Source organism: Thermobia domestica, chromosome 1, assembly GCF_964235325.1.
Source record: "Thermobia domestica chromosome 1, izTheDome1.hap1.1, whole genome shotgun sequence".
NCBI lineage: Eukaryota > Metazoa > Arthropoda > Insecta > Zygentoma > Lepismatidae > Thermobia > Thermobia domestica.
In genome coordinates, this window is record NC_137454.1 from 239989053 (window position 1) to 240277410 (window position 288358).

A 288358-nucleotide genomic window follows, 5' to 3' on the forward strand; every position below is an offset into this window, starting at 1 on the left:
GGAAAATCACATATCTATATAAGTGTAAAATTGTATAATAAACTACCTGGGTACATAAAAAATACTCATGAAAGGAGTTCCTTTGTCAACGCAGTGCGCAAACTGCTATTAAAAATCACATTTTATACTGTAAATGAATATCTTAGCAACAAATTTCGAAACTTTCAAAAATAATAAAATTTTAATTGCATATAACAGATGGTAATTACAAATATACAGTAATTAAAATTATAATCAAGTCTCTCTCTCTCTGTATATATATATATATATATATATATATATATATATATATATATATATATGTGTGTGTGTGTGTGTGTGTGTGTGTATAGAATTGATTTTGCCTATATCTATTTTCACAAGTTATTGAAAAAAAGAGTATTGTATTTGTTCTAAGTATTGTATCGAATCTTTGTACTGACGAGCTCTATACCATTTTGCACAAACGTACATGTAACATTTTCCACAGAATAATTAATAAATCTACTTTAATCTAATCTGGATATGTTATTTTTCACGCCTTTCAACCTCCAATGACGATTTGTGCTAAAGTTGCTCTCAAATTACATTTAGAGTGTTACTATTCATATCAGCAACCTCTAAAACTACGAATTATATAAGCTATACAGAATCTCGGGTGGATGGTAGTCGATTTTTACATTTCAATATCGATTAAATTTGTTGGATCTTAAACATACTACTCAAACTAGAAAAGAGCTATTTACAGTAACGTAATATTCCATCGGTGTTTTCTAACTGCAGACATTCAAGTGCGAAACAATAATTTAAATTTTACTTGTTTTCATTTCCTTCTAAAAAAACATGCACCAGAGAAGAAAAGAAGAAAAAATTACGTTCAAAGTACACTCATGTCCACAATGATTGTCGCATATCTATAACTGTCTTCTTGTAAGAATATAATTTCATAATGATTTTGCAGTGTACTTTTAATACTGATACTATATGTATAATCGGGAAATGTATATATGTGGTAAATTTAATAGGAAAAGCATTATAAATACGAAAATTAGAATGAGTAAAACAAAATGTTGCTAAATGGAAAAGAAAGTTTTTTTGTTATATTGTTCTTACTTACTGCTCTTTTGACATGAAACTTACTACGTACATGTCTTTGCCGATTATACAAATACTCATATTATATGAAACACCGGCCGAATTCGTTATCAAATTTTATTCCTACAACAATATATTTATAGACATGCGACAATGATTTTGGACATGAGTGTACCTAATTGGTAAACCAATCGTGAACAAGCATTATATCTTGCCAATTGGACGATAAGATGTTTTTATTTTCTCAACTAATTTATACTTTCTAATAATCAACTAAATTACTATTATTAGCTCTTATGAACAACTCTGCTCTTAGCTCTTATTTTGAGATACAAATGATTGTTAAATCTGTTATTTTGGTTATTTTTATTCTTAAGCAAGAACAAGTTAGTAAATACACCCTTCAAACATTACTAAATTATATTGTAATATTGAAATTTGATACCACTTTATTATGAAACACATTTCTTTGAAGTTAAAACGTGTTGTAGTGGTTGCATAACTCCTAAATTTATTATTGGTTGTTTATTATTATTGGGGAATAGTGATATTAGTCATTTTTGAATACTAACAGAAAAACGAAATGACATCTACACGAATATTGCCATTTATCGCTTAATTAGTACTTAAAATGTCTTCCGTACCCCAACTAACTCTATAAAACTAAATGCGCTTTTACCGAGGATTCTGAAGCATGGATATTTAGATTGAGCGTATACTAGGTCCTGTGTAGGTCTTTGATCCCATAGGTTGATAGTTCTCGAGCAATGCAGCTTTAACGTTTATTTTCTGTACTTTCGTTAATTCAAACTTTGATAATTCGAAAAAAAAAACTTTATTTCCATTGAAAACTCTACTGCATTACAATATTGTTTTGGATTGGACAGATTGCGAACAGAAGAATGCTACTTCAACTGATTTTCAGTTATCCAGAGATATCCGTAATGGAAAGTGACATGAAAACACAATCCATCTGGTAATGAAGAAGATGACGCTTCTTCAACTTCATCTGAAGCTTCCAAAACTCATCTGAAAGTATATTCTCACTTAGTATCTTGTGTTCTTCTAATGTTCAATTATATTATTGATGTTAAGTGAATCGAAGTGTTTAGGGCAGAAACAAGAATTCATGTAGGATATCTATAATTAGTGGCGTGTTTAGGGGGGCGGCTTCCGGGCTTAAGCCCTTCCCCCGAAATCTTACTTACTATAGTAAAGTATATGAAATATCTTGCAGAATTTTTACATTTTCAGGCAAAGCCCCCCCCCGAAAGTTAACAAAGCCCTCCTCGAAACAAAATCGTAAATACGCCACTGTCTATAATTCAAAATACCAACTTGTATATAAAATAACTTGTAGATGGTCGCAGTAAGAAGAAAATGTCGATTTTATCACGTTCATTGGCCCTTGACAACCATCTGTTATGAAGCTCCCTCATCAAGGTATCCATAAAGCAACCAACGCTAAACCCATGGCAATATATATATATATCCCTCTATCGTATACTGTATATCTGAATATACATTTTTTTAAGTCCTTCTTATGGTCATACACATGAAGCTATGTCGTAGCTGCTCAGCATTTACACAGATATACAACTGAAGTACGCATAAAACTAGTGAGATGTCAGCACTGCTCATTGTTTAGTCAGGCGGGAAGTTGGGAAGTGGATTTTGTGTTGTGTATTTCCTCTGTTGTTATTAGAGTGTTTGTGAAAATTCTAGAAACTTATATATACTACTAAAGTGCTCGTAAAAAATCTGTTCGTCGATTTGGTAATTTAAACAATTGTATTACGTATTTTGTTTTCAATTATTGCTTATTTTGTGATCTACACGTCATTTTTTATATGTGTATATTTGGATGAACAGTGTGTGACTGTGTATAATTTTGTTTAGACAAAGATGTACAGAAGGCCATGGTTCCTAAAATGTTTTATGGCAAAAATAGTAATGCAGACTTTACTCCACCGCACTCAAGCGATGAAGAGAGCTATGAAAGTAGTGACGACAGTGTGGTTGATGAGACATATGTTCCGAAGTATGACATAGGTATGGTGTTTAGTATTGAAAGTGGAATAGTCTATCATATAGAGATAATTTATGCATGCATAGTTATTATGTCCTATGTTTATCGGCATTTCTCTAGGAGTCAGAATGCATTTTGTTCTCGACATGGTCTTCTAATTCAGGATGGATACTACTAGACTGTATACAGGGTGTTCCAAAATTTTGGTCGGTTTCTGGAGGCTGCATTGTAACAAAAAGAAATGAAAAATAGAATTATGAAACTGAGACCATACAAATAAATGTGTATTGAGAAAAATATGAAATTTGTGAGACCCAGCATATCATAACTACTAGTGCCATAGTGTTCGGTGCAAGCAGAGATGCATTCTCGCATTCAACTCCAATTTGAAAATAAATGATTAGGTCTAATATGGTTTATGTTCAAGCTATCCAAAGACAATCAAATTTACTTTTCATGTGATTCTATTCTAGTTGAAAATATAAGAATTGTTTTAGTCATGACTATTTTCGTTTCTTTTTGCTACTCTTTGCAAACCAGATTTAAATTTGTTTCTGTAATATTGCAATGGTCCAAGTCTAATACTTCACAGGGATAAGATATATATATATATATATATATATTAGAAAAGACAATAAGTCATGTCCGTGGAACGGAAGTCGTCCATAATATATTCTGAATAATTAAATTGTTTCTAAATGTTCTTCTGTTTTCCTAATGGCAATTTTCTTTTTCAGAATCAGGTTCAGAAGATTCAAGTAGTGGTGAAGAAAATGACCACCTCAGCGAAGGAACAACGGTCGAAACATCGACCAAGAACACCATAATCGGAGGTAATCCTGGCGCGATATCTGACCCTGGACCATCCACCTCAACAGCTAACAATTTAGTGACTTCAACAACAGTTAGAAAACTTCACTTGATTTGGAAGAGTAACACGAATAAGACTGAACACGAAACACCTCTTTGGTGTGACAACATTCCTGCTCACAGAGATGTGCTTACGCCTGTGACGTACTTTCGTCAAATTTTTGGCTCTGATTTTTTGGATGAAATATGCAAGCAAACATATGCAATTCAGAGCGACGTTACGTCTAATTTCAATGTAAACCCTAAAAAAATGGAACAATTTATAGGAATAGCGTTCTACATGTCTCTCATTAGTGTTCCAGGAACAAGACGATATTGGAGTAGCAAATGTGGAATAAAACAAGTATCTGATGTAATGCCTCTTCGACGTTGGGAACAGATAAAACGATACCTTCATTTTGTTGATAATTCAGAATGTTCATCTGAATCACCAGACCGCTTATTCAAAGTCAGACCTCTCATTGAAGGCATACGGAAAAATCTAAAGAAAATTCCTATTAAACAAAATTTATCTGTGGATGAACAAATTGTACCTTTCAAAGGAAAAAGCGGCATAAAACAATATAACCCTAAGAAACCAAAAAAATGGGGTTACAAAATTTATTGCTTAGCTGGCGCGAGTGGAATCATATACGATTTCGAAGTGTATGCAGGTTCGACTATACACCCAAGTAACCTCCCTAATATGGGCATCAGTGGTAACGTAGTTCTACGTTTAGCTGAGCGAATTCCAAAAAATCAAAATCATTTGCTATTTTTTGACAATTGGTTTTGCAGTCCCGAACTGGAAATTGAACTTTCGAAGACAGGAATCCATAGCTTGGGCACAGTGCAACTCAACCGAGTCCCTAACAATAAGATGCCATCAGATAATGACATGAAGAAAACAGGGCGAAGTTCAACAGTTGAGAAAACAGCCAGTTTTCCAGGCGGAGAATTGATTCTCGTGAAATGGTACGATAACAGGTGCGTCAATCTATTGAGCACATTTACAGGAGCATATCCGGAGGAAAAGGTGACCAGATATGACAAGAAGTTGAAACGTCATATTGAGATATTGCGTCCAAAATGTGTGAGAGTTTACAACAAGTTCATGGGAGGAGTAGACAAACACGACTCTCTTATAGCTTTATACCGAACAAAGATTCGCTCAAAGAAATACTATACGCGCCTTTTTTATCATCTGTTAGATGTATGTTCCATTGTTGCGTGGTTGTTGTATAAGCAGGCAAGTACTCATTGTGGTATTCCAGAGAAAAAGCAAATAGCTCTTTTCGACTTCAAGGCTGATGTTGCAGAATCTTTATGCTGGGCTGGAAAGACAACAAAACGAGGTCGTCCTAGTTCATCAGAGAAACAAGTGCACCCAAAAAGAAGTAAACCATCAACACCAAATCAAGACACTCGAAAGGATAAAGTAGGTCATTGGCCGTTGTATTTAGATAAATCTGGAAGATGTAAGAACCAGAAATGTCAAAAGATCACTAAAGTTCAGTGCGTCAAATGCGACACCTATCTTTGCTTTATGCCAAACAGAAATTGTTTTTACTTTTTTCACAATTAAAAGTGCAAAGGTACGGTGTGTCCTCCAGTAGAACAGTAATTGACATCTGTTTCTTTGACACACTGTTTATATAGCTAGAAGTACTGGTAAATCGAAACTTTATTGTACAGTGTATATTTCAATATACACGCCTGTATTTTTTAGTCATTAAATATAAAAATTTAAAAGGTTAATAAATGTCTTTTATGGACGACTTCCACGACTGATAAATAGTTTTTAAATTTTTATTATTAATATATTGTGGTGTGTGCAATAGAGGGTCGTAAATACGCCACTGTCTATAATTTAAAATACCAACTTGTATATAAAATAACTTGTAGATGGTCGCAGTAAGAAGAAAATGTCGATTTTATCACGTTTAGTGATGGGCAGTGGGAATATTCCCGATGGGAAGGAATTTAAAAATGGGAATATTCCCGGGTTTTTCCCCCTGGCCTATAAATTCCCGGGAAGGAATTTATTTCCATTTCTTTACTTTATATTCCAAATTATAAGAACTATATGACTAATTACTTTATTTTAATATATTATGACTTACTTCTAGGATTTAAAGAATTTGGAGGTTAAAATATTTAAGATTTTTTGACAGTACATTATATAACTAATAATATGATTTTTTAAGTTCCATTTCCATTTGCACAAAAAGTAGAGTAATTGTTTAGTGTTGGGGACCAAAACTAGCAAAAAGTACGATGATTTACGGATTAAATGAGTCGATAGTTGTGTTCAAGTAGTCAAGAAAGTATCGAACACATTTTTTTTTAGGGTGGTAAGGGATTTGTACAAACCGTAAAGTTAAGTCGAAATCATTTATTTGAGAAAAGAATGTGAATTGTTGGTAACGAAGATAGAGAACAACGTGTCCTGCGGGGCTCTAACCCGCCTTCCCTCACTGACGCTCGCTCGGCAATGCTGCCTAAATTTAATGTTGGTAACGTAATTTAACGTATGAAACCATAAAACAACCGCATCGGAATAGAATATCGCAAAAAAAAGTAGGTGGAAAAGCTGGCCCCCAATGCTAAAGAACAGCCAAAATTAGCAAAGTAATAATTTACAAATGATGAAAAGGTACCATTTTGTAAAGTAATTTAGAATTATGTAGAAATACAGATGAAGTACTATTAATAAACCGTGAACCACCATTAGTAATAGACGTCAGTCTGTCTCCTCTCTCTGACTCGAATTTCTGAAGAGGTACTGGAACTTCTTTTACATGTGAATGAACGTATGGAATTTCGAGAAATAGGAAGAATGAAAGCTCGTATATGGCAATGTTACGTGCTAAAATATAAAGATAAGTAAGCATCTTGCAAATTTTGTGAACATAAATATGTATGCGCAAATGTTGATAAATTGGTGAAACATGTATCTTCTAGCATTTACCCAATCTAAATAGTTTATAACATTTATAAATTTAATGTGTATATAATATCAGCAATAGAGTCAAGTTGAGCAAACCCACTTACATATAAATTTAAACTGTTACTATATGATTTTTTCACACATATTTAAATGATAGAACATATTGTAAATAAATATACATGTATGCGCACTTTCTAAATATAATAAAGTGTTAACAAAGTAACATGGTACCGTTTAGAATATACATTTTAAAGAATCCTCTGCTGACAACAGTAATAATATGCTGTGAAATAAAAATTAATTCAACTTTGAAATCATAATATAGTAGGCTAATAGAATGCAATTTTCTTTCAGATTGAACATAAATTCCCGGATAAATTCCCATTTTGGGAATCTTCCCGGGAATATTCCCAGGGAATATTCCCGAAAAATATCTTCCCGGGAATTTACCCATCACTAATCACGTTCATTGGCCCTTGACAACCATCTGTTATGAGGCTCCCTCATCAAGGTATCCATAAAGCAACCAACGCTAAGCCCATGGCAATATATATATATATATATATATATATATATATATATATATATATATATATATATATATATATATATATATATATATATATATATATGTGTGTGTGTGTGTGTGTGTGTGTGTGTGTGTGTCTTTGTGTGTAATGTGGGGTGACATCAGAATTTTTCTCTGTGCAGCTACAGGTCTCTGGTTTGACGCTGATAATCAGTTAACAACAATGACAAAAGTGTACAGTTTATTAAAAGTGCTCGTACCACAAATGAATAAATAAAATAAATAAATAAAAAATAAAAAGTAAAATAAAATAATTAAGCAACCTGAAAAATAATGGTTTTATGAAATACAATATATTAAATAAGGTTTTCTCTTCGATGAAGCACAATTCCTAATTACCATATGTCGAAAGTATTACATTGTATCAATTGGAATATTAAAATGAGTCTGTAACAATTTTTTTCCAACCCAGTTAACTGTAATTTGTACATACACATAGGCTATGATACAAAGGATAAAATCATTGATGAAAAATAGAAAATTATTTTTCTATAAAATAAAAAAGCACTCAAAACAATAACAATAACTTACAATTCAATACTTGTTTCAACTTGCCACTTGACAAACAACTTCATTGATAAATCCCAAAATAAATCTTCCTTCACATTCACTAATATTAAAGGAGACAGTAACTTTTCAGTTAATGAAGACCTTAGTCAATTTTTAATTATTTTAAATTAAAATAATCGCAAGTTATTTGCGTGCATGTAAGGGTCATTACAAATTTGAACATAGTGTATAACTTATTGAAGAGGCCAAACTGAGATGAAAGCTCATGTAGAACAGGAAATGCACAAGATAAACTCTTTGATCAGTTTAACTTCATATCACAGTGGGCTTCTCTCTTCACCATTTCATCTTGTATCTGGTTCGGTTTCAGAATCATTTTGTAAATTATCACTCTATCAGTATGTCACTATTCACATTCGATACACAAGAAATAGTATGATAGACATCACTAGGAAAAATCTTTACCTCGGTTCATTGCACTTTTTCTGGATCCAGCCCCCCCCCCTTCCTCAAAAAAATAAATCTGCAAACTTCTATGTGGAACAAATCTTTTCTCAACATTCCCGCTTCCACAACAGAGAATAGTAAAATATGATACGTTAAACTACTGAGAAAGTGAACACTTTCAGCTTCATCATTACATTTTCTAGAGTTATTTTCTTTTTGATGGAAATTCATTTCTTTTGAAAGTCAACTTCAATGTTAATTTCTTCTCTTGAGAAAACTGGATTAACACTTTTGGTAAAATTTCTCTTTCATTTCATTTTCTTTGAATTTGCTTTAGTAATGTGTACACGGACCCTATGACTTTATGTAGTCTATATGTTTGCTCTGGAGGAAGATGGACATGGGACGTGACAGATGATTATAGGTATAAACAAATTATCAAATATGCATTATTAATCAATTAGAGAATGTGCAAGAGATATAGTTTTACGGTCGAAGCTTCCGTTTCATACATCCAACAACACTGATTTGCAGGATTAAATCTCATCGTAATCAAAATCTACGATGGATGACAAAACTTTGTGTTTGCTCCTCCATGAAATTGTTCCAATTTTGTCTAATGTATAAAGCTTAGCATGACTACAGTAATGTTTTCTTGTTTCTTTCTTTCTTTCTTTCCATAAAGCCATTCTTTTTTGAGAATTGGTTTTTAAAAAAGCTAATTCTTCTACAAGTCCAAATAAGTATTCAGCTTGCACGCAGTTTACTTTAGAGTTGACCTATACTAAATCAAGTACATGTTCCATACATGAGTGTATACAAGATCTTCTTTTTCAATGGAGTTGAAATTCATTATAGTAACCCTTCATATTACCAGCTCCGTCAAAGGGACATGTTATCACATATATATAAAACTGAACTCCTCTAAAGTTGATTTTAATTTTTGAAAAAGATTTATATCACTAGTCTTCAGCTATTGTCAAGTTTCTCGTAAACTTTTCCTTGGACAACATAGCAAGTTGATCCATTACGGACACATTTCGGGACACATCTATTAGTACACTGTATATGATACCACGTGTTAATTTCTTAATGATAATTCGTTGCCAATGGATTCAATAACTGTCAGTTCGTTGATAAAAATCTTTGATAGAAAAGTGACAAGCCTTCCTCTTCAGCGTTTCGTTTTGACTGTCTCAAACAATTCTTTTCTCCTTGCTGTCAGCCATGCACTGATTTGCATGTGTCTGTAGAATAACATCATGTTCTGAAACAAGTAAAACCGATTCTAGAAAATTGTCATAATTTCCCTTATTTCCTAGAAAGAATACAGCCTCCTCCTTAGTCCTATATCCCGACCCTTGCATTAAAATAAATATTGCTATATCTTCAGAGCGCAGAACAATCATTCTTCTGGTCTCAACTTGTTTCTCGCCTTCTGTGCTCCGACCGTTCATAGATACTGTATGTTTCTGCATCGCATCGCCACCTTTAAGTGCCAACGATACAGTGTTGTTACGATTGGAATTTTCGTGTTCTACTGCTTTATAAATATGCCTTACCTGAAACATTATGCCCAGTAATAGATAAGAGGTTTCTCTTTATTGGAAAATGCTATACAATTAAACAAAATACTTTGTTTATTTGTACTGAGAATGACAACTTTCTTTTCACCATTTGGAAAAACGTGATATTAAAGCTTAGATCTTGACTAAAAGGCAAGCTTTTTCCTGCTACATTGAATTCACTAATTTGAATGGAAGGCTGCTTCCAAAAAGCTTCCTTCAGTGTAATTGGATCACAAACGTTTGGGCTTGCAAAATTTCCTAGTTTCTGAATATTATTGTCTTTGCAATGTTCTCCATAATAACATCGGAATCGAAAGAAAAAGAAGGTTCATCTTCTGACAAAAGTGCTCATTTTGAGTTCCTTCAATTGTTTCACAATCTTGAGTTTCTTCCATTTTTACCTAAATAATTCAGTATTAAATGTTAAATGAAACGGACGTGTTTTAACATTGCAATATTCTGTAAGATTATTATTATTAATATATCTCAGTTCAGAAGAGCTCCCGTTTGAGCATTCTGGGCCCAGGGTGTCAGCAATGGCCGACAAACTGATCTAGCCATTCCGACCCTGGATATTATTATTATTATTATTATTATTATTATTATTATTATTATTATTATTATTATTATTATTATTATTATTATTATTTGTTTTTACTTCACTCGTGGATTAAACATTTTTCTTCAGTTAACTAATTAAGTAAATAATAAGTAAATCAATTTGAATGTGAAACTATATAACTTCGATAAAGACAAGCTCAACATTTAACAAGTATAGAGTATTTGCTAAAGCTTAAAATAATTTTAAATGGACTGAATCAAAACTCTTGTCTCATACTATTTGTATAAGAGAATCGTTGTTGACCTGGACGTTAAAGGTGACAAAATTAGATTCATGTTAAGATTAGGAAACCCAACATTAACAGTTACAATAATAATTTCTTTTTGCAGAAAATGTATTAAGAAATATTCATGTACGTACATTTATTTAAATAGGTGACGAATAAAAATTTAGGTTATCTGAGAAAGAAAAATAAGTAGAAAGCTAATACTCACCGCAGACCAAAGTAGCGCTTTCGGGAAACACGGTTTCCATCTTCAGCTTATAACAACAGTTCGAAGTGAAATTAAAATGGGAATGTGGATGGGTGAAAAGGTTAAAAAGAAATAAAAATACGAAGCACATGGCCTCTTGCCAAACAAGTCACTCACTGATCACTGTCCATATATTACTAGCTACTCACTGTTTACTGTTCCTGTTCACTGTTTTTTGTTTCCTTCCAACCGGCGGAAATACGTGAAGAAAAGATCACTCTAAATTGCATTTATAACTTTCTCCTCTGTCTAAATTAAGTGCAAGTCTCTATGAATATAGTAAGCTTCTTTAGTTCTACGTTCTGTCCTTGGTTTTGCTCTCTTTGCTAAACGTGAATTGGGAATAATTTGTTTGTTCTCTTTGAGATGCGCTGCCAATCCGGACAATTGTTGTGAATTACGGGATTTTGATGTATATACAAATTTGCTCGGCCATTCTCATATGAACATCCTCTTCGTTTGGCCTACGTGTGTTCTGTTACATTGACATTTATCACAGTAAACACCACTACATTTGTTGAGGGTCAGTGAAACATGCTTTAAAATTTGTTATGTATTTCTTTATGGGTTTGGAGGGAACTTTTGAAACCTTGATATTATGTTTCTGTAATATCTTCTTAATCTCAGCAGAGATGTGTGGAGCCAAAGGGACACCAATCCATTTTTCAGTCTCAACATCTGTTGTTTGTTGATGGGGATTGGTAATTTCTCGTTGTACTTGCTTGTACCATTTAAGTAATAAAGATTTTTGAAAACTATTCCCTTGTCCAATTTTTAATAAATATTGCATTTACTGATTAAGCTCATCAGGGAGATCTGAAAGTGAAAGGGCTATCCTAAAGAAAGTATTCCGAGCATTCAGTTTTTGAAGTCATTAGTGTGATGATTTGAAATTAATATACTTTGTATATTTTATTTGTTGAATGGTGATTGAACTGAATTGAATTGACTACGCCATGCCATGGTGGTCATTTTCAGCATCATGACGTTAGAGTCCAGTTATTTCTTTAGGTATAACCTAAATATTGTTAGTGTTTGAGTGAGGCAATAGGTCCCTGATAGAGATCTCAGGTGATTCTTAGATCATTTCAGAAAACATGATGCACAATCTGGAAGTTGAATCTTCCTGCAATTTGGAACTTTTGTGAAACAGGGAATGCCAACAAAAAGCGTTCCCTGGAAGACAAGCCAATCTTGTTGCAAAGAGACAATTCAACATATGTCAAACGCATGGGCACCCGAAGGGGAGAGCACGGTGCCCCCCCTTGGCTCTCGAAAATGTATTAAATTTCTTTTAGATTTTCCTAATAAAAATAAAAATACCAAACGTAATACCAACCAGCGACATGAGCCCCCCTAGAAAATTTTCTTCGGGCGCCCATGGTCAAACGCCATGCAAAGAAATCCCCAGAAGTCTATCCGTCGATTGCCTCAAGAAGTGAATATTCTCCGTAACAGTATCTACAGAATTCTAAAACAAGATCTACAACTGCATCCATTTAAAATAAATGTGTTTGAGCAATTGTTTCTACCAGATTGGCTATGACAACCTTTCATCAACAGTTCCCAGGACGTCTAATTTCGAAATTCGGTGACATTCATTGAACACATCAAAATCATTGGATCTAACATAAGCATACTTCTTCGGGGTTATGAGAAGGAAAGATGTCGGAACAACTGATGAGCTGGAAGAAAGTATAAGCCGGGGAAATTGCAGCCATTCCAGCTGATATGCCACACCGTGCCATCTTGGCTATGAGAAAAAGATCCCAAAAATACTCTCGTTTTACTTGTGTCCACCTCAACGACGTGATATTCGAAACTTAATATACAGGGTGGCCCAAAAGTAGGTATACAGACCACCATCGATTAAGTATGACATTTTAATTTATTAAGATAATGAAATTATTTGGTTTGGTTTGTTTCGAGCTTAAGGTATAATTGAAAATAAATTAAGAACAGATAAGGAAAAAACTAAGTCAATACCTGTATGGATAACAATAAGTGAATGATATAAAATGTCATGACCATCAGTACGGACTGTATACCTGCGTTTTGGCCACTCTGTAGTGTGCTAAATTCTTGTATTCCACCTGTGCATTAAACAAAGTTTGTAGTAAATTCGGTTATTATAACTCTAAATATTTGTACTCTATTTTTGTCCCACCAATATGACAGGCACGTATTTAGAAATTCATGTCGGACGGAAGGGATCCTGGTTCACCTTGCTGGAGATGTTTGTAGTTATTGAAATTTCGCGAGTTCTAAAACGAGACTTTAGAACTTTTCTCTGGCTCAGGGTAGAACTGAGATAATAGTAATAATAAAGCTTGTGAACCGGAAAATATTTTATGAAACATATTCAAAGCTCCATTCACGATCATTTGAGCCCCATGTCTGACCGTAGAACAGTTCCGTAGCAGCTCAATTCTACTTATTACGTAACAAAAAGTTATTCTCAATAGACTGTTTTTACCAAAGTTACTACCAGGTAGATCCAAATTATACATAATATCATAAGGAAAATGCACTCTAGTTGCAGTTGTCTGCAGGTCTGCAACCAGAACATTAAAATAGAGAGGCAAGATAATAGTTTTGGGAGAAGGAATAGCTTAAGTTCACCTTACCTTCACTCATTAACACATACTAACAAACAAATGAACGTTTCAGGTGGTTATTTTGATCTCAGGGTATGGGGGAGGCTCAGCTTTTCCCCTGATCACTTCCTAGCTACGGGCCATGTTGACAGAGAGCTCCACTGTTCCCAACCAGTTACGACGCCAGAGAGGCAGCAAGCGGTCGCCCCCGGTGGCCTGGACTCCACCTCAGATATGTTATATTGTAATGTAGGTTAAATAATATAAAACTATACTTTTTGATATACAGAAGTAAACTAGCTTCCCTCCGAAGATTTCTCTGCTCCTCTGTTTGCTCACCTCTTCCTCCAAGAAATTAAAGCTGGATTCTTCACTGGTTTCGATACGACAAGAACACAAAGAGGGATCTTAACATTTATTTTCAGTTAATGCATTATAAAGCAACACAATGGAAACAGGGATTTATAGCTCTTCTTAAAAATTCCGTAGTTTCAGACGTAATGACCTCTGAGACATTGTTTAAAAATATGTCTTTGTAGAAATATGTCAACCGTGAATATTTATGGGCAATCCACTGTCTACCTTCCTCCTATTTTAAAATTTGAAAATAGGAAAAAACGTTTCTTTATACAACGTCTTAGTCGGAAAACTTCAAAGTGTGTGTTGTGATAATTTCTTCTGAATCGTACTAAGAAAACGAAAATAAGGGAAAAGTACCTATCATCATCTCATGTAACTATTAAACTTTCAAACGAGTCTTTTCCCTTCCGTCCCATTTTAGCTTTCTGATTTATTTTCATACTTAAATTTGTACTTATTATTTACCAAGAAGAGGAAACTTTAGACAGTTTGGGCGCGGGCTCCGGACCCTCTAGATCCCTGTAAATACGTTCTTGAATATAGGTCATTCTGTGGAATCGGATACAACTGGCCGTGAGGCTCTGGACAAGAGGAAAACCACATATAGCCCTTACTTTGCCACGACAAGGCCATATATTATATCACAGTTCTATTCTACACAGGAAGTATAGTTCAGGTTCTATATAGCAGGTCTTCAGTTATAACGTTGACTTTTATTGCTTGTATTGCGCTTCAATTTTCATCGTTCTCCCCATAAATTATTTTATTTTTTTCGAGAAAAGAAGAGCATATGGACAAATTACTACTGTTATTCTCTATTGTTCAGCAGATGGGTCTCGTAAAAATTGCAAATGGTGAATGTGCGATCAGTTGGACTAAAGCTTGTTCAATATTGTGAAGTGTTACCTGTATTGAAAGTGACAGTGACAGGTGATGACAACATAGAGAACTCGTGGAAAGACAACATCAGTAAGGATTCATTGACTTATTGGAAAACCTATTGGGGAGACACTAGTCATGATCAAATGTTCGACACATAGGATTCATAAAAGAAGTGACAACACAAAAATAATACTTAAGAAATATGACTTCTAAAACACAGGAAAAGAAATAAAAGCTCTATGAAATATATATTAAAATAAAATAAATGGCCAAATCATCAAAAATAAAAAATTGAATCTTAGATCGGGAAAAAGCATAATAATAATAATAATAATAATAATAATAATAATAATAATAATAATAATAATAATAATAATAATAATAATAATAATAATAATAATAATAATAATAATAATAACAATAATAATAATAATAATAATAATAATAATAATAATAATAATAATAATAATAATAATAAGTAAACAACACTTTAGAAAAATAGGTAAAGGAAAATAATACTAATAAGATTTGGAGAACATTAACTATTACACTTCAATTTATAAAAGAGAGTATTGTCAGTAAAAAATAGCATCCCAACACAAAATCCAATTAAGGTTATAAGGAGAATGTTATCCGAGGTATAAGTATTAGGGACATTCTACAAGAACGTGTCGAATACTTATCGGGACAAAACAATTTTCACAGTACGGTCAGTCACATGAGAATACTCGACAACGAAGTGTGCCAGCATCATTTCACATTCTCAACTAGTATGCGATAATATGCCAATTGCCCAAAGAGGTTTTGCAGAATTCAGCTTTTTTAAAAATTATTATTATCATAATTGGCCTGGTTTCAATTCACTCTCTAGTGATAACAAATTTGTTGTATGAAATAACTATGGAGATGAAATTATTGAAGTTCTCTAGCGAATATTCTGTTAATCTTGTGTTCTTGGCTGCTGTTTTTACATTCGTTTTCCCGATTTCTGGTATGTCTCGGTACTTAGCAGACAACAACGATACAGCTCTGTTTTGCTATAGCCAATGGCATCTCACAATAATGTCTTGCACTTGAGCGTGTTTATTAAGGACGTTATGAAGGCGTTTAATAATATATTGCGAGTGAATATAGGTTAATACATGACGTCGCAAAAGCTGAAGTGCATTGTCGAGGGTAACCTTAAATGGAATTAGTTCGGAAATGAGTACTGAACAAAGACGATCCAGACTCAATTCTGAACTATCCTCGTCCGCACGAAGGCATAGTCGACAAAATTCTCATCTTTGGAACGACCGCATATAACACACTAAAACCAGTGCACTGTTCTTGCAACGCATGGAATTTTTGCTGGTACTTGTGTGCTGTTTGGCATGCAACGAAAACCGAACGTTGAGCTTTGGAGAAGTCAACAATAGGAAACAAAGGAACAATCAAATAAATTTGTCTGCGATGAAACTCTCGTAGGCATGAGAGTGTTAGTGCCAAACAAATCGTAAGGTCGCTTTGAATACCGGTCGTAAATCAGGCCAGGACACAAAGTACTGGTTAATAACACAAGGACATGGACTGCATAATTTTGCGGGATGTATCACACACCTTTAGGTAAAGTTGACTTGTTTGCTTCAACATTGTGCCTAACAATATAGCTAGTACGTAAAGAATCAATAGTTAACCGAACTCCAAGCTGCTGAACAGCGTCGAGTTGCTTTAGCAGGGGGAGCGGCCAGAAGAGGTAGCGATACAACCAGGCCCGTATTTAGGTAAATGCTATTCTGTGCTCGAGCACAGGGCGGCAGAATTTAGGGGGCGACAAAATTTTTGGATTTTAGAAAATCACATTAAAGTAATATTTAAAACTAGGAACTTCAAGAGTCCCGCGCAAACGCGAGAAAACATGTTCGTGTGTTTAATTCGCTCTAAGTACAGTAGTACTAATTAGCTAGCTTATCTGATTATTTTTAAAAAAGTTCTCCTCTCCAACCTCCACTCCAGGGGGTGAGGATAAGCTTGAACATCATGAAAACTGATACCGTTAAACTCAGCGACTTCGAAAACTATAAATTTTTCAACACTTACATCTGTTTTTCGAATACTTTTAAAATCTGGCTCCTCTTTGGGGAGTGGAGTATACCTTGAATTGAATTAAACTGTCAGTATTCATTTAAGCGACTCCAAAGCATCACCCGCAAAAGACGGTAGCGATAATATAAAACATTTGCCCATCGATGATTGGAAGGGAGTAATGTGATCCAATGAGTCAGATTTCTGCTTGTTTCCAACATCTCATCGGGTTTATTTGGTGCATACTTCGAACTTAGTAAACTAAACATAACAGTGCCTCAATGGTCGTGAATTCGGTAATTCCACTCTATTGTTACAAGGTCAGAGATTTTAGGAAAAAAAATGTACAATTACTAGAAATGCAAATAAGTTACAAGTTTTTTAAAGTACTCAAGTGGAATGGAAAGAAGAAACTATTAAAACTTCTAATCTTAATAGACTATTAATATGTTTTCTCTTAAAAAATGACCTGTCCTGAATCAAAAAGATGATGTTTAAGTAATGGAACTTTTTATTGCAAAAAGCTCATCGTTTAGCATCTACTTAAAAATTAATGACTAAAAATGTGTAATAAAATGAGGAATCAAAATTCGGGGAATCCTCATTGGTCTTGGTAGCTACCAAGAGAGACAGACGGAGGGAGCTAACAAAACCTCTAAAATCGCATTAGTCATGCACGTAAAAAAAATAATAAATAAAAATAAATAAAAATTTCTCAAATCATCTTCATGTAAGTCTCCTCTTATTAAAACATGTAAAATTTAGTTAAAAACAGAGTCTAAGCTTTTTATTTTGGTCTCCTTACAAACATTAGCCTATAACATGTAACTCAATAACAGCTCTAAAAAAACTGTTTATAATGTAATTACTCTCCTTTTGTAAAATTATCATTTTCTTTTATATTGATATATTGTACTTTAAGCATTCAGAGGTAAAACGGTTCTTTCACTTAACTCCACAAATACTACTACTACTACTACTACTACTACTACTACTACTACTACTACTACTACTAATAATAATAATAATAATAATAATAATAATAATAATAATAATAATAATAATAATAATAATAATAATAATAATAATAATAATAAAACCCACCTCTTATGCTCAAATATTTCAATTCTGACAGGTTAAAATACTGTTTCCCTTCTAAATAATTTTATTTTAATAAAACATTATAGTAATAATACCAACATAATTTCACTATACTTTCATTTTTATTAATCACTATTCTGTTGGTCCTATTATTATTTTTAATGGTCGAGCTATTTTCAGTGATCACGTAAATATTTTAAGTGATCACTTATCTTCCATGGTGCAGTGACGCAGTCTTCCACAATGATAATGCGCCATTGCATAGAGTCAAACGAAACCTGTTCACGCATGGTTTGAGGAATATCGAGATAAGCTTCAACACTGGAGTTCTACACTGCTGATACAGACTCCCTCATGTTCGTATCTTGCTTTGGAATTTTCAGAGTTACTAATTCCAGTAGCGTATGGAATTCTGAATAGTCCATTCTGTAGAACTTTTTGCAGGAACGAGAATCTTCTGCAAATAGCAATCTTCTGCCCAACTTCCCGTCCTGACCCTGAGCATTATCGAACATCCCTTGTCAATTTTGGAGAATCAAGTCTGGTGGAGATTTCCTTGCGCTGATGAAACTGGGAGGTGCACTGCAGGGGCGTACGCAGGGGGTGGGTCCTGGGGATCCGGACCCTCCGCCAGAAAATCCCGACCTTTTCTAATGTAGTCTACTTTTAGGGGCAATTTTAGAAATTTTCATATAATTTAGCCTCAAATTGTATTTGGACTCCTCTCCGAAACGCTTTAGACCCCTCCCGAAATAAATTCCTGCGTACGTCCCTGGTGCACTGCATCAATAATGGTTCACAATTCCTGTGGTAACGATTTACAAGCTCTATGCTTCAATTCCACGATGAAGACACTGTACTACACCCTAATGGGTTTCGAACAGAGTATGAATACAACGGTAAGTTTATCAATAAGTAAGTAATTTCATCAAGGAATTTCCAGTATTTGATACATGTCTGTTTGTAAAGATAAGAATAAATCAACTGACTTCCTCATTGTTACACTCATCAAGAGATCTCCGAAAGACAGAAAATGAGACGATTGTTTTCGAAATAACAGCATGAGAGAAAAGAAATCTCCGTAACTGTAAGGCGTAGGAATTTCAAATGTTCCCCTTCAAAATAGAGAGGGAATTTACTAAACGCAATCCTTACGAAGGGAAAAGTGGGTTTGTTCTACATTTTCAAAACTATTGGAGACAGAAATTTGAAATTTTGTAGAAATGTTAGCTCGAAGACAAGACATAGTTTTAAGAAATGAAATTCTTGTTTTAAATGTACATGCCCCAACTGAAGATAAGGATGACGATATAAAAGACAGTTTTTACGAAGAAGTGGAACGGATATTTGACCAACTCCCGAGATACCATATGAAAATTCTATTAGGGGATTTCAATGCGAAGGTAGGACGAGAGGATATTTTCAAACTGATTATAGGGAACGAAAGTCTGCATAAGGAAAGTAATGACAACGGTGTTAGACTCGTGAACTTTGCAACATCCAAAAAACTAATCGGGAAGAGTACAAAATTCCCACATCGCGACGTTCATAAATACACTTGGACATCACCACACGGGAAAACACATAATCAAATTGATCACGTTTTAGTAGATAGAAGAAGGCAATCTAGCATAATTGATGTCCGGTCGTTTAGAGGGGCTGATTGTGACAGTGACCACTACCTGGTAGCAGCGATAATACGAGAGAGGTTATCGTTGAATAAGGGTAATATTCATTGTCCGATAACGGAGAGATTCAATTTAAAGAAATTAGAAGAGAGCCAGGTAAGAGAGAAATACCAGATTGAAGTTTCGAATAGATTCTCGGCTTTAGAAGATTCGGAGTGCACTAGTGTTGAGGATACCTGGATTGAAATTAGAGATAGCATTAAAATTTCAGCAAAAGAAAAATTGGGACACGCGGAAATACGTAGGAACAAACCATGGTTTGACCAGGAATGCATTAAACTAGCAGAGAAGAGAAAACAGGCAAAATTACGCTGGCTTCAAAATCCGAATGAAATAACTACACAAAATTTCGCAGATATCAGGCAGAAAACTTCCAAAACTTTTAGAACAAAGAAACGCGATTTTCTGAAAGCTAAAATTAAGAAACTTGAAGATAATAGTAAAAATAAAAACATCCGGGACATGTATAAGGGAATCAACGAATTTAAGAAAAACTATCAAACTCGTGCTTATATATTAAAGAAATCTGACGGTACAGTTCTCACTGACACGGATAGCATCTTAAATAAATGGAAAGATTTCTTTGACTATTTGCTTAACACGCAACCAAAAACTAGTGTGCGTGGAGAAAAGGAGATACACACCACAGAACCGTATATTCCAGAACCCAACCGAATAGAAGTAGAAACCGCTATAAAGAAATTAAAGAAACACAAATCTCCGGGTGTAGATGAAATTCCGGCTGAGTTAATTTTAGCTGGAGGCGAAAAATTGTGGAACAAGATACCCAAACTCATTCTCCTTATCTGGAACAAGGAAGAATTGCCACAAGAGTGGAAGGAATCAATCATTGTTCCAATTCACAAGGAAGGCGACAAAACTGACTGTAATAATTATCGAGGCATTTCTCTTCTGTTAACATCCTATAAAATCCTTTCAAATATTCTATTAGCAAGACTGACCCCATACGCAGATGAAATTATTGGAGATTATCAGTGCGGATTTAGACGAAATCGATCAACTATCGACCAAATATTTACCATTCGCCAAATACTCGAAAAAAGTGGGAATACAATACCCCAGTACATCAACTATTTATTGATTTTAGAAAGGCGTACGACTCTGTTAGGAGAGAAATATTACACAACGTTCTTACAGAACTTGGAATACCGAGAAAGCTAATTAGATTAATTAAGATATGTTTAAATGAATCCCAAAGTAAAGTCCGGACAGGAAAATTTTTGTCCACGAGCTTTCACGTCGAAAATGGCCTGAAACAAGGAGATGCGTTGTCGCCATTATTATTTAACTTCGTTCTGGAATATGCTATAAGGAAAATCAAAAATAGCAACCAGGGCCTAGAGTTGAACGGTATTCACCAGGTTATGACATATGCTGATGATGTAACTTTAATAGGGGATGATAGGAGAACAATAGAAAGAAATGCAGAGATCTTATTAAACGCTTGCAGGGACATGTGTTTAGAAGTAAATGCAGAGAAAACTAAATACATGGAAGTGCGTCGGGACCGGAATACAGCAAATTATGGATGCGTTAAAATATTAAATAATACTTTTGATAAAGTGGATAGTTTCAAATATCTAGGATCAATATTAACAGAGGAAAATCATATTCACGGAGAAATTGAATGTCGACTAAAAGCAGGGAATTCATGTTAGTATTCGGTTCAAAATATCTTGTCGTCGCGAATTCTGTCCAGGAATTTGAAGCTTAAAATATACAAAACGATAATAATGCATGTTGTTCTGTATGGCTGCGAAACATGGTCACTTACTCTGAGGGAAGAACATAGACTGAAAGTATTTGAGAACAAGATCCTGAGACGAATATTCGGACCCAAGAGAAACGGGAATGGGGAATGGCGGAAACTTCATAACGAGGAACTACATAATTTATATGGTTTACCCAACATTGTTACGGTCGTCAAGTCTAGGAGGCTTAGGTGGGCGGGTCATGTAGCTAGAATGGAAGAAACTAGAAACGCTTTCAAAGTCTTGACTGGAAGACCAATCGGAAAATGATCATTAGGAAGACCTAGTCGCAGATGGGAGGACAAGATGGATCTCGCAGAGATTGGAATACAAAGTAGAAACTGGATGCAGTTAGCTAAGGATAGAAGTCAGTGGATAGCTTTTGTGAAAGCGACATTGAACCTCCGGGTTCCATAGGCCATAGGAGTTAGTTAGTTAGTTAAGAATGGGGATTTAACATTACTTCAACGTTCACCAAACTGCTACGGTAGAAAAGTGGAGCTTGAAAATTTTCTTTAACATTCCCCAGATCCCCTAAATTATTGGTAGTAGAAAATTAAATTCTGTATGCTACAAACGTTTTCCTTAAATCTTAAACTGAGAATGGGTCGTGGTTTTACAAAATGCAATTCCTAAAGAAAAAGTGATCTTAGGATTTTTTTTAAGAGAAAAGGAAGTTTCGATTCTTTTTTGACGTTCTCCAGATCTCCAAAACATTTAGGAATATAATCTTGGAATTTTGTATATATGTTGTCATTGAACCCTGAATAGAAGATAAAATGGGAGTTATACAAAATGTGACTCCCTAAGGAGAAGAAATAATTTTAAAGACATTTATAGATATTCATCAGATATCACATGTTGTTAGACGAGCTACCTTGGAATGTTTTATTACATACATTCACCTTGATCTCTAGGCTGACGGTAAGACGGAGTTACACGAAACGCGGCTCCTAAGGGAAGTAAGGTGACCTTCAAAATTATTTTGCAGTTCATCAGACCTTCGGAACTATTGAACGTAGAAATTTAAACAAATATTGTCAATGAACTCAGCATAAGAATAGAACAAGAGTTTAAAGAAATGGGACTCCTAGGGAGGAGAAAGTCCTAGAATATCTTTTGGCCATTAATCAAATCTTTCAAACTGTTGGACATAGAAAATAAAAGTTTGTAAAAATGTTTTCCTTAGACTCTAGACTACGGATAAGACTGGATGTTCTAAAATTCAATATTTAAGAGGAATGAAAGGGAGAGGAATGTAGGAGGGTGTAGCCGCCCCTTCACATTGCCGGGTCACGACTATTAACATCACCAAGGCAACACGAGACGGTTCCAAATAGATTTAGAATTTATGTTGGCCTGGATATCGATAGGTACGCTGCCAAGTCCCCTGGTCGTGGTGCGTAGCAATGTGGTCGGGATTGGGAATCTCCAGATGGTCTTCGTGGCATAATGATAATTATTAAATATAGCTGGATTGGCAGTTAACAGATTTATCAGTGTAACTTGTAGGAAGGAAAACACCAGATGATGGTATGGGAAGGAAGTACGTACATTTCACTATAACGCCGCTTAATGTTACATGTCTCAATCAGTCTGTAAACATATTTAAATACCACAGACGTGAAGTCTTCAAAGAGGGCAATACACTACATGCAAACTAGACAGGGCTCTATTGGCACCATGCATTTATATATTGCAGCATTGCCTCAAGTATTTAGCTTCACCGTGATCATTACTCATTACAGTTTCCTGACGAATATGCATTAGCGACTAATGTTGTGTTACTATGGTACCCGGCCATATCCACCATCAGTACGCTTCATAACTATAGATAATCTGCCAAGAACAACTACGATACCTATTTTCACCTACGACAGAGAAGTACGACGTATTCAGGTGATGAAATATTGTCAGGGATCCTAACTATTTACTCATACATGTTCATATTTATATCACCTGCAGTAAAATATAAATATTATTATATAAAATTTCACAGTACAGTGCACCAAATGATTTAACACTATTACTGTAATAATATTATGTATTCTTTTCACCTTGCTTCAATTATAAAGCATCAATAACAATTTTCATGACAGGAACTTAATACATCAATAATCTATTTTTTAGTACATTCTGTATCTACTCCTTTTCTTCTTCTTCTTACCTATTTGTTTCAACATATTTTTTATAAACAAATTTAAGATTTCTTTAATATCACACGTTTTGTAGATTAAATTGACCATAGATACAATATAAAAATGTATAATTATTTTGTTATATAATTTCAATCAATATTTAACTAGAAAATTTAAATTTTATTACATAGTTCATTATTCCGAATCTGCGAGTTTACTAACATATTAAACATCTAGACATAAATAATCTTTGGCTCAATGATAAAAATCGATTAAATAAACAAACTATTTCAAATTTTCAGATAAACAGCTAATGCAAGAGTTGACAAACTGTATTTACATTAAAGCATAAATATACTGTAAGGACCATGTACCAAAATGGTCCGTTACAGTTTTGCCGGCCCATCAAAGAAAAATTTTAAAATGCTAGTTTTAAAATTTTTTCACAAAATATCGTAACCTCCATCAACGTTGGGCAACAAAGGGTTAACATAGCATCAAAGGGTTAACATTACAATAAATGTTTAAAATAGCAACTGCAATAACTAAACACAAATAATTAATAAAACAATAAACATTGTTCCTTTTCTGTTAACACAGAGTGCACATCTAGTTTTCCTGACTCGTAATTGCATTAATGGTAGTGTTTGTTTCGTTAAAGTTAGATCCCACACAGTTATTTTCCATTTCAGGATTATTAGCTACATTACTATGGACAGTACAACTCGTGTGACAACAACATCTCTGTCTTTCGTTATCATCATTTGAATAATTACAATTTCTTCTACGGAAGCGACTACCATTATAGTTCCGATAACGCTGAAATCGACCTTGTCCTGTATTAAATTCCATAGAACTTGTTTGCACCGCGGAATTTGTCATTTGCTTATCCTGCGAGCTTTTGTTAATGACAGTTCTTGCGGCAGGCGTATGTCTTGGCGAATAATTAGGACATCTCTGTATATCCGCCAGACGGAATAATAGTTCCTCTACTGAACGACAAGGAGCAGCGCGTAGCAATCTTGAATCGTCGGGAGGAAGACAAGATAGAACAATATCGATGGCTTCATCCTCATCATACTCTTCAACAATCATTCTGTATTTGTCCACCAATCCCCACGCAAACTCCACCAGCGACGCGTGACGAGACTTGTCATACCGTTCCTGCAGTAGTTGACGCTTCTGAGATCTCTCCATCTTAGGAGACAAATAATGTTTTCTGAACATATACAAGAAATCGTCATAGCTATAAATGGAACTAGATACGTTTCGTAACCAGGCGCCTGCAGACTTGACTAAACAGCGCGTTAATAATAACAATTTGTCATTCCCAGTTATTTTGAACATTGCAGCATATTGTTCGAACTCATCAAGGAACATCCGAGCCGCCCCTGGTGTAACTTGACCCCCATATTTAGGGATATCTCTTAAATCACCAGGTTTCATACAACAAGTATTATCTCGATAAGGTTTCATACAACAAGTACTATCTCGATATTCATCATCAATAGGTAAACCTTTCCGCAACTCGGCTAAGGATATAGCGTTCTCACGATCAGAATAGTCGGAACACTTTCTATCTGTGGAATATCGATATGGAACTAAATATTTTTTCCACTCCTCACACGAATTATCCTCGCGATGTGATTGTATTGGACGTCCTACATTCAACATGGTAGGGTGCGTGTTCGTCTGTGATGTTCCCGAATTTACATGTCTAATACATTTACAGCAATCATATCCCAATTGACTAGTAACTGTTGTTACCGTGGCGGTACTTAACGAAACAGATGTCGCAACCACGGGTATTTCGGAAGATGCATTCATACCTGAAACAGAATCATGAATTATAACAGGATTATCAACTTTAACACTTGAAATATCAGCATTGTTATAGTTAGTTTTACCTGTAATTCGCTGAGGCAATAATTCATAATTATTCTTTTGTCTTTCTACCTGAATACTCAACTCCGAAAGTAATTTACTATGACAGTCCACTGTAGCTCTCAGAGTTTTCAAGTTCTCCTCCTCTGATACAATTTTCTCTTGCATCTGCAGCATTTCATCCTTCTGTTTGGTCTCTGCAACTTGAATTTCCGCTATTACCGTCTTCATTTGAGTAAGGTCATCATACACCTCCTTTCTCAACTCGCTATTTAAAAGAATCATGGTTGCCTTGAGATCTGTCATTTCCTTCTTCCTATCTTCTTTGTCCCGTTGCAACAGGTCTCGAAACTCTCTCAGCATAAATTGCATTTCCGGAGACATTTGAGGCACTTCAGTTCGACTGTCGACACTTCCGGCACAGTTCAGAGTTGATGATGTTCCAAAACCATTCATTTCTACTTCAGTCTCTTTTTCTAAACATTTCTTGCATGTCCACTTATTTTCAGGACTACAAATCGCTTCATATTGTTCCGGTTCAAGGTCCAAATACTCAACGTGGAACACGGTCTCACACTCTTCGCATTTCACTGTGGGTTCACTTTCACCCTCCTTTGGCTCACAACCACATCCATATTTCACTTGGGAGTCTGTATTTCCCGTAACATTTCTTTTGTTCTTTGATTTCGTCATATTTTCACACAACGGTTCCCCAACAATTTCTACACCTTCGTCGATTGATGTTGGATAACTTCTCTCCACAAAACACCTCCACAGGCTCTCGCAATCACAACTAGGATGTCAAACAGAGACACTAACGCCCTCTAGCGACATCCTGGCTGGGTCGCCATTCTCTACTGTAGCCGCCCCTTCACATTGCCGGGTCACGACTATTAACATCACCAAGGCAACACGAGACGGTTCCAAATAGATTTAGAATTTATGTTGGCCTGGATATCGATAGGTACGCTGCCAAGTCCCCTGGTCGTGGTGCGTAGCAATGTGGTCGGGATTGGGAATCTCCAGATGGTCTTCGTGGCATAATGATAATTATTAAATATAGCTGGATTGGCAGTTAACAGATTTATCAGTGTAACTTGTAGGAAGGAAAACACCAGATGATGGTATGGGAAGGAAGTACGTACATTTCACTATAACGCCGCTTAATGTTACATGTCTCAATCAGTCTGTAAACATATTTAAATACCACAGACGTGAAGTCTTCAAAGAGGGCAATACACTACATGCAAACTAGACAGGGCTCTATTGGCACCATGCATTTATATATTGCAGCATTGCCTCAAGTATTTAGCTTCACCGTGATCATTACTCATTACAGTTTCCTGACGAATATGCATTAGCGACTAATGTTGTGTTACTATGGTACCCGGCCATATCCACCATCAGTACGCTTCATAACTATAGATAATCTGCCAAGAACAACTACGATACCTATTTTCACCTACGACAGAGAAGTACGACGTATTCAGGTGATGAAATATTGTCAGGGATCCTAACTATTTACTCATACATGTTCATATTTATATCACCTGCAGTAAAATATAAATATTATTATATAAAATTTCACAGTACAGTGCACCAAATGATTTAACACTATTACTGTAATAATATTATGTATTCTTTTCACCTTGCTTCAATTATAAAGCATCAATAACAATTTTCATGACAGGAACTTAATACATCAATAATCTATTTTTAGTACATTCTGTATCTACTCCTTTTCTTCTTCTTCTTACCTATTTGTTTCAACATATTTTTTATAAACAAATTTAAGATTTCTTTAATATCACACGTTTTGTAGATTAAATTGACCATAGATACAATATAAAAATGTATAATTATTTTGTTATATAATTTCAATCAATATTTAACTAGAAAATTTAAATTTTATTACATAGTTCATTATTCCGAATCTGCGAGTTTACTAACATATTAAACATCTAGACATAAATAATCTTTGGCTCAATGATAAAAATCGATTAAATAAACAAACTATTTCAAATTTTCAGATAAACAGCTAATGCAAGAGTTGACAAACTGTATTTACATTAAAGCATAAATATACTGTAAGGACCATGTACCAAAATGGTCCGTTACAAGGGTAGGCTTTCTCTCGCTGCAGGTATAAACTTTATACAAACATGTTCCTTATAATCCTAACTATATGTAAGAAGTGTGTTTGGAGAATTTCATTTGGAGGAGGATGCAGAGGACCTAAAAAGTTTCTATTGATAATAATAATAATTTATTTATCATTAATTTATTTATTTTGAAATACTACAGCCACAAAATTTGTATATCCACTACATACATATTGGTATAGAGAAAAATATATCAGACGAGAAGATAATTTCGTTAAGGGTACGAATACAAAGGTGGCAGGCAACCTATTTACGATTATCGGAGCCGACTACCTGCACTGACTACTCACATAAAGAACGCATATGTGGAAGGCAAAAGCCTACTAGTTACATGAAAGATGACCAGCTCGTTGATGGAGCCCACGTTCCTATTTATGTATGGGGCAACATGGACCGTGGGTCGGAGTAGCTGGAAATTTCTAGGACCAGTTTCTTCATACTTCAGTTCTAGAAATTTCAGAAATTTATTGTGCATGCGCTTATGTATATGGCACGCGTTTTTTACCTTTATTTTACCTATTTTCCACTTCAACTTTGATTATTCACTCCATCGTCTCAAATTTTCTACATCGGTTTTTTAATGATACTGATGGGTTAAACATTACGTTAACGTGGCCCTGATAGTGCCACATCAAAACTTAAGAGAGAAAGCAACTATCCGTGGAATAAATGAAAGTAGACTGAAGGCAGGTGAGGAAAGATTATTTCAGTATGCTCGAATCAGTTTAAATTAGATTCTTGGTAAGGTAGAACATCGTTTAACATGTTATTTTTTCAAACAACTCTCTGTATTACTGTATAATGGATAGTGAGTCTGAAGCAGAAGAAAAACTATAATAGCAAGAGCAATAAACATAGTAATAATACAATAAATTCTATCTCCCTCTTTCAGTTCCTCACTTATCTTTTTCCAGCATTTGTCAATTTCATGTCCATCATGGTAATTTTTTTTTTTTTTTGGTATTTTTGTTTCTTGTCCCACACTGCAGTTATATTAAAAATTGTTACAATTAACGCCTCGATATGCATTGTATATCACAGCTCACAGACAATCGGCGCCGATTGCAAGTCTGCTTTCACTATGTGCTGATTTGGCTACAAACATATCTCCAAGTTGGCAGGTGCCGATTGTCGCAAATAAGAGGAAAGCACCGTTTTTTGTATGCGTACGCAAGACTTACATACGAGTGACATTTGAAAGCTTCATTTGTCAGGATAGGAAATTTTAACATTTTCCACAAAACTTGCACAATCTTCCGATTTCATGTGCAAGAAAGTAATTTAATGTTGCCTCAACTTCGACAAAACATATTTACAGGAGAAAATAATCTGGCTGACGGATGACGGGAACCGATTAAACATTCTGCGTTAGGCCTACCGCTCACTAGCAACATTTTGTCGGGCAACTATCTTGTTGCTCTGGCTAAATGCATTGAGTCTTATGGGAGTCCGCTCACTGAGGCGACAGCGACAGAAAAGTTGCCGAGGGTGTCGCCAAGCAGGGCGACAGCAAAGCAACAGCTCGGCGACGGAACAGTTGCGCAACATCTAAAAATGCATTGGGTCTTATGGGAGTCCGCTCACTGAGGCGACGGCGACAGAAAAGTTGCCGAGGTATCCTCCAAATAGAAAGGTAAAAAATAAATGTTTTCTACAAGTTTTTTCACGTAACAGTTCGTTCCGTGTGTAGCGCGTGAAAAGAAGTGTTCGCAATGGAAACTAATGCATTCTTTGATTACTGACTAACATGTCGTTAGTGATAAAGACTATGAAAAATTAATTGAGGATATAGAGAAACGCTCAGCATTAAAGAAGAAATATATATAAAGAAGAAATTATGGAAGGAAGTGTGTTTCGCTATTATAAGAAACTAAAATGAGCTTTCCAGCCAAGAAAAAACAACACAGGTAGGTACATTTTTCGATAATGACATATCGCTGTCATACTACACACTACTACTTTCATTAATTTCCCACAAGTAGAAAAAATAGATAAAATTATCATTTTCAAGTTTCTTTCCATTTTAAATATAAAAAGAAAAAATGTACTGCATAAAAAGGTCGATTTTAAAACGTGAAGAACACGCGGGAAGAACGAAGAAAGCCAATTTTTATTTTATGGCTATACGTAGAACATTGAGAGTATAGTTACTGTACAGTGTTGTCGGATTGCCGCTTTTGTTAGTTTCGTTCTGTTAGTTATTTCCAGTCGTTTTATATTTTCGTTGTTCTTGTTATCTTTTGATTCGAATAATTGTTCTTTGCACAATGCTGTTATTTTTGTCACTCATTGACGTTCAGGGACGTCATGGGAGGTGCAATTGCTCCCCAAGAGTTTGAGGAATATATGTACTTTAATCAATTGGAGGCGCGGTGGCTCAGTGGTAGAGCGTTCACCTCCGGTGCTTGGGGTCCCTGGTTCGATACCAGCTCGCGCCATGTGAACTTTGTGGTGGACAAACACCGTGCTCGTGGGTTTTCTCGGGGTTCTCCCGTTTCCTCCCACTTTCTTCATTCCACCACTTCACTCATTTCTCATAATCACCGTCTCCTTTAGCCAAACCGGCATAACCGTGGGACGTTAAACTTAAAGATTTCATTTCATTTACTTTACTTTAATCAATTGTCTACTAATATACTAGTACAAAACATGAAAGTCTTATATCGGTGGTGCTCTTGCCCCCTCAAGTGAAGTCTGAAATAACGCCCCTGTTGACGCTACCTTCGAAAGTTTATTTAAATTTATTTATTTAACCATTGGAATGGGCGGTAGTTTTTTTTTTTTATGTCCGAAACCAGCGATTATGCGAACTGTTCCGATCACCGATTATGTAAATTGTCATATCAAATGCTCGGCAACTTTTCTGTTGCCATCGCCAGTGAGCGAGGGTATGGCAACAAAACTGTTTTGTCTCCGTGAAGTTGCTGACTGCAGGCGACAGCGACGAGATAGTTGCGCAACTGTTTTGTCGCCAGTGAGCGGTAGGCCTTAGTTGAAGAATTCATCGCTTTAGGGTGCGAGGGCGTTGTGAACAGTTATTAGGGAGCGATTGTATGAGGGTTCACATAATTACACTGAAATTTAATTTGCATCAACAAATCACATAAAGTTTGAATATACTATCGTGCATGTATTTTCCATAAGGCATTGTTCTTCTGGACAATAGGCAGTTCAGTTAATATATAACTCTTTTGGGATTTTTGGTACGAATTTGTACCATGGAGTTGTTGTGATTAAATGCTCATATAACACATATTGAATCTATTGGTCAAGTCAAGCATAGACCAAAGAACACCCCAGATGCGTTTTGGAACCGGATGGTCAACTTGGCGGCGCCAAGTTGGGGCGAAAGGAAGTGACTTTTTTTTTTCCTTAAAGCAAATTTCAAAAAATTTCCCCGCCCTTAGTTTTCAAGATATCAGATTGAAATTTTGCATACCGATTGTGTGCACCATTGAGAATTTATCAATTTTTTTTCTGAGATCCCTACGTGAACCCAGGCCAGGGCTCGAAGGGCACAAATATTCCGAGGGGATGATTTTTTCCCAGGAAAAATCCGGTTTTCCCAAATTTCCGGGTTCAAGTGTATGATACGGACATGTGAGTAGTACCGTTCGAAAAAGTCCATAATACTGAAGAAAATGACATTTGAACCATGATTCTCGGCCAAATAGTAAGGACGCAGTAAATTTTTAGAACTTATATATAAAATGGATCACCTTTCGACTTTCAAAAAATTTTTACCGCCCTTTCAAGATACAAGATTGAAATTTTGCACACGCATTGTGTACATAACTTGGTGTTTTCAAGAGATTTTCAGATCTCTACGTGAACCCAGCGCAAAAAATTTGAAATTTTCTTTCGAAAAAACTCGCGGTTTTCCCGTTTCTAGTGTATAATATGGACAAACGAGTGGTACCGTTGGAAAGGATGCTCTATTCCAGTGGTTCTCAAACTTGTTGTTACTGCGACCCATATTAAATAATAAAAAGTATTCTGTGGCTCACCTACTTTTATTCAAATACACATTCACATTCTACGTATTGGTAGTGTATTTCAAAGCAATTAAATTTTCCAAATCATATCTATAACTCATTATTTCCTAGACTAAAAAAGGAAAAAAATATAACAAAAAGTTATTGCATAGCAAAATATTTGTACTGCTGTTCATAATGAGGCGCATGCGATGCATGTACTTCTTTTCGGTATTTGTTAATAACTGCATTGGTATCCACGCTGATGAGTTACTTTCAGCCGCAAGGAATTGGACACTTGCAGTCGGTTTCTGTATTTAGTCTTTATCCCCACCATTGCTGAAGACCCATCTTCAAATAAATAGGAAGAACTAAATTGGAGTAGCACTTTCAAAGCTTCAGTAGAAAGTTCTGGATAAGTTTGCTAAACGGACAGCCAAAACAGTGCCAGCTTTTTGGGGTTGAAATTCATATGAAGTGAGCTATCTTGAGATAGGACGATTAGTTTTTCATTAGCCTTGACTGATATTCAAGTTGAAATGGCACTGACAAACGGGTTTGCAATCCACTTCTGTTGCTTACATTTTTCCATATGTTCAAGGAAGTAATATTCAAAATTTTCTTTCAATGCCTCCAAATATGCGGATTTTCCAGAAATTATGGAATCGTCTGGATTCACTTCTTTTTCGATTACGAATATTTGCAATGTTTCGAAACAATCATAATTGTTGTTTTCAATGTTACTCTTGGTTTCTTTTATCGTACTGTAATGTAAATTTTTGAATATAGTGGCCATGTCGGTAGGTGAATATCAGCCGGTGATGATAGAGCAAGTGTAACGTAAATTACTTTTTCAATAACTTTATCTATTATATGAAATTATACGCATGCGCATAGCAGGTTAAAGTGTTTCCATGGTAAAAGCTAACACTACTTCCGACGCAATGCCCTTTCCTGTAACAGATTTTGACTCGCCCACTTTCTTTCCAGCCTAAGCCAGCCTCTCTATTGACTGTACAGCACTGCAGGACTCTGAGTAACCACTTACTCTTTAACTCATTAACAAATGCTTTCAATTTTCATTTTCTGAATAGTACTTTACAACATACGTTCTCCATCAAAATGAAATTTTCATAACTCAAAGGAAAAACTTCTCGTGACCCACAAAAAAAAGCAACACGCGACCCACCAATGGGTCGCGACCCACACTTTGAGAAACACTGCTCTATTCTGAAAAAAAGGGAGGTATGAACAATGATCCTACGATAAATAATAAGGAAGCAATAGCTGTTTGAGTGAGAGTCTAAAATTTACCTCAAAAAGTGGAAATCCCAAAAGGGATAATTATATATGTATTTATATTCAGGGGTGTGCTGACCCAGCCAGCTAGTAGGCAATCACCGAATGGGCCAACATGATAAAGACGAAAGTGTCTACTTATAGGTGAGCCAAATCTGATGGTTGATCAATTTTGATTGTCGGTGAATTCAGTAGGTAAGCCAAGTGGGCCAAAGTTTGCCAGTCCACCCCCGTGTATTTTTGTGCACGCTGACGCTTTAGATATGATAAATATACTTCCTCTAGGTTATATTCATCAGATAGGGTTATCATGTGACATACTTTAAATTCGAGGATATTTTTAGGTTTCAGAAAGATATAGGCCTGTTACTCGATAAATCTCTGAATGGTATAGCTAGAAAATATGTTTATATATGAAACTAGAAAATGAAGAAGAAAATGAAGAATTGTCTAAATTGCATGAAGCTTAATGCTACTGAAAGCAACAACATTGGCGGAACGTAGGTTGTGACCTTGCATTATAACCGGATGAAGCGATTTGACGTCATACACAACAAAAGAAAATATAAATATATATACAGTCAGTGTTGCCAGATTGGGATACAAGTAGTGGATTGGGCGGTTTCTGAAGTATCCTCGCTACTAAAAATTCAAATTGGAAAACGCGCTAGTTTTCGGGGCTACTTTTAATTATCTGCAGGCTATCACTCTTTTTAAGAATCTCCTACTTTCTTACTTTGATATATGAAATCACATACGTATTATTAATTTTATATAATAACTTACAATAAAAGTTTTGATTATTGTACATTCTATTCACAATGAATAATATTTTTTACTAAAACTAACATGTTCGATATCAGCTTAATTCTTGTTGCAGTACCTGTTAATCTCCACATCTGGTAATATTAGACTTTTGTTGAGATTGCGCTGTCTGTTGTAGTATCACTGACCCAGGGGCGGATCCAGGGGGGAGGTGATCGGGGCGATTCCCCCCCCCCTAATGCGTAGACCTAATAATTGTACGGAGCTGTGTAAGCACGAACATAGCAATTGTGTTACTGTCAGGGGTAAAAGTGGATTTGAAAAGATAGGGGGACGTTTGACGTCACGCCGTCCCCCGTGCCTATCTTTCTCCATTGTAATTTCTTTAGAAAGTGGTGGGACGCCACATATATTTTCCAGAAGTGGGGGGACGACGTCCCCCTCGTTCCCCCTAACTTTTACTCCTGGTTACTGTATTATTCAAATTAACATATTCAGTGGAGTTACAATAAAAAAAACTCCCAAAATTCATGGATCCTAGATAGAGAATTTAGCCAATGAATTAAAGAAGTGAGAAATAACAGTGAAAAAGCATACTGTAAACTTTGTAAAGTGTATTTTAGACCTCACAATACTATTTAAGCAAATATATGTCACTTTGGAAATCAAAAAGGTCGCCCATTTTATATTATTATTGTCTGCCCATTTCATTGCACATTGCAATTCTACCACTCCTGACGTAATATAAAGTTTGTTCTTACACTCCACCACCAATAGTCCGAAACTGCGGTAGGCATAGGCGCTGACTTTGAGGGGGCAGGGCACTTTTGGCCCCTGAATATTTAAAGGTGGGGTCCTCGCCCCCATATAATCCAGTCAAGGAAAAATTAACAAATAGGAGCAAGAATTTCTGTCGTGCCTTTAATTCAATATTAGGAACAGCCTTGGAAAACGCCATTTTCAAAATTGTGTTTAATAGAGCACTGAAGCTTCAACCAACACTCTGGTAGCACTGATATGACAAGTAAAGATCAATGAAGTACGCAAACTTCCAGTGAAGTTCCAAATTTTCAACTTCATTTTTTTTTTTTTTTTAATGCCTTTAGGCAAATTTGACTTAGGTTGTGAATTTCCCAGCAGAGCGTATGCAGCGCACAGAGATCTGGATGGGGGGAAGGGGTCTTCATCAGGCAGTTGATAGAAAACTGCTAAATATAATGATATATTTATTCATTGTTTGTGTCCCCCTCAATATTTTCTTCAAGTCGACGCCTATGGCGGTAGGCATCTGGCCGTTGCCAACCCAGATATGTAACGTATTTTAGAGTACAGGTATTTCCATTAAATATGTTAAGGATATACTAAATATATATTAGTAAAAATGTATAGCTGTAAAATAATTCATTTTTATATTTGGGCTACAAATAGCTCAAATCCGCTACTTTTGGAGTACAACCTCGCTACTATTTAATATTTATATCTGGCAATACTGTACTATTTTGATGCAGACACCAAAATAATCGGTGTTTCTTGGCGAAATGTGTTGTTAAAAATTAATTTCTTCCCCTATTTTTATGTGAATATTTTTTCGAAACTTAGGTGCAAATATACGAACTACGTAGCCTATGTAGCAAATTTAATAATTTGTTTTCTTTTGCTTTTTCTTCTTTCTTTAAAAGTTGCATCCAGACAGGAAGAAGAGAGAAACAAAACGAAAAGAACACCTTGACCTTGGTAGAAAGCAGTAGCGTGTTTCATCGTGTTTTACACTGTGTTAGGCTTGTATTATAACATACGGAGAACAAAATTAAAAATCAGGACCAAGGAGGGAAGCACTTAGATTTGGTTCCTTATTATTTAGTGTGTACCAATATGGCCTACAAGGCACATGTACAGAGACACTGGAAAAAGGCTGGAGAACTAATGCGAGATACCAATGATTGCCTATTCCCAACGGGAACTGTTATCCTAGATGAACGAACATCAACATATGGATTTTCTTACGAGGGTTATCAATTTGATAATGAAGAAGATCATGCTGAAATCTTATTAATGGAATTTTTGGAAAGCAGGGATTATGCTATATCGTACGTACATTTGATATTATATTTTATTATTCTTATTTCTTTCTGTTAATGTTTCAATATACAGAGCTACTATGAAAGAGGTAAGCAAATTCAACATTGTTCAAAATGCAAATTATTTGTTATCTGTAATTTTGTGTTGTTAGATTGGGGAGCTGCCAAAGTACTGGTATTGCTGCAGTTAGTGACTGCAAAAAATTATATATATATCCGGGCTTAAAGGCAGAGGGGAGTAAGTAATTTTTATTAAAGTTTCAGGAGAGACAGAAAACAGTGACTTACTTCTTTTTGCCTTTAAGAGCCTTCGGACTTATATCCAATTTTATTGTTGCTATTTGATAAAGTATTCATAATACAACTACAAGCTTTCTAAGAATAAGAGATATCAGAATACGCGTTTTAAATCTGGCAATAACTCATTTTCAGAAAAAAAGACTTACTCATCTCTGTCTTTAAGGTCCGGAGATATATATATCTATATATATAAAAGAGAACGTACAAATCCTTTGTCCGCTCATCACGCTAATACGGCTGAACCAATTTCTTTTATTTTTGGGGGGTTATTAGGATTTGGACCCTAGATGGTTTTTATCATATCACTTTAATTTTCAATTACCAGTGTCTTGAGATAATTGACCATTCAGGTGTCCATTACGTACAAATCCTTTGTTAGTTCATCATAGGTATAAAAATAAACGTATTTATATGCAACCCGCATGACCGTGTCACTCGGCGGGTTAACATAAATGACAGGCGTTATAATGGTTTTTATCATATCACTTGAAAGCGAAAAAGTAAAAATTATCTAAGTAACAAAGTTTATTGCGTTCGGGGGTGACCGCAGCGAAGCGGGGCGGGTTAACATAAATGACAGGCGATATAATGTTAACATTTACTGCAATCTTCTATGGTTTTTATCATATCACTTGAAAGCGAAAAAGTAAAAATTATCTAAGTAACAAAGTTTATTGCGTTCCGGGGTGACCGCAGCGAAGCGGGGTGAACGCTGCTAGTATATATATATATATATATATATATATATATATATATATATATCGGGTGTTCTAAAAATGACGCCCACGGACCACAGAGCACTATTCTTGAGGCCAAAATAAACCGAAAATGTTATATGATCTTTTGCCCTCCGGGGCCTCCTTCAACCGCTATGGGGAATCAAAATTTCACGATGTGGCAATGTCGCAGATTAACTTGGAGCCATTAACATTGCTATACGAATGCAACAAGCAGTTGAATCAATTGCTACACTAATAAGTGATGCTAGTGTCAATCAATATCTACTTAAGATGCCATCTCGAAAGAATCGGTATAACTATTTGATAGATTGGTAGATCTAATATATGGTTCTTTATTTGCCACGTTGCCACATAGTGCAATTTGTGTCTCCAGACGAGGTCTCGAAAGGTATTATATATATATATATTGCTTTATTTTGACTTGCAAAAAATAAAATGAAATCTTTAAGTTTAACTTCCCATGGTTATGCCGGTTAGGCTAAAGGGGACGGCGATAATGAGAAATGAGTGAAATGGTGGAATGAAGAAAGTGGGAGGAAACGGGAGAACCCCGAGAAAATCCATGAGCACGGTGTTTGTCCACCACAAAGTCCACACAGCGCGAGCTGGTATCGAACCAGGGACCACAAGCACCGGAGGTGAACGCTCTACCACTGAGCCAGCGCGCTCCCCTATTTTGACTCGTAGAATAACGTTCTGTGGTCCGTGGGCGCCATTTTCATAACACCCGATATATACAGGGTGTTAATGAACTATACCGACAAACTTTAAGAGGTGATTCCTCACATTAAACTAAGAGAAAAAGTTCATATGGACCTATGGAGAAAGTGCATATTTTCAGAGCTAGGGCTGTCCAAGATCTCGAAAAAGCCAAATTTCAAGAGGCGGTATTTCGAATTCGAGAGACTGTGGATGGTAGTCCTTATCAGCATAAAGGAAGTCACGCATACGCAATCCAAAAGTGTATATTTCATTAATGGTCAATCGGTGTACAGATTATTCCCTGCAGGATGAAATTCCAAGACATGCCATCAGCCGAATTTTGAGATATGCTCTGACTTTATGATTGCTCTAAAGTAGGTAAACGATAAGCCTTCATAGTAGTGAACGTGGAATCCTTTGGCGCGATGTCGGAAGTGTTAAGGATCGTCAGCAGCACGGTTTCTCGTACTCGGAAAAACGCATGGTGCGATGTTTCTTTCATGTTTATAAGTGAAGAAATCGTGAAATATACCGTGACGAAATACATATCATCACACGTTTTTCCGAACACAAAGAAACATGGAGCTGTTGGTTCCTAACACTCCCGTTTTCCCTCCGAAGCATTGGATGTCCATTGTTGTCAAGGTTTACCTCCTGCCTACTCTGGACCCTTCTTGAAATCAGGGTATATCTGAAAACTCTATTGAAAACATATCTGAGAATTACACCCTGTAGGGAATACCCTCTACATCTATTGAGAATTGATTTAATTTGCACTTGTGGATTATGCGTGGCTTTCTTTACGCTGATAAGGACCCCATCCACAGTCTCTCGAATTCGAAATAGGGTCTGTTGAAATTTGACTTTTTCGCGATTTTGGACAGCCCTAGCTCTGAAACTACGCACTTTTCGCCATAGGTTCATATGAACTTCTTCTCTTATTTTGATTTGAGGAATCACCTCTTACAGTTTGTCGGTATAGTTCATTAACACCCGACGAAAAAAAAAAAAAAACTTCTACAGTGGTGTGTTGGTAGTGCTGTGCCGTGTATCGAAAACTCCTATATACGTACGCTATATATTAATCATATATAAGTTTTGAAAACCAAAATTTAAGAATTTATATTGTAAAACAACTTACTTTAATTCCTAACGTACATAAATAGTTTAGAATTTGTGAAAACGTTAAATTGTTAGACCTATTTCTTTCGTAGTAGCCGCGTCTAAGAAGGCGTAAGCAGTGTTCATAGTTTGAGGGAAAATTCCCGAATCTAGGAAATCTAGGGAATAAATTTAACAAAAAGGGAAAAGGGAACTTACGTGTGTGCAGAATATGAGGTGCTTTATCCAGTATTCTCGATGTTATGGGTTAACTAAATCTCTAGGAAGGAGAGCATACTTATCACCTAGATCCTATACCTGATTATAGGGACATTAAGAGACTGAAAATTAGGCGATGGGAAATTAAGCGACAGGAATTAGAGGAAAACTATTCGATGAAAGAGCGGAAAATTAGGTGACAACGAAAGTTAGAGAAAAATTTGGCGATGGAAAGTTAAAGATATACAGTAGTAATAAATTACTGAAAATTTGAAGACAGTGGCTATTTCTAATTACCCGTAATCACATTTAAAAATCGAGCCAATCCCTAAAGTCGAGTAGAAAATTTTATGCGCCACATAAATGTAAATAAATGTAATGAAAATAGTTTTTAACCGACTTATAAAAGGAGGTTTTCACTTTAATCTCTGTATATTTGCATGTTTGTAGGGCTGTTCGCTATTATATTGAGATCCGTTGGTCATATTTCGATATGGATTTCATTGATCGAAAAAGCTATTCCTAAGGAAAGTTTATAAGTATATTTTTTTTAAAGTAATTAATTATTTACTTTTTCAAAAATAAAACAATTCCTGCAACGAATGAGAAAAAAACTTAGCCTAAAATATGTTGCAACCAGAATTCATTAAAGTTAAGTGGGTTCAGTGGCGTAGCAGCTGCCCCCGCAACCCCCGCAGTGCGGGGGGCCCCGAGGTAAAGGGGCCCCGAAGTCTTGCGATGAATAAAGTTCTAAAGAAATAGAACTTCAACCTTACTTCTGTCGGCTTTACAAGTGGGGGCCCTTCTCTATACCTTGCGGGGGGGGGCGCAAAAGTGTGCTACGCCACTGAGTGGGTTACATATAAGCAAGGGGTTGAAAACATCTCTATCCAGTTTTTCCAATTGGTTAAAACTGTTTGGTGATGAACGTTTAGGTCATTAGCAATGTCTGGCTGTTTACATGTTTTGTTCAACTTTGGCCCGAATGTCATACACTTTTTTTAGATTGTTCTTCCACTGTGAGGAGCATCTTGAACAAGAAATCTTCAGGACGAAGACAAATGAATTATCTTTTAGCTGTTGTATTTAGTAACGTAGCCCATAAACAGTGCAAATTTCTTGACGGACGTGTGCAACATTTACGCCTGGTCGAAATAACATTGTAAAATGCAGAGGTGTTTTCCGGAAAGTTAAGTCATCTTCATCAATATCTGACGTCTGATTTTAAGAATTCGAACATTTTTGTCCATCCACTAGCTTTAACTGTCCACTAGCTAGCTGTCAAATGACGTTGAGCCGGACTTGCTGTAACTCACATACCCTGCCATTTGGAACACTTACGCCATCTCATGCGTAAAACGCTAACTACTTTTTAGACTACATGATATTTGGATGCGGTTTTCACTAATGTAATTACCTATTGCCAAAGAAGATTTTTACCTATAATTGAAAAGAATCAATATTTTTTCTAATAATTATTAATTATTTCCCATTTCTTCACGCATATTTCGTAGGGAGACCCATTTAATACAGAGTTAATGTCCTACCTTTAGTTTAAGTATCTAACTAAACTACTGAGGTGAGCTCCTTTGTGGCTAAGCGGTTAGCATTCGGGTCTTTAATTCGGGCCCGGGTTCGATTCCTGGCGGTAGCTCCTGTGGTTCGGATTCCACATTAATCAATAGGTCCACGTCTCATATAGCATCGCTGCTCAACAGGCTGTTAAACTCAACAGCAACAACAATAAACTACTGAGGTAACGAAAAGTTGGAAAAAATAAAAGAAAAAATAACACTTTAAAAACGCATTGAAAAGTAAATGTAAAAACTTTTTGGAAAAACATGAATCGACTTTAAAAATGCACTAAAAGGCAGAATAAAAGCATTAAAAACTAATAATAATAATAATAATAATAATAATAATAATAATAATAATAATAATAATAATAATAATAATAATAATAATAATAATAGTAATAATAATAAAGAGCTTAAAAGCACAAGATAATTGAAGGGCTTGGTGGAAGAAGGGCCAATCTCACTCCTCCATGACAAATGAGTTTTATGGCTGCAGTGTAAATTAGTGCCATCTAGTGTTACTCATTGAACTAAATGCATTGTGGGATATGCAATAGTGTTCTGCATCTACTCTTACGAACTAAAGTACCAACGTTACTTAGATTTTTTTCTCATCAAAACTACTTTAACTGCATTTCTCTCCAAATCTCAAAATTGTGGGATAGACTCTTCTTCCACTGATCTCTTCAATTTATTACTGTTATCAATAAAAATGATTTGAAGTCGTTTCAAGCCAAACATTTTAATACGTGATAAAATTACCATTGAAATAATTTCATATTAGGCATTAATTTCTTCGGCTTAGCACGACTTATATATAATAGGAATAAATTATTTTCTGCTTCTAAGTGCTTTATTAATATTATTTGCTTTTCAGTGCTATTATTATTTTTTTGTCTTTTAGTGTATTTTTAAAGCCGGTTCATGTTTTTTTAAAATTTTTATTTAGTTTTTTTTTATATAATTAACACAATTTGCTGTGCATTGTCCGTTAATTTAATATATAGTAAAACCTCTCTGAATGGACCTCTCAATAACGGACACTTCCATAATACCGACAGATATTTATTGCTTGTTTGTCACAGCAAAATTATATATATTGTAAGGATCCCCACATCACTACAAAAGCACATGTATACCGACACGTGCCATTATTTACAAAAGCAGATGATACACTAAACAGGAAGACACGAAGGAAACCGAAAGGAGACGGACCACACGAAAGGATCCGAAGGAGTACGAGCCACCCGATAAGGACAAATATAAAAGGAACCACGGAGAAACCAGACATCAGTTTGACCGCTGATCGACTAACCGTTACCTGCCCCGAGGTCGCACTGGACTAGGGGTACACCTTTTCTAATCCCTATGTCGCACTGGACTAGGGATCCTAACTACAACTAAAACCTCACGAGGCTGCCATGAGCTGAGGGACTTTCCCCACAAAACTCACCTATAAACCTTACAAGTGTTCTGAATGCTGCCATGAGCTGAAGGGGCACCGTGCAAAACACCATTCTCCTTCATCTGGTCAAATTAGGAGAAAAGGCACTATTAATTACTCTTTGTAAATTAAAGACATTGTATTTAGAAATTTTATAATAAAATTGGTGAAGGGGAAAAGACAAGCCCGGACCGTTATTTGACTCTGCCTATAAGAACATTTCAATATATATATATATCTATATATATAATTAAGGGAGATAACTCAGTTTTACGGACAGTATCAGATAGGACTCGCAGTGTTCTGTTACCCCAATTCTTTGGTAACCTCTTAAGGACTTTGTTCATACGTGTTTAACACAGAATATACGTACTTTTCTTACAGTTTGAAACAGCGGTATAGTAGAGTAGAGTAGACAAAAGATCCTTTCGTTTAAAATAACTTTGTCCAATATTAATGATTTGATGAACCACCATATAAGATATTCGCGAGTTGCACTTGAAATTATTTTTTCTGTCCACAATAAATTGCTTTCTGCTAGAAATATTGCAAAAGTCTTTAATGAATGAAACCAATCTTGGAGAGTCAGTTGCAGCATTGTAGCTCGGAACTTTCCCTGACGGACAAGCATCAATATTTGAGACCTTTAGAAAACAATAAATTGGAACCCCTAGAAAAATATTAAAAAATAAATTAATTAATCGAAATTAAAAGAAATTGAATAAAAACAAATAAGAATAATGTTGGAATTCACTAAATATTCTGAATATCTTTCACGTTGATTTATAAAGCCAATTTTAAACTCACAACTTCTAATTTCGGTCAGTTTTGATAGCATAGTGTATTTAATGCGTTGTCTGTCATACGAAGAAATATACCCAAATGATCATGACGTTTCATTCAGATGTGACAGATGGTAAAATAAAAGAAACTGAATATTAATAAATGTAGAATGCTGAAAATGATTAATATTCTGAATATAAAAGAAACAACCCACATAAAATACAAAAGAAGAAACATAGTATAAGTACTACAAAAATATGTAAGTGATAAGTTGTCATACTTATACTGTACAGCAAGGGCGCCGATCCTGAGGGGCCCGGCCTCACCCAAAACTCATGTGTGCCCCCTATTGTATTTATGAATATAATATAGGGCATAATTCGAGTGCAATTTGTCTTAAAATTCTCATATATATACATATATATACCCATATATATACCTTCTGCATCTGAATGATCCCCCCCCCCCCAAGTTTACAGAGAAATCGGTGCCCTTGCTGTACAGTGCTGTGATACTTAGTTGTCCTTTTTTCTAATTCTAATCTTACAATTATGTCCTGGTTGAATGATTCTCAGAGACTTCTCCATTGTCACGCAGAAACGGAAGGAGAATCGAAGAGAATTGTTTGACTAACTTGAAATGAATGAAGACCGAATGAGGATTAAAATCCGAATAAATCTTTGGTTAAAAGTCTGTCTTTATATATGCACTATATGCACTATGGTCCTTGTTTTGTCCTATTATTTATTTTGCTTTTCGGGAAGGTTTTGACACCGTATTTTTGAGTCTAGAAAGTCCAAATAATATTTCCTGAGAAATATTGTCATTACATTGATGACATAAATAAGGTGTTTTTACAACCTAATTGATAACAAGGTATTTACTACCAAGTTAATATGATGAAAATATTTATCTGTTTTGGCTGCTGAGGTACTCATTGGTTTAGTCAGTTTTGGATGTTTTGATTATTCACAACCGCCTTTCTCTCAATATTGAAAGTGTTCACCATTTTCGCTCTCCTTTTTGCACATAAAATGTTCGCATTACGCATATTATTACATGATGTATTTCATCTGTTCATTATTTCATGTTAATAATTAAAAAAAAAACTTTATGCACTTATCGTTTGATAATCCACTTATTATATGATAATATAAAATACGAAATTTGGGCTCCCTCTAGTATTTAAAATTTTAATAAACATTTTAAAAATATTTTAAGGGTCACAATTGGCGAGTTACTGGAGTAAACCATATACTAGTAAAATATGAAATTTCGACCCCATAGAATGTAAAACCTTAATAGATATTTTTGTTATTTCTAGAGACGCAGTTGGTGATTTCCTTAATTAGGGCCCCCCTATAATAATATGAAATTTGGAACCACATAGAATTTAACACCTTAATAAACATTTTCATTACTTTTAGGGACCCCAGTTCTCGTTTTGCCCAAGTAGGGTCAAAATATTAATGACATTTTTTCTCTCTCTTGCAAACTCCCATCAGAATTATCCAAAATTTTCCCCCAATCTACGAATTGGTTTATATGAACGTAGCCCCGAAATTAGCGACAAAATTCTACGAAAATTTTGAAGGCCTACATACAATTACCCGTAAATAACTTTTGTATTTTTACTTTTAGACTTCCAAACTATGCTATGCATAAGTATTATAGAATGTATTTGTCCGTCCGTCTGTCGACAGGTATCAAAGCAAAACGATAAGAAGTATCAAAATTCATTTTGTTTAAAAATTGCTTCAGCGTCCCAAGAATAGAATCCATTTCCACCATTAACCTTCTATTTAGACCGGAAGTGGTTAAAATAAACCATTTCTTGTTTCAACATTTATCTTCATAAAACAAAATGATTACGGCGTTTTCTGCAAACGATTCAAGTTGTCAAAAGAACACATCATAACAATCGCAACACTCTACCGAAACCGGAAGTGGTTGTAATTTACAATTACTTTCGGTTTCAATACTGATTTCCATAGAGCGAAAAGAAATAAGATATATGTAGATGCGGTTTCTTGCAATTAATTCAGAGTCCCAAGAGTAGGTTTCATCTATTCCATGCAAGTGCCCGGGATGCCAACGTCAGAAGCGCCCAAACGAGCACTCCAAAATAAATTTGGTGTTTCAAACAAGTTAGAAGAAAGAAAGAAGAGAGTGCCGAAAATATTCTTTGATGAATTGGTACAAAATACGCGATTTATTTACCGTCAAAAAATTCGAGATCAAAGGGTATTGTGGAAGATTTTCGCTCTTATAATCATCGATGTTACGAACCACTCCTGAAGAAGAGGTCACCAAGCAGTCTTATAACTTTGCGCTTCTGTATGCAGATGATTTACCCAGTGAATTTCCACGAGAAGTGTTGGTTTTCAAAGACACTTTTCAAGACAGACTTTCAAATCTTTCAACCCACGAAGTGATTCTTCATTTTATTACCGAATCGGATCTCAGCTCAGCGTTTCTAAAACTGGTGACTGCGCTTTGTTTATATGTAACTCTTCCTGTTACAGTTGCAACTGCTAAGCGATCATTCTCTAAATTGAAATTAATTAAGACATCTCATAAACAGTATGACCCAAGAACCCCTTTTGGGTGTGCGATGCTGAGTATTGAGCGAAAAAAATTAATGGATTTTACATCTCTGATCTGATAAAAGAATTTGCAGAAGCAAAACCAAGAAAGAAAAGCTTCAGATTTTGTGTACAATTTGTCGATTAAAAACAAATGAAAACAGAAAAAATGCTTATAAATAACAAGGTTTATTATTTATTTTATAATTATGTAAAACCGTAACATACTATATACATATTCATTCGAAATACTTTTGGTAATACTGGTTGATATATTACTGTTTATTTACACTACCACTAAAAAGAAGTCTGAATTTTACATGAGTATACTTTTAATGAACAGGACAATCTATCCAGTTTACTTTTGAAAGGGATACCACAACGATTAAAAAAAAAAAAAAAAAAAAAAAAAAAAAAAAAAAAAAACAACAACCATACTCTCCCACTCATAGTTTTCTGTTTATGGGCGTTTCTGCTCGTACGCGTAAGTTATAGATGGTCATGCATGGGGCGTATTCGATGGATGAGGGGGCGCCACTAGGATTTTGCCTAGGGGCGCCAAAGGATATTCTTAAGCCACTGGCCATAATACACAAATGCAAAACTGCTAATAGATAGCAATAAGCGGTTTTTTGCAATCGATTTACTGTGCGAAGAGAAGATATCGTTACAACCTAGAATACTGTACCAAAAACGGAAGTGGTTGTAATTTTTTGTTACTATCAATTTAAATACTGGTTTCTGTAGAACGAAAACGGTAGGAAATATCGAGATGCAGCTTTTTGTAATTGATTCAGCTTCTGATGAGTAGGTATTATTTTCTCCCTTAACATTTTATTGAATCTGGAAGCGGTTAAAATTAATAATTTTCGGTTTCAACATTTATTGCCATAGAACAAAAATAATAGTAGATAGTATCAAGCAATTTTCTGGAATCTATTTAGGGTCTCAAGACAACATTCCGCAACACTTTACGAAAAGAGAAAGTGATTGAAATTTACTTGTACTTTCGGTTTCAATATAATGTCTCCGAAAAGCAGAAATGGTAAGAGATATCGAGATGCAATTTTTTTTGCAAACGATTCAACTTTTCACGAGTAGGTTTTGTCTCCTTCCTTAACTATCTATTCAAACCAGAAGTGGTTCAAATTAAAGATTTCCTGTTTCAACCTTTAGCAACAAAGAATAAAAACAGTAAGGCATAGCGAGTAATGGCTTTGTGATATGGATTTAGCGTTCTGATATGGAGAAACAGGTTCTATCTTTGTGCATATATTAATCTATTGCAACCAGTAGTTATACTACTTGAAATTTGATTATTAAATTCCTATAGTTTGGAAGACTACCGTAGTTTCACATTGGGAAACAAAACTCACATGTTTCGACTTGCAACCTATGTTATGCATAACTGTCCGAAGTCTTAATAGAACGGCTTTGTCCGTCAGCCTATTGACTGATATCAGAGCAATAACGGTAAAAGATATCTAATAACCGTCCCCAGTATAGGTTCCATCTCCTTTGTTAACTCTCTATTCAAATCGAAAGTGAATCAAATTAGTGATTTCTGATTAGTGATTTCAAGGTATATTACCATAGAACAAAAACGGGAACAGATAGTGAGAAATCTATCTACAGTAGAGCGTCGATTATCCGAAGTAATTGGGGGACATGGGTGTTCGGAAAACTGGTTTGTTCGGATAATCGAACTGTACATGTTTATTTGCCAAAAAGAAGTACTGTACAGTAAATTTATTCATAAAAACAGGCATCTCTTTAAGTATTACAAAGTAACGTACAAAGGCAACTTTAGTAGGAATATATAGTATGTTGTTCAGTAACTGTAGTGACTGTAAAGCTCCTTATTCCTGAATTTGTCAGTTAAATTAAGTGTTTCATTTTCAACGTGGTTTACCTTCTCTGTATATATCAATATATTCATTTTTTCTGTATTGAATTTGACCCTATTATATATGGAGGAAATGTTACAAATCTTTTTAATTTCGATATGATAAATTAATTCTATTTACTTTAAAAAACTATAATACTGTATATTTAAATAATTTCATTTATATTTTAAAGACATCATCAAATATTCTTATGTGTGCGTCTTTCCTTTTTTCTCAGGTTTGTTCATTTCCGCATGAACTACTCACCTTGCTACGACTGTGCCCTGAAGCTGATAAAATTTAACCGAGAAATGAAGAAATACGTTCGAAAGTTTCGCCTCAAAATAAGCTTCATTTGCTTTGATTCCAGAAACAGTAATATGAGAAATTTAAACCAACTTGGTCTGAACAAGATGAGGAACGCAGGAATTATTGTTAAATGGTTTTCACCGTATGATTATAGATGGGTAGAGGAGTATACAGGTGTAGACTTTTACCCTGAACAAACATACTTGTAACAAAGTTTGTTGGCAGTTTTGATCCAACAAAGAAAATAATCATTTGTCTCTTTAAAATGCCCAATGTAGTATTATATCAATATTTAGCATCAAGTCTAGTACTATATATAGCAGAGTTTCACAAACTATGATCCGCAGGAAACAAGTGATCCTCGAGGTCTGCCTTGTGGTTAGATTGTACATCAGTCAAAGTAAAAGCGAGGAAATAATAAGATTCAAGTGAATTGCGTACTATATGTTGGGAACGAGGCTATGGAGTATGGATAACAAAGGTTATAGAAGTTAGCACACGCCTAGATATGGAATGTTAGTTGCTAGGGATGACACTGTGAAAACAATTTATCATATCAAGATGGATTTCAATGTGTTGGGAATGAGGCTATGGAGGATGGATAACAAAGGTTATAGAAGTTAGCACATGCCTAGAAATGGAATGTTAGTTGCTAGGGATGACACTGTGAAAACAATTTATCATATCAAGATGGATTTCAATAAGAGTACAATGTATATGGGTATTTAGGAATCTTTGATGTTATTTCGATAACTATAATCTATGAGTAGGAAATAGATACATGGAAAGTTAATGGAATCTGGATATATATTGGATACTCTCATGGGGACATGGAATTTAGTGGAATAAATGTATAAATAGTAATCTGTGAATTTATGTTTGTTGGTGTAAAAACATTTGGCATAACAAGTTAGATAAGATGTTCTATTGGATTTGAAACATTGGAAGATAGTTAGCACAGATCCAGTTTTGACACTCCAGTATATTTAATAAACCATAAAATCATATGTTACACTATACATTGTAGTTAAGAATCTGAAACAGATATTGATTATACGAACAGTAGATTATATTGTATAATTTATTAAGGAAAAGATTGCACAAACTACAATAACTTATGTACAGGGTGATCCGAAAGTCTCCTTACATACAGTTTGTATTAATGTATTTTGCGATGGAGTAATGTTATAGATCAGAAAAACATCCAATATGATAAGAGACAAAGTAGTAATCTAATCCAAAGTGTCTGTGTGGATACCATCATTTTGGTAACACATAATTATGCGCCTCCAGTTACGTTCTAAGATTCTACTCAGCATTTCTCGGGTGCTTGTGTAAAATGCATGCCTAAAAATTTTTTGCTGTTCGTTAGTTGCGTGGTAATGGTTACTGGCAGCCTGCTGCTTGAAGCAACTTATTATCACACGATGAAAAATCGGAACTTTCGGAATGTCAGTCCAGAGGTGCTATTAATTGTCGAAAACCACGTCCAATCCATCTATCAGGAAACACTTCTAAAGCATGCTGATATCCCTGATAGATTAACTTGTAAATACTCAATGATTTTTTATTAACCTTGTACACTGTTGATTAACATTAACCATAGTATTACATTTTGAAAACATTCCTATGCTTCTCACACGTCTAAAATTGAACTTACAATTCGTCTCATTCTTAATATTTATATTAACCGAAAGTACTTTGGAGAATGTATTAATGTCTGCAGCACTATGTTTATGTTAATGTTTTTCCTTTTTTTAAATTCCAATAGATCCTTCTTCATTATTTACACTATTCCACAATGGTGGGTCTTGAGGAAAGACACATAGATAAAACTAGAAACTGAGGGAAGAAAACTTACTTAATGTATTATTCCTTGTTGGCTACTCAAGAATCAGTACATTAAGTAAGTTTCTTTCACTAAGTTTGAAGCGATAAAATTCTAATTTTTTACCAATGAGACTTCCTTCAAGAATCCGAATAGCTATTCCATCAACTTCAAACTTTCATGAATTCACACAAAAATGTAAATCGCGAAGGTGATAAAGTTTGAAATTTGGTTCATTAGTGGCATTCCTGCCCTCTCACAGATTTTGTTTTCCAATACGACTTTAGTATCTATTTAGGTTGCTCTAACAATAAACAAATCACTTCCGCTATAGGTTTTTACGCACTGGGACTCTAGCCCGGGTTGATCCGAGTCAGCACACTTTTGTCAGTACGAAATAAATCGAACGGAGTCATGCTGAATCAGGCCAACGCATGTTGAGTGGAGGCGAATTTGGCCCGTATATATGTGTACTAATCACATCAGTGCCCCTATTAGAACCGATGAGACTGCGAGTTCATATGTAAACTCTGTATTTAACTGTCTCCACTGTATCCGTAAATTTACGAATGGGAATTACATCAACGTTCCTTTCTAAAAATTCAACATAATAATTTATGCTTGAAAGTTTGTACGAGGTGTGTGTGTGTGTTTCTTTTTAAATTAAGTACCGTTTTGTTATAATATTAATAAAAATATATCGTACAACAAGCATTTGAATACCATCTTCATAGAAGCCTGTTGCCTGATTTGACAACCACTGCAACACGGCCATTACATTAATCTTTGATGATGACTGATTTGAACATAATGTTTTTCAAGTAACTGTACTGTATAAAAGAAAACAAATAAGATACGACCATACTTTATGTTATTAATATTTATTGTTCATTTCGTAAGTGCTTATATGAAGATTTAAATGATGTTCGCAAAAAGGAGAATATAGTTCACAAACGAAATTTATTTGTCTATAAGAGATTTAAGTGGTAAAATGTAAACTTAGAAATGTGTGAAAACCCATATTTTAATGTTGTATTTTTTTAAATGATGAAAACTATGATAAAAGGAAAGGACCTTAACTATGTACAGTGGTGTATTTATGATTTTGTTTCCGTGGAATCTTTGCTAACTTTATTCCTGGAAATGTAAAAATTTTGAAAGAAATTTCATTTACTTTAAAATAGTAAATAAAATTTCGGGTGGCTGAATACGCCACTGACTATGTAGTAGTAGCATTAAGAGGGTTCTTGTGTAGGAGGCAACAGGTTATAAACTGTTCTAATATTTTCTTCTAATACTGTTAAAAAAATGGTGAAAGGATAACAAACTAGGGATTTCTTATTGTAAAAAAAATGAAATGATAAAAAATAGTATTAAACTAAGAGAGAGTTTTCTTGTCTATAAGTTATCAACAAATTGATGGAAATGTTCTATTACACATAGTATTTTAATGGTTACAGAGAATCTCGGTAGTATAACAATCTTGAACAAAATTGCAATCTTACAATATAAATGATATTTTAGTGTCATTAGTACATTAACGAAATGCAAAAATCTCTACTGGACTTCATTTTTAAAGAATAAACATACACACACAAAGAAATGTCTCTAAATTGAAACCACAAAAAGCACTGAACTGAATGAACTGAAACCTATTAAGCAATCAAAATCCTGACATCAAAGAGGCATGTCACTTTAATACAACCTCAAGTTTCACAGATTATTTTGTCTATTTATCAAAATAATATATGCAACTTGTATTATATGAGAGGTTTATGAAGAAATCCCTCTCAATTTTTGTCTTCTCGTTCCATTGTAGAATTCTTTCTCTGGCAAATTCGATATTAAACGTGACACACCAGTCCAACCAGAATTAGAAGTGAGATTATCATTATCGTTTTACTTGAGCATATACTACAGCAAAATTTACTTTTATTTATTTAATGGTTTGATTTTTATTTGTATGGCAAAAATTTCTTTTTGGAGTTTAATTACTTGTTATTACTTTTTTTAGAAAAGATTTTTACTAATGGTTTATTGCCTTTCTATCAAAGTGCGAACAGTACATATCCGAGATACCAACATATTTGTTATACTGAAAAAAGCACTTTTTTAACACGTTATTTTTCACTATAAGGGCAGTTATGCAATGTATCCAAATTCTACAAAAATCGTAAAAAAATGCTTTCCTATCTTCATTGAAAATATTCGTTATGTTCTTTCTTCTTGTCTTGGAGCCTTTAAACAAGATCTTTGTGAGTAGCAAATATCTGTTATGAAAATTTGTAATATATTTTTTTTTTACGCTGTTATGTTAATTACCGTACGTTAGATTTCTCCCTCTTGCTTAAAATTCACATTATATTGTCCATCAGTAGATATCTAGTATATATATATATAGATTATATACTATACTTTATAGTATAGTGTTTGCTTAAGTATTTCGTATTAATAGTTACTCTTATATGTAGGAAAAAGGGAACTTGGATAAAAAGAAGCTGTATTGTAAGAAAATGGAAGAATGAATTCTATAATAAAATGTAAAACTTCAATATTGTTCATTTTACTTGTATTGAATGAATGTGTGTCCCTTTGCCATCAAAAGTGACCATCTTATTTAAATAGATCATTTACAAGTGGAAATGGTTACAATGAATTGCGGTAGTATAATATTTTCAAAAATCCATTTAACTAGGTAAAATCAATTTAGTAGCATTGCATCTACAACTGTAAGAATAATGACTATTCGATTACGTTATCAAAAGACAATCAGAAATCTTGACACTAAGAAACTAAGATACTAAGGTAAATCTCAAAATGAATTAAGACATGGAAACCCAACTATCAGAACACTTAGAAACCTGTTTCGAGAGATTTTACCCTTTCTTTATATAATTAGACCAAATGTACAGGCGGGGCCGCGGTGACTCAGTGGTAGAGCGTTCACCTCTGGTGCTTGGGGTCCCGGGTTCGATCCCAGCCCCCGCCAAGTGAACTTTGTGGTGGACGAACACCGTGTGCGTGGGTTTTCTCGGGGTTCTCCCGTTTCCTCCCACTTTCTTCATTCCACCATTTCATTCATTAATCATCATCACCGTCTCCTTTAGCCTAACCGGCATAACCGTGGGACGTAAAACTCACAGATTTCATTTTTTTTCAAATGTACAGGCTATACCGGTAATGTTTATCTTAAATGAAAATGAAAATGAAATGTAGCCTTTCTGTTCAACCTCCCACGATTATGCTCTATAGGCTGAGGTAGACAATGACTAAGGCAAGTTAATCATTATGGAAGAATTGGTGGAATGAGAATGTAAGAGTACCCCGAGAATACACATGAACACGATGTTGTCAACCACCAACTTATTTGGCCTGGGATCAAACCAAGGACCCCACATATCAGAGATAAGCTTTCTACCACTGAGCACCGTGCAATGTTTGTCTAAAGAATAGCTTCCAATAGGAAGCGTGTCGCCGAACAACGATGTATGTGCTGCTTTCAGTGTATCTACATCGTGGCGTCATTGGAAGAATATCGCACCTTTTGTTGTTGAGGGGTTTATTAAAAGAAATCACCAGTAGCAACGCAGTGTGCATGATGCTAGCTTGAGGTAGTCAGAGACAATACACTATGATACTATGATGTGTATACCCTGGGCCTACCTCAAAGGAAAGATTTCCGATCAACGTCCCCAAATTTCGGAAATTCTGAAGCAGGCGGTACATCATTAAGTTGCTGCCATTACAGATGAAATGATTCTCATGTCATGGACTACTAGTGGGAGAGGAGACATCAGTATATCAACAATGGAGGACACCACTTGAGTGAAAGTTTGTTCAAAACATGTTGATTTAACGGGACATTATGTGTACTTGCTATTGCCATATCTTTTTTTCTTGAATTTATTTCGTTTCCAAACAAAGGCGTTTTTCTTATGCACACTGTATTATTATTTTCTTATTTTCACTTTTTTCTACTTTATAAAAGTTCTATTATTGTGGCTTAAACACGGATAGGAGATAAAAGGACGCTTTTAGCCACCATCCTTCGGACGAAGGCCAATTAGGTTGGACACAACTTACGAAGAAATTGTCTTTTTCATACCGCCATAGAGTGAAAGATTGAAGGTTAGGGAATAGTAGGTAGAAGAAGAACACAACTGATTGATAACTTGAAAAACAGAAGAAAATATTGAGAGTTAAAAGAGGAAGCTGAAGATTGAGAAACGTGGAAGGAACATTACCAGACCAGAAACTAAGAGAAAGAAAATACTCATTAGTCCCAGGACCTGCCAAATAATAGTAATAATAATCACCTGTTAGTCTCTACCCAAGATCTATTCGTTGTTTATCAACCTTCTATCTAAAACTACAATCATATTGATCTAAAATTTATAAACTAAAAATTGGTTTTACACAATTTTATTTTTTGCATTGCTAGGTTACAAATTGTTTTGTTTTCAAATTTTCCAAAGATTTACATAATTATGTGCACAATCACTAATCGTTGTGTTTCGTTTTACTTTTGCCTTGTTTGAGTAATTTCTTTTTACAAGGAAAGATTAATAAGCAGTAAACATTAAGATATATATGCAAAAATTATAATAATCAAAACTTTTTTTATTTTCGGCAGTTACCTTACACGCTATAAAAATGTGATGGCAGACCACCTTGTTTAAATATCTACCTTTATTGAAAGAAAGGCTATCAACAACCAGAATAATATAATCTTGTAACTTCTTACAGCTTTTGCTACTTGTGATAGACCTTCAAAGTTGAATAACTTAATCATTCCTCCGGAGGACAATCCAGAACTTGCCGATACCCTTGGTTCATTAACTTCTTGGTAAATTATGTGTGATTTTATACTAACCCAGTACACACACTAAAGGTCTGCACGGGCTCGGACCTACAAAGCATATATCACTTCGGGCCCGGGCCGGGCTCGGACAGAGAATTTTTTTAATATACAACCATATTTCTCTGGCCTTTTTGGGCCTAACTTTGTAAATATACTGTACAATGATATATATTGCACCGTTCTTTCTGGAGAACTTTTAAAGCACAACTGCAAAATTAAACCTCAAATTGCTGTAAATAAAAATAAAATTTTGCGTTAATTATTAAGTTTCTGTAATTCGGACTTGTTTCGGGCTCATTTGATTATCACACGAGCTCAGGTCGGGCTCAGGCCTAAATGCTGAAACATATTTCGGACTCGGGTCGGGCCCGACATTGTAAACTCACGAGTCGGACCGGACCCGGGCTAAAAATTCCGGCCCGTGCAGACCTCTAAGATACACTTATGTTAATTACCATTGCCACGAAGTTCATTAACATTTCAGAAATATAATTCTTACTAACTTTTTTCCAATGTAAATTATAATCTAACTTACCCAATAACATAACTTGATATTGCCTTTTGTAAGCGCACATCGTAATTCACTTTTCTTTCTCCTTTGCGCTTTACACAACGCTGATTGCAACGAAAACTTATGTGATTTCATTGTTAAAATATAAACATATATAAATAGTATGTACATTATTTGTATACACAACCAAAACAAAACAGTATCACTTATAATTACAGAATTTGAGTTTAAACTTAAAATACGTTAATAAGCTTGTATACGCAACTTTTTCTTCATTACTCAAGAATTGGTGAACTAAAGCAAGGACTTGATCTACAGTTGTTTGAAAATTACTCCAGTTGAAAAATTTCGGAGCCTCATTACCTGAAATGTCTTTATCTTTGAAATCAACAATATCTGCTCCGAACCTAAAAATGAAGTTCACAAAGCTTTCAATATATCCTTCGATTATTTGGTTCCGTGATCCTTGAGATCCCTGGTGACTCTGGAGGCATTGGATCAGTTCAGTGCCCTTTTCCTGCAAACCATACAGAAGAGCAATTTTACTTTCCAACGACTGAATAGATGAACTAAGTATAAGACTTTTATCTGTATTCCATTGCGTATTACACTCGTGGTTCTCTGTGGCCATATAATCTTCAAGACACCAGAAACAGCGGCGGTTTTTCCACCCCGGAAAATGCTGAAAATGTAATAAAAATCTGTGTTATTTTATTTCTGGCTAAAACCAAAAAGATTCTCAAATGTACAAAGGTTGTTCAACTAATTTCCTAACTAATGCTGTAAAAAATACATAGGGATGACTTATTACCTATTCTTGTTTGTCCTCCTCAAAGTACTTTCATGTTGCATCTATATATTGATTCCAACGTTGTCTTCGTTGTTGAGAGCAGTCCTGGAATATCTGTAGTGGAAAGCACCGGAGTTCCCTCGTGCTGTTACTTTGGAAGTCCTGGATCATGACAAATTGTTTGCCTTTCAGAGTGAACTTTATTTAGGTAACAGGAAAAAGTCACACGAAGATAGATTAGGCGGATATGGGAGACAATATATAACTTTACTTTCCCAAGAAGACGGAGACAATTCCTGAGTGTGACAGGAGAATTATCATGATTAAACGCCACTGTCCAGATGCCCACTTCTCCGGCCATATGCAACGAACGGAATCGTGTAACCGTTGGAACACAGCTGTGTAGATCTCCTTTGCGCCACTTGGGCCATGTAGATCAAATTTCTGATGCACTATTTCGAATATGCAATAATCAGTAGCACTGTCATTTGGTATCGGATATGTTTGGACTTTTTAACTCTCTGAGATTTGGGTGACTTCCATTGAGTTGATGTTACCTTGATTTTGGGCTCGTACTTGTAAACATATGATTCATCCTCTTTGATTATACTGGCCAGGAATATCGGATTGTTGGCTGCTGTTTCCTCTAGTTTCTGCTTCTGATGACATTAGTTCTTTTCTAGCACTGTATGAGAATCTTCGGTACAAATTTCGCCGATTCACATCCCATCCTTAGGTCTTTGTGTGAGATTTGATGACACGAAACATTAGAAATGTTTAAGTTTTTCACTATTTCACGGAAGATCCGGCGCCGATTAGATCTCAAAATACACTCATCTTGGCAATTTTATTGTCATTTCAACCCATAGACAGGCGACTAGGACGGGAATTGTTTTCCAAGCTTGGGAAGGTTAAAACGATGGAAAGCTCGTTGCACAACTCATGAATACATATCCGAATGGTATTTGGAACGTTTCGTACGTCTCTTTAGCCGCTTTTTCAGTTTATGAAACATTCACACAGATCTGCTGTTCCTTTCGACCATCCATTTCACAATTCGACATGGATCACAATATACAAAGGGCACAATCACATCGCATTTAAAACTACCCGAGTTCAGGTGAACGATAACATTGTTACGTCATCATGAGATCAGGTACTTGCAGTGAGAATTGCGTGCTACAATAATACATTTGAGAACAAAAAACAATGTGGAAATTGAGTGAAAAACCCTTCTATACCATGCAGTATTTCACTGGTTTTACACTTTTGTAATAATAAGAAGTAAAGCGGTGTAAAACCAGCGGAAAGGTAAAGAACTAACGCTAACATCACATTTAAAAAGCAGCATCATGCTTGGATAAATTTCTAATCGTGCTTTCTATACAAATTTGAGGATGCTGAATCTAATGGAGTAAAAACTGCCCACGCTTGGATAAATTTCTAATTGCGCTGTTTACTCTAATTTGAGGATGCTGTATCCAAAGAAACTAGGGGACGCGGTGGCTCAGTGTAGAGCGTTCACCTCCAGTGCTTGGGGTCCCTGGTTCGATCCCAGCTCGCGCCGTGTGGACTTTGTGGTGGACAAACACCGTACTCGTGGGTTTTCTCGGGGTTCTCCCGTGTCCTCCCACTTTCTTCATTCCACCATTTCATTCATTTCTCATAATCACCGTCTCCTTTAGCCTAACCGGCATAACCGTGGGACGTAAAACTTAAAGATTTCATTTCATTTCATTTCCAATGAAGCTACTTTTAAACGTTTATTCATGGGGTCAAGAGTAAAATAGCCTACAGATTTGGTTCTTTGAACTACCATTTATACCAATGGTAAATGTATCCACGCTTGGATATACTTCTAATCGAGCTCTATTTTGCTAATTTAGGGAAAATGAATCCAGTGGAACTGATTTTAAAGATATACATCCATGAAGTCACGAAAAAAATGACTGGATATTTATGTTTATTTATATCCCACACTTGACATAACTTTTCTCGTAATCCAATGTACGGATATGTTTAGAAATAGGTTTATTGAATTCAGCATTATCCAGTAGGCCTATATCTAGATAAAAACCTTAATTAAAAGTGCATCCACGAGTAGGCAGATTTTACAGTGGCATCCACATTAACGTAAATAGTTTTTACTCTGATACTCTGGACATAGCCATTCTATAAGACTTCACATAGTTGTGCACAACATACTTTCGAAGTCTCATAAAAAAAAAAAAATATCAAACATATTTTTTCATAGCCTATCTAAAGAAAGGGTAAAAACATACCCAATAATGTACACTGTTATTGTTGTCATTATCTTCTGCACTGTTGAGCCATTTACTATATAACTGAAACATTTTTGCATCCCATAAACATCGTTCAAGGCGTTTCTTATGCATGCGTAAGTCCTGGAAGAAATATATGCGTAATTTGTAATTATTAGATTATTAAAATTATAGTAAATACAGAATAATTATAGAAATAAATTATTATAGTACATTTTAAAAACATAACTACAAAATATAATGTATTTAGTAACAAAGGTCTGTTGATGCCGATACATGTAATTTGAAGCCTTAATCACTTTTTTTTCTAAAGTATTATTATTGGTTTTATTCTCATCTTTCTCAATTTACTCGTACAATCATCTCTTTATTGCGTTAACTTTATCTCGATTTTTGTCAGCTTTTTTTCTTCATTTCTTCTGACTCATTTGCAATCATGATGATAAAAGAGCTTTTGGGCTATTTTGTATAATAGTTGAAATAGTTTGAAAGAGCTGTATATAATTATTCTATATAATTTTCCTTCTTTCTCTTTTCCCTCTCTTTCTTGTTTTTTGTACATTGAATTGTTTCTTTTAAAGATGTAGATATTTAACTATTAAGATACTAGAAAGTCTTATATCGAACTGCTACCGTATTAAATATTAACTGTCACATACAGAGGAAAGTTAATGTGATTATTCATGATTATTCAATTCTTATAGCTTGGCATCAGTAGGTATAACTCTCAATCTACCCCTTTGCTCCTACTTGCCAAGTTTCAGACCTACCGGCAAAGAAACTAATCACCACTCAGCTCTACTGGTTTAACGGGTCGCACTTAGCTCTGCTAGGGAGATGAAGCAAATCATATGATCTCCAAGCAGTCAAATTCATGATCCACCAGATCGGGTAAGAGACACAAGCCCATAACCCGAACAGACTCTGACCCGGAACGAAACATCGCCATACATATTAAAAGTACGCATGAGGCACGTATGTGATTCTAACGAACACTATTCTCTCTTCTGATTAAATCTATAATTTTCTTTCTCTTTTGCTTGCGTCTGTGTATGTCAAAGCATTGCACTGAAAGAAACTACAAGTATAATAGCTTGAGAATCACAGAAAAGAAAAGCTACATATTTTTCTTATGATATCATTAAAATTGAAACCAATGAGCATGTAAAACTTGTCGTGTAGCAGGTAAGAGACGCCCATAAATCCAAACAGTGTTTTATTAAATCATTTTCTTTAGTCTGTGTTCGAAACCACTGCATTATTCTTCACCATGCAAAGACGAATAAGCATTAAATTATATTTGAAATAGTCAACACATGGTGCTTTGAATAAGAAATATCATGCCAGAAATCAGGTACGTGACGATTCGAACTCAGGCTAATCCACTATAAAATTTTGCAGGAATGTTCTAGAGCTGATATTTCGGTTGCTTGCGAGTCATCGGATCTGTGTGAGTTGTCGAGTGTGTCCGGATTTGAGAAACGAGATTCAGATCCTGGTGACCCGAACTAAAGTAATGATCCAAGTGCCAGATGGGTGACCGGCAACTCGTAAGCCACAGCATCGTTACTGCTGGGTTTATAAATATTGGAACTGACTTTGCATTAAATACACATACAGCATTAAAGTGGAATGATTATTTTACGAAGATGTACAGAAGAGTCGAAAAGATTAAAAAAAAAAAAAAAAAAAACGAATGCATTGTGATTTACTCTAACATTCTACTATGAGTAGCAAATAAATGAGACATAATATAGAACACAATAAACTGCAAGGGTTAATAGTGCTGCAAAAAGGAGTGGATAACCTTCATCTGATGAAATATAGTCATTATAGAAGGTCTGTATTAACAAGTAAAGAACGTTGTTAAAATCATTCACGTTTTCGAATTTTGTTATTCGCACAACTATTTCTTTTTCATTCAAAATATTATTTGTTATATTTGTTTCCACATAATTTTCACGGAGATATCTCTAATTAAATAAATAAAACCTTTGTATTGCACCTAAGTTTAATTTATTTTAATTTTTTAACAGATGTTTCAAAGGCAACTGACTGCCTTTATCATCAGTGTCACGTTAAGTCAATACTTCACTAACTGCACAATCATTGTGGTATAATTTGAAATGATTTTATATTTTAAAGTTAATTCAAATTTATAATTTACGGGATAGCATTTTGAATAGAGAAAATTTTAAGTTTTATTTAAGTTAAGAATATTTAAGCGCAATAAAAGAAATGTGAAGAGAAAGAAAGGAACAATAATAATAGACAGTAGTAATAATAATTAAGAAGACTGTTAATTTTATGCATTTGTATAAAACTGTAAGTTATAACAATACTTGATCGTAACATATTAAAATATAAAATTTAATAACTATTAAAATAATACCACAATTATTATACAATTCCCTAACTTAATGGAAAACTAATGATGAAGGCAGCCAGTTGCCTTTAAAATGTCAGTTAGAAAGTTAAAATATATAAAACACGAATAGAATACGAAAAGTTCGCGTTATTAAATAATTTGTTACCCCATTAAATATTGTATGTTGTTAATTTCAACATGTACATATCTGCACTTGTTTCAGTAGGAAATAACAGAAGCAATACATTTCTTCCATAATTTTTCATTTAGAATCAGATCTATTCTAAGAAAACAACACAAAAGTACGATTTAGTACGAGAAAAAAATATATTTAGAACATTTGAATCATTAAAAGTACTGAACAGAGTAACAAAATCAAATATATCTTTTATTTTCAAGCATCCAAAATCGTTTCTTTTGGAATTTGTTATCATTTAAAGGTGTAAATCAAAAACAAATATAGGGCAAAATATCACCAATACTATACATTAGTATTAAACAGTACTTTAAGAGACATTATTCAAAAGTCAGTCCCCTATATGCAAAAATACTTATATAATAATCCATGAAGAAATGTGCACGGAATTATCTACGTGTCTATGCTTTGGATACTCATAAAGTTGACAATGTACATATGCCCAAGAAAATCTCATGTATAGGATCTTTAAGTTTTTAGACTTCCAAACTATGCTATCCATAAATTTTGAAGTCTTATAGAACGGCTTATGTCCATCCGTCCGTCTGTCTGTCTGTTGACACGTATGAAAGCAAAAGAAATAAGATATATCAAAAAGCTGTTTCTTGCAATGATTCAGCGTCCTATGAATGGGTTCCATCTTCTTCGATAATCTGTTATTCAATACATCATTCTGGTTTCAACGTTTTTCGCTGTATATCAAAAGTGGTAATATATACCCACAAACATGTTTTGTGTAATCGATTCAGCGCCTCAAGACTATTTGTCATCACGATCCACAACACTCTACCAAAATCAATAGTGGTTCAAATTTCCCTAGTACTTCCGGTTTCAATATTTCCCTAGTATTTCCATAGAGCATAAACGGTCAAGGATATTGGAAAGGTTTTCTGCAATCCATTCAGTATTTCAAGAATATGTCCCATATTCTATTCAAACCGGAAGGTGTGGAAATCAACCATTTCTGGTCTCAACATTCATCACAATAGAACATAAACTATAATAAACAATGAGAAATGTTTTCTACAATCAATTTAGGGTCTCAAGAGAGAACATAACCATCACTACCTGCAACACTCCACCGAAACCGAAAGAACTAGGAATTTACCAGTACTTTCGATTTCAATACTGCTTTTCATACAGAAAAAACGGTATGGCATATCAAAAAACGGTTTTCGACGCAGTTTCAGCTTCCCAACAACGAATTTTGTTTTGACTTATATATATATTTGAAACCATTAAAAAGAAAGTGATAAAAATTTACAAATTTTTGGTTACAACATTGCTTGCATAATACATAATAGCTAGCCACAAGATTTTTTAAAAATATGCATTCAGTACGGTAAGAATATGTTTCTGATTTTATTTCTCTATTGCAATCTGAAGTAATAGACATCAATTACCACTTACGATTTTAATGTTAATCTCCATAGAGAGAAAGCAGTAAGAGAGAGAGAGTTTTTTTTAATTGTTTTTTAATATTGATTCAGCGTCCAAGGAACAGATTTAATCTTTGATTTTACTCCTGTATTGCAACCAGTAGTCACAGATGTACAACTTCAAGTTTGAGTATTGAATTTGCATAGTTTCTAGCGTAGTTTCACACTGTGAAACGAAACTTACGTGTTGTACGATGCATTCATTTTAATATGAAAGTCTAACAACCTTAGTATAGTACGATTTCTATTTATACGAGTACAATAATAATAATAATAATAATAAACTGGCCAACAAATTGTCCAATGATTAAAGATAGGACTTTCAGAATTTAATTACATTTAGATGTTATTGATGTTATTTGCTTCTTAAATTAAAAAAAAATCCTTGTTAAACTCAACATAATAATAAAAATATTTGTTCTGGTATATTTATATGTGTACTTGGGAATTTCTGATAACAAACTTTTAGTCATATTCAACGTTTTCTTCCTCATTCAAAGAACAAAGAATTTTTATATGCACACATAGCAAAGCTGACTGAGAATAATCAGATACATTTACTCTAGAATCTACTAAAAGTATTCATTGCTCATTAGACTGTGTCTCAGGACTAATAAACTGCAAAATGTGAAATATATAAAAATGCTTCAATGTAATTTTACTTTGATATTCTATTAAAAATACATACAAATACTCTGAAATCCATGCTTCTTGGTTGGTTTTCTCATATTCATTGTTATTATTATTTCAAAAACAGTTTTCCATCAGACACAAATTTACGAATTAGTAAGGAAACAACATGATATAATAGTAATAAATATAAAATTTCATGGTATATATTTATATTTTTAAAGATCTTACTTTATAAGTGCATTTTCTCATTTTGTATATCGTAGTGATTTTTTAGTCGTAACCATTGTAAGTTTGTCATTTTCAGGTAAAATTTGAGGCGTGAGTGCAAAAGAGCGAAAGAAATTTATACATACCTCGCTGCAACCAGGTACTCGTGAGAAGTCTACTTTGCTTTCAAGCACACACCAGTCATTTTCTGTAAAAGTGGAAAGCCTAAGCCTAATATTCCTTTCATCAGAAGAATATGTTCTTACGACAGCACGGCTTGATATGTCGCCTTCTTCTAACCCACTAATGTGCAATGAACAATCAATATTTCTTCTCTGTGCAAATTTGGCAATGATTTTTGAGCACAATTCACATGGACACTTACTTATATACATTGTTATTTTTCTGCAATGATCAATGAAAAAAGTTTACTATTTACTATGGAAGTAATGGTTTCATATTAGTTGTAGAAAATAATATTAGAAATGACATTGTGTTTAAAAAATAAATAAGACTGTAATTGTCGATTAAATATTTTATCTACGTAGTATGCTTAATACATTCTAAAATTGAATTAGCTATTCAAACATTAGTCATATATAGCCTATGACATTGACAGTGCTAGTTATTGTATCGTGCCTTATAAATAAAAGTTTGTCTATAATATAATTTGAAGAATATAATTTTATGTAAGAATATAAGAATGTTTAGGTACTTCTAAGTATATGAATATCGAGATAAGAATATATTGATTTGATTTGTAATGAAAGGATTATTGAATTGTTAGCTAACAAATTTATTGTTTGATATTGAAAGAGTAATATAATTAAGAGATTTTGTGTACAGCTAACATAAAGCATAATTTAAGGAAATATTTATTCCTGTCAGTTAGATGAGTGCTATTAGCTTGTACAGAAATCTATGAATACATTTAACAACACAACAACAAAGTTTTGTCTTCACTTTTCATGGGAGCCTTTACAAATAAATGAGTCTAAACTAACCTAAACAAATCAAACTTATCTAACTAATCTGATACTCGGTAACGATAATGGTGTATCCAATTATGAATGCTTGTCTATGGAAAACCTAACCTACAATCTAAAGTAGCAACAGTCATCATAAGAAATCAACGGAAAATGGAAGGTTAACTTACTGGCCAGGAGAGTGTGCTGTCATTGTAGTAGCCTTCAACGTTAAAAAAAAAAAAAAAAAAAAAAGAAAAATCTGAATTCCAAACTTTAGCTTATCCAATTCATCCCTTGTTATCAAGAGCCTGGCTTTATATACTGTTTTGGCAAGACACTTTCCCTTTCATCAGAACTTGTTTGTGCTCTATTACAAAGCTGATGCAAACCTCTGACGTGTTTCAAAGAATAAATTGCTGACGTGTTTCTATTGCTTTTTCATATTTCTGTGCTTTTGAAAATGAGGCTTAAAATATTTTTAATTATACTCAAATAAATCATATAAAATTTCATTTCCGTAATCAGGTGTTGAGTAACTTCATACAGCTGTATTTAATATACCTAATAAATATGACGTTATGGCAGTTCTGCCCTTGGGAATTCATTCTTTTAAAAATAGGCCATTAAACTTCACCTGTCAAACTGAAGTCGAGAGCGTAGCCAGATACTCGATAAAACAAATTATAAGGGCCAATGTGGCCATGGCCGTACTCAAGGGAGCTCCTTCAACGATGAAGGGGGCCCTCTTGGGCCAGATCAAGGGGCCCCTCATATATATCTGTTCGCATAGAATTAGTTCTTTCAGTGGTAGTATGTGAAAATTATTATTATTGTTATTGTTATTATTGACTCAAAAGACCCAGGCGGGAACCCCGCCTTCCCGTCTGGGCCAGTCCACCCCTGGTTGTACGACCATAATGAAATGTATTTATAAATGTTTAAAAATATGCAAGTCATTACACAATACACTGGAATAATAAACATAGTTTAAATGTAGTTATATTACACCTGTTGTGGACTTCTCGTGATGCAGAAGGATTCTGGTAATCTGTAGATGTATTTCATGAGGGAAAAAATCAGGGCATGAGTTTAGCACATACATTTACAAAACGAAAAGAGACGAGAAAAGTTTTTCGAGAATCGAGACGAGACAAAAAATGCTTTGAGAATCAAGTTTTATATAAAAATTTACGAGACGAAACGAGTAAACATTATTTCTCTTCTCGACTCGCCTCAAGGGCAACAGTACTCTGTTCACAAGTTTGTGATTTGAAATCGTCTGTTTTTTTATTATTATTATTACTGTAGTCATTGCCTTCTTAGTGAAATACAACTAAACAGATATAAAATTTTAAAAAAAAGAATGTATTAAAAATCAATACATTGTAATATACCCTAATAATTATAAATTTTACCTTAATTTCTTACTGAGCTCCTTCTCCATGTCTACAATATGAACCAGCGCTCGAAGTTCTGCATGAACGTATCTCTCATTTTGTTTATAACTCCAATACAGGCTCCCATCGTCACATTCTATATTATATACTGCAACAGTTGTTTGCTTGTTATGATATGGCCTATCGCTTGTTATAAATTCATTGTACCAATCCCAAGAAAGAAACTTCTTGTTGTCCTCTGGATCTCCTTCAGAAACCTAAAATTTTGAAAGAAGTAAAGGTACATTTTTGTGTTTAACTTTCAAATATAAGAACATATAATAAAATTTGTCGAACAGAAGCTCAGCTGAGCTTTGGGACAAAAACACATTGCAATAAATAATGAGTAACTGGAAAAGTATCTCGACGACTGTGAAAACTCAGGATACAGTTTTTTTTAAAAAAAAAAAAAAAAAAAAAAAAAAAAAAGATTATCATTTCACAGTTATGATCCAGGGCTAAGGAAGATAGTGATTACAATAATGAACGAAAGAGTGGAATGAAAAGGAAACGACTCCACGCACATGGTGTTTGTCGACTACGAAATCGACTTAATGGAAACTAGGATCGATCCAGGGAGCCCATGATTCTCACATTGGTGCCCACTTAAAACTTAAATCGAAGTGAAAGCAAACAGTATTTCTTGTGATGCAAGAACACATCTCTTAACAGCTTATTGTCAAATGCTTTTCTTAAGTATCTCTATTTTGAACAAAAATAAATACCCATTAAATTTAGCGCTAATTACTTCAGTAATTATGAAACTCCTTCCTGGCTATATGGTTAACGTACACGTGTTTGGTGTGAGAAACCCTGGTTATATTACCAGTTAAAGCTAATGTGGTTCGAATCCTATGTTAAGCTTTTGGTCCACGGTGCTGAAAGGGACATTAAAACCCAAATCCAACAACCAACGTAATAATTACGAATCACTATACCTATTTACTCCACTGACACGTTAATGTAAATTAAGGCAAGAATTTATGTAGTCAAAATGTTTCATTCAACTTACGATAATAGTTTTAAAGTTTCTAGCAGTAACAAATAAGTCAAAGAAGTTTATTGGATATATTTTCTCAGTGCATACTATTTTATGCAATATTAGCAATATTTCTCCACAATCAATGCAGGGACAAAATATCGCTGTAAAAAATATCCTGAAAGCATATTTCTAAATATGCATGTAATACATAAGTGGTATTTAAAACTATTTTAAGCCTCTTCACCAGGCTGACCCCCACTTTTCTCAATTTTAGTGAGTAAGGTAAAGAGAATGAAGAATATGAAAGAAGTAAGTAAGATAGGATCTAAAAAATTTATCAATTAAACTACAGGGTTCCTACTGATCTGGCGAAATCTATTTCCCTGACTTTCCCTGACTTTTGGCAGGAAATTCCTTGACTTTCGTGACAGGTTGGATGACGTTGACATGTAAATAAGAAATAAATAACGGTGAATATTTATATATGAGAACATTTATTCTATATAGACAAATAGTAATAAATTACTTATATGTACATTCCACTTACCTCTCATAAAAATCTGAGCAACGTCCCACATAATGGTTGGGTAAGCTGAAATTGGTGTACAATTAATGTTATAGAAAATATTCCTCTACTTTATAAAATTTTCCTGATTTCCAGTCTTTTTTCCCTGAATTTCCCTGGCCTGCACCATTTTCCCTGAGTTTTCCCTGACTTCCCTGACCAGTAGGAACCCTAACTAATAACTGTTTCCAAACCTTTTCATATGGACCAGAAATTTAGGTGCACAGTTTATGATGCCATAATTGCTTGGCAACCAAATTTATACACTAACGAAATATCTGTGTAACAGTGTTTTGCAGATACTAATCTTGCTTACCATCTAAATTTTTGATATTTTTCGTTGTTTTATGTTATTCAAGAGAAGTCAGATAAAGTGAGTATTTGGAAAGATTCTTGAGTACCTGTACAAGTATCTGTTTTAGAATTTGACTTTCTTGATGAAGATCGATTAAAATAAATGGATAATCAACAGTTACAGTTTACAGTTCTTCCATGAATCCAACATAATGATAATACCCCCTTTGGCATGATTTAAAATTTGAACTGCTTGTATCAGTAAGCAAATTCAGGACAAATATGTATTCTATACAACCTTCAGACAGGACGTTTGGCAACCATACGTGTACTTATTATTTAAATTAGAAAGATTTCAATGTGTACATTTTTTTTTTAAATTTCAGCTCAACTGAATGTTAGAGGTTGTTATAATTTAGTTTTACTCAACTAGCTATAGATTAGGTGGCCAAGGAATAGCATCACGTATTAAGATTTCTAAAATCAAGCTATAACTCAAAGTCTACAACCATCATTCAAGAGGGTTATTACACTATTCCTATTTATTGTAGTATTATTATACAATCTGCACTCTTCTCAACGGTAGTCAATAATAACCAGAGATCAGACTATGAACTGCCTGCCAACACAATACTTATTATTCGAGCATAAACAATTATTCTAAAAGAGCAAAAACAGTTTATTCGTATAAATCATATGTTGACAATAAACCAGTACCTCATACAAACAAAATATCACATAATAAATAATCAACATTGTTAAAGAACTCTTTGTCCGAAAAACAGTAATTGAGATAAAACTTTAAAAAAAATGTACAGCGTCGCTTCAGATAATTGTAAAGGGACATGAATCACCCACTAATAGATGGGAACCATATCCAAGTGTTTTTCTATCCTTCCATTATCAACCAATGTATTCTTCCAACGTATTTTCAACTTATTATTCATCCAAATTCAAGAAATAGGTATTGCAATTATTGCCAAAAACAAATTAAGCCCATAGTCAGATGATTATAGTGCAATTTTTAAGATTATTTTATACCATTCATTATTGCGTAAAGATTTATTTAACATTCAGCAACATGTTTCCAATAATTAAACTCTTTTCCTCTCTCACATACAGACACTTTGTTTTATGTATTTCGCTCAGCAAAACTCTTGAATTACTAAAACAGTTGAACAACAGAACAAACTCAAGTAGGATCAGCACAAAAGTAAAACTAGCAGAGCGTCCTCATAAATCTCCTAGAAGTGGAATTAAAATATATATATTTTTCTTGATTAAAATTAAAAATAGATAATGAAAATAGTTTCTTTTCTTTCTTTCTTTTCTCTTTTTCTTTTCCTTTTCCTTTTTATTGTTTGCACGCTATTGATAGACGAATCGGCCTATATTAATTGGTCTTTAAATCATTGAGAAACGTATCTTACAGCGAGAACTTCAATGGGGGATTGGAAATGTATTCGTCACACTGCTGCAACCTAATTGTAAAGAATATTTAGTATTATTATCAGAAAGTACTTTTACGTATTTTGGTTCCAGTTTCAAGAAGTATATAACTTAATATTTAAAATTGTTTATGGAAAACTTGTATTTAACAGAAAATAAGCTTACGAAACGCAATTTACCTCCAGTTATACTATTTCATGACAAACCAGGCTGATCTATTGATTAACTGTCATATCATTTACCGGTGTTTATTACTTTCGACCAGGAATGGGAGGAAAACGGTCAGTAGAACAAAAAGTCTGTATTTTCTGAACTTGAGTAAATTATTCAGAATTTTGCGGTTCCTTAAATGATACAATGGAATAATAGAGCGTTCTACTATTTATTAGTGACTAGAGTGCCCTTATATTCAACTTAGCAGTGTGATTTTTTCTCATAAATAATATTGCTTCTCTTTTACAAACTCTCTAATATTGCTTCTCTTTTACAAACACGATTCCTATCTAAATAAAAGTTATATCATTTTTCTTAAATCATGGTAGGCCTACACGAAGATTCCGGAATGTGTGCATTTATTTATTTAGTTATTTTATTTACTCAACTGAAATTCAGTGTGCAGGGAATCAAGTCCATATTTAGTTATATATATATATCTTCTTTAAGATGTTTATCTGAAGCTTTTTCATAGCTTAAGAAATTCATGTCAAGATATTGTAAATAACTTATAATTTAGAAATTAAAAAAAAGAGTGTTAACTTCCTCATTTATCATTTACATAAGCGTACCGTAATAGCTCTATGTTTATTTTTCTAATAACTTTGGTAATTGAACTTAATTTCCTTGTGCTTTGATCGCTCCGTATAGCATGGGTGTAAATTTCTCTAAAGGTACTTCGCAGAGCAATTATTTTATAAAAAATCTAAAAACTCCGTTTATAACTTTGATTCCTGTTTACAATGCATGCACTTTAATGTTTGCCCAATGCAACTGGCATTTTTTAAGGGAAGCAGTTTTAAGATTTTCCACCAGGTTGTCACTATTGGATATATATATACAATAGAAACAAACAATAAATAATACAATAATTTTATAACATAGATCTATTAGGGGTACTTCTAAAATGTTATTCAAGGAATTGCTACTTTAAAGACTTTTCGTTTAGTTCATAAATTTTAGTGGTTGATAATTATGACGTCAGAAAGTACGCACTCAAATTTCTGGCCCATGAGAAAGGATTTCGAAACAGTTCCTAGTTTATTTAATACCATTTTATAAATACTATCTGACAATTAAATATTTATCATATTTTTATTTTCTTTAAGTTATTTACTAAAATTAAATAGTTAGTTCTTTCTGATTAGTTTTAAACTTCCGTCAAGCATCGAAAGTATATTACACGAAGACTTTTGTTCGCTTAATGGGGTATTTGTGTTCCTACCCACTTGCTTACGTGACTCAGTAACTACGTGGTGTGATGAAGTAACCATTTTGGATTAAACACTTAAAATAACATACCCATCCTTGTCTTCTGGTGTTTGCAATTGGTAATCTTTCTAAGAATATCAAATCGTCATTTGACAATACTTTCGCTCGTATACGTTTCTTGCTATTCACTAATTTTTCATACTCAGGTCTATCTTCCCTCGTTTTGAATATACATTTTATATTTGGCTTTTGTTTATTCTTCCTGTTCCGGTTTCTCTCTTCTAGATAACTGTCTAAGAAGTCAATACAAGTGTAACAATGCACATTTCTGCTATACATATTAATATTCCTGAAAGAAGAAAAAAAGGTCATTCATAGATCATTGAATCCCACATCGTTCCATTTACACATATTGCTTACAGAATAAGAATGGAATTTATGTGTATCCCGTATTGTTAAACGTACTCAACAAAATTTTCAATCTACCATTATGTGTCTTCCGTCTAGGTATGTTACTATTAAATGTGTATGTCATAGTTTCTCTGGCATAATATATCATTTTAGTGAGAACCGTAGAAATAGCTGGCGCCAAATCCGAAATTTTTGGGTAATACTTTTACTTACATACCGCAATTATCTTCTGTACTACCCCACATCTCAATCTATACTGCTACTACCTACCTTTAGTTTTCTGCAATTAAAATGGTTCTATCTTTAAATGATAATACATTTTCTGTGCATGGTTATTTGGCTAAGGAACTACATAATTTATATGGTTTACCCAACATTGTTAGGGTCGTCAAGTCTAGGAGGCTTGCGGGTCATGTAGCTAGAATGGAAGAAAGTAGAAACGCTTTCAAAGTCTTGACTGGAAGACCAATCGGAAAACGACCATTAGGAAGACCTAGGCGCAGATGGGAGCACAATATTAAGATGGATCTTGCAGAGATTGGAATACAAAGTAGAAACTGGATGCAGCTAGCTAAGGATAGAAATCAGTGGAGAGCTTTTGTGAACGCGGCATTGAACCTCCGGGTTCCATAAGCCATAGAGTTAGTTAGTTAGTTAGGTTATTTGGCTATACTAGGTATTATTTCGTACGACCTGGTACTACGGTAAATGACGTACGCTATCTGATTACACAGTCGACTGTGATTGGTTATTCTTTTTTAAAATTAAGGATCGAATCCAATGATCAAGTGACTCTACGACTCTGCCCGTATGTGTTAAACGTGACTGGCTAGGGCTTAGCTCATAGCGTAGCAGAGGCTTCATATTTCTTTTAATTCAATAAACATTCACAAGAGCTATGTACAAGTGTAAAGCTGTCTTGACTAATTCGAGTTTAACACTTTCTCTCTCTCTCTCTTCCCCCCCCCCCTTAATACTATGTGGGAGAGCATTGAACAGATTACGGTTGTGCGGGTTCCAACCTAGAACTATAGGCAGAGGTATCCACTTTGACCTAATCTCACGCTCATGTCATCAAACTAACATCACACTCACATCAATCGGACATCATCAGACTCACTCAACCTCACACACATAATATCATTTCTACATCACACTCACATCATTTCAACATTACGCTCACTTGAGATCAGGGGCGTCATTTAGGGGGGGGCAGGAAGGGGCATTTGTTCCCCAAGAGTTTGAGGAATACATAGGCCTAAACGTAAAAGACTTATGTCAGTGGTGCTCTTTCCCCCCTCAAGCGAAGTCTGAAATGACGCCCCTGCTTGAAACCACACTCATATTATTTTGACACCACGCCCACCCGAACTTGAACTCATACTATGTCGATATTACGCTTACTCTATTACTCACACAACGATTTGGAACTCTCGCATACTTAATTTCCTGCTTCTTCCGTGAAACTGAGGTCAAGTCAACAAGTTCTCGGCTCGTCAACTTCGACGTTATGAGTTCGGACATCTATAATTTAGGTTCACGCCTCATATAGCCACAGTGCTGAAAAGGGAAACTTAAAATTTAACAAATAAATATAATATTGAGTCCGAACTACATAAATTCCGAGGGGGGCGCGGTGGCTCAGTGGTAGAGCGTTCACCTCCGGTGCTTGGGGTCCCTGGTTCGATCCCAGCTCGCGCCGTGTGGACTTTGTGGTGGACAAACACCGTGCTCGTGGGTTTTCTCGGGGTTCTCCCGTTTCCTCCCACTTTCTTTATTCCACCATTTCACTCATTTCTCATTATCACCGTCTCCTTTAGCCTAACCGGCATAACCGTGGGACGTTAAAAGATTTTACATAAATTCCGATTGTGGTTATTCTGAACATTAGGAAGACCCAGCCAGTCTGAAAATAAGTTAGGCTCTTTTTCATATTCGTATATTATCCCTTTTGGTATTACGTCTCATGTAGTTTAGTACGGGATGTTAGGCTAGATACTGGCATGCGATTATCCATTGTGCAATAGCTGGTAGCGCAATTGAGGATCAAGAGTTTGTATAAAAGTGCGTATATGCAAGATGTCTGATCAATTAAATGTGGCCAGTATGATTTTACTCAAATTGAAAAACGTTCAACTGTGAGTAAAGTTTGTAACGTATATTATCAAACAGATCTGAATATCCAGTGACGGATCTTGCCCGGGGCCTAGCAACCCAAGTTTTTTGAGTGATATAAATAATTGAAGCTGTTATTTATATATTTTTGAATGTTTATAGTTCATGATATACCTATCATAGTTTGCGTTTTGCTTGGTCCCCCAGTTTTTACCTTCTAGATCCGCCTATGTGAATACCAGTAATAAAGCGGTAAGATTGAGATGAGACGAATACTGCCTATTCCAGACTCGTAGCTAGAACACTAATACACGGGGAGCCTAGATAACTTCTAAGGGACTGATTTTCACTGCTTACTTTCTTCAACATATATTTATATAAACAAACAACTGATTTTTCCAGGGACCTGAGCCTGGGATTGCCAACTTTTGGTGAGTGGAACACATATAAAACATGCACGGATCGGTGGTTCCTCACGCGCATACGTAGGACAGTTTATTAAGAATAGTATAAAGAAGTACAAACACATATATTCCTGAATGAAAATTGCACTGAAATTTCAAACCAAAAAAACACGAAACACAAAGCTTATAGCCTCAGCTTGATGGTAGTTAGTTGAGTAGAAGTTATGAGCCGTTAAACCGACCAAAGAATAACTTCATTAGCGGGCTTTTTTTTTTTCCACTGATGCCAAAACGGCTAATTTTAGCGATAGAACCTTATGGTTATCTAGACAGTCATAAGCACAGTTCATGGGTCGAAATTTCCAAAAATTATTATGAATTTCTGTGGCATATTTTGTAAATGTCTCGGATAATTTAGCACCCGGCTATAATGCATTCTTCTTAGGTGTAATTCGGGACGCTGAAAATTTAATTAAAATTCGGAATGAACCGCCTAATTCGATACATGCGGCAACTGTAGCTGAATCCTTGCTAAGGAAACATGTAACATGGGATTGTTCTTCAAAGTAACTAAAATTTACAATTTAACTGCGTCCTGTGCTTTTATTTTCAATTATGGTGACTCATTCTTCAGCCAATAACCAAGGTCCTCAAAAGAATACTGGCATTCCATAGTTTCTGATGCCTCCTTCCATTTCTTGAATTAAGTCAATCTTCTATTATTAAAGGGAAAAAAAACTTGTAATAGAGCGTACAGTTCTTTTCCATTTCCAGAAAAAATCCAAAGAGTCGTTTCTTAATAATATAACTGAAAGTCACTCTCAATAATTCAATATAATAATAATAATAATAATAATAATAATAATAATAATAATAATAATAATAATAATAATAATAATAATAATAATAATAATAATAATAATAATAGTGTTTACTAACTTCGGTTTTCTATAATCTATAGACAGTATCATATGAAAGCACTTCGTATCTATAGTTTAAACCAGGCCCGTGCTGGCCCACCGGGACATATGGACAAATCCCGGTGCACCCTCCGAAACATCACATTATAAATAAAGGTACATTTTTTTCTTAAATAATAAATTCTTACAATTGTTATTGGTAAAGAACCCGTGATAAGTACAGTGCGCTTTTTACGTAGGGCGCCCTTCCAAAACCACATCAAAGATTTACGGTTTTATTTATTCTTCTGTGTAGCACAGTTCTGTAAAATAAATACATATTGTTAGTGATGATAAGGAACCCCAGTGTACAGTGAAGGGTACAGTGCGCTCTGTGCATGGAGCGCCCTGCGAAACATCACATTATAGATAAGTGGTTTTAGTTGTTCTTCTGTATACCAGTTCTGTATAGTAAATTCATATAGTGGCTGTTAGTAAAGAACCTGTGAAAGATACGTGCGCTCTTATAAAAGGCGGCCTGCGAAATACCACATTATAAATATAATTTTTAAAATTCTTCTGTATACCAGTTTTGAGTTGAGTTGATTTTGAGTTTTTAACGCCCCTTTCAGCAGCGAGGCTATATGATTAACGTGGAATCCGAACCACATGAACTCCCGCCGGAAATCGAACCTGGGTCTCTCACGCCTATAGACATATCAGTTTTGTATCATACATTTATACACTTGCTGTTGGCATAGAACAGATAAACACTACAATCAGTTAAAAAATATAAATGTATAAAGCCAGGAAAACAATTAATATGTAGGTCTATTTGGTAATAGGAATTTTTCGTGCTGCTACTCATTTATTACCAAAAAAAAAAAAAAAAAAACTTTTAGAAGCTAAGCGCAATCGATATAGCGCAGTTTAATCAATTCAAGTTTTTTTAAAGCTCTTTATTTACAAATTTGATTGTTCCTGTGTGTTTTAGAGCAGTGTTCGAATTATCAGTACCTATTGTATTTCTAAAATATAGCTATATTGATTTATTGGTATATATTTAGCTTTATTTTGTTTGACAAAAAAAATTATTACAAGAACTAAATGTGTTTCTCTAATCAACACGTTTTCACCGTTTAGCTATTTACGTTACTAAACAAATTTAGTTGTTTTAATACATAAAATGGAGCCCGTATATACACACACAGGATGTAACCTAATTAACATAACAAATGCCGGGAGGTGATTCCTGACATCGAGATAAAACGAAAAGTATACACCAACCTGAATGTAAAAATGCCTCCTTTCGGTGCCTTGATTATCCAAAAAATTGTCAGAAAAATGTAAAAACAGTCATAACTCAAGAACAAAATGTCTTATCGAAGTCGGGTAAAAGAGAATGCCTATTACTTTTGGTACTAAATTCCATTAGTGCAATCGGATATAGTGCAGTGGCAGCGCAAGGGTGACTCCCAAAGAAACTGGAGTATTCCTTTGAGTATTTTATCAAACGTTGAATGAGGGAAATGAACAACAAAGTACAAGATTTCAACAATCAAAAATAATAGTACATCGTTCAAACTAGAACAACACAGAATTCGAAAGTGACATATACATGTGTGATTTATCTATTTTGTCTCAGCACAGAATAGACTCTCGGAAGAAGAATTTAAATGAAAAGAAGTCTTTAACGTATCACAGTTCTATCTTCTAGGCTAATTGTGACGAATGATAAATTGGTTTCCTGTCCAAATTACGAGTGTGTGAAAACGGATAAAATATCTTTGATCCAGGTTAGGTTTAAAACGACTATGCATAGTACAATCAGGCGGCATATAAAGAAACATAACATGTAGTATCCAAAAATGCAATGATCATATGTGATAGACGAGTGTCATGACACAGGGATTCTTAAATGTTATGTGAATACATATTGGGTAAAAGTAAGCTCCATTAAACGGTTTCCTTCTTGTGATATATAATTCCGTGGAATATGATACTTATGTGTAAAAAAAACAATAAAAATGGACGAAACACGAGATGTTGTACACGTTGCATAACGATACAAAGAAATACGCTGGGTCAGTATACTTGATTTATCCGTTAGGTGAATCTCCTAGGGATACTTTCAAGGGCCAGGGATACCTCCCTTGGCAAACCGCCCCTTATCCCTCAGCTACGAAAAACTACATTGTTATTGTGAATATTCTAAAATAACGTACTAGTGTATACCACTCACATTTTGATTCTGCTACTTCTGGAGAAATTTTCTAGAAGAAAGCTCGTCAAAATTACATTAAAATATTGGGGAATCGTTTTTGGGCGTTCTTGGAGCTAGTTGGAATACCTTCACAAAGGAAAGAGAACGTGGCACTTTTGCGTACACGTAGCAGCATACGTAGCTCATAGTACTTTCACTAAGGACATGCTTTGGTCGCACACTACGGAACTATCGTCTCTTGTGTCCAATTGCGAGTGGCTATCTTGCAGTTTTGTTGTGGAATGGCGTCAATAGCGTGGCTGTGTTGCAGTAGGAACCTACGCAACCTATGGGTGATATACATTGTCCAATACTCTGGCTTTACGTGTGGAATTGCTGTATAACAGGATAGGAAGTGTTGCGTTCAACGGTAGAGAGTTGTGTCCAGGTATTCACGGTCGTGTAAAAGTGAAGACGTTGGTGTTTAGATAAAATTGATTGTGTTAATCTGTACGTGCCTGTGCGATGACAGATTACCCTGTCCACGAGCTGGCAGATAAGCGCATCATTTGTGGAAGGGCAAGGGGAAATATTCCAGAGGCGAAGCGTTTACATAATGACCGTCGCCCTCAAAATAGGGTAACTTTCCCTGTATTTTTCCACACCGCCAAATTCGCCTTCGAGAGATACTCTTCAATTTCCCCTGCTTGAAATTGGAAGAAATCGTACCATGTGGACAGTTGAATTTGAAGACTGCATACAGGGAATGATCAGAGACCGTTCTGAAATTAGCAGTAGCTATTTGTAAGGAGTAAAAATCAACATGCAACACTAGTGAACGATCAGCAGCAGAGATTTAGTGTGAGCGTGCGATGCGGTATAGTGGATAATTTTGTGGTAGGATCTTATTTATTTCCGGCCCACCTGCGTGGGAGTACGTATCTTATATTATTGCGTAATGTTCTCCCAAAATTGTTAGAACATGTACCCTTAAACATAAGACAACAGATGTGATCCAAGCATGACAGTGCATCTGACAGGAATATACAGACCTACATAAATGAAACATTCCCAGATCGCTGGATTGGGAGAGAAGAACCTGTGTTATGATCACCTCGCTCACCCTACCTCACGAACCCTGATTTTTTTTTTTTTTTTTGGAAAGGGGTTTAAAACGCCTTTTGTACGCAACACCAGTCACGACAGCCGAAGAACTTGTTGCTCGTGTTAATATAGCTGCGGAAGTTATCTCCTAAATTTCAGGTATGTTTGACCGTGTGAGGAAAAATTTGCGTCGCCGTTATCATCTTTGTAATGCGGTCAACGGTCGACAATATCAGACTGTAAACTGATATTCTTCACAGCTGTCTCGTGTACAAATACTGCATTGCACAAATACTATACAAGGTACCTTAGAGTATTTTACAGTTATCCTACTTTGTACGAAACAGAAAAATTCGGTAGTTTGAAACTATATTTCTTTGTATCATTGTGCAACACGCGCAACAGCTTGTGTTTCGTTGAGTTTTATTGCTTCTGTGCTTGGAATTATCTTTCACGGAACTACGTATTACGAGGAGAAAATCTGCAGCTTACTTTCGCCCAAATTGTATTCACATAATTTGTGGGAATCACTCTTGTCATGTGAAAAATACCTTGTACTCTCGTTCATCATATATAATCTTTGCCGTCTAACTGTCTTATGCACAGTCGTTATAAAGCTAACCTTTAAAAGATCCTAAAAGTTATTTTTTTCATTTTCACACACTCTTAACTTGGACAGGAAGCCGTCCATTTATCATCCGTCACAATTAGTCTAGAGTATATAACTGCGATATGTTAAAGACTTCTTTTCATTTAAATTCTTCTGCCGAGAGTCTATTCTGTGCTGAGACAAAATAAATCAATTACACATGTGTATGTCTGTTTCGAATTCATGCATGTGTTCTAACTTGAACGATATACTATTATTTTTGATTGTTGAAATCTTGTACTTGATTGTAGTTCATTTCCCTCATTCAACGTTTGACAAAATACTCCTTTGAATACTTCCGTTCCTTTGGGAGTCACCCTTGCACCGCCACTGCACTGCAACCGATTATACACTAATGGAATATAGGACTAAAAATACTGGACATGACTTTTTGCTCGATTTCGATCCGACATTTTATTTTCGAGTATGGCTGTTTTTGCATTTTTTTTTTCAAAAATTTTCGGGTGATCAGAGCTCCGAGGAATTTCTACACCAAGATTGGTGTATACTTTTTGTTTTATCTCGGTGTCAGGAATCACCTCCCAACGTTCACTACGTTAAGTTTCACCATATATACGAGGGTAAGTCAACTGAAAACCATAAAAGTAGAAATAAAAATCCGCATATGGCGCCAGTGAGCTGTAAGTTGGCATGCCTGTTTACGATAGTATGCCGGATGTCTCCTAGGTGGCAGCAGCCGGCAGATGCACAAACACCGGCGCAACAACAGTTCCAAAATGGCAGCCCCACTAGCCACATGCACCAGCGAGGAGCAGCGTTCTGTGATTCGGTTTTTGCGAAGTGAAAGTGTGAAACCGATTGACATTTTTAGGCGAATGAAGGTTCAGTATGGAGATGCGTGTTTGTCACAGCCACAAATCTATGAATGGTGCCGGAAATTTACAAATGGTGTTACGTCTGTGGCTGATGCTCCACGCCCCGGCCAGGCTCGGCGCGTAGTGACTCCAGAGACCATTGCAGCCGTTGAAGCCATCGTTTTGGAAAACCGCCGTGTGACAATAGACGAAATTGCAGCATGGGTACACATGAGTCATGGATCGGCACATCATATTGTGAATGATGTTCTCCAGTTTCATAAGGTGTCTGCAAGATGGGTGCCCCGACAAGTGACGCCTGAACTGAAACAGCGACGTGTTGATTCGTGCGAAGACCTTTTGTGGCGTGCTGAACGTGACGGTAATGCCTTCCTGTCACGAATCGTCACTGGTGACGAAACATGGGTGCATTACCATCAGTCAATCGGTTTCACACCTTCACTTCGCAAAAACCGAATCACAGAACGCTGCTCCTCGCTGGTGCATGTGGCTAGTGGGGCTGCCATTTTGGAACTGTTGTTGCGCCGGTGTTTGTGCATCTGCCGGCTGCTGCCACCTAGGAGACATCCGGCATACTATCGTAAACAGGCATGCCAACTTACAGCTCACTGGCGCCATATGCGGATTTTTATTTCTACTTTTATGGTTTTCAGTTGACTTACCCTCGTATATATATATATTAGGGTGGCAACGAAAATTCACTTTTGCATTTTTAAGGTCTCAGGGTCAAATTTTATTCCTTTTTATCTCAGATGTTTACCACAAAAATTTTGAAACAATTACAGAATATTTAGTGGTCGTTCAAGGCATCCTTAAATTCACTTAAAACTGCTAAAATGTGAAAATTCACATACAAATAGTATGAAATTCAAAAATATGTTTGGAAACATCCTTTAGTAATTGCGAAAATATATCCAACACAAACAAAATATGCTTTGACTGAGAATGAATTTACTTGGGATGAGAAATTTCTTTCTGTGCTGCTCTACAACTTGGAGAAGAAACTGGCCCTGCTTTTCCTAATTCTTCAGTTTTCCATTGAAGTTTTGAATGAATGCAATTCCTCGTTCTGCCAGATCATTTACAACATGCAGAGCTCTCACACGCTCTCGAGTCTGAAGGAAAATATCGTTCGTTTTCCACGTTTCAGGGTTTTCTAATAAGAAACAATCCGTGAAGATTGTTTCTTATTAGCTTGTTTCTTATTGTTTCTTATTTCTTAAATTGTTTCTTATTAGCTTAATAGATTGTTTCAAACAGCTTTCTGCTGTTCTGGAAATCAAGTCACTAAGGGCTTTATCCTTCCTGGTCTCCATCCCTAAATAACGCTGCAACCACGTCTTTCGTCACTGCTGTGTGGACTTCAGGATCAAAGAAACTGAGACCAATAAATGGTTCGCTCAAATACTACAGATACTGAAAATCTGTGCGTTGCTGCGTCTGCAATTTATGCATTAACATTCTTGTAGGAATGGTTGTGCCTTAACATATTTAGCTCATTCCTTGGAGTTGAAAGCGGAAGATGAGAGGAATATCATTCCTTCAAATACACTGCGACGACAATTTTGAAGTCGCGAAACCCGTTCAGCTCACGAGATGTAAGTGAAACTGTGACCAGAAAAGATACCTATATCTTCAGGCAATAAATCAATTTCGCCATCCATCGTGAACGATGGTAGGCTCCAGGAACGTAGAATGTGATACCTCCTAGAAGATCTTCGCCAGGAATTATGAGAACAACCTGTAAACGTTCTTTGTAATCATCTCTGGGTTGATAGTGTGTCAGTTCGTGCTTGAAGAAAGATATGAGTTCATACTTTACTGGGGTCAAAACCCCTGCGATAACTTCGTCCTGGATTCCAATGACGAACTCCAGCTTATCAATTGAGTTCCATGCCTCAGAGAAACGGTGAAAGGATTCTGTGTGTGAATCTATTGAAGCACGAAAACCATGCCGAACCTTGCCACAATTAGTTCCATTATGTAATGCCTGCAAGAAACTCTGACCAGGTCCTTCTGCATTTTCTATTCCAGCAGGGTACAAGCTCCGTTTTGTGACCTGTGTTAGATGCTGTTGTGTCAAAGCATATGAAATGCACAAGTGTGCTTAAGTTTCAATCCTCCAGCAATTTAAAAACAACTTCCGACTGGGAGGCACCACTTCCATTTGAAATAGCAGGCCCTCCTAATAGTTTCGTGTCACCATTCCCAGAAACGAGAACTGTTATGCAATTAACTCATTCCTTAGAAGTGAGATCAGGTAACAATTTCTCATCCCAATAGACCAGCGTTTCCGAACCTTTTTCAACTTGCGGCACACTTCATGGTAACTTGAATTCTCGCGGCACACTTATTATTATTATTATTATTATTATTATTATTATTATTATTATTATTATTATTATTATTATTATTATTATTATTATTATTATTATTTGAAAATATAAAATACTGTAATATTTTCTGATTACTGGCATCCTTCTCAGAGAAGAAAGCTCGACCATTGTTTTTTTCCCGTGGTAAATCATTATGCTTATTTTTCATTCTAATTTAAAAATAGAAAACAATTGAAATGAAATATTGGACTCAGGTTTTTAAAACTAAGCTTTCTTTTTCGCAAACTGTATCCAAGCTTTCATTAAGAAGGAGGATTACTAAATAACGAACGAACAAACGAATCTTTTTTACTTTTAAAACACAAATATAGGTAATTCGTATGCGTGTTTACTTTGCCGGAAGGATTGAATAATATTTTAAAATTTCAAGTTACGAAATAGTCTGCAACAATAAAGAAGTAATAATGATCATAACAACGATAACAAATACTTTTTTTTCAAAATTAGAAATGTATGTACAGAAAAATGTTCTACAGAAAAGTAACACAGTATGAAACTTTAAATTTTAGATTCATAGTATTAATGTGAAATACAAATATACCTTTTTCTCTATGTCTTGCAATTTGATTGCTATAGAATTAATTATTTTGTTTCGATTTCCTCGCGCCACACCAGCGACCCATTCGCGGCACACCACTGTGCTGCGGCACACCGGTTGGGAAACGCTGCAATAGACTGTAAGTGGACCAGAGATGGAAAAGACGAACAAATTCCACTGGCGATACCTTGCGGCTCGTTCTGCGTGTTCTTCTAATAGATCCCTATTAACACAGGTTTCTCATGAGCTGTGGCCCAAAGTTTCCGCTGCAGCAGCTAGAATATGACTGGCATTTCTGTCACTGATTTTTGCGCGGTCTAGTGCTGAAAACAGCACTGGTGTAATGACGTTGGCTGGTCGACAAAAATTGGGCTTCTTTGTAATGGACAGCCTTCGGGGAGTAGGACCTTCATAACCTGAGTCGTCGCAATTTTCGGAGCCTCGCATAAACTGTCACTATCATTATCATCATCATTGTTGATTGAGGCATTTGCTGAAAGCCTTTCTCTTCCTGGTCTCTTCCTTATCTCTTCTTGCATTGTCAATTTAATATCCACTCCTGCCATCGTTCCTCGTCTGCCTTTATCCCTCTGCGCCAGCAAAAATTCGTGATCTTCCGGTATTTTAATAAGTTGAAGAACTTCGGCATGAGCCACATCGAAAAGATAATCAAGTGTGTCCACAAACACATTTTCCTTGGTTTCAGGATCTAAATAGCATATGTTCTAGAGTATATCCACGATTCCTAAAGTATTTCACATGTATATTGTTTTCAAATATCAAATAATTGTAATAAATGCTAGATTTGGGAAGAAAATCTCAAGTAAAATGAGAAAGTCAAATGAGGTTTCAAGCGCCCAATGTAATATACTCGTCACGAACCCTATATATGAGAACTCTACACGTATCATCACCAAACTTTACAATACATCGTGAATACCTCCGGAGGCCATGTACTGTAAGTGTGAAAACTGTACCTCAAAGAGAAAATGTTGGGCTGATCCAGGTTAAGACACGCTGAGGTTCACATGAATGCTTACCCAGATAGCAGAAACAGCTTGCCACAAACATGATATAAGCTTGTCGTGACAAGGACATAAGCTTGTCCCAAGCTTGTTACGACAAGTCTGTAAGCGTATATCAAGGCTGATTCAAGCGACGAAGTTGACAGGCGACAAGCATATTGTAGGCTTGTACTGCAAGATTGTTTCAAGCTTGTCAGTTCAAGCTTATTGCAAACTTGTTACATAAAGCATGCTATAGGCTGGTTACCTCAAGTTTATTTCAAACTTGGTACGTAATGCTTGCTCTAGGCTTGTTACCTCAAGTCTATTTCAAACTTGGGACATAATGCTTGCTACAGGCTTGTTACCTCAAGTCTATTTCTAACTTGGTACATAATGCTTGCTACAGGCTTGTCACCTCAAGCTTATTTCAAGCTGTTCACTTCAAGTTTAGCACATACTTAATATGTCTCGTTTATTGCAAGCTTCTCAGTAAAGCTTGATACAAATTTATTTCTGCACGTGAGAAAATGGTTCATCTGCTTGGCGACATGTATAATGTTTGATGTGTAGGTTAGTATAATGTTCAATGTGTAAATTACATAAATGATGGTGTGTATTCTTTTGTCATCTGAGTGTGTTTGGATATTGCCATCACTTTATTGGCATTTTTTAAAATATATATAGGGGAAACCATACCATACTTACTATTAATAGTAAACATAGTAGTAGGCTATGGTTTCTGCAATATTTTTAAAAGAATGCCAATAAAGTGGTGGCAATATCCAAACACCCTCAGATGGCAAAAGAACACACACCATCATTTATGTAACTTACACACTGAACATTATACTAACCTTCACATCAAACATTATACATGACGCCAACCAGATGAATCATTTTCTCACGTGCAGAAATAAATCTGTATCAAGATTGGCACTACTGAACCTCTCTTCAAACCTTATACAAAATGAAATCAAGCTCATATAGACAACAATTCTGCAAAAATAAACGTAAAGGTGAGGACGAAAGAACTGTTAAACCTACATAAGCAATGTTCTGAGAAAGAATAGTTGTGTTCGGTCAAAATGAAAGCAAAATATGTATACTTTCACAATCTTTATTATGCTTCTTTCCTTCGTCCATTATGCGTCTTTGCAGCACGAGGTTTCTTTATGTTGAGTAACATTATTGAGATATCATGTTAAATTATAAGTCCATGTCTCACACAACGTTGGTGTTGAATATATACCCCATACTCCAGTCTATTGAGATTAGTATCTTATCTCAATATAGAAAGCAACACTTTTCCTGAGTTCCTTGGTGAATATACTATGCGACCTGGCAGATCAGCATCCAATTAGTTTACCATTAACCACAGTTTGATGTTGAAGTTGAGCGTCCCGTTTCAGCACGAAGCTTTATATGAGACACCGACCTGTAGAATCCGCAATAATGCGTTCAGTGTTTGTAAGGTCTTACACTGAGAATCAACCACGACCCTAGGCGCAGCAAAGACGTACACCACTAGACAAACGTCAAGGGCTAAGCAAACTTTTAAATTATCAGATTTCAGGAAAGAAATATAAATTAAATCCTAGAACCACTGCTACACAGGGTGCGAAATACTGAGGATGGCCATTCCCACACTTCAAAATTTCGGAAGAAAATTCATCCTCAATAATTTACTGGCGAGATATGGTGACACTGACACTATCAGAAGTATACAAACTATTTACAGTAAATCTGTGCAGTTAGTGGACAACCTAGTGGTTAAGCATTATCCCTAACCTTACATAGTTCAATAATTTTGGATGTTCAATATATGAAATCTTCATTTCAAAACTTTCCAGTGCATTTTTTTTTTACTTATTTATCTACTCCTCTCTCTCCCCGATCATAACTGTTATTATTTCGCATCCTGAGGCTACATAATTGAAATAAATTATCCCTACATTCTACGCAATAACTGATATAAGGTTTCATGAAAACAATCAGCTTGTATTACAATGTTATTTATTGAACTTATTTACATTTTTTGTATTATTTCTAACTTATTTCCTTAATTGGGTTCCTCAACTTCAACGGTGTCACCTTCCACTACAGGTTTTGAATTTCTTCGTTTTCTGCAAAATAACGATCATAAATACGTACTGAAAAACATGTAATTGATTGCACAGTTAAAAGAAAACATTCATATTGTTTACCTTATAAATACGTTTTCATTAAAATACATTATTATTCTTTGAAGTAAATGCCACACAAGGCAACAGAGTCTGGCACTCGTTTCTCAGATCTGGTGATCCATGGCTTGGAAGCACTCCAAATATGATCTCTATAGCATTACGGTAGAATTTTTATAGTGAATTAATATTCCCTAATCGAGCTCACCTATTCAGATGTTAGATTTGCAGTGTGACACTTCTTATTCAAAGTGTCTTGACTGTCAAATATTATATAATTCATCTTCCCATACTGAAAATTAATAAAGTAATTTTAAACACTACTATACACAAACATTACGCAAACACTATTTCGGTTCAGCGGAATCCCTTATATTCTACATTTTACGTTTTACAGCCTTATTCGATTAAATTTTGACGATCACTCATAAGAAACACTTGAAAGGAAAGAATCGCCTTTGTTACAATTACAACATACTCTCCCATAGTCTGATATTTAGTCGTCTCGGGATCGCACGGATATGTCTGGGTCATACAGGGTCAGGGATCTGACTACTTCGTGATCACGAGTCACGAAGTATGTGACCCGTATCATCACTGGTACCACTGCATGGTATTTATTCACTTTACCTATTTCAATGTTCTAGTGCCAGTAAATTTTCAGAAGTTTTTTCCAAGCTGAAAACGTGCATTGTTCTGTGAGAGCATCAATTGAGATAAATCCAGAAAATGTCATATTGACTCACTCGGTACTGTTGTATAAGTTCGGCGTTACGAAAAACAAACGAAGTGATCACTGATATAAGAAATCACTGAGGGATGGAAGAACAAATATTTACTTATTTCTTTAATTTTCTCTCCATGCCTTGTATGAAATGCAATCTGATCTCACGATTCACAGGAAAGATAGACCATAAGGGTGTGAACCTATATACCTTGTATTCTTTACGGAGCAACACAAATGATAGATGATGACCTACAAGGCGTTATCCTGTGTAATGTGCAACAGAACGCATGGGAAAGTGTAGTTTGCAATTTACAGGAAAAGCGTAAGAATTTACTAAAATAGGTACCGTGTACACGGACAACTTCGTACCATTTTGCAACGAGTTTGGAACATACCTTAGAGGTTCAATTAAATATTTCTCTTTAAAAATATATAAAAAATGTTACTGGTGACTAATACGTAAGGAGGTGTTGAGCAACAATTCTCTGGATTTATTTGTGACAGTAAAACAAACGGATTTCAATCCTGAGCCTTACAGCGGAGGAATACATCTTTGCAACGTTTCATTCTTTCAAAACACAAGAATCACTGATAGGAAGACATGCATATTGCCTTCATCATACATATCAAATGAAGAAGGGATGACTCATTATCGTAACTGTAACACTAAGTTTATTTGACCCATATTCATGGAACGTCGTGTCGGAATCATTAGCGTCGTTTCACAATTCATTATAGAGAAGTAATAAATACTCCTGCGACCTATCGACCTAGTTCTTTATATCCCATCTTTGAAAGCAGAAACATTTCTCAGTGTACATGGCACAAAGCAGGCAAATCACTTCATTTACTTCAATCCAGTCAAATTCTGAATGCATTTTAAGACCTATGTCTCCCTATTTATTTTCCTGGTAATTTGTTGTTGAGTGTTTACGCATACTCATACTCTGGCGTGCTCCATCCTATTGAAATCTTTTTGTCTTTGGGGAAAAAACTACTCTTACTTTTTTTTAAATTTATTTTTTATTACTGCCACTGCTGAATGAAGTCTTTATCTTGTGGATAAAACATTAACCTTTGTTTCTTGTTCAATTTTAGTGTTGACTACTTCTTTTTCATACTGAATGAAGTTTTATCTTCCGGGAAACTCGGGAATGTCTTTGTAAGAGAGAAATATGCATATACTATTATTTTGTCTTTTAACAAAATTTTCTAACTGCTGAAATCTTTATCTTCTAGGCAAAAAAAACTGTTTCTTGATTAGTTTTAATGTTATTTTACTTCTTTTCTATCTCCTGAATGAAACCTTATCTTTTGAGAAGGAAAAAAAACTACAATACCATTCTGTATCTTAATTAATTATAGTGCTTTATTGCTTGTTTCTATACTAAACGAATCTATACTAATCTTATCGTCTGAAAGATTCTGCAATTGCATATTTCTCTATTACAATGGCATTGCAGAGTTTTCCAGAATGTAAGATGGTTTCATTTAGTATAGAAAAGAAGTAATTAATTCTAATCAATCAAGAAAGAGGGTGGTATTGTAGTTTTTCTCTCAAGAGATGAGTTCGTTCAGTAGATAGAAAAGATGTAAAATAACACTAAAATTAGTCAAGACAAAAAGAGGTTAGTTGCTTTCTGTTTTTCATGCAGTAGGTAGGAAATGTTTTTAGAAGGCAAACATAACAGAAAGTGCCAATCTCTCTATTACTGTGACATCGCAGTTTTCAAAAAATGAAATTTCCTTCAGTATAGAAAAGAAGTAATCAACACCAAAATCAATCAAGGAATAAACGTTAGTCTCAAAAAAATTCGTCAGCAGATAGGAGTAATCAAAAAATAAAATTAAACTAACAGAGGTACTTTCTTCCAGAAGACAAGAAAATAAAAATGTAAACAGTAATGAATCTCGATTTTAGTTAAAATTTCCACCCTCCGAGGAAAGTAACAGGCAAGTTGCTAAATTATAAGGGATAATAAAATATTAAGTACATACAAGGTAAACATTTTATCTCATTTCACTAAGTTGCAGATCCCTAGCTTATTTAGTGATGGTAAGAACTTTCCGATCTCTCTCGTGATTGTAAGGAAAATAGGTAAAACTATACTTACCTACGCAGTAGTCTAGGCTTCGCCTGCTGCAGCCAAAGACCCAATACTTCCTTCACCGTTTCTTCTGTTGCGTCGGTGTACATCTTACGAACAGCAGCTGAAAAGAAAGATAGAATTTCAAGCAAATACTAGCGATTTTTATTCTTAAAAAAAAAAGCCATTTGAAATAAATTTCCCTCTAAAATAGCTTTACGGAATTATGGTATGGTTTGTAAACGTGGATACCTAGAGCTGAAACTAATTCCTATATTATTTTTCAAGTCACCTAAGCTAGGCCCCTATTTTGTGATTTTTATGTAAGGGTACTATAGAAAGTTATCTTTCACCACACTTTTGGTATATTATATAATGGAAAAGTTACATTTTTCTATACAAGTGTAACAAGACTTTCTTCCTGTGCCCTTAGTGGTGATATGGTTTTGAGTCAACGTTTCAAGTCACCTTAAATAACACTACAAAAAAAAAAAAAAACATTAGGTTTTGGCTAACTTTGTTGTCGCGAAAAATTGAAAGACGAAGACGACAGAAAGTTTGACTATTCACCGTCTTGAAAGCCTGCAACTTTTCTCTTTTTATACTAGAATTATGGTAATTTCGAAAGCTATATTCTTCTAGTGTTTTATCTGCGTTCTAGTGTTAGACAAACAGCTCTGAAATTTTGCACCCTTAAAATATCGACAGGGGACACAGTTTGGCATACTATGTAATACTACCAGACTAACAGTGTTGCCAACCCAACAAAGGTATATTCTTTCAAAGTTACATTCGTGTGGTAGACAGTATCAAATTTACAGGTATACACGAAAAGTCTGGTGCAAAATTATACTTCACATAGTGATTCCTACACTGTACTTCAATTTAAATTCGTTGACACTATTGACTTTATTTAGCCCTGGAATCATTCCTACCTTGGAATTTTATTTGGTTTTAGGTTTTCCGTACACCTTACAAATTGGTTTTGAATGCTTTTTCAAGCAAAGATTTGTTTAAATGTGTACTTTGCCAGTAAAGCTTTGTTTACAACATAGAGTGTTGGATTAGTTATTGAATTTCCTATATATTCCACACAGATTTTATATTCACCCAGTAAGGGTGAACACATTTACATATACTACTTGACAGTAAAAGCATCCTAAAATACTCAAAGCATACTTTATTCATGAAGAATTACTTCTGATTGCTTGGGACATACTAATATGAGAACACACGTCCAGTACGAGAGAAGTAAGACTTAGTAATTAGCAAACTGGAATTTTGTATGGTTACTAGCATAAATAAATAAATGAAGTTAAATATTTCGGTACAACTTTTCAAATCAACTTACTGTGGATCTTTTTGCACAGTTGGGTGGACCCAAAGGTGTGCTTTTTTGCTTCATGATCCTTGGTTTCCTGCCAGAGTAGGAGAATTCCATTGCGAGCTTGTCGCATAAAGTTCTTCTTATTGCATTGTGAGCGAAACCTTTTAAATCCTTACCACCAATTGACAGTAATACTTTTACCTGAAAAAAAGGAAATTATTTAGATCTAATGCATGCTGAAATCGAAAAGAAAAACAATATATATAAGGGTCCGTATTGTTGTTTTTCTACCAGTGTAAAAAAAAATAACGAAGCAGGAATGAAACTAGATTAATTTTTAAATACCGTAATGTGAAGTGTGAAAAAAACGGCGTGGAGTTCTGAGTTTGATGGAAGGCCGTATCAAATGGGCTACGTGACTAAAAAAAACTGTGTGTGTGTGTGTGTGTGTGTGCGTGTATGTATATGGAAATTACATACACTTCCAAAAGTAACAAGAAACAGTGGGTTAATCAGTTCTGCCAACAAGTAGTGTCAGAAAAAATGGTTCAACTTACCTTAAATTATAGGTAACAGAATTTAGGAACAAAGAAAGTAAAAATTTGGTACTTTTTGTCTACTAGTTTACAAAGATGTTCTAATATTATTTATCTTTTGATATCCTCAAATCAAACAGTTTCACAATATAATTTGTTCCTTCATTGACTAGAAGTAATAAAATATCTTTAATTATTTTCAACTTCAAATGCTGGGTATGTCTTGATAACACTATTGATCTATCACAAAAATATATACATACACATGCACGCATCTTAACAAGAAAAACCCAACCCAAACTAAAAATACACTAGAAACTAATCAAACAAGTGACTATGGAGAAACCAGATTCAGGAATCCCAATTTACCGTGACGGATAGGTGAGACTGATAAAAGATATCTAATCTACTGTGACAATGTAAGTGCTGTCGTAAACAGAAGAATTAGAAAAATACCAAGATAAACTACTTTTTTTTAGGTTTTCATATGTTCTAAAAAAATTGACTGCAAAAGATTTAATTGTCGCCTAAATGACTATATTAGCAAGTATGAATGGCAAGTTGACCAAATTTCAGCGGCGGCTGGTACTATATGTTGCATGGTTGTGCAACCGGATATTTTTTTAATACAAAAACTATTTATAAGTATTAATGTAGTGTATCAGTAAAAAATAAACCTCTGCTCTTGAGCATTTCTGAAAAAAGTAAATTAAAAAACGGAAAGAAAGAGAGAGATTTACATTTCCGGTGGCAGCGAACGTTGCCACTGGAAGCAGTAATATCAAGGATATGGCAGCAAGCTCCTATCTGTTAACATGGGGAAGTGGATTTATTCTTGCATCGCTCCTATCTTCCCGTATAGCTTTCTTGCGGTTGCCTTTCTTTCGCAACTGGTCAGCTTCTGTAATAGTTACAAATTCCTCCGCTTAGCAGCGCTTGACTCAATTCATAGGGTGAGGGAGATACAGACGCTTGGAAAAAAGAAGTTATTCACAAAACAAACTCGCGAAGAACAAATATGTCTGGTGGTAGCAGGGACGAATCCAAGCTGAAAGTTTGGGGGGCGGTCGTCCGAAGTCAATAGATTTTATTTAACATTTATAATACAAAAGTGAAAATTCTTGGGATAAGATTTATTTTTAAAAAAAAAACCTATTCTGGGGGGGGGGATCGATCGAGTCTCGAAGAAGAAAATGTCTTACTACTGGTCTAATTCCTAGCTCTGTGTCTTTCGTGCACATGATTCTGTGTTCGATTTCCGGCGGAGAGCATAAATTAATATCAAATCATTCACTTCCAATACTCATCTGTCTTCTTTAGCTTAATTTGCTGGAATGTTAAACTGTTTTTTTTTTTTTTTCATTTTCGAAGGAAAACATCTTAGATTTCATGCTTCTTTACAGACAAAAATACGTGGTTTCTGAAAATGGACTTTTTGTACCGTATATTTATACAAAGAAATGCTAACAAAATGCATATTGTCGGAGGAGAGAGGTGTTTCTGGACCCTAAAGAAAATAAAGCGGAAAATATTTGCGGTAGCGATGCTTCCTATTCAGAGAAACTTGGCGAGCAGCATTTCAGATTTCAATAAAGTCATAGAAAATTTGAAGCCCAAAAGATCGAAGAAAGACCTTGCATTCTAAAATAATGCATAGATTATATAATTAAATAATTTTGTTTAATTGCGTGCATGCAATTTTCTTGCTTTTTTTTCTTCTTTTTGGATTAACGCCATCATTCATGGCTTACAGCACATACTATATATTCGATTTATCTCGTGTTCAATAACATGAGTGTAGAGTTTTTATATATAAATAGTGTATAAACGTACATTGATAGTGGTTTTTGAAATTAGGCTGCCCCGCATAACCGTGGGACAAAACTCAAAGATTTTATTTTAATATGATTTCGCTGTTCATTTAATCAGAAATCTTGGGGGGGGGGGGAAGTGGGGAACAATTAGGAAGACGTGTGTAGAAGACCACTACCTTGGAGAATTATTACCAGGTCATTAGATTATGACGTCATTCATCAGCACTGCGGAAGGAAAGGGTTGATTACTCAGAGGTAGAACGTAGCCTTTTGGTGCGACGGATCTTTGGTTCAATCTCCGGCCTCATGAGTTTATGATGGACAATATCATATTCGTGAGGGTTTTCCCGTTCTCATGCCACTAATTCCTTCATAATCATTCACTATCATTAGTCATCCGTGTATCTTAACATTAACCCTAGGAAGACTAAACTATAATTGGTCACGTGAAAGACTAAGGGGGGCAATTTTGCTCGCGGTTGTAAATTCCAATTTTAACCCTACTAATGTATTTTAAAGTTATTTAATGGCTGCTACTAATAAATGTGAGTTGTAAAATTATTTTAAGACTTGTGAAATTTTATTTTAATAGGAAATATTACAAATATAAGTCCCAGTACAGACTACTACCGCATTTGGTTACCAGACATGAAGTAGCTTTAAATACATTAGCCTGTGTAGACAAGTTACTATACTAAACCTGAGAGTATTAAGTTTGCTCAATGTATAAAAGTAGATTATGTTAATTTAGTCATCCATTCAAAGAATAGATAAGTTTACAATGATCCTTTTAAAGTAAAACTGTACTTCTCTTAACACTTCTAAGTTGCTAAAAAAAGATGTATTTAGTCGCCTGCGCTATTAAAAAAAAAAAACTACCACAATAATGTGCTTTCTAATAAAACTAAATTTAAGTTTAGATTACAGAAGAAAATACAAAAAATTTCAAACGTTGTAAAATTTATTTGTTCGGGCAAAGAGAAAAAGAAAGTGCCGGCAAATTTGACCAACCTTCGTCTTTCTATGGTTAAGGACATAACAGCGGGGTTATGAAGAACGGGACCTACAGCTTAAAGTGAGATCCGAACCACTACTCAGTTTGCACTCGAGAGATATTGTTCTTCATTTGAACTCGAAACCAGAATCCCTTAATAACAAAGGTGATAAATCCACAGACTCATCATCCACGGAGGTCAACTGATAGAAATACGTTGCAGTGATCTTGCATACTTGTGAATATTTTAGTAGCCACTTAAAATCCAAAAGGGAAAGAACTGCAAAGTGGAATCACTCTACAGTTATACACATTAAATCAATGGACAAAGACTACATAGTACAGAAGATCTAATTTAGTCAAATTCAGAAATATAGGCTTAATTTAATTTGCTAATCAATACCAGAAGTGACTAATAGTTCTGGACCATTCATACTATCTTTCTAAATAAAACCTTTATTATTATTATTATTATCAACAATTTGTTGATAATAATAATAATAATAATAATGACAACAAACCAGTCAAACCTAACAGAAATCTCTGTTTCGTCGATCTACTTTCCAATGTTATAAATTTAGACACTTGATCAGCTTCTGTGGAAAAGTTTTGTTGACCGTCCGCTAGTGTGACAGACACTAGAGGCAGTTCGGCGGGAACTCCAAACTTGATAAAATAAAATCACAATTAAAGAGACAAGTTAAAAAAGTATTTTTCACGAATCCCACCCCCACTCAACTTGTGGACGATCATGCCTCCGACAAGGAAAATTCAAGCTTAACCAATGCCGAAGGAGTAGACTGCTGAATAATTTATGATGTACTGGTAAATCGTTTGCAGAACTAGTTGACCTATGACCTCTAGTTTGAGCGGGTTGAGGTCATTTCTTGAGGTTGCGACCTTGTTCAATCGAATCATCAGCCTCAAATTACCTTTACTCTTAAAAAAAAGGGGGCGCAACGGTTACTCTATTTTAATCTAAGGTAAACCTATTTAAATAAAAGAAACCTGGTTTAAAGCAAAAATTCCGGTTTAAGTGAAAAAAAAGTTTTTTTTTTTTTAAAAAACACGGTTTCTGCCAATCCTGAAAAATAGCATTATTTCTTTATTACATCGTTCAGATTGCAAATATTTTTCTGAGATTTTAGATTCAGACTTCAGCTGGTAGAAAAAAAAGTAAACAAAACCACTAAACTCAATCAAGAGACAGAAGTTACTGTTTTTAGAGGATAAAAAGATTAAAATGTAAGCAACGAAAAACCTAGTTTTCCTCAAACTTACACCCTCGACTTCTTACCTTACAAACTTCAAACTAATATGCCAACTTATTTTCGCGTAATAATCCATTTTGAGTTATTCTTAATATATAATAAGTAATTTTTCGAAATTCATCGTTCTTTTACCCTAAACCCAAAAGTCCATACCTGATCGAACCTTTCCTTGCATTTATTGTAAAGCGATGAAATGAGTGATATCATTTAATCTAAGATTGCTGAAGTATACCTTAGAATAAGTAATTGTTACCAAATAAAGTCGGACATAAGTATATATTCTTCATTTGAACTATTTCAATTTTGCCACCAACCTCCGAATAAATATGGAAGAACATAAGGAACGAAAATAGGCATGATGCATTTTAAAATGAGTGAAATGTCCAGGCTTGCTGTATTTAAATATAATCCGTACCGATTCTTGGGGAAGTCACATCAGTTAAAATTTGTAGTTTATCGGTGAAAGCTAAAACAAGCAAGCTTAGGCAATGTATTAATTCAAAGCAGTTTTCTCCTCGATTGTAGAGTTAAAACGTAATTTTCATTACTTTAGCAGACGGCTCTCCAAATTTATATCGATTTTGTTGATTTTTTCACTAGATTTCACTACTTTACAAACGCTTTACGAACCACAGCTGAACGAGCGGAGGGGATTAGAAGCCCCGTAGGACTCATTTTTTCCTTAAGTTAAACACGATTGGCATTGCAGCAATTGTAGACGGTCATTTTCGAAAACTTAACATACAAATACTGGCATTTCGTTCCTTGCTTGTATTCAACCGCCTTCCGTCCTGGCAAATAGCTCCACCATAATATACTTACTTTCCCATGTATACTAATTTGCACATAGAATTTATTGAGTTTAAAACACTTTCATTATCATTTAACTACCTTCACTATTAACATGGGGTTAATTTTAGCAGATGGCTCTACCTAATTAAATAACTTATTTTAATGTGTTTAGACTTAATAAATCGTATCTGTTATATAGAATCCTACGAAATGGGAAATTAAGTATGTTTTGGTGGATCTAATTGACAAGGCGGTAGGCAGATGAATGCAAGCAAGGAATGAGATGGCAGTAAGTACATATGAAGCTTTGGAAAATGACCGTCTGCAATGGTTGCAATGCCAAACGTGTGTAACTTAAAAAGTAGGGAAAAAACGAGCCGTGCGGGGCTTCTATTTCCCTTCGCTCGCTCAGCTATGCTACGTAAAGTGTTATGTAACGGCATATTTTTGGAACTGGGGGGGGCAATATTTTGCTTAAATCTTGTACTTTCTTGCTATATATTCTGTACTTTTTTTTTGGTTTAGGTAGGTTAAGTTAGTTTTGGTTAGTTTAGCTTAGGCTGGGTTAAGATACTTGGGCATTACTCGAGCAGACGGTTCTACCAAATGTTCACACATTGCATTTTCCGGTTTCTTTTTGTAGAATATCCACTAAATGAGGAGCTATTGCATAAATCACGAACCAACTTGTGCTAGGTGGCCACAAAAAAAGCATGAATGTCATTAACCGAGTCAGGGCAGGAGCGCAGCAGGGGGTGCCGAGCGGAGCGAGGGGCTGCGTCCGTAGAGAGCAGGCATGTCAGCGACGGAGGATATGCAAATAAACGAGGAAAGTGAAAAAATACATAAAATATCCGCAATAATTTTTACATGGTAATTTTACCTAAATTCGTACTTTCTTCCTATATTTTCTGTGTTTTTGATGATTTAGGTTAGGTTTGGTTAGTTATGTTAGTAATTACAGTTACGTAACATCAACTCATTTCTCCTGTAAACACGGTGATTTTACCTGATTTTGGCCCCCAAGTTCCAAAATTATCTATATGTAACAGTATTATCTCAAATCTAGTGAAAAATGACCACAAAATCGATATAAATATGGTAGAGCCGTCTGTTCAAGTAATGCCTTAACGTGTTATCAAGTATTCCACCTATAAATTTTTAATATGGTAAAGCCGTCTGCTGAAGTTAACTCTCTAATTTTTGTACTGATGTTCAGGGGCGCCCGAAAAATTTTTTCTAGAGAGGAGTCCATCTCCATGGATGCTATATTTGCTATATTACGTATACATTTTTGTAAGCCAGAAGGGGGCCCGGGTCCTACCCTGCCCTCCCCTTCGGGCGCCCATGCTGATGTTAATTGTCAAGAGCCATCACTGACATTAAAGAATCCAATGGCTAAAAATTGTATACATTATACGGATGAACACATACTTATATAAAAAAAAAAGTATAAGCATAAAATTCCATCCATATTTCGAAAGTAATGAAGTAACACTAGTGTATAAAATTATCCTAAAAGCGCTCAGCGCGCCAGTTTAAAACAAAAATTACCTTTTTATTTTGTAACTAAAACTAAATTAGGGCTTACTATTACATTTTATACACAGAGCTTACCTTTGTTTACCTTTTGGAAGAAATCAAGCGCCAAATATATAAAACTACTCACCAATCCTACAGATGGCTCCATTTTCTAAACAATCGACAAACGTCAAGCGTTTTGAATCAAGCTTGAAATAGGCTTAGTAGAAAGTTGATAAATTCAAGCTTCGCTTCAAGTTAAAAACAAGCTAAAATAAACGTTGGTTGTCGCTTGTCGCATTCAAGTTTCTTTTCAAGTTAAAAACAAGCTAAAATAAACGTTGATTGTCGCTTGTCGCATTCAAGCTTCTTTTCAAGTTAAAAACAAGCTAAAATAAACGTTGATTATCGCTTGTCGCATCAACTGTACATTGCTAAGCCAAAATCAAGGGAAAGCGACCCTTGATTTAAGCTTACATGCTATCTGGGTAAGTAATGTAAACGTAGCTATAAGTTTGAGCTCATTGAGCGACCTTTCAATATTAAAATACTCTCATGAAATTTTGCACGCATGCTTAAGTAACCAAAAGGAATAAATTTAGGGGGTGAGACCCTATTAAAATAAATTTCGAAATTTTCCCATTTAACTTGTTGCCACCCTAATATATATATATATATATATATATATATATATATATATATATATATATATATATATATATATATATATGGACAATTTATCTGGAACATCCGTGATAACGGAAAAACCAAAAGAGGGAGAAAAGCGAAACTCTGCATGAAGCAACTATAAGGAGGTGACATCGTTTTTTTACGTATCAAACAAGACCACCGGTGAACAGTGTTGCCTCCCAGTATAAAGTTATATTTTTTCAAATGACATTACATCAGATTATTACATATTTCAAATCAACATGGTTAACGGAAACTTAAAATATCACACTTTTTATTCAGTGTTGCAAACTAAGGATGTTATAATATCACAAACATCCAAAATTTGGAAATTTCTATCACACATACAGCATAACGGACATGAACTAGACAATGCACATCGGAAGTACCTTAGTGTTGGATACTATGGTCATGGTATGACTTGTTTTGAATGAATAGCAGCAACAAAGTTACAGGGGCTTGAAAATTTGATTTTTTCAAAAGGCTTTATTTCGAAAAAATGCTTAGATAAGTATCGTATCTAATTACTTGTGTAGTTTGCAATTGACAAATAAATCATTTTGCCGTTTACAGCACTTCTTAAATCATGTAATTCCGAGGACTTATTGAAATTACACCTACTAAAAGTTATTCCTACAATGCTACAGAAGAGAAGGGAAACAACAATCAATTTAAATATTGTCCAGAAATACGCCATTTTCAGCAGTGTTGCGAACTTCATCAATGTTTATCATATCTCCGGAACGGTTTGAGATATGGAAGTGCTGTAAACGGCAAAATTATTTATTTGTCAATTGCAAACCACACAAGTAACTAGATATGTTACTTATCTAAGCATTTTTTCAAAATAAAACCTTTCGAAAAAAATAAAATTTTCAAGTCCCTGTAACTTCGTTGCTATTCATGACCATAGTATCCAACGTTAAGGTAGGCCTACTTCCGATGTGCATTGCCTTGTCCATCTCCGTTGCGCTGTACGTGTGATAGAGCTTTCCAAACTTCGGATGTTTGTGATATTATAACATCCTTAGCTTGCAACACTAAGTATTAATAAATGTGATATTTTAAGTTTTCGTTTAACATGTTGATTTGAAATGTGTAATAATCTGACGTAGTGCCATTTGAAAAAAATATAACTTTATACTGAGATGGCAACACTGTTCACCGGGTGGTGTTGTTTAATACGAAAAACGATGTCCCCCTCTTTAGAGTTGCTCCATGCAGAGTTTCGCTTTCCTCCCTCTTCTGATTTCTTTGTTATCAGGGATAGAATAAAATATGAATTTATTTAGAATCCATTTCATGATTGGCATTGTGAAGGTTGTTGTATAGGTTATTCTTATTTTCTTTTGTTTTTGACGAATCAGCATCTGCTGTTTGAACTGTCTCGTATGTCGTGTTGTTTTCGAGTAATATACGTTGTCTTTTTTCCTTTTTTTTCTTTTCTTGTATGATTAGTAATGAATTCTTCTTTTGCTTTGTGTTATAGGCCTCGTTTGCCAACGCTATTATGAATATGCTGAGTTTAAACTTCCTTTTGTGTGTATTAGCGGAAAATTCTGTTTCAATAACCACGGAGGTCTTTAGTGGCGTACGTACGGGGGCAACTTCGTAGGCAATTAGAATCAAAACGTAGCAAAATGACTAGTGAAAATCGGAATAATTTTATGGAGTGTATAGGACAGTTGGTGAAAATTCCGTCTTATACAGGTTATGCGCCTCATAAAGTAGATTTATTTTTTGAACAGTTATAAAACGCCGGAAGATATTATAAGTGGAATAATGATAAGCTAAAAGAGGTTTTGCCTACTTGTTTGACAGATTTAGCTTTTGATTGGTTTTTAAATTATAAGAAGGAAAGTACATATGATGGGAAATCTCATGACGATGTAAAGAAAGACATGATTTCTACTTTTAGAGGCATATCTTCGCCTTTAACAGTAGAAGACACGTTACGTAGGGCTAAGCAATCTATTAGTGAATCTCCACAAATGTATGCCATTCGAAAAGCCAGATTAGTCGCGTTGTGTTTGCCCACTGCTACCGTTCAGCAGACAATTATGTATATTATAGACGGTCTTAGGTCCAAGTACATGAGTGTAGTTACCGACAAGCATTTTTGCTCAGTGGACGAATTAATAAAGCAGTTGAACAGTGTAGATCGAAAAGAAACAATGTTAAGTGAACGTATTAAGGAAGAACAGCAAGAAATTAATGCTTATGCACAAAATCCCTTCATTCCGCAGGGAATACCTTACAATTTTCCTGGTAGCTCTTGGATGTCTGGTCAGACACCAATGTTCCCTCATGTACAGGGGAATTCTCATTCATTTCCGCAGATGCAATATGATTCTTCATTTCTTTCTTCGTATCATTTACAACCTACTTATCAACCGCCAGTACTAGCTCCAAATTCTTTTCATAATAATGAAATACAGAAACTTTCTAAAGAATTAGGGGAGGTTAAACAAGCTTTAGCTAAAAGCCATAATGAGACGAGTAAGGGTGAAGTTAGCACCTTTAATACCCAAACGGATATTGAGAATGTATGCGAAAATATGCAGAATCTTGTAATGGCCCTTGAATCATCCATGAAGGATAAGAAAAAATATAACAATAATTACAAGAAGAAAAAGCCGCAAACTCAGAATTATTTTAACCGGGAGAACGAAGCACAGTGTAGTTCAGCCAGTAACCAGAACAGAGGTCAAAATAATTCTGATTCGTACAAACCTATAATATGTAGGGCTTGCAAAGGAATAAACCACATTGCTAGATTTTGTCGAGCTCCTAAGCAAAATTTAAACTAGAATCATCTACGGATCGAAGGGGGGATCTGGTAGATATTCAAAAGCATCAAATCCCCATAAGTGTAGAATCAAGGTTATGTCTTATTACAGCTAAAGTTAATGGAATGCAACAGGATTTAGTAATTGATACTGCAGCCATGATTTCGGTTTGGCCTGAGCATTTGGTTCCAGAAAACGTGAAACGTGTAAAAATTACTAGCAACCTCATAGGGGTGTCTGGTGCTAAAATTATTTCAAAGGAAGTAATATTTTTTTGAATTTTTTCTTAGGAAATAAGTCTTACGTACATTGTTTTAGAATTATACTTTAGAATTCTAAACCTTTATTGGGCGTTGATTTTCTGAGTCATCAAAATGCCTCCACAATGTCTTGGTCAGTACTACTATTCCTTCTTTTTGCATTGCTGCTTCTCTCTACTTTTCGGTTTTGCTTGAGAAATCTCTGTTGCTTTTGCAAAACGAAAACAGTTCAATCACCTCGTCCTAAACCAACGATATCTCAGCCAGTAATTAAAACAACAACGGATTCTCTTCCTATATCAAACTCAGATTCTCCATTGCCTTGCCTTACCCCACCCCTTTCTACATATGAAGATTATTTAGAACCTAAAGTAATAATTAATAAGGCATACTCTGAAATTTCTTCTCTCGTTCATCTTAATCAAGTGTCATAAATTTTATATGGCCTAATAGTAGGGGAGCTTAAGGCAAAAAAATGGCCAAACCCTGCACTTTGTGTTAAAAAGGTGCCACTTGGATATGTTGTTCCCCTGATCCAACTAAGCAGGAATCGAAGTGGCCCCACTCCGACAGGTGTCCAGAATCCAATATGGCGGCTATCAAAGATGGCTGCCTCTGCGAATTCATAGTGTTGGTATTAGAGGCCTATAGCTCCTTAACTATTAGTCCAATCTTCACGATTCAAAAACTAAACGACGTAGAAGATAACAGGGTCTAACAAATTAGCAAAAGATTTTACCTAACACTGAAACTAATACCTACAGAAATTATTTAATTTGGAACTTTACATTTTTTATGATGGAGTTTACTCATATTTTTAAAAATAACAAGTAAACGGATGGGATTATCGAAAAAGATGTCGTATAACTTTTTAAAGAGTGTTAAATTATCTTTCGTTTGGTGTATAGTTCATTCAGATTGGTTAATAAACGTCGAAGTTGTGACAATTTAAAGATTCACGTTGAGTCGATTGATTTTCCCAAATTTCGAACGAGAGTTCATTTACCGTAATAAAACATCACTGATGGATGCTGCATTGTACGAAACGGATCATTCTCTTGTGATGTGTTGTTCATAAGTCCCATTTTTACCAGAGCACAATACAACCTGACCGAGCCCGTTTGTATGAATCCAATATGGCGGCCATTAATTATCATCCATAAAGATGTCTTTTTCGAAATATTTATTGCAGTATCTAGATTTATAAACAAGTACGACAAAGTAATAACAAACATTTTTCTCTCCCCCATCCTTCTGCCCCACAGAGTAAGTATGGGAAGGAACGAACTCCAAATCATGTTTCGAAATACGTCAAAAGAATCGGATAGAACTGAGTGGTTAAAAGACTTGGAACAATAACAACTGCACTATTCTCGAAGTATTTCCATTGAAATTAACAGTGGCGTACATCCCGTGTAATGTTTCGGTGGTAATAGTTCGGAAACACAAAAAAGGCAAAGTTTGAGGCGGCTACGCAATTCTTGTGTTACCAAGAAGTCGTCGATTCAAAATGATCGATCTTCTTAAATTGTACAAAACACGGTTAAGGACGATTAGGAAGAAATCTGAATCAGAAGAAATAGAAGTTCATAGTACAAGATTTCGTGAAAATGATAAAGAAACCACGGATTTACTAAACAAACACATAACATACATTAATAGCATACTAGCTTATAATAGCTGATGCTTTATAAGGAACACCGATAGTGGTGAAGAAGAAAGAAGAGAACTTACAGACAAACTCAACAAAGAACAAGTAATAGATCAACATGCACTATTCGCCTTGGGGAAATGAATTCAATGGAATTGACCAGAGTTATATGGCGAAGATCATCAAATTCTGATACTGGGAGGATTACACGTCGAACAAGCCTTCTTGCATCTTATAGGCAAATGGTTAGATGGAAGTGGTTGGGTAGAAATTTTATACAAGTCAGATGTAGCAACACCAGGAACCGCTGACAATATATTGAAAGTAACTCACATTACAAAACCTCGCTTTGCTCATCAGATTACTTTGACAGTTTTACATCATTTGCCGTGTGATGCATATCAAAATTCTTCATGAGGGCAATTTTTCAATGACTGGTGCACTGAAAAGAAATCTTCGTGTCCAATGTTTAAGTTTTGGATAATAAATTACCGTCTCGTGATTTTACTCTTAATTTACATCAGAGCCATACGTCAAGGAAATTTTAAGCTCTACGCTGAAACACCAAAACTAATGGCAGAATTGTTTTTCGCAATGGACCACCTTAGTTATGCTCGTTGGCTTCCCGTTCGGATTTTAGATTTGAAGAAGTTGGAAGAAACATATCCTGAGATTATGAATGCTTTCGAAATGGGTTACTTTGTGATAAGAAAGACATCAAAGCCTTTCTTTGCAATAGTTATAGATCAAGCTCACGAACATAATAACAAAATTATAAAAGGGGATGGCGGGGCGATTGGTCTCTTACGCGAGGACAATGCTCTTGTCAAGTAGATGACAGCGGGACCAGAAATTAGCAGACTAATTAATGAATTCAAAATGTCATATAATGAATATGATCTTGATAACAAGCACCATGAAGATTATTCGTCGATGCAAGAAAGAGGATTTAAATGATCTGTTGAAAAGATGAAAGAAGTTTTCGTCGAATTGGGGAATCCGTTTGAAGAAAATAATGGATTTGTTAATGTTGCTTCCAGAATCATCTATAGCGGTGATATAATTGAATCCCTATATTTAGCAGAAGAAAAAGGTTCTAATATGTACAAGGAATTTGTGCAAGACAGATTAGTAGAATGTACCAAGCCATTCTTTTCGCCCGTGAAAAAATCTTCTCTAGTGCTTCATTCTTCCCTTCAAAAGAATAAAACAAACAGAAATGAAATAAAATTACTTAAGATGGACGTTGAGCTATTCTCTCGCTTACTACGCGTCAGTCAAACAAGACGACTTGACTTGGATGAATTCTTTCAGCACGAGAGTCAACCAATTCCACCGTCTCTCTGCCATAATTCACAACCCTTAAAATAGTCCGACTTAGTTATGCTTCTTGAGAGTGAAGCCAACATCAAAGAAGAACACTTTCCTAATTCTTGTGATGTTTTATTATTTGATGGAGCAGTTTTGGTTCACATTTTGCAACCAGCATCAGTAGAAATATTTTGTGATTATTTCCAGTGTAATTTCTTCGAATATGTTAAAAGAGAAACAGACACATTCCATGCAAAGCGAGTGGATCTGATATGGGATAGATACTCTTCAAAGAGCATAAAATCTTCCACAAGAGAAAATAGGGGTGTAGGAATAAGGACAAAAGTAACACCATCTACACCAATTCCTAGGAAGTGGAACGATTTCCTTCGTAATGACGAAAATAAAGAACTGTTCCTTTTTCTTGGAAAGTCTATGTGTGAAAAGGAAGGAAGTAACTTTGAGGTAGCAACCAGTAATGGATATCACATAGAAACTTCAAAAAATCTTCCACCATTTTCAAACAAATCATCAGGAAATCATTTAGAAGAAGGTGATAGTAGGATCATGTTACATTGCTTTGATGCAGTATTAAATGGACACAAGAAGATATTTATCCGCACAGTAGACACAGATATTTAATACTTGCTGTATCGTTTTTCTACGACTTTGAGCGACACGGTTTAGAAGAATTATGGATATCTTTCAGCACCAAGAAACATCATTGATTTCTCCCAGTTCATCATATTTCAATAACATTAGGAAAAGAAAAATCAACTGCGTTACGAGGCCCCACGCGTTTACAGGATGTGATACAGTGTCATACTTTCTCGGACATGGAAAATTATAAGCATAGGAAACACGGCTTTTGTATCCAGAGGTGACCACAGTTTTTCTAACAATTTCACACCCTGTAATCAACATAGGCGAAGATTGTTTTAATTCACTGCAACGATATGTCCTATTATATTGAAAAACAAATGAAAAATTTAATGAAGCCCGGCGAAAATTCTTTTTGGAAAAGGGCAGACCTCTTACTGCACTTTGTCCAATTTGTGATGCCTTGCTTCTTCACACCAAGTGTGCAGCATACCAAGCTGGACAAATCTGGGGCCAGGCAATGAAGAAAACAGCACATATTCCTTCATCAGTAAACTGGGGATGGACTGACAATGGAAGTGAACTTTCTCTAACATGGACTTTCATTCCAGTTGTATACGAAGCATGTAGGAAACTCTTTTTGAAATGTGCCTGCAAGACATGTACCACAAGATATCGTTGTAGAAGTGCAAGCGTTTCGTGCTGCGTTTTTCTTCTATGTGTTGGGGAACATATGGAAAGGTGATGGAAACTGAAAACGAAAATCTAGACCAATAAAACTTTCATGGAAGTAGCACTCATTATTTTTGAAAATTCAGTTGATCCACAGTAAATTTACACCACGTTGGAAACATACCAATAAATAGATAAACTTAAATGTATGATTCTTTATAGAATAGCTTGTACACAAAGTAATATTAACTGTTCGTTGAAATCATAAAACTGTTTGTAAACTTAAAAAATCCAAAAGATATCTTATGAATTTCAAATTATCGAACCAAGTATTTGCGTTGTGTTTCTGTTCTTACAATAAGAAAGAAATTATTTACGTTCTAATTTATAACAATATATTGCTTTATGTAATTTCCTTATAATATTGTAAAGGATATAAAGCCAATATCTATGGTTTAAAGACAGAACTTACTTCTTAGTCTTTCTGTGCAGTTCCTCTTTCAATTCAGAAGAAACCATAAAACTTTTCTATCGTGACGCTACGCACGTAATTTCTTAAGTTATTCTTAAACTTGATTCATGTGTAAAAGTGAATAGTAATAGAATAGGTGATATTACTTTGTCCGTATTCGTTTAAAAATCTAGATACTCCTGTAAATATTTCGAAAGAAACTAATTTTTATGAATCATAATTAATGACCGCCATATTGGATTCATAACCGGGCTTGATCAGCAGGCCCGTAGCCAGCCCAAAAATGTAGGGAGGGCAGGCTGAAGTTAGGGGGGGCCCGATCCAACCATATCATAGTTCGTCACCATATTATAGTTCATTTGCAAGCCTACCGTGAAAATTTTACGGGGTCAGCAATAATTTAGGGGGAGCCGGCCCCCCTACACCCCCCTGGATACGGGCCTGTTGGTCGGGCTACTTTGTGCTTCTGGTGAAAGTGGAACTTATGAAGATTACATCACAAAAGAATGATTTGTTTCGTACAATGCAGCATCCATCAGTGATGTTTTATTACGGTAAATGAACTCTCGTTCGAAATTTGGGGAAATCAATCGACTCAACGCGAATTTTTAAATTGTCATAACTTCGTTGTTTATTAACCAATCTGAATGAACTATACACCAAACGAAAGATAATTTAACACTCTTTAAAAAGTTATACGACATCCTTTTCGATAATCCCATCCGTTTACTTGTTATTTTTAAAAATATGAGTAAACTCCATCATAAGAAATGCAAAGTTCCAAACTAAATAATTTCTGTAGGTGTTAATTTCAGTGTTAGGTAAAACCTTTTGCTAATTTGTTAGTCCCTGTTATCTTCTACGTCGTTTAGTTTTTGAATCGTGAAGATTGGACTATTAGTTCAGGAGATATAGGCCTCTAATACCAACGCTATGAATTCGCAGAGGCGGCCATCTTTGATAGCCGCCATATTGGATTCTGGCCACCTGTCGGAGTGGGGCCACTTCGATTCCTGCTTAGTTGGATCAGGGAAAGAACATATCTGAGTGGCACCTTTTTAACACAAAGTGCATGATACTTCCCGTAAGCTCCCCTACTATAACAGTGAGAGTTATGTGTACTTTGAGAGCTATTTGTGGTGCATACCCCGATGCCCTTTTGGCTCAAGAGATAGTTATGAAACTATGTACATCTTTGTTGGATTTATATGTGATTATCATATTTAAGAATTATTATCACTGCATAACGTCTTGTGTTTACTCACCATAGACTGCGCTAATATAGACCGGTGTGCTCGTGAATAAGACCTTACTAAAAGCACAGACTGGTTTCTATCAATTGTGGTACAAAAACTTATTTATGAAATTTCAGAATACCAGCAGCCTCATGAAGGTTTTAGAATTAAACTCTTCCTTGTGTTGTTAACAGTGGAAAGAGGTAACGTTATCCCTGCTTTCTGTGATTGAAACATTAGTGTGACAGTGTTATGTGATATTTGGTGATGGTGATAATTATTATTACTACTTTGTGCTTATTATAATATTTTCTTTTCAAAAATTAATTCAGTGATGCTATGCTTCAGCAAGACAGTGTACATTAACATTTCAATTCAGTTTTCCTACATCTGCATAGACTATATAGCAATAGTATGTCTGCGAACTGTCAATTCAGACCATGGACGCAATTCATTTATTTTCTCATAAACATTGAACTTTGTAGTGATATTTCTTATTCTGGATTCATTATATATTTTTTCTATTCTTGTTATATATGAAATTCGAATACTGTTGGTATTCGATGGCCACCGGGAGAATGTTTGTATAATACTTGGAGAGGACGATCCATTGAAGTTTTACAGTATTTTCTATGAGTACATTGCTCTGTCCTGATCATACCACCCTGTCTGGATTCCGCATTCTTTAGTGTACTGCCGGGTTCAATGATAGAAAACTACTGAATTGAACCTAGGAAGTGACTTCTGAATAAAATCCAGACTACAGTAAAGCTAAAGATGATTCTCGTTATAATCTCTATCCATCGTCTTGGTGATCCTAAGTGAAAGACGTCCTACAAAAGGAGAAGTAGTAGGCCCGGTATGGACAGGAGAAGAGGTATGTACACAAAGTCTCTCTGAGTATGATATGACTTTCATCTTAGGCCAATAGACTAATTTGTCAATAGGAAGGGAATAAATTCGTATGTAAAAAGTATAAACTTGAATCTGTTCATTTAATTCGATCAAATGTTAGTTCATCAGTGCATCCCCAATTTCTTACTACTCTCGCATAAGACTTGTTACGATCCCAAATAAGCAATTTATATATATAATACGTATTCATGTTTGTATGGGCGCCCTTTTAGTAAACTTGTCCACCGCCCTCATTAGCATTCCAGCACGGGCCTGGTTTATACGACTATGTAAAGCTACTCATAAACAAAATTTAATTGAAACTTAACACTCAATATCTTATGATAGGTTTCTATTTAACTGCAGCGTATAAAATATTCAAATATTCACTTTGAATTTTGTATTTCATTTGTTTGCAATGTATAATATCATCATATTCAAATACAAACTGTGAATTTCGTGAATTCCGTGAACTTACATGCAATTACTAACTACTTTTAATGTATTTCTTTTATTAGTTTTACAGTATTTGGGATCTATAAATGAAACGTACTATGAAGAGAATTTCGGTATATTTGGTAAAGCAAAGACGGAAAGACCAAGCACACCACTTTACGATGAATCACAAAAATGTTATGCATAAGGCACTTGGTGACGCAATAGCAGAAGTTAGGATACGAAATGCAACGATTAACTGCCAAAATTTGATGTGATACGAAATAAAAGATATGAGATGTTACTAAATCGGTTTAAAACAACCAATTGCAAGGCATATACCTATTTTAAAAGTCCTTGTAAGGGACAGAAATATAGGGCGTTTTTATATAACAATACATTTTTTAAACACACAAGACTAGAGTTTAAACAAATTTTGGTCATGATTCTTTTGTGGGTTCAGAAACAATATGACCGCCAAAAGATGTCTCACGAAACCGAAATCGGCGAGAAGTCAATCAGAGACTGGACAACACTTCTCCGAAAACTTTGCTTCATATCGAATAAAAAAGCAAATCTTGAAGGCAAAGTAGAAATAGATAAAGCACGTATCTTCATATGAAAGAACCACAAAGGATGAATCTTAAACGGACAAAAGTACTGGGCTATTAGAAGGGTCAAATGAACAACAGCCAAGTGCTTTACAGAAATAATAAGGACATGGGATACCGCGATATTCGAAGAAATAATCAGATGAACTGTGATGTAGAACACAAAATTATGAATCATTCGGTATGTTTCTCCCGAGTCAAACTCACAATCAATTTAAATGAGGGAAAATCATCGACTCTGATTGTAACAGCAAACCACGCGGAACAATGTAGAAAGAACTAAGAAAGAGGTTGAAATAAATCAGATAACATGTAAATGAATATGAGGAGCATATTGTGGTTGCACCTTTCTACATAGACCAATATGCATTGGCTTACTTTCGGAATGTGATTAATTGAATCAAGAAGAGCGATGGACCAGAAGTACCGGAAATGTTCCAGCATATACTATAGAATATCCGCTCTATCTATCGGAACTTACGTGGTTCACTTACATCTTAGCCCTATGGCATCATAGTTGAAACAAATGCGGTACTCTTTGCAATTACCCGACAAGAAGACAACAATGAAGGGAAGAAGGTATAGAACATTTAGAAGAATGTTTTGATTTGATGCGCAATAAACTATTACAGATTCTCCTCCTCAGCCACAACTATACAAAAGTCACTGGACGTTACTTTTTAAAGATGTTAGACGACTAAGAATGCAATGGAGATATTGTCATTTCCTCAGGTTTTATGGATAACCTAATGCCACAACTGTTTCCTACATTCCGTTTTCGCAACAGTCGAAAATAAGGAACGAGTTTTAATGCGAGAGCACCACCACACATTTACACCTTCACTACTGACCAAAATGAAGAATTTAATGTAATCAAAGATGCAAACAACAAAAGACTATTTCAAACAATTGCAAGTAGCAAGGATGGTAATTGCTTTTTCAACTTAATCAGCATCTTATTGTTTAGTAACAATAATGAAACAAACAATCTTCGTTTAATATATCGAGGCTTACGTGGTTCACTTACATCTGAGCCCTATGGCACCATAGTTGAAACTAGTGGTGGGCACAAAAACAGGTTGTTCGGTTTTTGGTTTATAGAAAACCAAAACCAGTTTTTGAAAATTTTCAAAAAAACATGTTTCGGTTTTCTCCAAACCGGTTGGTTTTTCGCCGAAACCGGTTCGGTTTTATCCGAAACCGGTTATCGGTCTTCTCCAAAACCGGTTCGGTTTTTACCGGATCCGGTTTCGGTTTTCTTCAAAGCAGGTTCCGTTTCTTCCAAAATTTGTTCTATTTCTGACCAGAATAGTGTTTCGTTGTTCTCCGGAAACCGAATCCATTTCCACAGAAATAGTGAAAACCGAAACCGGTTTCGATGAAAAACCGAACTGATTTGGGAGAAAACCGAAACCGGTTTCGGTGAAAAACCGAACCGGTTTTGGAGAAAACCGAAATGTCGGGTTTTCGGGTTTCCGGTTTTTATAAAAACCGATTTTGCCCATCCCTAGTTAAAAGAAATGTTGTACACTTTGCAATTCCTCGACAAGAAGACACAATTAGGAAAATATGAGATATGAAATCGGAAATCAAACGCATTCGTACATGAATAAAATCGAATGACCGCCAGTTGATAGGCAACATTTAAATGACTGCTCTACACAATCCTCTTCTTGATCGTTCTGGCTGAGGCACAAATATTCACATGCAAGGTCGTTGGCTTCCAATTTAACTGGCTTACTAATCGAAATCAATTGAAGCTGGAACATTAGACAAAATTCTTTAGATTTTTTGAACATTTTCGGTATTTATTCTATATTATTACAGAGAAGTAGTCAGACAATTAACCAAGGTAAAGACATTGTAAAATATTGTCAAGATATCTTACTTAAATGTTATGATTTGTATGTATAACAAAACCGAACGGTAAGTCTTTGTGCACCATATTTTGTGTGCTTGTGTATATAATAAACAACTTGTGTATAACAAAAATTACTTTGAGCATTGTATAGTATACACATACTTTGTGAGCATTGTAAAATGAGATAATAAATTTTACAATGAGCTGCGAGCTTCTAGTTTAGCATTGCTTCTCCCCTGTTAAAAGTGAAAACAATTTTCGGAAACCACGAATCTAAGAAGTAATGTCACAGAAAAAATATTCTATCAGTTTTGTGCAATTTATGGGGTCTTTACGGCCTGAAAATTTTTGAAAACATTGTTTGGTATCACAAAAGCACATTGTGATCAAATCTGAGCTGAAAAACTGGTAGCCCTTTCATCTATCCCGCCGATAAATTCCAACGTAATTTTGAGGAACTTTTTAGAAAAGTTTCCATGGTTTGAAATTTTCTGACAATATTAGTTAGGAGTTGAGGAATACATGACTTGTAGCAATAGCCAATAAATGGCAACCTCAGTCTCAATTATAGACATTGCAGTTAACAGCATTATAAAGTGAAATAATAGTATATTTGTATGGAAATAAAAGGAAACAACCTTACCCTAACGCCTGGTAATTTTTCTTTTCATTATCCAATTCTTCTTCTTTTTCAGCTGCGTGCACTAATGCCATTATCTCTGCACATACACCTCCTTCGTCAGTTTCAAAGAAACAATATGTTTCATCGTTAATTTCAGCACAACAATACAAATATGTTTTTAGATTTTCCACAAAACTGTTATACTGTGTGCAATTTTCTTGATTGGTATTTTCTATTCTTTGCTTCTTCTGGAAGAAAAAAATAATATTTAATAAAAGTAAGTTTACGGATAAAGTAGAGCGATTCCGTTCGCAGTTCACTAGTACAGGAAGCTATTTTTCGGTGGTAGAAAGGCCACACCTTTACAAGAAGTATGCACCTTACTGTTAGGAGTATATGTGTTACAGTTAGGAATATGTATATCACTCTTAGGACATATCAAACATTAATATAATCTGTTGCTTATAGTATGTATTTTTTAACACTAGTGGATAAACTTTTCAAGTAGAATACTATAATCTGTACTTATAGTATATATTTTTTTAACATTAATGGATAACCTTTTCAAATACAATAATATAATCTGCTACTTATAGAGTATTTTTGTAATATTAATAGACAACTTTTTAAGTAGAATAACATAACTTGCTACTTATGATGTAAATTTTCTGAACATCAATGGATAAACTTTTCAAGTAGACTACTATAATCTGCTACTTATAGCGTATATTTTCTGAGCATTAATGGATAAACTTTTTAAATAGAATAATATAGCCTGTTACTTAAAGTGTATATTTTCTAAAAATTAATGGATATACTTTTTAAGTAGAATAACATAACTTGCTACTTATGATGTATATTTTCTGAACATCAATGGATAAACTTTTCAAGTATACTAATATAATTTGGTACTTATAGTCAGTGATTTATTTGTGAATTTTGTAGAAGGGGGGAAATATTTATGAAGAATTGCTACTAAAACATGAACTTGAATTATAGTACTTTAAAATAGATTGTATAGCCTATGAAAGGGGGAAAAATATCTTTCCAGGCTGGGAAGACTGAATTAAACCTAGAGACAGGGAAGTTAAAAGTTAGAAGGGGGGAATTCCCAGGCTTCCCTGGCTACAAATAAATCCCTGCTTATAGTGTATATTTTCTAAACATTAATAGATAAACTTTTTTAAGTAGAATAATATAATATGTTACTTATAGTGTATTTTTTAAAAAAATATTAATGAATAACCTTTTCAAGTAGAATAACATATATCAACTGAATTAGGCTAGCAATGAACAACATACCTTTTAATGTTATAAGAATTCGTTTTTACCTTTACGATTTTCGCGAAACCTAACTTGAAAATTCACTCTGAAACATGTTTTTTTTTTTTAATGTTCATCTCGGCGGTATCTATCGGTTGATATATTTCATGTCTGAACAATATTATAGTTGAACAAAAATTAAAGTATAAAAATTAACAACATATGTTGGGGTGTAAACAGCAATACTGTATACAGCAATCTTGCTAGTGTTGTAATGAGACCTTGATTAATGGATCTTCATCAGTTTTACGGAAAGTACGGCACGCATTACGATTTACACTAATCCATATCATAAAAACCTTTAAACTACGGCATATTTCGTTTTCGAAATACGCTGTTCCATGTCTTAACCACGGATATTTCGATTACGAAATGGTACTACAATAACTTTTGTAACACTTTTTATTGCATATGTCTTCAATAAATAGAAGTAAAAACATGGACTTCTTTGTAAACCCTTACGAAAACGCTTTAAATGTAGTTTAAAGGTTAAAAAATACCTGCGCAGTTTAAGGGTTAAAACATTAACCCCCGTAGTTTAAGGGTTAAGTTCAGCTAAGTGAGGACTATCGATTGGTATACTTCTCATTTATTGGTCACTTTTTCGTTGAAAACTACTAATGTTAATCCCTAATCTTCAGGTGTAGAAGGTGAAGATTAGGGATTGTGCTTATCTGCGTGAATGCATTTCAACATCGGTGGGTACAATTACCCCAGCAATGTTGCTGCGTGTGTTCAGGCGAACCGCGGAGAGCAGGGATGAATTCAGGGGGTATTCCGGGGGGAATCTCCCCCCGAAGAAAATTCATTCCCCCCCGGAGAAACTCCCAAAATTTCAGTCACAAAATGTAGAAATTACTTCACCCAATTATTTGCTTTTCTTTCCGTGCACGTGCAGACGAAATCCGATCTCTCAATATACATATAAATGACGCAGAATTTTCTATAGAAAATATAAATATTAAACATGTAACATCTAAGATAGAATACCAAATAGTCAATAAAACCTGTATTTCTTAACGCTATGACCGAGTTTAGCGGAACATGAAATTGTCAACTCTTGAAGAAAGGTTTGTATTTTAGTAGGTACTATACTCTCGCCCTATATTGTATATTAGTAGGTAGCACTAGCACAGATTGAGATAGGAAAGGAAAGATAGGGAAGATCTTTCGATCATTCCATATGATCTCTGATGTCAGCAGACTTCAGTTCTTGATAATGTACAGTTCTTGCATTATTTGAAATAGAGCGCCTAAATCCCATTTCTCGCATCGGAAGTAACAGACGTAAATGTGTTTTACGATTGTCAAAGTAAACACACCTTTCTTTAACTAAAAATAAGTCAGTTAAAGGGTGAGATTCAGAGGGCGATATTTAGAGGGATCAGGGAGGGACAGCTATCCCTCCTGGGTTAGAGATTTATATAGAATTTATCAATATAATAGTAGTATATAAGTGAAAGATTGCTATTGAAGGTGACAAAGATCCTGCTCAGTGCCGTGCCTTGGGAAGGGACAAGCGGGGCAACAACCCCGGGCGCCGAAGTAAGGGGCGCAAAATTCGGGAGGGAAAAAGAAAAAAGAAGGAAAGTAAAAAGAGAGGAATGAAACACATGTGCACATGTGGGCATGTGCACATATATAAAGTGACAGGAAAAAAAAGTGCTCAAAATCAAGGAAAAGCATGGTTTACTTTTTAAAATTTTCTCAACTTTCGCAGCTGGTCTTGTAAGGGCCTGGTTCGTACTTAAGTTAATCTTCAAAATAATTCAACGCGTTTAACACTTTCTTAACTGGTTTTTAATATTTGACCATGAGAAGTGTACATAATTAACTTTCCTGCATATACAATAAAATATCTAGACCTTCATACACACACTTATTTTCTCGTCAAGATGTCTACGTACATGTATATTTATTTAGATCGTTGCTATAGTAACAACCACTCTTATTTTAGTTACCGATTACACAAATAATATCTCGAAATCCCTATATGTCTTTCTTTTCTTTATACATAATATTGCTCAAATAATTCGCCTCTGATCACTTTCTGTAAATAGGCACAGATTGCTAATGTTACATACAACGTTATCGTTGTAGTCTGTCGACCTCACTCATATGTACGGGGGTGCCGTCGTATACTCTCGCCCCAAGTGCTGATTTTCCACGACACGGCACTAATCTACTGAAGGTTTCGTAAACTAAACTATTGATGTGTATGCAGTGAAGAAATTAAGGCTAATATACTTGATTTAGAATCAGAGGTGTGAGAATGAATGATTACTTTTTGTTAAGATACTTCTATGTATGTTTGTTTTAGGACAAGAAATATTTGAGTTAATTTAAATCTTTTTATAAACTTCTACATCAGTAACAAACAGTAACTACTGAATATAGGAAAAACACCTACTGTAAATAGCAATTAAAGTTTAGTCTAAAATATTTTTGCCACTCTTTATTTAATGTTTTAGATAAAATTAAACGATTGGTTTTTTCATTATAATCTCACATTGAATATTTATCAGCGATTATTCTTAATATTAGGTAAGATGTGCATGTGAATGGAATTGTTAAATATGCTGCTTTCTTGCAAAAATACAGAAAAACAACCCTCCCCCCGAGGAGTTCACATTTCCCCCGGGTGAAAATGTCTGAATTCAACACTGGCGGAGAGATGGCAGCTCTGCTTGGATATGTAGGGTTTTCATGTGGAACTGCTATGATTTCGATTGACTTACAGGGTCTTCTTTGATATTATAAACACTTCATTTCAATTCAAGTGCTCTTTTCCAGAAGTGGTTAGGGACTTCTCTGGTACAATGTATACAGGATGTCTCTTATCTCTTGGTTCAAATTTATGCAGATGTAGATTTATTATATAGTATTGTAAGTATATAGTACGGATCACTTCGCTGGTTTCCAGCTTTCCCATTGGAGGCATTGTTTTCTCAGTGTCAAGTCCAGGCTGTGATTATTACGTATTTGTGGACGCAAGTACGGCAAGTCTCAGCAACGGGCGAGAGAGTGGGAGAGATTAAGGGTTTCACTCGAGTGGAGACTGCGTTACCGTACACATTAGTGTACATATTTTTGGAAGCTTCATCATTCATTCATTTCATCTTTTCATTTCGTCACACTGTTTCACTCATTATCTACACCGTGACTTATGGCGTCTCAACCGGTCATTGGACAACATTCTGGCTTACCCCCTATAGCACCGGAACCTTCTTGCTCATCCGGGAAACCGCTTAGACGACGTTGCCATTCTCTGGAAAGGATTTCTAGCAGTCAGGGTTCATCAGCTCGTCCACGTTCTCCAGTTGCATCCACAAAACTACCACCCGCTAAACGTCAACACAAGCTAAGCGATGCCAGCTCTGAGGCATCCATGATCATTGACATTCAGGATGACCGTCAGTTTCCAAACCTGCCTCCTCCTAGTCGACCAACCATCCATTCTTTCCTGCTTCAGAACTTTGATCCAAAATTTTCAAATCCAAAGCTACTTTTAGTACAGATCACAAAATACTTGCCTCGGGCGAACATCACTCAAATCGTCAAGACTAGGAATGGCATGATTATTAAGACGCCTGACCCGGAATTTCTCCGTACGACACGGAACAAGTGCAGCTTTGAGATTTTTGGCTCCAAATCAACCATGACAAAGCTTAGCGACCAACGCCCGAAACAGCCACCACCTCCGAGGAAATCACCAACATTGTCTGTCGTTATACGAGGGGTAGATCCGAGCTATAGTGACGAGGAGGTCTTTGAAGAACTTAAACTGGAAGTGCACAGTATCATAAAATGTATCCGAATCAAAAACGATCATGGGTTGACCTACATGGTGCGGGTTCTCACAAACTCTCAACAGACTATCGATGAGTTACTCACCCGTGGCGCCTATATCTATAAACAACGCCATCGTGTTGAACCGTCACGCACCTCCGCTCCTTTACCCCTTCGCTGTGAACGGTGTCAGGTATATGGTCAACACTCTACTTCCCAATGTAGAAATCCGTTCAAATGTGGTTACTGTTCCGGCCCACATCCTACAAGAAGCTGTACAAATTTACAATCACCTCCAACCTGCTCCACGTGTCAGGATCATTCTCACCCGACATACAGTTACAAATGCCGATCTAAACCAGCTCCGGAACCAACAAAACCAGAAATTGTGGCACCATTACGCATACCGGAACAAATCCAACCACCCGCCAATCCAGTCTTACAACAACCTGTAACTGTCCATCAGCTTCTCACCTTCCTTACTTTCTCGCTACAGAATATCCATCCATTCCTTCGAGATCACATCGCCCAACAAATTCAAACCGCGGCTAAAGCAATTTTCCACGCCAATATCTGCCCAACATATTCCGGCAATAATGTCTATTATCACTCAAATGCACTCGAAACCGAGGTTTAAGAGCTATCCTCTAGCCATCCATATTATCATTCACTGCATTATGGCGCTTTCTTTCTTGTTCTTAAATATCCGTTCTTTACCAAAGCATAAGCCGCTCTTCGAAGCACTTTTACTCGAAGAACAAATCCATGCCTTTATCCTTAATGAGACACATCTCACATCCCGATTGTCATGCCGCATACCTCGCTTCCAATTGTTATGTCAAGATAGCACTTTACCTGCTATGCGAGCCAATGGGGGAGTAGCGATTGGGTTTTCACCTTCTATTCCATTTCGGAGTCATTCTCCGGCTCTGCACAATCTTCCTGAATACCTTATCACATCATTATACTACAAGGAATTGTATGTGATTGTAGCAACCATATACATCCGTCCTGAACACGATATTCCGTTCAGCTTCTTTCAGTATATCTCAAATACCTTCCGAACCTACATAATTATGGCAGATGTGAATCTACATAGCCGGACACATACGCAACGGGACCGTTTCCTCAATTACATCACCAGTCATACTACTGGAGTGACTCTGCCACTTCCAAAACCGACTCGTCCCACGAGTCAGACTACTCCAGATACAGCTATTGTTTCGAGCAACATATCACATCGTAGCTGTGTTAACGTTCTTGATCTTATTGGTAGCGATCATGCTCCAATCAAACTAGACATTCAGACCCGTGTAACTACCACTTCTCAGCCTTCTCCTCACCGTACTATCTATCGTTACGATAAAGCAAATTGGACTGCCTACAGATCGTATCTTCAGGATCATCTTCATCATTTACCTCCACCAACTGCAGAATCAGAACTTTCTGAAACTCTGGATGCTCTGGTCAATACTATGCATAACGCCACAGACAAACACATTCCTAAGTCAACAGTTTCGACTTTTCGCCCCTCTTTACCGCCTCACTACTTACCACTGATCAAACGGTCCCGACAGTTTTATAGAGATTATGCTGCCACTGGCAACCTTGACTCTCTTCATCATTACCGGCAGTTGCAACGAACGGTGCATAACTACCTTAAAGCTTACAAATTGCGATGCTGGGTCAAAGCTTGCAACAATCTCGGTTCACTTTCACACCCCACTCAATACTGGAAACGATTCCGGCAACTTACAGGTCGCAATACTCGCACAACATATCCTCTTATCGACAAGACTACTCCGCTGCATACCGATACAGATAAGGCAAATGCGTTTGCAAGGTATCTCCAGGACATCTTTACACCTCTTGCACCTGACTATCCCCATCGTTCGCATCCAGTCGACAAACTCAATCTGGATTCTCCTCATCTCCAGCCTAATGTTAATCACACTCTGCCCGACAACAATCCACTTACCGCACCAATCTCTATCTCTGACGTCACTTCAGTTGTAGCTCACAGACGTAACACAGCCCCTGGCATGGATTCTATTACATATAGACATATTAAAGAAAGTCCGTACGTAGTCTTACATCTGCTTTGTCACATCTTTACCTTTATTCTTCGCACTGGCTTTGTACCTGCTGACTGGAAAACTTCGAAAACTCTTATGTTTCTCAAACCACATAAACCTGTTGCTTCTGTTAGCTCATACCGTCCTATTCAACTAACATCGACCTTCAGTAAAATATTGGAACGGATCATTGTCAAACGTCTTCATTCATACTTGGCACATCATGACGTCATTCCACTCGAACAAGCTGGTTTCAGACCTTCTTTTAGTATTAATGACCAATTGCTTCGCCTCTCAAATTCCATATCTAATCATTTTAACACAGGCAATCCATCCTGCTTGGTCCTGTTTGATCTCGAGAAGGCATTCGACAAGGTCTGGCATCCCGCTCTCATCTATAAACTCAAACAGCTTCGCCTGCCTATTGCTTACCTTCGATTCATCTTTAATTTTCTTAGCTGTCGACTGGCTTACGTCTGTATCAACACTAGTTTTTCATTTCCTATTTTTCTTCATTCTGGAGTTCCCCAAGGATCGGCTTTGTCGCCCTTACTATATATCCTATTCGTTTCTGATTTCCCAGCAATCCCAGATTCTGTTAAGCTCTTTCAGTATGCCGATGACACTGCACTTTTTGCCACGGGAAAAACATTTCATCAGCTCAATTTGGCTCTCCAGGATGCTATCAATGCCTTTGTTGATTGGTGCTCCCACTGGAGACTGAAAATAAACCCAGCTAAAACTCAATCTATTGTATTTCTTGCTCCGAAGCGTCGCTCCCGTGTACATCGCAACCCAACACTCTTGAACCTCACTGTACAAGATGTACCTTTAAAACCTACTCGCAGTGTCAACTATCTAGGAGTAACCTTCGATCACCATCTAACCTGGACAGCACATCTGAAAGATATCTCCAAGAAGGCGTACTCTCGCCTCAATCTTCTGAAAAGTCTTGCTGGAACTACCTGGGGACTCCATACTCATACAATTCTGAACACATACAAAGTTTTTCTCCGCCCTATTCTCACGTACGGATTTACAGCTTGGATATCTGCTCCGACCTCATACTACGAGAAATTACTCATCCTGGAACGTCATGCCTTGGGAATCGCTTTTCGTATCAAATTGTCTAGTCCCACTCAAGATCTCTACAATAGACTTACATTTCCGCACATCTTATATCATCTAGAAACACTACGTACTAAATATATCACCCAGCACTTGCACAACAATCATCCACTCCTTCAGCAAACTTTTGCCGACCACGCTCGAAGTGCCTCCTGCGTTGCTGCTCTGTACCCTCCGCTCTCATTACTATTCACTTTGTACCGTTACACTCTGCCTCCAGACCACCCTGACGCCGTCTACTACGAGCCATACGCTACAGCCGCTCATCTACCTCACATATGGCCATCATACGCACAGTAACACCTTCTGTTCTAACAGGGCTCCTGTGTCTTCATTAATGCCTAGCGTCGCCCCTAGGCGAGAAGATAACCTGCATTTGTTCCACTAACAGAACCTGTGTGTTGTGATGTCTTTCGCACTTCATTTCATCATCTCACATAATATCATTACCAGTTATTACTTCCTTCACTGAAGTATGTACCTACCTTACCTCATGTTTATGGTTAAATTCCATAAAGACCGTTACAGTATGTGCAATAAAGTTTTGGATCTACCCATATCCCCACCACTGATTCCTGCACATCGTACTACATTTTCTTGCATCTCTTCCCCTACAGAGGGCGTAACCCTCTTCGGGTAGTAGCTAGCGTGCGCTAGCTGGACAAAAAAAAGTATATAGTACAAAAACATATACTTTCCCAGAGCTTCGCTCTGAAGCGCCACTGAGTGAACAGTGACGAGTTTTGAGAAATCCTTCCTCTTCCTACTCCTGAGCTTTTTCTCTGTCTCTTTTGCGCGAACCGTCTGTCAGACTGATCAAGCCAAGGGCAGCCGGTTCTACAGATCGAGGCAGGGGACCTGCCCCCCCTGGACACCTATCCAAACGGGTTGTCCTACCTTCATTATCATCATCAACTTCCACTCCATCATTTATTCTTCATTGTTAAGCATCACGGTTTCCCAGCACACATCGGTTTTTTGCGATGAGAGATTCAGATACTCATCCTGGGTCCTTAGTGGATGGACGCCACTCTGGTTTACCTCCTGTCTTTGTCACTCCGCCCGCTTCGACCGCGAAGGTGGTCAAGCGGAAGGATAAGGGCAATAGGCAGAGAACCCAATCGGGCAGTTCCACAGCATCCAATGCCTCAAATGTCTCCACAAGATCCAGGTCTCCAAGACAGCAGCAACTTTATGCTGACACTATCAAACCGCCTCGCCATCAAGCCAAGAAACCGCACAAAGATAATGCTTCAGAAACTTCTGACATGGAAACCGGTGACATGAGCTCTTCTGGAAACCATCAAATTCAACATTCACTTAACAACCTTTCAGATAAACCTGTACTTCATTCATTTCTACTGCAACACTACGACACTAAGTATAGCAATGAGAAGTTCATAACTCTCCAACTACGGAAATATCTTCCAAGTATACCGATAACAGAAGTCATCAAAACTCGAAATGGTTACATCTTCAAATCCGCAGTTTCTCACCACAGTTAGGAATAAAGCTTCCTTTGAAATATTTGGCAAGAATGCCACGATGTCATCTCTTTCTTCCGCACGCCAGAAACAACCACCACCCCCTAAACGCCCGCCATTTCTGTCTGTCGTCATCCGTGGGGTTGATCCATCCTACTCTGATGACGAAATCCAGGAGGAACTTCAACTCGCTGGCCATACCATTCACAAAGCAATACGTATACGTAACAATAATGGTGCCACATATATGGTTCGTGTGCTTACTTCTTCACAAAATACCATAGATTCCTTGCTTACTACTGGTGCCTACATATATCATCGTCGGCACAAAGTCGAGCCCTCACGCTCGCCTGCTCCACTTCCTGTGAGGTGCGAAAATTGCCAGACCTACAATGATCACAGTACTAGTCATTGCAAGAATCCACCAGTTTGTGGCTATTGCGCAGGATCTCACCAAACACGCACTTGTCAAAATCTCCAACGACCACCTCAATGTCCAACTTGTCATGACCAACATCCGGCATACAGCTATAAGTGCAAAAATAAACCGCAACCTGACCAAGAACACCCAGATTTGGTAGTTCCACTTCGTATCCCAGACCCTTCACCTCTTCCTGCCCAACAAACTTCCGACCCAGTTACCATACAACAACTCCTTCAATTTCTAACCCTCACTTTACAGAACATCCATCCTTTTCAGCGTACTCACATTCTTCAACAACTCACTAAGGCCGCAAAATCTGTTTTCAATGTCAACTTTTACGCCACATACACAAACAACTATGTCTATTTCCATACATCACCACAAGAAACAGCCGTTTAGATATGATTATCATGGATTTAGTCTTTCTTTTTCTTAATATTCGCTCTCTACCAACGAACAAAACTCTATTTGAAGCACTCCTGCTTGAGGAACACGTATCAGTATTCTTATTAAACGAAACGTTTCTAACGAAAACCATTCACTGTAACATACCTCGTTATACACTTCTACGTCAGGACAACACAGTACCAGTATTACGGAAAAATGGCGGCGTAGCCATCGGCTTTCGCAATCATATACCTTATCGCCAACAAATTTGTCCCATTCCTCATCTCCCCGAACATCTCATCTCTACATTATACTTCAAGTCTATCATGATCACCTTTGCCACTATATACGTTCGACCAGGCCACCCTATTCCTCTTGCTTTTTTCAGTCACATATCTCATAGCTATAAACATTATATCATTCTCGCTGATATCAACTACCATAGTCGCACTCCTAGAGAACGCACACAATTTTCCAACCATATTACCACTCATACCACTGGCATTCTTCATATTCCTCCGGCTCCTACTACACCAATAACAAATACCACCCCCGATGTAGCCATCACGTCCAACACGCTTGCTGCTAACATCACCCTTACAGTTCTGGACCTCCTTGGCAGTGATCATGCTCCACTCAAGCTTTCCTATCGTATGGGCACTGGTCGACCCCATGCAGTCCCTCCGCCAATTCAATCGCCACGTTTTGACAAAGCCGACTGGGATCATTATCGCACCTATCTTACAACTGCCATAGCACATCTGCATCCTCCCACTACATCGGAGGAGCTCTACGCCCATGTTGCAACTATCACTTCAGAAATTACCCATGCATCCGAGCTGTATATCCCTACTACTAGTTCAACACCATATTGTAATGAAACCATGAACTGAGAATTTAAAAAAATCATTTTTTCATAAAAATTATAATGGCAATTTGGTAGGTGAAGATGGAACTAAGTTTTCTGTAATATTTTAACTTTTGGATACATGCATCACATTATTTTTAAAACTCACAAGGACTAACTAACTAACTAACTAACTCTATGGCCTATGGAACCCGGAGGTTCAATGCCGCGTTCACAAAAGCTCTCCACTGACTTCTATCCTTAGCTAACTGCATCCAGTTTCTACTTTGTATTCCTATCTCGGCGAGATCCATCTTAATATTATCCTCCCATCTGCGCCTAGGTCTTCCTAATGGTCGTTTTCCTATGGGTCTTCCAGTCAAGACTTTGAAAGCGTTTCTACTTTCTTCCATTCTAGCTACATGGCCTGCCCACCTAAGCCTCCTAGACTTGGCGACCCTAACAATGTTGGGTAAACCGTATAAACTATGTAGTTCCTCGTTATGAAGTTTCCGCCATTCCCCATTCTCGTTCCTCTTGGGTCCGAATATTCTTCTCAGGAGGACAGTACTTGTAATCAAGAAATCGTTGGAAGCAGAAGCAAAATAGTCAAGAATCACCTGTAGTCAAATAACATTGCTTGTCAGTAGTAATTAACAATTCGGATAAAATCACGAAAAAGATGAAAGCAAACCTCAGGGTAAATTAAAATTCAAAAATACTTATTTTTACATCATTAGATAACAACAATATTTTGTCAGGAAATGTAATTAGGACTTTCCTAAGATTTTGTAAATTTTTATGTTGGCTTTTGGCAAAGTTAAAAGAAAAAATAATTAAGGCAAACAAGGACAATAGTCCATATAAAATGACCAAGTTTGCAACTAAAAAATCATTCTGCATTCTGGGTCCTGTATCCAGAATCGCAATGGAATGGTCTATACGAAATTACAAATGCCGCAAGAAAGACCATTGTCCGGTCAAGACCAAGCGAAATATGCAATGAGGTAAAGTATGACTACAGAGAACTTTAACTGTCTATTTTGCATGTGACATGAAATTAGGAGGTCTCTGAAAGTGATAGGCAGATTTGAATGTTTAAATATTTAGCTTATTTCCGTTTGGTTAAGCATTGAGTAGAATTATAATGATCTGTTATACAATTAATCTGATAATCTGTATTCAGTACTCTTGGATGTTCACTGTTAAATAATTTATATTGTTACAAAAATTTCCACTATACTACCATTGTAAGTCAGTTGTTTCATCAATAAAATATTGTCATTTTATGACAATAAGAGATTGCAACCATTAGTTTAATTGCACTCTTTAATTAAGGTACAAATTCGCTATTCCTTTTGTAATTTATATAACACAATTTACGATATGATACAATTTATTTTGATTTTTCTTTAATATTTTAATTTTTTGACTTTTGGTACAATATAAGCCTAAATTACCTCCGAATTACCTTGCTCAAGTCAAACGCTCTCGACAAGCTTATCGAGATTACGTCAGAACACAAAATCCTGAAGCTCTTCGTCTTCACCGTCAGCTGCAACGTTCAGTGAAAAATTACATCCAAGCATACAAACGCCGTCAATGGATCAAAACTTGCAATAATCTTGCTGAAAGTGCACATCCTTCACGTTATTGGAAACGTCTTAACGCACTCTGTGGCAAGTACAGCAAAACCTCATACCCTATCATCATCAACAACAGTCACGCACCTTCTGATCAAGATAAAGCCAACGCCTTTGCCGATTATCTGCAAGACATTTTCACACCATCCTCTCATGCCCACATCTTTGGTCATCCAGTCGACAAAGTCAACCCTGCAAATCCTATCTTCCAACCAAATCATAATCATCTTTTGCCGCCACATGAACTCACATCTCCCATCTCCGTTACTAACATAACAACAGTTGTTCAACATAAACGTAACTCTGCTCCTGGCTTTGATTCCATCACATATCGCCATATTAAAGAAAGTCCTCTATCTCTACTTCTTCTCCTTGCCTCTATTTACACCTTTTATTCTCAGAACTGGCTTCTTTCCTGCTGAATGGAAAATGTCCAAAACCCTCGTTTCCGAAACCACATAAACCTCCCAGCGACGTCTCTTCATATCGACCTATACAACTTACTTCCACTTTCAGCAAAATCCTTGAACGTATCCTTGTCAACAGACTTCACCCATATCTCCGTGCCCGCCATCTCATATCAACTTTTCAAGCTGGATTTCGCCTAGTCATATTCCATTAACGATCAGCTTCAACGTCTAACCACCCTCATTACCAATCACTATAACTCAGTCCGCCCCTCCTGCCTTGTTCTATTCGACCTAGAAAAAGCATTTGATAAAGTCTGGCATCTTGCACTCATTTTCAAACTCATCAAATGTAGATTGCCCATGTCCTACATACGCTTTATTTTTCACTTTTTGGCCTGTCGTATCACATATGTTAATATCAACAATCATCTATCACATCCCGTCTTTCTGAACTCTGGCGTCCCTCAAGGCTCAGCTCTGTCCCCTTTGCTGTATCTACTGTTTGTTTCCGACTTCCCTTCTCTTCCGGACGATGTGTATCCTTTTCAATATGCCGATGATACAGCCTTCCTTGCCCTTGGTCGCACCATCAGCCATATCAACATCATTTTACAGGACTCAATAAATCGTTTCTCGCACTGGTGTAGCAAATGGCTCATCAATATCAATGCTTCCAAGACACAGGCCATAGTATTCCTACCACCACGCAAACGTTCCAAGACTCACCGGAATCCTTCGCTTCTTTCTCTGTCAGTTCAAGGTACACCGATCCGTCCATCTAAAACAGTCACTTACCTAGGTATTGTTTATGACCATCATCTCACCTGGCTTCCTCATCTCAACTACATTAAAACGAAAGTTTACAACCGTCTAAATCTTCTCAAACGTCTCACTTGCACTACATGGGGTCCCCGCTCCACAATTATCCTCAACACGTACAAAGCTTTTCTCCGCCCCGTCCTTACATACGGTTTCACTGCTTGGATATCAGCTCCCGTCTCCTACTACTACAAACTTGCCACCTTTGAACGCCTTGCCTTCCGCATTGCTCATCGCATTTCTCTTCCCAGCCCTACTCGACACTTATATTCACTCACTACTTTTCCTACACTCCTTTATCACCTTGAATCGCTTCGCCTCAAGTTCATCACTGTCCGCTATATGCAACAACAACCAATCCTGTTAGCCACCATGCACTACCTTGCACTTTCATCGGCACGCCCTCGATATTACCATCTCCCTCTAAATTTATTGTTTACATTGTATTGTTATACCTTGCCGCCCAATCATCCCGACTTAGAACTCTTGCAGGACCATCGATTGCATGCTCATCTTCCGCATATATATCCATTGTATCAAGCACAGTGATAAACCTCCGTCTCTAACAGGGCTTCCCCCCGTCTACATTGGCCTAGCGTCGCCCCTAGGCAGAAGATAACCAGCATTTGTCCTTGCTAACATCTCCTATTTGTTGTGACGTTATCTGCACCTCATTCCATCCTTCATCTTCATCCTTGCCCACATAAAATTTCTAATCAAGCTATCCTGCAATCTTTAATGTTATTATATATTTTTTGTATCTATATGATATTTATAGTTATGATTAATAATATGTTCATATATGTGTTATATATTACCTTCCTCAATAATGATTATGAACGCAAAGCCCATAATGACCTTCCAACTACAAGTATTTATTAATAAAGGAACATCCCATAGACCAACGCCAGTTCTACCGCATCCATAAGTTTCCTTTGCACCACTTCCCTCCAAGAGAGTGTAGCCCTCTACAGGGTAGCTAGCCTGCGGGCTAGCAAAATTAAAAAAAAAAAAGTATATAGTATTGTTAGGTAGAAAATTTGAGGTCGGAAATGCATATGTCAAGCTCTACGCCATCTTGTACAAGTAAGAAGTTGCAGTAGGAGTTGTGCTTATAGTAACGACGTAACCTACTTTACTTTGCATAAGGAAATGAAAATGATTTATTACACATTTATTGCATCTGGTAACAGCCGAGCGTTCATTAGTATATTTTGTTGTTTGTTTCCTTAACTGTAGCATTGTGGGATATAGTTAACTATTGTATCTTTATTATAGTTATTGGGTATCGTTAATCAGGATTCAATTATGTTAAAATCGAAGTAGCAAGTACGGCCAGTCTCTCCTACTACTTGTGAAGTTGCCAGTTGTAAACACCTATGTTCTTCTATATTTGGTCTGCTTAATGTTTATTTATTAAATGTCAACGAAGAAACAGACTCAATGGAAATTTCCAATTGATAATATGTGGTGTGGAAGAAACCTGAGAGTCACACAAAGTCAAAAGAGTGTCTCAGAACTGGATATAAGAGACATTTTGTAGGTACTAGTTACAAATACTACTAGTTAAGAAATAGTTACCATTCTTTATACGTAACGACTTCATTTGTACAATCCGCGGCAAAAAACCTGCAACATGAGCATATAAGTTTATTGTGAAATGACGAAGTCTTTTGCTGCAAAATAAGTGTGCACGGGAGGAGGCCGAGGTTTATCCTGGCGTGATTCGTTCCACTTAGACGTTATGTTCATTCCCTGTGCTGTTAGGCGTAGTTTCACAATAAACTTACACCTCATGTTGCAGGTTTTTTGCCGCGGATTGTACCACTGGCGTCTCTGGTATGTAAAATTTGGGGGGGGGGGACATCAAAGAAAGTGATTTAAATGGTACTACCTAGCCCAACCTGTTTATTAACTTCGATTCCATTTGTTACCTTTCTACTTATCTTCAAGGACCCCCTAAAGTATATCAAGAACTCGATTACAATCGTTTTACAGCTTGAATATTATATTCCAAATAAATATAATAATTATTATTTATATGATATTCTGTCGTTAGTAAATAAATTAAATTAGAATAAAATGTTAAATATTTCGTACTTCAAAATATTGGGAGGGACGCATCCCCCTGGTCCCCCCGCCAGAGACGCCAGTGTATAGCTTTTCTAATGTAACAATTGTGTATAAAACCTGAAAATACTTGCAGCTTATATCAGCACGTGGCTATAGTGTGAATATACATATAGGTGTATATTGGAAATTAATATTGTAATCCAAAGTCCAAAACAGTAATGAGACATGACGTAAGTTGCACAAACTTATTACGTTTTTCTGCATGAATAGATGTGATATATACCTAAAAACTGATGTACTGTAACTTCGTTAACTCTCAAGTTGTACAAAATCCGCTGGTTAACCTCTTTCGATTTGCTTAATTTTAAATTTACTGACGAATGTCGACTTATACTTTACTATTTTTAACATAATAAATGTGGGCTTTTTAAATTATGTTCTCACTCTGCTATACTTGTTACCCCAAAGTACGCCAGGCGTCGGAGGACCACCGATGGGCAACTAGAGATATCTCGCCAAAAATTGGCGGCCCGACAACGACGATCCGCGGTGGCCCCACTTCCGTTTTGAAAATTATACCACCAGCGTCAGAGACGCGACGACACGCCAATGAACAACAAAATTTCTCCCGCAAAATATGTTAAATCGCCTATATGCGTAATTTGTTACATTAAGAATAGTCTAATAAAACACTTTTAAAAAGTAAAAAAAATACGTGCCCCATGGTAGGCGCGAACCACCAACCTTTGGTTTACTAGACGCGTGCTCTTCCGACTTTGCCACGAAGGTGATTGGACAAACGTTGCTTGTAGAGTCATAAATCGTTGAGGTATTTCTAATTTAGGTACTCAGAGTGCTCTTGTAACCGTGTATACTCGACGATAACCGTTTGAGATTAGATAAAATCTGTTCGCCATCTAATTTTATAACAAAATGACGCGCGTCTATTTACTTTATTTCATGATTCTCCCATATTCACTTTCAAATGATCGGCTACAGTTGTCATCTAAATTCATACAATTATACGCACTCATCTCAAGATTTTTCACTTCATGATGTAGACGCAGGGGTTATTCTTGGCCCCTGTAGCTCCCTTTAGGAACAATTCGTCAGGAAAATAATATATAACAATAACCGCATGCACATGACTGGCGATAGTTCGTGTTGGTCCCTTCGCTGTTCTCCGCGACGAATCGAAGAAGCGCGGACCAAAACGAAGTCCTCGCTGCTACGCGGTGAACTTTGATACTCCGACTCTAGATATTTCTTTCGACTCGACGAAATCCTGCCGCCAGTGGCACACTAGCGGCAGTCCGACGCGTCGCTATAGCGACGATCGACATTTACCGGCAAGTGGGCCACTAGGTGTTGGCGACGTTTACGACATGGGGTATCTGTCTACAGTTAGAATAAAGTACCCTTCAAATGTATAAAAGGAAGTTGCCACTAGCTTATTGAATACGACTGTTAGCTGTTAACTAGTCCCACTCGCGTACGTAATCTGATTGCTCGATTGTTTACAACCCACATTTGGCTGCGTAAAGTGATCCACACACCCAGACACATGCATGAAGAAATCTTCCGACATACATGAAAAATGTTAAACCCACAGGCAAGTTGATCGTGTATGGCCTCGTTCATGCATGTTGAAAGTTTTAAAATCTTCTATAAACATGCATGATGGTTTTGCCTTTCTTCGTCTATGTTTAACGTGTATGCGCTAGTTTATGCAAGTTAGTTGTTTTTATACTTAGGTCCGCCAATCACGACAGCGGAAGAAATCACGTGACTTTTTCCTCCGATTCATTCTTCTAGTAAGTTGGACAGCAAGTTGATACGTGTGTGGGCAAAACATTCTTCCAAGTGCATGATGAAACAAATCTTTCATGTAAGTTGGTCATGCAAGTGTGTGTGTCTATGGCCACCTTAACTTTTCGTACGAAAAGAAAGCACTTCTCAACGTTTGGTGGCACTAGAAGCGAAACAATACATGATCGACTTGTATAGATCGGGACAGGACTTTTTCCCAAACCACTGCTCCTTTTCACGCCTCTAACCCTCGGTTAGTCCTCGCGAGCGTGTAAGCTGTCACTGCTCTCAGTGTTGCCGTACCTTTGTTCCACTTGTGTAGTTAAAGCTCGGCATAGATAAGGAAAAAGCTTTCCTTTCTATTTTCAGTTAACACAACATCAAAAATAAAGATTCCAATACGAAAAATAGAAAGGAACTGGGGCAACATTGGTTTTCAGCCACAAGGGATCACAAATGTCTACCACGTGTCCCGAAGACTAGTAGGGGAAGGTTTAGAGGGGTGAACAGGATTTTCAGAATTTCTGGGGAAAAAGTTCTCTATGTATGTCCCAAAGTATATTTATTTGTTTAGTGGCAGTATTTAGCGTATTCGTAGTGTTTCTGGTTATCGAAGATAGATAATTATACTTCACGTGATTTTGCAGATACACGTTAAATGTAGAGTGCACTAGATTATAATGCTCGGAAACCTGTACAGAAAAAAGTTTTCGAGCAAACGATATCCGGATTGGAATACCGTAGGTAGAAACTTGGGAGACAGTGAGCCTTTCAAACCAACAAGAGGTGAACAGGATGCTAGATGAAAGTGTTTGCAAATCAGAGGTTGAGGAGAGGCTTTGGGTCATATAAAAGAATATCCATCAACGACAAGGTCCGGAGAACAGTAGGATCGACGGACTTTGCATCAACAAGCACCCTTCGAGTTGCCCGTTACGTACGCGTTTCGAATGTTAGTATGTGACGTGTATTAAGAGGCCAGCAATTACACCCCTATCACACACAGCGGGCGCAAAAGATGAATCCAGAATGGAGTTCTGTCAGTGGTTTGCCCAGCAATGTGATGTTGTACTAAACATTTTACAGCGGGTTTTTTTCATGGATGAAGCTCCTTTTACTTTATTGGTATTTTAAATAGTCGTAATATCCTTGTGTGGAGTGATAACAATTCACATGCCATTAGCTTATCCCGTCCTTGTCCGAGGAGAGCAATTCTGTATCTACTTGGGAGTTGGTAGTGTACAAGATCAAATAATATGACCTTAATCTTTTGTCACCCCGCTTGAATGGACTATGGGTGTCTGCTGTTCCTTCCAGATATATATTATCCGCTGTAGGGCGCTGTTGTGCTGTACGTTTGAATGTCCGCGCGAGGATTGGGTGCAACATGACGGCGCATTTGCTCTTCCAATGTTGACGTTCGCCATTGCATGAATATAAACTTCCCTAATCTTTTTATTCGAAGGCAGGTCCCATCCGGTGACTGCGCACTCTCCGAATTTCACTCCTGATATTTTTATTTGCGGATACATCAAGTCATTGGCGTATGAAAGGCCATTAGAATCCAAAAGAACCTGCATACTAGTGTACTTGTTGCCAGCTTGGTTGTATCGTGGCGGACATAAATCATTGATCAGGTAATGGCAACTACTTTGAAACAAATACAGAGTATGAGAATTAAATCTGTCATATCTGTAGTTTGATGTGGACAAGAAAAAAACTTCTAACCAAAGGTTTAACAACAACTCAAGTTAATATAAACTACGGCGAAGAATATTGATTTATATCATGATAAAAGAAATACGAAAGACGTTTTGAAATGAAGAAAAATAACACAACTTTGCAAGCGGAGGCAAAGAAACCTAACGTAACCACACTAAAGACGAATCATGTACCGCACAGTAATTGTGGTTCAGTGGTCAAGGCGCTCGACCAGTAATCTGAAGTTTCTTGGATCGTATCTCTATCGGGGTAGTACTTTTCTTTATTGCTTTAGAATTACGTGTGGTGGCGATAACAATTTTTTTATTATCTTCAGATATTTGAATACTCGGATGTTTCAATACTTGAACTATCAAATCTTCAGGAATAATAATAAACTAACAATAATAATTATTATCTCATAGAAGATTAAAAGCTAGGAGCTAATTATCGCTCAGGTCATACAATTACAAACAGAAACGTGACATATGGCAAGAATATTTCGGTTTTGTTTAATGTTGCCCATGAGAAGAGGAATTTTCTCAGCTCGTTTCTAAAACAAACAAAATAACATGAGAATTAACATTTTACATTCAAGACGGGACAAGGTTATCTCAAATTATCGTCTCGCTTTGGAGATGAGAATCGAGACGAGACAAAAAGTATCGTAAACATTTCTTGTCTTGTCTCGATTCTCGAAAAAGCGTATGTCCATTTAAGTAACAATTGCTCAGTAAACTGAATCTTACTGAATAGGCTATTTTGTTACGTTGTATTTCAGAGCTCATTGAATTATGGTATGTGTAGGTATTTTTGTAGCAAAGCTTTTATAATTACCTCTGGATATCTACAGAACAAAAATTATGAATTGCAACGTACCCTAAAGTTTGTTTCGTAGATTGCTACTTGAAAAGTAAAACAGTATATATATATATATATATATATATATATATATATATATATATATATATATATATCGGGTGTTGCAAAATAAATGTTACAACTCTTGGGAGGTGACTCCTGCCACTGAGACAAGAAAAAAAGTTCTCTTCAACTTTCTGCTATCGGACATAGTTTCAGATCTACAAGGTGCCGAAAGCGTGGGAAAATGACTTTCGGACGCCAATAGTTCGGAAACTATCCAACATAAAGAGGGCGGGTAAAAAATTCACTGAAGAAGTCATACCTGCTCTATTGAATTTTGCATGTTTCACAATCCTACCGTGCATGCGCAAGGGATTCCCCAAAGGAACGTAGGGAGTCCCGGATAATCTGTCAAATGAAACTTGGTTAAATGGATATGAATTGATAGGCTTTCTACCAGGTAACAATAATTCGCTTGTCTTAAGTCGATATCTAGAACGAATACAAAATGGCGGACACCTTTATGCTCGTTATGTGTGGTTGCATAATCGCAAGAAACGGATGCTGGCCAACAGTGACATTCTGAGTATTAATTGTAGCGAATTTGTACTCAAATGCTCTAGAAAGACATCTGAAGTGTCGGTAGAGCATAACAGATGAAGCAGGGGGATTCACATGTGTGGAAACACTTAACGAAAAATGCCAAGAAATGCAATCATATTCAATAAACGTGAGTTCAAAGCGTCGGAAATGTAATGATTAGCGTCAAGAACATGAAAGCCATTGCCAATTCACCAATAATATTCCCTCAAACTGATGCAATGTGATGTGCACGGTTGCATAATAATAAGGATGCAACAACTGAATCCAAGATCAAATTGTGCAATGGACTCACAAAGAAACTGGGTAAGCTAAATGAATGTCACCAGTGGGATCGCATGATCGATATTGAAATGTGGCCAATGTGTGTGTTGATATCAACATGTAGCTAATGGACAAATGTCAACATGTCCCACTACTGCCGGGACATCGTCCCACGTGCGAAAAATAGGAAAATAACTACTCGGGTCTTGAATCTGAGGCCGTGGGCTCCCAGTAGGATTGAAAACTGCGACCACGCGAGGAAAAGCGAGTGTTCTAGCCCTGAGGTTCGAAGGAGCCTCACTTTCTCTGTATTCATTTCATTGAGGAGTACCCACTTTGTTTGGCAAGCCCTCTTGTACAGCCTCCCGACATACTTGTGTGTTTTATTTTGTTACTCCTACTGCACAGTTGTAAACAATCAAAACTTTAAGACGTTTCTTCCTATTTCTCATGTCGTTTTATTTTCCATATGTATGGCGTTCCAGCTGTAGTGTTAAATGTGCCAAACCTGTTCATTTTCGTCTTTGTCTTGGCATGTGCCCTGTATGTAAGATTTCTGGAGGTATTTTCCTATATTTCGAGTACGTCATATGTCTCAGAAGACGTGGGGCATGATACAAGTTTGTTATTTTCACGCTCTATCAGAATTTGAACCATGCATTAGGAGATTTCTTTCCATTTGTGTCGACTGTGGAGCAATGTCCCAAACAAAGAGGGACATTGATACAATCGTGTTCTAGTTACGTTCTACCAAAAGGTGCACCAGATGTAATAGCAGAATGTACAACATTATTTTCCTAGATTTTGCACGTGAGATGGTGTCCCAGCAGTAGTGCGACATGTTGATATTTGTCCATTAGCTACATGTTGATATCAACACACACATTGGCCACATTTCAATATCGATCATGCGATCCCACTAGTGACATTCCTTTAGTTTACCCAGTTTCTTTGTGAGTCCATTGCACAATTTCAACTTGGCCTTAGTTGTTGCATCCTTATTGGTATGCAACCGTGTACATTATATTGCATTGGTTTGAGGAAATATTATTGGTGAATTGGCAATGGTTTTCATGTTCTTGACGCTAATCCCTACATTTCCGACGCTTTGAACTCACGTTTACTGAGTATGAGCGCATTTCTTGGCATTTTTCGTTAAGTGTTTCCACACATGTGAATCCCCCTGCTTCATCTGTTACGCTCTACCGACACTCCAGATGTCTTTCTAGAGCATTTGAGTACAAATTCGCTACAATTAATACTCAGAGCGTCACTGTTGGCCAGCATCCGTAGGCTATCTGGCGATTATGCAACCACACACAACGGGCATAAAGGTGTCCGCCATTTTGTATTTTTTCCAGATATCGACTTAAGACAAACGAATTATTGTTACCTGGTAGAAAACCTATCAATTCATATCTATTTAACCAAGTTTCATTTGGCAGATTATCCGGGACTCCCTACGTTCCTTTGGGGAATCCCTTGCGCGTGCACGGTAGGATTGTGAAACATGCAAAATTCAATAGAGCAGGTATGACTTCTTCAGTGAATTTTTTACCCGCCCTCTTTATGTTGGATAGTTTCCGAACTATTGGCGTCCGAAAGTCATTTTCCCACGCTTTCGGCACCTTGTAGATCTGAAACTATGTTCGATAGCAGAAAGTTGAAGAGAACTTTTTTTCTTGTCTCAGTGGCAGGAGTCACCTCCCAAGAGTTGTAACACTTATTTTGCAACACCCGATATATATATATTTTACATGGTTGAACGGAATGCTACTAACTGTACCCAACTACTAGGTTATTGTACGTCATATTGCAATTCCACTGTTGCTAACTTACTCTATTCTACTCGTACTTCACCATAAACTAATTGGGCCTTATGCAGAGTCGTTCTGACGCGTGATTAGTGCTATACTAAAGAATTCGACTAACATAAGTTTTCTAGTATGACGCTAATCATTCGTCAAAACGACTCTGCAAAAGGCCCACTAAGTTTTTTTCTTTTTTAAAAAAAATCAAAAGTGCCACATCTATACTCATACTATATACTTATATTGTATGTGGTCAACTTATTTCTCATTGTGTATAAATAATTTATTATTTTTAAATCTAATACTATTCAACACTTTATAAGAAGTAATTCTTACGCATTGATTTCCAGATTTAGTGAATGATGCATCATTTGAAATTGATGGCCTTATTTGATCTTCATTTTCTTCAATCACCAAGCGATTTTCTGGTCGTTGTTCACAAGAGAGGCACCTGTGGATGAAAAAGAGGTTTCTTATAGGACGTAAATGCATTTTATTTTATATTTAATTGATTTATGTCTGTTTTTATCTAAGGTACTTAATCCTACACATTTCTTTAAAATGACTTCGAAATAAATGGGCCATATTGAATACACATTTCTTTACATTAATTCTTTGAAAGTTACTAAAAGCTGCAGACTTACTGAAATTCACTCATTCCTTTCAATGTTATTTCTGGCTATTATAAATATCTACTATTACTATTTGTCTGCTCTGGACCCGAAATTTGATATCCTGATCATCAATTAACTTGACCAATCAGTTTAGGAAGTTATATTTTATTTCGTATCTGGATCCCATTTGACAAACTGGAAGTACAGCGCAGTTGAAGCTGTAACAGTAGTTTGTGCTGCTTGTAGAGGTGCTAAATAGTAACTGCAACACTGCTGTCACCTTTTCCATCACTCCTACTCAAGCTTCTAAGCAGTTTGAAAATGTATTGCAGTCGTGTACTTTTATTTCGAGAAAAAGAAAGTGAAATATGATTTTTCTTTTATTAAAATGCTGAACATATATTGATATTGTTTATTTTATGTCATCATATTAAAATATATATTTTACTATACACTTAAAATACCAATTTTTTGTAATTAAGCAGAACTTACTTTCTTCAGTAAACGAGAAAAGAGGAAACGAACGAAGGCTAGAAGGAGGCACTACGATGAAAGAAGAAAATAAGGACAAGAAGATAGGTAGCACACGTTAGTTTCATGAGAATAGAAAGAATATGTAGAGAGAGATAGAGAACTTGTATGAGAAAAGGAATCGAACATATAGTACAGGTATTGAAGAAGCAAAAGTGATCAAACAATATAAGAAACAATAAGTTTTCAAATATTGCGATATGAATTTAAGAAAGTGGTATGCAAAATGAGGATGGACAGGCAACTGGAGACGACAATTGAATATTACTAGTAATGTGCGAAAAAGAGGGAGAAACAAATAATCGTTCCGGCTCTTGGCTAAAATATCGAATCTAGAAACATGTAAAGACTACATAGCCATTAGCCTCATATCGTATGCGCAAAAATTACACTTTACATAATGGTAGAAGTTTGTGTGAAACAAATGAATAGATAGAGAAGAAACAGTTTGCTTTTAGGAAGGTAAAGTCAGTAGGGATTATATTGAATTACAAAGAGTGCCGTAATTGGCGAAAGTATATAGAAGAAGGCAAGAATGTGTCTGTAGTGTTTAGTAGTGGTAGTAGAATACAATATACCGGTAGTAAAGAAGGAAGAAAAATAACCAGGAAAGTGTTGACGGGAGTTCTAAAGAAGATTATATTGGAATGAAAAGGAATTTAGACAAAGTGTTAATGAACTTTACCAACAAACTGTAGTAGGTGATGCTTAATTCTTCAAACCGCAATAGGACAAAAGGTTCATATGGACCTGTGGGGGGAGGGGGGAGGAATGCATAATTTCAGAGCTAGACCCATCCAAAAGAGTGGAAAAAATACATTACAATATGCATTATTTCGATTATGAGGAGTGATCATTTATATCAGCGTAAAGAGAATCACACATATGTCATACAAAAATGCTTATTTCAGCAATGTGTAATGAGTGTGCAAGGGATTCCCCGCAGGGCATAATTCTCAGATGGACTCCTAACAGAATTCCCAGATACGCTTCGACTTAAAAATGGGTTCAAAGTGGGCAGAAAGTAATCCTTGACAACAGTAAACACAGAATCTGTCGGCAGGAAGTCGCAAGTGTAAAGACCGTCTGCTCCACGGTTTCTCGTGTTAAGGATAACGCGTTCTCCGATGTTTTTTCTAACGCTTTTGGATGACCTTAGCTTCAAACCTATCCAGTTTTCCCAACAAGAACTATTTTTCTCTTATTTTGATGTTATGAATCACCTTTGACAGTATTGAGGTATAACTTAAATTTATTTCAGAAATTGTGTATTAGTTGTAGAGTTTAAAGAGGGGATATTCAACTTAGAACTAGAAAATGTAAACGAGGAAAGAAATAAAAGAAAGATGATTAACATCATGGAAAGAAAGAAACTGCAAGCTAGTAAGAAGCCGTAACACGCGGAAATAGAGTCCAAGATTTGTCGAAAATTTAACTGAATAATTGAGCAAATACGCAGGAAAAATTTCCGTTTGGAAAACAAGGAAGGTGGAAAAGTAAAATCACAAATAAGGGAGGACAATGAGTGAAATGTACACAACACAATTACCTCATATAAAAAGTTGAACCAAAGCTATTGTGAGGATCAGTCCACGGATTAGAGGCACGGATAGCACACATCGGTACATCGATACCAAAACAAATAATCCATCTACATCTACTTATATATAATAATTACACGGGATACATAGAAACTGAGCATGCCCATTATGTAGGCAACTACTAAGTTAAACACATGTCCTCTGTTTTACCATTTCCTCTTTTGCTTAATCGCTTAGGCCACCCAATTATCCCATACTGGTACAGTCAGCCATATTCAGCAAAACAGGAATTCCTGTTTCGCTTAAAACTAGTTAAAGAAAATTTATACTCAGGAAGGGATTCTTCTCATCTGAATTTCCATTTTTCATTCCAAGAAGTGATTGGAGAGAAAATATTATAATGGATGGTGATCGTGAAAAATGATCGAATTCTAATTTTCAACTGATTTATACGTTTCAAGGCCCCTACAACGCGGAAAACTATCCGTATGTTCATCCATTCGTTCGTTCGTCCCAATATAAATATGTAAATTCGCGTAGACCACACTGGTCAACGTAACTAACTAACTAATTAACTCTATGGCCTATGGAACCCGGAGGTTCAATGCCGCGTTCACAAAAGCTCTCCACTGACTTCTATCCTTAGCCAATTGGATCCAGTTTCTACTTTGTATCCCTATCTTTGCGAGATCCATCTTAATATTGTCCTCCCATCTGCGCCTAGGTCTTCCTAATGGTCGTTTTCCGATTGGTCTTCCAGTCAAGACTTTGAAAGCGTTTCTACTTTCTTCCATTCTAGCTACATGACCTGCGCACCTAAGCCTCCTAGACTTGACGACCCTAACAATGTTGGGTAAACCGAATGAATTATGTAGTTCCTCGTTATGAAGTTTCCACCATTCCCCATTACCGTTTCTCTTGGGTCCGAATATTCGTCTAAGGATCTTGTTCTCAAATACTTTCAGTCTATGTTCTTCCCTCAGAGTAAGCGACCATGTTTCGCAATCATACAGAACAGGCATGATTATCGTTTTGTATATTTTAAGTTTCAAATTTCTCTACAGAATTCGCGACGACAAGAGATTTTGAACCGAATAGTAACACGAATTCCCTGCTTTTAGTCGACATTTAATTTCTTCGTGAATATGATTTTCGTCTGTTAATAGTGATCCTAGATATTTGAAGGTATCCACTTTATCAAAAGTATTATTTAATATTTTAACGAATCCACAATTTGCCGTATTACGGTCCCGACGCACTTCCACGTATTTAGTTTTCTCTGCATTTACTTCTAAACCCATGTCCTTGCAAGCGTTTAATAAGATCTCTGCATTTCTTTCTATTGTTCTCCTATCATCCCCTATTAAATTTACATCAGCATATGCTATAACCTGGTGAATACCGTTCAACTGTAGGCCCTGGTTGCTATCTTTGATTTTCCTTATAGCGCATTCCAGACGAGATCAAATTTTAAATTTAAGGTTTCCATACGATCCTCCAGAGGGGCTTTTCGAGTTTTTTGCCTACCCATAAATATGAACGAAGTTACTGAAGGATGGAAAACAAAACTTGTAATTTTTCTCGAAAACAGCTCTAACGGTTTTATTCATATTTTTATGATTCAATATTCTGTTACAACTCCATAATGTAAGTTGTTTTTCTAGGAAAAATTCAGAAAGAGTAGTTTAACCTCGGGAGTTAGTTTTTCCTGCACGATTTTCCCAGAAACGACTCAGATTATTTTGTTGATATTTTATAAATACATGTTTACACAACAATGTTGTGAAAGCTATTTCCCATTAAAAAGTTCACAAGGATTAGTTTACTCCTTTCTTTTCTTAAACATTTCTCAAGTATGATGCAGCCGAATTTGTTCATATTTCATAAAGAAATATTTCACTAACAATCCTATTGTGTGTCATACATTATTTCTCCTGAAAAATTCATCACGGAGTGTTTCTTCTTGGAGATGAGATTTTTCAGACAATATCTGCAAACACTGTTCAAGCGATTTAATTAACATTTCATAAATAAATATTTCGTTAACTACCATATAAATGGCGTGAGTCATTTCTATTGACGAAGTTCACAACGGGTAGTTTGTTTTTTGACAGACAAACGTAGAAATAGAGAAATTTGGGGTGCATCTACATATATATATATATATATATATATATATATATATATATATATATACCGAAAAGGATAATTTTACATTACTTGAAGTGTATTACAATGCAATATGTCTGGAGGGCAGTCCGGGTGGCAGACGTAGCCATCATAAGGCACCTTCTCTACTTCTGGCTTCGTCACTGACCCATGCACATTCATACGAAGTGAATATATTTCTATAAGAAGGTAGAGATGCAAAGATACACAGATAAAGTGGAAAATGAAGTATGAAATAATACTTTTTTTTTTTTTTTTTTTTTTTTTGCGGATAAATTTTTCATCAAGTTGTATCTTCTAGGTCAGATTCTGATCCAGGCGATGGAGTCTTAGCAAACTTCGAATTCCTTCCTCGTCTAGCCTCTAGCACATCAATTATACTGATTTGCATTCGTAAATAGCTGAACACAGTTGTGAGCGTGACTACATAGAAAGGAAAACAAAAACATTGATAACAGATAAGTACTTATATCAATTCAATGAGTCATTTTGATCTTACAACTATAATCTTATCCTCATGTGTTTTCAACTAGCAATGTGCTTCACCAATGCTTGGACTTCTATCATTCAAATGGACGTACGGTTGTCATATAGTTCTCGTCACGACATTTAAATCTTAAATTCCCAGTTGTATTAACATGTTCATGACAACCCTACCCGTTGTCATGCCAGTTACTCTGCCCGCTGTCAGCACATTATTGACAATCGTAGCGTATGTTTAATCTTGAAACTGATCTTGTTGTGTAAGAATTGTGCAAATCCTGTAATGAAACACAGGAGCTCAGTATACCAAGCGATCAGAAATACTATAGGCTGAATTAGGATTAGAAATTGGATTTCTGGGCTTTCGGCATTCATAGCCATTTCAGCCCGTCACGTATGAGGGATGACGTCCCTCAGCGACCGCACTAACCGAACAAAAGGAAGGAAGAAAGGATTGGAGAAGGAAGGAAGCGGCCTTCGACCTGTATGTTAAGTACTATCCCGGCATTTGCCTGGTGTCAGTGAGGAAAACTCAGGATGGCTGGCCTAAAAAAAACTCTTACAATGTTTCGATCGAGTGTCCCCACCGGCAATCAAACTCGGGACCGTTTACACCAAAGACAAGAGCGTCAGCGACTACGCTATAGGCTGAAGATGGCGAAGTTAAACCGTTGTGTGTTCCAGTGCAACTCCAAACACAAGTATCCTGAATTATCCCTCGAAATTCCTGAAACAATAGCCTGTGTAGTAAGTGATCATCAACGAATTGGTAGAAGGAGAACATGGGAGGAAACGGAGAACCTCGAGAGAAACAAAAGTGAATCAGAAAAACAAGTAAAAGATAGAATAGGTAATCAGGTAAACAAGGAAACCTAGTATATTCGGTATTTCAGTAAGTAGTAGGGAAGTACAAAGCTCGATCCCAGATCGTGAGAGTTCGTGGTGAGTAACATTGTGTTGTTGGATTCTCTGGGAGTTCTCTCCTTTCTCCCCTCCCACATCTGTCTCCTTCAGCCTGCAAGGTATAAAATTATAGAACATTAAACTACATTCACTTTAAATGAATTTTGTTTTTTTATTATCGGAAACATGTGAATGGAACAACGTTAAGTGCACGAGGAAAATGAAGTATCAAAATTGCGAGCATAGATATAAGAGATGATATTTTACAAACTACGTCACAAGAGGAAGGCTTAACCATAGGAATGAGCTTGCACCGTGGTGGCTCAGTAGTAAAACGCTCATCCTTGGTGTGTGCGATCCCTCGTTTGACCACAACTCGCACCACGTGGGCTTTGTGGTGAACAAACACCGTGCGCGTGAGTGTTCTCGGATTCCTACCATTTTCTCCCACTTTCTTCATTCCATCATTTTATTCATTACCATCACCACCGTCTTGTCTCGGTGCATAATCGTGGGACGTTAAACTAGAAGAGAACCAGTAAGATCGAGAAGAAAGCAATATAAGAGACATACAAGAAATTTCGTAATGCACTGTCAGTTTAATGTGTGGAGATCAAGTCAGAAAATAAAACCATAAATGATAGGCCTACTAAATATATTATTCGTTTGTAAATGTACCACATAATTACTTGTTCTAAATACCATTCTAGACACTGATTGGCAACGAATATCATGCCAACAAAATCCCAGTAAAGATGTTGACTTAAATGATGTTGATAAAAAAATCGCAGTAATGTTGACTTAAGGGACCCATAGACGATCCACGGTTTGTGCAAACATCATGTTTGTGCAAACACTCGACCATACACGATTCAACTATTTGCACAAACTTCAGTTCAATTTTGAGTTTGATCGCATAAACATATCCACTGAAGCAGCTTGTTTAGCGATAGTAATTGCTTGTGCTTTGGAAAGGGAAAGACCCGCGAAACCAAAAAGGAAGAAGAGGGTGTGGATGAAAGGGTGGTTCAAGAAACGGTCTAGTTTAGTCATCAAAATTTAGTTGCCGAGCTTGAGATAAGTTCTACTATGGACCTATTTACGAATGAATTCAACTATATTTGGTGAAATATTGGAATCGGTTACGGCTCTTATTCAAAAACAGAATACAAATATGAGAGATGCGATATCTCCCGATCAGAGGTGTTTCGCCACTTAGCGTTATTTTGTGTGCGGAAACACGTAGGAAGACTTAAATTTGAAACAGCCGTTGCACCACACACGCTTGGACAAATTATTATAGAAACATGTGAGGCCGCAATTTTCAGATTCCTGTTTTTATAATCTTCACTCTTTACCTTCCACGGTTCAGATAAATTTCGATAAAGTTCAATAAATTCTCTCCAGAATTCTTGAACCCTATTCATTGACGCCACAACGCAAGAAATAAGCGTTCGTATACTAGGCCTCCTACTCGGAAATAAATCTCGTGTTTGCACAAACATGCCCATACATGGTCCATGTGATTGCGCAAACATCATGTTCGTGTAAACAATTTTCGAACGAGTTCGATGTGGAAAATGTTTGCACAAACGTTTGCGCAAACAGTTCATACAGCAGCATACACGGTCAAACTGTTTGCACAAACCGTTAACCGTGTATGGGTCCTATTAGAAGATGATAAGGTTATGAAATAAAACAAGTTTATCTTCTTCACCACCGTTTCATTTTTTTAAAGCATGGTTTTTGTTTTAAGATAATGTGGAATAATGTATGAGTACTTACCTTTTGCTTTCGTTACTCATCGAAGCCCGTAGGTTTCCTTCTTTTTTTTTTTTTTTTTTTTAATCTCTTGACACTGTATAAGGTAAGGTTCACTTTAATCCTACAGAGATAAGAATAAGAAAAAAAAATATTGGATTGACTTGTGAATAAGACAATTTTGTAATTATCTTTGTAATAATGTCAGAGTAAAAGTCATTTCTTTTATTTTTGTATTTGCCACTTATCTAATTACTGATTATTTTTTCAGGTGGGCATACTAATAGTTTAATGTGACTTACGCAAATTCCTTAAGATTATTGCAGTTCAGAATCGTCTTACATATAAAAATATAATAAATAATATGTGAGTCTGTCGTCAGCTTTTCTCATTTATAGGTGTTACCTAGACACATCAAATTTTGTACACAGATAAATGTTCACAAGATTCGATCGCGTACGAAAGATTTTGTTTTTATTTTCTACTCGGGGATCATTGGTAAATAAATAAATACAGTTATGCACGTTTTTTTCTGTTGGATTTACGGATTTAACATGTTCTGGAACGCCTTGCCTATTTGCAACCAATATGCCATATCAGATATGCGTGATTGCATAACAATAGTGATAATGGTGTTACTTTTCGTTATCTATATTGATGTGGGCTTACATAAAAGGAAAGGATAAATTCCCGGGCAATGGAATGGCTGTGAAGATATTCGTTTAAGAACATTCTTCTTTTTCTCTTTTTATCCGGGTTCTGAATTAAGACCCGGTAACGACTGATGCTAACAACTAATTAATAAAATAATGTGTGTGTTTCTGTGTTTGTGAGTGTGGTAACTCCAGTGAGCAAGCATGTATGCGGTAAGTCTAGGTTTCCCCTTAATTTCCTTTGATAGACTTAACCTTCTGTATATGTCTCTCTGTCTTCTCTTAAAATTCTCTCTGTATATGGCTTTGCTATATGGCATTTTTAAAAGTCTCTTTTACTTGTACTATCGCTGCATATTTAAAAATTCGCAAAGTATCAGAGAGTCAGCCTTCCTCTTATTCCTCTACCAGGTATATCTCCAAAATGGTTGAGATTGAGAGTTTTTTCCTCTAATGGGTTTCAATGTACACAAAAAACACTTCGTTTGCACATAAACTCGTCCACAATTTCGTGTTACACTTCAATCGGTTTCCTTGTTAGCCTTAGACATTCTCTCGTGTACGGCCTTGTCAAGTATGCCTGACAGATCTGTCAGTTTAAGTGCGCCTTTACACTAGATCTTGTGAGCCCTCACGTGAGCCGCTCATGTGAACCTGTAGTGTGAAGACATTGAATACTTCTGAGCCGCTCAAAAGATCGTGATACCAAAATGGCAGCCAAGGTGGAATCAGAAGAAGCTGCAGCTTAATCTTGGCGATGATAAATTGCAAGAAAAAAAAGAAAAGAAGATATAGAACAATGTGCATTCATCCTATAAATCGATCAAGAGTGGAAGAATGCTCATTTTACAGTATGACGAACGTTTTATTTTCCTGAGTTCAGTTTTATTTTGTAGTATAACTCATATAAATATATGACTGATACTTACTACGGTAAGTACCCTAACAGCATAGGACGTACTAGGCATGTGCCATTTACGTGTCCCAGCTACCTTTTAGGTACCCGACACTTGGTACATACGATAGTCATGTGCTAAGTATGTGCTTCTGTTACCTACAGTTTTAGATACTTGATACACCTAATTGATATTTGAAACTATGTACCACAAATATAGCATTTGTTTACCTGGCTCAGTTTCGCACTCTAAGTCATTTGTTTTTATGTCGTCACTTGGGACATATATCTGCCATGTTCTAGGTACGTCCTTTAGGTACATACTGTTTCAGATACCCTAACAGCACAAGATGTGCTACGCATGCACCATTTAGGTGCTCTAAATTCATCTCCCACATTTCATGCATTTGTTGCTTTTTTTTTAAGTGATTGTGTACTAGAAGCAACAAACACATCAACTTTATTAGATGGCAACTGTTGCCGATCATTTGAAACTGAATATGGAAGAACCATGAAATAAAATAAATGGACACTTGTCATTTTGTTATAAAAGTACATGGCGAACAGATTTTATCTGATCCCAACCGGTTATCGTCGAATATACGCGGTTAAAGGAGCACTCTGATTAGCCAAATTCAAAAGACCTAAACAATTTATCCCTCTACAAGCGACGTTCTCTTCATTGCCTTCGTGGCCAAGTTGGAAGAGCATGCGACCAGTAATCCAAAGGTTGGTGATTCGCGCCCACCCTGCGGTACATTTTTTTTCTTGTTAGAAGTGCTTTTTAGACTCACCTTAATGTAAACACATTACGCATATAGGCGATTTAACATATTTTTGGGAAGTAATTTTGTGGTTCATTGAGGCTTACGGCATGGGAAACATACTAGGCACGTTCCCCAGGCACATGTCAGGCATGTGCCTAGGGGCGGACATAGAATGTGACTATCACTTGCCATGCATGTGATTTCTCTCGCAGAGGTACATAAGGCACATACTGGACACATTCCCATGTACCTGAGGGAACATGATAGGCATATGACTGCTATGTAATTGTGCTGTTAGGCCATACATTTAAGACAACGTAAAGCTAGCAGCTGCAGCTCACGTGAGCAGCACATAGTATTTAGTGTGAAGGCATACTAAAGAAATGTTAAGGTGAACTTTATATTACGTATGTTGTTGCGAGTCTGTAGTAAGCTTGCAATCGAGGAACAACAAATATAGGCTCTATATGCTTATAGCCTTTGCTTGGTTTGTAGCCGTGTAAATGCAAACTTGTGCATGCCTACAGAAGGCTTGGCTTGAGTAAGGCTGTTAAAAATTTGGAATCCTATTATAAAAGTCACATAGAAGAGCAAATTTAGTGTTCAGGTAGATTTTCACCAGTTCTAATCTCGTAAAAAACCCTTTGGGCCTTATGCAGAGTCGTTTTGACGTCTGATTAACACCTTACTACGGTGTTGACTAACGGATGGTTATCAAAATTGTATTCAGAGTCTCTGATTAGGGCTTAGTATTGGACGAAGTTAATCAAATGTGACTAATTAATCTAGAGCAGAGCCTAATCTTTTACCCATGGTTTAGCGTGCGACACAACATTTCGTATTTCGTAATTCATGTATTTTCAGTTTTACAGACTACGCATGCACTCATCTACTTTTCCGTAGTTGCCACATTTATTTTACTCACAGATGCATTGGGGTTCTATAAGTTAATCATACCCAAATCATCATATTAGTTGTACTCAAAGTAGACTCTGAATACCAAAAAGTGCACTTCCTTAGCACAGACTTAGTATACTTACTAACTAGTCTGTGTCTACCCTTCGATTAATGAATTCTCTCTGAATACCGCCCTTTTTGTTTGGATTTAGCTCGGGGAGAGGGGAATTGACGAGGATCAAACTATATGGGTATTTCTGGTTATAATATACTGCGGACCAAAATAAAATAAGGAGAATTCTTGAAGAAGGCAATTTTCCATCTTCCTTCGTTCCTGAGACGACAAATCGCTGAATGTGCATAAGTCATACATTTGCTGAATCGTTGTTCTGTTCTGCGTGTCTGTTCCTTGTTTCATGTGTCTAGACAAAATACAAAAATTTGAAAGTAACTGTACTTGAAACTGCATGAAGTATGTAAATAAGTGAGTTTCGTTTCACAGTGTAAAATTATGGTAGATTTTTAAACCATCGAAATTCAATACTCAAATCTGAAGTAGTGTATCTATAAGTACTGGTTGCAATAGAGTAATAAGATCAAAAATAGAACTAGTTCCTCTGACACTGAATCCATATTTAAACACGCACACACACACCACACACTAGTCACTATATTTTTTTTATTTTTATTTTTTTGCCACTATAAATGTTGAAACTGGAAATGATTACTTTCAACTACACTAGACTCTCGCTAATCCGGTCATTCCTGGCACATATGGGTGTCGGATTAGCGGAAGTGCCGGATTATTGAGTTCTTTCTTTTTAATGTCATAAATAGTTGCTCATCCAACACTGAACTCAGCAGCAATGGCTTTCTGCGAAGAACCTCGATTTAACGTATCTAAAATTTCGAGTTTCTGCCTGAGGTCTAGCATAACGTGTTTCCTGTTAGAAGACATGATTCCAAACTGTAAAGAATACTACAATTTCGAATACATACAGTATATAAAGCATTGTTTAACTAAGCATTGTTGCGCATACACACAATAATGCATTGTGCACGTGTTTTTGGTTGGATGTGCGCCGGATTACTAAGAGGCCGAACTACTCGTACTAAGGGCCGAATTAGCGAGAGTCTAGTGTACTCCCATTTCGAATAGGAGGTTAACGGGGGGATGCGGAACTATTGTTGGGACGCTAATCGATTGTAAAGAACCGTCTTTCTATATCTATTATGAGACAGACGGATGGACAAAGCCGTTTTATAAGACTTCCGACACTTTAGTATAGTATATTGAAGTTTAAAAATGAAACTAATCTTGGGTGTGATCCAATCTTGGGAAATTAATTTTTCAATATAGTTATCATCTAGCCTGAAAATGAATTTTATCATGTCTTTTTAATTAAATAATGCCTATTACAAGGGGAGAGCTGGAGGAGTCAAAATTTGTTCAAGAAATAGAGTACCTCTGTTGGGAGATTGGCAAGATATGTTAAGTACGTTAGTAATGGCAATATGTAAACATATTAAAAGAAGAAAAAATTGTATTCACTGTTCTTTTTTATGTTCGTTTATATTCTTTTACAGGAGTATATTAAGTATCCGTTTATATTACTAATGTCATTTTCAATGAAAATCATATTTGCTATTAAAGTACGTGTCCAGTGGTACATTTTGGTTAATGATTTATTTGCAGAATTCATTAATTTATATGAGAGAATGTTCATATGTAGTTAGGCCTATTTAGTAAGCCTAACATTATATGGAAAGTTTCTGTTTAACTATCAACTGCAGGACATACATGAAATTTGAAGAGTAGTAACAACCTCTACCTCACGAGGCTGTCAAGTCAGGAAGATGAAACTGGGTATACAAACTAATTAACAACAAATGGACCCGTATCTTAGCCTTCTCGAATATTGAAAGGAAAGCACGTGTTTCTTTTTTTCCCCTCAACATTGCAAGCGAAGTTGCCTACTATTTGTGATGCAGCATTCAGAAATGGTTAAATTATTCGAATGCATTTTAGAGCATGTTAATACATACCTCGAGCTAGGTTTTTATCAAGACAGCATGATAAAACGACATACCCTAAAGGAGATAGAGAACGATAAAAATTCATGGCAAAAATAGAATATCCGACGTACTCTGAAGTTAGGGAGATAAAACTCGGTAAATAAACTCCTCATTACAAATAAACGGACAGATATTCCATGTTTTCTAAAAATTCGATTTTAAATGAGGAGGAAAGGGGTAATTTCCATGATTATTTTCACCTCATTAAAATCAAATTTCACTGTTGTTTGCGAGCGCATCATAGGAAAAGATTGAACAGTTGGAAATGGATTTTGGAACATAGTATATATATATATATATATATATATATATATATATATATATATATATATATATATATAAAGCTGAATTTTTAACATTTCCTTAGGGAGGGGAAGAGTTTCAAGTTTCATTTCAAAAATGGAGTATCTCATAGGTTTTAATTAATACATCTTCATTCAAAAGCGAATCCTAAGGAGGGAAAGAGGTTCAAATATTTTCCATGAACGTATTCTCACCGCGCGAAGAACTGGAGCTTCGTACTCGCTGAAACTGAACAATACATTGTGGATCTGGTAAAGAAAAAGTTTTTTTTATTATTATTGTTTTAGATTTAATTTTTAAATTATCTCTAGTATGAAAGATTTGTCTACATGCAAGTAAGTAAACTGTATTGTGTCCATAGGTTTTCACAGAATTCTTCCATTTCTTCTCATTTTCTTCATTTTCGCCAATTATTTTATTGATCCTATTAACTCATAAGCATGTAGTTTGTAAGGCTGTAGGAATTATATAACAGTGATACGTTACATTGAAGGTTTTATGTTTTTCTTTTTCACAAAATAACGTAAGAAAAGAAATAAACAAGATAACGAAACAAGACTTCGTTACTCGAACTTCTAATTAATTATTGAACAATACTGCAAGGGCTGAATGAAATGAAATTTTTAATTTAACGTATCATGATTATGCACCCAGTCTAAGGTAATAATGAGAAAGAATGCAATGATGTATTGAAGAAAGTGGGATGAAACAGGAGGACTCCGAGAAAATTCACACACATAGTGTTTGTCCATCACAAAGTCCACTTGGTGCGAACTGGGATCGAACCACGGATACCACACACGATAAGTGAGCACTGTACCACTGACTCACCGCGGTCCTATTCCAAGTACGGAACTTGTTGGGAGATGGCATTATTAAAGAGTTAATATATTCCTACTTATCATAAGATCTAGATCCGTAACATCTAGAAATAATCTAATATTATATATGTATGTTCAAAGAAAAAAATATACTATATGTATATTTAGTTAAAAGTCTAATGCTTACGTTGTGTAAGCTATAGAAGACAAATTGATGGAAGCGAATGATTATGAGATATTTGGTGGAATGAGAATAGCGAAGAAACAGGAGAAACCGCGGGTTCTAGTGGGTAGTGGATTCGTCTTTTGTGTACTTGGTTACGGATTCAATTCCCGGTGAGAAAGTACTAACATAAGATTTGAACCATTTAGGTAGTTCGGAACCCACCCTAAACTATAGACCACGTCTCATAACGTATGGTGAAAAAAATTTGCACAAAATTATTCGTTTGCCACACTGAACATCCGAAATTTTATTGTGTTCTCTGGTTGTTAAACAAGAATGACATCTGAACTTTAATATACAAACACATTTACGTCATATCTGCTGGCTTTCGACAATTGCAGGTAACTTCCTGCATGGATGACGCGAAAAACGATGTATGAATTTCATTCAAGCATCTACGGATCTCTCGGATAAAACCTGCAACGGATGTTGGCTGATAATTATTGGCATACCCTTGTCTCTTTAAATTTGCCCAAAAGTCCTGAATAGGCAGAAGTTGAGGAACATTAGGAGGATTTTGATGTTTGGGTATGTAGCGTATACCATAGTGTGACATGGCTGCAAGACTTGCTGTAGCGTAGTGGCAGCTGGCTAAATCTGGCCAAAACACCACATTGTCTCCACGAAGATACGTGTTGATAAACTGTTTAACTTTCGGCAGACAGATCTTCACATACCGTTCAGTGTTTAGTTCAAGACCGGTGGTGAAAAACTGCGGTCTAGAGAGTTACTTTTCACTCATCGCAAGCCATAGCAACACCTTTTGTGGATATTTTGATTTCGGAGAAAAACGCACTGAATCAGATACATCACCAGCTCCTAGATCGTAATTTGATTTAGGTTGCCACTTGTGACTATCTAATTGTAAACTAGGTCTCATCGTCCATGATGCACAGTATATCATTTGTAGCAGTGAACAATTTGGTGACCAGAGTTCTTAAACGTTGTTTCTGAATCACAATGTGTTGTCCCGTAACTTTCGCCATAGTTTTCCGTTTACGTCTGGTAATTCCCATTTTCTGTATTTTTATCACAGTGAAATTTCCTACCAAGTTCTCGGTACGATTTTGCCACCTTACCTGCAGTAGGGCGTTGAAGTTGTCTCAACACTTTGGGATCACTTAAAGTTCGATTTTCGTCCACTGCCGACGTTCCTTTCCATGTTCATACCCTTCTCTACTTTCGACACGATATTACACACCGTTCGTCTTGAATATCCCACACTCTGGAAGTGTTTCACAAGGCCTGAATTTTTAACATTCGGATTGTCTTTCCAATATTGCACGATTATTTTATGACGCTGACGATTTAACGCCAAACTCATTTCGTTGTGTGTCATTCTTCTCCTGTACTTGCTAATGCACGACAGATACACTAACCTTCCTGCATAGCTCATATCGTGTACCACGGTCCACTGTTGCCAGGGTTTGCAGTGTTGCATATTTTGTGCATTTTTTTTTCACCATACGTTACAAGGTTAGTGCTGAAAAGAAAAGCTAAACTTCTTTTTAACAAAAGGAATACGGTGAGAAAATCAATGAACTCAGTATACCGGAAACTCATATTGCCTGCGATCGAACCGGAGATCCTTTGCATAAGAGTTGGTTGGTACTCCAGTACTTTTGCCCATAGAGTTGATCACCGTGCCCCTGTGTGTATTTTGTGTAAGAAATAGTCTAATAACAGAACATATTTCAACGATTTTTGAATCACGTTTTAAGTTTAGGATTTCTTTGTAAGTTTAGGATAAATTTTGTCACTTTGTTTTGTCAATGAAAATAGTCCAAAATGTAAATATTGTACTTAACATGTACGAATAGAAAAATATACTACCACATGACGAGAAATTTCTCATCTCGCCTCGATGCTTGTGTCTAAAACGAGACGAGACGATAAATCCTTTTAGATAATTGCGTTTAGAATGAATTATTCGAAAATTGAGACGAGACGATACAAGAAATTAGTTCTTGTATCATTTTCGGGACAAGACTAGAAATTTAATGAGTCTCATGGGCAGCACTTGTTCACCCAAGTCTTCAGATTTCAGACTCTCGTTTTATAGCTGTATTTACGATTTAGTTTCGGGGGGACTTTGCTAACTTTCGGGAGGGCTTTGCCTGGAAATGTGAAAATTCTGCAAGATATTTTATTTATTTTACTATAATAAGTAAGATTTCGGGGGGGCTTAAGCCATGAACCCCCCCTTAAATACGCAACTGATTCATAATATAACAATCTATAAACAGATAAAATGTTTGAACGAACACAATGAAGTTCATTTATCAACATTCAAGAATAAGCAAGTCATTACGCAACATACTTCAATAATATATTTAGCTTAAATGTTGTTATATCACACCTTTCGTGAATCTCTCGTGATGTGGAAAGATTCTAATAACTTCTAGATAAAATTAAGAAAAAGAATCAGGACTCAAATTTTGTACATAAATTTACAAAACGATACGAAGTGAGAAAACTTTTCCGAGAATACAGACAAGGTAAGCACTATGTATGAAAGAAGAAGCAGAAACAGTATCAGAAAATTTCAACTCAAAGTTGAATGATATAACAACACATTTGAGTTAACATGCCAAACCGTTAAGTCCGTTGTGCATTATCTTCTGTCACTATTTCAGTTTGTTTTCAGAGTCTGTTCCGAAAGAGTGATCTTCAGTCAGGGGCGGATTAAAGGAGGGGGCGAGGGGGGCAATCGCCCCCCCCCAAGAGCCCTCTAAAATATTAAAATTACACACACTGCCACTCGTAGCTTACCGCCACACAAACGAAAGTTTGGGATCATTCTTGCATTATTTCAAAAGAGGGTTAATTCTTTAAATTCCATTTAGAAATAGTCTCCGTTTAGCATGCCGCGTTTACGCTAACGATAATTCGAGTCATAATATCAGATAAATCTCAGGAAGAAGGACGATGTTACTTGAGGCCAGAGCATCTGGAAAACTATCCATGGCTGGTTCTTTCCCATAAGGAGAGGGATCTTTTTTGTAAATATTGCTCACTTTTTGCAACGGTTTTTTTTTGGTGGGGGGGGGGGCTATCGAAGAAACGTGCCTCTCCAAACTCTTGAGATTAAATCTTTGAAGAAATTCGCTACTTTTAGAAACTCACAACAATGCACAATATCACATTAACGCTCTTGAGGTCGGAAAAGCGTTTCTGAAAAACTACTGGGAACCAGTGAAATCAGTCGAGAATCAAATCAACTCGTCAAGAAGACGTCATCCAAAACCGCGACAAACTGAAATTAATGTTGGGAAATGTGATATTCCTTAGAAGGCAAGGCATTGCTTTTCAAGACCACACGGACAAGGGCGCCGATTTCTCCGTAAATTTGGGGGACCATTCAGATGCAGAATGTATATATATGAGGATTTTAAGACAAATTGCATTCAAATTATGTCAAATATTGTATATTCATAAATACAATATAGAGGCCCACATGAGATTTGGGGGGCCGGCCCCCAGGATCGGCGCCCTTGCACAAGGACGGAGCGTGTGCGGATAATTGGACCTCAGATGGTGACAGTGCAGAAACTAAGTTCAACGAGGGCAATTTTCGAGAATTGCTCAAATTTAGAATGGCTTGTAGTGACGATCTCTTGAATCACTGGAAGAAAGCATCGAAAAGGACCATTTTTGCCAATAAAACCACACAAAATGCCCTCATTGAGGGTTGAGGATGAGAAATCACGTTTGTAAAATTGTCAATCGAGTGCGAGAGGGTCAGTTTTATTCTATTATGTTTGATGAGACTACGGTCGTTTCGCACACATCTCAGCTGTCTGATTTTAAGGTACGAATACATGGGTGAAATAAGAGAAGACTGCTTCGGTTTCATTGATCCTCGATCAGCAGAGCTGAAAGGTGAGGACATTGGTTCGAGCTCGGAATCTGAAGACGCAAAACCGCCCGAACTCTCACTGACTGGAGGGAAAATTGGAGAAATTGTTCTATCCTTACTACAAGATTTCTCACTCGACCCGTAAAACTGAGTTGGTATTGGTACAAATGTTTGCGCCGTCACGACCTCTCAAAGTCGCCGGGCAGTGCAGGAGATCCAGAAGGAGGCTTCAAACGCGCTGCACTGTTCATATTGCAGTCACAGCCTCAACTTGTCCATCTTCAGGTCGTCGTCAGTACAGTGCATGACGAACTGTCTGGGAACAACGAAAGAGATCATTACGTTTTCACCGCATCGTCAAAACGCAAAACTGTCCTTAAGCTTATGGTTAGTGGCCAGTTGGAAACATTGTTTGAAACGAGGTGGGTTGAATGGAACGACGCGGTGTTACAATTTCACGTGCAATTTCAATAAATAAGTGAGGTTCTACAGTGTGTTCGAAGTGATCCGAGTTAGATACAGCAGCCAAAGCATGGACACTTTCTTCTGCCATGCACGACAGCGAGTTTATCGTAACTATTACGTGTCTTCAGGGTGTTCTCACGATAACCCTCCCCTCAATCGACTTTTGTAGAAGACAAATTTAGACATGAACGCAACGTCAGATGCCATTCAGGACATTATCGCAGCATTAAACAAGAAGCGTTCAAACAGCAAAGAATTCAAGGCAACTTTCGAAGCAATATCCAGAATGGTTACCAGTGTCGACGTGCAGATTCAAACTCCTCATCTCACCCAAAGACAACACATCGTACGAACTTCAGGTCAGATGACACGGCATCTTACTACTGAAGAACTGTCTACATTCCGTTGATAGAGTCGGTTGTAGAAGACCTCAAAACTCGTCTTGCGCAGGAAGTTTTAAATGTATACGGAATCAACATTCTATTGCCAGCACGCGCAACTGACTAAACTCTTAGCAACAACTTCCACGTTCTAGCAGAAAGATTTTACAAAACTATCGGAACTCAAGAAAAAAATGATGTTTTCCCTCTTTAGTTCTGAATTTGCAATCTGCACTTGTAAATGGAAGAGAATTAAAGAAAAAGGTAGAACTCTATCACGGACTGCGTTGGAGGCCTTGACCACCAGCGACGAAGATCTTCACGTAACTATTCGAAAACTGCTGCGCATACTTGTAACCCTGTGGTACGGATTCCACGTTCAGTAAGTCTCATATAGCCTCGCTGCTGAAAGGGACGTTTAACTCAACATCAACTCAACTTGTAACCCTGCATTCGAGCGTGGCCAGTGCAGAACGATCTTAATCCACATTGCACCGACTGAAAACGTGGTTGCGATCTCGTTTTGGTGAAAAGCGGCTGAATGGACGAGCACTTTTAAATGTCATAGGGACATTGTCGTAGATCGCGACATTATATCGACAAATACGCTTTGTGTAGTATTCGCCGAAAAGCGTGTTTTGTGTTGTAACTTGTAAGTTCTTTTGTCCTTTTGTTGAATTCATTTTACTAAAATACAGAAACATTATGAGCGTTATAAAATATGTTTAACCTGATATTTTTTCTAGCGAAATATTTAGTGACGCATAGCTACGACCAGGCCTGTAGACAGAATGGGCCTTATACTGAATCGTTCTGACGCATGATGAGTGCCATACTAAAGAGTTCGACTAATATGTTCCCTGCAGTGGTAAAGCTTTTAGTATGGCGCTACTCAAAACGTGAAAATGACTCTGCATAAGGCGGAATATCTGTTTCGGGGAGGGGGCATTGTGGTGAAAATTCCGTACCAATTATATCTTTCACCCTCTTTTCCTGAATCCGTTTTACCGTTCTTTTTTTTTTTTGGGGGGGGGGTGAATTTCGGGGAACATATCCCACTCTATAATAAAGAGCCCCCCCTAAGTCTTTTGGTTTAATCCGCCAATGTCTTCAGTAGCAATAATAATAATAATAATAATAATAATAATAATAATAATAATAATAATAATAATAATAATAATAATAATAATAATAATAATAATAATAATAATAATATAAAGGCCCAGAATGATTATTTTGAACTTCTTCAAGTACATATATCTTTACCATGTGGTAACTATTTAATATGGTATAGGATGGAAATTGAACGAAATAATTAGTTTTCGACCTTTCTATACCATTACAGGGCTATCACGTTAGTTTGCTAAACAGCTTAAGAGTCTTCATCCCGGCGAAATTAAAATACCGCTATTTTTACAGGAATTATGTGATATCTTCAAATAGATAAAAGATAATCGAAATGTGGAACAAGAGCGCCATAGACAATATCATTTTACATGAGAAACCGTTATCACGACTCACTTATCTGCTTTCGATTTCGAGCCATTTTGAAAATCGACATTTATTTTCGCGTTTCTAAACACCTGAAAACGGAAAGCCACTAGCTGACTTGTGATAACGGTACCTCACGCAAAATAATATTGTCTAGGGCACTCTTGTTCCATATTTCAATTACATTTTACCTATTTGAAGATATCACATAATTATTGTAAAATTAGCGGTATTTTAATTTCGCCGGGATGAAGACACTTAAATGATTCACTTTGGCTTGACTATTTTCTTGAATACAGCTTTATGGAACAGAAGTTAAATACGTTTCTCGAACGATGCTCTAAAGTTCAGTTGCTTTTAAAGGGAAACGCAGTACGTCTTAAGGTTATTTTCATACAACCCTGGGGGGGACGACTTCTCAGTGGCAGAGCGATTACGACTATTGTGTGGTGTCTCTGGTTCGATCTCCGGCCAAGTAAGTTTGTGGTGGACAACACCATATCCATGGGTCTTCTCGGGGCACTCCTGTTTCCTCCCACTTTCTTATTCCACCAATTCTTCCAGTCATGATTAATTTGCCTTAATCATCGTCTTACTTGGCCTAAGCGCATAATCGCGGCACGTTAAACTAAAAGATTTCATTTCGTTTCATACAACTTTACTCAAACGTTCAAACTTTGTTCAAATCTATAATGGAACTGTTACTAATTGATGGAATTTCATGTTCCCTCCTTCCACAAAAACATTTTTCACGGACTTTCTCCTCAGAATATAATGACCTTAGAAACTTATCTACTTCTTATCTACAGCAGCGAGATTTGATAACATCACCAAATGGGCAAAATGGACTCGACTTCCGTCATCATAGAGTGGAATAGACGGAATGAATACTCGTACCGTATATAGCAGGAAAAGCATTAATTTTATCTAAAAGAAACTTACGAATTTACTTAATCAATAGGACAAGGAAGAACGGCTACAGAAGTCGTCTATTATTATTATTATTATTATTATTATTATTATTATTATTATTATTATTATTATTATTATTATTATTATTATTATTATTATTATTACTACTACTACTACTATACTAATAATAATAATAATAATAATAATAATAATAATAATAATAATAATAATAATAATAATAATAACTTAATATTTTCAACATTCTTTCACACATTTGGAAGCTTAATCTAGTGCCATTTCTCAATACAATTATTCAGAGTAATAATTACACTGGAGCTCCTAAGTAGCGATATGGTTAGTACATGCGGATTTTAGGGTGGGAAGATTCGGGTTCGATTCCCGAGGTAGATCTCGTGGATCGGATCTCACTTTCAACTCGATTCAATTCCTTGATTTGTATTTACATCTTTTGCAAGCAACGAGCTTCTATAGGTCGAGACCTACCGTTTTCAAAGAGGGATCCAAACTAGTATAGTGCGTTCGAAGTTCTGCCACCGGGAATCAAACCTAGTACATTGTATATCAAAGCCAAGTGGGCTAACCACTAGAGCAGGAAGGAGGGTTCCCAAGTTAAGCTGTAAGTTTATGTCACGTGTAGATTTTATGTTGGAACCGGGCGTTAATAAAAGTGTATAACCGAAGTGACTTAACGGTCTATGTGTAAAAACTAGTGTTGTTAACAAGACGAGAAAATTTTGTTGAATTCTTATCTCGTCTCGATTCTCGAAAAGTTTTCCTCGTGACGTCACGATTTTTCTCTCGTCTCGTTTTGTAAATTGATGTACAATATTAATGAACTGATTTCTCTCTCAGTTTCATCTATAGAAGTTACCAGAATCCTCCCATTACACAGAGATACACGAAGAGTGTCATCACATTTAAACCATATTCATTATCTTTGTACAATCACTTTATCAATTAATAGTTTTTTACACTATAAGTCATGCAACAATAAAACAGTGGTTGAGATTTAAGATGGGTGAATGCAGTGTTGCATACGAGAACCGCAAAATTTCTCGTCTCAAAAACAATAAGAAATGAAATGAAATCTTTGAGTGTTACGTCTCACTCTTATGCCGACTAGGCTAAAGGAGACGGTGATGATGAGATGAGAAATGAGTGAAATGAAGGAATAAAGAAAGTGGGAGGAAATGGGAGAACCCCGAGGAAAACCATGTACACGGTGTTCGTCTACCACAAGGTTCATTTAACGCGAGCTGGGATCGAACCAGGGATCCCATGCACCAGAGGTGAACGCTCTACCACTGAGCCACCGCAGCCCCTAAAACGATAAGAGAATTGACATATTTCTCGTCTTGTCTCGAATTTTGAAAATGTATTTCTCGTCTCGTGGACAATACTAGTAAAAACTAATCAAATATATATATTTACTTACCCTTATGCAAACAGTTGTCTTCTTGTTTACGTTCATTCAGCAATATTAACAATCTTTAGTTAGAAATATATTTACTTTAATGTCACAGAATCTAATTAAACGCCAGAACGTCACTTTCCATAAGACTGAACTACATATAGTGTACATGTATGTCTTCCCGTACAAACTTCTAACACTGTTCAACGTGTATTTATGATAGTTGTACTGTTGAGTGTCATTTCTGTACCTCTTTCATACAAAACAATCTGCGATTACTAAATGTTACTTTCTATCTATCAGAAGGCACTGTTTGAAGGTCAACAACAATGTTGCCAGCCTATATGAAATAAGATAAAAACGTTTCTGATTTATCTGTCTGTCAGTACGTAATTATATTCACTTGTGTGATGGTTTCAGCTCTTTATCTCTCTTCCTTCTTCGTACCATTACCGGCTACGTCCGTACGAACGCTTGGGATCTCCCTTCCGATTGGCCTTGACCAACACTAAACACTTCCGTCGTTGTCATGAACTGCGCAAGAGTAACTGTACTATTCAGGGAGTAATCTACACCCCCCCAACACCCCCCTAACACCCCTCCAAATTTCTTTACACACACCCCTGGATGGAAAAGGTATATTCCCCCCAAATCCAATTGTATCAATCAGTATCATATAGGTTAATTATTGCATCAAGTTAAAAAAGGTAGCGTTTAGGAAAGAAGGCAATAATATTGTTATTTATTTATTTCACTTCAAAATACGAAGCGACCTCGTTCTCATGTACGGCTTCGAGAACCACATGACCTCATTGTTTCGGGTGGTGTTTCGATCGAAACAATTGACAAAACAGACCGCTGATACCTACCCTCCTGGGCTCCGCGGTCATTTACGAGAAAAGAGATTGATGGATAGATGCAGATTACTGAAATTGGCAACGTCTTGAGCGGTCATTCCTCCTCAATAAGGAAAAATGTGACAATATAGTAATATGCCTACACCAGATTCAGTTGGTAAGTGCTGGAAGAGGCTCGCAACCAGAAGGGGGCTAAGGAGGGCCTGGCCCTTCCTAAATTGTTCATATCCAGTCCAGACCTCAATACAAAATGCACAATTTAGATATTTATAAGAGAATTTTTAATGACTTGACCCCTCCTAACATATTCATGGACCCCAAAGCTCTGTGGCTGGTTTCGAGCCTGCTCTGCAAGTGGTGTATCAACGTACGGACGTTACAAGGGTGTGGTCAAGACGTTTTTAGAAATGAAGAAATCGATCGAAGTAAGAATTATATATTTTTTAGACTGAGCCTAGTGTTATGCAGGAACGCATTTGGCGCTAGCTTAATTTTTGTAAAGTATATTTGTAAAGAAAATTCATTGAGCGGAACAGGGCTCATAGCGAGTCACTTTTTTAACTAAAATTTACTTTTTTTTTCAAGTTGGTCACTAAAAGTTACTTTTTTTCAAATTTGTCACTAAACGTTACTTTTTTGAGAGCTAAAGTGACTTTTTCGTGTGATTTAAGTTTTGCATTGGTAGTTTTCTAAGAAAAATATAAAAACAAATGGAAAAAGGCAGAAATTTGTTACTCATTACTCTTCTGAAAGCTTCAGTACTTGCTGCCACATGTGAAACAGTCAGCTTTATTCTCACTTCAGCTTTTATTCTTTCTAAAGCACAGTGGTCGGTTGGTGGATGCTTAAGCTCTCAAGGTGGGGTTGAGAACCCTTCTGTGTCTATTCTTTCTTCTATCATAATAATCTTTTAGTTTTCTCTCATAATAGTTAGCGCTCCGTTCAACATTGCGTGAGTGTTTTAATGTGGTTCATCATGTGCGTCTTGTGTTGTGCTTCTTGTATGTTCTTCTTAAAAGTAGGTGATGAATTTTAATATTTCACGTTTTTGAGTACTCTTAATGCGAAGTTAAATATAATGTCTGGGATGAAGAGATTCGGAAATAGGCCAGAACTGGTTCCACTTACTCAGAAGATTTTTACATCTGCTAAGTCTGCTTACCGTAACTACAAAGCATACTTTGAAAACCTAAGAAACGAGGAAGCTCAAAATGAAGTAAAGAAGAAACAAAACAACAAACAAAGAGAGAGGTGATGGAGAAATTGACAAAGGAGAAAGGGTTATGATGAGATTTTGGTCACTTTTCTGTGTGTGCTTTTGGCCATTTTTTGTCACTTTTCCACTATTTACAAGAGAGCAGACCACTATGTGCCCTGGGATTATTAAAATTAGGGTATATTAAAGAAGACAAAACAGAAAGATACAACATATTTGTAAATTGAAAAACTGGATTTCTGGAAAACAACTAAATCAATGAATAATTTTCTTATGAAAGATATTCAGAGCGAATAACGTAGCCAGAAAGGGGCAGGAACGGAGATTAAGAGATCAAATAATATAACAACAACTAACGTTAACAACAAAGTTAGAATATTAAATGAAATGAAATTGGAACTATGTAAAGTATTAATTACTAAACGAATGTGATTTCAGCGTGGGACGAGGAAATTTTTTCCCAATTAATATATATATATATATATATATATATATATATATATATTGAAAACATCGCCCACTAAAACTTGCTGGGGTGAATTAATTGAAATAAAAGCAGATTTTTGCGAAATAATTAAGACTACAATAATTCGTATGTAATCAATTCGCATGTAATTACTGGGTAAAATAGTGGAGGTTAATTCCTAATACAGTGAAACCTCTCTTAACGGGCATCTCTCAATAGTGGACATCTTCGTAAGAGAACAAACTTCCTCATTTTTCCATGCCATAAATATGGGTGATATGGTGTTATGAGAGAGAACCCTTCCTTTTAGCGACACCTCTCATTTACGGACAAATAATCGGTTCCACCGATGTCCGTTTTGAGAGGTTTCACTGTATTACTTAGTTTAATAATGATACTAAATGCTCAAATGTGTGAACTTACTTTATTGAACCTACCACTGCAAAGAGTTGATATTCTTCTTAGTAATAATAATAATAATAATAATATTGCAATAATTGCGTACCAAATATACTGTTTTCTTGTTTGAGTTTGTTTAAAAATTATATCACTATTCTGAGAGCACACCCCCCTTTTATTTTGAACACCCCCCTAAGTAAAAATTTCTGGCGTACTTACTGGTACTATTAGAACTATTTCATTGGGGAACCAAAGGCCTACGAACACAGGGTATGAGCGGAGTTTAAAATTAAAGGAACAAATATATATGTATAAGGATTTATGCCTAGTTCTTGCAGGTGAGTGCCAAAACGGTAGCTTTAAATATGCTGCAGGAAACGATTGATCACTTTCCATGTCTTTTCTCATTCTTGTAGTGCCGTGCCGTGAGGGAGGCGAGCAGGGCGACGACCCCGGGCTCCGAAGTGAGGAGGCGCAAAAGTAGATAGGAAAAGATATATATATAATGCAAGAAAAAAGTATAATAATAATAATAATAATAATAATAATAATAATAATAATAATAATAATAATAATAATAATAATAATAATAATAATAATAATAATAATAATAAAAGTTCTCAAAATCAAGGAAAAGAAAGGCTTATTTTTGGAAATGTTCTTGCGCTTTGTGCCAACCATGCACCACCAACCATGGTGGTGCTTTGCGGCTGGTCTGTCGACCTCACTCGTATGTACAGGGATGCCGTCATATATTTTCACCCAGGGCGCTGAATTTCCACAGCACGACACTGTAGTCTTCTAGGAATTAATGATAATTTATAAATCAAGTGTATATTAGTCTTCAAAAGCTGTTGAAAGTTCATTAATTGAATAAATAAACTATTGTACTTAAAAATGTCATCGTTTATTAAACTTCGGAAAATCGTTAGTATCAGAAGATCACACTTCATTTAAAATTGCAAGTAGCAAATCGACGGTCTTATCATTTACTTTCTTATAACTCAAGTTAGTGTTCATTTTTTCCTAAATAGCAATTAATGTAGTTTCAATGAAGTGCAAACCCCACTACAGGAACCAAAAGTCTACACTAGAAAACATTTCGTATGTGTATTAAATATTGTTGCCCAAAGGTTTATTGGTCTCGAACATAATGTAGAAGTCTCATCTCGTCTCGATTGTTTAAAAGCTTTTCTCGTTTCGTCTGGAAATTTTACATGTCTCGTTCTGAAAATGTATGTACCGTACATTTATGCCTTCATTTTTTTTCCTTCGTAAATTTCAAAATCCTTCCGCGTCATACGAACAGTGTGATATATCAACATTTAAACAATATTTATTATTGGAGTACACTGTGTAATGACTTACGTATTTTCAAACGTTGCTAAATGCTCTTCATTGTTTTAGTACTGTACAACCACTATATCAACTTATACGTTTTGTAGTACAACTCATGTAACACCAAAACAGAACTTGAGACCTCAAACTTAGATGAACTAGTGTTCGTGAACTTTCTCATCTACCAGTAGTCTTGATTCTCGTCTCAAAAACGAAACCTGAATTATCATGTTTCTTCTCTTGTCTCGAATGTGAAAACGTAATACGTCAGTTTCGAGACGAGACGAGACGAGAGATTTCTTGTCTGGTGAACAATATCAGTACTTAACAAATTAAGATCTACATACAATATGCAAGGTGGCATGCGGTCTCCAGTAGGTTTTATATCAAACAACTGAATGTTCGTGCTATTTGCAACAGAATTTCCATTGTAGATTTATAAGATATAATTATCATTAAGGTTAGCCTATACCTGAGGCAATGCGCAACGTTTACAAAGAATAGTAGTGGCATGTGTGTCAAGGTTCAGATACACTTTTCGAGACTAGAAACAGCGCTTCCATAGACAGATACACTTTTCGAGACGAGAAAGAGCTCTTTCAAAGACAGATACACTTTTCGAGACGAGAAAGTGGTCTAACACAGACCCAGAGGAGCTCTTCTATAGACACAGATACACTTTTCCAGACGAGAAAGAGCTCTTCCATAGACATAGATACACTTTTTCAGACGAAAAAGAGCTCTTTCAAAGACACAGACACACTTGTCGGAACGAAATAAATGAAATGAAATCTTTGAGTTTACGTCCCAAGGTTATGCCGGTTAGGCTAAAGGAGACGGTGATTATGAGAAATGAATGAAATGGTGGAATGAAGAAAGTGGGACAAAACGGGAGAACCCCGAGAAAACCCACGCACACGGTGTTTGTCCACCACAAAGTTCACTTGGCGGGGCAGGGTTTGAACCCGGGACCCCATGCACCGGAGGTGAACGCTCTACCACTGAGCCACCGCGACTTTTCGGAACGAGAAAGTGGTCTTCCATAGACACGGAAAGAGTGCTTCTATAGACACAGATACACCTTTTCAGACGAGAAAGAGCTCTTTGAAAGACAGATACACTTTTCGAGACGAGAAAGAGGTTTTCCACAGACACAGAGAGAGAGAGCCCTTCTGTAAACACAGTTACACTTTTCGGGACGAGAAAGAGCTCTTCCATACCCACAGATACACTTTTTGAGACAAGAAAGAAGTCTTCCATAGACACAGAAATACTTTTCCAGACAAGAAAGAGGTATTCTATAGACACAGATACACTTTTCAAGACGACACTGCACTTTTGAGATACCTTTTCAAGACTAAATTGCACCTTTAAATAGTATTGTGAAGGCCTTTAAAAAAAAAAAAAAAAAAAAAAAAAAGGAAAAATTGAAATTTTTCGAATATTTTACTACATTATGCTTCTAAAATGTAAAACTATTTTATATTTACTAGTTTACAGTTAAGATCATTGAGTAGGTCTACTTACTTCTTGTATTAGAATAGGAAAAACTTGTAACAACAAATATATGTGCACCACTCCCTTAAAGTTAAGACCGTGATAGAAGGGAGTTATGGCTACAAACGATACTAAAATACACTGTATAATTCTAGTTAAATTAACTAATATAGACGAATTTAAATTATGAAGTTCCCGTTTTATGGCACGGAAGTGTTAAATAACGGGGCCAGAATCATTTTAGTTAATACCGGTGTGTTAAAATCAAATATATACTGTATTTTATGGAGATACGTATCTTCCTTGTGCTGTGTAAAATTTCCGGAAATTTTCAACCCATTAGAAGAAATCATTTATTCGGAAATATTGACAAAAAAATCAGAAAAATAATTTAAAAACTATTTCTTCTTCTGATGCTAATCTTATTTGCTGTGTCGTGTCTGCAGCATATATACAATGTATTTCGATAGAAGAAAAAAGTACTTAAAGGAACAGGTTTTAATTTTACTTTTTAGTTTTCTGATTTCTGGTAAAATTCCTCTTTATTATTTGTATATTTTTCAAACAGCTCAAAAAGAGATATGATCTTGTTTACACATACACCCATACATAGCACAAGTGCGTAAATTTGAGCAGCGAGAAATATATTAAAGAATTTAACATGTGAAACTTCCATTCGCACGGGGAGAATACGTTTCATTTTGGACATAAAGGACATCAAAATTGTCACCAAAAAATATGAATTCAACACTAATATCGATCATTTTCAATTACTTTTACATGTCACCCTCCCCGTTTAAGAGTACTAATGGGATCTGAATTTGGATTTGGCATCAGAAGTGTCACTGTTCATCTTAGTGACACCCATAACTATGGATTCAACACTAATATAAGTAATTTTCAATCATTTGTATCTATCTCCCCTCTCCCCCGTGCCCAAATTATGGGATTGAATTTGGATTTAAGCGGCATCGGAAGTGTCACTGTTCATCTCAGGACCCCAAAACTATGCATTCGACACCAATATCGGTCACTTTCGATCATTTGTATATTTTCCCCCTCCCCTAAGTTGTTGCGCTGAATTTGGATTTAAACGGCATTGGAAGTGCCACTCTTCATCTCAGCGACCCCGAAATCTATGGATTCGACACTAACATCAGTCATTTCGATAATTTCTTATATATCACCCAATTAACTCTCCCCGAAGTTACGGTGCTGAATTTGAATTTAAACGGCATCGGAAGTGTTACTGTTCATCTCAACTTTCCCAAAACTATGGATTAGACACTAAAAATCGGCTATTTTCAATAATTTTTATATATCTCCCCTTCCTTCTACACTCAGTTGTTGACCTTAATTTTTATTTAAACGGCATACGAAGAATCACTGTTCATCTCAGCAACCCCGAAAACTATGGATTCGACACTAATATTGGTCATTTTCAATATACATCTCCCCTTCCTTCTTCCAAGTGGCACCTTCAAATTGAAATAATTAAAACCATCCCAGGTTCGAACCTCATCTATGTTGAAAATTTTATCGAGATCGATCTGACGGTTGAAGAGTTGTTAAGTTACAAATATAGCCACTTTCATCTTAAAGATAATTTGTCGCACTAGAAAATAGGTATTTGTTTATATATAAAATTTTGCACATAAATTTTGAATTAAATAATATTAAATAATAGTAATTATGTGTTTTAGTGCCTGAGTATCAGTGAAATGTGCTTACTGCTCCGTATTTAAGAAGTAATTTAATTAAAATTAACGAAATTTCACCAGATCAAAGAGCACATTTAGAACTCAGTTTCATTCAAGAGCCCTATTTATTGCAACAGAAGCGCTTCATGATGGTAGACTTGAATGTAACTGTAAAAGTTCTGTAATGAATGCAAAACCACGAATAAATGACTAAAAAACACATAAAGGAAATGAGTGCTGACTATTAATTTTCAAGAATAATTAGTATATAACGGTTTTATTTCTCAACTTACATTTTTCACGCGTTCGAACACAAAAAGGTCCTATTACTAGTAAAATCAACCTATAACAAAGATTTTTGTTATTTTCCCAATTTTTCCGGAAAGAAACTGTTTTTTACCAACAGGTTCAAAATTTCCGGAAATTTTACAACACTACTTTTAAGACATTTTTGAGATGAGAAAGCCCAAAATCTTATCTCGTGGGCACTTTGACAATGTGGTAAGTGTTATTGTCTTGGAAATGAGTGAGCTTCCACCTCATATAGCGAGCTTCCATTTCATATAGCCTCGTTACTGAAAAGGAACATTGCCATCCAAACCCTAATTTCACGATTCCTTCATAAAGTGGCATAAGCATATCTTCTATCTTTCGAGTTTAACGTCCCACGATTATGCACTGAAGCTAAGGGAGACGGTGATGATGAGATGCACTATGCACTATAAAACTTCAAGCTGTATTATTGTTCTTAGAAACCGATACCAAGTTTAGCAGAGATGAGTCTAAACAATTAAAATATAAATTTGCATAAAAATCGCATGCGATTTCTACTCATAAAACAGCTAACATACAATATCTAGGGGCTACATATGACTAACACTGCAAGTGTGGCACATACAAAAGGGATGTTTTAACTGATAGGTCTACACTTAAAGCTGTTTTCATGTGACTGTTATTTATTTATTTTTCATTTGTAAACACGAAATACATTTTAATGTATACAAAACAACGAGTTGATACATCAAATTCTATCAAGTCGGAATAAAAAATTGATAGGCTTACCTTTCGGAATTTTGCAGTTTGTTCTAGTATGTGCATTAGCTTTTGACCATTTCGCCTGATAATCCTAGCTCATCACTGAAGAAATTTTGTTCTCATAAGTAATCACAGATGAGGAAGTTACGCGTTGTATGGATTACCATATTACGTATCCCACCTCCACCAGCCTAATGTTATGGATTTGCTTTGATCTTTCTTCAGTGGTTCTTAGACCCTCATCGGTGGTTTAGTGGTTAATGCTTTCCCCTTGGTTAGATTCTCCGTGGGAGAGCATTGAACGCATTACAGAAATTCGAATTCTATCTTAAGTTGTAAATCAATATGTCTCATACAGCCTCGGTTCTGACAAGGGGGGCTAAACTTTAACCATCAAACAACAAGGTAATCTGCAGGAACTTATTTTAAAATACGTGTGTATGTGCAGGTATATACTGTATTCGGAAAGACAAATCGAGTAGCAGAATCTACAGTGTTTCTTCCAGACATGTTTTTGGAGAGGCACTGCCTCCCCGGAGCTCTGAGAATGCCTCCCCTCTCCAGAGGAGATCAAAATAATACGTTTATTATATAAGAATGAATAGAATAGTACCGTGTGAAAATAATATGTGCCCTTCCCCCCGGAATATTTTTTTCTGGAAGAAACACTGATATGTAAGAGTACAAGACTTAGGTCCTATCTAGGTTCATGAAAAATTTCAAAAATATAAAGAATTTTTCTCCTGTTCATTCCTCAAATTTTTGCGAGATGTTTTCAGTCAATGACCTTGTTCCTTCAGTATATATACAAAATTTAAGAAACAGTTAATAGTATTGGTCATTGACGTCAGTCATCTTCCAGGCAGTGGCGCCTCAGAGGGCGGAAAGGGAGAAGAGTTTCCCCGACTGTCTATCCCAGACATACGGTATTGCAATATAGGAACTAAACAACTTTTTCTTATCAGCAAAAAGGCTGTCGATGAGTCTGAAGTTCTACCATTACCAAGACCTAGCCACTTTCTACTGTATGTAGGAGATATAATACAAGAGAGATTGCTGACCTATTATTCTTTTGAATAGTTTTCAGAGTTGCAAAACAATAAACAATAAATAGATAAAAATGCAAAATGCGAATAAAATGCGACTTACTCAACAAAGCAGTTTCGTCGAACATCTGATTCAATTAAATATATAAAATAAGCAATTTCAACGTAACTTTTTTTTTTTTTTTTTTTTTTACAGAGTTTAGAGCTCCCTCGTGGCTAAGCTGTTAGAATACGCGCCTTTGGCGTGGGAGACATGGGTTTGATTCGAAGGCGAAAGCTCATGTGGTTAGGACTCCATGTTAAGATATAGCTTCTTTGCTAAAAGGGGCGTTAAACTGGAAATCAAATCAATCAAATTTTGATATAGAGTTTAAAAAGCGTGTCCTCACTTTCTCTTTCTAATAGATTGATCCATATCGATGACAACATAATCAATATTCTTATCAAAAACATTCCACAAGACACGATAACTTTCATCGATGTTCTCGACATGTTTTATGTAGTTTCTCTAGTTTTCAAGAGCAACAAAATTTTTCTTTACATTTATTTGGATAAATTGTAAAGAAAAAAAAAATATTTGGGATCATAAATGGAGCATGTTGTATGTAAGCAAAATTCATTTTCGATACACTAAGGGGATAAGAGGATTAGCTCGGGTTAGCCCCCCTGTCTATGTCTATACCTACCGCTATATAATTCAACAAATATCAATTACTCACTAATAACGTCCTAGGTTTTAAGATATTAGATTTTAAAATGTACTGCTTGTTCCTTCGTGGAAATGTGTCGCTCACAAAGGCTTGGTTCGGGAGTAGAGAAATGTTTATTTATTTATTTGATAAAATTTACATGGCTCCTGATATAATTTACACTAAAGTACTGTCTGTTTTACAAAATGAAATGAAAGGAAATCTTGCAGTGTTACGTCCAACGTTTATGCCGGCTAGGCTAAAGGAGATTCTGTTTTACAGGTAAAATTCATAGAATATAATATTTCTTTCATATACAGGGCTAGCTTTAAAGCCTAACAACCCAAATATACTCCCCTCTGTGTTATAGTATTATTATTAGCGTAAAAAAAAAAAAAAAAAAAAAAAAAGCTGTATGATGCCATTAGCCATACCATAGACCATATTGAGGACAAAATGCAGCTCTTTCTACCGATTTTGAATCACTGTTTTACATCGTTTGACCTTCGAGGAAAAAGTTGATTTAACTTGTTTCCAATCTATATAAAACTGTATATTCACATTACCAAAAATAGCTGTCTCCTCCTTCCCCCAAATCTGATTTTCCGTTACGTAGTCACAGATTCAAGGTAATAAAAAAATCTGGATTTTTACTAGCATACAAAAAACATTATCTGACACGATAACTAATATTTCTCGAATACTACACCGTTGAATCTTACATAATTTTGCAAGTTTTCTCTTTGTGCGCGTTTCTGTTTTCCAGAGAGACTAAATGAATAACATTTTGAAATCGTCTTGAAATATTTATGTCGGTATATGTCGGTATAGCTTCTTTGGAATTAGTTCTTTAAAAAATAATTCTGTATGCAAATCAGTGAAATCAGTGATTGTAAATAAAATAATCTCTTACACGGCTGCCAACCGTAAGGTTTCACCCGTATTGTACGGGTTTAAGAACTCAGACACGGGTGTACGGGTTGCTATTCAAAATGCACAGATGAGCTAATAATTTTGACACTGTTTTTCTTTTATTGTTTAAAAGCAACAATTCGATTATTATTGTTATCATTTAGCAAAATAAATAAATAAAAGAAAAATAGTCATATTTACCTACCCTACTGTGATCAGAATCACAAAGTCTATTCAGAAATAAATGTTAATTAGAGTTTCAAATCTACCTTATTTTGTTTCTCTAACAAATACTGCAAAACGTAGATAAAAAAAAAAAAAAACATACATACATGGATGTGTTTAACTGAAATAAGGTTCTAATTTAACGAAATTGAATTTGGAGGACTCAAGCTTTGAATGTACGAGTGAGCAGGTTTGAAAAGTTGGTAGTCCTGATCCCTTATCTAATCTAGGACATACAGTAAACTTCCGCCAAGTAAATTATTAAGCATAGTCTTTTTAATAATAAAGATAAATGATAAATGTTTATTATGATCTGGCCTGTACATTTTAAACATTTATTACAGGAAACGAATGTCCAACTAATATTGTACTCATTTTAAAATAAATTTTATAATGTCTAACTTAATTGTAGGAAACAAAATGATGTACACTGTACAGAATGAATACCTACAGGTTTTAAATAAAACTTTGGCTTTCTTTTATGATTTAAACTTATTGATTAGGGACTCTGCACACACACCGACAAAACTACCGGTTTCAAAATATCAAATTTCACCAGGCTTCTATAATCTAAGATGTTTATAGATTCTGATGGTTTGTATCGTGGTTGACAATCTTTTCTTAAATTCAAGCAGATATTTCATTTCTTGTGAGAGTCAGCGTCCAACGTTAATCACTTGAACGTCATTTTAAGCAGAGGGGCATCATTTGGCGAGGGCAGAGGTGTAATTGCGTCCCTGAGTTTGATAAACTTTTTAAAATGGATATTAATATACTAATAAAAACGTGAAGCTTTGTCAGTGAATAATCTTGTTCCTCCCCTGGCGAAATCTGAAATGACATTACTGATTTCAAGATAGCATAATAATCGGGAATAAAAATTTACGTTGTAAACAAGGTGGCATGTTTATGACTAACATGATGATAAGGTCAAATCAGTAGAGTAATTTTAGACTTTGCCTGGGAAGAGCAAGATGCTCCACCGACATAAAAGTTTCGTTTATATATATATATATATATATATATATATATGGTGTCTTTCCGTTGTGCCTACTTCCCGTTATGCCTACAGGCCCTCCAGCACTTTGTAGAAAATATTTTTAATGATCTTATCTGTAGGCAGAACGGTAATTCCCGTTGTGCCTACTTCCCGTTCTGCCTACTCTTTCGAGACGGGGAATTCTGTGCAGGGAGGGATCTTTTCTAGGGATTTTTTCTGTAGTAATTCTAATAGATTCTGTAAGAAGAATAACTATTCCTTTAAATTTCATCATATATTTTAAATGTTATCTTACTTGCTCTTCTCAGAAAAAATGACTAGGTACAGTTTTGTTATTAGCAGCGTTATTCACGTCTACTTTAGTAGAGATGTGTTTTTTTAATACTTACAGAGAAATGGAAAATTAATTGATTCAGTTACAAGAAAATAAACTTATTTCGGTCTAATATCAAGTCATTTCACAACAAAATTTTATTCAGTTTTCCAGTAGTTCATCTCCAACATTCTAAGGCTCGCAGTACGTAATAGGTGCTACAGTTCACATCCTCAAAATATATTTGGCCATATATTAAACAAACAATGCAAGAAGATGCATAATTCGGTCTCTTTTCTTTTTCTAAAAAAAGCCTTTGTCTTCTACATCACAGATCTTTTTCCGGCATCACCTCTATATATGATCAGGTGCTTTGTCCTCTATACATGATTCTGTATTACACGCAATATGTCGTACTTATATTGTAAAAAAAGAAAAAAATGGGACCGCAATGGCTCAGGGGTAGAGCGTTCACCTCTGGTGCATGGGGTCCATGGTTCGATCCCAGCTCGAGCCAGGTGAGCTTTGTGGTGGACAAACACCGTGTGCGTTGGTTTTCTCGGTGTTCTACCGAAATCTACGTTAGCAGTGATTAGTATTTCATATATAGGCCTACTCATTCGGTCATTTTAGTCCTTTATGTTTTTCCATTAGTTTCGTTTGTCATTGTTGTATTGCCTATGTGTTCTACAATTGTGAGCTCAGAAGTGTCTGGATATGAAATGGTGCATAGTGTCTTTAATGGAGTGTGGTAAGCGTAATTATTATTCTCATTCCATAAAAAATCATTTCTGAGATCTGCATGCCAATACGAAATTTTAATCTGCTCATACCAGAGATCTGAAATTAACTCTATACTAGTGTAATGATTACAAAACTGAATACTTATAAATTTACCGTGTTACTAACAACAAACAACAGACGTTATCCTTAACGTTATCTACGACAGACGTTAACATGCAACTTCCAATCGTTGTTGAATGTCTATTGTCAAGCTTTGATTTGTTTTATGTAATTAATGTTTCTCTCTTTTCCAGAGATATATGGAACCAATATGATAATGTTGAGGGAAGAACAAATAATGTTGTAGAGGGCTGGCACTCTAAATTAAACAGAAAACTGACAAGAGAACATCCAAATATTTTTACATTTGTACAGCTGTTGCAGCAAGAACAGAGTGAGAATGAAGCTTGTATGCTGATGTTGGAGGTAGGAAAAAAGCCGAAGGAACCAAAGCTGAAATATAAGCGAATTGAACAAAAAATAAAATCATTGAAGGCACGTCTGGAATCACATGTAATAGACTTGGTGGCTTACACAGATGCAGTTGCATACTGTTTGCATTTAGAACAGTGATGGTGAGATGTTTTAAATATATTGGCTATATTAACGATATATGGTATTAACATTGACGATATGTAGTATTTACATTGACAATATAAGTATATGTAACATTGCATGTAGTATAGAATCGTGTTAGAAGACAAATTACCTGTTAAGGTAATGCCAAAGAAGGAGCAGTGATGTAAAAGACAAAGGCTCTTTTTTTTCAAAAGGGCCGCCTTATGCATCCTCTTGCATTGTTTGTTTAATGTATGGCCGAACATGTCTTGAGGATGTGAATTGTGGCACTTTTTAGTACTGCAAGCCTTAGTATGCTGGAGATAAACTACTGGAAAACCGATTAAAATTCGGTTGTGAAATGAATTGATATTAGCCCGAAGTAAGTCTGTTTCGTGTTCGTTTCAGATACAATGTCAAACGGGTTACTGGCAACTGAATCAATCAATTCGAGGAAAGAGATATGATGGAGACAAACACTCTTTTTAAAGGCCGCCTTATGCATCCTCTTGCGTTGTTTGTTTAATGTATGGCCGAACATGTCTTGAGGATGTGAATTGTGGCACTTTTTAGTACTGCAAGCCTTAGTATGCTGGAGATAAACTACTGGAAAACCGATTAAAATTCGGTTGTGAAATGAATTGATATTAGCCCGAAGTAAGTCTGTTTCGTGTTCGTTTCAGATACAATGTCAAACGGGTTACTGGCAACTGAATCAATCAATTCGAGGAAAGAGATATGATGGAGACAAACACTCTTTTTAAAGGCCGCCTTATGCATCCTCTTGCGTTGTTTGTTTAATAGTTGGCCAGACATGTCTTGGGGATGTGAACTGTGGCATTTTTTAGTACTGCAAGTCTTAGCATGCTGGAGGTAAACTACTGGAAACCCAAATAAAATTTTGTTCTGAAATTGCTTGATATTAGATCTTTTTTTTTTTTAATGTTTGTTTCACATACAATGTCTAACATTCTTGCAACTGAGTCAACCAATTTTCCATGTATGATGAAACTTGTAGAGGTGGTGGTTGTTTTTACAGAAGCTTTTAGAAATACTAAAGAAATATTCCCTACAAAAATTCCTCCCTGCACATAATTCCCCGTCTCGAAAGAGTAGGCACAACGGGAAGTAGGCACAACGGGAATTACCGTTCTGCCTAGAGATAAGATATTTAAAAATATTTTCTTTAAAGTGCTGGAGGGTCTGTAGGCAGAACGGGAAGTAGGCACAACGGGAATGAACCATATATATATATATATATATATATATATATATATATATATATATATATATATATATATATATATATATACTGTATTAGTATAGCCTACAATCGATTAAAAAGTTTGGACTTCTGAAACTGACGGCGGCAATTGCCCCTGCCCTCCCCAAATGACTCCCCTGTATCAAATACAATCTATTAGTAGAAATACAATTTTCAGATATTAAAGTGCACAGTTCATAACTACACAGAAGCTAGTTTGTGGGCAGGAAACATCTTTAGAATAATAAGTAATTATTAAGCATCTAAAACTTGTTTTCAGTCAATACAATCAGCCATGGGATTCAACCCCAATTGTGAATTAAGAACGTTAATCAGCAATATACAGCTGATTAAAGCTATTACGAACAAAGACGGAAATAAGTTCGCTAACTGTAATTCGAAAACTGAAAACTCCTTTCGTTATCGTTTCCTCAATGGGAGGTTCTCCAGTTTGCTCCCACTTTCTTTATTCCACCATTTTATTCATTCTCATCGTCACTGTCTTCTATCATGTATAAAAGTTACTTCTATGCTGTAATATAATAATGCAATGTGTGTGTATGTTTGTGTGAATTTAAACATACTAAACTGTCGCTATTCGGAGACTATTTCGTGAACCCCAAAGTCTTTTTGTTTATTTCTTTCGTTTTCTAGTTTAACGTTCCACGATTATGCTCCAAGGCTGAAGGAGACTGCAATATTGATAATGAACCAAATGGTGGAGTGAAGAAAGTGGTAGGAAATGACAAACCCCGAGAGAATCTACGCACATGGTGTTTGACCACCACAAAGCTCATTTGGAATGAATTGGGGTTGAACTAGGGACTTCATACATCAGAGAACAGAACTTTACCACTGAAGCATTGGGTCTTGAAAATTTGTGGTATTGGAAGAGGTGGATATTGGAATCAAAGTAAGTATTTAATAGAATTCCGTGTCATTGAAACCTCTATCCACACACTGGGCACCAAGAAAAAAAATAAAGAAAAGGGTACGAGCTTTTTTTCGGATACCCTGCACTTTGACTAATCATTAATGCTAGAATGTTACAAAAGTTCTCTCTCTCGCTCTTTCTCTTTATCTCTCTAAACTCGTTTAGAACTTGATCCATCGATTTTGGTACTGTAAAAATAGTTTTCTTTTATTGAAGGAAAGTTGAAAAGAGGGCGAACAATAAATCTAGTATTTCTGTAGAGACAAGTTCTCCTTTCGCCTATTGTCGCATCTTTTTGCATTAACCATAGTTTGTCACACGAAATCTACAAGTCGGAATCTTATTGTTGACATACTGAATAAACTACGAGAGGTCAGAACATTTTTCTTACTACCTCTTTTACTGGAACTAACATTGCTATTTTGTTGCTGAAATATAAAACAGCAATAAAAACCAGGTAAAGGAAAACTTCTGTTATTTGTACTTTTTTTAAAAAAAAATGAACAGGTAAAATTATCTCACAAATGCATCACATACCATAAAAGGGCCAATCCTATATGGATGGACCTTGAAATGAAAACTTGCTTTCAATTACGTCCTTCCGTAGCAGAAACTTCCATCTTTTTTTAGGACCTCCCTTTCAGTTATTACTTTCTGCTTTGCTCCTTCTTGGAGAAAGCGTAGTCTGGAAGATTGTTTTATGTTAAACCATATTTTTAATCTCAAATTACAATAAAAATTAATTCCTATTTGTATTCTTGAATTTTCACGTATGTTCCTATTCGTAAAATAATAAGATGCTTTCTTATACAGTAGCATGTTGTTGTCTGTTAAACGATATTTCGAAGTTAAATTATAATAATTATGAACTCTTTATTTTCTTAATTGAATTTCCACATATGTTTCTCTTCATAAATTAGTAACATGCATTTCAGATTGTTATTCGATTAACCATATTTTGAAGTCAAAATTATAACAAATATACTGTAAATTTTTAAATGCTAAATTGAACTTTCACCTATTTCTCTATTGTTATCAGTTAAACCATATTTGATGTTCTAATAAATATAAAGTCTTATTTACTAAACTTTTACACCAGTTTCTCTTTATAAATTTACAACATACTTTCTAGAATATTGTATTTTATTGAACCACATTTTAAAGGCAAATTAAATAAAATTATTTGTATTTGCTTACTTGAATTTTCACGGGGGATACGGTTTCACAATGATAGAGTAATTACCTCTGTAGCGCGGGGTCCCTGGTTCAATTCCTGGCCAGGTAAGTTTGTGGTGGACAATATCGTGCTCTTGGGTTTTCTAGGAGTGTTCCCGTTTCCTTCCACATTCTCATTCCACCAATTCTTCCATGATCAGTCTCTTGCTTTAATCATCTTCTCTCTTAGCATAACAGGCATAACCGTGGGACGTTAAATTCAAAGATTTTATTTCATTTTTTTTGTTGACATCTGTTTCTATTCATAAATTAATAACATGTTTCCTAGAATGATATCTAGTATTAAATTGCATTTTAAAGTCAAATCACAACACAAACATCAAATTAATAACATGCTTTCTAGAATGCTATCTGCTAAACCATATTTAGAAATCAAATTATAATACTTGTAAAATACTCAGAAAATAATATGCTTTTTAATTTTTTTAAACCTTATTTTAAAGTCAAATTACGGAATACATATAAATTCATATTTGTTTACTTGAATTTTCATATCTAATCTTTACGAAAAGTACTCGAACTATATCTCATTCCATATTTAATAGGGATAAAATATATTGATATTGACCTGTAGTGAGTACTAGCGACATTTTTTCCTATTTTTTATATTTGTTTTATATTTTTCATATAAGAAACTATTCTCAATAAATATTTTTCCGCCTGCTATTTTTATTATAACATGTTCTTAAATAAGATAATCCCTTCGCTTTCAACCGAATGCTTAATATTCCCTTCCGTTTTTTGCTTAATATTGTCTCTCATTTTCTGTGGCTAGAACGGACGAATTATATTTACATTAATTTCAATGGGAAAATTACTTCAGTTTACAAACAGTGTTACGAAACGGATTTAATTCGTAAGTTGGGATCCACTCTATTTCAATATTCTCACGGTTTTCTTTTCAGACATTGGATTATATACAGTAAATTTAGCTTCTACTGCTTTCTTAGGAGCTTTGAAGTCCGGAAAATTGCTCAGATTGTGCTTCACGCCATAGACTTATTACTCAGGACAAATGCAATTCGATACTAATGAGCTTGATATATAATCAAGATAAAACTTACTAGAAATGAGCTTTTTAAGTTTTACGTCCGAGGGTTATGCCGGCTACTCTAAAGGAGACGATGAAGATGAGAAATTAATGAAATAGTGGAATGAAGAAAGTGGAAGAACCTCGAGAAAGCCCACGAATATAGTGTTTGTCCACCATAAAGCTCAATTGGCGAGAGTTTGGATCGAACCAAAAACCCCATGCACCAAAGGTGAACGTTTTACCACTGAGCCACAACAGCCAATAAAACTTACTAGATATATAATGCGCTATTCTGCAAAGGAACAACTATGGGCGATTCACGTTGTGGAAAAAATGTTCAAAAGACCTATTGGTTTGTTGGCAAATGAGTTTAGGAAACTTTCCGTCTATATTATTTCCTTTATTTATTTATTTATTTATTTATTTATTTATTTATTATACAGCACTCTTCGTATTTACAGTACTTTCTTGCGGAGAATTATACATTCAAATTACTTGTGAAGTTTTGTGAACTAATCATTCCAGTTTTGCTGAAGAACATACTACCTAGGTAGAGGTTGAAACAGGACGTTTCAAACATGCAAAATTTCTAAATGCCAAGCCATTATCTTAAAAAGTACTGCATTTGTAAAGGATTTGTTTCCAGTATATGTGATTCTAATGTCTTTTATTCTAATTTAATTAGTGCTAGTTGTACTTAATTTTACAAAAAAAAATGTGTTTTTTTTTATAAGATAGGTGTGTTTATACTCATAAATAAAAAATAAAAAAACAGAATTATTTATTGCTTATAACTATCTCGTTTGCCTGCTTCACAGAGAAAATATTAATACACAATAACACACTGAGCAAGGCTATGTGATGATATGTAAAAAAACGCTAGCACGTAACAGTTTCAACACAATAACTGTGTCTTCATCAGACTTCCACTCCTTCAGGCTGCTTGGGAGTTGGTCATCACTTATATACTCTCCGGTTTAAAAGTGATACTACTGCTTTTGGGGAGACATGTGAGTAGGATAACTCTTGAGTTTGAGTTAAGTTTTTGCATTATATGTTCTTGTGCAACACCCGAGGAATATTAAACAGAGCATACTATTAACTTGGGCTTCGAAACACGACCAGGGGCTTAAACGAATTAGTCCTAGCAGCGACAGGAACTGTTATCTGTCCTATGAGCGACCGATTAATTTACATTGAGATGATGAAAGATGATATGATTCTCTCTCGTAAAATATGTTTGCTTCTGGCATTATTAGCGTCCGAACAACCTTGCTATGAAAAATGTACGTGTCAGAGATATTGTTCGTCAAATACATTTTCCGTCTACTGTGAGTGCAAATAAAACTTGTGTTAATTTTGAATTCAATTTGACATAAAACATACCAAATAACTTGAGGGGACAACAGGAATATTTCCAAGTAAAGTATATTTTATATAATTAATTATTGAAAATCCGATTGTAATATTTCCTTTCTTCAAAAGCTATGCTTTCTGTACTTAATTTAATTCAAATCTTACTCACTAAGCAAAGCAATGATATATTTTACTTTGGAAAACTTATAAGTGTAACAGCTTCGCACACTATCTACTTTTAAGACTTCCTAAGACTCTATGAATAAAATGAGAAAAACATTTCAACCATAAAAGGCAGCTTTTGAGACCCCTTGTTAATTATTAAGGGTATATGTTTCTTGTAATTGTGAAACGGCTGGAAGAAATGAGAACTCTAGGAACGTAAATTTTTCATGGTACATTTTGTTAGGTTCTAAATCACATTAGTGTGAAACAAGCTGAAGAAAAAGGAATCTTATCTTTTCCATTATCTTAGTACGCGTATGTAGGAATCGGTGACTCATAGGCCAGTTAACAGATTGAATCGATCGCTCGCAGGACAGTTAACAGATCTTGTAGCACATAAGACTGTCGCAGGTAGGATGACACCGGCTTAAACCACTTGCACTTAGAGAGTGCGAAGACCATCATGCACTCTCCAGTATATGCCGTTCCCCACCACGCAATCTCGCTGGCACACATATTGCTGACAGATGACGAGAAGAGCCCTGAAACAGGGGCAGCGGGGAAAGGTCAACGACACGGTCAAGTCCATTTTCGGTTTTTGAGGTGTGGTCTATACTTAGATGTCGTCTGCTACTCCGGGTAAAGTTATATGTGTGCTATTCCGTGGTGTCATTTGAAACCCCGTGCGAAAAGTGCGCGAGCCCATACCTACGTCATACTACTTCTGCTAGGGTTCATCTCGTCATCTGTCCAGCGCATGTTCTGAAAGGACATAACCATGGGAACTTGAAATCCTCCCCTTGAAGAAATTGTCTGAACGCCACTGAACTCATATATACCCAAACGTAACTCTTAAGTTCCAGTACGCCAAAACTGTTCACCTGAAAATATGGAGTACAAAACCAATATACAAACGGTAATATGTTCTACATAAACACAAATTTGGTTTTCTCTTTATCTAGAGATTACCATGAACCGTTACCTTTCGCAATCCTCATATTACACTAATCATCATTTTCTTCTATGTTCAATACGTTTCATTTTGTTGCTGAGTCACCGCTTCCGATCATTCAAGCATCTCTACATCCTTTAAATGCTGACATGAATTATGTGAATTTTCACTCACGTAAGACATATCAGTCATTAATTAGTACGACAAAATAACTATCCTAACTCAAGTACAAATTAACAAGGATAAAAGAGTTCTTATCCTTGGCTCGTCATATAGGCTACTTTGTCAAAAATTATCTTACTAGGACCGGTGGCGTGATTTTATGCTTGCGCTTGCTCTGGATCATAAAATCACGCCACCGGTCCTAGTAAGATAATTTTTGACAAAGTAGCCTATATGACGAGCCAAGGATAAGAACTCTTTTATCCTTGTTAATTTGTACTTGAGTTAGGATAGTTATTTTGTCGTACTAATTAATGACTGATATGTCTTACGTGAGTGAAAATTCACATAATTCATGTCAGCATTTAAAGGATGTAGAGATGCTTGAATGATCGGAAGCGGTGACTCAGCAACAAAATGAAACGTATTGAACATAGAAGAAAATGATGATTAGTGTAATATGAGGATTGCGAAAGGTAACGGTTCATGGTAATCTCTAGATAAAGAGAAAACCAAATTTGTGTTTATGTAGAACATATTACCGTTTGTATATTGGTTTTGTACTCCATATTTTCAGGTGAACAGTTTTGGCGTACTGGAACTTAAGAGTTACGTTTGGGTATATATGAGTTCAGTGGCGTTCAGACAATTTCTTCAAGGGGAGGATTTCAAGTTCCCATGGTTATGTCCTTTCAGAACATGCGCAATCTTTATACATGTTTATTAATATGCAAATGTTTATTTTTCATAATATCTTGTTAAAGGAGAAGGTTTTAACCTGGAAACTCCCTTTGGGCAATCCTCTGTGTGAGTTATATATTTAAGGTGTACATTTATTATAATATAATATAATATAATATAATATAATATAATATAATATAATATAATATAATATAATATAATATAATAAAATATAATATAATATAATATTACAATCATTTAATATATACATTCGTAGTTATTATAATATTTAATAAATGAACTACAGTTGAGAACCATTCTTAGTGTTTTTGCTTTAGACTTAAGTAAGTTGTTTACTGGAGTATGTAAGTTGTATTTTTTTTTTAAATGTCTTGTTAAATGGAAGAAGAGGCACTTTGTCTCAGTAGAAGAGTGCTTATCTGTGATGCGTGTGTCTCTGGTTCGATCCAAGGACAAGTAAGTTTGTGGTGGACAACATCAGTTTTCTCGGGGTACTCTTCCCACATTCTCATTCCATCAATTCAGCAATTGAAGCGCTTAAAGGATAAAGGTGTTATGTTACTTTTTTTTTTTTTTGGAACGTTGCATTCTGGCGTTTCATGCAAGTGTTATATATTAATCATGCTACGTAACACATCATTTAGTAAGAAATACTGTATGACATAATCTATTTCTGCCAATGAACCCAAAAAGAGGATGAGTAACAGGGTGAATTTTCTCCGTCAGAAGTTTTTAAAATTGCTCATTTTCAGCAATAACAATTGAAGGCATGAAAATGACAACCAGATAAAGACCAATTTCTAAAAAATGAGATTTCCATATATTCGAAATCTATGTTCAGTGGTCTATCAGTGAGTGTGAAAACAAGAGTTGTATGCTTACCCATTCCCCCACCAGAGGGCTTTTAAACTTACCCGTTTTTTTGTTGACAATGACAACCAGACAAAGACCGGATGTATCTGGTTTTCGTTCTCAGTTTCTGAATAAATATGTTCTGGCATGGTTAAAAGGCTTGCCTTATACAAAAAGGTCGGTAGCACGCCTCCGATGGATATGAGAGGGAAATCTGAGGGTTTCAGGCAGTGTTTCCTTCAGAAACAATGTTCCGGGGGGGGGGGGCACATTTCGTATTCCGGGGGGGGTCATTGCTGGTACTATTCTATTTATTATTATATTATAGACGTATTATTTTGGTCTCCTCCGGGGGGCACTCTCAGAGCTCCGGGGAGGCAGTGCCCCCCTAAAATCATGTCTGGAAGAAACACTGGTTCCAGGGTTAGTAAAAAGCCAGAGAATGTTGCGCGTCAAGTAGTAGAATACATCAAATCTTTTCCTGCCAGGAAATCACACTATTCTCGAAGAGATTCTTAGAGAGAATATTTACAACCGGACCTTACTGTAAAAAAAAAAAAAAAAAAAAAAAAAAAAAAAAAAAAAAAAAAAAAAAAACCGCATGAACTTTAATTGGAGAAACATGAACCAGAGGTTTTCCATAATATTTCTCAAGGGATCAAATGTAAGCCAGAAATTTCGTACGAATATTATAATAATGGTTTTAACAGCACATTCAATTTAGCTTTTGGTAAACCTCGCAGTGATGTGTGTCCTACTTGCGACGAATTAAAAGTCAAAATAGATAGAGCAATCGATGAGGATAAAATGAACTTGCAGTGTGAAAGAGAGGTGCATTTGTTAAAAGCACGAAAATTCTATGATGATTTGAAAGAAAAAAGCAAGCAAGCCCAGGAAGATCCATCAGTCGATATTTTATGTTTAGACTATCAGCAGAACTTCCCTCTCCCTGTTCTACCTATTGGAGAAATATTCTACAATAGATAAATATGGATTTATAACCAGTGCATTTATTCTGCCAAGACAGGAACATCAAAAATGTACATGTATGACGAAACAGTCACAAAAAAGGGAGCAAATGAAAGTGTGTCTTTCCTACCATTACATCGAAAATTTCGTGGACTCTAGTGTAAAAACTCTATACATTTTTACAGACAACTGTGGAGGACAAAACAAAAACGTAACTCTTGTCCAGTATTTATCCTTACTTGCTACTACTAAGAAATTTGAAAATATTGTTCATCACAATTCAGAACGAGGACACTCATTTCTCCCATGTGACAGACAGTTTGCACAGATTGATAAACTCAGACGCCAAAAAGAGTATATAACTACTGGAGGAATGGTATTCACTTGTTTAGAGAGCATCCATAAAGTTTTGCGTCATAAAAGTTCAGCAAAACATGGTCAAGGACTTTTATAATTTCTTGGCACCTTGGTTCGTTAGGAATAAGGAATGCGGACAAGGCGTTCAAAATCTCTACTTACAAGGTTTTCCAGTATGAAGACAAAAACATTTGCGTATCCCACGGACACTCTCCGGAAATAGAATATGATTGTTTTATCGGAGTCAAGAAGATTGCAGACATTAGTGAAGTAAATCTGAGCAATGCACCTCGAGCTTACTACAACTCCCTTCCAATTAGCGCAAAGAAGTTGCAAGATGTGCGCAAATTGTGTTCCAAATACCTCCAGACATTTATAAAGGATGGTATGTCAATCTTCACTGTGTAGAAATTGAAAATAACACGAGTGATACTGATACAGATATGAACAAGTAGCAGACATTTTTAGTGAGTGTGAAAAACAGATATCTCCATTTGCATTTTTGTATTTCTGTAATAATGTTCTGTAATAATAAAAAATAAAGATTTTTTTATTATTAACTATAAGTATCTTGTACAGTTAAGAGTTACACTTAATTCCAACCATGTTGTAGCAATTATACTGGATATACGTAAGTATTCTTTGGTCTTTACCTTGTTATCACTCTCACTCAGTTAATATTTTTATCTGGTTTTGTTTTCTACGTCTCTTGTAAAATTAGCATTTTGGTCTTTATCTGGTTGTCATTTTCATGCCTTCAATTATACTATTAGAGAACTTACGTCAGTGTTATATTCACTATTGTGTACTAACGATGCACTGACGAACGATATTTGTCCCAAATTTGTGGGACACTAGTGTAAATTTTGGTAAATCTCAAGTTATCTTCAATAATTGCTAATAACTCTTACGCTATTATAGCACTAATGTTACTGTTATAATGTACTAATGTACACAGTGGCGGCGATTGGACGTTAAAAGTGGGGGGGGGCAAGACATGATCTGAATATTTGTTTATCAATGTTAGTTTACCCGGTTGATGCTAACACTTTGTTTGACGAAAGGTTGTATAACTAATAGGATACTATATTTTTCAGTTAAAATACCGTATACTGTATTTCATATTTTATTAAGTAAATTGGCAAGAGCAACGCAAGTAGGCACTAGCCCTTTGTATTGTTAAACAACAAAAGTAAGAAGAGGTTTGATTTCTTCCTCATCTTAAAATTCTGTCTGAAAAACTGTGTGATCAGGTTATTTAATAACAAATTTGCAAAACAAATAAATAGAAAGGATAATATTAATCATAGTAATGAATAATGAGACTTGTTTTGCAAAAGTTACATTGAAACCGGGGATTAATGAACAACTTATATTTTTAATTCCACAATGCTATTAAATGTGTTATTACGCTTAGAAAGACAGTAAATACTACGAACGTATGCTACATTTAACGAAATATTTTTGTAGCTTCCCGAAACATGTTCGTTGCCATTAGGTGCACTTTACACTTTCTTGGAATATATCTAAACTTACCAATACTTAGAATCACTCCACACTCCAGTTATAGAAAATAATTCTGAAACCTAGAATTATGTTGAACTCACTAAATCTAATTATATATACACTCGTACACCTCTAAACACACCACTTCACTCGTATATTACATTGCAAAAAATGGAAAAGATAGAAGTTGTTTCTTATTACTCTGTTTTTATTCGATATTCCTTACTATTAGAAAAAAAGAAAATACGGTGGGGTGCTGACTGCCACGGGTGCTGACTGCCACAGCCAATTATTGGTGCTGATTGCCACGACTGGCCCTGATTGCCAATATCAAGGTGCTGACTGCCACGATGGCGTGCTGACTGCCACGAGCCTGAGAGAAAGTTGCTAGACGTAACATTACCGGACGCCAAGAAGCATGAAAGAAACTAGACGAACTTTAGGATAGTGTTGTTCAGACCAACACCTAACAAAGGTAAACAGGTCTCTGTATGTACACTCATGTCCAAAATTATTGTCGCATGACTATAAATATGTTATTCTAGTAATATAATTTGATAACGAATTCGCCCGGTATTTCTTATAATGTTAGTATGTGTATAATCGGCAATGACAAGTATGTGGTAAATTTCATGTCAAAAGAGCAGTGAATAAGAACAATAAAACGAAAATAAATTTTTCTTGTCCATTAGTTACATTTTATTTTACTCATTATGATTGTCGCATTTATAATTCTTTCCCTATGAAATTTACCACAAATATACATTTCCTGATTATACACACATCAGTATTAAAAGTACTCTGCAAAATTATCAAATTATATTCTTACAAGAAGACAATTATAGATATGCGACAATAATTTTGGACATGAGTGTACTTCAGTTTTGTAAGGGAGCGGTGCGTACAAAATTGGTACGATTTATGTATTCTCACTTAAACTCCCTATGTCAGCATGAACTGTGTACAGCTGCGCAAATTGTTTCGAGCAGCTCTTGAAAGTTCCATCAAAAAAGCACTGCTGGCTGTCCCTCACAAGGGAAGTTCAGGATAAAGCACTCGCCTGCAGAGATACTAAGCATACCATTTAAAGTCCCAATTCATGCTGATTACAACAAGCTAATAAAATTCCTGTACGGTTGAGAACGGTTCGAGTTATTCAACTTGGAAGTTTATATGAGAAAATGAGGATGTACGCATTTATACGCGTTAAGTACAACATAATTAGTAACGAATATTGACATACGAATTGAAAGCTATCGGAAGTAAAAAAAAAAAAAAAAAAAGTGTTTCGCAATAACTAACGGGTTTGTTAGATACAATTAGTCATTACATTGTTCACAATAATCATAAGTTAGAGATGAAAATTGATCACTGTTGTTCTTCTGTTTTATGAAGAAATGACGCAGTTACATACGCCCATGAGTACATCTAACAAAACACTAACTAATGACATTTGTCCCATGTTTGTGGGATAATTAGTAAAATTGTTGGTAAATCTCAAGTGGAACCCCACTGGCTAATAACTATTACAGCATTAGAGTACTAACATTATTGTTAGAGTGCTAACGTGCATCACTAACGATGCACTAACGAATGACACCTGTCCGATGTTTGTGGGGCAATTAGTGTAAAGTTAGTAAATTTTAAGTTAGCCTCCATTGGTAATCACTAATAACTCTTCGCTATTAGAGCACTAACGTGCATATGCGAATGACACTTGTCCAGGTTTTATGGGTCAACTGGTGTAAAAATTGGTAAATCTGAAGTTGGATTCCCGCTAATAACTCTTACTCTATTAGAGCACTAACGTTGGTGCTATGTGCACTAATGTGCCCTAATGGTGCACTAACCACTGCAAAGTTTCAATGAATTCTGTGAATGTAAGGGATAACTTAAAATACGTCAGTTACTGGCAGGGTTGCCAACCGTCCCGATTCTGTCGGAAGTGTACCGATTTCTCTCATTCTCCCGCGTCCCGAGTTATCGATTTTCAAAATTAATATTTTACTGAGCCATTTTTACAAAAGAATCATTTATTCTTTTACACGTACAGTTTTATGTATAGAATCAATTTGACGTGTTTTAATTTGATTTACGAGAAAATAGTTAGCAGCTCGTCTTTAATTTATAGTTATTCCCTAACTGTTTTGAATCCAGCCGATTATAATGATAGTATATTCCATGCAGACTAAAAATATTGTTTTTGCAACCTCTATGTAAAACCGACTGCTCCCGTAGTGGCAGTAACACTAACGTTCACTTCAGCAGGTGGCCGCCACGCTAACTATACCGGGTACCGGTCGTCTGCCAGATCTGCCAGCTGTGTCGGCGTCTTTTGCTTCACTTTTGATTTGGCGCGCAATCGCATTGTCTACATTAACCTGTGCTGTGCAGTATTATTCTGTTCTTCGACGTTAACTTATAAAGTTATTTTTTTACATACAATGGTGGATGATAATGAAGACAATATCAATAATGAACCATTCACATCGAAATCTCGGAGGGAAGGGATTCTGTCATCGATTGTCCTGTCCCGATTTTTTTATTAAGAAAAGTTAGCAACCCTGGTAACTTGGCAAAAATTCTGAAGAGAATCAGGAGGGCACCAGTGTTGCCAATTTGGAGGAAAAGTCGCTAAATCTAGGGGATTCGCCTTCCAGGATAGCGACAAAAAATATTTTTTCCGATTAGCGATTTTTTTGGTGATTTTGGAATGACGATTTGGCGACTTACCTACAAATCTAGCGATTTTTGTGCTGCGAACAACTTGTCCTAAACTAAACACTATTAGCTCGAATCAGTTCAGATATATATTTATTCCTTTTGCTTATTTGAATCAGTGCAGGTGTTGACGAGCTGGGAAAGTGCATAACATTTATCTCTATATTCCCACTTTGATTGCTGTTACCTCTAACCTCCTCATGGGAACCAATCCCAGCTTTCAATGTCCTTTAGTTTACAGAGCTTCCTTTAGAGGCACAAATAATACATTGCCGATAGCAAACAGATTATCTGTAGAAGCGAGAGTAGAAGTGAAATGTGTAAGATTTTTTTCCTAGACCTTTAATTTTGTTCGTCTTTCTAAACTCATTTTTGATTTCGCTGAAGCAAAATTGATCACAAAGTTAAAAATGTACAAAAGTGAAATAATTATTAGTTATATATGTCTATCATATATGTTCTTGTAGCATAGGTAGTATTATGGTTTGAATTGATCACGTATCTTATACATACACACACTATATATATATATGTATATGAAAGAGGCAAAATTCCACGAAAATTTTTTTTAGCGACTTTTCACCCAAAATTGGAGTCATTTCATCTCCTATTTAGCGACTTTTTGTATTAACTTGTTGGCAACACTGGAGGGCACAGTGACTCAGTAGTAGACCGCTTACCTCTGGTGTGTGAGGTCCTGGTTCGATTCGTGGCGAAGTGTGTTTATGGAGGACAATGTCGTATCCGTAGGTTTTCTCAGGGCACTCCTGTTTCCTCTCACATCCTCATTTCACCAACTCTTGCATCATCATTCACTTGTCTTAATCATCTGTCTCCCTTAGCCTAAAGGGCATAATTGTCGGTCGTTAAACTGAAAGATGTTGCACTGAATCAGCAGGGAAGAAGGAGTAAGAATGCATAGCGAGAGAAAGTGACAGCAACCGCGACGAGAATTCGTGTTTCAACTTGATTTTGTGTTCGTACGGAACGAAGGTCATCCATCCACTATCGACAGGAAGCCACTTTCGATACTTGACTTGTGGTGAAGACAGTGACAGTTGTGTGCTGTTCCTTTGGTTGGCAATATGTCGTATAGGTTCAAGCGGAAGTGTTTAGAGGAGGCCGGAGAACTTATGAGAGAAACACATTACGGCTATTTCCCGAACAAGAGTGTTATACTATACTCTAGAAAGGAGAAGGGGTGGCGATATTACAGGAAGGGGTGGCAGTTCAACGATGAGGACGGCCACGCAGAGTCTCTTCTGATTGAATTTTTACTTAGCAGGAATTCAGAGTTAAGGTATGTTTATGCACCAATTCTGATCTTTATTTATGCTCCTTAAGTTTTTTATAGTGGGAATATGTGCTAAGGATTGAATACAAGACTGTTCATCGTTTATTATTATGGTATTAATAATAATAACATTCGTATCACAGCAGAAGATGAAGAGACATTGGAGTGTAGGAATCCTAGGTTTTATAAACCGAAAACCGGAACACTTTTAAAAAGATAAACTACTACGAAATAATTAATTCTACTCGTTTGAACACATTTCCATTGCTGAAAGTTTCCCCCTCCCTTTCTTCCATTAGTTCTCTACTCAGGATGCGAATTATCGGGAGCTTAAATGGGATTTCTCTCTCAATCACACTTTTATCCCCCTTCAAAGAAACTAACTGAAGGATACTCTTCCGGAGATACTTGTCTCCCCGGCCCTAATCATGTTAAGTGTAGTTCCAGTGGTTTTTCAAAGTTTCCTACAATTTCAATCTGCTAGCTGTATCCCGAAATGAAAAATGTGAACTATTCATTTTGGCTTTTTCTAATATTAGACTCATAGCTACCAGCCACAATGTAGGTCTATATACATTTCACTTTTTTTTTTTTTTTTTTATTATGTCTATTATTGACACTTGTTATTATGTCCTTATACTCTTCAGTTCGTCGTCGGAGGTGAATTTGGATGGTGACGTTAGACCACATAGAAAATAACAAGAGTATTTTATTATGTTATTTTCTCTGTGATTATACTAACTACGTATGACGAAGTCATGTATTGATTTGCAGATATATTTTATACATGTACAATGGAAGATACTAGCCTATATTATAAATAGAGTTACCAATTTAGCCGCTTTGTTACCAATCTGGCCATTTTGAGAACCTGGCTAGCCACAAATTTTCGAAAAAGCCACTAGTGGCTTTTCTAGCCATATGCTCAGTGGTCGAAGTGAGACGGTATGCGGTGGTATGCCTTACCGCCTCTCGTTTTTCAGTGATGACGACATACCGTCTCTGGTTCTTCAGTGATTAAGACATACCGTCACTGGAAAGTGAATGCTAATATACCTTTCCCAAATTCATTTTTATACACAATGATTGACGAATAGATTTGTATGTCAAAGATTTTATTTCTCACGTAGATATAATTTCTAAATGCCAACCGACATTTTTGTTATTTTTCCTAGATTTTGTTTTTAAAATGAGGTGTCTAGAAAGAAATTAATCCCTTGCTCCTACGGAAGAACTCGTATTTGTTGTAGTAGTTGCCTATAAGGGTCACATGACAGATAGGAATGAATCATGAATCCAATCCAAACAAAAACAAAAAGTGGTGTATTGGAGCGACTCATTTAAACTGAAATTGGAAAGTATTGTTGGGTTTATCGGGACTTTTTGTGCCTACAATGGTAAAGAAACACATAACTGAGTCCGGAATTTAGGAGAAAAAAGAATATAGTTTATGCAATTAAAAAAAGGAAAAGAAAACTGCGTCTTTCTAATAATTGGATTACACTGTGAATACGTGTACGGCGATTATCTATGCACGTGAGTGTATCCTTAATATTTAGATCTTTGTGGAGATTGCTTTTAATTCAATCTGATATTGTTAGTTAATGAAAGTTAAATATTTTCAATATGGAGAAGTTTCCAGTAAAACTAAGAAAACAACTCTCTTACATGGTTCCCCAATAAATTCATTTATCAGGAAGTTAATCCTTATGACATGAATTTCACTGCATTTCCTGATTAACTTACTAAAGCACAAAGCGAGACTAAATTTAAAGAACATATATGACTGACAATACAATAATGGTGGATTTGGTTATTCTATATGTGCAACTTTGGGTGCATTCAAATTTAAAAATCTGAGCATGGTCAGATTTAGGGGTTGTCTGTTGTGAAGGAAGCAGACCTTCCGGGGGTCTGGAATACCCCTGTGTCGAGTAGGGGCTGGAAGTTGTTCCACGAAAAATGGTTTAAAATTTGTTAATATAAAAACATGGGTTTTCGTGTATAATTCTTTATAATACAACATAAAGGGATGTTTTTTATTTTTTTTAAAAAAATGGGGGCGGGGGCAAAGCCTCTCCATGCTCGCTTTTCCCGTGACTGTGGAGATGCTATCCCATGGTTTTAAGTCGTTATGTAAATGAAAATGCAACATACCCTCACTGTATTTCAATATTTAGATAGCCGGTATGTCGAGTCAAAATTGTAATAAAACATACCACAGTAGTATTGATTTAGTATCATGACCGTAAAAGAGATGCCGCGCCTTGATAAGAGATAGTTTATCGCTTGTTTATTTAAGGATAAGGGGGGACTATCGAAGGAGGTGATGCAATAGGATTAGGAAAGGGGGAAAGGTTAATTGATTGATAAGGAACACGTGATGTGTTTCACAATGATAGATGACGAAAGGAAAGGTTGAATGACCACTACGAAGGTCACAGTGGATGGTCCCTGTGCAGGACCACAATGGATGACCCCTGAAGACTGCCCCATGCAGGACCCATGGCCCCTTGGAATTGACCCCTAGGACCCATGTTCCCTATGCATGTTCCATACGAACAGCACGTGAGCAGATAAAAGGAAATGACCCCTGTATAGGGACACCCTTTTATGTTTTATGAATTTTAAAAAAATATGAAATTATATTTATGTGGGGAGAGGAATTGAACTGGGGAAAATAGGAAATAACTTTATTTTATTATTTAGCCATATTTGGTGTTCGTACTAAAGACGGAGTCTTGTTCTTGCACATCCATCACCGAAGAACTTAAGACATGAACTGAGGTTTAGCGCGCTTTGAAAACCCGGATGAAATGACCTTTGTACGATTAGATAAACTTGTGGAACGACGAAACATCATGTGACGATGTGTAATTTTGACCCTTGATACATGATTAAACATCATGTGATAAGTAATTGGGGTCATTGACGTATGACTAAACATCATGTGATAAGTAATTTGGGGCTACAGCAGTATGATTAAGTAACATGTGATTGATGACTAACCACGTTTGATTATGCATAACGTGAACACGTGATGGGATGCACAGCAACAGATGAATAAACATTATATGACACTGCCACAAGTAATGTTGATTTTACGTATTGTGAACATGTGATGGGAACGCTATGATAAGATATTATAAAAGAAACTGTTGACGTACTACAAAATAAGATAGATAGGGTATTGAACTTATATGATTAAAGATCCTTGTTATTAATTAAGATTGCCAGAGCGTTGAATACATAAGCGAGAGATTACCAATGATAAATAAAACTGAATTTAACATTATAGATGTTTTGAACTTTGAAAACTTGTTGTTTTCGAAATAATATTTGTTTTAATAGGTCGGTTTAAAATATCATATGGTTTGACTACAACATGATAGCATATTGTTTACGTGTTTTCCGTATATCATGTGCTTATGATCAAGGGTTGTTTTTGAAATTATATTTGAAAAAATATAATGATCATGTGATATGACGTTGGTGATAAAATGTTTCCTTATATACTGGGGTTTGAAGAGAAGTTGTTCATAGAGGCATCAACGCTGTAGAGTCGATTAAAAGTTAAGTAGAGAGGCAGATTTGAGATGGATTCTAATATTGAACCGGCATTGAAGAAGTTTAAGTCTTTAGACGCTCCGGAATCTCCAGAAATAATTATTGAGGAGGAGATTATTCATCTTAGACATGAACCGGTTTTAATTCCAACATCACCAGTGGGATCACCTTCATTATTGAGAGCATCAAATACTGGACCATTGTTTGGTACAACATTAAAAGTACCAGCAATGAAATGGACGCTGGATGTTGAGAAAGAAGAAGAAGCAAGACAATTACCACCAACAGCGATATATGTGGAGAATGAGAAAGCAAGACCCCCATCGCCGGATTTATTTATTGAAGAGGAGGAAGAAGGAAGATCAGCAGCACAACCACCATTGATATATGTGGAGGAGGAGGAGGAAGAAGGAAGAACACCAGCACAACTACCATTGATATTTGTGAATGAGGAAGAAGCAACACCAGCACAACCACCATTGATATATGTGGAGGATGAGGAAGCAAGACCCCCATCACCAGATTTATTTATTGAAGAGGATGAAGAAGCAATGTTTCCATTATTATATGTGGATGCGAAGGAAGCAAGACCCCCATCACCAGATTTATTTATTGAAGAGGATGAAGAAGCAAGGTTTCCATCATTATATGTGGATGCGGAGGAAGCAAGACCACCATTGACAAGTTTATTCATTGAAGAGGAGGAAGAAGCAAGACCACCAATGTTACATGTAAAGGATGAAAAAGAAGTAAGGCCCCCATCGCCAGACTTATTTAGTGAGGTGGAAGAAGAGGAAATTCTTCGTTTATTTGAGGAATTGGACGAATGTAAACCTGATACACAAAAGGAACCAATGGATTTATCAGTGCGACGAAAAGAAAAGTGTGAGTGCGGTTTTGATATTGTGGACAAAAACTGTGTACATAAAAGTATTTTAAATTGGAAACCTGAAAATGCATTATTGTGTCATGGCTGCCACTTTAATTATTACAATCAGCTTGGACATCATTGTTTGCTGGCTAACCAACTGTCATTAGAAGCGGAAGCATGGCTTATTATGGCAAATGAAAATGTAAGAAACGATGTATATATTATTTATCTGATTTCACATGCTAATATGTATGTTAATGAACAATTGTTTAAGAAACAATATAATGAATTATTGCAAAATCCGAATTATATTGAGGAATTACCCAATATATTATTAGAGAAAGACAGAAATGTAACATTTAAAGCATGATTTTTGTATACATATTTTGTTTTGTACATATATTATTTCTTTGTATTATTATTATTTTGCTTGTATATATTTTTTGTTAGTGAAATAAATATTTAACCAAAATTTTATTTTTGATTTTTATTTATTATTAAAAACTTTTCTGAATAATAAAAATAGGTAATATACTATTATTGGGTATAAAAATTGGTATTTACAATGAGCTTTAATTCGAAGAAACTTATTTTTCAAATACACAAATTGTAAATTATAAAAAGTTATACGTTAATTAGAAATGCAATATGAAAACTAAAAAAACTTTTTGCATATACATATGGTATAAAAGTTTGAAAAAACAAAATGCAAAATGAAAACGAAAATACAAGTTTAAAAAACAAAATGCAAAATGAAAATACAAGTTTAAAAACAAAACGCAAACGAAAAAAAAGTTTAAAAACAAAATGCAAAAACGCAAACGAAAAAAAAAAGTTTTTTACTTGCATGCATTATAAAATGCACAAGTAAATTTTATGACATGTGAATTTTGTCTTGTTATATGCACATGTTAAAGTTTTTTTACTTGCATGAATTAATTTTCACAGAATACTTTAAGTATAATAATATTGTAAAACGCATTTACACAAAAGAAAAACACATTTAAGGAAATAATAATAATCAAAAATGAAAACAAGTAATATACACTGATAAAATTTTATTCACAATAACATATACACACAGATACATTTGTATTTTTAATAATGTTAACATTCTTTGATATATTGTTTAATACATTCAAGATTTATATTAGTATATGCACAATTACATATTGGACAGTTTTCTGATAATTTATACACAATGTTTTTATTATTTACTAATTGAATAACAGAAGAGTTTCCATTACAACTTTTTAAAATGCGGATTATATAGTAAATCTTTTTGTAAAAATAATTTGGTAATTAATTCAATGTTGTCTTTGTTTAATAACATGTTATATAATGTCCATGTAAATTCCCAATCATCAATTTCAATATCAGAATGCACTGTTGCAAATTGATCATATAAATCATCAAAAGTTTGTGCGCTTACCATTGTACGCCATGCATTATAGCGTAACATATTATAGTCCGAAGTAATACAATCGTGTTCTTCTACTTTGCTCCTGTTTTGAAAACATCCGTAACACAAAAGTTCTCGATGTGGTTTCCAACGGGCAATACACATTAACACACAGTGTTCTTTTATAGAAAAAGAAGAACAATTATATTCGCATTTTTCGTATCTATTTAGGAAAATACAGCGATGTTTACAATAACGATTCTTGAAACACATTTTTGTCCTTTTCCAGGTATGCTTCTCTTAAATCAAAAATATGATAATCATTCAATGTAATTTCCTGATATGTATAGTTAAATTTGCTTATAAGATTTGGAATAATGTTGGTATTTATATATTTTACATGAATTTTCAAATATTGTTTTAATATTTGATCACGTGTTGATTTTTTAATTAGGAAATTCCACACAACAGTATTTAATTCCTCATCGGTTTCAGTTAAACATTTATGCACAGTTTTATTTTCACTACGATTTGCACAACCTTCACAAAGTAAAGGTTCAGAAAGTTTATAATTTTCTAGTAATTGTTTTACACAAATTTCACTTACGTTATTAGGAGTACAATTACACTTTACTTCGTTGAATATAAGATTATCATTAAAAATTGTATTTTCACTTGTTACTTTTTCTTCAAATGGTATTTCATTTGATTCTCTGAAACTTCTTCTATACTTGTTCGGGTATTGGCTCCTGTGTTGGAAATATTATGCGACATGTATCATCTTCTTCAGGAATTTCAGGATCATTTGGATTAACAAGTATAATTTTCTTTTGTTTTTCAAGTTGAAACTGTTTTTCACGTGGTGAAATATACTTAGAGTCTACAGTATTACTTTTGGATAATAAAAGATTAGTTTGAATTTCACCTTTTTGTTTTTTATTATAAGAAGTTGAAAATGGTTTTATATGTAGTGTTGTATTTCTTTTTCGTTTGGCACTAGCTGAAACAGACGGTCTTTGACTGTACATCTTATCACGGTAGAATCCGCTTTATATCAGTATGAGCCATGACCTGATTTATAATCACAAACCTGCGCAGAAAATTGCGCATTAACATATTTAATTTTCTACATACATTGGATTTTGTTTTAAGTGTGAAAATAGATATTTTATAATAAATTACATGATATATAAATATTGTACTTATAAATCATTAAATCATATATTATTGAACTTTTAAAGACAATGTAAAGGATACAATGTATAGGAATATGTTTATACACTTAAAGGTTAAAACTAATATTGAGCGTTTCGCAGTGCATAAGGCTATACATTATATATAATTAAAATAAAAGAAGTGTAAAAGGATTACATAGTTTATTGCAGATTTCTTTAAATGAAACATTTTTTTATGTGCAAGGAAAGGAGATGAAAATAAATATATTGCAGAATGTTATGTTCACGAAGGCATACAGTTAGATGAGAAAAATATTGGATTAAACCCTGGCTTAAGGTACATAGCCAAGCTATTCCTCAATTTGCTTTACGGCAATGGGGGACAAAAAATGGTTTTGTCACATTTACTGGTTGTTGGTACGCTAGAAAAACTTTACGGCTACCTATGGGCGCCGCAGTACAAAGTACAAAGCGTACTATTTATTGGTGAAAAACATGCTAATATTACATATAAAAACGTTCAAATAAAAATAAGCCGTTAAAGTTTTCAAACGTTGTACTTGCTGCGTTCATTACATTATGGGCGCGGGTAAAGGTTTACGATTTGTTGACAACTGTGACATCGATAGTATTATGTTTACCGGCGGAATGAATAACCTAAGCTTACGATGGGTTCCTACCTGGGAGAGCTAAACATTAAAGTTTTGGAAGGATGAAAACTAGATTATGTATACAAAATCAAGGGGAAAATTAATTTTGAACATTCTTTTTTATAATTTAGTACATGCAAACGAGTAAGACAAAAGAAAAAACATTTTATAAAGTAAAAGAATAAAGACACATAGTTGTAAAAAGTATGAGTATGACAAAACAATTGAAGTATATAATAAAAGTTTTAGCAAAAGTTTTAGTTAAATTATAAAATTTATATAAATATAGTTTGTAAGACACTAGTGCATAAATATCATGTACAAGTTTAAATATGTACATGGTAACTACTACTACTACTACTATTATTATTATTAAAAGCATAAACACAGCAATATTTAAAGATTTAATTCTTATTTAAGAATTAAACTTAAACGTATTTGTCACGAAATTATATTATTAGTATTGATTATACAAATGATGTAGTACTAAAACTGGGTAACAACGTCGTGGGACACTATTTTTGGTATGTTAAAAATAATAATAATAATTATTATTATAAACAAGTCTATCTATTAACGCTTACTGCTTACTATAATTATACTATTTATTTATACATAGTTTAAGTAACACATGACATTGATTACTATCTTTTATATATTTCTTATACAATGTTAATGTCATGTAAAATAGTTGGAAGAATATACTTTTCCAATTATATTGTATTTTAAGAAAACTGTTAACATTTGTAGAGAATTACTTGTCATTATTAGCACTATAAAAAAGTCACTTCTTTGAAACGTATGCATACTGAAAAAAATTGTTTAATAATAGCTCACAGCAGTGCACATTACATTTTTTTGATTCATTGATAACAGTTTCACATTATTACATGTTTTAATTACACACATACAACATTTTCAAGTATATGCCTTTTAAAGTCCTTTTCTAGGAATATTTTTATTAGTTCATTAATAAATTCCTCATTTTCAATTGCTTTTTCATATATATTAAAAAATTGTTGTAATGTTGTAAATGTTTTTCCATGCGATTTTTCAAACTGCAGTAAAATTTCATCTTGGATGTCCATATTAGTAATTAAACATAAGACACTTGTTTTTAAAATATCCTTGTGTATGACCAGACATTCACGGTTAATACTTTGCTTATATTTGTCTGAACACAGAACACACACTAGCAAACTTCTTCTCTTGGGCTCCCACAATTGAAAGGTTTTTATTAAACATTGAATGTTAATTTCATTATTTATGCATTGGCACTTGGTATCCGCCATGATTTAGCAGTACGTAGAAACAAAATTTTAAATAACTCTTTTATATATATATATACCCAAAACTAAGGTATTGAGTAGATCTCTTTATTTTAACGCTGTATTTATATATATTGCTGTAATCTCATTGAGCAATCTTAGTGGAAACGCCCACTTAAATTTAAGCAACCAATCGTTTTCATTCTCGTTTATGCTTTCTGAAGTATCAGTTTACAAAAACTTTATTCTATGTAGTTTACACTATTACTATTACTAACTGGCTCAATGTCCTATTTTTGTAACTTTAATATTGCCTTTCACGTACTGAAGACCGCATAAAACTTCATGCAGGAAAAGTTCATCAATCATATTGAACTCACCATTGGAACACAGGAAATCCATCTAAAACAAAAAAAAGAAAAGATTTTGAGTTCTACCATAAATCTAGCAAAACAGGCAATAATCAATAACTTGTTCTGAAAAACTATGAAAGAAACTTGTTCATGACTTGGTTTTAAAAAGTCTTGTTTACTAAGTGTTGGTTAAATAATTAATGGTTAAAAACAACATTAGCTAAACAATTGTTCAATAAATATATTAATAATAATAATTATGAAATACACTCACCTTCTAATTCTTAGTTGTTCTTGTTAAAAATGGCCTCGCTAATGTTTATTCTACAACTGCACACTGTAAAACAGTAATAATATTTTTCACTAAATTTACGTAATCATATGTTAAGTATTGGCACCTAGCGGCCTTATTCAAAAGCATTTAGTATAGTATTAAGTCATCTGCAATCGGGTTCATAAAATAACAGGTTTTTACGCATTTTTTTTTGCAATTTCCATTTTGTATGCGTTTGCAATAACAGTACAGATCTATGTAGCCTTATTCCAATTTTAAAATACTCTAAGACCCGTTCTAAACGCACTTGCGTTAACAGTACACATCTATGTAGCCTTATTCCAATTCTGAAATACCCTAAGACCCATTTTATATGCATTTGCGTTAACAGTACACATCTATGTAGCCTTATTCCAATTCTGAAATACCCTAAGACCCATTTTATATGCATTTGCGTTAACAGTACACATCTATGTAGCCTTATTCCGATTTTAAAATATCCTAAGACCCATTCTATATGCAATTGCGTTAACAGTACACATTTATGTAGCCTTATTTCAATTTTAAAATACTCTAAGACCCGTTCTACATGCATTTTCATCAACATTACACATCTATGTAGCCTTATTCCAATTTTAAAATATCCTAAAGCACATTCTATACATATTTGCGTTGACAGTACACATTTATGTAGGCTTATTCCAATCCTAATATATCCTAAAGCCCATTTTATACGTATTTGCGTTGACAGTACACATCTATGTAGGCTTATTCCAATCCTAAAATATCCTAAAGCACATTCTATACGTATTTGCGTTGACAGTACACATTTATGTAGGCTTATTCCAATCCTAAAATATCCTAAAGCACATTCTATACGTATTTGCGTTGACAGTACACATTTATGTAGGCTTATTCCAATCCTAAAATATCCTAAAGCATATTCTATACGTATTTGCGTTGACAGTACACATTTATGTAGGCTTATTCCAATCCTAAAATATCCTAAAGCACATTCTATACATATTTGCGTTGACAATACACATCTATGTAGGCTTATTCCAATCCTAAAATATGCTAAAGCACATTCTATACATATTTGCGTTGACAGTACACATCTATGTAGGCTTATTCCAATCCTAAAATACCCTAAAACCCATTGTATACACATTTACGTTAACAGTATACATTTATGTGGCCTTATTTCAATTTTAAAATATCCTAAAGCCCATCGCAATAATTATTCTCAAACTAAATATAGCAAAACAAAAGGCCCTCATTCTGTACTGCAGTCTACAGCAATATTCATTCTCAAACTAAATATACCAATAGAAAAGGTCCTCATTCTGTACTGCGCCCCACCGCAATATTTATTCTCAATCTAACTATACCAAAACAAAAGGCCCTCATTCTGTACTGCAGCCTACAGCAATATTCATTCTCAATCTAACTATACCAAAACAAAAGGCCCTCATTTTGTACTGCGCCCCACCGCAATATTTATTCTCAAACTAAGTATCGCATAACAAAAGGCCCTCATTCCACACTCTATAATTAAGCTTTCCCCTAAATAGTCCGTGAATATTCTTAGTATACCCCCTTGATTACCTTTAGTATCCCCTAATAGTCCTTAAATATCCTTAGTATGGGCTAGCTACCCTTTAAGTATCCCCTAATAGTCCTTCAATATCTTTAGTAAGGGCTAACTACCCTTTAATTATCCCCTAATTATTCCTTTAATATTCTTACTATGGGCTACTTACCCTTTAAGCATTCTTAATATCCCCTGATTATTCCGTAATTATCCTTACTATGGGCTAACTAGCCTTTAATTATCCCCTAAATAGTCGCTGACCATATTTAGTATTCCGTAACTACCCCTTGATTATCTTTAGTATACCCTAATTAGCCCCTAAATAGTCGCTGACCATCTTTAGTATTCCGTAGCTACCCCTTGATTATCTTTAGTCTTCCGTAACTAACCCCTGATTACCCCTAAATAGTCTTTCATTAACACATTGTGTCTTACTGCATAGTCTTTGACTAATACAATGTGTCTTAGTAAGTTGTCTGTTACTATCACATTGTGTCTTACTAAATTGTCTTCGCATTCTAGTTTGCGTATATAATCCATCGCAAAATCCATAAAATAAGCAAATGTGTTACATTATAATCTGTGTTTTGCAGTCTAAATATCATAAAGGGTAGTGAATTGGCTCATATTCCTACAGGCTACAATACAAAATAACCTAAAGCATTTTCATTTATTTTTATTTTACAAACTAGGCAATACATATACTTTTTCCGCACTTGTAAATAAAGTATACCAAAAACAATTCCCCATTTCATAATAATTTCTTATTTATTAATCTCTTTAAATCAAAAATCTTCCATTACCATTCTCTAACTAAACACAAAGTATTAAGATTTACCAACACTGCTACAGGAAGTTGAGTCACTTCCTGTCCACGCGTTTATTAGAATACGTAAAGTTCAAAAGTTGATTAGAGATGTAATTAAAGAAGATTATATATAAAGGTAAGTTTAATATCATTTTTAGCATTAAATTATTTAGTATGTACTAAAAATCAAATATTTCAAATTGGTAATGTTTTTTTCTACATTTATTTTATAAATACTTATGAAAATATATTCGTTCTTATGTGCGTTAAGCAAATAATGGTGGCCTACACTATTTCACCCATGTGAATGTTAGCCGATCGCAGGTTGTTCTTCTTTTCCGTGTTTTAAAATCAATTATATTGCGTATTTGTTATTGTAGATGCATAAAAATATAGCAGTGATTAATTTTAAAAGCGTAACAATTAGTGCCCATGCGTGCGTGCATTTATACGGAAGCATGCGTGCATTAATTACATTTATTAGTTTTTAAAGCCGTGGCAGTAAAAGTCCATTTGGGAAAAATACTTGCATTTATACGGAAGCATTCATACATTTATTAATATTAATGTGTAACAGTCGGTGTCCATGCGTGCATGCATTTATACGAAAGCATTCGTACAAAAAATAGTTCAACCCGTGGCAGTAAAAGTCCATTTGGGAAAAATACTTGCATTTATACGGAAGCATTCATACAATTATTAATATTAATGTGTAGCAGTTCAAGTCCATTCGGGAAAAATACTTGCATTTATACGAAAGCATGCGTACAATAATTACATTTATTAGTTCTAAACATGTAGCAGTCGGTGTACATGTGAAAAACGTTGGTGCGTTTATGTGGGCGGGGCAGGGTAAAGCATACGCGCAACCAAGTGGTTCAGGGGAGGGCAAAGCCGGTGTGCATTTCCAAGCAATTATTCAGTATTAGCAAACGCGTAGCAACAAGTTAAAACAAAATAATAATTATTTTATACATTATTATCAAAAGTGAATAATGCTCCATTAAAATAAAGGCGCGTTACCGACGGTCACAATACCATAGGTGGCGTTAGCAAATATATCCAGCTTAGGTTAGTTTATTAATGAACCATATGGTTTTCAAGTAAAGGCGCGTTAGCAACGGTTACGTTACAATAGCTTAGTAAAAAAAATGTGGTTTTCAAGTAAAGGCGCATTAGGAAGTATAGCCATCTTAGCTTAGCTTAATAATAAATAGGCAATTTAAAATTTTGTGCCAGGCAACTAATTTATCCGCAAAAGTTATATAACACAAACTATTTTATAACGCGTTCTCAAATGTAAGTTGGTGGGCGTACATACAATTTTAAAAAGTGCAACCAGTATGTGCTAGGTGAACACATTAATTTTTATTTTATGTTCGCGTACGTGCAATTTTAAAAAGTACAACCAGTATGTGCTAGGTGCACACATTAATTTTTATTTTATGTTCGCGTACATGCTATTTTAAAAAGTACAGCCAAGATGTGTTAGGTGAACACAGTGATTTTTATTTCGCTTTCGCGTTCGTGCAATTGTAAAAAGTGCAAACAGCTTGTGCTAGGTGCACACAGTAATTTTTATTTTATGTTCGCGTACGTGTAATTTTAAAAAGTGCAACCAACATGTGTTAGGTGAACACAGTAATTTTTATTTCGCTTTCGCGTAAGTGCAATTATAACAAAGGCGTAACCAATATGTGTTAGGTGCAATTGCATTTTAAAATTATTTCCGTAAATGCTTGCTATAATTAAAAAATAAATCTTTGTGTAAGCGCGCAACATGAATAGCATTTTAAACATAGGTGCGGCATTAATGCTAAAATATTATTTTATTTAATCTTCACAAATATTGAGAGTTTAAAAACTGCTGTGGGAGCAATAAGTATTTCAAGTGAACTAAAGTTTTCTTTGGCAATTGTGTCTGGGCACCTCTGATGGATGGAATTACTGTAATTATTTGATCATTTTATGACAATTATTAAGTTTTGAATTTTGTGGTGGCTGTGTTTTTCAGGACTGCTTTCTGTAAATTTTAAAGAGTTTTTTATAAAAGCTATACATTAATTTATTGTATCCTAACTGTAGTGAATCTCCATATCATTTTTCTTGAATTCAAAGTGGGTAAATGGTATCTGAATTAATATACAGGTTATACTTTGTCATTTTTACCTTAAATAGCTGGATAATTTCGTGTTTTCATATGAAATAGCTTGGTCTAAAAAAAAATACCTAGTTAATTATTCAAGACATTCAATGCGTGTTCCCTGCTACCAAGTAAATTTTACTATTAACAGAAAAAAAAAAGTTTTGAAATTCTTTTAACTTTGCTGCATAAAATTTCTTGAAATTCTTAGGTTCGGTCATTTTTTTAAGAACAGACTAAATAGTAAACGACAACCTTGTTCTAATTTTTATCTATGCGAACAAGCAATTATTTCAATGAGTTTCTTTTACCCTACAACTATGTATATTGGTCCAAAATAAGAAGAAAACAAAGTAGATATCATCAAAACTCAAGTGTAATTTAAAAAAACTAGAGGGAAACCATATTAGTTGTGGTAGACATTGCATCAAAATTTAAAAAAAAACTTTTTATTGCTGGGGGTTAACTAAATAGTGTATCGTGCTGAAAACCATAAACATTGAAAAGCGTTTTTTTTAAAACGTTGCTCTTAATAAGATATTTATATGGATCATTAGACAATATATTGCAATATAAGTTCAATATAACCAGGAAACAAAAAAATTAGTCATTTATAACCTTTGTTAGGTAGGTTTAAAAAATTCAAAGGAAAGAAAACTCAAATTTTCCCATTTTACCCAAAATAGACATTTATTTCACAATATTTACATTTTTATTTCAAATATTTTGAGATGTTTTCCCGCAGTCTTTCTTTAATTTTTTTAATTTTTTCAAGTCTTTCATATTTTTCGTATGCTTCTGTTAAAACATAGTCCTCCCCATCATATAACAAAGATATGTCATCATTATTAGTATTACCCCCACTGGCATCACCTTCCACCACTGGTGCATGTATTGGCATGAGTTGTATATTGTTCACCACTGGCAACACTGGATTTATTTGTTTTTCCACCACCGCTAGCACTGGGATTACTTCTTTTTTCACCGATGGTTTTGCTTTTACTTTTACTACTGGAAAGTAGCATTTTCGTTTATTTTTTCTTAACTTATTTTCCACATCTTCTTCTCTACCCCTCTTCTCTTCTGCCGCATTTAATAAATTATCAATTTTATCAAAGCACTCCAGTTGGGATATGGTAAGGGATGTCGAAGTGCTTGGTTGAGGTTCCATTTTTCTAAAATAAAAAATAAAAACTGTAATTAGTATCATTTATAATTATTCTTTTTTTCTTAATATACAAAATATGTATATATTTCTACCTTGTACTATTAAATCTAAGTTAATTTATTGTACGTAAAAGCTTCTTTATATGTCTTTCTAAACTCTCATAAAGTTAAACTTTGTGCCGGTTCATGTCTCATATAGGATTGCTACTAAACGGTTGGTTAACTAAAATTAAGCTGTCAGTAATATGTTTGTAAATAACATTTACCACGTAAAAAAGATTTAGGAGCTAATATTTTAATGTTCGGTGCTAGCAATCCCCAATGTTCAAGTTTCGGTTATGGTAAACTAATAGTTACGTATAGCCACGGTGCTGAACGAAGCTAACATTGTTCAAAAATTCTTTTGTTTTTTTTCTTTCCGTGAAACACTTCGGAAATTACTTGCCGATAAGCATACATGTAATTTTTCACCAAAATAAATAAATATTCTAAACGCATGCTTAAATTAAGCTTCCATGCTTTTAAATAAAAAAATCTGTAATATTTATTCTCACGTATGAAAGTCAATCAATCATATTTCCATAATTAATGCAAGCAAACCCTCTAGTGAATTTGTTCCCCTAAAATAGTCATTAAGGTTCTCAACTATTGTTATATTCCTAGAAAATTCTCCTAACGTATCCTTCATCTTGGACTCAATTTCTAATGTTTTTACCTAACATACACGCCTTTAGTGCAACGGTTCCAAGTTGATTTTAGAAATATTTTAATAAACAAACTCCAACAAAACAAACTTAAGGAAATACGAATAATTAACACTAGAAAACTTGCTTAAGCTCAATTTCAAGATTTTAAAACACTTCTAAACCTCAAAAGTAAATCCGTCTTTGGAAATCCTTAACCATAAAAAATCTATATAGGCATATATCTTCTTATGGTCAATAAAAATGGATTATAACTAGTAAAATCAGTATGAGGACTATGTTAAACTTTACTACCTCCAAAAAAAGTAGGATAAAATAACCTCCAAACGTTCCTATTTAGCGGAAAATTCTAAATTTTTTATGTAGTTTTTTTCTTTCTTTTATCTCAAATTCTTTTGAACACACACTGTATTTATTTATTTATGTCAATTATGCATCATTAACTATTTTAAAATAATAACCACGCTAATAAATGGTATGTTAATTCACGCTTTTAATTTCCAAACGCAAACTAGTACAATCAAACGCCCGCGTGTTTAATTCCCAGCGCAGCCGTGCGCGGTAGCAGCAAACGCGAATGTAATTTCTAACGTCCGCGGGTTTAATTCCCAGCGCAGCCGTGCGCGGTAGCAGCAAACGCAAATCTAATTTCTAACGTCCGCGGGTTTAATTCCCAGCGCAGCCGTGCGCGGTAGCAGCAAACGCGAATCTAATTTCTAACGTCCGCGGGTTTAATTCCCAGCGCAGCCGTGCGCGGTAGCAGCAAGCGCGAGTCTAATTCCTAATAAGTAAAACATTATTTTATTTTCCATCCAATGGTAGTTTATAGTGTAATACAACAACAATTATTTATTGCCCACAACTTGTATGTCATGTTTTTTTCATTTCCTGTAAACGGTATTATACTTCAGTTCCCAATTGCTTACACATAACGTATTCATTAAAGCCTGTGCAAGCACGCGCAAATTCAATTTGCAATACATAAACTAGCGCTCACATCGCTTTTAATAATAGCTAAAGCTTAGTATAAATAAACACTCCGGGTAAGACTATGATGTCACATTACGTGTTTTACTATCTAACGTCCGTGTAAATAAAGTAAAATTCACAGTATAATTGTTTTTTCTTATAAAATACTATAGAATACAACTGCTTCCTTTTCACCCCTCAAAAATAATCCGTTAAACAATTTTCAATACTATTCCAAAAGTCAAATAACTCAAATTATTTTCCTAACACTATTTACACAAAATCAATTAATAAAAAAAAAACGCATTCGCTTCATATGTTTACGCTCTATACTTCAATTTTAATTCCACCCTCAACTGAACAAACACAATATATATATATTAAATGCAATAATACATACATCTATTTCTTTCAAGAAATACTTATTATTTTAATAGTATTACTATAATAAATTGGTGCTAGTCGTGAAACCTTTAGGTAAAAATTCTGAAATAGGATTTAGTACACAACAAACTGTTCTACAATAATAATAAGCAATCTCTCTTTAATTTTAAGGTAATGTATACTATTATTTATTTCAATAAATGTTATATTTCTTTTCTTAACCATTAGTTAATAATTAAAGGAATACACATGTCAAATTTTCTCTGTTGTTCCTATAATATTAAAACATTTTAATAGGCTCGTATGTTCTAAGTAAAACAAGTATGGGTTAAATAACTGCTTTGAATTAAAAATCATCTAAAATAATCTTTATTAATGGAAAAAGTATACGTGTACTACCTAAGAATACTAATAATAATAATTTACTATGTTAGTGAAACCGTTTGCTTTGCGTAAATTATCTAGGGGTAACTAACATGTTTCTTTTTTAAAATAATTTTCTTTTAACAACAATTCAAATAATTAAAATATCCATTTTTATATTACAAAGAAAGCTTTTCAAAGATATATCACTCATAATACTAAAAAAATCAATGTAAATCCACGTTAATCAGAAATAACTACAGTTCATTTATGGCTAAGCACATAACGTACACAGCTTTAACGTTAGGGCTCAATTCTAAGCGGAAAGTCATGTAGGTTCACACTGTATGTGTTCTGTACTTGCTTAACAATCAATCCATAAAATAAGTTGGTCCCACTAATTTATTAAAAAGTATAAAATGTTTAATTATAAACATCCTATGTTAACTGGGCGCGTCAGTAACTAAGGGTGCACGGGTCTTTTTCAAAACAAAACAAAAAAATTATTTCCGCGTAAGTTGCTCCGACTAATTTAATATAAGGGTATAAAATGTTCAACCGTAAACAACCTATGTTAACTGGGCGCGTCAGTAACTAAGGGTGCACGGGTCTTTTTCAAAACAAAACAAAAAAATTATTTCCGCGTAAGTTGCTCCGACTAATTTAATATAAGGGTATAAAATGTTCAACCGTAAACAACCTATGTTAACTGGGCGCGTCAGTAACTAAGGGTGCACGGGTCTTTTTCAAAACAAAACAAAAAAAAAAATTATTTCCGCGTAAGTTGCTCCGACTAATTTAATATAAGGGTATAAAATGTTCAACCTATGTTAACGTTCCTCATAAATTTTATTATAGTTTTTACTGTTAGTTTTCATTTCCGTAATAAACTCGTGTAAATTAAATCCCACCCACCAGCTATAAGTTTACGTTTCACATAGCCTTACTGTTATTAATATTATTATTATACAAATCTTTCTTGTGCAGTGGCGTAAAATTTAGATTCAGCTGTAGGTTCACGTCTCACATAGCCTTACTCTTCAAAACACAGTAAATATATTATTATACATTTTTTAATGTGTAAAATCCGTTAAGTTAACTAAACAATTAGTTGAAAAACTTACGTTTTTTTTTTCTCTCCCAAGAATCAGGTCAATCAGCAATCAATGAACGTAGCACACAAATCAGTATAATACTGCTAAAAGTAAAAATAATAGAGCAATTGTTGTACAAAGAATTATATATAAGCATTTGATTAATGGAGGGGGTGGAGTTACTTTATACATACATTATAGTACAATTATAACTTTGGGTTAAGTTTAAAAGTTTATTGAGCTTCAATTGGTTAGAAATTATCACATTAAATCAATGGCGTATGGGGAGCATTTAAATACAGATAGTCTGTTCAAATTTTAACTTTGGCTAGTTTATTACAAATAAAGTCATTAAGCACATAATTTCTCAAACATGGGGGAAGCCGGAAAAGTCCATGTGTATTGCGGGTAAATATTGAATTTTTTCTTTCTTCATTTCCCAGTTGCATTGAATCAAATGAGTTTCTTATAAGTCAAGCTATATACGCCAATTAAAATTCTTGTTGCTAAAGCGTAAACAAGGTCATCATAAGTTAGAATAACAATACATGAGTTCGTTCACTATGAAACATTAGCTTATCTGGCTAAATAATCTCTAAAGTTGATTTCAACTTTGGTTCATGTACGTACACCTCGTGATCATTCTATGATTAACTCTGTCGTGGCAATCGGGTAAAACAATGTTCATATGACGTCATAATATCGCCAGCCAGCATCTCTATCGCAAAAGTCAGTCTCGTTTCAGAGCATGTTCAGAAAAGATCACTACAGCCAGTGCTCCAAACAACGTTCCAGCTTTAAAATAAAGTTGTTTCCTATTAAAGGCTTCATATAGATATATTTAACTTCTCACACCTTGTTCGAGTTGAGGTATTAAAATATGCTCACATCTTTTTAACAGGTAGCTTCTAATCAATTATATAAGCTCACATACTGTTCGTATGGGTCATGCATAAGGGCAATCTTGGGTCCTGGGGTCATTCACTGTCCCTGCACAGGGGGGCCATTTCCTTTTATTCGCTCCCACCTTTTTTAGCAAAGAGTATGGCTTACCATACGAAACAATAAATATATGTTCACATCTTTTTTAACAGGCAGCTTGTAATCAATTATATATCATCACATCTTTTTAACAGGTAGCTTCTAATGAAGCGTATGGGTCATGCAAACGGGCTTTACTATAGGAAATATTCGGATGTTGCATAAAACTAAACCACAGGAGGTTCCTCTTTTATCATTACAATTCTGCAACAAGTCTATAAAATTTTTTTTTAAAATATTTGTACGTTCACACTGTTAGTGTTCTGAGCTTCCTTAGCAATCAATCCGTAAAATAACTTGCTCCGACTAATGTATTAAAATCATATACAATAAAAAACAGTCCAATTTAAAAATTAGTGAATATGTCATGCATTTAGTTCAATAACTATCGTTTTTTTTTTCAAGTTGCAAGTTCTGCAAAACAGTATAATGGTACTAAAAATAATAAACGTTTATTATATAGTAAAATATGTAGACATGTATAAAATAATCAAAATTTTTTAACTAGTTTATTACAGTTAAAGTGCTTAGAAAATATTTTGTTAAGCGCATAATTTCTCATAGTTTTACATATAAAAGCTCCTCTGTGCTTAAGTGAATAGCACACACACCTTTTGGCATAAAAGGTCCGGGTTTAATTTCACGTAGGTCCACGTTTCAAATAGCTTTGGGGTGGGGGGGCGGTGGCTCAGTGGTAGAGCGTTCACCTCTGGTGCTTGGGAATCCCAGGCTCATTCTCAATATAATACAATGTTCACCTATTGTGTTAAGGGTCCCGGGTTCAATCCCATTATAATACAGTGTTCACCTCTGGTGCATGGAGTCCTTGGTTCGATACCAGCTCGCACCAATTATTTCAACATTCACTTTGGATTTATTTTTTTTATAAATTGTGGTGAACAAGCACAGTGTGCGTGGGTTTTCTCCCACTTTCTATATACTTTTAAGAGCTCCCATATTTAGTTCAAACATCTTAAATTGTTCAGAGTTTGTAAAAACAAACGATCAAATAAAATAATCACCATATCCTTTAGCCTAACCGACATAACCGTGGGACGTAAAACTCAAAGATTTCATTTCATTTCACATAGCTTTGCTGCTAACGGTACAATCAAGCAATTAATCCACATATAAAATACAAAATTTCGTTAACCTTAGGGTAAAAATGGAGGAAAAGTACATGTATATTTCAGCTAAATACTGGCTTTTTTTTCTTTCTTCATTTTCCAATTAAATTGCATATAATCAAATCAGTTTCTCATAATTAAAACTATATACGTCAGTTGTAATAGGGTAAGCGTTCAATAACCCATCAGTTCTCGTAATTATCGGTTTATTTTTTTCTATCGTCAATATCATTTAAACTTAGACACATAAACTCGTGATCCATCTGTGATTAACTCTGTTAGATATCACTCATGGTTGTCAATAATAAAGGTTTTTAACCTTGCACGTGATTTTTATTCAGAGTTCTCATTAAGTTCAAATCATACAAATGTTTGTAGATGATTGCAAGCAAGCGTTCAATAACCCATCAGTTCTCGTGATTATCGGTTTCTCTATCGTCAATATCATTTAAACTTAGACACATAAACTCGTGATCCATCTATGATTAACTCTGTTAGATATCACTCATGGTTGTCAATAATAAAGGTTTTTAACCTTGCACGTGATTGTTATTCAGAGTTCTCATTAAGTTCAAATCATACAAATGTTTGTAGATGATTGCCAGTAATCTGTGATTCATGTAAATAAGTAAAGTCTATAATCACTTTTATCATTCTGATACGGTACAAAGTTAATCTTGACGTCACTAAAGCCATGCCAAACGAATTTTCTCTCGTTCATTTCAATTTCATCGGCTCTCAAGGAAGGATGTCTATGTACATCAGTCTTCAACTCGCAAGTAAGAAAAATGCTATAATAAATATTACCCTTTTCATAGTATACTTGTAGGAGGGGGAGGGGCTTATTTTTAACTTTTCACGTTGTTCAAGTCGAGGGATGCTCACATCTTTTTAACAGTTAGCTTCTAATGAATTATATATGCTCACATACTGTTCGTGTGGGTCCTGCATAGGGGCCATTTCCAGGGACCATGGGCTGGGGGTCATTCACTGTCCCTGCACAGGGGCCATTTCCTTTTATTTGCTCCCACCTTTTTAGCAAGGAGTATGGCTTGCCATACAAAACATTAAAATATTCTCACATCTTTTTAATAGGTGGCTTCTATTGAAGCGTAGGGGCCATGGGTCCTGCATAGGGGCTATGGGTCCTGGGGGCCATTTCCAGGGGCCAGGGAAGGGAACCATTTCCTTTTATCTACTCCCACCTTTTTAGCATGTAGCTTCTAATCAATTATATATGCTCACATACTGTTCGTATAGGTCCTGCACAGGGGCCATGGGTCCTGCATAGGGGCTATGGGTCCTGCATGGGGGCCATTTCCAGGGGTCATCCATTGTGGTCCTGCACAGGGACCATTTCCAGGGAGCATCCACTGTGACCTTCGTAGTGGTCATTCAACCTTTCCTTTCGTCATCTATCTCCAGGAAAAAAAAAAAAAACTGACCCTATTTCATCACCTCCTTCGATAGTCCCCCCTTATCCTTAAATAAACAAGCGATAAACTATCTCTTATCAAGGCGCGGCATCTCTTTTACGGTCATGATACTAAATCAATACTACTTACCACCTCTGCTTTTTTTTCACTTTGAACACTGCATATACTTTATGCTTTTAGCCATTTGTAGCCATTTTCTGGCTTCAGCCACTTTTTGATATATTCTGTGCGTCATTTTGCTATTTTCTGAAGTTCGATTCGTTTTCTAAACCAGGGGCGGCAATTAAGGAAGACAAGAGGGGCAGTTGACCCCACCTTTTTGAAGTTACCCCTTAATATATATGGTTTCATTTGGAAATGTACAGTTTTTGTATGTATTACTGGTTCATGGAAAGAAATGGTGCCATATAATATTTGTCGTTGCGTGAGTACGTATTGATTATTTGTCTTCTCGTGGAGTTAAGAAAGCTACAAGAATTGCGTTTTAATTGCAATTCAAAGAAATTAATATTGCAATTGCGTATTTCTTTAAACATCGTAGCATATGCTTGTAGTATTTATTGTCTTTCATTGTCTAAGAGTAAAAAATACATTTAATAGCTTGTGTGGAATTAAAAATATGGGTTGTTCATTAATCCCCAGTTTCAATATAACTTTTACAAAATAAACTTCATTATTCATTACTATGATTGATATTATCCTTTCTATTTATTTGTTTTGCAAATTTGTTATTAAATATTCTGATAACACAATTTTCCATACAGAATTTTAAGATGTTCGTGAGCAAGGAATCAAATCTCTTACTCTTTCGTTGTTTAAGAGTACAAAGGGCTAGTAACTACTTGCGTAGCTCTTGTCAATTTGCTTAATAGAGTAAGAAATACGATATACGGTATTTTAACTGAAAAATATAGTATCCTATTAGTTATACAACCTTTCGTCAAACAAAGTGTTAGAAATAACCAAGGAAACTAACATTGATATACAAATATTCAGATCATGTCTTGCTCCCCACTTTTAACGCCGCCACTACTCTAAACGGTACTATTCTAACCTCTACTGCTAGAATTGACCCCCTAAAAGATAGCATTGATGGTCATATTGATTCCTCTGCATATCTTGGTTACACATTAGAGGAGCTTGAAACATGTAAGTTATTAGCACTGTTGCCACACTTGGTACAATTGTACCAAATTCAGCCCTTTTTGTTATTCGTCGGCCCGTTGGTACCACGCTGGCATTTTCAGCCCCTTTTGTGAAAAAGGGTACAATTCTACCCAATTCAGCACCATAGATACCACTGAGACTTAAAATTATTAATATGTTATGATGTCTTTCAGGGAAGGTTCTAGGACGCTGGACCGGTTTTATATTTTTTTTTTACAAATGTCAGTTTACTTCCCTTATATTCTTCTTACAGTCTCCTCCTTCGGTCGTTATATAAGCGAGAATACGGTGTAATAATTTATATTTTAATATTTTATTATAACTTACTGTTTACACACGAACTCCGAGATGATTGATTTATTGCTTGTTTTATTTATTTTTTCTTATATGACCATAATATTATTTTGGTTTATTGGTCACTTTGAAATAGAGGCGCGTTTGGTTTCCCTACAATACACCCGAAGATGATAACTGTTTTTCCTTTTAATTTGCGACATCTGTTATACTTCCTACGTGCGAAAAAAAATCATCTACTTCCACGGTTGTCCTGGGTCGTCCTATTTGGACGTTTTTAAAAAGAGCACTTTCTTGATTTGGACTCTTGGAAGAGGGAGGGGGGAGAATGTTCTAGAACTTTACCTCTTTTAGCTTCATGTTATTGAGCCATGCATGGGAGGCGATTAGGGGGAGCAAGAGGGGGCAGTTGCCCCCTCCACTTTTTGAAGTGACCCCTTAGAGTAGGCCTATATAGTTTCATTTTGAGATGTAAAGTTTTTGTATGTATTACTGGTTCATAACAGAAAAAAATGGTGCTATATAATATTTGCCGTTGCGTGAGTACGTATTGGTTATTTGTCTTCCTGTGGAGCTAAGAAAGCTACAGGAATTGCGTTTTACTTGCAATTCAGAGCAATTAGTAAGCAACTGCGTATTTCTTTAAAGGTCGTAGCACATGCAGTACTTGTAGTATTTACTGTCTTTCATTTTCTAACAGTAATAACATACATTTAATGGCATGTGTGGAATTAAAAAGATAAGTTGTTCATTAATCCCCAGTTTCAATATAACTTCTATAAAACAATCATCATTATTCATTACTATGATTAATATTATCCTTTCTATTTATTTGTTTTGCAAATTTGATATTAAACAATCTGATCACACAAGTTTCCAGACAGGATTTTAAGATGTTCGTGAGCAAGGAATCAAATCTCTTCTTACACTTTCGTTGTTTAAGAGTACAAAGGGCTAGTACCTACTTGCGTTGCTCTTGTCAATTTACTTGATAAAATATGAAATACGATATACGGTATTTTAACTGAAAAAGATAGTATCCTATTAGTTATACAACCTTTCGTCAAACAAAGTGTTAGAAATAGCCAGGAAAACTAACATTGATATACACATATTCAGATCATGTCTTGCCCCCACTTTTAACATCCAATCGCCGCCACTGGAGCCATGTATTACACTGGTATAAAATAATGAATTCAGCCCTTTTTGTTTCAATTTGGTACTATTTTTCAGCCCACTCCAGACCTAGGACTGTGGCAACACTGGTTATTAGTAGACGTTGAGAAAAAGCTTCGAGGAAGACGTGTAAGTTTTATTTAAAAGGAAAAGAAAAAAACTCGTTAAAGAAATTCAAAATACACTTCCTGATAATAAAGGCACCCTTCAGAAAATGTCGCTTTCCAGTTTCAATAATTATTCCAAACAAGTAAGTCTTTCACTGACTTAGTTTAAGCTTTTACTTCAGAATTTCAAAATAAGATCAATGAAATTGATAATCAGAGGCGAACATAAATTTTATAAAATGGGTGAATAAGTCTTCAACTGAAGAATTGTTGCAAGGCATAAATTAGTAGGCTGCACAAATGCTGGGGGAGATAATTTATTTTCAGAATTAGTGTCGTTGACTTTGATTCATACTAACACTTTCATCTTTGAATGCGGAAGTGAAGCGTTTATTCAAAAGGGTGAATATAATCAGAAACAGACTCAAGAACAGGTTGAAAACAAAAATATTTTCTTCAATTTTAAGAGTGAGATTTGGCTTGCGCCATGTACGAAAGTGTTATTTTGTATACGAAATATCAGCGACAGTTTTGCAACTACTTGGTATGGTATTACAAAAGCAGTCCGATACAAGCAACCGAGACAAAAGAAGCTTCGCCTCAATGTGAAGAAGAAGATAATGATGTTAGCATTTAGTGTATACCTGTTAGGGGAGTTTTACTTTAATTTTATATTATTATAGGAATCAAATTTATTTAGCTTTGTTCCAGCGCGGAAGCTTGCTTTATTTTTTCTGACAACTTATGGTCATTTTTAGCTATTCATTTTAGGCACTTCTTTTTTGTGCGTGGCAACACTAATTATAAATCTACGTTCCCAGCGGGAGGTCATGTGGTTCGGATCACACATTAAGCTGTATGTGCACGTCTCATAGTCTCGGTGTTCCAATTAAGTCTATGGTTAGATATTGTCAATTCTAGGCTAAAAGAGGGTATCTCAGGCAATGTTACAGTTCATATACGTATGTATAATGTTTTTTAGTAATGTTTCAGATAATCATATTTGTGTGTGTGTGTGTGTGTTGGGCGTCATTGTCACATCTTGAACGGTTGCATCTTCAGCCAGGTCTCTGTCTTATTAGACCTCATTTGATTCCCGATTACCAAAACCAAATTCGCACACTGTGTGTACTTCCTGTTTATGTTAAAATTATTTGGAGATAAAATTGTAGTATTACCTTCCATGTTCACGCTCTTTAGGTTAATGAAGACGGATGATTGATATTGAAAGTGAATAATTATGAAAGAATTGGTGGAATGAGACTGTGGGAGAAAAAGGGGGAATCCCGAGAAAACTCACGAATGGTCCAACACTAACTCACCTCATATGATTTGGGAATCGCTAGCCAGGAACAAACTCTACCTAGGGTGACCATACTTTCAGTAGATAAAAGTGGAACACATACACACACACACACACACACACACACACACACCCACACACATATATATATATATATATATATATATATATATATATATATATATATATATATATATATATATATATATATATATATGTATGTATATATATATATCGGGTGTTGCAAAATAAGTGTTACAACTCTTGGAAGGTGACTCCTGCCACCGAGACAAGAAAAAAAGTTCTCTTGGACATAGTTTCAGCTATCGGACATAGTTTCGGCTCTACAAGGTGCCGAAAGCGTGGGAAAATGACTTTCGGACTCCAATAGTTCGAAAACTATCCAACGTAAAGAGGGCGGGTAAAATATTCACTGAAGAAGTAATACCTGCTGTATTGAATTTTGCATGTTTCACAATCCTACCATGCACACGCAAGGGATTCCCCAAAGGAACGTAGGGAGTCCCGGACAATCTGCCAAATGAAAATTGGTCTAAATTGATATGAATTGATAGGGTTTCTACTAGGTAACAATAATTCGTTTGTATTAAGTCGATATCTGGAACAAATACAAAATGGCGGACACTTTCATGCCCATTTTGTGTGTGGTTGCATAAACGCCAGGTACGGATGCTGGCCAACAGTGACGTTCTGAGTATTAAATGTAGCGAATTTGTACTCAAATGCTCTAGAAAGACATCTGGAGTGTCGGTAGAGCACAACAGATGAAGCAGGGTGATACACATGTGTGCAAACACGTAACGAAAAATGCCCAGAATAAATGCACTCATACTAAGTAAACGTGAGTTCAAAGCGACGGAAATGTAAGGAATAGCATCAAGAACATGAAAGCCATTGCCAAGTCACCAATAATATTCCATCTATCCGATGCGATATGATGTGCACGGTTGCATACTAATAAGGATGCAACAACTGAGGCCAAGTTGAAATTGTGCAAGGGGACTCACAAAGAAACTGGGTAAACTAAAGAATGTCATTAGAGTGATCACATGATCGATATTGAAATGTGCCCAATGTGTGTGTTGATATCAACATGTAGCTAATAGACAAAATATGTCCCATTACTGCTGGGACACCGTCTCACGTGGTGGCTCAGTGGCAGAGCGGTCACCTCTGGTGCTTGGGGTCCTGGGTTAAATCCCAGCCCTCGCGAAGCGAACTTTGTGGTGGACCGTTTGCGTGAGTTTTCTCGGGGTCCTCCCGTTTCCTCCCACTTTCTTCATTCCACCATTTCATTCATTTCTCATAATCACGGTCTCTTTATCCTAGCCGGCATAACCGTGCGACGTAAAACTTAAAGATTTCATTTCATTTTTTTACAACGTCTCACGAGCGGAAACTAGGAAAATAAAGTTGTACATTCTGCTATTACATCTGGTGCACTTTTCGGTAGAACGTAACTAGAACACGATTGTATCAATGTCCCTCTTTGGGACAGTGTCGTACAGTCAACACATATGAAAAGAAATCTCTTAATCCATGGTTCAACTTCTGATATAGCGTGAAAATAACAAACTTGTATCATGTCCCACGTCTTCTGGGACATAATATGACGTAATCGAAATATAGGAAAATACCTCCAGAAATTAGTATCTTACACACAGTGGACATGCCAAGACAAATACGAAAATGAACCAATTTGGCACATGTAACACTACAACTGGAACACCATACATATGGAAAATAAAACGACATGAGAAATAGGAAGAAACGTCTTAAAGCTCTGATTGTTTACAACTGTGCAGTAGGAGTAACAAAATGAAACACACAAGCATGTCGGGTGCCTGTACAAGAGCTTTTGCCAAACAAAGTGGGTACTCCATAAATAAATGAATACAGGGAAAGTGAGGCTCCCTCGAGCCTCAAGGCTAGAGCGATCGCTCTCGCTCGCGTGGTCGCAGCTTTCAATCCTACTGGGAGCCCACGGCCTCAGACTCAAGACCCGAGTAGTTATTTTCCTATTTTTCGCACGTGGGACGGTGTCCCAGCAGTAGTGAGACATGTTGACATTTGTCCATTAGCTACATATCGATATCAACACACACACATTGGCCACATTTCAATATCAATCATGCGATCCCACTAGTGACATTCCTTTAGTTTACCCAGTTTCTTTGTGAGTCCCCTTGCACAATTTCAACTTGGCCTCAGTTGTTACATCCTTATTGGTATGCAACCGTGCACATCATATTGCATCGGATTGATGGAATATTATTGGTGAATTGGCAATGGCTTTCATATTCTTGATGCTATTCCTTACATTTCCGACGCTTTGAACTCATGTTTATTGAGGATGAGCACATTTTCCGTTAAGTGTTTTCACATACGTGTATCACTTTGCTTCATCTGTTGTGCTCTACCGACACTCCAGATGTCTTTCTAGAGCACTTGAGTACAAATTCGCTACACTTAATACTCAGAACGTCACTGTTGGCCAGCACCCGTACCTGGCGATTATGCAACCCCACACAAAACGGACATGAAGGTGTCCGCCATTTTGTATTTGTTCCAGATATCGACTTAATACAAACGAATTATTGTTACCTAGTAGAAACCCTATCAATTCATATCAATTTAGACCAATTTTCATTTGGCAGATTGTCCGGGACTCCCTACGTTCCTTTGGGGAATCCCTTGCGTGTGCATGGTAGGATTGTGAAACATGCAAAATTCAATACAGCAGGTATTACTTCTTCAGTGAATATTTTACCCGCCTTCTTTACGTTGGATAGTTTCCGAACTATTGGCGTCCGAAAGTCATTTTCCCACGCTTTCGGCACCTTGTAGAGCCGAAACTATGTCCGATAGCCGAAAGTTCAAGAGAACTTTTTTCTTGTCTTGTCTCAGTGGCACCAAAGTTTATTTTGAAATAAATGAACAATTTCACAGTAAACTACTACAAAACGAAAATTAGAAACAAAATAATATTTTTGTGTAGTTGTAAACATAATAAAGCTTGCTGTTAATATCACGATGAAACTTAATGGGTTTTGTTAACAAAATAATCGTGTAAATACCGTGTTTAGTTCATAAATTATGAAAGTGATTAGTGTTTATCCTTTTTTTTTTTTAATCGGAAAAATATTTTTGTTCTCAAAATGGGACAAACTCAATTAATGGCGACATATGGCCACTGGTGACAAGACAACACTAGCTTTAATTTCTTGGGGAATGGTAAACGGAGGTGAGAGAAATCTTGTGCAAGGGAAAGCTATTTTATGGAGGATGTTGAAAAGGGCAGTTTCATATTACTTCACCTGCATTACAACACATGTTTAAGAGTAGGAGTAACTACAAGGAGCCGCAGGGGTGTAGCCACGGGGGATCCATCTGGGCCACGCCCCCCAAATGACCAGATTTTAAAATATCATTGTAAGATTACCTCGCTTCAGTCATTTAAAAATAACAAAGTTTACATATAGTTAATAGTTTACGGTAAATTATTTACCGATCCTTACTGATCGAAAAATAGTATGGTACGTATCTCTTCCGTGTAAGGAATGGTCAAATACACAGCTTGCTGCTGCATCTGCTACAATCGATTGATCTAGTGTTCCTCTGCGGATCATGTCCAATATGAAGTATGAAAATATTTTATATAGGCCTATTTTAAAATCATTCCCAATCTATGCCAATACGAGAGTTTTTAGTCACGAATAATAAATAAATATTTTTGTCAGGAAATCTTCAAGAAATTAAATGAAATTTCAGAGAAAGTCAGTGTTATGCAGATAGGTTCTGTGTACAAGAGCTTAAATTGAAATAATTATGCACAAAGGTATAACATTTGGTCCGGGACAGTAGTTCTTGGTTAAGTATGTGTTCCCCCTCAAAATCGACGAGCCCCTCCTAGATGAACCTGCTGGCTACAACCTCCGTGCTCCGTCTTTGGTGTTATCATTGTTTGTTACTCTACTCCTACCAGCGATGAGCGCTCTACCATTGAGCAAGCATGTCCCTTGATTAACTATAATTCTTTTGCTTGCTTGAAGTCCAAGCAGAAAACTTTTCTTTGTGTGTGTGTGTGTGTGTGTGTGTTTTGCTAATAGCATTTTCAACAATGCAGTAAGCTGAAAATGATATACCTTGTCATTTTCAACGTCAGTAACATTAAAATTTGCTATAGTTCTTTGTTGAAGCTTAGCGTTGCTTTTGAGCACCAAAGTGACACGAAATGTGTTCACTTACAGTAAGGTGTCCTGATTCGATTCCCGGCGGGTGTTCATAGGTTTGGATCCCATGTTAAGCTGTAAGTAAACGTCTCATTTAACCTTACTGCTGAAAGGGGCTTTAAAAACTCAAATTTAACTAACGAACTACAGTTTAAGGTAGAATCCAAACCACCGTCATGTATTCAAAGTTTTAGGCTCTCGCACCGGGAGTCAAATCCAGGACCAGATGCAAACTCAGGGCCTGGTCTGGGAGGAAATTGAAACCAGAGTCAATTTCTCGACGAGGCATTTTTTTCGATCGTTCTGAATTTGGATATTTTCGTATTACTATGTTCACCCTCTCTTTCTTCAAAGTTCCCTCGGGAAACATCTGAAGTCGTCACTGGATGGTCATCACGCGCTAGCCATTAGATCAGCGGGGAGAGCAGAGTAAACTAAAAGTTCTGTCCCGTCCACTATAGCCTCGATGCTGAAAATGGGCTTTAATCAAACAATCAATCGATCAATCATTCAATCATAACCTCGGTAGAACAATTGTATTTTTCCCAAGGAAACAAAACTTACATAATACAATTCAATCTGCTCAATTGGAGTTGTATGACAAACACTGAACTCGAGGCAAGCATTTGTTGTCAATTTATATACAGGATGAACCACTTAAAGCGATCCTTCCTTCTAACTTTTAAACTGATTGGCAGAAATAGCTGAAATTTTGTACCAAGTATCTTTTCTAACCAGGTAAGTGAAATGAAATTTTGTATCAGAACGAGATAAAAGTTTGACGCACTCGACAATGACATCAGGTTAACAGTATTGCAATCTTAATATAAAGATGTATTTTTCAATTAAGAATAGGCTCCATCTTATGCCATAAACCCTTTATTCAAACTGAAAGTGGTTCAAATTAGCGATTTCAAGTTTCAGTATTTATTGTATTAGAACAGAAACAATAAATGATAGCGAGTAGGCCTATTGGTCTTTTAATATGAATTCAGCACCCGAGAAAGAGGTTCTATCTTATCTTATTATTCTATTATAACCAGTAGTTATAGATGTACTACTTGAAGTTTGAATATTGAATTTGCATAGTTTGTAAGTCTAATGCAATTTCACACTTTAAAACGAAACTCGCTTGTCCTCTCTTTATGTCGATGTTTCGAATTAGATGTCGGTAACGACAGGTATTTAAGAGTCTTCATCCCGGCGAAATTAAAATACCGCTAATTTTACAGTAATTATGTGATATCTTCAAATAGATAAAATATAATCGAAATGTGAAACAAGAACGCCCTAGACAATATTATTTTACATGAAATACCGCTATCACGACTCACTTATCTGTTTCCGATTTCGAGCCATTTTGAAAATCGGCATTTATTTTTCGCGTTTCTAAACAGCTGAAAACGGAAAGCCACTAGGTGACTTGTGATAACGGTACCTCACACAAAATAATATTGTCCTGGGCGCTCTTGTTCCATATTTCAATTATCTTTTATCTATTTGAAGATATCACATAATTACTGTAAAATTAGTGGTATTTTAATTTCGCCGGTATGAAGACACTTAAGCTATTCTTTTTATTCGGGTTTTGAAACTCCACTTAAAAAAAAATTAAAGAAAAAGCTTTAGTGATGAAAACAATAAACAATTAGGATTAGAAAGAGAATTACCATTAGGATTACTTTTAATTTCTCAAAAAAAAAAAAAAAAATGTTACTCGACCTATCTCTTAATGTCCTAGCGAGTGAGTATAATTTGCAAAAGTAAACTGCTACAGTACTGATTACAGAAATATTGTTTTCTTCGTAGTTATTATTGGATGTGTTATATTCACAGGGAAATTGAACGTTGCAACAAAATCAACATTAACAATTTTATATTTACTATGTACCTCCAAAATAACAACACTGGACGAAACACTGTGAAGGAACATATTTTGACTGAGATTTACTCAGCTGGATAAATGATGTCTGGTTGAGAATTGTTTTAGTTAGAAAAGCAAATAGTTCTTGAAGAAGAAATTTAGGCAGCATCTGCACTGAGAAAAATCCGTTATCTGGACAGTGGTATATTGCACAAACATACAGTATTCTTATGTTTACTACGATAATCTGTACGGAACATACATTAGACCTATCTATATGCTACATACTTAATGTCTTTTTCCTGGTTAGATGTTATATTATGCAGCAGCAAGATGTGTGACATTTAACCGTCTTTCGTATACGTATGTTACATACGTGAGCTATATATTATATACGTCCATCTGTATGTAAGATCCTGACAGCCTATATACAAATTCTTTCTTCCATACGGTAGGTACATATAGATGGAACACTTATACGGAAAGTCTGATCAAAAATACATTTTCAGTTTTATGTTTGCTGCAGAATGTTTCATATAACCAAGCACCTCTACGTTTTGCCTTGAGTCTCAGCAGGGATCCTCTAGACCTAGAAAACGAGAAAATACTGTTTCTGTGAAGAACAAGAAGCCAAAAAGACGACTAAATGTCCTGTCATTGAGTGAGGAAGAAGACGGTGAAGATATTCCATACGTATCAACCGAGAATGAAGACAGCGAGGACGAGGATGTTCAGCGAAACACTTGTGGGAAGTCCTCCGCAGACAAGAAAGGAGAAAGTGGATATAGTGTACAAGGTGCTTTCAATGGTGTCATGAATTATGTTATTCTTCCTCTCTTAGTAAATCATTTATGTATAATGTATGCTTAGGCTAAATTCTTAAAAAGAAACCTCAATGTAGTTCAATGAACCATACTATTTCCTTGTCTGAGTGTTTCTTATGTAGTCCTATTTTTAAAGTGACGTTGCAAGCAGTAGGCTATTACAAAGAGGACATTATTTTCAAAGAAACTAGTCGGTCTAATTGCCATTTTTATACACATTATATTTCATTTTCCGAGTATTTCTTTTGTAATAACTTTTTTCTTCGTACTCATTATATTTCATTTTCCGAGTATGTCTTTTGTATTGTTTTTTTTTTCTATTTTTTGTAGTACCTTTATAAAAGTACATTGTACATTTAAAGATGGAACCCACACATTCTTTTCTCTCAAAATACTGGGTGACGAAATTAAGAACACTTTTTTGAAAATCAAAAAATCGTACTTTTTTATTCTTCAGCAGTTTTTTTTTAAAATTTAATTATTATCTTTTCAAAATCCAATATGGCATGTCGTACCTAAGTGTCTAAACTACAATACTACGTTATTTCTATGTGTCTAAACCTATTATTGTTCCGACAGGAGAAAAAAAAATGGGAGACTAAATTTTTGTACTTTACCCTAACGTTAGTGATAGAGCACTAACGTGCACACGAATAACACTTGCACAATGTTTGTGAGACAGTTGGTGTAAATGTTGGTAAATCTCAATTTGGTCTCCTCGCTAATAAGTGATAATAACTCACAGGCTATTAAAACACTAACATTAGTGTTAGAACACTAATGTGCACGAACAGTGCACTAACGACTTGCATTTATCCCATGTTTGTATATAATTATTATTAAAGGTATTAGTATAAAAGGTAATAAATCTCAAGTTGGGCGCACTAATAATCGATAATAACTCTTACATTATTAGAGACTAATGTTAATATTACAGCACTAGCGTGCACTATAGCGTGCACTAGAATGAGGTTTTTGCAATGTTTTGTAGGACAGTTGGTATAGCCTATAAGTTGGTAAATCTGAAGTTGGCCCAACTAATAATCACTAAGAACTCTCAGGCTATTAGAGCACTAACGTCACTATTATAACACTTATATGCATTAACTATTCATTAACGAATGACATTTGTCCCATGTTTGTAGGACAATTAGTGTATAAGTTGGTAAATATCAAGATTCTCTCCCAATAATAATCGCTAACAACTCTTATACCATTAGAGCACTGACGTTAGTCTTATATGTACTAATATGCCGTAACGATGCACTAACTGCTATAAAGTTTCATTGAATTTTGTGAACAGTGTTACCAGATTTGAAGATTAAAAAAGCGAGGTTGTGCTGCAGATAATTAAAAGGAGCCCAAAAATTAGGTGTCGCTGAATTTGAAATTTTTGTAGCGAGGGCCTTTTAAAAAAATGCCCAATCTACTACTTGCAGCCCAATCTGGCAACACTGTTTGTGAATGTGGATGCTAACGTAAGATATCGTAAGTGAGGACAGAAATCTGTAACTGAATCTGCATTCTGCAGGGGTGAAGGAGCAGGAGCAAGTGGCCGGAAGCGTTGCAGTCGCGACAAGAAATCGTGTTTCAACTTGCATGGAACGGTCATCCACACACGACAGAAAGTCGCATTCGATACTTGACTTGTGGTGAAGACAGTGACAGTTGTATGTTGTTGCTTCGTTTGGCAATATGTCCTATAGTTACAAGCGGAAATGCCTAAGGGAAGCTGGAGAACTTATGAGAGAAACAAATGACAGCTATTTCCCGAACAAGAGTGTCATACTATACGATGGAAAGGAGAGTGATGGATATTACCGGAAAGGGTGGCAGTTCAACGATGAGGACGCCCACGCAGAGTCTCTTCTGATTGAATTCTTACTTAGCAGGGATATAGAGTTAAGGTATGTCTATGTACTAATCCTGATCTTTACTTACCAGTATTTTCCTTTAGTTTTTAACAGTGGCGATCTAGGAGGTAAAAACTAAGGAGGGGCAATGGCGGATCCAGGGGGTGATCGGGGCAATCGCTCCCCCCCCGGAAGAGGAAACTTTCTTATTTTATATATAAATAAAACTGAGTTTGGAGCTCTTAAAAGTAGCTCTAAGTAGCAGTATTACAATCCATCGCCCCCCTCCAGAAGTCCGTCCTGGATCCGCCCCTGGGGGGAGGGCAGCAAGAAACCAGCCTATGATAGGTATATCATGACTTTACTATAAACATTCAAAAATATAAATAATAGCTTAAATTATATTTGTCACCCAAAAAACTGGGGTGCCCCGGTCCCCTGGCAAGGGGCTAGATTCGTCACTGGTTTTTAACAGTATCATAGCATTCTACGGGTGGAATACAAAGACTCAAGACTGTTCATCGTTTATTATTGTTGTATTTTTAAATAGCTATGAGAATAATGTTTGAGTCACAGCAGAAGTGAAGAGACATTCTAGTGTAGGAATTTTAGTTTTTGTAAACCGAAAACCTGATCATTTTTTAGAAGATACACTACTACAGAATAATTAGTCCCAGTGGCGGCGATTGGACGTTAAAAGTGGGGGGCAAGACATAATCTGAATATTTGTATATCAATATTAGTTTCCCTGGTTGCTTCTAATGTTTGTTTGACGAAAGGTTGTATAACTAATAGGATACTGTCTTTTTCAGTTAAAATACCGTATATCATATTTCAAATTTTATTAAGTAAATTGATAAGAGCAACGCAAGTAGGTACTAGTCTTTTATATTCTTAAACGAAGACGTAAGATTTGATTCTTTGCTCATGAACATCTTAAAATTGTCTGGAAGATTGTGTGATCACATTATTTAATAACAAATTGCAAAACAAATAAATACAAAGGATAATATTAATCATAGTAATAAATAATGAGGTTTGTTTTGAAGAAGTTATATTGAAACTGGGGATTAATGAACAACTTAATTTTTAGTTCCACACGTGCTATTAAATGTATGTTATTACTCCTAGAAAATGAAAGTAAATACTACAAGCGTATGCTACGACATTTAAAGAAATCTCGAAACATGTTCGTTCTCGTACACCACTGCAAAACAATGGAAAAGGTTGAAGCTGTTTTTTATTACTCTCCTTTTAATTAATATTTCTTACTGAGCTCCTTTTGTGGCTAAGTGGTTAGCGTACACGCCTTTGGCGCGGGAGACACGGGTTCGATTCGCGGCGGGAGCCCATCGGATTTCACGTTAATCAGTAGATCTACGTCTCATATAGCTTCGCTGTTGAACGGGATGTTAAACTCAAAATATTTCAAATCAAATCAAATCAAAATATTCCTTACTATTAGAAAGAAGAAAAGGCATTTTACGAACTGTCAATTTTTGTGCAATTAAAGAATAATTTCTGAAAGTTTTTTTTTTTTTTTTTTCGAAATGTTATCTCAGTTTCTAAGTGGCTGATTAACTCATATTGGACTTACATTGAGCCCTTGTAAGAAGAAATGAAAGTATGCTCGAAATGTTGCGCTCCAATAGATTAATTTTTGGACCATATTCGTGACAATTAAAACGCAATTCCTGTAGCTTTCTTAACTCCACGGGAAGACAACCAATACGTACTCACGCAACGGCAAATATTATAGAGACTTTGGAACATTTTTTCTAAATACATACAAAAAAAAATACATTTCAAAATGGAACTATATACATGAATAGATCATTTCAGAAAAGTGGGGGGAGGGGCAACTGCTTAATTATGTGTCTGCGATTTACTTTTACTTTCTCTTCTGTTTTATTGTGTGTCTTAATATTTACAAAGCTCGTAATTATGTAAGTCTATTGTAAATGGGAATGTTCCTTTCCTGTCATAGGTGACTAGTAAATATATAAATAAATACAATAAAATAGATGACGCGGTAAAGTTTCAATTTCGCCCGAAGTCAACCGCTAGAGACTGCTGGCCGCCATCTAAGGGTGAGATGTGCAATTTCTACTGCTTTCGTTTCAATAGTAGAAAATGATATTTTGCTATCATGCACCTTACACTTGTAAATACTTTTATTCTTTTCCTTATCGTGCGCTTGTGGGTTAAACAATGTTTGTTGCCCATAAACATATTAAGAATTATTATTATTATTATTATTATTATTATTATTATTATTATTATTATTATTATTATTATTATTATTATTTACAAGTTGCGCAATATTATATTTGTGTTTAGAATATACCTGGTATGGACACGTTCAAAACTTTTTCAACAGTCAAAAGAGTCTTAACATAGACAGTAGATAAAATCAGGGCCCACTCAATACTTGAAATCCCGGTGGAAAGGGAAAGTAAGGCTCCTATCACATTTCAAAACGTTCAAAAACAGCAAAATACTCGCTTATTTTGAAATCTCAGGTAATTTCTATTTGGATGTGAAGGCGATATTCAGAACGAAAATAGCACAAATATCCTCGTCTTCATCTTCTTATCTACATTTCTCCCACAGTAAAACCGGCACCATAAAATTAATTTTTTACCACTTCATTGAGTTGATTTTGAGTTTAATGTCCCGTTCAGCAGCGAGACTATATGAGACGTGGACCTACTGATTAACGTAGAATCCGAACAACATTAACTTCCGCCCTGAATCGAACCCGGGTCTCCCACGACAAAGGTGCGTACGCTAACCGCTTAGCCCACGAAGGAGCTCTTTTACCCTTTCATACCGTAATTTGCCGTTTTTGTGGTAAAATCATGTATTAGGCATCAAAGTTAAATTTACCCATGTTCAATACGCTTGTTAACTTTATGGTTTGTTCGTGATTTTGCCATGCGGTTTCTTACTTCATGAAAATGAAGTTCATTGCATACAATAGTAATCATCATTCAAAGAAAGTTCATTAAAGCAGAAGAATACAACTGATCGATTATAATTTTTAGAAATTCAAGAAAATATTGGCAGTTAAAAGAAGCTGAAGATTGAGAAACATGGAACGTAACAAAGAAAGTAAATAAGTAAAATAAATAAATAAATAAAAATAAACTCATTAGTCTAAGGATCCGCAGAAAGAATACTTAACAAAATACAATATATATATACCATATTCTGTACATAAAAACGATTTCTCAAAGAAATTTAGAGGCGATAAAAATAGGCTATTTCTTAAAAGATCTTGAAAGCATATGTTATTAATTCTCACGATTGCTAGAATTATTTCGTATTCGTATATGTAAGAACATATTGTCAGGCCCCTATTTATATATTGTGCGCCCCTGTGCTCTAAATAATTCCTCTCCCCCGAAAATAACCAATATTAGAATTGAATCCATAGTTTTTTGAGTCGCTAAGATGAATAGTGACAGTTTTAATCCAATCCAGCTCCAAGGTCATACTCTACTCTCCAGGGAGGGGGTAACATTTTCAGTCTTGGGAAGTAACGTAACGCAAGTAACGCGTTACTTGTAACGCGTTACTTTTTAAGTAACGTTTCCTAGTAACGCGTTACATTTTTTGCAAGGTAACTGTAACGGTAACGCGTTACAAATTTTTAAGTAACGTACCTAGTTTGCGTTACTTTTTTCGCGTTACATTTCGGAGAGTAACTACAATATATGTATATTTTTTTTCGGAAACAAATGTTTGTTTCCTGTAAGTGAATTTCTCAGAATGAAACAATAGAGCATGAACTACGTATGTCAGTGACCGACAGTCACCGACACACAGAGAAACAGATAAGTTCGTAGTGCCACTTGCTGTTTTTAAAAGAACAGGACAGCTTGCCAGGATCAGGGTAATCACGTGTACTGCTTGCAAGCACCTGAAAGATTTTGTCGTAGATTTTGACAGCTCCAAATCAATACATTCAGTGAGTGAACTAGAAGTGCAATGATACCGGTAGTGTATTTTACTTTTATTGGTGTTGTTTTTTTTATAAAGATGGAGAACGAAAATATTTTACTGTTCGAACATTTGAAAGAATACTTTTTTCTTAAGAGCTGAGGATGATGGTGGACAGAATTTAAAAGTAAAGAGTCTGAAGTGCCCCGGCGGAAAATATTTATCAACAACTAGGGTGCCATAATCAACGATTTACAGTAATGGGTTAATATGAATAAACTGTGTTCTGATGAGCAGGCCTACTTTATTACTAGAAAATAGTTTGTTGATGGTATGTAATATTGGAGATCTTTCAGATCAGTTTGCTTATCCTAGAGTCCCGTTGATTATAGAGTATGAAACTAGCTTTTAAAAGCATGCATCGATTTTAGATTTAATGGCAAGTTTTGATTCACCCCCAGTTCATGTGTTCTCATTTTATTAGTTGTACTGTAATGTTTCTCTATATTCTGTATTTTTAATTTGACATAACAACATTGTTATTATTATATAATTAGTTTAGCAGAATAATAATAAGCAATCATTTTTTCTAACGCATAGGGATGAGCAAGAATCAAGTTAAAACTCGACTCGACTCGAATTCAAGTCGAGTTTCGAGTCAAGTCAAAGGTAATATTCTCGAGAAGAGTTCCGAGCCGATTCAGTTTTTCGCGTCGAATTTCGAGTCCAGTCGAGTTTGATAAATTGCTCGTTCGTTTTAACTCGTCTTGAAATCATGGCCTGATTACACTGGAAAACGAAAGCCATGAGAAATGTAAGCTAAACAGTAACATGGAATACTTTTAGTGGTGCTCACGAGAGAGCACACTGTTCGCATCTCGTCTCGTCTCGATAGCGAGACCACAAGAGGTTTTTTATAACAAGCTCAGCTGGGCTCGGCTCAACTGAGAAGATGGCTCGCTTGGGGTGAATCATCGGCTCGAGCTAGCTTGGTAGGGATGAGGCATCTGCTCGGTTCGGCTCAACTGAGCCGAGGGCTCTAGCCGAATCGGTTGGGTGAACTGTTGGTTCGGCTCCTTCTCGGTTCGAGTCGATAGTGAATGAGCTGTGAACCGAGCTGCCCGAGTCGTTGACAATTCTAAACCCGGGCCGAGCAGTTTTGAAGATATTTGGTCACTGCCCTATAACTTTTAACAGTGTTTGACTTGAGCCCGAATACTCAACCTAGACCCTCAACCCAAATTCAGAAGCTCGTAAACAATGTCCTTGACTCTTAGACTTCACGACTACCGAGGTTGGCACTCAACTAGTTTTTCAGTATTCAAATACAAACTACCTATCTTTCATGTTTATATACAGTGTTGTTATAATTAATAATAATAATAATAATAATAATAATAATAATAATAATAATAATAATAATAATAATAATAATAATAATAATAATAATAATAATAATAAGTTGTAGTAGTAGTAGTGTATATTGCCTATGTAATATACTTAAAGAATGTACTCGAAACTACATACCGGATTTGGCTCGACCTGACTCGAAACTCAACCCCAATTCGAGTCGAGTTGGAGGAAATTTTTCGAACCGAGTTCTCGGGTCGAGCTCAAAGATGTCTGTTTCTAGTCGAATCGAGTTTCGAAGAAAACTCACTCGAACCGCTCGTGCCCATCCCTACGGGTAACGCAGTATGGCATTTTATCAATGTTACATTATATGAAAATGTTCATATATCAAGTAAAAACTTGTCCTTGCATTTACATAAAGCGATTCAGAACGTGCAATAATAATAATAATAATAATAATAATAATAATAATAATAATAATAATAATAATAATAATAATAATAATAATAATAATAATAATAATAATGGTGGTAGTAATAGTAGTGCGGAAAATTGAAGTAATATTTTTTCACATATTTAAAGTTTCGCACCTAAAAGTAACGCGTTAGTAACGCGTTACTTTCGAAGTAAAGTAACAGTTACTTTTTTGGGGCAAGTAACGCGTTACTAACGCGTTACATTTTAAGAGAAAGTAAAGTAACTTGTAACGCGTTACATTTTTACAAGTAACTTACCCAACACTGAACATTTTAAAAGTAATCGAAAACGACATATGTTACTGTTGAATTCATAGTTTTCGAGGTCGCTAAGTTTAACGATATCAGTTTTCATGATGTTCATTCTCACCCCTTTGGGTAGGGGTGGGAGAGGATCACTTTTTAAAAATAATCAGATAAGCTAGTTAATTAGTAATACGTAATTAGAGCGAATTAAACACATTAAGATATTTTCTCGCGCTTGTGCTGGATTCTGCGGGGTGCTAGTTTTAAATATTACTTTATTGTGTATTTTTTTAAATCCTAAGGACCGCTGTGGCTCAGTGGTAGAGCGTTCCCCTATGATGCATGGAGTCCTTGGTTCGATCCCAAATTGCGCCAATTGAGCTATTTGGTGGACAAACACTGTGTACGTAGATTTTCTCGGGGTTTTCCCGTTTCCTTTTACTTTCTTCATTCCACCATTTCATTCATCCTTATTATTACCGTCTACTTTAGCCTCGCCAGCATAATCGTGGGACGTAAAACTTAAAGATTTCATCTCATTTCATTTTTTATAAGGTGCCTTCCATTTCAACTCAGGCAAAAAAATATAAAATTGTACCATCACCATCTCAGACATGTTTTTAAGAGACCCATATTTTTTTGTTTTGTCGAAAAAAAATTTCCCGCCAAGTAATGGGCCATCAAAGACGGGGAGTACAATTTATGAATTGTAGAAGACATGGAAAATGGTCAATTTCGGAGCCTCACCATTCAGCTATGGAGACAGGTAGAGTTATAATTCTTGTTGTGGTATGTACATAGGGATATAAATAAACTATATTTTATTATAGTTTGGTTTGCGCATGCGTATCTTTTTGTACATAAATTAACAAATGAACGTCAATTTATCTGAAAAGTCGAAGTTTGCGAATTTTTTTCGAGCACTTCCGGTTCGAATTTTAAAATTCTGTTTTCACGGTTGGTAAGACCTAGTTACCCGCTTTCCGAAAAAAAAATTGTATCGCTTCTATGGTCAACCGTTTTGTCGCAAAAAATTCGAGAAATTGTAAAATTTTCAAAAATCGCCATTTTTGGGCGCCATTTTCTCGAAAACACCATTTTTTAAAATTCTGAAATTTTGTCAGATGGTTCAACTTTACCTGAATAATAAACACACCAAATATCATTCTCGACCAATGCTTCATGGATTAACTGCAGCCTTTTAAAGTTAGCGAAGTTTCGCTAATTTTGATGTCACAGTTAGCAACACTGGGGGACAATGAAAGTGCAATGATTTGATGATGTTTGTGGTTCACATTCATTAAATGAAGAATAACAGGTTTTCTTGGCTGTTTTTTTTTATTATTTTGATTAAAAAGGCTCTCTGAAATAGTAAAATGAGCCTCCCTCTACTCCTCCGTTTTCTTAAACTGAAGTAATCTGAGGTGGAAATTACGATTACGAAACACACAAATTTCAAGTTCACTTACTTAAAATGGTCTTCGGAAACAAAATTTCCTTTTTTTTTTTTTTTTTTTTTACATGGACCAATTATTTGCTTGGTTGTTGTCTTCTTTGCTAATAGCTTGTAACCGTGCAGATGCTCCAATAGATGTTGGTGGTTCACTCATAACTCATCCAGGAGTGGATCTAAGGGGACGATTGCCGCCCACCCCCAGAAGAAGAAACTTTCTTATTTATATATAAATAAAACCCATCCCAGAGTTTGGAGCTCTTAAAAGTAGCTCTAAGTAGCAGTATTACAATCCCCCCCAGAAGTCCGTCCTGGATCCGCCCCTGCGTAGCACATTGTCGATAGTCACAAAACACTTATTTTCACTTCTCTTATGCTCTTCTCGAAACCTGTACCCTGCTGAAGGTTCATGTGGAAGCATAAACAGCACTTAAACTTCACGTAATTCATGATTTGTTCATATTTCTGCTACGCACCACTGGTTACCATACATATATGTATATAACAAAAGTTACTTTTTGCAGATTTCTTAAATCTACACTTTGAATTGCAAAAGTTCGATTTTGGGGGAAGTATGAAGTTAGTTCATTGTGACCCGTTACTGCCATAAAAACTTCGCAATTTTCCGAAAGCCAAAGATAACTTAGTTGAATACCAGTTACCGGTCGCATAGTTTCCCTTTTTTCTTCCGGAAGTCGTCGAATTCAGTTCCAGGTAACAAAACGAGAGTAATACCCGGAGTTTGTGCTTGCACTATACTCACGAATTCTCCTGCGGTTTTAGTGGGGACGCGGTGGCTCAGTGGTAGAGCGTTCACTTCCAGTGCTTGGGGTCCCTGGTTCAATCCCAGCTCGTGCCGTTCTGCATTCCACCATTTCATTCATTTCTCATTATCACCGTCTCCTTTGGCATAACCGTGGAACGTAAAACTCAAAGATTTCATTTCATTTTTTTCTTCTGCGGTTTTAATACTGTGTATCTGTTTTAGCCTAAGGCTATGGCGCGTTGCCACATTCTTTGCCCCCCCCCCTTCCCCATTACCGTCGCAGAGACCCTTGCATGGCCGGTTTCACTGCAAAAACACTGGTTTATCGGACCTGTCTGCATCTCGAACATCTGAAAGCGATTTTTAAAGTGGCATGCAGCACCATCAGAAATCACTGACACGGTTTGGGAAATTGTAGACACTTATTTTCACGTATTCAAACCTTTTTCTATAAAATATATTTTCGCTTTTCTTCGAGTATGTTTAGAATCTTGTCTATGACTATGAGTACATGAGCCGAATCGTGTGTTTTATCGTCGTTTATTACAACAAAACTGTCAATTGTTTCATATTTCGGTGATAACTCTGAATTTCACTTTGCAGAATAACAGTCCAGTTTTCAACGAAGTCCACATGAAGTAAAATAGAATTTGTATCTTGAAATTTTATACGGTGGTTTTCGGTAGCAATTAATTCTCTTTGGATTTTCTTGATGTAGTCATGAATTACAATTCTTACAGTTAAACCGGCAATGTACGATACGAAAACAGAAAGTGGCACTTTTCTTTCTTTTTTTTTTTTTTTTTTTTTTTTTTTACGAGATCATTATTCTCCCATATGGCATACGTAACCACTTTCATTTTCATCAGGATCAATAATCAATAATTAAAGACACCACACTTATTTCTTCCACTCCAGAACATTCACCACATTCTTGAAGAAGACAGCTGTCATTTTCTACGGATCATACTACTAAAGGAAATAGGTCACTCATGACAGCTTCAATACAGGTTGCACCTTTGATTTGTAGCAACGCAGTACCAGCTAACTTAAAATTTGCACAATACACACACACACTTCCCTCTCAGGTTGCGGACTGACACACTTTAGTCGAATACTATAAAATTCCATGTGACCCATTTTTATGCTGGGATTGTTCTGTTTAAAAATTCAGTAAATTTCTTTGGAACGCGTAAGAAAACGTTTCGATTTTTTTTTTAAACTTTTTGTCATTTTTCGATCACTGTAATGACATCGCACTTAATTGAGACTTTGTCTGGAGCATTCCAAATCATACTGAGGTAATAGTTTAGGCCTTTTATAGATCATCAGAATTCATTGGATGGCCATTTCAAGTAAACTTAAAATTTGTGTGTTTCGTAATCGTAATTTCCACCTCAGATTACTTCAGTTTAAGAAAACGGAGGAGTAGAGGGGGGCTCATTTTACTATTTCAGACAGCCTCTTTGTTCAAAATAATAAAAAAAACAGCCAAGAAAACCTTTTATTCTTCATTTAATGAATATGAACCACAAACATCACCAAATCATTGCACTTTTATTGTTCCCAGTGTTGCTAACTGTGACATCAAAATTAGCGAAACTTCGATAACTTTAAAAGGCTGCAGTTAATCCATGAAGCATTGGTCGAGAATGATATTTGGTGTGTTTATTATTCAGGTAAAGTTGAACCATCTGACAAAATTTCAGAATTTTAAAAAATGGTGTTTTCGAGAAAATGGCGCCCAAAAATGGCGATTTTTGAAAATTTTACAATTTCTCGAATTTTTTGCGACAAAACGGTTGACCACAGAAGCGATACAAAATTTTTTTCAGAAAGCGGGTAACTAGGTCTTACCAACCGTGAAAACAGAATTTTAAAATTCGAACCGGAAGTGCTCGAAAAAAATTCGCAAACTTCGACTTTTCAGATAAATTGACGTTCATTTGTTAATTTATGTACAAAAAGATACGCATGCGCAAACCAAACTATAATAAAATATAGTTTATTTATATCCCTATGTACATACCGCAACAAGAATTATAACTCTACCTGTCTCCATAGCCGAATGGTGAGGCTCCGAAATTGACCATTTTCCATGTCTTCTACAATTCATAAATTGTACTCCCCGTCTTTGATGGCCCATTACTTGGCGGGAATTTTTTTTCGACAAAACAAAAAAATATGGGTCTCTTAAAAACATGTCTAGTTGCTATAAAAAAAGTTTCAACAATATCTGAGATGGTGATGGTACATGCTCTGCCTGAATTGAAATGGAAGGCACCATAAATCCAAAATTTTGTCGCCCTCTAAAATCTGTCACCCTGTGCTCGAGCACAGAATAGCACTTACCTTAATACGGGCCTGCATATTGTATGATTTGTTGCACGGTGTAGTAAGCGTGATGCAAACATACACAACAGCATACACGAATCGTGTTGCTTTACTGCTCTCGAGCTCATGTCCAGGATAAATGACATAAAAATCACGTCTTGGTATAAACCGATTTGTGTCGGCGGCGTGGTGATGTCAGCTACCCGCTGACAATGTTTCCATGGTTGCCAGACATTTTATTTAAAACCTTTGTGCGTTCTTGTTACAATCTTACTGAGACGTGCACAGAAGTGACTAAAACGGTACCGTATTATGCAATTAAAATGAAGATATAAAATGATAAACCATTCTCAACCCTTATGAATACGCTTGAATCAATGCTCCACTCAGTAGATACATGAAATGCTTAGACATTGTAAGAGGAGGGGGAAGAGATCGCAGTTATTCGACTCGTGGAAATTTTAATAGCATCTTGAAAGTAGAAACATATGATACAGAAGATGTGAATCAGTAATATTGAATCAAAATGAAAGAATTGAAAGTAATGTTGAATCGAAACGAAACTGAAAATAGTCATTCATTCACTTTACAGTATCCTGGGCATTTTACACTTAGATTTGATAGTATGTTTGATTAAAAGTACATCATTTTGTTATTCCTTTTCCTTTCGGAGTGTAATTTTAGATATTAGCCACTGCAGACTTAATGTCTGATCTAACGGACAATCGGCAATATTGGATCCTCTGCTAGGTTATTATTTCTTTTTAGTCCGTTAAAATGAGGGATGAGTAAGTGTACTACTTTTCAGCCCCCTTTATGGAAATCAGCACTGCATATTCTCCTAAGATATAAGGCGCCTGGAAAAACGTGCAACACGAACTTTGGGGCAGAACATATGAACCACAAGTGTTAATGAAATGAAACTGTCACTTTGTAGAAACCAATGGGAGGGGGGTCGATATTTGAACTCACAAATACCAGAAACATACGATTTTGTTTTTTACGGAACACGAAAAATTATGAATTGGAGGCATTTGTGGCTTTGTTTGTAGATAAGTGGGAATGTTAGTGGCTAGACTGGGTAGGAATATATCGTTCTGAAACAAGAACAACACGTTGACACCAAGTTCAGGCAACGTACGGTCGTAGAAAAAAAAAAGAAAAAAAAAACATTTCCCAGCATTGTGGCATAGTGTGACAGCATTGACGTTACCAGACGGTGTTAACCCTTAGACGGTAATATCCGTCTCCCAGGCGGATGTACGATACTTTTTTCTTCAGAGTTGGTACTCATATTGGAGTACTTCACCTATGCTTCAGTTGTGGGTTGACTGTGCAGTTTTCAGCAGGTGGTTGCGTGTCTAGCTCATTGTTGCAAACTTCGAAGTGTATAACGTTATTCCACCCCGTCTCGCAAGCGGATATTACTGTAAAGGAAATATATTTTATCCGTCTAAGGGACGGATATTACTTTATACTGACAACTATTAATATTTGGTTGTTTCTTTCGTTTCGAAAATTGAATATTTTAAGATGTCAAATAGCAAAGGTATACCACAAAGGAGTAAGGCTATACCACAAATGGCTATAGAACAGTTAGAGATGGCTATAGATCAGAAATTGATTATGATTACGGATCCGATGACTCGTATGTTCCTGAACAAGATCATTTATCCAAAAGTTCATAAAAGCAATCCAGAAATAAATTTTAACGATGCCAATAACATATCTGATAAGGGATACAGCAATGATCAGAAAAGTGATCAAAATAATACGAAAGTACAACAGAAACTGATAGTTTATTGCAAAAAAAAAAAAAAAAAAAAAAAATCAATCATATAGAGTTGCAAGAAGCCAAATTTGGGTACTAAAACACCTAAGTAAAACGTTATAAAAAATAAATTGTCTTCATGGGTGGCCCCCGCGAATTAGTTATAGAATTTTCCAAATCCAGAGGACATCTGGCATTTATTCCTTACTGATGACACTTTGAACGAAACTGTGAACTGCATTAGTTTACAATGGAAGTGATGAGAAGAAAGTTACATAACTCCTTCTCAAGTTATAAGAATACTGATAAGACTAAAATTGAAGGGCATATTGCTTTCATGACTTTTTGATCTATTTTCAAGTCGGGGCATGACAGCTTGGTGTCACCTTTATCAACTGACTGCACTGGACTTCATGGTTTTCATGCAACCATGTCTCAAGAGGTGTGAAGTTTTGGTTTGATAATTTATCTACTCGTGAACGAAGGAATAGAAAGAAACCTCCAGCAGCAGTGTCCAATGTTTTCAATAAGTTCATTTGTTATTGCCAAACGGCATATTCTATTGGGGTGCATAAACGTGTTGATAAAACACTACAAGGTATATATTAAGAAATTAATTCTTAGCGGCGAAGCAAGTTGCATTGAACTCATGGGTACATTTACAAGTGAACTACGATGTGCTTCTTGTCCAGTTTATTAATTTTGTTACGTAGAATCAATTCTCTGGCTGTTACTAAACCTTATTGAAGGCTTACTTACACCACTCTGGCTTCAAGCGTCTCAATTGTGCGTGTCCGTCTCTCAGGCGGATATTACTGTTATAGCTTATTTTTTTGATGTTACCAACTAAGGGTTAATACGTGTGGCTGACCACCAACTATTCTACAGATAGACAAACAAACCAGAAACCTGCAGACCATTTTGGAAATACTGCAAATTTCTTGTTTGTAATAGTCTATCTGTACACTAAAAAATCGTTGTGTTATTTTAACGACATGCCTATGTGTTAACACGATTGTCTTAAAATAAAACACAAACAGGTGGTTAGAACAACCCACTCTCCATTTGGAGTTGTGTGTCAAATGCCGGTAGCTGAAATGACACAGCCTGTGTGTTAAATTAATACAAGTGTAGAATTTTCGCTGTTGTTTTCTGCGTGATTGCCACATATGTTGGGCATCTAATAATAAAGGCTTATACACTGAAGCTACAGACAAACACAGAAGAAAGAAATACTTGAACAAATCCAGGTATTCGCAAAATTTCAACGCGCATACCGTGCTATGCGTTCTCAATTGTTTTACATAATATTTCTGAAGAAATATGTCAACAGCGAGAAACAACACCGCATTACTGTGGCACTTCTACAATGTACTAGAGTTTACCAGTCAACACCGGGGACTGCTTCAAAAATGGCGGAAAACAAGTAGAAACACGATTAAGAGGCAAACATACTATACGGATAGGCCCTATACGGTGAAGGTTGTGTTTCTTACCATCAAGAAATACTTCACAATAAATGTTGCGAAAGACGACAAAAAAGTTTGTGAAGGTTTTCTAAATGAAGTTTTCTGTAGTTTACTATTCTTATTTTAAAATTATAATCTTCTATAAGCGTAAGCATGCACACCACAAGCTTTTCCAATACAGAAAAATGGTTACATCAACATTGCACACAGAGTTATTTCAACACCTAAATAGTTGTCGTAGCAACACAGAAGTGGAATCGAACTATATATATATATATATATATATATATATATATATATATATATATATATATATATATATATATATATATATATATATATATATATAAAACGGTGTTAATATGATGGCTTGACCTTGAATTTTATGGTGTTACCAAAATGGTGTTACTTAAACGGTTTTGACCTTGAATTATGACAGATTGTGTGTTGAAATAAGGAAATGATGTTGAAATAACACCATTACACCGTTGCGCGTCTTACGATATATGCGGCGAGTAGAAAATTTCAAGACGGTTTTTCTCGGTTATTTTTGGCCATTGCGCTATCCCGGTTTGTAATATTGACTCTTTAAATCTGCACTACCACCTCGCAAAAAGTGGCCCCGAAGTTCACTTACCAAAGTCTGCCTTCTCCTTGTTAGTTCAAAAGTTCTGTTGTTCCGAAGTTCGGGTTGCGCGACTTTTCGGGCACCCTCTAGTAGACCCTAAACCTACTTCCAATCTTACTCAGTAATTACAACCATGTTTAATCCTTTATTAAAAAGTTGTGCGTTTCTTTAAGTTGCTTTTAAGTTTCTCGCTAGCTCCAACTAATTTTCTCTTGGCTCTTGAGCATGTTGCGTCATGGGCTCTGAACGAAATATCTCTCTTCAATCAACAAGTGAAATCAGAATAAATAAATAAATAAATAAACTCGTCGTGAAACACGTTCCGTCCTGTGTATCGAACGGTAGAAGCTTCTCTCCAAAATATTTTTAAAAAATAATAGACTATTTTTCTGAGCAGAGTATGTACTTCTTTATTAAATTAAAACAGTTTTAATAACGTACCGTTATCTTCATCAGACCTTAATTGTCACTTTCTTTTTTATTATTTAACAGAAAATTATGAAATGAAAGAATCTTTCTCTTCTGCTCAGATCATTTTTTTTTAATTAATTTGACGCATCTTTTCTCTTTTTCCTATCTTGAGCCATGGGCTTTCTCTTATATGTTTCCTTCTGTTACTTCTTCCATAACTAATAAGATAGTTCATCTATGTCTTTTAATGTGTCCAATCCTTTTATGTCTTCTTTGCGAAATATTGTTCAGTACATATCTTTTATTCTCTCTTATCATTTTAATGCTTTCATTTTATACCTTAATCACCATCTAATTTTCGATATCCTTCTATAGCACCACATTTTAAAGGTTTCCATTTTTTTTCTATTTTTCCTCTTTTCCTGGAGTCTATCCCTTCACATCCATACAACGTCGCACTCCATATACATCCATATATGCTTACATCAACCTTTTCTCAAGTTCTATGGTGACGTTTCCGTGTAGAAGCTTTTGTGTTTCTTCATATGCCTTTTTCGCCTCTGCTATTCTGGATTTTACAACGTGGTTGTGCCTATTATCACGTGTTGTTTTACTTTCTAAGTAACAACATTTCTGTATCTCTTCCACTAGATGATCTCTTATTCGATTTTCGTTTTTTCTGGTTTCTTTTTAATAAATTTAGTAAAACCATTAATAAAGTCATTTGTTCGTCTATATTACCAATAAGCATGTCAATCTCTCTCTGTGACATCAAAGTGCTTCCGGGATGAGTAAGCCATGAAATACTACGACGAGTAATCAATAGGCCAACCAATCAATCAATAGGCACGCTAGATCAGTGGTTCTCAACCTTTTTTTGACTGACGACACACTTTGCTAAAAGTCCAGGGTATCGTGACACTTGTTTGATATTTTATATTAGTAACAATGATATAAATTATAATAATGTAACCCTGTAAATTATATAATGCAATGACTCTATATAATACTGTAAATTATTGCTGCCGCTGGAGGCATTGACTGATACAATCTATCTCAAAGTTGATTTTAACTAATTATTATTAAATTCTTCATGGTTATTAAATTCTAAAATTTCGCGATACACCCCAAAGGACTGCGTGACACACCAATGTGTGCAAATGCTCGCACGTGTTCCTATGGGCAATATTTCTTTGCTTCTCTTTCTGTGTCTTTCGAATAGAATACCTTCTAGCTTGAAGTCTTGCAAGAAATTAGAACAGGTTGTATTTTCATCTCGCTGAACCATCCTCATCCCTGTTTCTTCTCTTTCAGGCCAAATAATAATAATAATAATAATAATAATAATAATAATAATAATAATAATAATAATAATAATAATAATAATGTTTAAATAGATATTTTAATTATTTTAAATGAAACCGAATTTCATGTGTATAACACATTAGGGAATTCCAATATATGAGAATTCGGCTTGTTGTGCAATCTGAAAAGAAAAGATTAGGATTTAGATTTCTGGGCTTTCGGCATCTAAGACCTTTTAGCCTGTCACGTTTTGACGGATGACGTCTCTCGGCGAGCACACAATCCGGGGAAAGGGAAGGAAGGAAGGATTGGGGAAGGAAAGAAGCTACCTGGGACCAATAAGTTTGGTACCATCTAGAGACCTGCACGGGCCGAATTTTTCGGCCCGAGCCCAATCCAGCCCGAACGTATCTAGGCCCGGCCCAGCCCGGGCCCGAAAAATTTTAAAAGTTTTTGGCCCGACCCCAGCCCGATAGATTTTTTTTTAAAAATTAGCTCGAGCCCCCAATCTTTCTCAAAATTTAGTACTAAATCTGACCTAACCTTAGAAACCTTTTCTAAACTGTGGTTTACAACCTGACGCTTGCCTCCCGAATGGTACCATTGCCTCCTAGAACTTTGCCTGTCATCGAGAGAACAAAAACTCCATTCCCTGTAACAAAAATCTAACTTAATTGATTTTTAGCATAAAGTGAAGATGGCAATATTGTTTACCGACAGGCAAAACATTCCCACCTCTTCTTGTTATATTTTGAATTCAGTGAAGGTCAAGGTCAGAGCTCAATTTATCGCATAATGCCTGCAATCCTCTATAGTGAAAGTGGAGCCGCTAAGCAACACAATCTGTAAATAGCTATTGCATTCTTTGTAACATTTTTCACGGACACACTTCTTCAACATTTGGGTTTATTCCAATTATCGTTTAACGAAAGTCAATAATTATTAAAGAATTGCAATTGATCGGCCCCAGCCCAGCCCGACCTGAAGAGAAATCAGTGTCGGCCAGCCCAAGCCCGGCCCGGCCCAAAGAAATAACAGTGTCGGCCCGCCCGGCCCGGCCCAAATAAATAGCAGAGTCGGCCCACGGGCCGGGCCGGGCTTCGAGCCTCGGGTCAGGCCCGGCCCGTGCAGGTCTCTAGTACCATCCCGGCATTTGCCTGGTGTGAATGAGGAAAACCCAGGAAAACCTCATTCAGGGTAGCTGGCCTCCTGAAAAAGCGTTTGACATTTTTTCGACCGAGTGCCCCCACCGGGAATCCAACCCGGGACCGCTCGCACCGAAGGCGAGAGCGTTAGCGACTACGCTACACGAATCTGAAAAGAAAATCAGTGAGATACTAGAAAACTTGAAGAACTGTGATGAAAATAAATGTTAGGAAGACAAAAGCCATGGTGATTTGAACGAAGTTGTCGGTGTCAAATATAGAAGTAAGGAGGGCGAGAAAATAGAACAGGTGACTAATTTTCAATAGCTGGGTAGTATTAGTCTATTAGTGATGATATGAAGTGTGAACGTGAAATTAAAGCAAGGACAGGATTGGTGAAAGAAGCCTTTAGGAAGAAGTGAAGTCTATTTTGTAGGACCTTGAGTAAAGAGTTGAGGAAAAGACTCGTAAACTGCTTCATGTGGGGTATTATACTGTATGGGGCAGAAACATAAACATTTCGCAAAAAATTATGAAAAATGAATGGAAGCTTTCGGAATATGTGTGTGAAGACGAATTATCTGTTTCGAGCTGAAAACAAATGAGAGGGTGTTAGAAATAGTAGGAGAGAAAAAAACAATTTTAGATATTATTGAAAAGAGGAATAGAATCTGGTTGGGACATTAGTTAAGAAGGAAGTGTATCATGAGGGACGTGCTAGAGAATATGGTGGCAGAAAAGAGAGGGAGAGGGGGAAGGAGGCTGCAATTGATGAACGATGTCCAAACAGAAAAATCGTACGTGAAGACGAAGAGATTAGCTGAAGATTGTGGAGCATGGAAGCTTTTCTGTTACTGCCAGGGGTAAAAATAGGTCTGAAAAGGTAGGGGGTGGTAATTAGCGGTATGATGTAACGCCGTCCCCCCTGTCTATTGTTGACCATGGTATTTGTTTAGGAACTAAGGGGACACCGTACATATTTTTTTCCGTGAGGGTACAGCGTCCCCTCGCGTTCCCTTTCACTTTTATTCCTGGTTGCTGCAAGTGACCCAGGCCCGTATCCAGGGGGGTCTAGGGGGCCGGTCCCCCACTAAACTTTCGCTGGCCCCTCTAAAATTTTCACGGTAGGCTTAAAAATGAACTATAATATGGTGATGAACTATAATATAGTTAGATCGGGCCCCCCTAACTTCGGCCGGGCTCCCCCTACAATTTTGGGCTGGCTACCGGCCTGAAGTGACCCTGCAGTAATGACAGAATATCCATGATGAAGATGATGATATAAGGACATCTTATTATAATAATTGCAACTCAGCTGGCTCAATGGAAAAAGAGCTCACCTTTGATGCATGAGGTTCCTGGTTTGCTCTCAGTCCGAGCCAAGTGTATTTTGTGGTGGACGAATACGTGCGGGTGGGTTTCCTCTGGATTTTCTCGTTTCCTTTCGCTTTCTACGTTCCACACCAATCTCATACATTTCATCCGTCTCTCTTACAAGGGAAGAGAGGAAGATTATATATCGAAGTGGAAGATGGTCCATACACCAATCGAAAGCACTAATGATGCCTGTTACGAAACTGTAATATTTTTTTCTGAATGCATCTACTGTGCGAGTTGTTTGAATATATAGGGTGTCCAGAAAGTCCGTTGCCACCCCTAGAAATCGCAAACGATGAGACAGATGCCAAAACAGATAAATACGTGTTTGATCATTTTAAAAGTATAATTCATCAAAGCAAAAAGTGTTGTTACTAGGGCCACCTGCAGGGTCCCAGGAGGGGTCCAACTCAAAAATTGCAAATTTTATGGGGGTCAAGTAGCATATCGTTGGAAAGCTGTTGGGAAATGCAAGATGGAACAAGTGTTGACTCTCTAAAAATTACATTGTGCTAAATGGCGGCTGGTTGAAATGTCAGCAAAAACGTCATTATGAAGTCTATGGCCACCTCTATAAATCGGAAACGGCGAGACAGATGTCAAAACAGGAAAACATGTGTGTCATCATTTTGAAAATACAATGATTGGATGTAAAAATGTTTGTCCCAGCGTCCTCCGCAGAGGCTCAGATGGGGTCCTACTCAAATTTTTCAAATGGTAAGGGGGCTCAAGTAGCATATCGTTTGAAACCTCTTGTTAAATGGAACAAGTCTGGACTCTCTACGATAACACTGTGGAAACATCTTGCGTTTTAGTTCTTCTTTCAGTAGTCAGATTTTAGTTTGTTTTCACTTTAATTCGTGTACGCAACGTAAAGAAAAGAAATGCCCCTGCTGTGAGATTCTGCTCTTTGGGCCCATTAATGTGTAAAGAAACAAAGAAGGAAATAACGAAAAAAGAAAGAAAGAAAAGAAAACAAACTACAAGAACAGTAAAACGAAAAGAGACGGAGATTATATATCGAAGTGGAAGATAGTTTATACACCAATCGAACGCACTAATTATGCCCATGAAGAAAATGTGATATTATTGGTCCGAATACATGTACGATGCGAGTCATATGTCCAAAGAGCAGATTCTTACAGTAGGGACCCAAAGAGCAGAATCACAAATTGGAGGCTTTCTTTTCTTGTGTACAACAATTGAAGTGCGAACAAACTAAAAACCCAACTGAAGAAAGAACAACTAAAACGCAAGATGATTGCACAGTGATATCGTAGAGCGTCCAGACGTGTTTCATTTGCTTTCATTTAACAACAGCTTTCAAACGATATGCTACTTGAGCCCCCTTGCCGTTTGAAAATTTTGAGTAGGACCCCGTCTGAGACCCTGCGAAGGACCCTGGGACAAATATTTTTTACTTTCAATCATTATACTTTTGAAATGATGACACACTTGTTTTCCTGCTTTGACATCTGTTGCGCCGTTTCAGATTTATAAGGGTGGCCATAGGCTTTACAATGACGCTTTCGCTGACATTTTGACCGGTCGCCATTTTGCACAAGGTAATTTTAGAGAATAGAGACTTGTTCCGTCTTGCATTTCCCAACGGCTTTCCAACGGCATGCTACTTAATCCCCTTAAAAATTGCTAATTTCGAGTTGGCCCCCACCCGGGACCCTGCGGGTGGCCCTGGGACAACACTTTTTATTTTATTACAGTTTCGTAATAGGCGTCATTAGTGCTTTCGATTGGTGTATAAACCATCTTCCATTTCGATATAATCTTCCTCTCTTCCCTTGTTAGCTTTGGTGAGTAATCATGAGACGTTAATTCTAAAAGCTTTGTCCCATCCAACCACTTCCACATCGACTTTCAATCTTTTTTTTTTCAAGGTCAAATGTCAGGAAACGCCGAAACACATATTTTAATTATTTTGAATGAAAATTTCAAATACTAGTGTCTTACGTATTTAGCCTTAAGAAACTCCGAGATATGGACGATTGAAATCTCTCTTCAACGCCGAGTTTCCGATAATCACACACAAACAAATCCAATGTACAGTCAAAAAAAAAAAAAAAAAAAATATATATATATATATATATATATATATATATATATATATATATATATATATATATCAGTTTGTTCTAGGCGTTGATCAGTCAGTGATGAGTTACTTCCTCGTTTATATAGAGAGAATAAGTTACGTTGTTGCACCTGTGTTGTAGAAAATTTACAAATGTTCTACATACAGTATCAAAGGGAAACAGAAAATGGGTATGCATGTGTCAACACTGTGTGCAACCAAGGTTGTCTGAACAACGTGCAGTACGGTTCTTGTTATGCATGAACGTGTGTATGTGTGATGAAGTGACTGATACGTGCTGGGCAAGAGGCAGGCTGCAGGCAGATAGGAAACATAAACCATCAGCCACCGTCAACAGTTGGCTGGGTGCTTTCCTGCGTGCGAAATGGACGACGCAAAATTAATTAGTTTAGTGGAGGGTAAGGAATACCTGTATAATATGTCTCATCAAGAATATTCCAATAATCAATTGAAAGACAAGGTTTGGCAGCAAATAGGAGACGTGTTAAATTGTCCAGGTAATTATAATTTTGATTTCATGCTTATTTTCTTTTTCTGATCTCAGTGACGGGACTTATTTTTAGTCCTCCCTCGACAAGAACTCTTGTTATAATAGCCCTAGCGAAACGGTTTTCTCTTTAACACTATTTATTAGCCTTTATTTTACCGCTTGTCAGTACACTGCCAGAATAGTAAATCCGTTCTTTCCCGCGTGTCACTGTACTGACACAGGCGAAATGTCTACTTTGACCCGCGAGCACACCGGTTGAGAACCAACGTTTCTGGTTCCTTTCACTATGGACTATCTCTTCATACAATAAGGCACATCATTTAAAAAAAAATATGTGTGCTCGCGGGTCAAAGTAAACCTTTCGCCTGTGTCAGTACAGTGACACGCGGTAAAGAACGGATTTACTATTCTGGCAGTATAGTGACAGCCGTAAAGTTAGACACAAATCACAAACAAACATACAAACATACAAACTACATACAGCTTATCATAAGCGTATTCCATTACTGTCAGGCAGTGGTGTAGACAGGGGAAAGGGCATAATGCCTCAAGGCTCAATTACTATAGTGATATTGAAAATTGATATCCGATGTATATATATATATATAGGGTGTTTCAAAACAACACCGACAATGTTTGGGAGGGTATTCCTGACACCAAGATAAGACAAAAAGTTCAGACTAACCTGGATATAGAAGTGCTTCCTTTTCGGCGCTATAACTAGTCGAAAATTTGTCGGAAAAATGCAAAAACAGAATAACTCTAGGACAAAATGTCGGATCGAAGAAAGGTAAAGGGAAATATTTATTAATTTTAGTGGTAGATTTCACTGGACGTGACACAGGGTCAGCAGAAGTGTCACCCCAAAAGAAACTGGAGAATTCCTGGGGTATTTTATCAGAAGTTGAATGACGAAAATAAGCAATAATCATATACAATGCTTTAATGAACAAAAAATATTGCACTTGTTCATGTTAGAAGAACACTGTTAGAATTAGGGTTGCCACCTGTGGAAAATTAAAAACTGGCACCCCTCAAAATTCCCTATGATATAGGTCTAAGTGTAAAGTAGCCTATCTCTGTTCGGACCCATCCATAGGAAGGAAATGTACTATCGTGAACAAAAGTGCACTAGCACCTGTATTCTGCGTATCCTTAATACATTCACTAATAAGCTTAATAGATATATTGTGCTATAAATGAGAAACTGAAATTGGCATTGAACATTTTATTGTATTTACCAGTAACTGCCACTTCTTTAAAATTATCGAAACACATGAACAAAAGTGTATTAATCTTTAAGTGAAAATTTTGGATGTGAAAAGTGAAGTTTATTCTTTAAGCTTATACTTCAACTACAAGAAATGGCTTTAAGAAGTCCTTTTTCACTCTCAATAAATGTATAAAGTTCCTTACGAGTAATTTCAAATTTTTCCTGTCATCTGTTTAAAATTATCTAAATAGATTAACAAAATATATTAATCGTTGCTAGATGGTGAAAGGTGACAGTTTTGGATTTACAGAATGAAAGTTATTTTCTAAATCTATACTTCGAACTAGATACAAGTTTGAAAAAACCGGTCAGAAAGGGGCAGGTGAGAAGTGTGTACCGGTCACCGGCTTTAATAAAAATAATAGCAATATTTCCGGCCAGGCCGGTGAAAAACCGGCCAGTTGTCAACCCTAAGTGTATTCCATTACCATCAGCCAGTGGTGCAGACAGAGGGAAGGGGTTGATCGCTTCAAGGCCCAATTACTATAGTGATATCGAGTCTGGGTATAGAAATGCTTCCTCTAGGCGCTATGACTAGTCGAAAATTTGTCGGAAAAATGCAAAAACAGAATAACTCGAGGGCAAAAGGTCTGATCGAAGAAAGGTAGAAGAGAATGTCCAGTAGCAGATCTAGCCCAGAGCCCGTGAGGCCTACCCCCCGTTTTTTAAATGACAAAAATTATATATATATCGGGCGTTGCAAAATACGTGTTACAACTCTTGGGAGGTGACTCCTGCCACTGAGACAAGACAAAAAGTTCACTTGAACTTTCGGCTATCGGACATAGTTTCGGATCTACAAGGTGCCGAAAGCGTGGGAAAATGACTTTCGGACGCCAATAGTTCAGAAACTATCCAACATAAAGAGGGCGGGTAAAATATTCACTAAAGAAGTCATATCTGCTGTATTTAATTTTGCATGTTTCACAATCCTACCATGCACGCGCAAGGGATTTCCCAAAGGAACGTAGGAAGTCCCGGATAATCTGACAAATGGAAATTTGTCTAAATTGTTATGAATTCATAGGGTTTCTACCAGGTAACAATAATTCGTTTGTATTAAGTCGATATCTGGAACAAATACAAAATGGCGGACACCTTCATGCCCGTTGTGTGTGGTTGCATAATCACCAGGTACAGATGCTGGCCAACAGTGACGTTCTGAGTATTCAGTTTAAACACAAAACAAACTATTTGTTGAGCAAAACAATATATTCACATAAAAAAACTACATACGTGTTACAATTTCGCCAACTAACACTTTGGCTTCTATAGACACTATGTATTAAGTGTAGGGAATTTGTACGCAAATGCTCTAGAAAGACATCTGGAGTGTCGGTAGAGCACAACTGATGAAGCAGGGTGATTCACATGTATGGAAACACGTAACGAAAAATGCCCAGAAAAAATTCACTCATACTCAATAAACGTGAGTTCAAAGCGTCGGAAATGTAAGGAATAGCGTCAAGAACATGAAAGCCATTGCCAATTCACCAATAATATTCCATCAAACCGATGTAATATGATGTGCACGGTTGCATACCAATAAGGATGCAATAACTGAGGCCAAGTTGAAATTGTGCAAGGGGACTCACTAACAAACTGGGTAAACTAAAGGAATGTCACTAGTGGGATCGCATGATTGATATTGTAATATGGCCAATGTGAGCGTTGATATCAACATGTCCCACTACTGCTGGGTCACCGTCTCACGTGCGAAAACTAGGAAAATAACGTTGTACATTCTCCTATTACATCTGGTGCACTTTTCGGTAGAACGTAACTAGAATACGAGTGTATCAATGTCCCTCTTTGTTTGGGACACTGTCCCACAGTCGACACATATGAAAAGAAATCTTTTAATCCATGGTTCAAATTCTAATATAGCGTGAAAATAACGAACTTGTACCATGTCCCACATATGGGACATATGACGTACTCGAAATATAGGAAAATACCTCCAGAAATTCGTATCTTACACACGGTGCAAATGCCAAGACAAAGACGAAAATGAACCAATTTGGCACGTGTAACACTACTGCTGGAATACCACACATATGGAAAATAAAACGACATGAGAAATAGGAAGAAACGTCTTAAAGCTCTGATTGTTTACAACTGTGCAGTAGGAGTAACATAATGAAACACACAAACATGTCGGGAGGCTGTACAAGAGCGGTTGCCAAACAAAGTGGGTACTCCTCAAAGAAATGAATACAGAGAAAGTGAGGCTCCTTCAAGCCTCAGGGCTAGAGCGCTCGCTTTCGCTCGCGTGGTCGTAGTTTTCAATCCTACTAGGAGCCCACGGCCTCAGATTCAAGACCCGAGTAGTTATTTTCCTATTTTTCGCACGTGAGACGATGTCCCAGCAGTAGTGGGACATGTTGACATTTGTCCATTAGCTACATGTCGATATCAACACACACATTGGCCACATTTCAATATCGACCATGCGATCCCACTAGTGACATTCCTTTGGTTTACCCAGTTTCTTAGTGAGTCCCCTTGCACAATTTCAACTTAGCCTCAGTTATTGCATCCTTATTGTATGCAACCGTGCACATCATATTGCATCGGTTTGATGGAATATTATTGGTGAATTGGCAATGGCTTTCATGTTCTTGACGCTAATCCTTACATTTCCGACGCTTTGAACACACGTTTACTGAGTATGAGTGCATTTCTGGGCATTTTCCGTTAAGTGTTTCCATACATGTGAATCTCCCTGCTTCATCTGTTGTGCTCTACCGACACTCCAGATGTCTTTCTAGAGCATTTGCGTACAAATTCGCTACACTTAATACTCAGAACGTCACTGTTGGCCAGCATCTGTACCTGGCGATTATTCAACCACACACAACGGGCATGAAGGTGTCCGCCATTTTGTACTTGTTCCAGATATCGACTTAATACAAACGAATTATTGTTACCTGGTAGAAACCCTATGAATTCATAACAATTTAGACCAATTTCCATTTGTCAGATTATCCGGGACTCCCTACGTTCCTTTGGGGAATCCCTTGCGCGTGCATGGTAGGATTGTGAAACATGCAAAATTAAATACAGTAGATATGACTTCTTTAGTGAATTTTTTACCCGCCCTCTTTGTGTTGGATAGTTTCCGAACTATTGGCGTCCGTCCGAAAGTCATTTTCCCACGCTTTCGGCACCTTGTAGATCCGAAACTATGTCCGATAGCTAAAGTTCAAGATAACTTTTTTCTTGTCTCAGTGGCAGGAGTCACGTCCCAAGAGTTGTAACACTTCTTTTGCAACACCCGATATATATATATATATATATATATATAATATATATATATATATATATATATATATATATATATATATATATATATATATATATATATATATATTAGAAATCCGACAGTCTATTCGCAATCCGTCTAGGGACGTGGTCCACCATTTGAGAACAACAAACTTATAAAATGCGTTTATCATTTTTGGACGAAGAAAACTAGAGTTCAATGTTTTGAGCGTCAATATATATATATATATTAACGTTGGTTTATTCTACAGTATTTACTTCATTGATACATCTATCAGAATCACAATTCTTCCTTCAAAGGGAAGAAGGGTACGGTTGATTAGTAACAGAGCGCTCATTTCTTTTGTGATGGGTCCTTCGTGTGATCTCAGACCATGAAAGTTTGTGGTGGACAACAACGTGACTGAGTGTTTTCGAAGATATCTAGTTTTTTCCTACACATTCATTCCACGAATTCTAGCGCAATAATTAGCTTTCATTTACCACCGTCATCATTAGCCTACAAGACATATTCGTGCGACGTTAACGACTTTGTTTCATTTCAGTTCTTTCTCCGGGAATTTGTTCTGTACTGAGATAAAGTAGAAAAATCAAATGTGTACTTATCTCTGTTTCGAATTCCAACAGTGTTCGTCTAACTTGAACAATGTGCAACAATTTTTATTCATTGCATTATTTTACATTATTGTTGTTTCTGTACTTTTCCGAGAAATTTTTGGCTGGTAATGGCGTTGAAAGGAAGCATATCTACACCCAGATGAGCTTTGTCTTATCTTAGTGTCACGAAGCATTTTTACACCCAGGCTGGCCTATGCTTTTTATCTTATCTTGGTGTCAGATTGGCCTATATATTTTGTTTTATCATGGTGTTATGAATCACCTCCCAAACGTTATCGGTGCTGCTGTGAAACACCCTATATATATATATATATATATATATATATATATATATATATATATATATATATATATATATATATATATATATATATATACAAAAGTTCCCAGAAGCTCTATTCAATTCTATATTACATTTCAGTAAATTAACTCCGTATATACCATAGTTTTTTAGCCTTCTTGAGCTCTTTCTGGTCAGCATATCCATTAAAATTTACAACCTGTGGGTACGAACAGAGATCATTAAAAAAATAAATTTATATTGAAGGTTTAGTTTTTAATATTACTGAGTTCCTGCTTAGTCAGAATGTCAGCGTGTTTGACTTCGGTGTGTGTGGTCGTTGATTCTATTCCATATGGGAGGACTAAAATTTTCTGGTGTTGACTCAGTGTATGAAGTAATTGGAGAAATACCTGAATTAAGAGGTAGCAAACTACGATCCAAAACCTAGACATAATGGAGTGCCAGAGAGTTTACTTTAGTACTTCTTTCTATCTGTTTATCAGTATTTCAGTCTCTCAAGAAATTCGCCTTTCCTTTTTGTAAATGCATATAATAAGCCTATATATGTGTGTGGTGCACACTTCTTTGATGTGGTAATTATTAGCTGAACACCATTACGATTTGCTGGCTACGCCCCTGCTGTCAAGTCAAGTGAGGACTTTTCATTGCTGTTGCCCTCTTCCGATCTGTTCCTTTTGACTGCTTCTTTAATATCATCCAAACATCCATTCATCTTATTGTTTCTACTCCTTTTTAGGTGACACCAAGCTTCTGTCACATCCTAAAAAGACAATTTTCTTCAAATAAAAAAACTAAGCATTTCTTTTCTCTTTTTTTCACTGTTCCTAGTATTGTATATTCCCTAATCTTGGCTAACACCTACTTGTTGGCTTTTCGTTCTACCTAGAGTCAGTTTTCCCCGTTCTTTTCCAAACTCATCATAATTTCAAACTCGTTTGTTTCTCAGTGTTTATTTGTAACAACTATGTTACTATCTTATGCAGGCATTAGCGTAAGGAGGACATTCCGCTAGGAAAGGCTATGGGCCAGACCCGAAGCCGCCCAATATCGTAGAGGGATCAGAAATTAATACCTAGGGGACAATGACTGACATCAAAGAATACTATGGAATCTTTAACAGAGTTGTAAATTCTTTTCATCTTACATTCTTGAGTACTTATTTCTGAAACGTAAATTTATCTGAACAAAAAATTGAACTCTTCAATGGGCTTGAAGGTGGGCACTGGGGGTGTAAATCTACCTTTCCTAGGCCATCCTGTTAGATATGGGACTGGATTACAGTTATTTATATTGAACTTAACATTCTTGAGGCCTTGAGCCTTCAGGTATGTTTTGGAAGTGCATCTGGTCCCACACCTTTGTTACTTGCCATAATTCAATAGTATGGAACTCGAGTTTGAAATTCTTAGAATGTAAAAATGTGTAGATTTTGGTGAGTTTAGCAAGAAACTTATAGTTTTACGCACAAACGGATAAATTGCAATAGTTAATAAAATCACAAAATTTTCATACCGACTTTCGTTTAAATTTTAAACATCTCTACAATATCCTATTTTAGAGGGTGCAAATATAATTTAGGGCGTCCATTGCCTACTCTATCCTCTCATGGGCCATTAGTTTTGAAAGTTGCAATGATAACCCTTCGGAAGAAATTTTTATTTGGTTTTTACGAGGGAGGATCAAATGAAAATCTTAACAATGCAATATATTTTAGAATGTAACAATGAAAAGGAGATCCCACTTCTTATTTTCCAACGTAGTTCCCTTGACATTGAATGCAAGTATTCCACCACTTCGGAAATGCATGGATACCACGTTGGAAGAATTATTTTGGTCCAGATTGTAGCTACTCGTGCACAGCATTTTTCATCTCTTCATCACTCTTGAAAGGCTTGCCTCCCATTGCTTCTTTGAGTGGTCCAAACACATGAAAATCACTGGGAGCAAGGTGTGGTGAATAGGGTGTATGAATGAGACACTGAAATTTGATGTTATCGATTGTCTCAATAGTCAAACGGGCAGTATGCAGTAGGACCGAAGTCATGCAGTAGACACTTGAGGACCGAAGTCCTCGTCGTTTACGCCTGATTGCAGGGTGAAGTTGGTTTTTCAGCTGGCTTGAATACGAGGCATTGGTTACTGTCACTCCTTTTTGCATGTACCGTCCAAAAATTACTCCCATTGCATCCCAGAAGAGAAAGAAAACCTTTCGTCCTGATGGTTGAGTGCAGATATTTTCGGTTTCGGCGAAGAGCTATGCTACCATTTCTTTACTCGCTTTTTGGGTTTCTGGTTGATGATAGTGAACTCAGGTCTCATCACCTGTAACAATCCTGTCCAGAAATGCATCACCCTCGACGTTGAAACGACGCAAAAGTTCTTCAGAAGCGCCGACGCGACGATCTTTCAATATAGCAGTGAACTGACGTTGTATCCATCTTGCAGACACTCTTGAAATGCAGACCATTATGCATAATGTGTTCAGCTGAACCAAAGCTAATATTCAAGATTGTGGCGATTTCTTTCAGCGTAATACGCCTGTTTTCCTTTACAAGCTGTTTTGCTAGCGCAATGTTTTTGTCGATCACTACGTGGTGAGCCTGACCCGGTCGAGAAACATCCTCTACAGTTATTATGCCTCTTTTAAACTTCCTGCACCACTCGTATACTTGCTGCAGGGACAAACACGAATCACCATACTTTACTGCCATCCTGCGATGAATTTCAATTGGTTTCACCCTTCATTGCTCAAAAATCGGACGTTATTCTAACGGTGCATGTGGAGAGCGGGACGGCCATCTTGATACTGGCGTTGGCACGTACGTCGTTCATCCAGCAACACTCTGCCACCTGTCAATCATTAAGTACAACTCAAGGCATATTACTGCCATGCATCGAAACAATAGTCCAACCTTACGGCATTGAATTCCTTCCTCGTACATATTCTTAACCCCCTCCTTCTCCTCATGTCATAGCACTATACGTTGCTTGACGATTTACTAACAAGACGTATTTTATCCTGTTCAATTTCTCATCTCTTCAATTTTTTCTTTCTTCTTTAGTTCCATGGTCTTTCACTCGTAGCGTTCCATATATTGATTCTTTTATTTCCTTTTCTTATTTTGCTAATTTTATATGCTTTATACTGTCATATGGATCAAGTACATCAGTTGCAACTTTAGTTTTTTTGTTTTGCAAAAAATACGTTATTCATTAAGTACCTGTTCCATTGTCAAATTTGCTAAGCGGAGCCATATTCAAAATCTTTTATAATAGTAGCTCTTAGCCCTGTTTTGACGTCCATAACAGGAAGACTCCTTTCTCAACCAGCTGAGCTCACAGGCAGACCTAACTTGAAGTAGTACTTTATATACATTCGATGAAGATAAGTTTATTTTTGATCTCCGTTTTAAGGTTCCTGATCTTCATTTTCTTATTTTCCAAAGCATTCTTAGCGACCACAGTTTTGGTCTGTGGTCCAGCAGTATTATAGGGGTTGCCAATGGTGTTCTAGAGAAAGAGGGTTAGTCACCACTTCTCCCCCTTCAATTTCGCCTACGCACGCAGTAATAAGCTGTATACAATCGTCTCTTAAACTCTTTTTGAAGTAGGGACTTTATTTATGTCAGAATGTTCTTCGAACCATCCACACTTCTTCCTTTCAGAAGTAAACTTATCATGTGTTTTGAGCATGTTAATACTAGTGCTGTTGAATTTTTGTGACATTTGCGGTTTTCGGTTTTTGAGAAAACCGGTTTTCTGAAAACCGAAAACCGCAAATGCGGTTTTCAAAACCGAAACCGCACATGCGATTTTCAAAACCGAAACCGCAAATGCGGTTTTCGAAACTGAAACCGCAAAAGCTCTTTTCGAAAGCGAAAGCCGCCCGAAACCGTGTTTGCGGTTTTATAAGGGATTGCCCTTTTCAAAGCAGAAACAATGTTTGCTGTTTTTAATTACACCTTTTAACAATTGTGAAAGCATCTATCGATCGAGACAAATGAATTGATTTATATGTGTGTTTTAACTTTTTTTTTTTTTTTTTTTTTTTTTGCTCCAAGGCTATTATGTGCAGGCTCCAATATGTGCAGCACAGTGCGAAAGGGATAGTTCAATGGTTGTACAAGTCACAGTTAAATTAGGGTTGCCATATTTTAAAATCAGAAAAGTGAGGGTTCTAAACCGTAAGTATTGATGTGAACTTCCGTGTTACAAATACTGACCTGCGATCCTTAGTACTTTTTTTTTTTTTTTTTTAGTTATTTCTTTGATGACACTTCCAATGTACTTTTTGGCTGCAGGGAAGCAAATTGGATCCCACCTGATTTTCATATATGTTGTAAATTAGACCACAAGGAACACGAATATGAAGGAATTTTGACATTTCGAATGTCGGAACTCGAGATATTCGAACATAAATTGACCATGGAAGCAAACTGGACTCTACCTGGTTTTTATATATTTTGTAAATTAGACCACAAGAAACACGAATATGAAGGAATTTTGACATTTCAAATGTCGGAACTCGAGATATTCGAACATAAATTGACCATGGAAGCAAACTGGACTCTACCTGATTTTTATATATTTTGTAAAGTAGACCACAAGGTACACGTATCTGAAGGAATTTTGACATTCCGAATTTCGGAACTCGAGATATTCGATCATAAACTGACCAGGAAGCAAAAAGGACACTATTTGATTTTTATATATTTTGTAAACTGGACCAAAATGAGCAATAATCTGAACGAATTTTGACATTCTGACTTTCCGAACTCGAGATACTAGAACTTGTACAGTAGTTTTATGTAATATGTAAAAAAGTAACGAAGAAAGTTTTGTCGCTTTTTGACCTATGACTTAGAGCATCGATATATCACCTAAGACGTACCTGGAAGATCAAAAACAGTACCCATCAGTATCAATGACCTTCTGCCAACGTTCGGGATGGGCATGGATTCCTTCGCGGTAGAACTTGGTTTGCCGTGAAGCGAAGAAGGTATGAAGTGCATTTAGCACCTCTACTACGGAGTTGAACTGGAGTCCTCTAAAGTGAGTGTCCAAGGAAAGGAACAGGTGATAACAGGACGGTACAATGTCCGGACAGTATGGCGCATGCAGTAGTGTTTCCCATCCAAAGCGTAGGATGGTGTCCCGGCTCATTCTAGCTATGTGGGGTATAGCGTTGTTTCGTAACGGGGGAACCCCATAGCGATTGAGAAGTGTTGGCTCCAGGGTTTTGAGTTTTTCTTGAACACGGCTCAACTGCTGACAGTAGACAGTTGCATTGATGTTCTGCTTTGACCACCCGGTAGCAGTTCCCGATGCACGATGTCGTGAGCAGTCCACCAAACACACAGGAGGACTTTCTGCTGCATTGCTGATTTCAGCTGTTTTGGAACCAGTTCATGGGATTTTAACCAATGATGACGACGCCGTGGAGCTTCGTACAGGACCCACTTCTCAACACATGTCAACATCCTGTCCAGAAATGGCTCCTTCCTCAGACGAGACAGCAAAGAATCACAGGTGTCTGCACGCGTAGCCTTCTGGCCCGGAGACAAATCAGTGCTTCCCAAATTGATAGAGGTGCTGGCGAATGGTTTCTCCACTAACATTGAATGTTAGCCCCAGTTCCTCACATGTCTGTCCACAGTTCGGCTCAACTGCTACCTGAAGATCCTCATTTTGTACATGTGTTGGTCTTCCGGCACGTGTGGTGCGTCTTTCGTGAGTGTTTCGTCACCGTTCTTAAACTTGTTACACCACCCTTGCACTGTCTGCGTAATCACGACACCTTCACGAAAGGCCTGAGGTATCTTCCGCTCTGCTGCAGTGGTGTTCGATCCAAGTTTGAACTCGTATAGCATACACGCCCTTATGACGCTCTGTGGAGGTTCCATATTCACTCAGTCCTTACACAAATTCACGTTGTAACTGAACTGCCACAACCAGGTAGAATATTGGATATACCCACACCAACAACTGACCTTCGCCTTATATCCATTAGCATTCAACTCACGATATGAAGGTCAATTGAACACAGACCTCCACAAAAAGCGACAGAACTTTCTTGGTTACCTTTATATATCTCACAGGACATAATATGTTTCGTATAGAGAATATTGTGTTTTTTCATATAGATAGATAGCGTCTATATTAAACTTTAAGTTTTAATATCTCGAGTTCCGAAACTCGGAATGTCAAATTTCCTTCAGATTCGTGTTCCTTGTGGTCTAATTTACAAACTATATAAAAATCAGGGGAGGTCCAATTTGCTTCCCTGCATCCTACTTTTCAAACGAAACAGTTTTCCAGAGTGTACATTTTGCTTCAAACTGAGTTCTGCCCTGGCTAAGAAACGTAAATTCGCTTCTATAAGAGTCTTGAAAGTTACATTTGAAATTGTCGTTCGGCATTCTTGTAGCTTATGAAGGAATGATTAATTCAAGTAAGTTTGTCACAACATCTACAAACGAATATTCATTCGTATAGAACTTCCAATGCATTACATTAAAAACACATGAACTACACAAAGAAAACCATTGTGCATTAGAGCAGATCTCTTATTAGCAAATGATTCTGCACACGCGCACTGCTCAGATAGCCCAGAGCCTGAGCCCGAGCGCGAGTCCAAATTTAACTCAATCGCGATTGAGATTGTCAGAGGTGTAACGGTTTACGTTGAATGTACCATACCAACTAAGTCCTCTTAGATTGTTCTCCAATCCCAAAAAGCGGGTGGGTTTTCGGGATTAAGATATGTTTACGCGGGGGACGAATATAGAACCTGAAAATCGGGTGGTACCCGCTAAAATGGGGTAATAAGCCAACACTAAGCTCAATAGAAATGAGGTATATCCCTATACACATGCAACTCATGAAATTCAATTTGAAATATCATCCACTTAGACAGACATCTTTTATATTATTATTACTCTTTCCCCTTGTTTTTAAAAATAGTACTGCCACTCTTTCTTTTGTTAACAAAAGGGCACCACCTCCCTTTCTTAATAAAAAAGAAAAAAAGAAAATCTCTATCTCAATACACAATTTTATTGTTGATTTGTTGCCACTCCGATAAATGTGAATGTTGTGGTTTTGCATGTGTTGACTGGCTTCTTATCGCAAGTTCCAGACACCTGCAGTAGTTTACAGGGCCCACACACGGTCCATGGTTTGCGCAAACATCGTGTTTGCGCAAACACTCGGCCACACACGATACAACTGTTAGCACAAACTTCAGTTCAATTTTGAGTTTAATCGCGTAAGCATGTCCACTGAAGCAGCTTGTTTAGCGATAGTAATTGCTTGTGCTTTGGAAGCGGAAATACCCGCGAAACCAAGAAGAAAGAAGAGGGTGTGGATGAAAGAGTGGTTGATTATGACACATACATTGGCAACATTATTCACAATGTAAATGTACTATTCCAGCAAACTCAAGAATTTTGACTGTGCATCCTAGAAGTATATATAGCAACTAAATTACTTACATGTTAACTTTTCCAGTGAAAATGCTAAACACTTGTCTTCAACACTACTTTCACTATCATCTATGTCAGTTAATATTTCGTCTTTGTCTGAATCTGACTCTTGTAAATTTATTTTTATCGGTTCCAAAAACTGTAAGCACAAAAAATAATTCTTCGAGCTTGACTTCGTAGCACTTGAAAGAAAAAGAAAAAAAAGGAAGACAGAAAATAAAACTTCTGCTGTACTCGGTTTGCTTAAAGACATTGTCAACTATAATTTTGGAGAATAAACGAACTACCACGAAAGAAAGCAACGAGAGACTGATGAATTCTACACTAGCCCCTTTCTTTCCTTCTCCGTTTTCATAACAAGTAGCACGTTTGTTCTTCGTGTAGGTGCCACGAAAGTAATCCATCTGATTCCTAAGCAACTCGATATGCTCGAGTTTGTTTTGGGTTACGATAATTTATGACACCATTCAGACGCCTGATGCTTTTGATTCCCTTATAGAGGAGAAAAGAGGGTGTTAAAAGTCACACATAATAAGGCGGTGGAACGTGAAAGGAAAAAAAGAAACAGGAAACCTACTGCGTTTCTTCTGTCGAATAAGAAAGGGTCTATCTTGAAGTAAATTTCAAAACAAATTACAAACGTCCCATGCTTTATTCTTACGATGATGGCAAAGATTGCAAAGGTATGTAGCTACGGGGGAAAAGGGGGCTCTGTCTTTCCGAACTATTTCCAGCTCCAAAATGAGGTTCGTCTAGTATATGTTCAATAAACTTTTTTAACAGAATGCAAATGAAGGACTTTATAATAAAATATGAAATTTTAAAAAAAAATCAATCGTCATCAATACGGTTTCTATACCTAATTCAATCAACTAAAATTAAGCATATGCTTTATATTCTCATTTCCCTAACTGGGTGCACTGTGAACTCTACTATATTATTGCATAATAATATCGGAGTTAATATTTTTTCGTTTTTTTTTTCCTCTTTAGTATTTTAACCTACATAAACACAAAGTCAGATAAACAGACTGCTATAAACAGCATTTATTTTCTTATGAATAGCTTATTGATTCATCTTTTAGACTCCGGTTTTTAACTTCAGTACTGTCACGATCCGTTTTTTGATAAGGAAGCATTGTGAAAATATAATAATGCGCATAGTATGTATGTATGTATGGTAAGTTAAAATGCTTTCATGTTGTGAAAGAGGTAATTTGTTCTGCTTTTAATATGTGAAAAGCTTGCCTCCCCCTGAAAGTAATGTTCTCCTAGAACAACTTGCTGGCTACACCCCTGATTATCCTGTAATAAAAGTTGTGAGTTCTATTTGCAAATCGAAACAAAATCCAATGGAAATTAGACGCGGGACTCAACGCTCGTTTTACTAATTGTTTTATATGGAAACCTTTCAAAGCGTCTATCATGACAACCAGTTGACATAGAAAGATGTAGTTTTCACGTATTTGTTCGTAATTCTTTTCTCTACTTGGTAAAGTGAGCAGTTAATGTGCTAGTACAATATTTCTAAGTAGCGCCTGTTATATTGTCAAGATTCGCAGTAGCGCGAGAAGACAGCGTGCACAACTGCTTGTCGCGAACTGTCAACACCGCTCAATGCCAATTGGACGCCGTGTGAAGCCAACACAAGGCCATGTCTTTTCTCATCTGAAATCTGCAATAACTTCTCATATGCCGCATTTTTCAAATTCCTGTTTTTATAATCTTCACTCTTTACCTTCCACAGTTCAGGTAAAATTCGATAAAGGTCAATACATTCTCGCCAGAATTCTTGATTCCTATTCATTGACGCCATAGCGAAAGAAATAAGCGTCTGTACACTAGGCTTCCTACTCGGAAATAAAGCTCGTGTTTGCACAAACATGCCCATACACGGTCCACGTGTTTGCGCAAACATCATGTTCGTGTAAACAATCTTCGAACGAGTTCGATGTGGAAAATGTTTGCACAAACGTTTGCGCAAACAGTTCATACATCGCCACACACGGTCAAACTGTTTGCACAAACAGCCTTGTTTGCGCAAACCATGGACCGTGAGTGGGCCTCTTTATACGTGAAGGAAACACCGATTATATTTTATTCTATCTTTTTACTTCCCAATAACGATAGCCGTGCCTCTTTGAGAAATTGCAACTAATTTTTTTATTCTGCCAATTGTAAAAGTATATTCACCAAGAATTTTCCCACACTTTAAGACATTTTAAGAAAAAATATCTTTTTTTCCTTCTGCAAATTTTGATCATTTTTTCCCTACGCCGAGGGAAATTTCCCTCCATCTGGCAACTGTGAGCCGGAGTGGGGACAGATTCTTTGCTGTTTTCTCGTCGTTACTTGATATTAGTGCTGTCGTATTTTTGTGACATTTGCGGTTTTCGGTTTTTCAGAAAACCAATTTTCTGAAAACCGAAAATGCGGTTTTCAAAACCGAAACCGCAAAAGCGGTTTTCGAAACCGAAACCGCAATTGCGGTTTTCAAAACCGACATTTCGGTTTTATGAAATTTCACTTTTATCAAAAACCGGACAGCACTAGTTAATACCAGAGTAGCAGGTACTTTCATTTTAAAAAATAGTATTATTAATTCCAACCAAACTTGGTATGCATGTTATTTACCATCTGGAAAGGAATACTGTAGAAGTAAGATCTGGCACAGCTTCAAATACTTCAAAATTGTTAAAATGATAGTGAATAATTTACTCCAAATTTACACATCAGACATATGCCAAAGTTTAACAATATTAGGGTAACACAGAAATACCCAAATGCAGTAAATTAGCACAGCCATCTTTTACTGTATAGAAATACAGGTCGGCCCAAAAGTAGGTATACACCCCTGCATTGATTAAGTATAACATTCTAGTTTATGGAATTATTTGTTTCGACTGTTCCGGGCTTAAGTTATAAGCAAAAAGATGTTAAGAGCAAATAATAATAATAATAATAATAATAATAATAATAATAATAATAATAATAATAATAATAATAATAATAATAATAATAATAAAACTAGGTCTACCTGTTTGATAATAAAATACAGTGAGCTGATCGGTACGGAACTGTATAGATACCGACTTTTGGGACACCCGTATAATATTCAGTGTTAATGTAATGTCGTAACTCTATTTCAAAATCTTTGCAAGTAACAAAACAGTGTACAGTGTTCGTTATTATGGTGCCCTATGATTTGTTACTAGCGGCAACATACAGTATGTCTTCAAGGCAGGAAGCAACTATCGGCTGGGAACGCGTTATCTCCTTAATCCCATACATAAGTAAATGTTATCAAATTAGTTGCTAGTAAAACATTATTAAAGCAGAATACGAGGAATAAAAAAAAAACACTGTGAAAGGATATAAGGTCAAGTGCCCAAATATCGTCCCCAATTATATTTTTCGATTTTTTGGCAAGGTAGTTAGGAGAAAATCTGTTATTGTACCGCCTATAATTAGTATGAACATTCCTTTTAGACAAGTGTTCAACACAATGTAGAAAAACTATATTTACTCAAGTTATTAATAAAAGAATAAAAAATAAATGCAAATTTCCATTTTTTTAAAAAAGTGTCCAAATACCACCCCCCCCCTATGTTTTCTTAATATAAACAAGCAGAATGAAGTGAAAAACAGTGAAATAAAACAAAAAACGTTTATTTAGTTTTCTATTAGTTTTATTTTGCTAACAAATACAACGATACTTCAGTTTAATAAGTGAACTAAAGTCTGAAAACTGTTTGTGATGAAAATAGAAAGAAAAAATGGCAAAGTTCTGTTTAAAATAATGTTAATTTTGGTGCTACATTCATAGCAAAAATTGAGAATCACATTTATCCGTACGAACAGATATCACCCCCCCACACACACACACCTACACACACACACACACACACCTACACACACACACACACACACACACACACACACATATATATATATATATATATATATATATATATATATATATATATATATATATATATAACGTTCTTTAGATGAAGAATACTCTTAGTGATACCATACAAAACACTTAATGCGCCTAATCCACTTCCACCTTACCCTGTGAAAAGAGCTTTCCACACATTGAGCAGATTGCGTCATTGTTGCTGTCTTCCTCATCAGCAGAAACACATTGCACTGCTGTAGCTTGAGTATCACTTTGATTTGATGAGCTTGAGGAAAGTCTTTTCATCCTTCTTCGAGGGCCAATATTCTCCTTCGAAGTTTTTCTTTGCTTCTGTGTTCCAGATATAGATGGTCTAGCAGCAGTAGATGGTTGTTCCTGCGTTTCTTGAAAATAACGTTTCCTACGCAACGCAGACTAAACACTGTTTTGTTGGATTGATTCATGTTTCTTATTTTTCTTATCCAATTCCATGATTGTTTCTTTGTGTGATGAACCAGTGACCAACAATGCAGCTTCAGCCCTTTTTGACATTGAGGGAATGATCAATGGAACTGTCCTAATAGCTTCGGAACTGATGATTTCAGTGTTATTGGAAAGTACATGTTTGTTCTAAAAGTTCCGACTGCCACTTCTTTTGTGGAAATATCAAAAGAGGTTGCACAAACTGGCCAGTTGCTGACATGCATGTCACAGCTGTTATTATTGCCCATTTCTCAGCCGATACTAATTTGCTTCTATTTTCATTTGTTGTAACAACTTTAGATGACTTACGCTGCACGATAGATATGCCGGTCTCATCCACATTGTGCATACGTGTTGGATCGAAATTTATCTTCTGCAATTCACCTTTGAGTATCACGAAAAAAATCTACACACTTTCTTTGTTGAACCCTTGTATTCTAGCCAAAGACAAATTATGTGGTTTTCTAGGTTTTAATTCCGAATCACTCTTAAAAAACAGATGGCGCCATCCCCCCGCTGTTTTTATGTTATCACAAAATGGAGATTCATATTGTTTTTGATTGCCAATTCGTAAGCCATTCTTTTTAGATCTGAAATAGATAATCCATAGTAGTGAGTTTCCATTTCAACGCAATACGCAACAAGGCTTTTCTCAATTTCATCACAAATAAGTTTTTCGTCCTAATTTTCTTTCAGCACATTGCTCAACAGTTTGTTCCGATTTAACGTAATCTTAAAGAGTAGCTCGGGGAAGTTGAAACATTTTTGATGCCTGTTTGTAGCACATGGAAATCGTAGGATCCCTTACAGCCTCAAATAGCAGCAATCATATTCTCTTTTTTTTTCACTTCTTGCGATTCCCCATCTGAAAAATGCAAGAAGAACATATAGGTCCTATTATCGTCCCCGGGACGGTATTCGGAACATAATAAGGGGAGGGAATTTAGGCATACGTACAGTGTGAACATGGCGGCATTTTTCCTGACAATGATCACAACTACAGTGTATCCGTGGTTTCTAAGTTACATATAATACTATAGTCTACGGTGAATACCATAATTGACAGCTAACAACATACCTAGAGTGAAGCTATCAACGTGTAAAGTTATTATCAGGAATTGTTTTCGGATCGACTAAAATGATAAAACACTACAATTGCAGCATGTTGATGTTATCCGCTTTTCACAACACACACCTAGGTAATGGCTTTGTGACTCATATGTTGCACTGACTTCCACTTGACAACAGCATCTTCTACCGGAGATTGAGTGGGGGACGGATTTAGGCACGGTGACGGATATCGGGCACTTGACGTATTTTGATATTGAGAGAAAAAAATTGTCACTAAATTGAGAGGGCAGCGTTTTGTCTACGCTCCCCCTGCGAGGAAATGTTTCATCAGACAACTATCAGCACCAAAAGTTAACAAAATTCCTCTTAAATTCTACGATATTATTAGCGTTTTAGCGGAGAATATTTTCTCCAAAGAAGAGGCATATACAAAACAACAAACAAAATAATATGGGTGAGTGAAAGACTCGTGCGTAGTTTCCGAGGAAATTGAGCTTTTTTTTTCACGATAGATCGAACTGATGCTAAACGTATTCACTCATTAAGCCTTTCATTCTATCACAAAGAAGACGACAGTACACAGTATGATTAATGAAGCATATCTCAAAATTATGATCGAGTCTTGAAGTTTAAGTTTTGTTTAACAATCTAGGTATAGCCAGGGTTGTTTTGTTTAAAGCAAAATTTTAAAACAAATGATTAAAATTTGTTTTAAACAATTTATTTATTTTGTTTAAATAATATAATATAATTTATTTTGTTTAAAACACATTTCATATACGTTTTAAACACTTTGTTTTAAACACGCGTATTTTTTAAGGCTTGTTTTAAACATACGTTTATTTTCATTTTATTTTTGTAATAAAATCTGCCAGAGAAAGAAAATTGTCAAAAAGTACTCCCCGTTCAGACGGCTATTTTCTTCCCGTGCGAATGTTTTGATTTCTTGTGGTTACAGGACGTCAATGTCGTGATCTACAATTTATTTTTTCTCTTTTTTCCCTTGTTTTTAGCGTTTATTATTATTATGTTTAAATGCTTATCAATTAACTTTCGAGAAAGTGTCATAGTCGAAGGTTGGATTACTTGTAGAATTGATAATAAAAATAAATAAAAGAATTATCATTGTTTCGTTTCTCTCCGCAACTCCGTTCTAAATTTTCTTAAAAACTTTACACCCTGGCATAACTTGTATTGACGAGACCAGGCGAGAAAGCGCAAGGTATGGCAGTCACCCGCGTAACTATCCCTTAAAAGTAATATTTATTGTCACATCATTCCGGAACGTGAGTGAGGCTCGCGGGACAACTTGATCTACATTTGTTCGTCCCTCTGTCTGTCTGTATGCATGTAGCACGCTACGGGCGCAATTTTTGGTCTTTTATCATTAAATTTTAAGGGTAGAGGCGCAGACATACGAAATTTGTTGTATAGGCCTAGATTTTGACTGCGATCCGACGTAAAATTTCAAAATTAGTTGTTCGAATCCCATTTTAAATAATAAGTCCTATGTCATAAAGCCTTGCTACTGATGCAAAACTATTATTAATCAAACCAAACAAACTAATTTTATGCGTTTCGAACAACGGTTGCAGGATAAATTTGGCTTTAACTTAGTTTTTTTTTTTTTTTTAAGTTCAGATATGGCGTGTCCAGAGCATATCTGAACACCTCCTTTAGGTGACTAATAGAGTAAAAATTGTGCACACGTGTGTATAATTCCAATAATAATACAATTATTTGAGCCAAATGTCGCAAAGAATGCCATGTTAAATCCAATTGTCATTCAAAAGTCATTTTGCAAACCACTGGTGCTACACAAATGAAATTAGGTTTAAAAAAAAGTGCGTTACCAGTAGTGGCTTACGGAAATAGGAAGTCAGAATCCGATATGGACATTTAATAGTCATTTCCAAAACCACTGGTGCTACTAAAATGAAATTTGGTATGTTAAGGTTCATTATCACTAGTGGACTACGAAAATATTAAATATTTTTTAAGAAAATATCTTGAATCTAATATGACCAAGAAATGATTTTAAACACTATATAAAAGCCATTTTTTTTTAAAAAAAAAAAGCCAAACTGTTTTCTTTCTGTTATCAATGTTGCACTTAACGGTATATACAGGATAAATCTGTAATTCTTGTTGCAAGAGCAAAAAGTCTTAACGAAAAAAGTTATTACACGATTTTGAAATATATGTTTAAAATCATGTTTTAAGCCGTTCAAAATGTTTAAAACAGTTTTTTTCGTGTGTGTTTTAAAACATGTTTAAAACATTTTGAACATCTTTTTCATGTTTTAAACACTTGTTTTGTTCCTTTCTTTAAAAAAAAACTGTATTTTTTCCAACCTTGGGTATAACTAATAAATGTCCAAAGATCAATCTACTAGCATGTGATAATAGTAGATTGTCTTATTCCCTTTCATGTTACAACTGCGTTCAAACCAAAGAAAAATGGGAACACTGATATTTTCATAGCTAGAGAACTTGTTATATTAGAGAGAAAATCGTTCGAGTTTATAACTCCGTGATCTAAGTATTGTGGCAAAAATGAAGTACAAAGCCACCATTTTTGTTAATTGGTAACACCAAATGTAATTAATAATAACTTTTGAGGAGGCTTTACCACATGTGCAACACGTGCATTTGTGCGAGGCGGCAAGTTTTGAGGGGCGGAAAAATCTATCATAACTCCCTATCTTACTTAAAATAGTCTAAATATTTCTTGTTGGAAACATATTTCATGACGATGGTAGTTATAGTTACTAAACTGACTTTGTGTGTTTGAACACTACATTCATAGGTCACGTTTAAGTCGCATTAGTTTAAGGTCCTGTGAACAGTGCTGAAGCAAATGGTCAAACAAATCCCAACATGAAATTGCTTGATTGTTGTCAAATACAAGAATTCAATTCTCGAACTGTTGCAAACACTTGTTCCATTTAGTTAATTATCACAGTTTTGAAACCTAGTCATGTCTTTGTCATAAACAAATTCCTTATCATTGAAGGTGGAAACAACTTTTTTTCTTTTAACAGATGTAGAAGGAAAATCAAGAAATAAAAAAGCTAGTTGCACTGGAATTGCAAACTGATAAGGTACTTGCAGCAAATAAGGCCCACCTGAAAAAAAAATGCTTCATTAAGTAAATACTTTTAATGTAATAGACATAAATTGATATGCATTTTATTTGTCAATGTTTTATCTATCTTATGGTATATTTAACTTAAACATTGATTGGGCTAAATGTATTAAGAGAAAACATGAAAAATGTATTGAAAGAGAATCATAAAAAATGGCCTTATTACCCGCATGGTAGATAAATAAGGCCCACTGTTTAAAAAGTAAAATTTTACGACCTGAGAGACAACTAGAACTCAACACCTAATATTTTTACAGCTCTTTAAATACTAATAATAAAAGGACATTTAGTAACAATATGGATATGAAATAATAAGGATATAGGTAATCTTCAATGTGTTATGCAGTCGTCAGTTAATTCGTGGCAACTAACTGAATTTTAAAGAATAAGCTTGGGCATATAATAAACAAGTCACTATTGAAAACAAATTTCACACTAACTTTCAACCATGTATACACTTGATAACATTTGTAGCAAATGAATTCCTCATCATCGGCGTCGACCATGACAATGCATGAGTCACGTACCCATACACCGCACAGTTTACAGCTTCGCATGTTACCGATCCTTCTTTGGCGCATAATGAACGATATTACGATACTTCGAACGCTCAGAACCGCACGAAAATGTGCTTAGAATATACTCAAAAACATAGGTTTGAGCCATTCGCATGCATTATAATTAGATATTTACATTATGAAAGACATCAATGTAGAATTCGAACCTGCGAACCCGTATAGTCAACAACGTATAGGCCCGAACATGATAGACCGCCCTCCTACAGAGGCTGGCATTGGCCAAGAAGGAATAACAAACACTTAAGTTGCCAGTTTCAAAGTATTTAACAACGTATACATGTTTTGTAGAGTAATGAGGGCCAGTAGATTTTTGGTGGACCTTATTTACCGACCATGTACTCGTCATTTTATAAATCGTTATTTACAAACATGTTTCGGACTAAAACGAAGTAACTATTATCCCAAGTACTAAACACTATGATCACCACAAATATACAAGATATTTCGCGTTAGCTTTATTCTACATACAAAAGATGAATTTATATTGTCTCCGTAAATTATATCAACAGATGGAAACTGACTTCTCGATGATTCAATACTGCCAGCACCGTTTCCGTCTAACCAAGGGCAGGAAGACGAACTCTTGCAAGCAGGCACTGTGTGAGTAATTGCTACTTGCGACATTGCCAGATTTCTCCTACAGTGCTTCTAACATAGGAAATTTTGCACTGGGCCTTATTTCCCTTCGGGCCTTATTTGCCGCAAGTACCTTAGATTGAAGTTTCATATTAAATCGTATAAAAAGGATTACCATCTTTCCTCTGCAGATATGTTTGCTTTATCTTTAACTAACATAATAGATTATTATTTAAAGAAAAAACAAACACAACGAGATTGTATTTGTAATGTTTAGGCCTTTCTGAGTGTGAGTGCACTCTGCACTTTCCCTCTTCGTCGTTCATGATAAGGTAGTATATTTAAAATTGTGGCTTTTAAGAGTTCTTTCTGGAGTAAGGGGTGCGGCAAATGACGCTATTGCGCGTTGCGGCAAATTGCCTAAGGCCGGCCTTGCTTTTGAGCTTTGAATGCTTTTATGTCAAATGATTTTGATGTAACACACGAAAATAATAGTATGTAAACGCAATAATTTTGGCGAGAAGAAAAGAGTATAGACTATTTCAACTTCCAAAAGAGTGTATTACTCTTAAAAAGAGTGTATCTGGTCATCCTATTTATGTTAAATTTTAGTTAAGAGAGATATTTAATGTATTCCAGTTGCCATGTTGTCTTTTGCCGACATTAACCGGCTAACACTCTCGGTTAATTTCCATAGCACTTGCCAATAGTGCGCCGCGCTTTTGACTTCGAACGAAAAAAAAAAGTAGGTCTATGGTATTAATAAAATTACAGTGTAAAATTTATTTCTTTATTTATTTTATGACTTTTTTAATTAAAACTGTATGCATGAATTTCCCTACAGGTGTTCAATGCAAACACAGATGGTTTAATCTAAGGGATCAATACAGAAGGGCATTGAAAAATAAAAAAGTGCCGACTCCACAAGGTATTGTGAGAGGAAAGGAATGGAAATTCGGACGTGCAATGTCTTTTCTGCTACCATTTATCCATGATAAGGAGATTGGCCATAATATTAATGAAGAAACTGAAGCTGTAACTGAGTTTGCTGGAGAAGAAGTGGATGGGAGGAGTAGTGAGGATGACACTGAGGTAGAGTCACTCACTGAAATGACGTCAAAGGTTGAAGATGCTGCTTCGTCCACAAGCAAACTGGGTGATAATAATAGTGGCATCAATATACCACAAGGTCCCGAGAACAAGAAAAGACGCAAGATTGGTATGACACCGCCATCAAATAATTTTGTGAAATATGTGTCTAAAAACCAAGATGGACCTTCTGTTTCTCAGCATCCTATAGATGCTTTTCTTTTGGGTCTTGGTGAAACGATTAAAACCTTTCCACCTATTTTCCAACATATGGCAAAATCGAGAATTTTTGGTGCGGTGTCTGATATTGAAATGCAATTATTAACGTCCCAAAGTCAAACAAGGAACATGCAAAGATCGTTTCGGGAAGTGGGCGAGTTTCTTCTTCATCAGAGTTTAATTCAACAAGAACCAGTCATTCCACTCCAAACAGGAAACAGAAATATTCCAGTGATACCAATACCAGAAAATTCCAGATAAAATTTCTATTAACATATGATGTATATCTTATTATTAGAAAGAAATGGGCAAAATTAGTACATTGAATATCACAATCAACCATATACAATAATTGTTAAACCGTTTCCAGTATTATAGAGCCAAAACTTTGGTTGATATATTTATAATGTGGTTTAAAAAGAAAATTTAAGAAATTATTTTGGTAGACAAATTTTCTTTATCAGGGTGTACTACCTTGTAATAATTGTTTTATATTTTGTTATTAAAGTTGTGTGATATTTATAATAATTACTATTATTTTTTATTACTTAAAGTCGTTAAACGACCAGTTCCAGTTTTGTTGAGTTCAAAATAACCGAAATAAAGTTTTGAAAACAATTCTTTTATAAACTGCAGGAAGAATATTTTTCTGTAGGTAAAAGAAGAAATGGGAGTAAAAGTATTCGACGCGGCTTGATCTTCATGATCTTGACTCATTAATCGCATCAAACATGGGATCCACTAATTATGATAGATTATAGCTAGCAGTTTCCCTATATCCATAAAAACCTTTAGCCCTGAATCTTAGAAACAAGACAAAGACTATCTTCTTTAAGGTTAAGGCCCAAAGGTTTTCAAGGATAATAGGAAAATGGTTCACTATAATCTGTGATCAGTGGGTCCCGTGCTTAATGCGAAGATGAGTAAAGCAGTTTATGTGAATATTAAGTCGTGCCCAATGCTTTAAGACTTAGTTCAATTTCTTAATGTTAGCCCACAATGTCGTTTTTACAGAAGGCCTCTAATTTTTACGTCAGAGAAGCACAAAGGTCTCAAACCAGCTCTCAACCGGTCTGCCATCTATTGAAATAATGTTTAATTAACTGATGTTGCTTACATATACACAATCTAAACGTATTTGTTGTATTATTTGTGCTAGATATATATTATTCGTATTTGTACTACATATTATTATTTTTGCAATAAAAGGATATGCTATAGCAAAAATTATGTGGATATTTTGTATTGTCATCCACATAATTTATGTATCTGTACGACGAGTTAGAGATCTAATTAGTATGGAAATGTGGAAAATTTAAGGTGGATGATTTAATTGTAACAAACAAATGACCAGATAAAAATGAAAATGGAATCTTTCAGTTTAACATCCCTGATTATTTCTTTTAGGCTAAGAAAATCGATGATTAAGGCAAGTGAATGATGGGGGAGGAATTGGTGGAATGAAAATGTGGGAGGAAACGGAAGTACCTTGAGAAACCTCACGGACACGATATTGTCCACCATAAACTTACATAGCCGGGGATCGAACCAGGTACTCCACGCACCAGACGTAAGCGCTCTGCCACCGAGCTCCCTACGAACAGAAAAGTAACGTAACGTAATGGAAGTTGTATTTGAAACTTGAAAATAACTAAAATTGTATTCGAGAAGCATTAAATTATGCCCAACTAAAATTGAATTTCAGAAGCATTGGATCACGCCCATGTTTGTAAATTTAGTTTTAATTCTATTATAGATGAGGCCTGGTGCTGTTTTGAAATTCTACAAAGTATTAGTGTTTAACGTAAACAAACGTCCGTAGATGTGACATACACCAATTAGTGTTTAACGTAAACAAATGTCCGTAGATGAGACATACACCAATTAGTGTTTAACGTAAACAAACGTCCGTAGATGTGACATACACCAATTAGTGTTTAACGTAAACAAACGTCCGTAGATGTGACATACACCAATTTGTGTTTAACGTAAACAAATGTCCGTAGATGTGACATACACCAATTAATGTTTAACGTAAACAAACGTCCGTAGATGTGACATACACCAATTAGTGTTTAACGTAAACAAATGTCTGTAGATGAGACATACACCAATTAGTGTTTAACGTAAACAAACGTCCGTAGATGTGACATACACCAATTAGTGTTTAACGTAAACAAACGTCCGTAGATGTGACATACACCAATTTGTGTTTAACGTAAACAAATGTCCGTAGATGTGACATACACCAATTAATGTTTAACGTAAACAAACGTCCGTAGATGTGACATACACCAATTAGTGTTTAACGTAAACAAATGTCTGTAGATGAGACATACACCAATAGACAGATCTCATTAAGTAATGATATACGTCAATGTATGTGTAGTTTCGAGAAATTTTAGAAAAAACAAATTACTTTGTAAAGCTAAAAGTTGATATTGCACAAAAAGCACGCGACCTATTAAGATAAGACTGACGTCCAAAGATAAGACATACAGTAGGCCCTATATCAGTTTGTAAATCACGCCCGAGCGTAGCGAAATGATCTGTTTAACATTAAATTTTGATGCACAGTTTCTGAGAAAATGTCTTCAGGAACACATTGGTTATAGCTATATTTGTGTAGTGTATATATATATAAACACTTTGTTATATATAAGATCGTGTCTTTTAGCAGTCACACTTATTTCTAGCAGTTATGAAAGTCTACTTCAATATCGTGCAACATTTGGTTCTATTAATTCGATTTTCACTTATCGTCTTCGTCTTTTTCCTCTCTAAAGAGTATAAAGGAAGGTATGGCAATAACTAAAATAATCTGCTAAATAATTGTCCTTTTCCTGAATAGGTTAACTGGGAACTTATCTTTTCTCTCTCTCTCTCTCTCTCTCTCTCACACACACACACACACACACACACACACACACACACACACACACATATATATATATATATATATATATATATATATATATATATATATATATATATATATATATATATATATACATATCCTGTAAGCCTCTATATATATTTATAGTGAGATTGCTGTTAACTTTCCCTACTCGAACTGTTCTTACCCTAATTTGTTTCGAATACCCTATGATTTTGAAAATGTCCAAGCTATTGCGAGCTAAAAGATATTGAACACTGAAAGAGCCATGTGATAGGTAAAGATACAATAAAACTATGGTTCAAATTTCCAGTCTCCTTGGAGCAGATACATAGAGGAGTGTTCAGACTTTTCAATAAATATATATATTTTTTTTTTCCCTAGTAAGAGCAGTATTGAGTTTAAAGTCTTGCTTCTCTTTTCTCTCTTTAAATACTTAGGTAATACCCTTATGATCCAAGCTTCTAAGTCTATGAAAAAGTAGATTGTTTGAGTTAAACTTTTCAATTAACCAATAAAAATTTTGCGAACCTTGGCGATAAGTGATTCTTTTTTTGCCAATATAATGTACCTATATAATTTTCTATAAAAGGGGGAAAATTATCACATGGTAAATTAGTATTTCTGTTAATCCCAGTGTGACGCGATTCTTTGGCACATATATTCACTATACAATTTGTAATTATGCCAGAGTTTGGCATAATCCACGCAAAGAGGATTAATTAATCTTTGTTTTGGTCGAATCTTCGTGTATATTTTCCAAAACGAGAAACCATGGAAAATATTTTACAGAGTAATTAGATGTCCGTAATGTATGTAGTTAGAACTCTATAATATCCAGCATTTTGATTAGCTAGTTCAAAAGTATGTAGTTCAAAATGCAATATACATAATTTAACGGTGTACTCAAAAGCAATAAATTATTAATCATCTACAGAATAACACAATTGAATAGAAGTAGATATATCGTTCAAAATGGAATATATGTAAACCAGGGATAAAAGTGGATCTGAAAAGGTAGGGAAAGGTAGCCGCATGACGTCACGCTGTCCTGCCTATCTTTGCCCATTGTAAATTTTTATGAACTGGGGGAACGCCGTATATATTTTTAGGAGGTGAGGGGATAGTGTCCCCCGCGTTCCCCCTCACTTTTACTCCTGATGTAAACTTTAAATGACATTAACAAGAAAGAAGGACATCACCTCGGAGATAACGTCTCAGTGAGACAGCTGCTGTAACGAAACGAATTATTACACATGAAGTATTAAGAGTTTCTTTCTTCTGATAACTGATTACAACAATTTCTACTGTTTTGTGTAAAACTAAGAAATTAGGTGTTTTATACCGAATTTTTCTCTTGTTATTCTAATTTGAGCTGTAGTATAGAAATATCATTTTAGACTCTGATTTATGAGGTAAGGTAATAATGAAGTCGTCTTCTAAAAAATCGGATGTATTTTCTGGATAATGACAATATAGAGTTTAGGAGACTTCTAACTCTTTTTGGTACATTTAAAAGCACACGAAATTCGGTATTCATGAAACTATTGCAAAGTAAGTACGTACAGCGTGGTCCGGAAGTGGGCTTACCCCTAATTGGTATTTCTTCGAAGATAGTGTTAATGGACATTCTTACCTGGAGATATTTAATGTGTGGTTGATGCGTCAACTGCAAGAAAATGATATCAAAGACACTGTTGTAATACAGCAGGATGGAGCACCAGCGCACTGCGCGATTCACATGCTCAATTACCTGAATCAGACGTTTCCTGGTCCCTAGATTGGAAGAGGTTGTGCATCTTCAACTCCCTTTGCCTGGCCTCCAAGAAGTCCCGATCTAACGACACAAGACAATGCTCTCTCTAAGATTTCATAAAGCAGCAAGTAAGACGCACTCGATATCACACAACGCAGGAATTACGAGCAGTTGTGGAACACGCCTTCACTCTCGTAACTCCGGAGTATCTTTGCAAAACTTCTATGAGAACTTGCGCAGAATTCAGCTGTTACGACATGGATGGTGATCATACCGATGTTTATGACTCTTAAGACTTCAAGGTAACTGTGTATATAGACATTCTAACATAACTAACACTATACCAGAGGCGGACTGGGCCACCTGGAAACCCGGAAATTTCCGGGTGGGCCCTGCCCTCTGCAAAATCACTTAAGATATTGCTCGATTAGTTATAGCTAATTCAGAACTCTGTTCTCTTCATAGTTACCAGTGGCGTAACTAACGGACCCGCAGTGGTAGCGAAGGGAAGGACACTAGGGAAAGGGGCCTCTGTCCAACCCGTAGCCTTGTTTATGGAAAAATCAATAAGACAATTAAAAAAATCTCAAAAATACATGTGAATTAACTCGAAAATGTAACTTTGTCTATAATTTATGTATTCAACAATGTGATGTGCAATCGATAAAAGCATGGAGCTAAAAGCATGACAGGTGTCTGCTCACGTTGCCTTCTGGTCCAGAGTCAAATCATGTGGACCCATTGACCCAACTTGTAGTGCTTCCAAAGTTGATGGAGGTGCTGCCGAATACTTTCTCTCTCCACTTACACTGAATTGTAGTCCCAGGTCCTCACATGTCTGGCCACTGTTCGCCTCAATTGGTGCTTAAAGATCTCCATTTCGTAAATGTGTTGGCCTTCCGGCATGTGGTGCATCTTCGAGTGTTTCGTCACCGTCCTTGAACTTGTTAAACTACCGCTGCACTGTCGCGTAGTCTTTTAAGTTTTACTTCCCACGGTTATGCCGATTAGATTAAAGGAGACTGTGAAGATGAGACATTAATGAAATGGTGGAATGAAGAAAGTGGGAGGAAATGGGAGAACCTCGAGAAAACCCACGAGCACTGTGTTTATCCACCAGAAGGTCCACACGGCGCAAGCTGCGATCGAACCAGGGACCGCAAGCACCGGTGGTGAACGCTCTACCACTGAGCCACCGCGCCCCCTTACACTGTCGCGTAGTCATGACACCCTGAGCAAAGGCCTGGCATATCTTCCACCCCGCTGCAACGGCGTTTGACCCCAATTTGAACTCTGACGCTCTGTGGATGTCCCTACTCACTATTTCCTTACGCAAGTTCACAGTGTAACTGAACTGCCACAACCAGGTAGTATTGTTGGGTATTCCCACACTAACAATTGACCTTCGCCTTATCTGCATTCGCATTCACCTCACTGCGTGAGAGCTAATTGAACACATACCTCCACAGAAAGCGACAGAACTTTCTTGGTTACCTTTATATTAAATGATCCTTATATTATTATACAAGTGCCGAACTTATTTTGTTACAAGTTATACAAAATTCGATTAGAACTGATCCGATGTTCATAAATCTTCAACATTATTTGTGTTTCACACAAACACCCCAAAGCTGAGTCCAGTGTCTTACTCGACCAATTCAAATTAGATTAACATTTGTGTATTTCCACAGTAATGGATAGATCTCAATGGACTGAACAAAATTGATATGGTTAAATGAATATCCTCATGTACAGGTTTCCAGAAAATCAAGATTAACGATTTTTTTGTAAGCCTAAAATTTGACGCCTACCACGTATTGAGATGAATCTGGTAATGATATATAAGTAGGTACTGTTATGCAGAAACGAAATCTGGTTAAAGTTACTTTTTACTCTGAATTTTCAATTGACTATAATCTTAATCAGAATGAGAATAATTTGTATCTTGTCTGGCATTACAAGGTGTAGTTATCGCCAGGAAAAAAATAAAGATAAAAGGAAACCATGTAAGTAAAATAAGAAAAACAAGTAGTGTAGCTAACATTTCTCGGTATACACATCATGACCAATCCTTAAACTTTAATTTCTGTTTCATTATAATATCGTCAAAAGAGGAGACATAACAGTCGCTAGACGACATCAAACTTAACCAAATGAAGTAGCTACTTGAGGATAAATGTTTATGCGTAGTTTACGAGTATGTCATTTGTTTCCAAAATTGATAGCTCTTATTCTACAGGAACAGCTTGTTTGTTTATTGTGTACTGTATAGCCTACGGTATATTATTAGGGAACACCTGAGGAAATCCGAACTATTAGCAAGAGTTTTCCAAGATTTTACTGTTTTCTTTACAAAGTAACAAAGTTCGCCGCTTATTTGAGTTAAAGCTTTCAGTTTGAAAACAAACTTCATGTTTATTATTATTATTATTATTATTATTATTATTATTATTATTATTATTATTATACATACATAGCATTCAAAACGCGTGAAACAGCACCATTATTTAAAACCATCCATCATATCTATCTATTTATTTATTTTATTTTACATGTCGAGGTTAAGGCTATATGTAGCCTTATCTACCACCTAAACATGACACAAAATTGAAAAATCAAAGGATATAGTTAACAATAGCAAAAGAAAAAAAAAGTTAGAAAGTAAAAAAAAAACACAAGAAACAGACTGTCACTTGAACACACACACACACACACACACACACACACACACACACACACACACACACCCCTGTTTGTATTTTGTGGTTTGTGGGGCCATCGTTCAAAACACAACGTTGTGGGTGCCAATAGAAATAATGGTCCTAGGAGAAAAATTCGCCTATTTTCGTGTTGGTCTCATCACGCTGATTACAAATATATATTTCAATTTGCTCTATCTTTAAAAATAAAGAATGGGTATAATCCGACGAAGTGGGGAACTGCCGGTACAAGGCCCTCACAATAGGGAACCTCGATATACACACAAAAACGACAAAAATGTCAAAAAAGAAATACACACATACGAGCACAAAACATACTTTAGCGGTAACCGTGTGTTAAACATTAGAAGGAACCATGTGTTACTCTCTTATGGGAACTTTGTTAAACTTGAGCAAAATTCGTGTGTTTAACTCTAGTGGGAACCGCGTATTGCATTGGTAGGAACTGTGTGTTAGAAGTCTGCCTATCTAAATTTCCCGTCATTTTACATTTTTCAAAATAAGTATCCGGCAAAACTCAATATGATTTCGAGAACGTAGGAGACTAGATCATAGAAAATAAATATACCATGTCACAGAATAGTAAATTACATATGAGATGTTCAGCAAACAAATACATAAGATTCTTTTATTATGACGTCATAAAGTACTCATCTATTTCACAGCTAAAAATAACATGATCACAAATCATGAAATTCTGTGTGACAATATTTATTTATTTATTTATTTGTTTCCTACTAGCTGAATCACCCGGCGTTGTCTGTTGATTTTTGTACGCCATATTAGATCCTCCATTTGTTTAAGAAATTTGTCCGCCATATTGGATCCATCCCCCATTTTCAGTTTAGGACTTTTGACTCCACAACCGTTATGAATAATCGCAAAACTATAAAGAAAAAGATCAGCTCAACTGGAAAATTGTAAAGAAATTTAGTCCGCCATATTGGATCCGCAATTTTGAAATTTAATCTTTTGTCATCATAATTGTTTCTTAGAAACCCGAAAAATGTAAAGAAAGTTAGTTTTATGAGTATTTGAATATTCTTAAAGGAAGTTTCTCCGCCACATTGGATTTGCCGTTTAGAATTTCTTTAGGAGAGGGGGGAGTACGTGTATCATACATCACTCATTTATATATATAGAGTACGCCTTTATTATAACCGTGGTCGTGATTCTCACTCCCTTCGCTCAGGTGGATTATATAGCCCCTTTAGAGCTCAATGTAGTGCTGTCAAAAATTTTCGAATATCCGAAATCCGGATTTCGGATTTTAACTGAAAACTGAATCCGGATTTTGGATAATGAAATGTCAACATTCGAAATCCGGATTTCGGATAGTGAAATGCCAAAATCCGAAATCCGGATTTCATTCTTCTTGCTATTGTCAGGTGGCGTTGGTGTTACGCTGACTATTATACGACTGTTCTTTTCGCATGATTACTTTTGTGTATTTTTCGTGTTTCGTTTTTCAGTTAAACAGGTTTTAGATAAAGAATAATAAACACATGATACACTATTCGTTGTCTTTATTACGAGAAATGATATCTATATGTAAGTTAATTATTGGCTCCAGTTGGAGAGCACGTCTAAACAGCTGCAGAGGGGACAGGTAAGTGGAAAAAATAAAAATAAATCTCGTGGAACAGTTCAGGTCCTTCTCGTCCTGTAGAAGTTTCTTGATCTGGGAAAAATTTGGGAATAGTTAATAGTTTAATTTAATACATCTGTTAAGTTTTAAGTATCTATATATCCTTATATTACACAAAACAGAAGCTATTAAACCATTATATTTTAATTAGCAATGAATCATGATACCATGTTTGTCTTGCTTTCGGAGGTTTGAACCATTATTTATACTACCGTAAATTTCCTATTGTTATTAAGATTTTTATTTCCGTACACGTTTAAAACCACCTAAATTTTATGAATACTATATAAATAGAACAACACTGGCTTTGCAGGCCTTATAGCCCTTTTACCGGCCCAAACGCCAGGCCCGTAATAAGAGCGGAGCTACTGGCGCTTTCGCCCTAGGGCCCCGCGATCAAACGGCCCCATAAACGTTTTAAAAATTACTAATACTACTCATATATTTTTCAACTACACGGCTCCCAATCAGGGACGGCGTTAAGGGTGGGCTGGGGTGGGCGACCGCCCTCCCGATGGATGTCCTCGCCCACCCATCCGCCCACCCCAACAGAAGTAGAATAATGAAGTTTATGGACAATAGGTTTTATTTTACGTTTATAATACAAAGGTGAAAATTCTTAGGCTAGGTTTTATTTTTAAAAAAATATTCAATTCTGGGGGGCGATCCCCCTGGATCAGCCCCTGCCTTTAGTGATCCATTATTGCACTGTATAGTAGGGATGGCCACATTTTCCGGAAAAACGGAAAATATTTTTTCCGGAAGCCGGAAAATTGTAAACGGAAAATTTTCCAGAAAAGCGGAAGGCGGAAAATTTTCCGGAAAACGGAAGATGCAAATTTTCCGCAAAACGGAAAATGAAAATTTCCCGGAAAACGGGAGATGAAAATTTTCCGGAAAAACGGAAGACGAAATATTTTCTGGAAAATGAAAATGTTCACTTGGAATAGTGACATTGGTCGTCTTACATTAAGAAAAATAACGAAAAATGCTACATGAAAACAAGTAAATGAGGCAATGCTCTTCTCCATCTAGTGCTATAGAAACGCAACTCAAACTTAACAGTGGATAGGAGAGGAAAGGTCGAGTAAATCAGATACGAAACATTCCTTCCTGCTACATCTATTTGTACACTTGCTTAATCATGTACTTTTTTTGTTTACGTGAGGGCTTGCGGATCATTCGTTTGCGCCAGGAAATTCCGATCATGCGTGTGTTTTGGGGAATCCCCTATTATGCGTGTACCTGAGGGCAGAACCCTGGCAGTAAAGAGAGCTGGCAGTGTGTTAGTACAACTGGTATGTTTATATTCCAACCATTTCTTCATTGCTTATCATGACCACGGTGATCTCTCAAGGTCACAGATCCTGGGAGGCCGGGGGCAGGTGGACCCGCATTGTATTTATAAATATACAATATTTTGCACAATTTGAATTCAGTTTGTCTTAAAACCTTCACATATACCTTCTGCATCTGAATGGATCCCCAAAGATAGAGAAATCGGCGCCCTAAATTCTATAGAATCCATAATACATTTTAATTTCACCTGCACAGGAACTTCAATTTCGGCTTTATTTCAATTATTGTTAAACAAAAGTCAATAAGAAACTCCAATTAGTCGGCCCGAGCCCGGTCTGGCGCGATAAGTTTTGAAAAATCCTGGTCGGAGCCGATCCCGGGCCCGAATAAAAAGCAGTGTCTGCCCGCCCAAGCCCGACTCGTGCAGTCTCTAAAAAGTGCTGGTACATAAATGATAAATACCTTAAAAAGTAATGAAGCGTTTGATGAAGAAAATGGAACTCTCTTGAACCTCAAGTTCTCGTTTAAATTTTTACGTACAACAAATGGAATAAAATTTAATAATCCTGCGATATGAGAAGATACTTAAATATTCTTGTTGCATATTTGATGACTCATTAGAACTCTTTGCAATAAGCGCTTCATACAAGTGGTACGTTTTGTCGCATGTGATTATTTTCAGTGACCTTTACAAAACCAGTCCCAAGTAGCCCTCCGGGAAAGTGGTACGTTATGTCGGTGGTATTTTCTGTCAGGTATTCATCTCTATATAACCTTGTTTCTGGAAAAGGGACGTAAAGTCTTGAAACAATACAATACAAATATGGAATACCATTTACTGATTTAGTAACTACTCATGACTAAAGTGAAAACAGCACTAGAATATGTTCCAGGTATATATATATATATATATATATATATATATATATATATATATATTTGTGTTGTTAAAAATTTTCGGTTGTCCGAAATCCGGATTCTGAAAGTTCCGAATTTTATCTGAAAATCAAATTCAGATTTTATTTATTTATTTACATGAGCTACCAGATACAGCTCAGAGGACAATTTACACTGGAGCAATTAACAAAGATAACATTGGGAAAGGAAGTGGAAGGGAGACGACCAGGGCCTGAAATTCAAGGTACCATCCGAGCATTCGCCTGGAGTAATTGAGGGAAAACCCTGGAAAAACCTGTCAGAATGACCGGCCTCCGGATTCAAATCCTGGACCTCTCGATTGCGAAGCAAGAACGCTAACCACTAGCAGACGCTTGCTCGGATTTCATACCAGCCAAAGACCGAAATCCAGATTTTGGATATTGAAATGTTAAAAATTGAAATCCGGATTTCGGATATTAAAGTGTCAAAAATCGAAATCCAGATTTCGGATAGTAAAATTTAAAACTAAAATCCGGGGTAATGTAGGGGAAGGTATCCTCTGTTAATCCAAAGGATTATAAAAAGTATGGTCTACTAAACGGCAGGTGGCTTCAAGCACTTCGCAATTCTATTGAAATTTTACATGCCAACACCCTCCTGGCTAAAACCCTCCACCACCGTTTAAGGGTGGTCGTTCGGAGTTGCTGCCGCAATGTTGGAATTTCGTCACTTTATTTTTTTTAAAAAAGAAGTAGGATTCTGAAAGTAACCTTACTTGTGGCAGCGGTGCGCTACCAAGACAGAGAACACGCGAAAAAGAACTTTTCCAAGGGTTAATTTACGGACATATAATTGTGGTTGGTCTCGAAGAATACAAAGTAAGCCGGCTGCCTTTACTTTCAGCGTCTTTTCTGTATGTAAAATAGTCAATATTTTTATCGAAAGGCAGAGCTCAAATGTTTTTTTTTTCTTTCAGACAGTAGATGAGAAAGGGATGTTTCTTATCGCTTTAAAATCGAACATGAATACACAGAAACACTATCCCAATGACGAAAATAATAGAGGCAGTAGTTGACGAACAGGGCATAGGAAATATTCTGTTACATGAGGAAGGGACTTGTACCTGCAGTCTTGTAAGTTAAAACAGTTTGGTCAAGGGTGAAGGTGGACGGATACCTGAAAGTCGTTATCTCGCATCTCATTGTCAAATTCCATGTCTCTTTCTTTCTTTCTTTAGCGTGTCTGCAGATGATTCTTACGATAGATACCAATCTTTCCTCTTTTTTGTGAGCATCAGATAAGTTTCAACCAGTGTGGAAATTGAAGCACTTCGAGGTAGGGGGAAAGTTAGTGTCTTCCTAAAATATACTTGTATACACAACGCCAAAAGTGCCTTACCACCAGTAATGCTTTCTTTCCTTCAATACTAGGCAATCCAAAAATAAGGTCATTGGGGTAGTTGAGAATTAGAAAGACGTTGTATCAAATCTCAAATTCTCAAGCATCCCAAATACCCAATTTTTTGGGTTGCCTAGTATTAAAGGAAAGAAATCATTACGGTTGGTAAGGCACTTTTGGCGTTGACCATACGTTCCTTTATGCATTCCCATACCATTCACCCGATTGCAATGAAATTGCTGTGAGTTGTTGTGTGCAGCCCTGCGACGGCTTCTGTGAAATCAAAATTAAAAATTTCAAAATGGAGAATCAAATATGGCGGACAAAATTTGGTAAAATTTATTCAAATGAGCTGAAATTTAGTTTCTTGATATTTTTGGTGTCACTGATAACGATTATGAGGTCAAAAGTTTAAAACTAAAAGCGGCGGATCCCGTGTAACTGGCAAAATTTGTTAAAATTATCCAAACGAACTGAAAATTAATCTCGAGATATTTTGGGGTCACCCGAGCGAAGCGAGGAACGATCAATGGGGTTGTATATACGAGGTGGAAGAGGCGATCTTGAACCCGAATCCCCGAGGTGGAAGAGGCGACCAAAATCCACCCAACCGAAGCTAGACTAAGCTGAATCGTATATTAACTGAGCCATCTGAGCGAAGCGAGGGGTTAGTTCCGAACGTAGAGAAGAACGTTTGATGGGTTCATGTATGCGAAGGTGGAAGAGGTGATAAGGTGGGAGTTATCCAATGACGAAGCGAGGGAGAGTCACGAGAGCGGATATTCCAACAAATAACAATTACGAAATAGAAGTACTAAAGCTCTTATGGCAGGCAAAATTTGTAAAAAAAAATCTAAATAAACTGAGCGACGTAGATTCAGCTCCGAAGGGATGAAGCAACTCGAGCTAAACGAGGGAGAATAACAAGCATGATTATAACGTTGCTAATTTTAGTAAATTGGAGTTATCCAATGACGTTCCCACAAGGGTGATAAGGTGAATCAAGGGACGATCAAGGGTGTTGAGGGTGCAGAGCGAATTGTTGCTATTCGAAAAATGAGTAAATTATGCATAACGAGTTCCTTTATATTCAATTTCGGTTGGAGACTTAGCAAGGCGCGTAGGATACAGATAGTTCGTTTATAAATGTAATTCTTGTAATTAAACCACAACAATTAATTATACCATTACACATGTCATCACCAAGTTTCCCCCTAGAAAGCACTAAGGAGCGAGGTTCCAGGGAAGTGTTTAGAAGTGCCTGGGAATTTCTCCCCTTCTATAACCACACTGGTTTCAACCCGGTAAACCCGCCCCCGATAATCGGCAGACTATATCTATTTGACCTTCCTGCTGCTGTAGTAGTCATCGTGCGCGCATATGGTGGCCTGAATGAGGGCTCGATTTCCGGAGGAAGAACATTGAACTATTACAATATTCCGAATCCTATTTTCAACTCATATCCTTGGTTACAGGAATCCTTGTTCAATTACAGTTCAAGTGGGTTCATGCTTAATAACTAAACCAAAACCTAAACCACTGGCGTTACAGGCCTTATAGGTCCTTTGCCGGCTCCAACACACTTTGCTAGCGACTGGTGGATCTACGTCCACCTGAATGATGAATAGGTGGTTTGCCCATTGCGTCACCCTACCGTCAATAAGCCTTGTGGGGGGCTTTCTAGACCTAGTGTGCGTCATGTCATTTATTCAAATGACTCTCCAGTTTGACTCACGACGATGGGTGGACGCCTATAATTGGAATGCTCCATCCAGGAATTGAACCCGGGACCACGTGGACATTATTCCAACGCTCATGGTAAATAATATCTTCCTTAAAGTGAGTTCATGTTCTCTTGACATTCTTTTGTTTCCTCCGATTCCTATTCCACAATTTTTCTCCCTCACTTGCAATCATCATACGTTTTATTCCATTCTCATGGTATAAGCGTGACAGTTACACTAAATTTTCCATTTATTATTCTATTTATTATTCGTAAATTATATTAAAAGATTACTTTTATATTAACAACAGTCAGTCCATATGTTTAAAAGAACCAACCTAGTTATTATAGTATGAAACACTTCCTTTCAATGCTTTCAAACCAGTTCTGAAGAGCAGAGATTATAAAACATTCCTTTTATGCAACAACATTCCATCACGTGTTTTAAATGTGATAACTGGAAACTGGCGACTAAATGTCGCGACTGTTTTAACACACCACTGTTGCCAGATTTAATTAATGACGTACAAAGTTACACTAGTTAACACACTGTGTTAAATACAAACAACCAATTTCTTCTCTATATATACCATAACTATTTTATTAAAATTAGTATCTTAGTAAAACATTTGTTGTTAAATTTCCAATAACTATTTTATGTTAAAAGTAATATGCATTTGGCAACACCGCAGTATTCAAGTTAGTTTGCATACACTACATTAAGGGGAACTCCTCCCCTTCCCTTCACTTCCGACAGGCACAAACTCTACATCCTCAGGACTATCGACCGGTATAAACTCCACTTACTTGGGAACCTCCGATCAACCCCCTGCTCGCCACCAAGTAACACACATAGATGGCGTTAGTGAAAATTTTCAAGTTCATTTTTAACACACTTTTAGACGATTTCTTCACACACCACTAGATCTGCGTTGGTGTGTGCGACAAAATGGGGAACCGGACGTTATATATTCCGTTCGACTCGTCATGACCCACAGATGTAGGAAAATTGGTCAGAACATTCTGGGGAACCACCAAAAGTTCCCCACTTTTGAAAAGTTCCCCAGAGCGCTGGTGTTTAACCGGTGATGGTTCCCCCCAATGTAGTACTTACAAACACACACACACACACACACACACACACACACACACACACACACACACACACACACACACACACACACACACACACACACACACACACACACAAATATAATATTGTGCTACACGAAAGTACATACATGTTATAATATGTAATAAGTGTTGAGTTTCATATCTTTATGACAGGCTTCTCTATTGGCTCTTCTGTCTCTGTGTCCATTCAACCCTGCTTCGATAACAATAAATTATAAACTGCTCTTTTAAAAGATGCTAAAGATTTTGACTCACGTACCGAGGTTGGCAAAGTATTCCAATCACGACACGTTGAAATTATATATGATTTGGATGAATAAGTTGATTTATGAATAGGAATTGCAAGTTGGCTATTAAAACGTGATCTTGTGTCCCTCTCATGGAAATCGCTTAAAAAATTAAGATGTTTTAGAAGATAGGAAGGTTCTGTAAAAGTAAGTGTTTTATACAGCAGTACCAACGAGTGCAATTTTCGCCGTTGCTGCATCTTCAGCCATTGCAGCTTTTTAAAGAATGGCGTAACATGATTTGAGAATTTTAAGTTAAAAATAAAACGTATACAAGCATTTTGTACTCGCTGCAAACGCTTTTGTAAATGTATATCAGCGTCAGTTAAGGCGGTGTCACAGTACTCCAAATGTGGTACCACTAGGGTTTGAACAAGAGTTTTTTTCAACTGTGTTGGTAAAAAGTTTTTTAATTTGCTGAGAGAATGAAGAATTCCAAAAGCCTTCTTGCATGATGCGTTAATTTGATCGGACCAAGTTAAATATTTGTTAAGTATGACGCCAAGATTTTTCACAGAGGAAGAGAAGGGAATATTTACGCCTTCTAAAGTTATATTGGGAACAAGTGAAGCATCTATTAACGTCATTGCACGTTTGGAAGTAATTAAAATTGACTTAGATTTGACTGGATTTATAATCAAACAATTATTTGCTGACCATTTAGCCAAATTACTCAAGTCTTCGTTCATCTTTGTTATACAAGTATCTATTTGCTTTGGTGAAGAAGATAGAGGTACTGGTACTTATATCTAGGTACTGGTACAAAGAAATTTGTGCCAAAAACTACAGCATTACATTCCGGCATTACAAAATTATCCATTTTTCTGTACTATAATAAACAGATACAAAAATATTACTGATTCAACGCAATTAATGAATACGAAATTTAAATACTTCTCACCAGATGTCACGAATAATCAATGTGTGCGCATGAAAGTGTACTTGTTCTCCTGCCATCTCGTGGCGTTAATTGTAATTACATAAAGGTTTAACTTTATGTATTCTGCTGCGTTCGATTTATGTCTAAAATTATTGTCGTATGCCTATAAATATGTTACTGTAGGTATATAATTTGATAACGAATTCGCCTGGTATTTCTTATAATGTTAACATGTGTATAATCGGCAGACATGTATGTGGCAAATTTCATGTCAAAAGAACGGTAAATAAGAACAATAAAACGAAAATAAAATTTTATCTATTTAGCAACATTTTGTTTTACTCATGTTATTTTTCATATTTATAATTCTTTCCCTATGAAATTTACCACAAATATACGTTTCCCAATTACACACATAATATCAATATTAAAAGTACCCTGCAAAATCATCAAATTATATTCTTACAAGAACAGTTATAGATATGCGACAATCATTTTGGACATGAGTGTACCTAGGTATACTTCACTTAACCGGAATAGATATATAATATTTGACAAAAGTATTATCGTTGTATTTTATTTGCTGTGTCTTATTATTTCTTATTACTTATGTTCCAAGTAATTTGGCTGTAATATGACTCGTATTTGTTTTATGTTGTACTATTTACTATTCTTTTTTATTTATAGAAAGAGAGCCACAGTGTTCGAATTTTAGAATGTGTAGTAAACCAAATATACACTCATTTTATATATGCTACCTATAATATACTGTATTCGAAAATTACTTGGAAACTTAAGGTAACTCAAGGTAACTGGAAGGTAACTTAAATTATAGTGAAATTCAAGGAAGTGCAAATATCACCGAATATTCCAAGCACACGCTGTAACTGCATAATAGTGCAAAGTACAAAATTTGTAACCAGAAAATCTAAATCTAAACCTATCCTAGACTCCTTCGACCACTGAAATACTAATACAAAGACATTATTGAATGTAAACAGACTGACTCGAATTAACGAAGTTTAAACCCCCAAATTTGGCCGTTCAAGCTAAAACCAAGTTTATCCACCATTTGACTGAGACTTAACCTTGAACGTTGTTCGTGTAAAGAACTTTTTCACCGAGCTTGATTATGACCTTCGTTCAACAGTTGAACTTCGCTGGTGCGCACGGCCGCAAAGAGACAACAATAAAAGGTACGGGCCACCGCACTAAACTTTCTTGCTCCAATTCCTTAAACCAAATCATGTGCTGCAGTTATTGATGAAACATTTTCTTGTGAAATACGAACAAGATTATGAGGAATTTTCGAAAATTTTGCCCCAAGGAAACACCCTAAAAAGTAAACTACCTCTTTTCTTCCTAGGTTTTCCATCAGTGATGACTTATGCCATATGTTAGGGTTATTAGTGAAATTTATTTATAAAATAATAACGATATCTCATGAGTCTTATTTTACACAACACAAATAAACTCATCTGAAGAGTAAACTACCCCTTGTGGATATTTTCATAGAAGTGATTTATTTAACATTTTAGGAATATTAATGAAATATGAACAAAATCGTCTGAGTTGTTTCTGAAAAAGTAGTCCGAGAAGAAACTTACTCCTAAAAGTAAACTACGTATTTTGATTTTTCCATGAGGAGGTATTTACCCAACATTATAAGTTATTAAGGAAATATTTATTTGTGTAATAAGAGCAAAATCGTCTGAGTAGCTCTTGAGAAAATCACCCGAAAACGCCACAAGAATAAACTAGATTGTGACAAAATAGATGAGCTATGCCATGTTGTCAGGTTGTTAATGAAATATTTATGTAAAAAATATAAACAATATCGCCCGAGCTTTTTTTCAGAAACTCACCCGAGAGAAACGTCCCAAGAATAAACTACCTGACGTGTATGTATATTAGGACAAATCAGTTTGGCCATATTGTCAGGTTATTAATAAAATATTTATTTATCAAATACGAATAAAATCGCCTAAGACCAGTTTTCGAAGAAAAAAAAAAACAAATTGATTATTCACCTGTCAGTAAACTACTCTTAATTTGAGGGGTAGGAAGAACATTTAAAATAAATCTCTTAGAGAAGCCATTTTAAGGTACCACATGCATTCTATGATTTAGATATTGTTTCGGGATAACGACACCATATTCCAAGACCATAATGCGCCCATTCATGCAGATGGAACTGCTATGGCGTGGTTTGAGGAACGCCATGATGAAATTGAATCCCTTTACTGATCGTCCAATCCCTGGACTTAAACATAATTGAACATCTGTGGTTCGTTTTGCAGACACGAATCCGACGAATATATTTGTCTTCATCTTCTATCACGGGGTTCAAAGATGCACTGCATGTGGAATAGTACAGGGTGGCCGAAAAGTAGGTATACACTCCTACATTGATCAAGTATAACATTCTTGTTTATTGATTTATTTGCTTCGATTGTTTCGGGCTTAAGTTACAAGTAAAAAGACGTTAAGAACAAATAATAAAGAAACTAGGTCTACCTCTTTGATAACAATAAGAAATTATACTGTATAAAATACGGGATGGGACTGTATACCTACTTTTGGGCCACCCTGTATAATATCTCATTTGCTTTCATTCACGACCTCTTTGACTCCATCACATACGTCGAATCGGAGCTTTTCTGAAGACGAAAGGTGGTCCAACGCCATACTAGTCTTATCAGTTTCTTTTTTTTTTTTTTTTTTTTTTTTTTTAAAAAGTATTTCCATAAAATTGATGAAGATCTGCATTTGAGACGTGGATCTGCATTTTAAGGTGGAATCCGAATTACGTCAATGCGTTTAATGGTCTACTACCGGAAATTGATTCCTTTGGTCAATGGCACGCGCATTACCCTTTAATAATGGAGTTTGGTTTAGCAAAAGCATCTTTATTTCTTTACACTGTCTATGTGTCCGTCCGGGAGATACATAGTCTCTAGAACTTATTAATGGATCACCATCAGTTTTTGCCAAGATTTAGAAGATTAGGTTATGAATCTAACTCGTTGAGAGGTTCGTTGACGGGAAGTAGTAAAAATAAACCATTTTCAACTTTAACATTGATCACTACAGAGCAAAACGGTAACAGATAGCGAGAAGCGATTTCCTACAATCTATTGAGCATCCAAAAGAAATCCTTTTATCTCTATCCTTCTCTCTCTATACTAAAACCGAAAGTAATAGAAATCTATTACAAGTTCCGGTTTCAATACTTATATTTTAGAGCAAAAACGATAAGGAATAACGAGAAAAGTTTCGTCGAATTGATTTATCATACTAAGAATATGTACTACATTCTCTCTTAACCCTCTATTCAATCCGGAAGTGGCAGAAATCAACCACTTCCGGTTTTACGTTTATCGCTATAGAGTAAAGACGAAAAAAGTGATAAGCGGGTCTCTGCAAGCGATCCAGGAATATTTTCCATTTCCATTTTAATTTCTCTACTGAAACCTGAAGTGGTAAACATCTACTACCACTTCCTGTTTCAATTTTAATTGTGAAAATATCACGCATTTAGCAGCGCAGTAAATCCAAGGCGCTTATGTAAATAGACAAGTCTTGTAGTGTATGTACGGCGAGTTTCAAGAGCAATTTGATGTGAATTGTTTCAGTAGTACCTATTTGAAAAATGCATTATATCTTACTTTTTGCGTGGGGAGTAATGGCATGGACAAATGCGAAGAATTGTTCATGAACAGACAGGTGGCGGTCAGGCCTTCCTTGTTGAGTTGTTAAAAAACTCAAATTTTATGTTGTGTACACTATGCCAAACCAAACTCCTTCACGTGGTGTACATTATGATGCTGCTAGTTTTAAGTGCGCGATGCTCACTGATGTTTTGGTGGTTTTTCAAAGAAGCAAAAAGTGTCAAGGAGCAGGAGCAAAAAGTATCCAAAATATTTAAGAGGCCTAATCATTGCGAAATTAAAATACCACTAATTTTCAGTAATTATGTGATACCTTCAAAGAGATAAATAATCGAAATGTGGAACTAGATCGCGCTATAGAGTATTTTCCATGATGTACCGTTATCACTGATCACCTAGCAGCTTTCTGTTTGCAGCCATTTATAAACGCGAAAATAAATGGCTGGAAATCGAAAACAGACAAGTGAGTCGTGATAACGGTATCTCATGTAAAATATAATTGTCTAGCGAGCTCTTGTTCCATTTGTAGATTATCTTTTATCTATTTGAAAATATCACATAATTACTGTAAAATTAGCGGTATTTTAAATTCGCCGTGATGGGGCTTCTTAAGGGCCTTCGTTATACTCACCCCACGTTGTCAGATTCTAGCGAATAACCTAAAGTGAGTGAAGAAGTAGAAATGCAGAAACGATAAGTAATAGCATGAATCCCATAAATGCTAGTACATGAACTAATAATTGTTTTTAAAACCTTTCATATAGTGTAGAAATTTGAGTACTTAGCAGTAATGATGTCATAACCTAGTACTCATATTTCTAGTCTATAATGAAAGATCTGGCAACAATTATTAGTTTATATCATATAACAGCATTATGCAAACACTACCAGGCTTACTTTCTACAGTTTTAATACTCTTCATTGTCCTTAAGTTATTAACTAAGATTAAAAAGGAATCGTAGTAAGTGTAGTGAAGTATGTACTATATAGAAGAGCTTCTTAAATGAATGATCATACCTTGCCAACAAAACCCGTATACTCAGAACAAGCAAATATATATGCATTGAAGTAGTTCGTGTTTTATTTTTTATTTTAGGGCCGCGGTGGCTCAGTGGTAGAGCGTTCACCTCTGGTGCTTGGGGTCCCGGGTTCGATCCCAGCCCCCGCCAAGTGAACTTTGTGGAGGACAAACACTGTGTGCGTGGGTTTTCTCGGAGTTCTCCCGTTTCCTTCCACTTTCTTCATTCCACCATTTCATTCATCCCTCATCACCGTCTCCTTTAGCCTAACCGGCATAACCGTGTGACGTAAAACTCAGAGATTTCATTTTTCATTTTTTATTATTTTTTTTAATTTAAAAATATGTAACTGAACAAAAGATATTTGCAAGATAAAGATTTCAAAAGTAAAGAAACATTTACGGTGCGAGAAGTGAAATTTCAAAACAATCATATTTTCATAACTAGTATCAAATATACTTTCAAACGATATGCTATTTGACCCATGATGCAATTTACGAAAAATGACAAATTTATCTACTAGACTGCAGGGAGTGGGACAGTGCGGATGAATTTGCCGCAGTTATCCGTCCCTCTCAAAACTAAAGTAGATGTGTTTAGAGATTTTTCAAACAAAACTATTACGAAATACAGAGGGTGGCAAATTTTAAATGAACCACTCTATATAGGGCTTA

The 288358-nt window shown here is 35.8% G+C and overlaps 4 protein-coding genes and 1 long non-coding RNA gene across 6 annotated transcripts in view; 3 read left to right on the plus strand and 2 right to left on the minus strand.

Annotated features, from left to right (window-relative positions):
* Positions 1-35457: 35457 nt before the first annotated feature.
* Positions 35458-51017, plus strand: LOC145694762 (uncharacterized). The gene is made up of 2 exons (XM_081771381.1): positions 35458-35884; positions 47451-51017. The coding sequence occupies exons 1-2, from the start codon at positions 35670-35672 to the stop codon at positions 47728-47730; spliced, it is 495 nt and encodes a 164-aa protein (XP_081627507.1). The 5' UTR covers positions 35458-35669; the 3' UTR covers positions 47731-51017.
* A 2738-nt stretch (positions 51018-53755) lies between these two features.
* On the minus strand, positions 53756-156807 carry LOC145694754 (uncharacterized). The gene is made up of 9 exons (XM_081771368.1): positions 156324-156807; positions 141147-141246; positions 133457-133571; positions 109691-109917; positions 69846-70104; positions 65020-65258; positions 62783-63041; positions 57794-57916; positions 53756-55403 (listed from the first exon to the last, which is right to left on the minus strand). Exons 2-9 carry the CDS (start codon positions 141164-141166, stop codon positions 54924-54926), a joined length of 1722 nt encoding a protein of 573 aa, XP_081627494.1. The 5' UTR covers positions 141167-141246; positions 156324-156807; the 3' UTR covers positions 53756-54923.
* On the minus strand, positions 84332-89530 carry LOC145667241 (uncharacterized). Its single transcript, XR_014127877.1, has 3 exons — positions 88663-89530; positions 87339-87435; positions 84332-84440 (listed from the first exon to the last, which is right to left on the minus strand). It is a non-coding gene; the product is annotated as an uncharacterized LOC145667241 (long non-coding RNA).
* A 28712-nt stretch (positions 156808-185519) lies between the features above and the next one.
* Positions 185520-288358, plus strand: part of LOC145694774 (single-stranded DNA cytosine deaminase-like) — a 104174-nt gene continuing 1335 nt past the window's right edge. The window contains exon 1 of one of the 2 annotated variants that reach the window (XM_081771408.1): positions 185520-185842. In XM_081771408.1, coding sequence (XP_081627534.1) covers positions 185628-185842 — 215 coding nt within the window. In that variant the 5' untranslated portion in view covers positions 185520-185627. Of the gene's footprint in view, positions 185843-220751; positions 221122-288358 lie in introns of those variants that run through there. The other variant, XM_081771416.1, reaches the window with a different exon arrangement.
* Positions 241982-267550, plus strand: LOC145694768 (uncharacterized). Its single transcript, XM_081771394.1, has 2 exons — positions 241982-242353; positions 265911-267550. The coding sequence occupies exons 1-2, from the start codon at positions 242221-242223 to the stop codon at positions 266633-266635; spliced, it is 858 nt and encodes a 285-aa protein (XP_081627520.1). The 5' UTR covers positions 241982-242220; the 3' UTR covers positions 266636-267550.

Coding starts and splice junctions, on each gene's coding strand:
- LOC145694762 (XM_081771381.1), top strand. CDS start 35,670: ATGGCCTACAAGGCACATGTACAGAGACACTGGAAAAAGGCTGGAGAA. Junction 35,885..47,450: donor AGCAGGGATTATGCTATATC/GTACGTACATTT, acceptor CTTTTTTCTCAG/GTTTGTTCATTTCCGCATGA.
- LOC145694754 (XM_081771368.1), bottom strand. CDS start 141,166: ATGAGTAACGAAAGCAAAAG. Junction 70,105..109,690: donor AAAAATTACCAGGCGTTAGG/GTAAGGTTGTTT, acceptor TTCTTCTTTCAG/GAATATTAATATGTATAGCA. Junction 57,917..62,782: donor GAGTACCTGGTTGCAGCGAG/GTATGTATAAAT, acceptor TATTTCTTCCAG/GACTTACGCATGCATAAGAA.
- LOC145694768 (XM_081771394.1), top strand. CDS start 242,221: ATGGACGACGCAAAATTAATTAGTTTAGTGGAGGGTAAGGAATACCTG. Junction 242,354..265,910: donor AGACGTGTTAAATTGTCCAG/GTAATTATAATT, acceptor ATTTCCCTACAG/GTGTTCAATGCAAACACAGA.